The sequence below is a fragment of the Buteo buteo genome, chromosome 22 (genome assembly GCF_964188355.1).
Source record: "Buteo buteo chromosome 22, bButBut1.hap1.1, whole genome shotgun sequence".
Lineage (NCBI taxonomy): Eukaryota > Metazoa > Chordata > Aves > Accipitriformes > Accipitridae > Buteo > Buteo buteo.
The window spans coordinates 1,119,216-1,375,000 of NC_134192.1; the positions used below are offsets into that span (position 1 = coordinate 1,119,216).

Genomic DNA, 255,785 nt, shown 5'->3' on the forward strand with positions numbered 1-255,785 from the left:
TCTCACCTGCCCAAGGACGGGCTGTTCAGATGGCAGAGATAGACAACCAGAGCTCTTTAATCCCCTAGATTCCCTAGATTCAGCTTTCAAGATTTTACTCCAGAGCCACAAAGATTAGGGAGGTTTTGGGGGTTATCTTTCTGAGCATGAAAAACAAGATCCTTAAGAAATCTCTTCAACTCAAGAAATAATCAGCTCTAATGAGCCTTTTTATAAAACCGCAAAACTGAACAGATCTACTTCTTTTACAGAATATTGTGGAACTTTTTATTGGAATAAAACACAGCGAATTGTGCTTCAAACCATGTTTTTCTTTCTTTTTCCTCTCCAAGCCTGTGTTATGCGAAGCTTTCACTTGACTTGGGTTTCATGAACATGCTCACCTGAACAGAACTCAAATCCATTCATGAAACCCAAGTCAAGTTCAAAGAGAAAAAAAAAGTGGGAAAATTATTAGAAAATGTTAAACAGCATTGATTTAGGGGGGAGCTGGTGGGTCTTTTTTGCTTCAAAAGTGTGATCTGATTCTTGAATAGCCCTAAACTGGGAAATGACAAGCTGCAAACAGGTTAAAGCTGAAATCCAAATAACTGCGAAATGAAACACAATTTTTTTGCTCAGAAATGGGGTAAGGCATCTTTTTCATAGGAACGTCTTCTTTTTCCCAGGTCGGGGAAAAAAACCCAGCCTTGTTACGTATCCAGACTGAATTTTTCCCCGCTGTGACTCAGCGGGTTTCGCTATACCTGTTCGCGCAGGCTGGGGCAGGAGCTGCGTTTCCAGCGTGCGCACAAGCTGGGTGATGCCCTCCCCGCTGCGGCACCCCACCGAAAAAAACCCGAGCTCCGGCTACGCTTCCACCTCCTCGCGTTCCCCCAGCCCCATTTCATCCCCGCCGTCTGCGTCTGCCCTCCGGCCACGAGCAGCCCGGGTGGGTAATTGTGGCGGGTGGCTCTGCCTGACAGCTGACGCCGGCTCCGGTGACCCCACGGGCCCCCGCGCCTCGGCGGCGGCCCCCAAACCGCATCCCGCCCCGCGTCTGGCGCTGGACCGCGTCGCCTGCAGCCGAGGCCGGGACGGGTGTTGCGCCCGTCACCGCCTGCAGCAAACCTGACCCGCCAAGGCTTTTCAAGCCCAGGCTGAGACGCGCAAGCTGCCGGCTGTCAGGCTCGGGGACGGGAGAATAGCTCTACACGGTGATTACCCCGAGCTGGAAATTGCCAACAATATGGTGAGCATGACAGGTAGCGGTACAGCCCCCCGAGCGAGGCAGCAGATGGAAATACATGCGGTTGAAGCGGGCAGGAGCGCAGCAGCTTCCAGCACGCGTCGGGTCTGGCCCTAGTTTTCCCTGCAACGGGCTCCTGGGTTAAAGTGCTGGCAGGGAGGATTCGGGGCTGGGCTGGGATTTAGCGAAAGAAACCACAGGCAGGAGCAGTGACCGCTGTCGCCCAACCCCCTTCCCAGCTCTCCCCCCCGCATCCCGGGGGAGATGACCCCTCTCTTCCCCTCCCAGCCACCCACACTGATTTTTATTCCAATCTCACTGAACCACCCTCCCTCCAGGTTTGAAAGCGAGCATCTCCTGCTCCGGGAGCTGCTCTTGCAGCGGCTGCCAGCTGTGAGCAGCATGCAGCACGAGGCACGGACGTGCACGGCCACCCGCCGCCCCGTCACGCCGCTGCCCGCAGGCAGGGTCACCGCTGCAGCCTGGACAGGACAGCATCCCACGCCTTGGCAGGTTGCTCCATCTGTCCTTGCTGTGCTGGTATAACTCCCATCGCTGTTACGTTTGAGGGCGTCCCAGTCTTGCATGGACCCCTTGCAAGTGCGTGATGCATTTTGCAGAGGGTGCGATGCCCGGAGCCCACCTAGAGTCACACCGTGCCCATGCAGTGGTGGTGCAGAACCACAGGGGTACAAGATATCTGCAACAAGGCGAAAGGCAAAGGGGGAGCTGAAAAGCGCTGGAGGTGTCTGCACGGAGGGTGAGATTCCCAGAGAAAGGGAAAACAAGACTTTTTTGCTCCCCTCCCTCCGGGATCTGCAGCCTGACGGAGTCCCATATGGGTTATGCAGGGCTGCTCCTGCGGGCGGTTTCTCTTCCCATTGCGCAGCTGGTGGACGTGAACAGGCTGTAGAGAGGTGAGAAAGGGATGTTCAGCCCCAGGACCTGAGGAGCTCCTGGGGTAACAGGTACCTGCAGGGCTGGGACGTGTCACCCCTTCCCCTGGATGCTCAGCTGGGCTTTTTCACCCGCTGGCAGGTGGGAGACGCAGCTCGCTGGGGATCTGCTGGTCTTTGGCTTTTCCCAGCTCTCTGCAACATTTGGCAGTGCCCAAGCACCTGCGGACAGGGACAGGGACCTTCTGCCGCTGCAGTTCTTGGAAACAAGCCTTTTCTGAACATCTCGTCCTTCCTCCCAGGGGAGCATAAGCCCTCGTGCCCTGCAGCACAGGGGAAAACTGCAGGGAGCAGGTTTGGGGTAGCATAGAGGGTGCTGTGTCCCACACATGTCTACCTCTCTCTGTGGGAGGGAGGAGGGAGAAAGCTTGCCTGGGAGTTTGAGGTCTATTAAAAGAGGAAAGCAGCACCTGTGAATTCCTCTCTGCCGAGAGCTGGCTGCAGAGGAGCTGTGTCTGGTTTTATGAGGCAGTGCAAAGCCAAAACGATATAGCTGGCTTTCTGCAAGATTTGGAAAGGAGTTTTCGTAGCAAGCCCCCCACCTGTGCTCTCCTTGCAAGAGACGGGACAGAGCAATGCCGAACAGGCAAAGGGCAGTGCAACATTTCAGCAGGAGCAAGACGAGGTGGTCAGGCTGGACGTGGAGGTTTGGGTGCCTAATTCCCCAGCAGGATGCTGAGGACAGCGGGACGTGCCACGCCGCTCCAAGGAAGCCCACCGCCTTCCAGCTGGAGAGCGTGGGGACCGCGGCTGGGGGGGAGGACCGGGAAGAGCAGGGTGCGAGCGGATCGCTGCTGCAGCATCTGCCCGTCGCCTACTGCGCTTTCAGAGCCGGCGGGGGCAGAGGGGGAGGCGAGCGTCAGCCGGTCCCTAAGAAACCGGGCTCTCATTTCCTCCCCAATAGACATCTATTGGCCGGGCACCAGATCGTGCTCGAGGGATGCATATCGGGTGGCCGCCGCTCGCATTATCGGGCGGCTTCCCCGCTCCATTTCTGTCCATGTGTCCCTGCGATGGAGATCAGGTTACGGGACCTTCACAAAGCACCAGCCATCTATTATTCAGCCGCGGCGTGCTACCGTATATGTTGGCGTGCAGAGCTGAGCCGACCCGGCCTCGCGCCTGCTGGGGCAAGGTGGGCCTCAGTAAGTGCCCGCGCGGGGGGATGATGCTGTAAATCACCCGCCGTGAATTATCAGGATGCGAGCAGAAGGCTGGCGGAAACCACCCGGAGGTACCTGGCTCCAGTAATGCTTTATATAGCGCGAGCAAAACCCGTCCCACGAATTCCCGTCAGAGGGACGGGTGGGCGAGACCAGCATCTTCCCGCGCACGCCGCTGAAGCGTGGGGAACCTCTCGCTGGGTCAGACCACGGGAGATGGGTCTGACCTCCCGGACCGCCGGGTGGATGGGAGGCAAAAAGAGGGATGAACCTCAGCGTCAAGAGCCTCTGGGTCCGGAAGAGCTGGGAGGAGGGAGCAGGGAACGGGCTCTTGGCCGTGGCTCTTTGTTCAGGGCATCATTCACGTCTCCTGGCTGTCAGCGTCAAGGACCCGGAGACGTTTAGTGAATGAGAAACGCTCAGGACAGAGCGAAAGGAAATATTTCTGCAGTGTTCCCCGGGGAAAATATTCCCCCTGGGTTGTGTCTTTTGTGGGGAAATGTTGTTTTGTTGACACTGAAACTGAATTCGGGGTTGGCGGCATAAATCTGTTCGGATGAAGTTTCAGTTTGGAAACAAACAGACAAATAAAAATGAGAAGAGTTGATGACAATGGACTTCTGTTTTATTACAGTTAGAATGTAATATTTTAATTTTGTTTCCACATCAACTTTGTTCTAAATCATTAAACTTATTTTGCTTTTAAATTTTTCTTCCTTTTTTTTAAGCCCAGTAAAACATATGCATTACAGTGCTATCAAATTGAAATACCCCATTCAATGCAAACATCAAGGCAGTCTCCCCTGCTCCCTTTCTCCAAATACCATCTTTTACAGGGAAATCCAATCTTAGCCTTTTCCATCAAACAGAAATTCAAGTTCCTACATTGCTCTATGTTTCTCACCAATGCACCTGTAGAATTGACTGTCCCAAGTAGCAAAGACGTCAGGAAGCATCAGAGCTCTGGGCAGGAGTGGTGTCTCTGGCAGCCCCACCGGTGGAATAACATCTCATGGCTTCCCAGTTTACGCCATCCGAGCTTTGGGCCTGATCAGCGCGTCTTTCACTTTCTGGTTTCCTCCATCTCCCTTTCCACTGGAGGCTGGATTGTGGAGCAGGAGAAGAAGGTGGAAAAACCAGCAGGATACCCAGCTTTGCAAGATTTTAAGTGCTGCTGGAGATCCAAAATCCCGGGGAGATCAGGAGTCTCTAGATCATCAAGTCTGTGGAGAAATGCCCACTTTTAACCAATGGTGGTACCCCAAGGATCTAACAAAAATAGAGCTCCTGCTCCTCTCTCCCGGCCTTCCTGGGAGCCTGGTGGGGCTCGTAGGCTTCCTCACCACCCAGCTATCCCCTCCGGCCCTCCGACTCCTGCTCCAAGGCTCGCTTGCCACGTGGACCCATACTGGCAGAAGGACCGAGTTGTCCACTCTGCGCTGCGCTGTTCAGCTTCCCTGCCCGAGTCTCGCTTGCCCTGCGTTTTATTTCTCAATGGACAAGCTTAACAGAGATGTCTTGGGTTTTTAAAAATAGTTAATATTTAAATATTAATTGAGCCATTAATTACATCTGAGCCCCAGAACAAAACAGCTGTGAATAATTAATGAGAGGGCCTATGGTAAATGCCTCTAATAATTCACAAAGCAACAGAACCAGGTATTTTCAGAGCACTCGATGAGAGGAGAAACGGGGGAGAGGGGAGGAAAGCAAATGGAAGAACCTGGAGGGAAGGGGCTAAAAGGAGAGGTGAAGCATTATGGGCTGTTTGGTGCTGTTCTTCCAGGGCTTTCTCAGCATTATTCATCTCTGTAATGTCCAGCTACTGGGGAGGGGATTTCCTCTGTGATTTGTAGTGGGGAAACTGAGTCACGGGGAGGCAGACTCTCCCCCAAAAGCAGACTTAGGAAGACAACCAGGACTCCTGGCACACTCTCCCACAGCTGCATCTCAGCTGTTTTGGACCGTGGCTCTCTGAAAAACGTCTCTGGCAGAGGTCTTGCACTGCACAGAGGAGGCTGCTGTCTGAACAACCTGCGCTGCAAAAGAAACCAGTCCGTAAGCGGGGGGGGGGGGGGGTTATTCGTGCCCTCCCTTTCCCTCTCCTTCAAGATGTTTCAAACACTCACTCTGGAGTCTGCAGTGAGGAAGGTGATGCTCTGTAAATACATGCATATACTTTGCAGGGCCTGGTAATGGACCGACATAGCATATGTGCACTTCTAACTGTAATTCTTAATTACAGGCAGTTTGAGCCTCAGGAAAGGCTGAGGTCTTCAGCACTGAACACACACAGCCAGGCGACGGAGATCCCCTCTCTGCCTCCTGGAGCTGGGCATCTTAATGGTCTCTTTGTGCTTCAGTTTGTTTGTGCAGGAGAGTGTGACTAATGACCCCATTCACGGACCAGCTTCTCGCTGTAGCTGGCGAGGTCTTCGAGGCAGAGATATTTCACCTCCTGTAACCGTCTGCGAGCCCCGCGTCGCAGAGGCGATCGCTGGGTCTCCCTCCACGGCCGCTGGCGAGAGGATTTGTCACAGCCGCCTCGGCGAGGCACGAATCGTGCTCTGGCAGCGCCGATCCCGCTCTGTAGCTAGAGAAAGCCCAGGCAGAGAGTTTGGACTTACCTTTAGGCACTGACGTTACTAAAGGGGAATCCCACCTCCGATGCTGCAACAGGCAGCGTGGGACAGCTTCTCGTTGCTCTCAGTTGCAGTGAGTAATAATTGCGTCACTGGCAGAGAGCAGACCCTTATGTATGTTTTATGATCCCATTTTCCAGTACCCCAGTCTCTGCTGTTGAGTAATAACCCCGTCCTTGATCTGTGGTTGATTGACAACCATTAAATGAGTGCGCGTTGCCATCCTCCTTGATAGCCCTGTAGATACATGACACACACCCCACTGTTACCAAAGCAGCTTCTCTTTGCAAGGGATGAAAATGATACAACTCAACATGTGCTTGAAAACTGTGACCCTCTCAACCATATTAACAACCGTGTAATCAGCAAGCATCAGGGCCTTTCTAATGAAGTGGTGCCATTCTCCCCAAGCCACACAAAGTGTTCACTAAATGTGTCTTTGTTCCTTTTAAGAGATGAAAAATTCAGTTGTCTTCCTCAGCTTATTGACCTCCTACAAATACAGGAGAGAAGGAAATGGATCCCTTTCTGTCTCTAATAGCATGATATTCACAACTTCGAGTAATATAGAGAATAACAAAACGGATTGGAATAATTATTATCAATGTCTACTTCTCTATCTATGTGGATGTAGCATTTATAAATTAACCAAAAACACTTGCAAATCTGCATAACCAGTTACCCATGTTCCTAATGCTTTCAATTTATCCTAATAGACATTTAATGAATACTTTATAAAGCCTTAGATGGGGAATTTTAAAATCAATGGTGCTATTTTATTGCTGTTTGTATTATCTTTATTTGGATGGTGTCTTAGCACTCTGATGCCCATCGATTTCAGACCTTGATCAATGAAACAAGGTTTCAGCTTAAATACATTGAGCTGCACAAGAGAAGCTGGATCTGGGGGTAAGGGGTTCTTTCCTAGGTGAGGCATGCCTGAATTCGCGCTCACGGCTCAGACTAAGGATAGTGCAAGGTAATCCTAGATACTGTCCTTGCACGGCTCTCCTCTTACCTTGTGGCTTCTGCAGCTTCTGGGGTAACAACAATTAATTATCCTCAAAGCAGCTCTGCTACGGAGGGTGCGATCAGCAATCAGCCCCTTCTTTTGCTCAAGCTGATTCAGTCCTGGGCTGCGACGCTCGGGTGTTTTATCTGCATTCGAATAATGGGTATTCTCCTAAATACCTCTGAAAGCCCTGTGCTAGTGCTAGCTCAGCAGCACTTACGTGTTGTGGCGACTATGCTCAGAACTGATGGATAGATATGAAGCTTGACAGCTTCTCCCATCAGTATCAGCTCATTCAGTTCCACGTCTATCGATTTCCCTTTTCTGTCTCTGGTTCCCTCCAACCTGGCTGAGTGTAGGTGAACCCTGTAATGAAATGGATGAGGTCCACAGTAACACCAGTGGGGTTTTGCACGGGTTTTGGGGAAGAGCTGTCTGAGCTAGGAGACATCGTGGAGGTTTTTTTCTTGGATTTGAAATCAAAACCAAATTGCAAGGCAACCTGGAATTTTTTTCCCCTGTCTGGAGGTGACTGCAAATTTTACTCAGTTTGTCAAACTGTGAAGATGTTGCATGAAATATGAGCGAAGGGAACCAGATAGTGTTAGCTGGGGAAAAAGGAAAGAAACATCTTTTGGGAGCTAATGCCACCAAACCAGCAGGAGCTGCTGCCTGCTGGGACCTGAATCCACATCCCCCTTACATTCCAGGAGGTCATGGTGACGTCCTTTCCTGAGAGATCTGCTTTATTTTGTATCAATCACTTGAAAATTCACAAGAATAAGGACTGAAGCGGGGATGTCTTAACCACTGGACTCAAGTCATGGTCATACGCAGCCCTGCGTGGATATTGAATTGTTCCCAGCCAAGTGGAAGAGGTTTCACAGGAGTGGAGAGCTCTGAGTCCCAGAATAGCCTGAGGTCAGGATTTAGCTCTAGCATGAGTGACCTGAGTTTAAGTCCCTTCAGGAAGTGATGGGAATCATGCTCAAGGCTTCCCTTGGGATACTGAAGCTTTCCATCATGAAAAGATAATCTTTTCTCATTGTTGCCCTTGTGAACAACATGTACCCAAGTCCTGCCATCCATCCACCCTCCTTTGCTTTTGTGAAACTCATCTGCTTTGCTTGGCCGTGCTGTTTTTACTTGACGTGGGAGGTTTTCAGGTTTAGGCAAGAAAATCCCCAATCAGAGCATTTCTGAAATCTCCTTTCTGCTCTCCCTCTGCAATTTCTTAGTTCAGCGAAGCAGCCACTATCTGCAGAGCCCTACTCTCGTGTGAGGGCTGTGGCTCAGCTGCACCCCTGGTGCTAATGCATTGCTGAGGGCGCTAATTAGGGCTCCCAGGAACTAGTGCACAGAAGGTTCAGCCCATCGCATGTCTGCTGGGCAAGGCCAGAGCTCGCACAAGACTTTGCGTGAGCCCTCCCTGACCTGTGGGCAGCAGCTTTTCCACCTACCTCAGCCTGCTGCTGAGCTCCTTGCTGGCCGTCTGGCTTGTGCAGCTCCAGGTTTGTCCATAAAGTCTCATCCCCGAGATTCCCACACCTCCTCGTGGGGACCTTTCTGCTGACGCCCTTTGGGAACTCACAAGCTCCAAGGGCTGGACCTTTCTCCCTCAGAGCAGAAAACTGATGTACCTGGTCAATATTCTCCACTGTCCCTGCGCATCCTTTTCCCCTTCCAGCCCTCCGGACCTATTCTCCCTCCAGCCCTTTTCTGCCTCCTACACAGACACCCAAGCATTTTGGAATTCAAAGATCATCCTCTCTCTCCTCTGCCCTTCATCTCCAAAGTGCCTGCCGGGCATAGACCAGGTTAATCTGCTGGCTGCTAATCTCCCCAGTGACAGGGGATAAGAAAAGGGACAATATAGGAAGGTCTGTGGGTCAGCCCATGGCCTGGAGGGCTCTTAACCCTTTCTTCTCCTGAGTCCTCCAGGTCCTGCCTGGAAGAATTCTGCCTGTCAGAAAGGACAATGAAGATTTATGCATGAAGGTCAAATAAACCATCCCACTCAGATATTCCCCCCATCATGTCCCTCCTCCTCCTCTCTGAAAAACACTCTTGCCTGGAAGGCTTGTTAGACATCTTCCTCTCCTATGGCTACAGAAGATCTCATGGGATCCAAAGGCATTTTGACACCTTATTGTTCTGTTGCTGTTTTGGTGGTAAGTTAGAAGTCGGTGTCTGTTGTGTGTCCAAGTCTAAGTGCCTACCACTGCCGTGGAGATGGCTGCGGACACTTGGCTGAAGCTAGCCTCACCTGGCGTGAGCCTTCGGGTTGCCATCATGTGGTTGCTGAACGGGGCAGCTCAGAAGCAACTTGCATGTTAGGTGCAAGGACTGAGCCCCTTTCAGATGGTTTTCTTCCAAACCGTGCATTGCTTTTCAGCGAAGCATGAGCTCCTCCAGGCAAACTCAGGGGAGGGATGCTCCAATGCCAGGTCGTAGGGCCACCCGACGGGTGGGCAGTCACCTCCGGGCGGCTCACCCGACTGCTACGAGGGTGACCACAGCACTGAACGCCAGGCTTTGTGCAACCAAAGCACCAGGGAGTGCACTGGGAGTGCTGGTGCCATCTAGGACCAGAAACACGGGGTTAAAAATTGGGGGGGGGTGGGGGGTGGAAGTGCAGTGCGAATACAGCACCTGAGATATGGGGCTGCTTTGATCCCATTCCCCAGGAGATACGGGTACACTGGCGCTGTGAAAGCACAGACAGCTTTGTCTCCCCTGAAAGGAAAGAAACCTGCCGAAGGGATAAACTTTCCCCTCTTTAGATGCCTCCCCTCGGCTTCGCTGACGCCCTGTGCTCGCTTTCCCCGAAGGAGCGGGGACAAAAGCGGGCTCCTGTCACCAGATAGCCTTGCGAGGACTCCGCGGGCAACCTGCCTGGCCTCGTCCCACGGGCTGGAGGCACCGGGGAGGGTTCGTTTGCAGACGGGCACTTACCGCCTGGAAAGCCCGGCTGATCTGCTGCCCAAGTGCAATTTTGGCTCAGCCCTCCTTTGTCCCCAGAACAAAACCAGCCTGCACTGTACAGCTGCCGCCGCGCGCTCACGGGGCCGTTGTCACCCGCAGAGGGGCTCTGGGCTAAAATCGCCGCTCGTTTCCCACCCACGGATGTTGGCGCTGACCCCGCACCTCCTGAGTGGTCTGCTCGGACCACTCCAGCCCCCGACCTGGCTCGCAGAGCATCAGGCTGGGTGTGTGAGAGGAGGGGGAGCAGGGCTCGAGGGGAGCTGGGCAGGGGGGCGAGGGTGGGGACAAGTCTGTGGGACAGCAGTGACAGTACACGGGTGAGTCGTGGAAGTTTCTGCGACTGGCGGACGAGAGACTCATTTATTCAGACGAGCTTTTCTGCCTGCGGGTCTCCCAGAAGCAAAGCAATTTCCTCAAGTGGCTTTGACACTTGGAATTAGTCCTTGATTTGTTTTTGCTAATTTCCCTTCCCCGCTCCAGGAGGGTCAGGATTCAAGACGCTCGTGTGCTTCAGCGGGGCTGTCTCAGCTCGGCGCCAGCCTCCGCTCCCAGCCCAGCCCGATGCAGCTCCTCTAGAATTTGCTGTGCTGAGTCCTGCTGGCATCAGAGGATTTCAGCTTCAGCCCATGCTGGCGATGCTCGCTGGAGGCATCGTGTGAGTCACAGCCCGTGCTGCCCAGGTGAATGGAAAAATTGCCCAGCCCAGGCAGGAAAGGCATTCCGATTTCAGGTGGTGTCTGTGATGCTGGTGTGGGTTTGGTGTCGGTCAGCGGCTGCTGGCTACGGCCGAGGGGCCAAGGGCAGAGCATGGGGAAGAGATGCAGTGAGACAGGATTTGCAGTCAGAGCTGTGGGGAAATGGCAATCCACCTGCAGAGACTCAGGACACAGCCTGGCTGCCTTCGCTTGACACCACTTTAATGAGACGACCTCTTTCTGCACTGAGTTTCCACCTTGTGAGCATCAAGGCACAGTCGTCTCTCTAGAAATTGGGGGACTGTGCCCAAATCTTGCTTGAATCCAGGAGCGTCCACCAGGGCTGTGGCCCTGGAAGTCTCCGCAGTCACAGCAGCGGCAGCGCTCTCGCAGCCGGGCAGAAATGGTGCAGCAGGATCAAAACAAGTACAAGCAAAACCCTCTGGATGAACCTTTGCCAAATCAAAATGCTGCCTTGAATGCTGACATGTCCTGGTTTGATGCTTTTCTCGGTAGCACGTGTTGACATGTTTTTCATTTCACAATGACTGCTTGAATTGAAGCCTGCCATTTCTGATCGTAAAAATATTTCCAGTAGCTGAAAAAAGTTGAAATTAAGGTGGCGAGTTTCAAAATTATCTGATAAGCTTCGTGTCAATCCCTGATGACTTATGTTTCAGCTTTTCTTTTTTATTCTGTTTAGAAACTGAAAAAAACCCCAAACCCAAACCTTACAAGTTTTCCTAAGGAATAGAGAATCTGATTCCAGTTCGGAGGAACACACATTTTATGTGTGTGCAAGGCTGAGATATTTTTGGCATGAAAAGGACCAGGGTGATCTGTCTAATGAGCACCAGAGCAGTGAGCACTGCACATGCAAAGATTTGTCCTCTGGTGTGGTTGCAAGGTGTAGTGAATAACCTGATATTAGAACTACTCAGGAAATCCAAATAGTTTTTAATTTCATCAGATAATCCCAAACTGACATTTCTTGAGTAATTAAAAACCCAAACCCAAACATTTTCAGAAGAAAGCTAAAAGGAGGTGATAAAATAAAAAATGTGGGTTAGAGGTAAAAAAAAATTAGTTTTTATGTTCTTGGTTCTCCAGTAAAGAAAGGAATTTTTTAAGGAATTAGAGTGTTTCCCATGAACACTTCTGTTTAATCACAAGGGTATTTTTATGAAAATGAAAACGGTAGTGGAAAATTTTTGGTTTCCCACATACACAATATCTTCAGGGGCTCAGGCTGGAAATAATCAGCTTTCTAGAAGGAGGACTGGGGACATTTTGGAGGTCCTTAGAGCTGGGGATGGATCCCTAATGCCAGGAGCTAGGTCTTGAGTCCTGGCTGGGAGGTTTCTGAGCCAGATCGACTCCCAAAGGGTGCAGAGGGGCTCCCCACCCTGCTGTGCAGAAGGCTGACAGGGATGCTCTCATATGCCAGGGATGCTCTTGTCCACAAAGATGCCCTGGGGGTGTCCCACATGGACCAGAGCAGAGGTGCTCTGATTTAAACCCATCGGCCCTGCTCCTATTTTTGGCATTCTACCCCTCCGAGACGATCTCCCTCCTCCCTGCCGGCTTCACCTCCCTTCCCCCATGGCCCCCTCCTCCCCCTCCCAGGAGCCGTGCAAGCCCTGGCTCCTCCGAGGGGTAATTGAAGCAGCACGTAGAGCATATGGCCAAGCAGGGATCCCTGCTGGTGCACCAGCTGTGAACTGGGTGCTGGGAGAGAGCAGGCGGCGAGAGGCTCCCGTCTCCCTGTCTGGCTGCCTCCCTCTGCCCAAGCAGTTATTCAAACGGCACCTCTTAAGGAGGTCTGTCTTTTGGGGTCTCACCGGCCGTCTGGGTGCCGGGGATGTGTGTGGGGGGGTGGCGGTCAAGGTTTCATCTTGGGCATCCATCCCTGCGTTGCTTTCCTCCCCTCGCCCTCAGGTCCCCCCTGATGGTGTTGCCCCTGGCTGGTCCCCAGCCCGGCTGCTCTGCCCCCGCTCCTGTGATGTGCCAGCTCTGCTATGGGATTTAGGGTCCCGGGTGGTGCTGTGGGGCAGCTTGTGGGTTTGATGGGCACCCGCCAGCAGCCACCCCTGCTGGGTCCCCCTGCACTGGGCTATTTCCCATCAGAAGGCCCTGATTTTGCAAGTGAACTCACTCCAGCTGCTTCAGACCCCCTCTGCTGCCCTCACAGCTGGGCCTTGGTCTCCCCAAAGTTGTGTCCTTTGCCCTCCCAGGGGTCCCTGAGGCTCTATGGGTTGCAGGGTCTCAGGGCAGGAGCTGGGGTGGCACTGCTCTGCGGTGGGAGATGTGTCCCTCTGAGGATGCTCATGCTGCTGCAGCTCAGGTCACTCCCCTCCTGCCACATGGGCTGAGGTGGTGAGCCTCCATAAAATGTTTTCACACGACATGGAAGAAGAAGCCATGTGAGATGCCCCAAGTCCCCTAGTTCCCTTGCATTTCTTCTCAAGTCAGCTGGGGGACTGTTCTGGCTGGGTGAGTTTTCAGCCCCTTTGCTGCTGTGGTATAACTTGACAGCTCCGTGCCTGAGACCAGCTTAAGTGGTGATACAGTGACCCACCCTCGCCCCACATCACCTGTTGGACTAGGAGTGGGACAATCTTTCACCACACACATTGCACCAACCCGCAAGGTAGCTCAGGCTGGCACTGGGGCTCAGATCAAGTCCAACAGCTGCTGCGATGCTTCCCTTCTGCAGCTCGGTTTTTGGGATGACAACACTGGGGTGATGTCTTGTCCTTCGGCACTGACTCCAACAGGTACTGCCCAGGCAGAGGGGACATGAGCACCGGCCCATGCTCACCTTGCTCTTCCCCACACCGATTTTTTTGCCATTTTCTAGCCTGCTGCAGGGCTGGAGCCTTCATTTCCTATTTCCCACGTGATGTGTCCCACGAGGCAGCTACCTACCATGAGTCACATGCTATGGTGTATCCTCTTGTGTGTCTCCTCAAAGGTCCCCTATAGAAAAGACTGAATGAGAAATCACTCCACTCCCAGCCTTCCTCCCCGCTCTGTGCAACCCTGCAGCCATCTCTTTATGATGTGGGCTGACAGGGAGAGGGAGACCTGAGTACAAGGGACACGTGGATATTACAAGCTCTGCAGGACACACCGGGGACCATCATTCAGAAATATCCCCATGAGGCCACCTCAGACATGGCAAAAATCTATTATCTCAGAATCAGTTTTGGCAGGACAAGAGATTTGCAGAGATGGTGGGAGCTCTGGCGTCAGATTTACCCTTTCTGGGACATCTGATTAAGATGGGGGCAGCCCCTGCATGGAGGGGCTTGGGAGGTGGCCACCCCCCAGCATCCTGCCCCATCCTCTGGCCCACTCCCCGCTCCCCAAATAGCCTTTTGTCTTCGGTTCAACCCTGGACCCGTGGAAGGAGAGCAGCCAACAGCAAGTCCTTAGGACAAGGGGGACAGCAGTCCTCCACCCATGGAGAGGGTGCACTGAGGGCTCTGTGTCCGTGGAGGTTGGAAGCGAGCAGCCCTCGCTTACTGCAATGGGGATCAAATTATGACAGTGGGTGGAGAGGACACCTGCCCTCCTGCCTGGCAGAGAGGGGGATCCTGCTGTCCCTGCAGGGGCCAGCTAGCTCTCTGGTGTCCCTTTTCAGGTGTGGCTGTGACACTGGGGAGGGAACAGCCGCTCAGTGCCACTGCTCTGTCTAGAGCCAGCCGCCATTCAGCCTTGCAAAACCACAAAGGTTACCAGTGGGTTGCATTTTACCGCCAGTATGTGAGACAATTTGCAAAATCATGGGGAAGAGGAGGAATGGGTGAAGCCAGGCCCCCCCAGACCTCAGGTTGGTCCCATCCCGAGATGGGACATGTTTATATGTGGAGTTGGGGATGGTGGTGGTTCCCCCTGCGGTGGACCTGGCTTTGGAATCTAGGATGCTTACAGGTGGCTGGGCAGTGTTAGGGGTCCCCTGGCTCCCCATGGTGTTCGTGGCGCCTGCCCACCCATCTCCACCTGGATCCTGCTGCTCCCTGCTCGCCTCATCCCTTGGGGAGTCCATGAGGGTTCTGCTGGGCACGGACACCACCCCTACCTCCTATCTCTGTCTCTGTACAAGCAAATACTGTAAAGCACTGAGTCCTTGTCTGTCCCGCTCCTGTGACACGGAGTAAAAAATTCATAGGGTTTCCCCGGGTGACTCAGTGAGGTCCCCGCGCACAGTTGCCGTGCCTGTTTTGTGTTGTTATAGCCAACACCATTCAGCCACCAGGCGCTTATGAGCCACCCCTAGGAGATACACCTGATCCGAGGAGGTGTTTGGGATGGATGTCGTCACTCTAGGTCCCCCCTCCATCACTGCCTTCGAGAGCTGCATGAAGAGTAAGGTCGGGGTGAGTGCTGGGGTAGGAAGGTATGAGCTTTTCCCTGAATCCTCCAAGGAACTTGTAATTGTATCCTCCAGGATAGAGACTGTCCGGGCAGCAATGAGCCACTACACCTGAGTACATGTGATAGACACTTAAACTCACTAGCTGGTGGTGCCATGGCCATGGGGACTATGAGATGGAGGGGAGTGGTCCAAGACATCCAGGACCCAACCCTGGATGACCTGGCTTGCAGCTTAACTGGGATTCCCTCCAAGGTGGAAACATTTGGGATGGGACAGCTCTAGTCTTCAGGATCACATCTTCATGTCCTGTCAAAAGCTGAGGAGGTGAAAAAGGCTCCAGTTCCTCCAGCACCTGCCAGGCTCATCTTCTAGGATGATCACAGGGCTTCTCCCTCTGGGCGTAAGGACAATGTCCCAGGAACCCATGCTGGGCTCCCAGCTGGTTCCCCGTGCAGGGGAGGGGGCAGGGGGAGCCTCTTTATTAAAAGGAAAGGGGCTTCATTTGGACCAATTATTCTCAAACTGAGGTGGAGGAAGCCGTCATTTCAGCGTTTCCTTTTTTTCCCTCCTTTTGCATTTGTTGTGTGTGTTTTTTTAGCACTCTGGCAATGGCTGAATATCACACAAGTGCCCTGTCAAGAGATATATTCAATAAACACTTGACACCCAAGCTCAGGAATACATGGCCTGTGGCAAACATGAATTATTCAAATGGAAATCAAGATAATTTTGCTTCTAACTCAGAAAACCAAGACTCTCTCTTTCCTTCCTTATTTTTCCTCTCTTCCTCTCCTCATTTTCCTCCTGTTCTTTCTTTCTTTCTTTCTTTCTATCTTTCTTTCTTTCCTTCTTTTTTTTTTCTTATGAATTCTTTCTTTTTTCTTATAATTTCTTTCTTGTTCTTTCTTTTTCCCTCTCTCTCTTGCTGGAAATCCTAACTGCATTAATTTCTAGGGAACTCCCTTTGCTGAATAAACCAAGGTGAGGCCCAGAAGGAATCTCCTTTGGCTGAGGAGATAGTCTGCATGTTTGTCCGCTGTGGCTGCTGTACGCCTTCAGCTAGGGCTCGTGAGCAGTGGGAGCCCTGTGGCCGAGTGCCATGGAAGTGCCATTGCAGCTAGGCTTTGGATCATCCAGCCAAAAACCCACCTCTTGGTCAAATGTGACTTGTTTGGGAGAAGCAGGATGTCACAGCTGGCCTTTGGGATGCCTTTCCCGCATGACTGGACCTTTCCTCTGCTCAAGTCTCCTGCCAGCTGTGGGAGTTGGTCAGGATGGGGTGGGCTTATGGCACGAGGGGTTTGGGATGCTGGGGTTGCGTGGGCAGAGCTGCCTGGGGATCCCTGCTCTAGAAGGACCTGGGTTGGACTCATGAGACTGGGGATTAGCAGTAGGCTGAAAAGCTGAAAGAATGTAGAAGAATGGGGCCACAAAGTAGAAATGGTAGGGATGTCCAAGGCTAGGGGAAAGGAAGGGACCTCTATCCCTACCGCTACTCATTATCTCCCTTCCCCTTCCTCTCCCTCTCTCATTTCTTAGAAATGTGGTCTTGAGCTGATCAGCACCAGGTGATACCAAAGGCGTTGGCTCATGGCAGGTCTTCCCAGCCTGGGACTAAATGGGACACTGCAGCCCTGTAGTTTACTGAGAAGAGCCAGAGGTGACTCTTAGGAAGGCTCTAGAAATGGGATGCCTTGACCGGAGTCACGGGCAGCAGAGGGGACATTGTCCTGTTTCTTCCCACCATCTGGAAGGTCTCTTTCTAGCTGTTCATGGACTTCTCTTCCATAGACTGATTGAGCTTTGGCGTCTCTGCTGACTAATGACTTGGTGCCGGGGAGCGCTGCCTGCTCAGATGTGGGCTGACATTCTCCACTGAATCAAGGCACAAAAAAGAACTTAAAGAGTTTGTCTCTGCACAGAAACATGCTGGCTTTTGATATGGTGCTTTGGCTTACAAAGAAATACAACATGCTTGAGCCCTCCAGGCACACGAGGGACTGTTCAAAATGACACTTCTGGGCTATTGCAGGCTTTGAGGTGTGCAGACACAGGTAGCAATGCTGTTCCCACCTGTATCTGCAGTGCTTTAGGAGCCATGGGGTTGCAAGATGGGTCAGAGCAGTCCATGGGGTCTCAGCCACCAGGTCCTGGCAGACCCTGATAGCCGGTAGGACAGCGAAGATGCTTTCCATGGCTGCTTTCATCTGGTCAAAGCTGTTAACTATTTTATGGCTCCCCTTCCTCCCTTCCCTGGCAACATCTCCCCTGGGTGGCAGTAGGCTCCAGCCAGCTCCATCCTTCCTTCCTCTGCCTTTCTCCAACCCTGCTGGCAATGCTGGAGTTTCCCCGCTCCTGGTGAATGGCCGTGGTTACTTGTGAGGTTGGGACTGGCTGTCAGCCAATCACAGCCCAGCAGCAGGGATTTAATAGCCCCGGCGCCAGCCATTTAAGAGGAAGGAGAATATAGGTCATCAGTGACATCATCTCTCGGAAAGGTTGGGGGGGGGGGGTTGGGAGGAGAGGGGGAAGCAATCGTTTAAATTTGGAGAGGAGCTAACTGGAAATTTGGGCCATCAGGAGAATAATGGGCCGAGAGGAAGAGATGGGGATATTAATAGAGCTGGTTTCTGTAAGAGCTGGAGCGAGCAGCAAGGGATGGAGAACCACAGAGAGCCTCCGTGTCGGCAGGCGTGTATGTGCTGGAGCAGGCTGGGAGCCCCCAGGGGCCCGGGAGCATCAGCCTGGATTCCTGCGTGGCCGTGCTGTGCAAAAGCTCCCTCTGCATCCCGGGAACCCAGCGGGTCTCTCCTCCTGCTCCTTACCTGGTGGTCTTCCATCCCCCCTCTACCCCATCCTGACCATCTGCCCCTGTCTCACAGCCACAGCAACCACCACCATGAGAAACCTTCTGAGAAACCCCAGTGGCTTCTGGGGACCAGTGTGACTTCGGTGTGGGTCCTACTTGCTCCTCTCTGCCCGGCTGCTGGTGCCATCTGAGCGCAGTTCCCGGCACCCGCAGCGTTTGCATGCTAAATCAGGCAGATGCAACACCCCCAGGCAAGTCTTGGTTGCATTTGTAGATTAAGCTCCTCGACAGCCTCTCCCTGCTCACTCAACAGAGGCCCAGAGACACTGTGGTATCTCCATCCGCGGAGACGTTCAGACTTCACTATACAAAGTTCTGACCAACCTGCTTTAACTGGCCCTGCTTCAAACAGGGTGTTGGACTGGAAATCTCCATGTATCTCCTCCAAATCTGGACTCTATACCTCTTCAAAGGGCAGAGGACCTGCAGACACCATCCCTCCCGGGACATGACTTTGACATCCTTTTCCACAAGGGCAACACGGCTCCACCTCACCCCATCTCCCTCACTGGACAGACATCGGAGAGGTGGACTTCAGAGCATGGCTGTGTGTCTGGCTGTGTCAGTAAGGGGATGAGTGCTGGGGACAGCCCTCCCGGGTGCCAAAACTCTCTCGGCAGCATCTTACACTATCAATGCGCTCCCTGGTGTGGTTTGACCTGAATCAACTGGTACCCTGCTACAGCAAACTGGGGGTGCACTTGGGGCGTAGCACAAGTCCCAGAAAGCAGCCTGCACAAGTCAAGGGTGTCTAGGCTATTCCCCATTTTACTACCTCTGGACCAAACACCCTTCACAGCTACATTTAATGCTCTTCACTCCTGTGCCTGATCTGTGGCCACCTCAACTATTTCCCCGTGAGTCTCCATGTCGCTGCAGGGCTTTGCTGCGCTGCCGTGGCACTGCGATGGAGGAGAGCAGGAGAGGGAGAGGGGCAGTGCTGCCAGCTGAAAGGGATGCAGGAGTTGAATATGCATGAAGAGGGGAGGGAGAAAGGAAGGGGGTGTTCCCCTTGTTAAATATTTACCATTCCAGGCGGGTGATGTGATATTTCCTACCCTCTAGGAATTCCTAGGGACTGGCCAGGTTGACCAGAGAGGAACAGGGGCTTTTTCCCAGCCTGATGTGAGCAGCAAAACCTTGTCCCCATGGCAGAGGTGTTTGAGGTCTTGGGGGCTGCACCGTCCCTGGGAAGCTCTGACCTTTCAGATGGGACACGGAGGCAGTTAAGGCTTTGCTTGTCAAGGCAGCTGGTGGTGCTGGGGTGGGCCTGGACAGGCTCTAGCAGAGCTGGGCAAAGCAGGGACCTGGGATCTGGGAGAGGAAGGAGAGAAGTGCTTCATTCCTTGTGGAAGAAAGGCTAACGGGGCAGACTATATGGATTCACCCTTCCCCTTTCCCTCCTCCTTTTTTCACCCAAATAGCTACAGCAGCCATTGTGGACTGTCTTGTGGGAGCTCTTTCTTCTTTGGCTGAAGGAGGAGGTCAACCACCTCTTCCCCTTCCTTCATCAGCATCCTCCAGTGACCACCAAGCTCTGTGTGCCAGTATCTGCCTTTTATTCCTGTACCTGGGTAGAGCCGGTGTTACTACTGGAGCTGCCCAGACATGTGGTGTGTGAATCACTTTTGGTGTGCATGCAAGTAAAGTACTACTAGCATGTTTGGGTTTTTCTTTCGGGAAAACAATGCTGCCTACTGTATTCTTTGTTTGTCTCAGGACCTGGGTCAGTTATGGTGGGTCTTGGTGGCTCTTTATTGACCTTGATGTAGTTAGCTGTGCTCACAGTAGGTTCCCAACGAGCAGTGCTGAATTCCCCAAAACGACAGTCACAAGGACACTCCAGTTTGCAGACTCAGGACATGACCAGAAATGCTTCAGTCAGTGGCTTGTCTTGGTAAAGGGGCATCAGGACGTCACTTCATCTGTGATACCCAGGTCAGACTGGCCAGGAAAAAATGGAGAAGCTTCCCAAGCTGAATAGAAATGCGTGTTTCCTCTGCTGCTAGAGGAGTCTTCCTGGTCACTACATGGGGCTTGTCTTACCTTTGGTAGTCTGTTCCTGGCCGCTGCGTCTCTTTTTTCCAGCTCTTGATTTCATGATATTTCATGGAAGTAATTGTTTTGAGGTCTTTGCTGCTATTCCTCAGCAGTAATTTCAGGAAGGGGGCCAGTACTGGAAGGCTGGGCTGTTGAACTGCTTTCTGACTGTAAGCCGGGGAGGGCACTTGCTTAGAAAACAGAAGGGAGATGGTGGGAGCCAGGCTTCCCAGCTGGCTAATGCTCCAGCCTTTTGCAATGCAGGTGTCACCGAACCAGCTCCCTGCTCCAGGAGGGAGGAGGGCAGGCAAATCTCCTTCATCTCCTGGATTTTCCTGGCGGTGCAAGTGTACCTGAGACAGTGGCATACTGCAGAGGAAGAGATGCTCTACACCCCTTCCCAGAGGCTCTGCCAAATTAATTGTGCTACAAATACAGACAAAAAGAGGAAAAAAGTGTGAATATCCCCAGAATGAAAATGGTCCTCAAAGGGGATCATGTGAGATGACTTCACCTGCTCCTTCAGCATTTCAGCAGGCAGCAGGATTCACCAGTGGAGTCCCTTAAAAGAGAGGTCCCCTTACAACCAGGGGACCCTTGTGCATGTTTCCCCTTAGTTTTCCGACCAAACTGAGCTGCTGAACTGTGCAAAGGGAACAGCGTGAGCTGGGGCAGATCCCCAAGTCAGGAAACAGGTTTTGTGAGCAGCTGAACATCTCCCAGGGGCAGTTTACTCAACCGTTTTGTTGTTCCCCTCTTTGCTTGGGCTAAGGGAAAGCTGTCGTCTTGGGACCAGAGCTGCCAGTGGCCAAAGCTGGAGTGGAAGTAGCCAGGAGCCATGCAGTGTCAACCACTGCTCTTTGATCCGTTTTCAGGCTGGGCTGCACCGCTGCTGGTAGAGACCAGGGCTGGACGTAGCTGTGGTGGGACGGAGGGACCCAGTACGTCTGTCCCATGGAGGACAGTCAAGGAGAAGGGTATGGGGCAGGGGTACGACCTCTTGTGCCTCTCCTGGCACACCTCAGTCATAACCCAGGTCACTCTGAGTTTGTGCACCTTGCACACTAATAATATAAAAGCTGCAAGAGGCCGGTTCGGGGCTGGGCTGCCCAAGCTGGGGCTCTTGAATTTTTTGCGGTCCACCCCTGCTGCTGGTGCCCACAGGCCCCCCTGCTGTCCTGCCCACATCCCATGTATCCCCATCCCGCTCACTATCCTGCGGCCAGGGTCTGAGCCAAGGCCAGACTGTCGTGCGACTGAGGGCACCTTTGCAGAGCCACCGAGACCTAGGGCAGGGAGCTGCCCGGGGGTCAACACCTCCGAGCCGTGGGCACAGCCTTGACAATAGCAAAAACTCCCTTTCCTGCTGGACGGCTGAGGAAAATGCTCCCTCTGAGGCACGGAAAGAGAAACTCGGGCTTCTTATGTAAAATAAAGCTGTTGGTACAGGGGAAGAGCCCCTGTTTTCCAGTGGAAAGCACACATTCCCACAGAACCCAAGCGCACCCTAAAAGTGGGCTAAAACATGCCCTTTGCAGTCTGCGGGGGCTTAAAATGAGCGTGCTTAGCACCAGTTACACAATAGAAAGGGCTCAGGTACTCTCTGGCTGCAAATACATTTGATACGCTGAAAGGGTTGCGAGAGCCTATCAGACGAAGTTCCTTACTTTGCTCAGGCAGCCTATCAAATATTTAACGGGCTGCCATAGGCAATTACATTAGAGGAGATAGTTAAACACCCCCTACCCTAGGGCACCCCCCTGCAATGTAAATCAAACAAATTGGACTCTTTTCACAATTGACACACACGATTTTACTTACTGTAAATAATTTAGTATTAAAAAGTCGAGCTACACTTTGCCCCATCTGGATTTTCTTTTCTCTTGCTCTCTCTCCTGCTCCGCGGAGTTGAGCAGCATGGACTCCGGGCTCCTAATGCAATAGATGGAGTGGAGGAATTTTGCTGCCTGGGTGAGCTGTTAAAAGATTCCCATTTCCTAATGGAAGAAACCACACTCAGGAAACTTGTGAAGTTGCCCATTTAAAACAGTCAGAGATGTTCCCTGCCAGCTAACAAGGGATGGGAAAATTCCCTCCCTCCGGAAGGAGTTTAGTCTATTGCTGGTTGGCATCTCCTGGGGTCGTAGCAATCTCCTATAAAAGTTGGCTGAATGGTTGCACTTTTTAATTAAAAGCTATCTTTCACGATTAGGCTCAGCGGAGTTTTAATAAGGATTTTTACAAGCTGGCTTGCAGCATTGGCCTGCACAGATAGCCTTTCTCTTACACCTAAAGTGCTAGACCTGTGCATTAAAATACGCTGTGCTATTCAGGCTAAGGAAGAGATCTCGTCGTCTTCGGGAGCTATTTCTATATTCCTCTCCCAGCCTCTAGAAAAACAGGTGTTTTGAAAGCATGATATTTTCAACCAGGACATGATGTCTTTTTGTAATTTCAGCACAGAATCTGGGGTCCATTGAGGCTTCTGTAATGCCGCTATTTGCCACAGAGTCACACGGGCTATCACTTCAGCTTGTCGTGATCGTGTTTTTGATCTCGCACCAAGTTTAAATCAGCACATCCTGTGCAGGAGAAATGTTCTCCTCGATGCCGTGGGCCTCTCTCGGAAGTGAGACAACTTACAGAGTTTAGTTTAGGTTAAAAAGCGCTTGGGGCTTGATTTTCCGTCCCTGCACTCAAGCCCACAATTTAAACCATCACCTGATCGCAGTGTACAGACCTCTGGCAAGTAGAGCCGCTTACGCATTTTCTGACAAAACCAATTTTCATCAGAAAATGTCAATTCCGATGAGATCGAAGCATTTAATCCCCAAACATCTTAATTTTGACGGATAGATCCTCCCCAGGGTTCCCACAGATGGTGGCGCGTTGTGTCGGAGCTGCCAAGCGGCCGAGCAGGGCCGAGATGTGCTAACGGGAGCCGTGGCCCTGGGACAGCGAGGATGCGGCCAGAGGGCAGGCAGAGCCACAGGCAGGGACTGGGACAGCTGCCGGTAATGAGAGCTGTTGGCTATTTGGGGCTGAAATTAAGTGAAAGCCTAAAATGTCCAGTGCACTAGAAATTCACCATTTTTTGCTATTTCCAGCTGCCCAGGCCCTGGGAAGGACCACAAGGAAAGGGGGGGGGGGAGAAGGGTCCTCTTACCTGTCCCGCTGACCAGGTGGGGGGCCACCCTCCATGCACTGATTTCCTGATCTCCACATCACCCCACGCACCATTTTCCAGGAGCAGTCCTGACGGTCAGTCCGTACAGGTGGGTAGCCGTCCCCTAATGTCTCTACCCACACTTTGGGGTGACACCCACCCTCGGCTGCCCACCAGCATCATCACCTTTACCAGCCTGCTGCTGGAAAATGTCTCTGAGCTGGCACAGAGTGAGCGTGGGACAGCTGAGCCGGACCTGCGCCGATGAGAAGAAAGTGGCAGCGGTCACCTGGGGACAGAGCCATTTCCAGCCAACCCAGCTGTCTGCCAGGGAAGGGCCCCTGCGCTCCACCGTTCTGCAGAAAGCCGTGTCCCTTTTCCGCCGGATCCTCTCCTGGAGACCTGGAAAGCCATGTGCCCTCTGCTCCGTGTTACGCTGGAAGCTGTTAATCGCTGCCAGTGGGTTTAATTGGTAGCTAGAACACACAGACCCCATTAAAGCCCACGAGGGTGCCAAGGGCTCTCATTCAGGCACAAATGAAGGAGCAATCAAACCCACTTAGGTAATAAAAACAGCTGGAGTCTGGAGGCAACTGCCTGAGGCATCAAACCACATGGCAGGCAGGACAACCCTCTAAAAAGTCTGCATTGACTTATCCTTTGATTGAAAACATGGGGATTAGGCAGAGTGTTGCAAGATTTTATTGGTTAGAGGCAGGAAGCCAGACCAAGAAATTATGGGTCATCTTCAAAAAAACAACAGAGATACGGAGCTTCTTGAGCACAGACCTTGCTGGAGAGCATCTCCAAGAATATTTTTCCAGTGGGAATGACAAACGAGAGCATCTAATGCACTGGCTGTAGATGTCATAATACCCACAATATCCCTGGCCCATTTTGCTAGTTTTTCGTGCCATGGCAGATAACCACAACATCTGATCATCACAAGGAGCAACAATAACATGAAGAGCCTTCTAGCTCTTCATTTCTGCATAGGGATTTATCTCAGAAAGGGTTCCCAAAGCCACCAGCCAGGCTGGGGTGTCAGCTCTTGGCCTGGAAGCTGGGCTCCCCCCAGAAGGAATTTGTTTTCAAAAGATTCAGATCATGAGGCTTTGTATTCAGTGTTTTTATTTGGTTCTAATAGGAGAGATCCTGACTCACCTTTCTTTTATCCTGATTCTAGTGAAATACCTCCTGCTTCACAAGAGTTGCTGATATGAATGGGTAAGAGGGGTGTATGGACTTTGCATTTACGGAGCAATTAGGGAGGAAAGCTAGTATATACATGAAGAGTCTACAGTGAGCGTTGCAGAGCTGCCCCACGTTGCTCAAGAAAGCCATAGCTGAGCATTGGCAGTCACCTGAAACTTTGGCCCATTCCTTGCAAAGTACACTCTCAAGATTCAGAAGTGCAAAGGGCTAAAGAAACAACCAGCACACCATTGCTGTGCAAGTAGTTTAGATGTTAGTTATTATCGCTGTTGTAGAAACTTTCCTCCTTGTTTGGTGTTTTGCACACCCTGGTTGTAAGGCACCCGGTTTTCCCTACGCAGGAGGAACCTGGTAACTCCTGAATAAATCCAGAGGCTTTGAGGCAGGTGATATGGAGGGCACCTGCTCTCTTCCTTGCTGGGGCCAGCCCACAAATCCATGAAGGAGCTGCTAGGAGGACAGGTTCATCCATGGAATAGAGCTGGGAGGGGGTTCCTGCTGTCACCATGGAGCCCCACTGTGTCCCTGCTTGTGCATGCCTGTGTCCCTGGTTCAGAGTGTGCAGAGGTGTGTTCGGGGATCCCACCCTGAGTGTCTCTTGCTCAAAAAGGTCATTGCCAAGATAAAGCAAATCCAGGGCAGGATGCTCAGGGATGTGATGAGAAGAGACTCAAAGGGTGAAGACTTGGCTGTTTGGAAAAGAGGTCTGCTAAACTCTGATACACAGGGGAATGAAAGGGCGGGAATGCCATTTACTTCATCTGCTTCTTATCTAATTTTCCTAGATGAACACCCAAGTCCCAAGGCTAGTTGGGTCTTTGGGTTGGCCTGAGACAGCTGTTCCGCTGCTTCAGCAGTTGTTTCAGTGGTCGCAAGCGTGGAAAATGAGATCGGAAATGGCTTCGTGCACTGGAAAAGGTATTTCTGTGCTTCCTGCTGAGCTCGCTAGCCTTGTGCGGTCCTCGGGGTCTGAGTTCCTTCAGGTCCTGAGCTTCCTGGAGGTGTGGAAAACCAGCTGCTGAGCCCCTTGAAGAGGAGACTCTCGTCTGATTTCCCCCTGCTCCAGCTGACTCTTTGAGTGATGTGCAGAAGAGGAGGGTGCCCAGGCCTAATCCCAGAGTCCCCAACCTCCCAGGCACATTCCGGGGCAAAGTCTGGAGTCAGTTCCTTGCAGCAAAATGCAGCTTGGCACAAGGTTTGCTTCCTTGGGGAGAGTCAAATCCAGGGCTAGGAACTGAACCGCTCTCTGCAACCTTCCTTCTCTGAGCTGCTGAAGTGCAGAGAGTGAGGAGAAAGGAGGTAGAGGAGTCACCAAGAAGAGCCCAGGAAAAGAAATTATGAAATACCCTGTCAAAAGCTTCTGGCTGTCATGAGAGAGTTAACAAATCCAGGCGCTGTCAGCTGAAGGGGAGAGAAAGTGCCTGGGCCCACTGCAGAGCTCCCAGGAGGGACAATTCCCCTTTGCAATAATTCTGCCTGAGTCTCCGTTGCACAGAAAGCTTCCAGTGAACCTCGCTGGCAGCCGCTCTCCTCTGCCCATCACCTGATGCTGCAGTCTCTCCGCAAGCAGCAGAGGGGAGACCGTGACTCAGAGAGCTGTGCTGGTAGAAAGCAGAAGGGGAAGAAGCTTCAGAGCTCCTGCCTGCTCTTGCCTGTGGATAGTCGGAGCATCAGCATGTTGGCTGGTCACACTGCTGGTCCTGGTGGCCTCTGGCACGTGTAGGATGCTTTAGTGAATGGGAAGGTCTGCCTGGACCGTGGCGTGCAGGCACTGGCCATTGACCCTCTCCTCTCTCTCAGGCCACCAGGGAGAGGGCTCTCCTGGCAGCACCATAGTGCTGATGCAGTTCTTGCCCCAAGGAGACTACTCCGGAGTCAGGATTCAGGCCCCCACGGCCTCTCCTCCATCCCGCTGCGCACGCAATGTGCTATGCGGGTCTAGTTTAGGGACCTTCTCGCTGCAGAAGCATTGCAGTTTGGTGGCCATGCCTGAATCTGGGCAGCAACACACATGGTGATGGTTGCTTTCAAAGCCTCCTGTGACTGGATGTGACCTTTCCCCCTGCACGTCCAGAGCCAAAGAACCATCTTTCAGGGGACGCTTCAGCCTCTCAGGTAAGGCTGCGGTTAGGTCAGGATTTTGGGACTCTTGCTGACACTGTCTGACCCAAGGTGCCCAGCAGGATCCCCATGAGAAGGGACGTCTCCGAGGATGCCGTGCGCAGGCTCTGTAGAGAAGAGGGCGAGTGGGAAAGGGGCCAGGAAAACTGATACTAACCCTGACTCCTAAAACACCTGCACTGTGTATAATCGTCCTTACACGCGTTGCTGGGGCTGGATTTTCCAGGCTGCATAAACACCCACCGTTCCCTTGAGAAGGCATTTGCTCCGAGCATGACCAAGCACCCTCCTATCCTCCATCAACCCCATGGCCGCCGTCCCTTCTCTCCAGCAGGCCCTGGGGTTCCCCCTCCAGCAGTCCCCTGCTCTGGGCTGAGAGTGCTGCTGCCTGTCACGTTTCTCCTGCTCCTTTCGGCAGGGCTGGGAGCAGCCGGGGGGGCTGCAAAGCCCCCCCCAATCCAGCATGCAACCACCAAAGTTCACCTCCACACTTTTTTTGCAGCGACAGGATCTGGCTTGGTGGCAGGGAGGGAGGAGAGGGAGGGAAGTGCCATGGGCAGCAGGCTGCGTGGGAATTCGTATGGATGGGTTAGTCCGGAGACAGAGACCGTTGGGCAGAGACAGGCAGCGATGGGCTGGAGAGGATGGAGGGGTTGCAGAGAGACAGACAGACAGACAGACAGACGTGGAGCCCGTGGGACGCTGCACTGACAGGAGGGTTTGGGTAATCGAGCCGGGTAGCTTCATAGAAACAGGGGAAAGAAAAAAAGAAGTTGTTGAAACTTTTTCCTTATTTCATCGTTCTTACGGTTTTTAACCCGAGGTACTTTTTTCCCTGCAGAGAGAGAGGAGGGGGGGCGGGAAGGCTCCGGCTCACACCCGGGCTCGGGTCTGCTTTGCTCCCCACACACCCCCGGGGGAAACCCAGCCCGGAGCTGCGGGCAGGGGCCGGGCAGGGGTCGGGCAGAGCCGGCCGGGAGGACGCCGCCGGGGCCGTACCGTACCGTACCGTACCGTACCGGGCCGGGCCGGGCCCCGGGGCTGCTCGACGGCGGCCGTCCGGGGGCAGGAGCGGGTCCCGGCTCCGGCCCCGCTCGCCCCCCCCCGCGCCCGTGCGGGGCCGGAGGGAGCCCGGAGCGACCCCCCCCCATCCCCATCCCCATCTCCCGTCCCCGCCGGGGGGGGGGGCGCAGCCGTGAGGACCCCCGGGGCTGCGCGGGGGGGCGGGGGGGTGAGTCCCGATTTTTGGGGGGGGGTGTCCAACCCGGGGGGGGGGGTGAGCTCACTGCCCGGGGGGCGGGCGGTGGGAGGTGCCTGCCGAGAGCCGTCCAATAAGCGGGCGGGGGGGCGGGGGGGCCGGGCTATAATGCCATTGATGCCGGGCGGCGGAGCCAGACAATACCGCGCCCCCGGAGCCGGGCTGCCCGGAGCGCCCCTGCCCCTGCCCCGCTCCTCGCCCACCATGATGTCCATGAACAGCAAGCAGGCGTTCAGCATGCACCCCATCCTGCACGAACCCAAGTACCCCCACCTGCACACCAGCTCCGAAGCCATCCGCAGAGCCTGCCTGCCCGCCCCCCAGGTAAGCCGCACCTCGGCGGGGCTCCGCTTTTCCCACCCCTTCCCCCCGGGTGGGTTTTGGGGGGTCCGCACCCTCCCGGACCGCGCTGCCTTCTGCCCTCCCCGACTTACTTCGGCAGCCGACGGGTTCCGTCTGGGTTTGGGTTTCGTTTAGGGTGGTTTTTTTTTTTGGGGGGGGGGGGGTCCCCTCTCTCCTCCAGGGCGGGTGGTCCGGTGGGTTGGGGGCTGTCCCTGCCGCCGAGGGTGCTCGGAGCGGGGAAAGGGGCTGGGGGAGCCGGGGGAAGAGCTGGCGGGTCCGTCCCGGGCTGGGAGAGAGCAGCCGTCTTGCCCAACTCGGCCGTGCCAGCCGGTAGAGCAGAGGCTCTGCGGGACCCCCACCGGCTTCTCCCCCCTCTGCGGCTGCTCTCTTTTTTGGGGAGGTCGCCCCAGAGGGAAGGGTGGGTGCCCGGGATCCGGCACCCTGCTCCTGGCCCTTTTATTTGGGGGGGGGGGGGGGGAGTTGAACTCAGTTCATCTTACCTGTCCCAGGGGCAGAGTGGGATCTCCGTAACGCTGCTTTCCTTTTAATCCTGTCCCGCTCTTTCGGTTTGTTTTTGCTCCCACTGTTATCCTGCCCCCCCCCCCCCCCCCCCCGCCCCAAATCCAGATCCAGGGTAACATTTTTGCGGGCTTTGACGAGACCTTGCTGCGGGGTGCTGAGGCTCTGGCCGCTGTGGATATAGTATCGCAGAAAACCCACCCCTTCAAGCCGGATGCCACCTACCACACCATGAGCAGCGTGTCCTGTACTCCTACCTCGTCCTCCGTCCACCTGCACCACCCGTCCGTGCTGACCACACACCATCCCCACCACCACCACCACCAGCCCTCCCAGGGCCTGGACGGCGAGCTCCTGGACCACCTCAACTCTGCCCTCCCCCTCGGAGGGGTGCCGGGCCCGGACGTGGGCTCCACACCTTCGCACCCTCACTCCCACATGTCGGCTATCAACCACATGGCCCACCACTCCCAACCTATGAACATGTCCCACCCCCACGGCCTCGCTTCCCACGCCGTCATCTCCGGCCCCGAGACGGAGACGGACCCCCGGGAGCTGGAGTCCTTCGCCGAGCGGTTCAAGCAGCGGAGGATCAAGCTGGGGGTGACCCAGGCGGACGTGGGCTCCGCGTTGGCCAACCTGAAGATCCCGGGGGTGGGCTGCCTTAGCCAAAGCACAATCTGCAGGTTTGAGTCCCTCACCTTGTCCCACAACAACATGGTGGCCCTCAAGCCCATCCTAGAAGCGTGGCTGGAGGAGGCCGAGCGGGCCCAGAGGGAGAAAATGACCAAACCTGAGATCTACACGGGGGGTGACAAGAAACGCAAGCGTACCTCCATCGCTGCCCCCGAAAAGCGGTCGCTGGAGGCCTATTTCGCCGTGCAGCCGCGGCCGTCCTCGGAGAAAATCGCCGCCATCGCCGAGAAGTTAGACTTGAAGAAGAACGTGGTGCGGGTCTGGTTTTGCAATCAGAGACAGAAGCAGAAAAGGATGAAATTTTCTGCCACCTACTGAAGAAGGGGTTGGGAGGGCAGTGGTGGGGAGTGCCTGCCTCCCCCCCCGCAACCGGCCCGCTGTGGTCCTGGCCCCCAGCCCCTCCAAAACGGGCAGGGTTTGGGGTTGTTGGCTTTTTTTTTTTGTTTGTTTAAAAAAAAAATTGGGGGGAAAAAAAGGAAAAATAAACCTAAAAAAGGGAAACCTGCCCAAAGCGAAGTGAACAGTTTGGTGCCTGCTCCTCACCCCCGGGCGAAGTGGCTGTGCTGTTATGACTGATACAGACTGCTTTTGTAGATAAAACTGGAAAAAAAGATGGAGAAAAAAGAAAAGACAAAACGAAAGGCCTAGGGGGGAGTTTTGGGGTGCTCGGAGTCAGGGCAGCAGCAGCGAGAGCCCGGCAGGTCTTTGTTGCAGCCCCCTTGCCCCTTCCCGGCTCAGCCGGGCAGGTGGGGGCCGTGGTGCCCAGTCCTCCTCTTCTAAAAAATTTTAAAAAGGAAAAAAAAAAAAAAAAAAGAAACAAATAAGAAAGAAAACGAGCTCGAAGCCGCCCCGGACGGCTGTAAATACGGAGGTGCCGGCCCGTGCTCCCCGCGCTCGCTGCCAGGGTCCCCATGCACACACACGCACACACACGCACTTGCATGGTTTTGTTCGCTCTCCCCTGTCCCCCAGCAAACCCATCGCATTTTTGCAATAACGTTTCTGTTTCTACCTCATCGGCTAAATTACAAAAACAGGAAAAAAAAAAAAAAAAGGATTAAAAAAAAAGAGAAAAGAATAAAAGAAAGAAAGAAAAAAAATAATTTGGCACGTCCCTGGAGTCACCGTTTGTTCGGGGAAAAATGGAGATTTATTTTGCTTTGGTTTCACTCAAACTGTTCGATATCCGTATGATTTCACTGTTAAAAAAAAAAAAAAGACAAAAACCCCTACGCTTCGACAATCAAGTCATTCGGGCTCACAGGAGCGGCGCGGCCGCGGCGGGACCGGCCCGGGGCAGCGGGGATGCCCGGGCAGCCCCGGCCCCGGCCCTCCGCGGGGGCGGCTGCCTTTGCAAATAGGGAACTCTGCACTTTCTAAGGCAAGAATACTCTTTTTTTTTTTTTTTTTTGCTTTGCATATTTAATAGAGAAATTTGCCTCCGTTTCCTTTTTTTTTTTTTTCTCTCCTTTTAAATTAAACGAGATTTCGTTTCGCTGTGTGTGTGCTGAATGAAATTTGGTGTCTGTGTACGCTGCAGCATTTCAAAATAAATCATGCACGTTTTACCTCACCCTCCTGCCTCCTGGAGTTACTGCGGCCGCCGGGCACGGCTCCGGGGAGACCCCCCCCCTCCGCCCCCCGAAGCCCCTTTTTTCCCTCCAGCCCATCCCCGCCGCCTCCGGCCGCCGGCTCCCGTCGGAGCGTGGGGAAAGAAACGAAACGGGGGGAAAGGCGAGGACGGGAGGGGCAGAGCTGCCCTTCCTCGCCCCGGGAAGGAGCGGGGGGTGTGGGGGGACTCCCCCCGAGCGAACTCCGCCGGGTTTCAGCCCCGCCGGCGGCTCAAGGGGGGGCTGAAGCCGAGGGGGTGTTTTCGCCCTTTTCCCGGCGGAGACCAGCCCAAACTCGGGGTGTTTTGAAGCCCCCACGTGTGGGTCCCGGGGTGGGTTTTACTTTCAAGCCCGGACGATGCTCCCACGGACTAAATTCGTTGGCGGGGATCGGGGGGAGCGCAGCCCGCCCCGGCCGGGTTCTCCCGCAAACGATCGCGGGGACGGGCTGTGCCCCTCGCCCCCCGCTCCGCCTTCCCCGGGGGGGCGGCGGGGGGGTCCCTCCAGGCAGCCTCTGTCACCTCCCCGGCCCTCCCCGGGCTGCGACTTGAGACGGCTGAAAAAGGGATATTTTCCCTCCCGGCTCGGCTCATCCTCGAGTTTCTTCTCCCGCAGCCGCTCGCAACGAAACCTCGCCCGGCACGAACTCCAGCCCCTCGGCAGCGGGGGGGGGGGGGGGGGGCAGCCCCCCGGGCTGTCCCCTCTGTCCCGGGAGGGGGGGCCGTGGATAAAAAGAGGTGATTTTGTTGGTTGGTTGGGTTGGGTTTTTGTTTGTTTGTTTGTTTTGTAACTTATTCGAGGGAGGGGGAAAATAAATAACTATCCAAATGCAAGGAGGTGTGATGCTGCACCCCGATCGCGGGCCGGAGCGGCTCCCCAAGCCGCAGATTTTACGGGGCGGGGGGGATTAAAAACAAACCCAAAACACCTGAAAAGAGGGAAAATCGTGCAGCGCCCGAAATAACCGTCGGAGGAGCCGCTTCACCTGAGCCGGGGCAGGCTGGGCAGCCCCCCCCCGCGCCGTGGGAACGGGGCAGCACCCGGGCCCGGGCGGCGGCTCCGGGGAGGGGGGGGCGACCCGGCCGGGCCCCCCCCCCAGCCCGCACCTCGGCGGCCGCCCGGCTCTATTCCTGGGCGCTTCGCAAACCCCATCCCCGCCTTTGTTCTTTCGCTCCGTTCCTGTTTTTTCCATGAAGCGAAAAGCGCATTTTCATAAATAGACCTTGGCCAAGTGCTGGCGATGAAATTTTAATGAAGGCTGGATGCTGAGTGCTGCCCGGGGGGGCCTTGGAGAATCAGCTCCGCGCAGCATTAGCAGGGCCCTCTTCGCTCTCCCCAGCCCCCCCTCTCCCCGGCTCTCCCTCGCAGACATAACACGCTCCAGTCTGCCGCTGCTCCTGCCTCGCAGAGCCCCCCCCGGCCGCCCCCTCCTCAAAGCCGAGAGCCCCAGCCCTGCCTGGGCATGCAGCGAGGGGCGAGGGGCTCGCTGGTCCTGGCCGGGGTCGCTGCCCAGTAGCCGGTGCCAGCGGCTTCGCAGGTACCGCTCTGTCCCCTCTCTTAAAAGTTTGCAAAGGGGAGCGATGCAATATTTATCACCCGCGATCATAAAAAGGCGAGTCGGTTATTTTCCAGGCACAAATGCAAAGCGCTTGGGCAAATGCACGCTCGGCTCGGGAACTGGAGCGGAGCTGGGCCGCCCGGGGCTCCTCCGCGGGTGGGGAGCAAAGCCCCGGTCCCCGGACGGTGCTGCCGGCCGCCAGGTAAGGCGAGGGGGGTCCGGCCGGGGACTAGAGCAAATGATGGGGCAGCTCTGGACAATGAGCATTGGGAGCCACGGCCAGCGGCTTTGGTGGCTGGGAAGGGCAGGCAGCGGCTCCGGGAGTGGTGATGAGGCCTGGCAAATTCATCACATACAGGGGACTGGGCAGGAGGGGGCCCCGAGACTGATCCTGCTCCTGCTCCAGCAGCACCCGCTGGGCCCAGGTTGGGTGCGAGGCTCTGGGATGCGTCGTGGGGTGGTCCGGGAGGAGGTCGAGAAGGGCCCCTTTTATGTCCCATCCCCTGCTCCTGAATAGCCACCTCCTGGGCACAGGTTGGGGAAAAGCTGCTGGTCCTTCTCGGCAGAAGGTCTGGGAGCCAGGACAGCCCGGGCACAGGTCCCAGCCCTGGTCCTGAGTTTCAGCTTCTGTGTCCGGCTCCTGCTGCTGCTCACCAAGGTGCCAGGGTTGGGGAAAGGCTAGTGGGCAGGGGTGGTGAGGGAGCCTGTCCCAGGGGCTGCGGAGCTTTCTGGCTGTCCGTCTTCTGGGGCAGCACCTGACGGTCTCACCTCAAATGCTCAGGTCCAGGCTGGGCATCTAAAGGGAACCCAAGCCCCTCCAAATTCATGCTCTGCAGCACACTTTGCCCAGGGTGAGGCTGGGGGAAAGTCCAGGGCAAGGACAGCAGGCAGAGATTCGGAAGAAGTCGTACACAGAGGTGTCATGGGCACATGCACACTCGCTATTCCTGGACTGCAAAGGACACCCCTGAACCATGACCCCAGAGCTAAAATAGCATTAAATGGAAGGAATGTTGATTGGACTGGACACTCAGGTCTCACCATTTTTTTTTTCATTTGAGGTTTGATATGAGCTAGCCTTCAGATCAAACCTGTCGCTTTGGCAGCAGGTCCACCTCTAAGGGTATCTGCTCACCCACCACTGATGCTGGCCCAGAGCTCAAGGAGAAGGTGGCGGCCACGTTAAATGACTCAGTTCCTAGTCTCCAAGCTGGTGGAATGGATGGGGTGGGCCAGGCCTTCTCCCTTCCCCAACACTCCAGTCAGGAGATGGTGCACTTTGGGAACTCAAAAATGTCACACACAACTAATTCACTGGGGATTTGAGCCTTGATAGAGATGCATTTGGGGTCTTCAAGGCAGGGGTGCACAGGTGAGTGTAGACCTCTAGGCACCAGTTATGGTCAATGGAGAGGAGCCAAGGAGTCAACAGTGCAGTTCATCTCTTTCTAACATCGGCTTCTGAAGTGGGGTGGGTGGATGGTACTCCAGAGGCATCCTACTCTCCTTAAAGCCTATAAAGATGCTGAATGATGAGCTCAGATGGAGACAACTATAAATGGGGATGTGACAGCTTAGCACAGACGAGTCCTACCCCTGGTGCTGCAAAGGCTTCCTGAGGAAAGTGGCCCACCAGTTCTGGGCTGCTGAAGCTCTTGGACATTAGTTCTTGGAGCTCTGCCCAGTGAGCCCTGGGAGCTGGTGTGTGACCCTGCAGCAAGGATCTCTCTTGCGATACAGTGCTTACTTCCAAGGTGTTTAGCTCCATGCCACGCTCTTTTATTATTTTTTTTCCTGCTATAAAAGCCAAGACTCTCCAAGAATTTGGGCATCTAAGCCCCTAGAGCACAAAGATAAATGGTCCAGGCTGGTGTGCCCATGACACCACCCGCCCAAGTGTGCAGGAATGTGTTTAAAGTTATCCATGCTCTGCTGAACTTGAGTCTGGTAACTCCAGGCAAAGGCAGACGTCTTTGAGGAAATCTTGGGGGAAGCACTGTCCCTCCTTTATGTTTTAAATAGACTAATTTAGGATGGAGTATGGCTGTAACGCTCCACCAGCTCCCTTTCACCCCACTTCATTTCACAGGTACAGGGACTGATTGTGGTTCCTGAGCTGCAGGACAACAGCAAATGGTGCCAGCACATCTCTTGTGTCAGTACCAGATCACAGGGCCAAGGGGCTGTTTTCCCCACTGGGGAGGGAAACAAGGCAAGGAAGGTTGTTGATAGCTGGACTGTCTGGGGACCATCAGTGTGTCCCATCTCTCCACCCATGGAGCTTGTAGCTCTAGTCCTCGTGCAGAGCTTTAAAAGATGTGGGGAATCAGTAAGTTGGCCACCACCACCAGCCATCCCCAATGACAGCAGCAGGCATTGCCTGATCCCGGAGGGATAACCCCAGACTAGCACGTGTGTCGCTGCAACCAGCCTGTACGCCAAAGGAGGGATATGTGAACTCCCTCATTCAAATATTACTAGCATGTCACAGCTTTGCACTCAGCTTTGGGTCTGGAGGAGAGAAAATGCTCCATGTTCTTTAAAAGATTCCTGCCTTTGAAAGCCATACAGGTAAAGGGTGCCCCTGCTGACGGACTCTCTTCTATTATTCTATGTGTTTTAGTGCAGTGCAGAGCAGATGTATTTTTAAAGAGGCCGATGCTTGAAGTAGGCTCTGTTCCACTACAGGGAAAAAAGGAGTAAAGCAGTAATTAGAAGCTTCATAGGTGCCCGAGCAGGGAGGAGGACAGCCGGGCTTGAGGGGGAATGGAGGAAGAAGGCTAGCAATTAGCTGTCTTTGGAAAGAGTTTGGGAAATGGGGCAGGGTATTGCATGGGGCAAACCCCACAGCTGACTGCAGGGTAGGGCAGCAGGCAGGACAATTACCCCCTTCCCCAACTGACCAGTCGCTCTTCACAAGTAACGAGTCCTCGGTCAGTTCATAGGTTTCCCATCTGTGCTCTTTTCTCTCTGCTACCAAACCCTTCCCCCAGCCCCGGGAAGTTGCTGGGGATTTTGACCGAGCAGGGAGCGCAGGATCAGGCCCCGTATTGTATGTTCCCACGGGAGCTCAGCTACACCAGGTGAGGAAAGTTCTTTCTGTGTTGTCGGATCAGGCAGGGGTAGGCTGGTGACTTGCTCTGAGTAGAAGAGAAAAGGAAACATCCCGGTGGGCAGAGGAGATGCGCAGGGAAAGCCTGGGGAGAGTTCACAGGATGGGGGAAAGCGAAGATGGATGGACTGGTCTGTGTCACTGCAGCCTGACGCTCAACTGTGGGTGAATACTCACGGACCCCGGGTTTTGGTCGCCTGGGTATCGCATTCTGCACTGCAGAAATTGGGTCACATTCCACCCAGTCTGGTCAGAAGAGGGTGGGAGCTCCAGAAAGAAACAGAAAAAGCTGGTTGACACTCACACTTGAGGTATCTCCCAGTTTATGTTTCTGAGGACCAAATTCTGAGTTTCCTCCTGTTGCTACCAAAATCAGGGGTTGGGGTGCTCAAGCTGCCTGCAGTATGAGCAGCTTTAACACCTGACTCCAGCATGCAAAAATAGAGCTCCATGCTCCGCACACTCGTCCCGGTGACAAGAAGGGAGCCTAATAAAGCTACAAGTATTTATTTTTTGAAAAAAATCTGTGTTAAACAAATACTTCCAGAAATTTAATCTTGTGCTTTTCCCATGCAAAAAGACAAAGAACTTGATCTCACCAACCCGAACCTACAGGGATAGCCCTCTGCTTACCAGCAGTCCTACAGAAGCCCTGCGGGAACAGTGCCTCATTTTTAGCCATACGCTCTAAGGAAGTGCTGTGGAATTCGGCTTTGGATCATGGGGTGAATCAGAGAGTAGGGAAGCTCACAGGGGATTTCAGAAAATTTGGGATCCTGGAGATAGAGAGATCAGAGATAAAATTTATATTTCAGCTGCAGCATCTCACCAACATTTCCAGCAGCTATAGGAAAATAAGAGCTCTCTGAGAAATATGAAAATGTCAACTAGGAACGATGTTTTATTTATACCAGGCAAGGAAGGTTTTCGTTTCACACAAGAAAAAAAGCATGTGTGTTTGTGTAAGATCTTGCTCAACTATTCTGTGACTACCCAACTGCTACCTGTGAATCGGAGGGAGTTTGTTTCGCAGAGCGTGTTTTCAGTGATGCACACTGCAACCCTTGTCGCAAGCTAGTCAGCAGAAACTCTGCCTCATTCATCACCAGCTCCAGGAAAGCACTTCCCAGCCTCGCTGCACATTACTGTTGGCTAAATAGTGGAGCAAAGCCACGTTTACCTCTTCCATAAAACAGAGCACCCAACTCAAGGAGGAAATGCCTGTTGGCCTCGCAATACGGTGGGGGAGTATCCGCCGCACATGTTCGTCCACTCTGGATCTTGTGATCTATCCAGACTTTGAACTGGTTCCTAACACCAAGATTAACATTCAGTGCAGAATTTTTCCTGTTTATCAATATTTGCACCACTTGCCTTGGGGTCCCAAGCGAGATCAGCATTCAGGATCCTCAGATAAGGAATGACAAATTCATTGTCCCATTTTTAGCCATGTGCTGCTGACACTAAAACATGAGTGTAGGGCTGGGTTAGGGTCCCACTGGTGGTAGTGGAACTTCAGGGTAGCAGTGTTGCTTTCGTGCGGTCACCAAAACCAGTTAATATAATTTCAGAGGCCCCTTTCCTCACTCCGAGTCACACCACGAGTGAATCTGTTCCCTGTCCTACCTGCCTTCTGACTTTCTTTCTCCCCCCTTCCTCTTCTCCTTCCACCCCCTCCATCACCTCTTCTGCTCTTCTCTCCTCCCTTTCTCCCGTGCAGGACTCTCAGTCCTCGCAGTCTGCCCTCTCACACGGGCTCCAGCCCACCAGCTCGAACACCGGGACTCTTGACTAGCCCATCCCGTGGGAAATGCCGGCAGCGTGTCCCAGGCGGAGCACGGCTCCCCTCGTGTCACGATGGCTCCTGTCGTGCCACGGTCCGTGCCGGCTGAGCCAAGAGGGGAGGGCCGTTTCCCTCCCAAACCCACTCGTCCTTCCTGGGGGGGGGACACGCTCACATCTGGGGGGTTTCCCTTCTCCTCCTGGGAGGACCGTTTGCTCCTTCGGAAGGACCCTTCAGCGCAGACCCGCTCACATCTCCCCGCGCGGAGGGAGGGGATGCTGGACGTGCCAGGTCTCTGCTCTGCTCTCCCAGCCCCTGCAGCAGGAGCTAAGCTGGTCTGCTCGGGCAGACAAACTGGGACCGAACCAACAGCAGAGAGGCACCGAGGGAGTCCCAGGCTCCAGCCTCTCCCATTAGAGACCCAAACCTCCCCGCAGGGAGCCGGCGAGGCAGCACAGCCTCCCGTGCATGGGCTAATGGCTTCTGATGACTTTTCCCGGAGATGTTTCAATTGCCTTTGCCCGGGTTTCTCCCTCGCAGCCTGCTCTGCTCAGCACCCTCTTATGTACCGTTTCAGCACCGTGCCTCTCTCCTGCAGCCAGCGTATGGGAGCACTCACTACCTCCGGGTTCTCGCATGGATTTTTTTCTTATCCTGGCTGCGCTGTTTGCTTCAGATCTAAGTGAGCTTTTCAAGCGTGCTGCCTGTATGTCTTTATTAAAAGACACAGCTTAAGGAGGGGGTTGAGGCGGGGGGGGGGAATGGATCGGCTCTAGATGCAGTCTGTAGCCAAAACCATGGGAATCTTCTGCTCTACAACTGTTCACAGCCCCCAACAGCTGCGCAGTACAGCCGGCCGGATCAGCAGGACACGGGGTCAGTTCTCCGGCCATGACTAATTCGTCACGAAGTGCAGCCCCTCTGCTTGTTACCTTTGTGCTGCTGTCTCCCCTGGTGTAAAGGCAGGTGGACAGACAGGGACATGTCCCCGAGGGGTGCGAACCAGTGGGGTGCGGGGGGCAAGGGGAGGTGGTGGGCAAGCTGATTGGGATGCCGAGTTGTATTCCCCACGGCTCGTGGAGGAGCCCTGCTCTGTTGTGAGACAGGGGATGAAAAGTGGTCAGTCTATTTATGTTACCAGCTGATGAGGTACGGGTTTCCCTTGGGAAACTTTGAGCTCTGGGTCAAATTTTGTTCTCGGATACCTTGAAATCAAGGCAATCATTCCAGGCGGTACTGACGTTGCCGAAAGCCACATCTCTGGGAGTCCCTCTGCCTGTCGCTGAGACGTGCAACCACCTCCGGAGCGTGGGCAGCAGCACCCAATGCTGCCTGGCCCCCAGGAGCAGGGAGTGAGCAGGGTCCCAATGTCTGGGCATGGACCTCCAGCCTTGACTTGCAGAAGTCGCCAGGGCTGTTAGTGACTGCAAGCAATGAGAAAAGCAGGCTTGCCTTTCACCCGAGAGCTGGTGTCCCATCAAAACAACATGCTGACCAGTATGGTGCTGTACCAGCCTGGAGGAGGGCAGAGACTCAGATACAATTATGGACTTAACCCTGTGATGTACCGACCCTCAAGTCCTGGCCAAAGGCTCTTGACCTTCTGCCACCCCAAATCGACCCTGCAATCCGGTTTAGACATAACGTTTTCCTTTGCTCCTTGTCTGGAAGAGTGCTGTTAAGCAGCTGCCGTGCTCTGCACCAGAAGCAGCTGCATTAAGCGCTTCTCTTGCCGGGGGAAGTGGCTGATTTTTGCCATGATGGCTGTGCATCCCCCCTGTGAATGACTGGCTGTTGTAAGATACTAACTGAGCCAGCCACATGCTTCATAATGTCAATTGTAGTTCAGTGTTAATTATTTATGATAAAACTTCATAATGTGCTGTTAAATGGGCTGCAGGATATTTTGGTTAAATTAAGGGAACCTTAAAGCTCCCTCTGTAGGGCCTTGCTCTTTGGGTCTTGCTGAGAGCAAAGGTTCAATTAAAGCTTAGGCATTGTGGTCTCTGCCTATGGCCTCCAGTTATTGAAATCATGGCAGCATGGAGATCAATTCAACAGCTCAGCTTCATTGTTTCCAACGGTAAATTTCTAGGTGAAGTGTTTACCAAGAAGACTTCAAAGCTGGGTCTGCAGAGTCTCCCTGAGTCTGCAGAGAGCCTGAAGCATCAACCGTGCTGCCTCCTGAGCTTGGGCTTGCCGCATACGCCCACCACACGCCCACACAGCCGTGCTTCAGCATGCCTGAGGATGCTGCCGGGGGCACAGCGCTCTCGTGGACCTTGCAGTGCCTTTGCATCGTCAGCCCTGGGCAAGCAAGTTGGCCTCGGTCTCCTACATGGACTGGTCTGGCAGCCTGAGCTCCGGCTGCTCTTATACCCCATGGATGCAGAGAGCCGAGCCACCCCGGTGGGGACACTCCTGCTGCCCTTGGTTGCTGAAGGCAATTGACCTCCAGGCCACTTGTCCTGCCCTTCTTGGGACCCAGGTCCTCCATCCACCTCCCCAGGGCCACCTCTGCCAAGCGAGGGAGCAAGCACTTGGTCTGCCTGGCCCCGCAGGGCTCAGATGCACGCAGCGGCCCTTCCACAGAGGTAGGGATAGATGATGCTTCCACCAGCTCTGAGAAGCTGCTTAACTGGTACATTTGTTCACTAAAATCCTCAAGTGATTTGGAGTCATTCGGAGGCAAAAGAGGCCAAGATGTGACCTCCTCTCACCACCCCACAGGCAAGGGGATGTGCTGGTATCGAGCAGCTCACAGGGGACTTACTGAGTCCCCAGAGGGGACTTTATTCTGACTGTAAGAAAATGGCAGAGAACAGGGAACCCAGACCTGTGATGAAAAACAGCACTCAGGGAGCAGACCCTGCACTCAGAGGTGGCTGCTCTTCCCTAGGCTTACTTCAGTGCCTGCTTGCTTTAAATATGGCTTGACCCTATTTCTGAGCAGGGTGGACGAGAGCCCCAAAGAGGGAGAAGAGGTTCTGGGTGTCTGTCTGTCCTTCCTCCACAGCCTTCCTTTCCCAAAAGGATGAGCTTCGCACCCTGCACCCGCAGACAACCCCGGACTTTCCTGCACGGTGACTTGCGTGGAGCAGGAGATGGCAGGCTGGGGAGGTCTGAGCATCACCCAGCTCTGCCAGGGCAATTCTTCTTCTTGAGCAGCACTCTATGCACAGCTCTGAGCCAAAGCATCCCACTCAGTCTGAAGCGAGGTCCCCACAAGCCTCTCCCCACTCCCTGTCCCAGCTTTCATCCCCTTGCAAACCACCCAGACTCCTTCCTCAGCAGCACTCATGCCCTGGCCCTGCTGCCCCTTGTCCCTCAGGCTCTGCACAGCCCTCACACCCTCTGTTTTGGGGACCAGAGCTGCCCCTTGGGTGGCCCTGAGACAAGTGGATGTTGGAGCTTGGCTTTCTAGCACCCTGCCATGCTCTTACTGTTGTGCTAGTGCATAACAGGGGATGGCTGCTCTGCTTTCTAAAAGCAAAGGGGTGCTGCTCAGCCCTGCCAGGTAATATTAGTACGTAACCAGTAAGGATTCCTAGCTGGGCAGGCTTAGCAGAATCCCTGACTGATGCTCTGCTGGAGGTGGGGATCATATACCACCCTGGAATGGGGTTTCTTCTCCACTGTGTCTCATCCTGCCACCTTGCCAGGACACCCTTCTCAAGGGCCTGAATCACTGCACAGGATCAGGAGTCTGACGTGCACTTGGGATCCATCTGAGAACCAGACGCCTCAGAGTGAGGTGCTGTAGCATTGAAGTGTTTAATGGGACCTTCCACACCAAAGTTGCATGGGAACTTGAACCTAAGCAGGGACTTGAGGCCAGTTCCCCTGCTTCATTGCCTTCACTTCATTTTTTTGAATTTTTACTGGGGCTACAGCTTGGCAGGACAATATGTTGCATCACGCCTTCGGTGATTCCTGACTTCAGCGGCCTTTTGCAGGCTGCGTAGATGGGACAGTTCACTCTCAGACTCTTCTTTTCCTCATTCATGGGCAGATGCAACTGGGTTTTACTCTCACCTGATAGAGTGCTTCCCAGTGAATGGTTAAGGAGCTGCCTGCAGGGCCTGTAGCTCCGTTCATTTGTTAATGGTGCTTTGCTCTGCGTGCTCGCCGATGGGTTAGACCATGATGTTCCAGCTCCCTGCCTGGAAAGGGGCCAAAGCCACAAAGTCCTCTCAAGGTGGCTGGGTGAATGCACCTTGCATCGATCCCCCTGCAAACTGGGCCATGCACAAGTGCTCCCTCTGCTCAGTGGAAAGCCTATGGGGATGCAAATGAAAACAGCAGTGAACCCCATGGTGGGCTTTATGTCTGCAAATACCTACACATTTTCACAGTGGCCTATTTGCTCTAACAGAGAGCACCACATCTAGACTTGTTTTTAAGCGGCCCTGCAAAAACTTGTCCCCCCCGGCCCCCTCCATGTTGAGTACCTTCATGATATTTTGCTTTTCCCCCTCTTTGTCCCCTGGTCCTGCTGTATGTTCAGTACTTGTGTCAGGCTCAAACAGAGAAGATCGTCTGGTAGCTGTCTCAAATTCCCTGCATCCCTCATCTTCTCTCCACAGCCCACAGCTGAGCAAAACTCATCTGATGAAAAGAGTAAACCCTTAGAGGGTCTTTGACATCATGTGGTGCCAAGGAATGTATCTGGGCAAGGTGTAAGTACTTTGTGGGTGGCTTTGCACAGCCAGGGGCTATGACAGAGATGAGGGTGGTTCTTGTAGCTCAGTTTGGAAGGAAGTTGACTCTGAAATCAAATGAGGCTTCTCCAGTACCATAGCTCTGATGCTGAGAGTGTGAGGGAGGAGTGAAACTTCTAGTACCTGGGGATTAAAGGCTTTTCTTGCTTTGGGTATTGTTGAACAATCGTTTAACCTAAATAAGTCCCTTCCACTCACAAGCCCCCTGCCATTCAAATCTCACATCCTGAAAACAACATGTCCCTGCCCAGCTTGACCACCTAACTACAGATGCCGGGTGTATGCCAAGCCTTGAATTTCCTTCATTGCATCAGACAAAAACATGTCATTTAGCATCAAATTTTAATGTCCTCTGCTCTGTGCGTGCATGAGGATGGGAGAAATAGGCTGCTGTGGTGGCTCCTCAGCAAAACCAGGCCTTAGGAGAGCCCCAGTCTGGAAAGACATGGACTGGCTGATTTGCTCTCTGCTTTCAGGACTTCCACAGCAGATAGGAATCATCCCTCCATTTCCCACCCCTGAGATACAACTGAAGACACCACCTCTCTTTCTTCTCTCCTGTTTTGTGATTTCAGAGGTGATGCCCAAGTCCACTCTGTCTGGCTCTGTGGAGTCCAGCTCTGGAAGCATCCTTCATCCTGCTGACACTGTGATGAAGAAATGTTAATTTTCAGGGTCTGCTTACAACCTCTCTCCTGTGCAGAAGGAGATGAGCTGGCACACAGGGAAGTTGGAAAGGACTGTGAAAGGAAGACATGAACTTCTGTCTTCCTATGAGAGACTTGGACCTATCAATCAGAGCCATGCTGGGCTGGCACAGATTTAGGAGGGGATGGAGTCCAGGCATTGAAAATGAGAAAGCATAGTTTCTTGGATTCATGCGGGAGCACCACAGAAGACCATTTCTTCCTGTAGCTGTTCCCAGCATGGTAGCCTTCCTTGTGCATGGCTTTTGCTCTGCTGAAAACCTCGGCCTTCTGCTGCAGGTTACACCCCATGGCGTTCCCAAGGTCTTGAATCCTTTGCTATGGGTTTTCCATGGGAGCAGAAACCAATCCAGTAAAGGATGCCATGTTGCCAGCTGGAGAGCAGGGAAGGAGATAAAGTGTGGTTAGAAGAACCCTAAAGGAGCCTCTTTCATTGGGTTAGTCTCACACTCCTTCTCCAATTGTTTCATGCCTTGGAGCACCTCAAGCCTACTATGAAGTCATGGAGGAGCGGCTCCCACAGGCATCTGTCAGCAGTGTCATCCCTTGACCCTGGAAGTGAGACCTTTTAAGGCTGACGCTGCTGCTCTAGCACACCCAGGTCTGCAGTCGTAGACTTGTCAGTGTTTGTGCTTGTGGGTCTTCAGCAAGAGGTGGTGTTAAAAAAGATTGAATCTGGCTGGTGACGCAGAAATAACCCCCCACCTGTACTGCACTTGCTGTGATGGCTACAGCAATCCGCAGTGATTTTTAGATGCTCTAAACAGACTTTTTTTGAAGCCTCATTAAAGAAGCCGATTGACACAACTCTGACAGAAGAGGCATTTTGAACTCTTACCTGAGCATCCCCATCAGCCGTGCTGTTTCTTCCCATTCTCCCACCATTTATTACTAATGTATCATATCGACATGGCTTGCTATACTACTCATGAATGAAGGAACAACTCTCTCCCTTGACTGATGGATCAATGTCCTTCCAGACCAACTTTCACGCCTACAATTTTTGCCAACCTTGCTGTTTCCCTGCTCTTTCTACTGCCGGGAAAAACCCTTGATTAGTAAAGGTCTGGGACTACACCATGAGATGAGGCCTCCCCTGTGCACGGGAGAACATCTGCAAGAGACACAGGTCACAGATTGGGCAGTGTGATGAACTTGCCACTACGGTGTCTGGTGGTGTCCCTATCCCACAGCAGTGCCCACCTTCCCCACTTCTTGTTGTGCCGGTTGATACTGGCACCATCAGCAATTGGGCAGCTGACCTCAGACATCTCTGGTTTATGAAGTATATGAAATTGCAGATGTAGTAGGAGAAAACCTAAACAAGTTATCAACTCTTCTGCTGTTGCTAGAGTACTCACACCCAAAGGACCAACTCTCAGCACAGCTACTGACTGCAAAAAGTCCCTGTAGGAGTCATGCATAGTTATCATCAGCAGACTGCCTTGCAATGCCCAGGGCCAGCTAGTTAAAGTGTCCAATACAGTTGAGCAACTCAACTGAGCACCAACATTTCTGGGAATAACAACTCCCAGAAGCATAGGCAGGGTCCCAGTGGTGAGGTCTCAGTGTTGAACCAGTCATGAGTCTAGTTATTCTCAGACAAGAGCCTCTCTGGATCATCTATGCTCCTTTGTCACATCAGCCTTTATACACATCCTGCAAGACAAAGTCCCTTGTGCATGGCACTGTATTTTCGTCTCGAGTAGCCTCACGGTGCAAAGACAGTCCCTTCTGACAGGCCATAAATATAAATAAGCCAGTTGCAGAATGATGACCCCTTGGTGTTACCATGTTTATCTATCTGACCCTAGCAGATGACTTCAGGCAATCCCTGTGAAAACCTCCATTTAGCTCTGCTCCAGCTATTTTTTTTTCCTGCTTTCCCTCCCCCCCTCCCATCTCCAGTTCAGCTCTTGCCCAGTTCGGCAGGTCCACTGCCGTACTCCCCGAGATAATGCGACAGCATCTCCTCCGCCGCTACTGTTTACCCACCTGCCTTGTTTGCAGCCAGCAGCGGGGCGAGGGGCTGCCGGTATCTGCCGAGCTCCGGTTCCTTTGCCTGCGGGGCTGGAACTGCCCCTCGCAAAGGAGAACGGGTGATGTGGTGGCATCGCTCTGGGATTGTGCCAGGGTCTGACTGACCGCCCGTGACTGGGGGGCTGTGGTCTGGGGAGGGCAGGGAGAGAGGGGACGTCACCCTGCGAGGAGCGCGGGTGGAAGGGGAGCTGCTTGTCTGCCTTTTTCTAAGCACTAACGACACACAAATATTTGGTGGCTGGGGACGGATCGCAGAGTATGGTACTTTTTTTGCTGGCCGAGGTTGGAGTCAGGCAGTCACTTGCATGTTATAAGCCATGACCACCAGCACAGAGGATTTGATAAAAACCTGCTCCTGGGCATCTTTCCAAAGGTGGGTGTGTGGAGGAGAGAGGACTCGGGCTCATTGGCAAGGAGTTGCTTTCTGGTCCCAACACAGCCTTCCACTCCAGCAAGGCAGCTCGCTCCTTAAAAACAACGAGCACCTGAAAAGCGAGCGCAGATACAGAGGATACAAGCATCCACTTAAAACAAACCGGGAGGGAGTCGTGAACGAGTGACTGTGCACTTTGCAGGGAATGGAAATGCAGCTTGCCTCTGCGCCAAGCCTTGATGGCTTCATTCTGCTTCGTAAGGCTCTTAGCTCGTGTGGGCTGGAGCCAGCCTCCCTCTGAGGGCTGGAGAGGGACGAAGGTGGCCTCCTGCAAGCCACTCCAAATATTTAACTCAGTAAAAAAACCTCTCCTGTTCAGGGGTCTAAATTCTGCTGTAGGTTATCGTGGCAATAGATGCTAATTGCCCTCAGAGGGATCCAGGTGAAGCTAAACACTGCCAAAAGCAAATACCTCCCCAGTGCTCCAAGTCCCACTGCAAAAGCATGATCGCTGCCTCCATATTAACTTTTTATGGAAATAATAAAGCATCCAGCAAACGTTTCCATACAAAGATCTTCTGCCTTCATGGCTCCCTTTGCTAAAATCCTCATTAGATAGTAATTTTCCCTGATGGCCTTAATTCATCAGCTCTGAAACCTTCCCGTGAATAAAAGGAGATCTTCAGGAGTATGATGCCAGGGGCAGAGAGCTGGGCATGGGGAGTGCTGGGGGATATGAGCTGCTGAGTTTATTTAGCGCACAGTGTCCCAAATCAGGGTACTTGCTGGTCCCAGGCAGTTTTGGGGTGAAAACAGCCCCCTGAAATCACCCTTCTATCCCCATTCTGTCCTCATTGCAGCACTGGGGGACGGACGGACACATACCCCCAGAGATGTGTCTTCAGTGTGTCTACACCACTGTGACCACAGTTTCCACCACCAAGCCTGAGCCCAGATGGGGACTGAGGTTGCAGTGTCAGGAAGAAAAGCGCGGTGATGGAGGCTGCCCCAGAGGTGGCCAGTGCAGGAAGAGATCTGTGGATGTGCCAGCTGTGTCCAAGCCTGGTGAATAAGCTCTGTCACTTCCCCTTATCACAGAGATGCTCCCGGTCCAGCATCTGAAGTCCTGGTTTATCCCTCTTAACCATGAACCTCGGAAGATATGGATAATTGGGAAGGCAAGGCAAGGCAAAAAGCATCCTTAGACCATTGCCAAAGAAGGGTTCCTGTCTTCACCCTTGCCTGGAAGAGGGTGGGGGCCTGGGCAGTTGCCCATCTGTGCTTCCATGATGGACAAACCTTTCCCTCAACCTCAGTGCAAGAGGACCCAATCCTGGTAGTATAGCACCTCTGGGGTCAGCACAGCCCTGTCCAACAGGTACACCTTCTTCTCTCACCATGCCCAACTTCAGAACTCTCCCGGCTCCGTCCTACCGAGAACATTTGTGTGTCCTCTGGAAGATGAGCTCAGAGGATAGGCAAAGGCAGCACAGAAGCTGCTCGACTTTGACTCTGGTTGGAGAGTAGCAAATGGCAACTGCTCCAGCACAGCCCCTGATCAATTCTCTGTGTGCCTCACCGCAGCAGTGGAAGAAAAAATGCTCCCACTGACGCTGTCAGCCTCTCCTGATTTTGGAGGCCTCTTTCCTTTCTTTTTCTCTTGCCCCCCCCGCCCCCCTCAAGCTTTTCTCTTCCTCTTTTTTTCTTTTTCTCTTTTTTTCTTACCCCCCCCCCCCTTTTGCAGCCTCTGTTCTTCATCCATTATTTAGGCTTTTCTGACTGTAACAGCAACATTCACCTTGTATACCTTGTGTGGGGTTTAAAATATAGATAAAAGCAGAAGGTCGGACTTGAAACACAGATTCTGACGGTTGCTGCTGACTTTGTCTGGAAGCTACAAAATCTGGAGCTGTCTGTGCCCAGTGATGGTATTGGTGCAGCTGGTTGGGGTTTTTTTTGTGGTTTTTGTTTTTTTCTTTTCCTCGGGTTGCTATTCCTGCAAACTGTCTTGGTATTTGATGTTTTCATTTAGCCTTTCAGTTTCTAAAAGTTCTGGGGCCTGGTTGGCTTCAGGACAGGGAAGCTGGACTCATGCAACTTTTGCTGTGAGGCTACAGGTCTAAACCAGACTCGACATGGCAGTGCCTGCAAATGCCTGCTGCTCTCCTGTCCAAAATGAGCTGGGGAGGAATAGGCAGGTGTCTCCATCCAAGATCCAGCAGGCTCTAATTGGCACCTCCGGTAGGAGATTCAACAAAGCTCAGGACTTTCCTTTTCAATTATAAATGCCCATGTTTCTTTTATGTCTGCTTTCTTCAGCCGTCAAAGCAATTGGATTTTGAGGACAAATGTTTGTGGGAAACAAATTTCAAAGTCAATGTGTGAACAGTCCCAGAAAACATACTTTCTATTTGAAGGGGCAACAGGGCAGCCAGGGCATCCTTCCAATCAGGAGCCAGAGATGTGCCATGTGATATAACTGACTAATTGCACATAAGCTCCAATTTTGAATATTCATGATGGATCCAAAGAGCTGCTAATGAGTGTGAGTACAACTGATGAACAAGGAAATTGCTCACCAGCTAGGGACATTCGTCAAGCACAGGAAAAGAGGTGAAAGTCAGTGAACGAGACGTGATTACATGTTATTCACCAATGTTTGCAGTACAAAAATATACAACACATAACATTGGGAACCAGGAGGTCCATCCTCCCAGAGCCTAATATCTTAAAGTTACTTGTACATGATTCCTTTATTCTCTTGACTGATGCCTGAATGTGAAAGCTTCATGGAAGACATCTGCCTGCAGAAGGATCTCAGTGAAGAGGCTCCATCTTTCCACTTTCTGATGGGTAGGAGGGGTCCTAGGGAAAAAATCACCTGATAAACACTATCAGATGTCACAGCACTGAGCAAGTTGTAAGGGCAAGAATAGTCCATCAGCAGCAGTGACCTCCCCCAAATGAAGAGCTGCAGTTAAAACACAGAATATGGTGGGTTTGCTGTATAAACTTAGTGAGAGAGGGGTGAGCAAGTTTAAGCTTGCTGTGTGTCAGCAATCTGTAATAGAACTAGATAGTTTAATGGCAGGTATTGTTAAGATATCTCCATTGCCCATCTGGCACTCTCAAAATAACTTTTTTTCACTCTAGCCCAAGGGAAAGTGTATCTGTCAGGATAAGGCTGGCTGTGGTTTCCTTCCAGGCACTGTCCTTATCCAAACAGGATTTGGAAGGGAACAGAGAAAGACTCATCAACTTTGATGGTGCCTGGATGATATGGGGCACCACTGACCCCAGCGAGACTACACCAGTTGGGGTGAGTGAGAAAGGCTGGACAGTCTCGTTCCTTGAAGCTAGCGACTACAACCTTTGTGTCCGAAATACACGCTCATGTGTCATTCAGCACTCTCTAAAAGTCAAATTGTGCAGTAGATGGGTGTTATCTGGGGTGTGGATCAGTCTGTGCTATGTGGTTACAGCAGCTCTGGGAATTACAAAAGCAATAGAAAAAAAATTGCGTTATGAAAGGGTATCCCTAAGACCAGCAGTTGCTGGTGAGTCAGCATCCCTGGATTGGGGGGCTGCAACAACACTACATGGATTGAAATTGGCCTCTTATGGGTTTATGGGCCTTCAGAAAGAGCCTTGAGGAACATCTCTAAAATCCTTGAGGTGGTATATTTAATTCATCAACAGGTTGACCAAGCCAGGTCCACAATTTGCTCTTCCCAGGATCTTAAACATCAAAAGGAAATGACGAAATAAGACTTCCAATAAATCCAGGAATCACAGCACTGCTCATCAGAACTGATTAAACTGACATATTAAACTGAGAAAGTTTTGCCCTAGGAGTATGGGACTGGTTTTAGCTATACAAATGTCTGCTTTCAAATCTTACTAAATTCCTGGCCTCAGTGGCAGGCTGGCAGTGAATAACTATCCATTTTTAAAGTGCCTTCTTTCCACCGATGTTCAGTACATTTGAGAATCCATTTCCATTCTGATGCTTTGACCGTTAGCTTTCTGACACCTAAAGCTAGGTGACTATCTCCATGCTTAAACACTGAAATATAAAAATCACTGAATATCCTACTGCTCCTGATGAAGTTGATGAGAGTTTGGGTGACAAATGCCCAATGCCCCAAGTTCAGCCTCATGCTTTTCTACTGCTCCTGGTCCTGACAGATACCAAGTGCTTGATGTTCCCACTGATGGCTGCAGGGACTGAAGATACCCAGTTTTCCAAGATCGGGTCCTCTGCGTGCAATAATCTCTCAGAAGCCTGATAGTTACTTCTGTTTTCTTCCACCGGTACTGTCCATTTTGCCTTTGGCAAGCATTGATTTTCCGCAATTCCCCGAAGCCCTTATAAAGCAGCTGCCAACACGGCTCCCTCGTGGGCCACTTCTTTTATTTGTTGAACAAAAGAATCATCAACATTGTCTTCAGTGATGTTTGGCGAGTGGAGTCTGGGACTAGGATGCCGAGCTCCCTCTCCTGGCTGCCGGATCAAAAAGAATAGCTGAAAAGTCCTGCATACCTCGCAAATCTGAATTGCTGGGCTCTGGCCGAAGAAGGAAGAGCCCTTCCAGCTGCTTTGCAGACTTTTAGATTTTGACATTTTTCCTCCCCATGAAATGTGTTGGAAAAACGTTCAGGTGGAACGTTTTGGAGAGAAGTATTAATTATCCGTGCACTGAGCCTGCTTCCCCTTTTCTCTCATCTATCACTATTAGCAAACAGATCCCAATGGGAAAATAGCACTGAGGGTCTCTGCAGAAAATTCATGGTTGTCTCTCACCATCAATTATTAGTGAAATGTTACTCCACAGGGAGAGTGTGGAAAAGGACACCCACATGTTGCCTGCCCTGGTTTGTCAGGACAAAGAAAATCCCCACTTCTCTTCAAAGAAAGAGAGTTAACTTCCCTCTCTGTTGCTGCCTGAAATCACGCCAGCTCTCACATGAACAACAAAGAGTGAGCAGAGCACACGTCGGGATGAAGGGTCCGGATCAGCCTATCACGAAATGTGGCCAGTGAAGGTCAGGTCCACGTGGCCCCGGTGGGTGTTGAAGGGCTCAGGGCTCGGGGGTGGCTATGCCGGAGAGACGGCGTCTGCAGGACCAGCACGACCCGACGGGAGGCAAGGAGCAGCACTCGGGGCTCACAGCAGGAGAGCAGGGAGCTCAGCTGGCTCAAACACTCCAAATCTTCAAATCAATGTCACAGCACAGGTGGTAGACACAGCTTAATTCCACGAGACCATTAAATATCTCCGACTGACCTTTGCTGTTTCCAAATCAGGACCACCTTCCTCTCTCTTTAGCAATATGTAGCGGCCCGGCACATGCTGCAGGCTCAGGAAGTCTGGTTTTAGTCTTGAGCTGGGATCCTATAGGAATTTGGACTGAAAAGCTCATGGCTCCACATTTACGCTGAGGGTTAAAAGGACTGATGTCTTTTGAAACAGCATTGTGAGACTTGTGTGTGCACCCTGTTGTACCCTCTGTGAGCAAGTGTGTACCACAAAACTGACTTTTAGAATTCAAGAAGCCCTGGAAAACTTTTGGTCTCCCCACAATGCAATTATGTGACCCTCCAGGTTGGTTCAGGTCTAGGGAGAATAACGGTACTTGCTGTCCTTAGAGATGGTGGAAGTCTCTTTTAGTGACACAGGTCTAGCAACTCCCTGGGGCACCGTGTGGGTTTGCCCAACCATCTTCATCCCAGCAGTCCCCAGGAATTACGTTACAGCTGCCTCCCCTGTCCAGCCTGCACACCCAGACAAAATAAAGGAGCAAGCCACCATGCTCCAAGAGCAAATGGTGTTATCCTGGGAGCTGCTTAGAAAGGGTTCAGGCCAGGAGACTGTCCAGATTGTCCATGGCATAAAAATGAACTACTCTCATCCACGAGCACAGGTGAGGCACTCCATCCATCCATCTGTTCAGAACATTTCTCATCATTGGCCACAAGGCATCAACCTTGGCATAGCCAGAGGATGGGCCAGTGCTCTGCTGGTCACCTCATGTGCATCAACATACCCATGAGTAGAGAATACCATGAAAGTCTACACCTTAGGTAGACCTGTGATCACCAGCTCACTTGTGCAAATCTTTTATTTCCCTGAAGCAACTTCACTGCTTTGACCCTGCTCTCGAATAGGGCCTAAAAGAGTGAGGAGGGGTACAGACAGAGGTAATAAAGATGGTCAGAGGTACACAATTGTCTCCTGTTTAGAGCAACTAAGCTGCCATCCTTCTTCCATCAATTTTGGTAACCCTGTGGCATACGCTGGCCACAAATCCTCCCACCCTTCTTCTGTGACTGTCCAATACCCTACACCTCTCAACCCTTCTCTTTCCATTGCAACCACTCACTCTTATCCACCCGTTTTATCCTCTGTAGTCCACCTCAGGGGCTTTTTGGGTGGAAAGAACCCAACGAGAAGTGGGTGAGCTGGAGGCAGATGGATGTTTGGGAGAGGGATATGGGCTGACCCCGGAGCTGGGCTCAGGCATGGCAGACCATGGCTCACTTTCTCCATCTTCAAGACAGATCCGGGGCAGGCAGACCAAGGTGGTGGATGCTGATTGCATGAGTTACAACACCCTCTCACTGGTGTCTTTCATGGCCAAATCCTGCTTGAGCGAGACTTGTTCTGACAAGACGGGAAAATGAGCTTCACAGCGCAGTGATGAGCGGCTCAAAGAAGGAAGAAGCTTCCCATGTAAAAGGGAAACGAAAGCTCAGCAACAAGGTCACCTCCACTGCCTCAGGCAATCTGAGGGATGACAAAAGTTGAGACATGTAGCACATCTGCAGAAGACAAAAGCCATCCCTGGAGGGCAGAAAGACAGGGGGAGTGCACAGCATACAAGAAATTTAATGTAGGGAAAGACACAAGGATTGCTGCCATTTAAAGGACACACTCCTGTGTGCATAAAGTAGCATAATGGTTCACAGGAGCCTTGACCAGGATTCTTCAGAACCATTTACGTGCCAGACCTGGCACTGAATCCTTGTGACTACTGATGGTGGACAGGTGGCCAAGCAGCACCCAGAAACACAAATAATTGTCAGAATTTGGATCTTGTCTCCAAGTCTACAACTTCTTCCTGCTCTGCCCACACCATCTGAGTCCACTGGGGATGAAAAGGGTTTTGTAGTGAACCAAAATACAAGGCTCAATGAGCTTTTCCCAGCATCTGAGCTGCACCAGCAAGTCTACAGGGAAATAGCTTGGCTTTGTCTAGGAATTAGATTATTTCTCTTTGCTGAGGACTTGTGATTGTACCTTTCCACAGATCCAACAGTTTCTAAAATGGGAAGGGGCAGGGCAACTGCTGTTTTGTTAGGCCTAGGAGAAGTGCAAATGGCCTTAAAGCCAACAGCACACGAGATGCAGATGGTCCTAACGTGAAAGAACAGCTGGGATGTGCACAGGTTTTCCAGGGACATGGGGGAAAACCGAATGGAGGGTGTCTAGATCCATGCTGCAAGTTTTAGCAGAGCAGAAAATTGGACATTATTCAGTGCAAAGTGCTTGGCACAGACAGAGTAACTGGGAATAAATTTCAGGGTAGCATTGCAGACTGCACCAAGATGGTGCATCTGGAGTCGGAGTCCTGGGCACACAGGATGTCCCTCATCATTTTATTGCTGGGAGACAGGCTCATCCAAGCTCTGCTCCAGAGCAATGAAGAAAAACAGTCTTGGGGGTGTTGATTCAGTGTTTCACAGCCGTGAGAGCTCTGAGGGCAAAGGAGAGAGCGAGGAGAAAGCAAGTCTGAACTCTGCAGGGTGCCAAGACATCCTGCACTTGGGTGCCCGTGCCTTTCTCCAGCCCCCTGAGGCTCAGCTGGCTCCAGGCTCACCCAGCAGCACTGAGTGAGCATCTTTCATTCATGTCTTGGGTGGGTGCAGTGTGTCAGCACGAATGTGTCTGCAAAGAAAAGTAGCTTTGTGTTTCTGCTGGAAACTCCGGAATGGAGGATCTCACCTCGCAACCACCTGAGGACAACAGCAAAGGCAAGATTTGTGCAAGGGAGTTGGATTCTGAATACCTGTAAGCATTTCAGGGGAATTCATTCAGGCACCTGGATGACTAAGGAGCACCAAAATCTTCCCATCCTCTCTTATCACCCACGTTCTTTTGAAATCCCTCTCCTGGGTGCCTGATTCGCTTGGGATCCTTGAAGACCCCACCACGGAACAAAGGTGTCTTTCAGTGCCATATAAAAGAAGAGTTAAAGCAATGTGTGGGCAGCTTGGAAGCTGGTACCACAGCAATATCTTTCAGTGAGGCAGCTGTATTTCCCCTTTCTATCACATGCATTTAAAAGCTTTTAAGAGAACAATCTATCCCCTCTGCTGGCAAACCCAGTGCTGGGCTGTTCTTTGGGTTCTTAAATCATTTTAAAATACAGAGCAATATTGTTTTAAAAGCCTTTGCTCTCTCCCGGCTGCAGGAAACCTCAGTGCAGCTCAGCAGAGCTCCCTGCACTTGTGAGACACCAGCTCAGGGGCTTTCTGGGGATCCATTACAAGCCAGGAAAGGGCTGGGCACTGCCTGACAATGACAATGCATTGGTACAAGCAAGGATTTTCTTGCTACGTCATTTCTAGACACTCAACAGGACTGCGTATGTAGCCCAGACATTCCTATTTTTTTGTCATTTAATATATTAGATCTCTGTGCTCAAGGTAGTATTTTATATCTGCTAAGCTGCTCAAGGACAAGAATGGATGGCTCAGCTGCAAAATTTGCCTACAGAGAGTGAAGGTGCCCAAATTCCTGTTTGTTCAGGCAGGGCTTTAGCTGCAATGTCCTTTATCCTGCCATTCTCACATAGGCTCTGATCTCAAGCCCAGGTAATTAAATTCTCCCACTTTATTGTTTGTGCAATACATTGCCATGTGCTCTCAGATAGAGGAACAGGGGTGGTGAACTGGGGACATTGGGAGGACCCAGAGGACAGCACCCCTCATCCAGGGATGATGATGATCTCCTATTTCATCTTCCCCTTGCCAACATCTGAAACTCTTGGCCATTTCCAGTCCCTTTGGCAGTGCTCAGCAGCACAGAAGCCAGCACGCTCGTCCCCAGGGGAGCCAGCCACCCCCTCTCAGTGCCAGAGGTAGAGTCAAAGTTCAGCCACTGGAAAAAAAAAACCCAAAACATTTTGCAGACTTCTGGATATACTTTTTGCAGGCTTGTTGTAAGCATGTTTGGGACCTGTTCCTGGCCCGTTTAAATGGCATAATGTGTGTGGGACAAAGAGGCTGGAGGCGTCACTGAGGACATTGCCCTGTGCAGCCAATCTAGATGCCATCCCTTGGTGGCTGTCCTTGCCAGAGCATCCAAGAGATGTCGTCCCCCTGATTTCCTGACTCCCTTCCCCTATTTCTGCTACACGAGATACGTGGGAAGGCTGACAGGAGACGGGCTGTACTGCAAAACAGACATCCTCTGCTCGCCTGCCCAACACATCCCTTGCAGGGGAGTCCAGCCCTTTACCTACTCACCACCCAGATGAGGAGAAAAAATGCTTGCTGTTTTCCCACCAGGCTATCAACCAGCCCTGGAGTCAGCCCGTCTTCCCTGTGCAGGAGGGAAACTGTAGCCTTTGATTTGTTTTTTTATGTTTTGCTGTTCCTGGTGGGTTTATATTCTGGGTTCCCAGGACAAGCCTGCATGGCTGCTGCCTCCCGGGGAGTCGGGATGCCTGCGCAGTGCAACAAGTGACCCTTGGAGCAGGACTGCCATGCCGCCTCAGCTGTGCAGCGATGCTCTGCCTCAGGGTTGAGGGCTTGACTGAGACTTCACAGCCTGGAGAGGCAGAGGAGCTTCTGTTTCCATTTTGTTTCCCATGTCGCAACCTCCTCGGCTCGCGGAGGGCAAAGCTTTGTCACCGGAGCAGCAGTCCAGCAAGAAAACTGCCGTGGTTATGGGGTGCTGCAAGGAAACAGCCCAGCTCAGGCTGGAAAGGAGGCAGGAGGAGCCCTGAAGGTTAACAAGGGAGAGGAGCAAGAGGACATTTCTGCCAAGTGTGGGCAGAGCTGCACTTGCAAAATCATCCCTAGCAGGGAGCGAGGAGTCTGCTGAAAATACAGCGCAGCACTGGGGATGCAGAGGGTCTCTCCTGCTCTTTCCCAGGCTTTCCCGCAGCCCAGGTTGTTTGCTGAGTGAGGGAAAGGCCCCCTTTCCTTCTTGCCCCCCTCCAAAAGGGCTTCGAGCTGGTCCGTCTCCGCCTGAGCCCATCTCCAAGTTGCTGAACTTTCCGTGGGCTCAGCCGTGCCGCTGCCAGGGATCCTCCCTCTCGTCAGCGCTCGCTGCTTCATTTATCTGCAGGATCAGTTGTAGCTGTATTGATTTTTCCTCTCTCCCTCTCCTCTCTGTGTTTGCTTTTTGAATTATGCAGCGGTGCAGCTTTTCCTCCTTGCGAGGAGCGAGTGAATTGCGGAGGATCAATTGAGCCCTGCCATAGTTTAGTCAGGAATCCCCAGTAGGGGCCAGAAGAGAGAAAGGAGAAGGGAAGATAATGAAGACAGGGTCGATCAATCCAATCGTGGTGCAAAGGAAAGAAAGGAAAAGAAGAGAGAAAGGGGTTTGAATAATCAGTCAGTTTTCCTCATGCAGTTCTCAGATCCCCCAGTCTCAATCAATAATCAACTTTGACACTCATTGCTTCAGAAACAAACACACAAAAAAATCCCCCTAAACTCAAATAATGTTGTGCTTTATAGCATGAGAATAGCCAATGATGCCCTGGTAAAGATGAGGATAGGGATAAGATTTCTTTCCCTTCTTCCCCTTCCCTTTTAAAAGTACATATTATGAAGGCTGGCTAGATCTTGGCTGAGCTGAGATGAAAGGAGTGCAAACAGGGCTTTTAGTAGTTTTGTTGTTGCAATTATTTTGCCAATAGTAATGATTTCAAGACAGGACGGAGGATCTTTGATGCTGTGCTGGTGACGTGGAGGGGTGGACAGAGAGTTGCTGGGTTTGTTCCAGCACTGCATGCCAATCTAGAAGGAGATGAAACCTTGCAGATGTAACCAGTCATTAGCTTTGCTTAGCTTAGACCGTGCAAATGAAACACAAGAAAGTGCCTGACCGAGGCACAGGGACCACAGTTACCACCTGTACTTTGGGACGGCACACAGCAAGAGATATCATTAACCATTTCCCTCAATGCTGTGCCTGGAAAGCGTAACCAGACTTTCATGCCTATCAAGGGTTTCTAAGTCTCTGCAAGCAGGAAAAGAATTTCACAAGGTGTTTGGAGATCCTGCTCCATCCATGTCATTCCTTACTCCCAGAGCACTGTGAATTGCCCAGCTCTGCCCCACAGCAGCAGTTACCTCCCATGAGCAGGCAGCCCGGGGGTCACTTCCCGGGGGCTTGGGAGACCAAACCTCTGAGCTCTCCAGGCTTTGGAAATCAAATGTCCCCAAAGTCCGAAGTCCTGCTAGGTGACCTGCAGGAGAGCTTACCTGTCTTGGGGCTGCTTTATTTCCAGAAGAATAGGCTGGTTCTGTTTTTTCATTTCAAACAGCACAGCTCGGGTCAAGTTCAGCTCCTAAAGAAAGCATTAGTTAGATCTGGAAACTCAAGACCTGAAGCTACCGGTCCATCATTTGTTGTAAAACTGTGGGAAAACTTTGGAGGACCACCAACATGCACGTCATGGGACAGACATCTCTGCAGCTCCACTCTTGAGTTTTCAGTCCCATTTAGAGCATCGCTCTGGCTTGAATCCATATGTGCAGGACAGAGCATTAACCTGAGCTCGCAGTGGCATCAGAAAATTAGGTAAGCATGGCAGGCATAGATGGGAAGTCTGGATGCTTGGTCTCTATATCAGAGACTCATGTCAGACGACAACTGAATTTCCTACACTCCGGTGCTTGAAATCAGGACAAGCCTTTCTTTCTGCAGAATAATTTTAGCCAAACAGAATCTTTTTTTTGGTGACAAAAATGCTGGGAGAAAACCTTTTGCAGTTTTTAGAAGAAATATTGATAGAGATAATTATTCCTTCCCTTGTCATCCGTACTGAACTTGACAACCAGGAGTTATATTACCCATCCCATTCAGCGTTTCCCATGATGCAGGAGCTAATTTAGTCCCTCTCTTCTATATTCACCTATATCCTGTAGGAACATTATAATCCCCGAGACTCCTCACCCCGACAACCTGACTTCAGCCAACAGGTTCAGAAGCTGCTGTTGAGAAAGGCAGAGCCTGGCAGACAGGTCAAAAGCTATTGATGGGAGACCGGGATTGGAAAGAGAGTGGACTTAGCAGAAAAATAGTTCAAATTCAATGACTTCTCTGATTAGACTCAGATTAATCTAAAAAAAAGTAATTTCTAAGATCTGTGCTTCCACCACCATTTGCCCCATAATTTTACTGAAGAATCAGCACAAGGATCAGTCAGCTGTAAAAAATTAACCCTTAGGTTAATAGGAGTGGAGGTACAGCTTAACCTGGTAGGGATGGAGGTACAGCTCAACGCTCCCCGGCCCCATCACGATGCAGGGGAGGGCTGTGCCTGGCTGCAGCCCCTGCAAGAGGACACTGACCACACAGACAGGACCATGAACCTCCACGGAGCGCTTCCCACCGCAGCATCCCCAACAACCCTGCTCCGTGTTCTGCAATCCGCGCCAAGTGGCTGCTCACACTGGTGTCTATAAGGTCTTGACATACCACATGGCTTCTCTGGTCCATCCCACCCTGCATGTGAATAGCGCCTGGTCACAGCTGACCAGTGGGTTTCACACGTAGAGAGGGGACGGACATCCTTCATGCTTCATCCAAATACAAATGGATGATGAAGGCGTTAAAAGAATCACCAACAGTTTGCGCACAAGTGTCTGGATCGGGGGGGCTGCACCCATGAAATCATGTACTGAAGTTTAATCTTTGCCCGTGCTGCCCACTCTACCCTCGCACAGACCTTGCTTTACTGTAGTGCCAGAGCCAAGGTACAGACAGGGAAGACTGAACCTTTCCCTTTCACCAGTTTAGGCACAGGGATATTTCCTTGGACATCTTCTGCCACGTTTGGCTGGTGTTTTCCCCACTGGTCATGACCCCTGGCATTTAAGATGGTTCAGTCTAAGTTGTTACATAGCTTCAACAGGCTTTTCCAAGTCAACCTTCCCTCTTAGCTTATTGCCCAATCCCTCCGCTAAGGGAAGGTCACCTCCAACCCATCCTGGAAGTGTTAATCACGGGATTACGGATGCCTGAGGAAGGCAGGAGGCCAGGCTGGTCCTCGAGCAACGTTACGGAAGTAGCTCCTTCCTCGCCTCCTCCCAGAAGTTGTTCCACATTTTCTGCTAATAAGGGCACGGGGAGAGAGAGAGACAGAGAGAGAAGAGGAGAAAAAATGCTCTAAATTATTCATCGACAATATCATTATGTGTCATAACAGTGTGTCTGTGATGGGAAAGAGTGAGTGTGGCAGGGGCTGGGGTAGCACAGTCCAGGCTGCACAATAGCGAGATCTGATTAAATATTGATGTGCACTAATTGGCTACAGGGTTTCAGGACAGCTTGGGCTTTGTTGGGATCATTTGTATTCTTGCTTTGGAAATGGACCCCCACACACACATAAACCCAACATTTTCGTGTGCAAGTCTTCTCCCTCCTCCTCCTCCTCCTCTTTTCATCTGCCCTCCCTCTCTCTCTCCCCTGCTTCCAGTCCTCCCGATCCCCCTGTGTGTGTACAAATTAACATGATCTTAACCTCTCCTGATTTTCTACAGCACTGACATGCTGCCAACACCTCTGTGCAATTAGGCTAAGCTTGCAGAACTGCTTTTTGGTGCAGAAAACAGGCCTTGCCCTCATGGACTGTCCTCTCTTTGCATCTGTGTCTGGCTTCTTCTCTTAGCCCTTTTCCTGCTTTTGCCCCCAGAGCAGGTGGAAAGTCCTTCCCAGGCATTTTTTCCTTCCGAAATGCTCCGGACCTTGATGTGGAACCTCCTATGGCTTGCTCCTATAGATCTGGGTGCAAGCCTGGGAGATGTGAGCAGTGTGAGGGGTAGTAGCTTGAAGTTTATAGGCCAGGCCATTTCATGGTTTAACTTAAACATCACAAAGTCTCCAGTGCTTGGGCTGCTCTGCCCACAACTCCAGCTCTTCTCAGTGTCTCCAATAGATCCATCAACCGGTGGTACAACAGTAGACTCCCTCTGCTTGTCCCCTTGCCTCTAACAAGCAGGTTGCCACAACCTCACTCCTCTGCCCATGGGCTGTCCCAAGCCAAGAGCTCCCCCACAAACCTCAGCTTTTCAGCCACGGAGACCCTCCCTTCAGGACTCCCCTTCCCTACTGAGTCTCACGATCAGCCTGAGGTCCTTTCACCTCTGATACCTTGATAAGAGACAGGCTGAGCTGTCTGGAGCCAGTAGCTGCTCCCAGCAAAACAGCCTCAGAGCAAGGGGTAGTTCCTGCAGTGCTTCATGCCCTGCTAAATGCCTTTATTCAGTCTTTTGGCATTTTAACGAAGCTGTTTGCAAAGAAGAGCATCCAAGTGAACATCCCCAGTATCAGATCAGATGAGCTAGAGAGCTAGCTAAGGAATTAACTGGAGCTGATGACTTTTTTTTAGTTCTCTAAGCTCCTGGTTTTTGGTAGTTATGATTAAAATTTTAAAGAAAGAATGACACGCATGATCTACACTATCTTTCAGCTGAATGGCTGAGAGGTATAGTTTGGGGAAATGTATTTGCTAAAGATATTTCCCAAGCTGCTTTTAAATAAATCAGGTAGCACAGAGTAAGGTGAGGACTGGATGAAGCACCTTGTGTGCTTTGGTGTGTGCTTTGCTGAACATGTCCAGTAGCACCCTGTGGAGATTTTACTCCAGTGAATGAAGACAGGACTTCCCAGAGGGGTCTGGTTAATCCAGCCAGCATAGCAAGAACAAGATGTATGTTAACAAGAGGATGAGATATCAACATAAATCAATTTGTAGGACCAGACCTTGGAGTCCGCACTCATTTTCACTAAGGGCTTGCTTCCATCAAGATGAACGAGCTTGCTTACTTTGATAAAGCGCATTGAAATCGGAGTAGGGCGATGTGGGCTCAATTCTTAGCTTTATCACTGACTTGCTGGGTGACCTGGACATATGCCTATATTCCTTAGTTTCCCCAGGTTTTACCTACCTTGCAAATCTGGAATATCTACAGGCCAAAGCTACCCTGTATCTGTTGGGCTGAGGAGTCATAGTTTGAACCAGCCAGACACAGTAATCTACTAGGGTGAATTTCCCCGCGTGTTATGTTTTTACGCATTTCTCATGCTTCCCAAGGATAATAACTCCATTGAAATGTCTCTATATTCCACAGAAACCTTCACACAAAAATCATATGAATATTGATAGCACTTACCCCCGGAACTGCAGTTGTCTGTGCAGGAGACGTACCAAAAGCTGAGATGCGCATCCCAAACCAGCTGTTCGCTCTGCCTGTTTCAGCCCCTGCCCGGAAAGCAGTGGGCTGCAGTTTCAAATCCTGTTTGCTGGAATATGCAAGAGACCCATACACAGCCCAGACAAACCATAGAGAGGAGCTGCTAATTCGTTAACACCCCCTCGGTGTCTTGGCGACTGCCAGAAACTAAATGAAGGACTTTAATGTTGCCTGCAAATCTGAACAAGGACACAGAAATTATCTCCTCTCCAGTAAGAGCTAATTAAGGATTCTCTGAGATGCTTTTTGCACAGACAGTCTGAGATTATCTTGAGAAAATGAGCAGTGGATATGTGGGTCTGAAAAACACCAGCTGTGCTTTGCAAGTATCATCTTTTCTGTCAAAAATCTCACATTGATAATTTTAGGGCCACCCTCTGCAAAGTGCTTGCCCCTTCCAAGGCCATGTGTGGCTCTGAAGAAGAGGGATGCAATTTTTCAGGCCAACGCAAACCGAAAAAACTTCCGAGTGATCTCTCTGGTAAATTTTTCCCCTCTGATTTTACTATAGAAAACAGAAAATTTAAGAAAAGGAAAGTCTCATTGGATTAAAGACAAAACACAAAAAGAAAGATCTGATAAAATAAAAAAGAACATTAGTCTAAAACACTGTGAAAAATAATGAAAAATTTTGGACAATTTTGCTGGGTATCTGGAGAAGAATCCAGTCAAAGTACTTGCATGCTAAGGCATTTTTCCCCTAGCTAAAGAAGAAAAGAGATAAAATGCTAAAAAGCCATGATAATCCTGGCTGATTTTTTCAATCCCTATTCCCACAGTTGTATCCTCACCCAGTACATCCCATAAAGGGACACAAGTTTGAGCTGATCCCCCTGGAAGGAGATGGAGTCCTTCCAGTGATGTTAGTGCAAGCAGGACTGGTGGAGAAGTTGGTGTTTCCACCTACTTAGAGAGACTTCTCCCTTTCCTTACCCACATACACAGCCCCACTGAAGGCAGTACAAAGCCCTAGTATTTTTGGTCAGAAGTCACTTTTTATTCTTCCCTGACTGGAGAAGTCTGACTGATTAAGAAGTGTCTTACCAGGAGATAAAGTCACTTACCACTCTCTTGAGTGTCTCATTCATCCCAGTGCCTGAAGTGACTCCAGCTCCAAAGCGACGAGTTTGAAACGTATCTAAACAGTCATGGGAAGTGGTAGATTCTCCATCTCACAAGGTCTTCAAATCTGCCACAGGCCTCTGTGGAAAGATATGTTAGAGCCCAGTCAACGGTCAGGCCTTAAGGGGCAGCTCCTTTGGTCCATCGGGTCCAGGACTGGATCCAGGACCTCGGGAGGTCCCAGGGGAGGCAGGCAGAGATACCGTCCCACGGCACTTTCCCTGTCTGCAGCAGCATTTGGCATAGGCACTTTCTCAGGAGGAAGTGATATCTTTATATTTAGTTCTCCCTGGTGGATCTCTATTGCCTGATCTGGCAGATCACCTTCTGAACCCATGCAAACCTTTACAATGAGCGTTGCAGCTTCACTCTGCCGTGTGAGTTACCATGTCCTCTTACTCGTTTTGAACCTGCCACCTGCATGTGGAAGGTCCCAGATTTCTCTTAGGAGAGATGGTGAGCAGCCATTCCCACGTGCAGCCAATGACTCTGATGGGTAACATGGAAAAGGAGAAGTTGGGTGCGGGTGCTGTGTACGTGAGGGACTCGGCCAGCCACTGGCTGACCTGGGTGATTTCTGAAGTGCCTGTGCTCTCAGGATGAAGCTCGGACTGTTTGCTCTCTTTGCTTCCACGATCCTTCCCCCTCTTCTTTGAAATCTGTTGCATTATTCCTTATAGGAATAAAACAAGAGTTTAGTTAGTTGGTTTATTTACAGTAGTGCCCACTTCAAAAGGGGCCACATGCAAGAGTCTCTGGTGGATCCCACAATGTGGGGGAGATGGAGAAAGTGCCTGATTGATTATCAGAAAGGAGTTAAGTGAGATGAAAAAAATAGAGTGATGGGATTCATTTTAAAGGGGAACAGGCCTATCTCGGAGACTAAAATGTCATCAATTTTTTATTAAACAGAATCTTTTCAATAGACAAAATGAGCTCTTCTGTCCTCACTCATTCACTTGTGTTTTCTCTTTCTTTCCCCATTTCTGCTTGCCAGTGGCACCTCCCGCATGGGGAGATTCTGCTTTTCCTCTTTCTTTCATGCTCCTGAGTTTGGTAAGAGGTGCAGGGTTAAACAGAGACCTGGACTCCAGATGTCTGAACATGTGTTTTAAGACTGTTACTGGGCCACCAAGCATTGAAACGTGTCTAAAGCTATGGTGATGGCTTCTCATCAAAAGCCCTCTACTCTTTTCCTCTGGAAAAGCTTTCTCTGATCAACACAAAAAGCCACTGGCAAGGATAGGGCTGGGGAAAGCAAAGTCTGCTCTCCACATCTTTCGAAGAGCTCCTGGGTGACCATTAGCTCATTCCTGCTGGTGGTAAATGAGATTTGCTGTTTCTCATCTCCTACTTCTCCTCCCCACTAATTTAACAAGCCCAAAGCCCCTAAAATAAATTTGGGATTTAAAAAACTTTTGAGATGTAATTTTTTTTCTTCCTCTGTGTATCCTGCTACCTAGCACAGTAGACCTCTGGGGCATTGAAGGCTCCTTTATTATAAATATCTGGATGCGGCATTATCCACTCCCCTTGCTCTGGAGCAAGCTCATCATCTGAAGGATGGAAAGAAGGATGTGCCACATGATGCTGCTCCTGAGAAGGTGGGGGATACTGGGTTGGCACTGGTACTGCTGTGGCTGATAGGGGAGTGTGACACCAGCCGGAGCTGCTGCTGCACTGGAAAGCACTCAAGAAAAGCCACAGGAATGATTAGAAAACATAAGGACTGGATGCCCAGTGTTCAGTCTGGATCACCAAAGAGATGTTGCAGGGTTGAGCTGATCAGGTACAGCAAGTGCCCACAGCAGAAAAGAAATGCCTTGGTGGAGAGGTGTAAGTTATAGCTGTGGAGTGTGCACAGAGAGGGGAAGGTTGATGCAGAGATTAGTCAAAATACCCCGTCACCAATGTGAGTGACAGCTGGCATCCTAGGACACATCATCAGGACATACTGTGAGCCCCAGTGTTGGTATAAAAGTCAGAGGGATAAGAACAAACGCAAAGTCCTGCCCCAGGAAGGAAGAAACCCCTGCAGCAGCACAGGCTGGGGAGCGACTGGCTCTGCTGGAAACGTCCTGGGGTCCTGGTTGATGGCAAGCTGGACACGAGCCATCAGTGTGCCCAGGCTGTATGAAAAGGAGTGTGGCCAGCAGATCGAGGGAGGTGCTTATCCCCCTCTACTCAGCGCTCATTAGACCCCCCAGGACAGGAAAGGCAACAAACTGAACCAAGTTCAGTGGAGGACCACCAAGATGGCTGGGAGCCGGAGCACTTGCTCTCTGGTGAGATGTTAAGGGACCTGGTCTTGTTCAGCCTGGAGAAGAGACAGCTTCAGCCATCTCAGCAGCTGCCATCCTGCTGATAGCAGCTTTTTTATATCTACAGGGAGGTCATCAAAAAGATGGAGCCAGGCTCTTCACAGGGGTGCATGGTGGGAGGACAAGAGACAGTGGGCATAAGATGAAACAAGAGAAGTTCAGACTGGATATAAGTTTAAAAAAAAAATAAAATCACCATAAGGCTCCCCAGAGAAGTTGGGCAATCACTCAATGCCTGACTGGATCAAGCCCTGAGGGTCATAGCTGCCCCTAATTCAAGCAAGAGTTTGGACAAGAAAGACCTCGCGAGGTTCCTTCCAGCCTATGGTCTGAGGAAAAGGAGAGGAAGGAACAGGCTGGTGTTTGGTCCGGGCTGTAGTTAGGTAGGGGAGACATGACTTGGCATGGGCAGGTGAAGGAGCTGTTGGGACAAGCTTTCAAGAGGGCAGAGGAGCAGGGAACAGTTCTTCCATTCAGAATAATTTGGAGGCTTGCTGCTAAATCTTGCTGAAGGCTTCCTTCTGCCTCAAGGCAGCTGTGCCTGGGAACTCGGGAAGCTGCAGGCATATGGCGAGAGCAGTACCACTGGTTGATGCTTCCCAAGCCACAGGGAGACAGCGAGCGTGGCATGTTTGTGTCAGAGGTGCAGAGAAAGAGCAGCAGCCAGACACAAGATCTAGCCGGGTGGAGCAGCAGGAGAGATGACCCTGCAAAGCAAAGCAGAAGGCTGGAAGGGAAGAGGCAGCAAACAGAAGTGGCAGAGGCATGGGAGGCAAAGAGAGGAGGGGATGGAGAAATAGGCGAGGCAGGCAGAATAGACAAATTTATTTCCAAACAACCCAAGACAAGACTGACTGAGATTCAAAGCAGCTTTGGGCTCAGCTGGCATCACAACATCACTGGAGATGCTTTAAAAGTCACTTTCCATGTACTATAAAATATACATATAGTGCAGCTCCCCCACCTTACTTGGCACCACATTACAACCTGTACAACAACTCCTGCTTCTCCTCCCAACCTCTGCCTCGCTTTCCGGTGGGATTTCTTTATTTGCAGCTTTAGAAGCAGATCCTATCACCTGGGCAGCCCAAGCATCGCTCAGCACCGGTGCTAAAAGGTTAGCAGAGCGGCGACAACCTCCAGAACTGGTACAGACTAAGAAGGGGTTTTAGAAGCCTCCCCACTGAGGCATGTCAGAAGAGCTCAACACTTCTCCGTTCATCTGCAGAGACAGCTGTCCGTCTGCAGCAGGCTGGCATCTCCACGGATGGCTGCGTCCCGGCTGGTGTCTCTCAGTCTGTCCTATGCGGGTGGGCAGAAGAAGACTGATTCAGTAAGAAGGACTGTGTGGGTGACCACGACTTATCCGAACACATGCTTTAATTTATAAACCATCCCACTGGTTTTCTGATGCCCGTGCGTGACAAGGAGCAACCCAACCTCTGAGTCAGATCCGCCTCTGCAACCACCAGCGCAGTGTTGTGCTGCAGGTTGCACAGATCAACGACGTGTGTATCTGCTTTGTTCACTGCTAATTGCTCCTTAGCAAGGAATTTAATGAGAAAGTGTCATCCACTTGTGTTAAAATCACCAAAGTGTGAGGAGAGCTGCTTAGTGGCAGATATATGTATATGCATATGGGGCTGAGCTGGAGTATTTGCACTTGTAGGTGGGGAAAGCCTCTGTGCACGTGTGTGAATACAGGTTTGTGGTCCTTTATCCATGTGTGCTGGTGCATTGAGGGGGTGTGTGTGTTTGTGTGAAGGTGGTTGTGTGCATGTGTTTGTGCCTTCGGGTGCTGCTTTCCAAGCCAAGGGGAGACAGGGACATGACCAGTCGCAGCTGTGCATTATATTTTTGCGTGTGTGCAAGTGCTGGGCTTGAGTATTGGGGAATATGAGTGTGTGTTGTGGGTATTTGTGCGTGTGCAAGAGGTGCGATGTACAAGGAGGCTGGTGTTTCTCACAGGGGCTGCCTCGCATTTGCTAAATTACAGCTTTATCCATGAGCTCCCGGCGTGGAAACCTTGCTAGGACTCCAGAATGTACCAGAGAAAAAACCCCACCGACAACAATGCGTGTTTAGGAGCCATTTACCAGGGGGATTTTTTCCCCCCTTCTCTTAATCCCTCTTGAGCTGAGCGAACGTGAGCAAAAGAATAAAAAAAACACACACAAAAAAGAAAAGGCGAGAGTGAGGGAGAAAGAGGATTTCCTTCAAATCTGCTCTTTCTGCCCATGATGGAGTCTCATTCCCATAATCATTTTGACAGGTGTGCAATGCTTGAAAAGTTGGGGGGTACAAGGGCGAGGCGGGGAGGGGGAGCGCCAGAAACCCGCTTTCTTGGCGCAGGCGGCCCAGTGCGCCCAGCGCGCTGATTAGACATGACAAGCACACCTGCCATCTCTGCGGCCCTGCAATTAAAGCCTCTTTGAGGTCCCAGGAAGTGACCGCATTAGAAAAGCCCCTCGCAGCCAGCTCCTTAGCATATTTCCAGTGTCATTAGCAAAGCGGCAAAGGCAAGGCACATCGGCGGAGGGCTCTGACATGACCCGTGCTCCCTTCCCGCTCAGGGAGGGGATGCAAAGTGACTTTTAAAGAGGAGTCTCTTTTTTTTTTTTTTCTTTCTCCCCTTTAAATTTTATTTCCAAGCCCCTCTCGCCGCTCCCTCCCTCCTGCTCTTGGAAATGTTCCATCTTCTCCGGGGTCGGCAGGGGGAAGGGAGCCAGAATTCATTAAAGACAGAAAAGGACTTTGCTAAAACTGGGCGGCTTCTGGGAGGAAAAACCAATTCTGGATTCCAGTGTGTATTCTCACTCTGCTCCCTGCTTTCCCTTCTTCCTCCTCTTTCCTGCATCCTCTTCCTCTCCTCCATCGCCTCCCTGTCCCTCTTTCCTCTCCCACATTCTGCTCTTAACGTCCCGTCCCCATCCCCGTCCCCCCCCCCAGGTGCCCCTTGTCTGGCTGGTTGTGGCCGCTGTGAGTGGTGGGGACCAGATGGTGACTGCCCAGTGCACAGCATGGACACCCTGGTGGGACCCAGCTCTTCCTTGCAGCACGGCATGAGGCCAATGTCATGGGCATCCACCCCAAGCATTCGTCCGTCTACCCATCCTCCAAGGGCAGCCCAGCCTTGCAGCCCCTCTCCAGGAAAGGAGAAGTCCCCAAGGCCAGACCTCCTTCCCCTCTGACGTGGGAGATGGGCAGGAGTTTTCCTGAACGTCCCACGGGTTCATACGGCTGTGCAAGATCTGAAGGAGGTTTGTGAGCTTGTTGTGCCCCTAAGCCCTGTTTCCACATGAGCTGGGAGGTCCCCAGAAGGAGTTTGCCATCGGTCCTCAACGTTCATATGAATTCTGGGGGACGGAGACTGCGTCCCTTGGAATTCCTGAGTCTTCATCACAAGTGAAGTTTTAAACCCATCTCCATTCTCACTCCGTTCACCCTCTCTCCTTGCACCTCCCAAGCTTGCTTTAGGGACAGGGATCCCTCGCAGGCCGTCAGACACAGCACTTTCTGCCGTGCTGTGGAAGATGCTTAGGAGAAGATGCTTTCCCTTCCTTCCACAAGCCTTCCTCACTGTCCCCCTTCAGCCTCTGGCCTCGCTGAACGCTTTCCCTCACTCTCCTCCTAAAGCAGCGCTGACTGCAGCATCCCTCGCTTGTGTAGGCACCCGGACTTTGACTTTGGCCAAGAAAGACCCCGATCCACCGTGGCCCTGCCACACTCATACTAACGCTTCTACCGCTGCAAGACGGGGCCGTGCATCAGCAGCACCAGAGCTGCGAAGGCATCATATCACCCTGCAGCGCGCAGCGGGCAGGTGAGTGTGACTATTAAGTGTAACAATCCTGACAATAATAAATAATGCACAGGGAGCTTTCCTGCAAAAGCATTCAGGGTTGTTAGACTCAGCTAAGAAGCCCAGGCCTTGACAGCAGAACAAAAGGGTCCCTCAGGGACCGTTGCCGATTCCTTCGTGAACAGTGGGGATTAGCAAAGCCATTTTAGCAAGGTACTGATAGGTCCTTCAGCTCCGGAGTATCGGAGGACTGCGGAGACTTTAATGGATTCACGTGCGCGGCACTGCAGAGGTGGGGTAGGGGCTGCCTCCGTTTTGCACAGGCAAAGAGGAAGCACGCGGCAGATTAAATAACTTCAAGAGCGGAGCCCCAGGGCCAAAGCAGCAGCTGCCACCACTCTACCGGAGGAGACTTCTTCAGCGGGTGGCACTCGCCGTGGAGCAGCATCCAAGCCAGCTCCACCTCCTCCTCCTCCTCCTCACCTCTGTTGACTGACATCAACCCAGACGTGCCTCCTGGTGATCTCGGTGGCACCGGAGCGGTAAAACAGGGCTGCACAGTGCTGTGGCATGTCCCCAGTGCCACCAATTCCTCAGCCTGAATCAAGCACAAGGGTGCCTGGGGGGAATTATTTTGGTAAATGATGTGCCTGGCTCTGCCTAACATCCCCTTTGGGGCACTGCTCTGCTTCCAGATGACACTAGATGTCCTTCTGGGCCCTTTCACCTCCAAGAGTGAAGGTAGGTTCGGAGCAAACTGGTCCACTGCTGGGGTGGGAATAAGGGGCGAGGAGACTCCCTGGCCCTTATCTGCTCTGGGGATCATAACAGGGAAAAAGAATGAGAAAAATGGCTTTGTTGAAAAGCTTCAAGTTCAAATATTCCTCCCTATCCCTATTTTTCCTCAATTCCTGCCAAGTATCTTTGCAGAAATCTTGAAAATAAAATACTTCAAGCACCTCCCTTGAGGCTTTCCCTTTGTACCACCATGGCATTGAGGACAGCAAGCACTGGCTCCAAGCCTAACAGGCCCAAACTGTGCTGAGTGAAAGAAGGAGAGGAGGGAGACCAACGGCTCTGGAAAGAAACACGGCCATGAACCTCAAATAAAGACACCAGGCAGCTGGTCTGCAGCAGGTTTGGCTGTCCCACAGTCCTCTACATCGAACCCTTTGTGTCCACTTTGGGTGCAAAGGTTTGGATTATGTCCTTTATAATGCTCATGTCAACATCCATAATATGACAACCCCACCAGTCAGCTGGTAAACCTCCTAATCCTCCACCCTTGATGGTCTCTGACTTACAGGCTGCCTGGGGAATGTTTTCTAGGAAGGGCATGGAGCAGTGTTTTACAGGTACAGGGACAGGAGAAGAGAGGAAGGTCCCCCTCAGAATAGGTATAACTCTGCAAACACCCTGTGTGGTGACACCCAGCTTCCAACAGCTTCCTCCAACCCATGATGCGTGGATTGCAGCCTTATAATGGTATCCGATTCCCAGTCCAGGCTCCTCTGGGCGCAGACCAGTGCCCAGGTGCTCCACGTGCCACCGCCTGCACGGTGTGAGTGGAAGCCAGCCCAGCAGGTCCCCCAAGGCGGCTTCAGCTTATCTACCTCTAATGGTTAATAGTGAGGGGTCTAAATCTAAGCCGGCTGGTTCCCTTCTAGTCCAGGGAGAAAGAGCTCCAGGGACCTCCCCAGGGAACCCCCTTAGGATGCCCCTGCAGCTACTGCTCTCTCCTTCGATGATGCGGAAAAAAAAAAGCAGGTTTGGTTGCTTGCACACCTTTGGAGGAGAGGAGGCGAATCCCACCCTCCAGGTCCACAGACAGCCCTGGTGTACGGCCACCTCCTGTCACCGCTGCCGCTGTGTGCCGAAAGCTTCTGCAAGAAAGCTCCCTCAGGTGCGTCCCTCGCTCCTGTGCGGGAAGGGATGCGGGGATGCTCATCGAGCAGGGCCTGGCGGCGTGCGGCCGAGCGCACGGGGCGATGCTTGGAGCCGCTGCCCTGCCTGCCGAGCACGACGTGGCTGTCCTTCGCCTGCTGCCGAGGGCAGGCGGCAGAAGCGAAGGGGACAGAAAGCTGAATGGCAGTGGGAGGTGGAGCGTGGGATGAGCAGGGAGGAAAGAAAAGGAAGAGGAAAGAAAGGGATGAACAGAAAAAGAGGAGCTAGAGGAGGGGCAAATACTGCAGGAGGAGTGAAGCAGAGCCTGAGGATGAGCTCTGAGCCCGCTTCGTCACTCCAGGTCCCCCCCGGGGACAGGTATCCAGTCTGTGGAGCAGGCAAGCGCTGTTCCAAAGTAATGGTTAAATCAATGTGTTTACGGATGATGACACTAGAGTGACACACAGTGGAGAAGCCTCATGAAAAAATAAACAGGTAATAATCACACTGCGATGTGCACACTCCACTTCTCATTATTGCAGAAAAAAAGCCCACCGGGGTTCAACGCTTCAGGAGATTAACCGTTCCCTCCCTGGATGGGACCCTGCCCAGGGGCCACTTGCTCTCGGGGGGGTCCCCAGCTCCTGCCTCCCCTATCATGGAGCAAAGGGGTCAGCAGTACTTGTGGGTGGTGACATCTCACTCAGCACAAGTTGAGGGATGCGACTTAGGGGAAAGTGCGGGGAAGAGGTGCTCACAGCCTGGGTAAGCAGGAGAAAGGCTCCAGCTCCAGGAAGGGAAGGCAGCTCCGTAAGAGCTTGCTGGCCTCACACGAGGAGCTTCCACCGCTATTTCTGCACAAACCAGCTGCTGCTGTGGGCATTGCTGACCTCCACAACTCCCCTGAAGCCCATTTCTGGACCCATGGCTTCCCGCGCACACACGGACAGACCCCGGGGACCTGCTCCCACACCGCTCAGTGCAAGTACAGACCCTCCGAGCCAACTTGTCTCCTCAGATCCTCCCCTCTGCCTTCCTGCCCCAGCTGCCACAAAGGTCACAGGGGCCCTCTGGCCAAGTAAAACAGAAGGGGATCAACTTTTTAGATGTGTTATTTAATACACTCATTTGCAGATGACTTGAGGAGAAACGTTTAATGAGCAAATGGTGAATAACACCACTTGGCTGAGTCAGCACGAGCAGTGACCTATCTGCGAGACCCCGGAGGCAGCCGGGGAGAGTTGGTGGGTCATGCAGGGCTCTGCGAGACCTCCAACACCAGTGACAGGCTCTCTCCATAAAGCAACGGTCAACCCAGACTACCTCTTCACCCAGACCTGCCAGACCACGTCTGTCTCTGTGGACAGGGAGAGAAGCAGGAGCGTTGACTTGAGGCTGTGAATTGCTCACCCATAGAAAACAGATTGACTTGTTGGACCGTGCTGCCTCTTGTTGACAGTAATGCAGACCCAGAGCCTCTGGGTGACCTGTTGCTCGTTTGAAGCCTGGGTGGAAGGAGATGGTCCAACCACAGCCCCCACTGCTTCTGTCACAACCCCAATGGAGAAATTACAGCAACAAATATGTCTTATGCTCTTCTAAAATGGATTCACAGGCAAAAGGTTCCTGCCACTGCACTGGGCTGCACATTCATTCATACTTTGATTGATATATGGAGAAAAGGTGGAAAGGGAGTACCTGTACCTGTGTGTGCCATGGTGTCCTTCACGTGCCCCTTCACTGGGGCATGATGGCAGGAGAAAAGAGTTGCTTCGATGCCCTCGCTATGCAAATTTCCACAGCAAGAGACAGGAAAGCCCCTGCAGGTAGAAAGTGAGTGTTTAATGAGTTCTGGGGAAGATTCCACCTTTCCTAAAGCTGTTTTAAGAGCAGCCAAACTCTTCTTTGCTGTGTACTTTCATTGCCTATCCTTTCTGTGTTTAAGTGACTACATGCTATATGCATGCCCCCAGTATGGGAGTATGTCCCACTAGTGTCAGTAGGAGATAGGTAAAGTTGTTCCAAGTCAAGCAAAAGCCTTAGAGGGATCTATGAAGTGAATGTGATACTGGAAAAACATTCCTGAGTAGATTGAACTAATCTCTTCCCTCTCTTGCAACAGGAAAGTTTGAAGGCAACCTCCCCTCCTTATAGGAGCAAGGGATCTCCTTCATCCCTCCCTGCTGCACATGTCCTAATCTATTTTCTAGCACTTCCATACCTCCACTGCCAGATACGTTTAGGAGTGGAAAAGTGCACAAAGATGATGGAAGCTGGTGTTGCATCAGTGGGCAGAACCACCCCTAACCTGAGCTGGAGGAGAAGCCAAGATCCCGTAGCTGGGAGAACAATTTCCTATGACTGTGCACCAGACTTGCCCACCACCATTCAGGGGTGAGGTCTCTGAAAACAGCTCAATATCCCCCTGGGGTGGGAATTGCAACCCAGAAGTTATCAGAGAGGAGGAGAGGACAGAATATGTGTCCATGTCACTGTGCATGTCAAAGAGCTGGCTGCAGGTATGATGTCTATAAATCCATTTCTGGTGCAGCCAGAAGGAGCAGGAAATCACCATCACCTACTTTAGAGTGCACAAACAAGGGACACTTGATAAAATTATTATCAGATAGTTTAAGAAAAACAGTTGTTTTCATGCAACAGTGGAACTCACTGCTGCAGGATCCTGAGGAGGCTAGAAACATAAACAAATTCACAGATGTGGCTGGTGTGTTGGAGAGAACCAGTACCGCAGGGCAGAGTTTGTCCATCCACTGCTCAGTCTTCCCAACGTGAGTGCTTCATGTTTGAGTGCACGTATCTCTGAAGGTGCTGGCTGTGACAGTTTTGCACCTGGGGCAATAGCCAGCTTACTCAGGGTTGCAGTTCACCGTTTGCACACTGACAAAGTGGGGTATGGAAACAGAACTGGGAAGGGACACCCAGCTCTGGTTCAGCCTTGCTCAGCTGCAAGCAGTCATGTAACCGGTCCTGCAACCATCGGAAAAGACCACAGAGCACATCACCCCACCCACAACAAAACCCACCCATTCTGTAAGCTCCCTGACCCCGTCCCACCCTCCAACAAGCTTAAAAGCTGCATGAAATAGTCCAAGTCCCCAAATCCATGTGTTCTAGGAGGAGAGTGAGGTAAAAAGAGCATCGCAGTTACCCTGGGGCGAGACAAAAGCTGATGTTTCTTACACTGTCTCCCACCTCTCTGCCTGCTGTGTTTTCAGGATATGAGATCTTTACTGTGCCAGGGAACCTTTAGATCTTAAATGTTCAGAGGAGAACATGGAATAACCACCCAAAAGCCAAGCTACACGGTGAGAGAGGGAAAAATCCTTCCTGCCCTTAGAAAAGATCAACAGAAACACTGAAACACGGTGTTAATTCAGTATAAATAGGATGTGAAAAGACAGAGGTCTCCCCTTCACTTCCCCATGGTGCTCTTACCTCCTTCATTACCCATTATTACAAGCTTTAGTGCAAGGGGCTGAGACTGGGACAGCAGAAGAGGGAGCTCCCATCCCTCCCTCCTCCATCTCCTGCCTTGGTAGGGCAGGACCTCGCTGGGGTGGCTGGGGGAGAGGGGCAGGAGGCAGAGGATGACACCAGCAAGGTGACAGTGCAAGCGGGGACAGGATTGAGAAGGGGAAGGGGCTTTCTTTGAGGTGCTTGGTCTGTCCAGGCATTTGCACTTTAGCCCTTCGAGAACGAGCAGTGAGGACTCCAAGGTGGCGGGTGCTACCTCCCAAGTGCTGTCTCCAGAGGCCCTTCGAGCACCAGATGTGTCCCCTGTCCACACAGCAGCTTTTCAAACAGGCATGTTGAGCTAGGGGAAGGCATCACACCAGCCTCAGGAGAGCCTGTCTCCTGTACAACCCATAAGGGAGGTCTGGACCGCATGGACAGGGGCAGCAATCCATCACCTCCATTGCCTCCAGTTCCCTTGTTGCCTCCACCCAGAGAAAGCCCTGCCGTGGACGTGAGCAAAGGGAAGAAAGGGGCTCTGCAATTCACCCAAGCATCCCCCAGTGTCATCATCTCTGGGTGGCACTTGAGGCTGAAGGGTGCCACCTCCTCCCCTGCCTGCAGCGGGGAAGCTCTGTGCCCGTCTCCTTCCACCAGTCTCATTTCTTGAATCTGTTGACTCTGGAACAGCTTCAAAGTGTCAGTGCTGGCCGTCTCCCAGGGAGAAGGAGCGTTTTGTAAAATGTTAGCTGTGTCCCTATTCATTACGAAGCCGTGAAAGGCCCGCAGCACGGAACAATCACTTCGCTGCTGCCTGATGGCAACAGCTTCTCGGCTTGGGGGGCCGAGACAGGCAGCTTGGCCCGATCCGAGGGGCACGCAGCCCCTTCCCTCCAGCATGCACGTTGCCCTGGGTGCTGCTCCCCAGCCCCTTAGCGCCCGTGGGGTTGCCCTTGGTGTGGGCAAATGGATGGAGAAAGCAGCCGAGCTGCCTCTCCTCCACCTGGCAGTGTGTGGGTGGTGAGGGGAGGGAGAGGGAACAGAGGAGGAGGTTGACCTACAGCTTCTTGTTAGTTTAACCAAGATAACCAATATTAGATGCAATATTGGTTTGCTGTGCAAACCAGCAATCCTCACATCTAAAAAGAAGTTAAAATGCCATCATGGTGTGTGAGGGCTTGGGATGCACCCATAGGTCCATGCACAGGCCACACTTAAACTTCCACTTGCCAGCAAAAACATATATGTGGATGCATGCCCTCTGCTTGCTTGGCTCTGAGCTCTGCTCACATCCCCAACAAGCACACGAGCAGGTTGGCTTCATGCAAATTCTCAAGACAGGCATGTTTTGCCCCAAATCACTGATATTTTCCACTGACCGGCAGCAGAGCTGGCTGTAGTTCTTGACTGCAATGGAGAAGTATTTTGCATGAGGAATTTGGGTCTTGCCCTAAATCTGCTCAGAAGATGACCCAGATCTGAGCATGAGGTTGTACTCCCATATGGGTGCAGTCTAGGCTGCGTGATGCCCTTGAGGATACAGGCTATTGCCCACTTCTGATCTTACTGAAGGGTTGATCTTGTTGCCTGAGGTTCCCTGTTCTCACTGCATGGGACGCCTTGACTCCAGCCCCACACTTAGGTATGGTGGGGGGACCCCAGAAGCCAATGGAAGGGCCTGTGAGCAGCTGAAAAGCAACAGAAATCCAACCACACCCTGCCCTGAAGCATCTATGTAAGCTCCTTTTGGGAAGGATTTTGTTAATGCAGGGGGGATTACATCCACAGCTCTCTTCTGCGGCACTACTTTGTTTGGGATGTTGGACAAGCAAATCAATCAGCCTCAATCCAACCCTGAGGAGTGGATAAATGTTTCTTGCCTTTATCATGAAGACTGGGAAACTGAGGCACATAGGGATTTAAGTGGCTTTGAAAGAAAGAAAGAAAGAAAAAAGAAGATAATCACAGAGCAAATCAGCTGCAGAGAGAGGGATTGAATGCAAGCCTCCTGGGTGCCAGCCATCAGCTCAAACGACTTTCCTCTACCAGACGAGGCTCCCCGTTTCTACCACAGCTGCAGAACGCTGCTCGATCATGGGCTGAGCACCGGGTCCAGCCTCTGCATCTCCTTGTGAGATGGGTTGAGCCATGGACAGGCAGGCAGTGGGCTCCTGGACAAGGACACACGGATGGGCAAGACAGACAGGAGAGCTAAACTCCAGTTCTGCCCAGGCGGGAAGGGGAAGGAGGGGGGCAGAAAGAAGACAAGGTTTTGTTAAGACAGTGGCTGGACCCTCAGGACTGAGAGCTCATCCATATTTCAAATACCAGTTAGACAAACAAAACAAGAACCAGAGAGGCAAGCAAGGAGCCCGTTTGTCATATCAAAAGGGGTTTCAGTGGTACCTTCCTTGCCCTCCTGTCCCCTTGAAGTTTGTAGCTGGGGGGGAGAAGGGACAGTTCCCTCTCCAGCCGAATGGCTCCCTGCCACAGCTGGAGACGGCCTGTGTGTAATTAACCTCCAAGCCAATCCCCCAGTGGTGGCTGCCAGGCAGATCAAAGAACTCACACATCTTTGTCTGAAACCGGCAGCCAAGGGGAGCTGGGAGGAAAGCAGAGTAGGGGTGGGAGAGAGAGCGAGAGAGCGCGCGTGTGTGCTCCTAATTGATAAAAAGGGAAGAGCGTCTTCCTCCGAGAGATCTCAAGCCCCATCAAAATGCAGGCGAAGAAGAAGGGGGAAGAAAAAAGATTTCCTTTCCCTTACAGGAGCCTGCCAAAATCCAGCTGCTTTCAACAGAAGAGGTGGTCACTGCTATGGGGGCCAAGTCAGCCCCCAGCCGGGGCTGGAAGGAGAGCCCATCGCTGGTTGTGGTATTGCTACTGCTCGGCGGGCGCGTGAGCCGGGATGCTGGCTTCCAGCTTTGCCCAGGATGGGGAGGATGGAGGGGCTATTGAGGTTTGCTCTGGGGATCCTTTGCAAGGCGAGGATCTGCAGGAGCACTCAAAAGGAGGAGGTCAGCCATCTGCCTCATCTTCTCTTGCAGCACCTGTAGAAAGAAGGGTGAAAACCAGCACAGGCTGCACCTAACCTTGTGTGTTCTGGTATGGGTCTTGGTCAATTTGTTTACCACCTAACTGCATTTTTTTGGAGAGTGGCCCAGGCAAATGACTAGGCCACTGATGAGCTCCTGGCTGGAGCTCAAACTACTGGTCTTGACAGAAGGAATCACCAGATGTGACAGATGCCAGTGTCAGAAGATGACAGAAGAAAAACACCGTTGTGGGGGAGAGCTGGATTTTACAGGTAGTTAAAGGGGATCGGCATGAGAAATGGTCAAACTTCACAGATAACTGGAGGGAAGTATTGGGGCACCTGCTGGGTCTGACTTAGGGCAATAACCCAAACTCCTTGTTCTGACCACAGCACAGGTGTCTAGACTGCTTCTGCAGGCGGGATGGCCAGGAGGGAGCAGGTTGCCTTCCTCTGCTGGCAGAACGCCTGATGGGACAGACCGAGCATCCTGGTGTCACCAAGCACCTTCCCAATCAATTCTAACACTGAGACTGCAGCCCAGAGGTCTTTCCTATAGCCTCACAGGCAAAATCCACCTCACACAGCTTCACCCATCCCAAAATGAGGCATCTGAGTCTAAGCATCCCTTTGGATGTGGAGAGGGACAGCAGTTCTGCCCAAAGCTGATTAACTCACCCAGAATTTGAAATGCGAGACAGATGGAAAAAACCACCTGTCAAAGGGACTGTTCTTTTTCCATCAATCGCAACAAAAACCTGGACTTCCCAGCAACTGGAAGATACATCAGTCTTTTCTGCACCACAGACCATGGGGTTTCATCGGGTTGCTCCTGAACGGAGTCCAACAGTTTGTGTTTGGCTGAAGCACAATTTTAATAAATAGCATATTCCTTGATCCACAGGATTCAGTGAGGTTGGTCTTTTCTTGACAAAATGCCAAAGGCTACGTCTGCACCAGTGTGTAGAGATGTAGAGATGAAAATGCAGAAATCTCTATATGGCACCTCCTCCAGGGCAGGGCAGGTCTGTAGCTATGGGCATCCTTGGGTGGTGCATATATTTACCCTAATAACTACTCACATAGTTATCTACACTTTGTTATTTTGCTGTATGTAAAGTCTCACTTGGGAATAAAACAACCTGATTTGGTTAATTTTTAAGGCGTATTTTTAAAAATGCACTAAATAAAAGGGTTGAAGCAAAAATTTCAATTATTTACTGTAATGCAAATTGGGGTGAGCACCACCCCACCATCAACCTGCTTCGGGCAAGTGAAAGTCAGTTCATGAAGAAGGAGAGGCCAGATTTATCATTTTGGTTGGCTGTGGTTGCCAGGGCAGGAGTCTCATTGCAGAAGCCTCTCGTTTTGCTTTGTTTTGCTTTTAATTCAAGAAGACACAAGTCAAAAGAGAAACTTGCTGGTGAACAGGCGATGTAGTATTTAGATTGTCAACATGGGTGTAAGTAGCTGAGAAGGGAGGAAGCGGGAGTTGTTTGTAGATATTGTGCTCTGGAAATATGCAAAGAACCTTCAAAGGGACTGCGTGACCTGATAAAAGAGCATATTAAAACTGGGCAACATGTCGGGTTACGTGCACAATGTGTTAATCAGAAGCCTTCCACTCCTGGACTGTCGCAGCCGATACTGAAGAAGGGGACGCCAACACACTTTAAAACAAAAGCAGCGGTCTGAAGATTATGCAGCCTTTACCACTTGGATCTGAAAAGAAATAGAGCCTGAAACCAAAAGATGTTGCTTACAGAAATACACAAACGAGTCCTCGGTACGTCCCCGTGCATGCACAGGGGTATGGGACAGAGCTCAGGGACAGTGTCCCTCCCTCCGGGGCTTGGCTTTTCAGCTGGAGAAACCCACAGGACCATTCTGCATCTTGCGGAGAGCAAAAATGCCATCGATGAAAGCCCAACGTGCATGGTAGATACGTGGTCTGATGGCACCCAGGAGCACACTTCAGTCTGCAGGTATTTGACAAGATCTAAACTCCTGACTTGATCTAGAAGAAAAGGCATTTCCCAGCTCAATGCTCTCCAAAGCACGGCAACTGGGCTTGGGGGTAGTGCGGCTATCTGGTGTGATAGCCATGTCCCAGCCTAGAGAAAACCAGGAAACTACATCTGTGTCTTGGCAAAAAGAAGAGTTTTATTGCTTATAGTTTTAGGACAGAAATATTTGGGGTAATAAAAGCAAAAAGGGGTTGGTTGGGGTTTTTATTATTCCCCAAGCCAAATCGCCATAGGGGTTCCTGTCAGGGACTGGCTCAGTATAGGACTAGCCATATTACAAGGAGGAAAAGGCAGACCAACTGGGTATTTCATATTCCTTTCACAACTTACAGACTCAGAAAAGCCACTCCATTTTAGCAGATCAAGTCCTGAGGTCTCAAAAAAATTATATCTTTGCCCAGGAGCAGACCCCAAACCTACCATGTCTCAGGTGGAAAGCTGAGGGCGCTCTATGCCAGCGGGGGAGAAGAGCCGCCCTTAGAGCTCTGCGCAGCACGGGGTGCACAGCTTCACTCCTCCAGAACACACGTTATTCCCGGGGGATTACAGGGTGCACCCCAGAAATGCCTCACTCGGACCATGGACCGAGATGAAACTCATGGGTGGGACAAGGCACTCGGGATCCAGAGCCTGGAGCAAATGCCATGGTTCAGTCACATTTCCAGCACCTGCAGGACCCACAAAAGGATAATAGACACAATCAGTGGGAACTGCTTTTAGCCATAAGATTTCCACAGACCGTGCTTGTGCCTTCAAAAAATCTTTTCTGACTTACTTGGGTTTGGGTTAAGCTAATACTCTTGTTCCTTCAAGTCCAGAGCAGCTAACGAGGCTGTGTTCTGCTGCTTTTTTTTTTTTTCTCCTGTGCTCATCCTGCTGGTATCTCAGCCCCTACTCAGTTATATTGCAATAATGTATACTGTAAGGCTTTCCTAACCCTCAGATTCCCTCAGGCAGATTTTGTAGAGTATCCATTTAAAATGATATTAATGAAACAACTTTTACTTAATTAAAGCCAATTATTGACTAACCCGTATGCTCAGCAATGCTCACTTGCTGACCGGTATAAAATAATTGGATTTCCCATCTTACCACCTGACTCTGTGCAAGGATTTCAGATATTAGCTAGCTTTCTGAAAATCAGCGTGCTGTTAAACAGTAAGCAGCCAGACTTGTGGTGAGCCAGTAGCTCGTGGCTGTTCGGGTGAGTTCTTACTGGGCACTTCAGTGGAGGTACTGGGGTCAGGTAGGGGCAGGTTTTTGCAGAGCCTAGAATTTAGGGCTGCAGTTTTTCTGCTTTATGGTACATTTGCAGTAACTTCATTATGAAGCTTCCTAATGAACTTCAATAGAGCTGATTTTTGGTCTGAAGACGCGTTCATGGAAGACAAGAAGACCAGGAGGCAAGCAGACTGCAGGTTATTGCAGCAGGTAAGAGGCTGGGTTTTGGGGTTTGGTTTTTTTGTATCTTTGTATTTTCCAGAAATAATTTTTATGCCCGAAACTAGCAAATTCCAGGGGTTCCTTCCCATTTGCACCATGGACTTATTTTGGCTATTCATTTAATCTCATTTCTTCCCATGAACAAGACTCAAACTACCCAAATGTCTCATTTCAGCATTTCTGTTAAAAAAAGGAGAGTTTATATTTCTTGGGCTAGATTCACAAGACGCCCCTTCCCAACCAGCCCGAGCGACACCTCCCTCGCCTAGCCTGAGGGCTCAGCACCCACCCACGCAGCCGTGCCTCAGATCCCGTCCCTGCCCGCTTCCAGAGGGGCTTGTCAGGTAAAAGAGGACCCTTGCTCCCACCATTTTGTCGCAGCACCCTAAATCCTGTCATGAATCCAGCCCTTTGTTTCCACGGCTCGCGCCTGCAAAGAGATGAAAGGTGCTCCAAGAAAACAAGTTACTCCGCAAGCAGAGGAACTAATGAAGCCCAATTCCCCGCGGGTTTGCCTCTTGTAGTTGGATTCTCTGATGTCTGGAGCGGTGTGAACTCAGGCTAGAAGATGCCCCACACCCAGGGCTTTCCGAGCGGCTTTCTTCTCCCAGGTGCATTCTCCAGTGTCTCATTAAGGTTGAACACGTGCTGCAGGCTTGCCCTCTCTCATGCTGTTAGTAGGATTTGGTGTTACATCCGACTGCTTTATTTCTTCGTATCTTTTTAGACCGCATTTATCAACCACAGCTAAATGTGGTTAAAGTTGGCCAATGAGTTCAAGCGTCACTGTTTGAAAGACAGGTGGTAGGTGCACACACAAAACTCCGTGATTGCAAACATCTTTTTTTCTTTGGAAAACAGATTAAAAGTAAGTGTTCTATTTATAGGTGCCACAAACTTGCATTCCTGTTTCGGGCTCGCCCAAAACCAAATGGACGCAAATTTTCAGCTCAGTCCATGAATCTAAGACGTCCTTAGCATGAACAAGCTCAAAGCATGCTCCTCTCCCTCCCTCCAGCCCCACCAGGGACTGCAGCTCAAGCAGGACATAAAGATGGAGGTGCCCAGAGCCCCATCTCAGCACCAGCAAGTGCAAGACCTTATGGTAAAACACAACCATAGACTCAGGAGAGTAGAACAGATGAAGATAGTGAAGCAAAGATGTGTATGTGTGAGGGTGTTTGCACAAACCAGCTTGCATGCACATGGTAGATCAAAGCTGATACTCATCCGAACCCCTTATGCTGTGGATACTGCAAAGTCAGTGTGGGTCTAGCCAGGGTCACGGTGCTCGGAGATGTTACTTGCAGCCTCATGAGAAACCAGCGCTGAATTGCAAAGCTGACTGAATCTTCTGGTGAGGAAATACAAGTGCACACAGCTTCCAGTGGCAGTCTCAGTTGTACTGGAGGGCTGTCTCTGTGCTGGAGCAGAGTAACGTGGCTGATGTGTACGGCGTGCGCAGATCAGGAGAGAGCTCACTGTCGCAGGCGGCGATGGTGGGGTGTAGCCCTTCCACTGGGGAGGAAGGAATCACTATCAAAATCAATAGCTCTTCTTCTCAGGGAGGAGAATTACCTAAGCAGGGAGAAGTGGTTCCCTTGCAGCTGGTTGATTTTGGTAATCCATTATCAATGCTTGAGTTACAGGCCTGGCACTCTCAAAGGTCATGTTGGTATAAGAGCACATCAATTGTTTCCAAACATTTCACCCAGCAGCACCTTTGCCGTGGCCAGGGGAGTTAATATGGCAATCCTTGTTAGCCTTGCCTGTGGTTTCTCTCTGTCAAGGTTTCCAAGAAGCCTTCTTCAATCTGCCATGATAAAATCTTGATACAAGGGCAAATATCAAGACACACCCCATCATTTTAGGGCTGCATTTCATCCCTATCAGAGAGAAGAACCTGCTGAGCAGAATTTTGTCTTCGTTCCCGCGCTGAGGTGTTAGTTACTGAACAGTCTCAAAGGGAATCAATAGTACTGTAGACAGGAAACCTGAGAGAGAAAACTAAGGATGCAATCAAAAGGAAGGATGCTGAATTTGGATGAGGTCATGGTTTAGTTTAGGAGTTGTGGTACTGTTTAGATCCAGACTCAGCAGTCTTGACATCTAGTATTTATGTGGCTTTGAAGCAGATGGGTGAAGCTATCTTCCATCATTTACTCCCATAAGACTTCCACCGCTTTGAATGTATATCTCCAAAGAACATCTCAAATTTTCTGAGAATAGTTGTATCACAGCATGGAATAGCTCTGAACCAAAATCCCAAACCCAGATTCAACTTCAGACATGAGCCTGCAGCTCAAACCTATCTTTACTATTGGCCAGCCCCAAAGAGCCTGAGCTCTAAGAAAGGTTATCTGAAGTTTAGTTGAGAAAGAAATGATAGGACCTCAAAGAAGCTCTTGACTAATAAATAAATAAATGAAATCAGTCAATAGTCTAAGTAACCCTTTAGAGTCAAGCCTGAAGCCACAATGGGATACTAGAGGAGTTCCTTCACTATGTTTTACGGTAGTAAAAATTTGCCCTAAGCGGTAAGACTCAGGATAGGACAGAAAACATTTGCTTTTGTACCCACCATCACAACAAAATGTTCTCCTCTTTTCAGGCACTTTCTCCTTTGCAAGCACAGGACAAGGCTCACTTTAGTACTCAAGCTACATGCAGGGCAAGGGCTTCACCCAGGAAGGACACTAAAGAGAAGGTGATGACATCTTCAAAGTGAGCAAGTGGTCCTCTGAGCCACCAGATAAATGAAGACTGCTCTCCAATGGATTTGCATTGCATGACTGGAGTCTCTAATGTCTAATTAACTGGAAGGAAAGCATTTGGGGCATTCAGAGCCTCTGTCGGGTAGATTTTTCAGGTGTCTCGAGGGCTAGGCTCAGACTGTAGTCCTTAGTGAGAAAGCGTGCTTCTTGCAAGAATGTTTGCAAAGATAAAAATTACTCAAAAGCGTATTTACAAAGTGCAAATTTTTGTGGCTAGCCTTCAACTCAGTTGGGGTGTGTGCACATTTCTCTGACAGAGGGACATTCTTCAGGGTGTGGGATTGAGTCCCTCGCCTTGTTCCAGCTGAAAAAGGCAATGTGAAGGTCATGTCCTGGAGGAGAATTAATTTCAAAGTGAGGTTCAGCCAATTTATTTGAGAAGGCCACAGGCTGGCACCTGAGACCCTACTTGCACACAGTTGAAGATGCTGAACAGTGGAGATGCAATAATGAGTTGCACCACTACAGAGCTCCCTGGACTTACTCCATCTGTAGGGAACCCTGAAACTCTCTTGGCTTAAACTGCATCTCCCTACACCTCCTCCACAAATGTTTCCATTACACTAGAAGCTATCTCACTCCCTCCTTAGCCAAGGAAGGCAAAGTCTGTGCAGTGCAGCGTCTTATGTTGGCATCATGAAGCTGGACATCAAGTAAAGGGCAAATCAGCCAGCACTGAACTAAACTGGGCACAGATGGTGGGCAAGGTCATCTGTGGGAGATGCTGAAGAACAGGCAAGACAGACTTTTAGCTGGATATGGTTTAGGCTTGATCCAGCTTCACAACGAAGGACGAACTTTCTGATGTTTCCATCAGAAACAGCATTATTTGCCAGGATTTTATTGAGTTACTAAGTTTTCCCTCTACAAAAGCTGTGGAAAATTCCGCCTCTATCAGCATTTCATGCTTTATGCTGAACCCCTTTCCTTCACAAGAGCATTTGCTGCAGGAAGCGATGAGTGGACTCTGCCTATGGAATCCATATGGGATGGGGGGACAGTCTGAAGAGGGACACCAACAAAGCCCCCTTTTTCCATGAAGAAATAGAGAACCTAGATGAGAGTAAATTCCAGCAAACTATACAAGCCAGGAGGCCTGTCTCCATTTTACCAGAGGAGGTGGTCACTTTACTGATAGCTATGCTCAGAAATATGCTTTTATCAATAGCTGAATATACTCAAACCAGCATTTAAATGACTCACATTAGTGTCTCTATTGCCCCTGTACCATGTCATGAGGTCACCTATTGCACATGTTAATGACCCCTAGGGTGAGAGAGTGGTTTCTGGTGTCTAGCCCACACTCCTCTTTATTCAGTCCCTGTGCATGCCCCAGGTTTTCGCCCTTGTCACTTATTTTATTCTGAATCCAAACATGCCACACAATGCACTTGACCTTTGCCCTGGAGGGAACACACTTGGGATGAAGGAAGAATTCACTCTTTATTCCTTTCTAATTCTAGTTGTTACTATACCATCACGGACAAATCCCCACTTACACAATAGAAATCAAGTCGTCTGTTCTCGCTAGTTCTGGGACTTTCGACAAGGGTTCCTCCTCCTGCCACAGACGGTCCAGCTTTTGCCCGCGTCCACTTTTCACATCCTACATCTGTCCCGATTAACCCTTGTCATGACATGGCAGCAGCTGCAGAAGGGATGAGCGGGATGGGTTTTCTGCCCCTGACACTCTGGTTGTATACGACAAGAATCTGGCAGAGGCAGGTAGCTGACTTGCATTGCATGCGTGGCACATTTCACAGCCCAGCACATGACTCCTTGCTTTTTTGGAACTTTTCCCTGGGACTGTGCATCTGCTGTGGATGTGTGACCAGTGTAGGATGAGCTCTGGGCAGCAAACATGGTGCGAGGGACATCCAGCTTTCAAAATAGGCACCCATCTGCGCAAGGCATCCGTCTAGCCAAACTGTGTGGAGCCCTAAGGAGAAACGGCAGGTCCAGACAAATGGCCATCACATCCTATTTCCTCAACAGTCCTGACTCCTCCTGCTTTAAATTATACACTTAACTGAGGAGCCACATTACCTGAGGTCTCCTTTCTGGGCAGAAGCTGATTCTGTCTCTCTAAGATATGAACCACCCTTGGAAGGTGCTCCCATTTTTCATAGTCTCTAGCAGGATCTTCAGGGCATCCCTCATGCTCTTCTTTGGGTCATATGCTGAGGTGCAGACTGGAAAAAGTCAGTCCTTTCACTGAAGCCTGCAGATGTCCTCCAGGATGATGATCCTCTGAGAGAGAGTGAAGGCAATGGGCTAGGTGACGATGCTTAATTAATTGGCTTAAACACCTGAAAACTAGCCCAGGAACTGAAGCCAAGCAAAATGTTTCAAGCTGGTTTTTCAATGGAGATGAGTTCCCATATATATTTGAAATATAGAGCAAGATGTGGGGGGGAAGAAAAGAGATTTTCCTCACACCCTTGTTTAGTTTTCATCAGCTTTTAAAAGTGCACTGAAACCTTCAGGTTTCCTTACTAGCGGCACCCTCTCCCCCTGATTTCATGGACAGAGCTGGATTAGACCAGCTTTCCCAAAACACACCTTGCTCTCAGATTAGTAGTAACTTGTATGGAGTCCACATACTGATCCCATGATAGACTCGTATTTACTCACTGTGTGCATCTTTGAAACCCATGTGGTTGGGACACAAACCTGCCCTCAGAAATCTCAGCTGAACATATGCAGAAGGCTGAAGTCAGGCTTGGCTCATCTTTCCAAGTCCCCAGTGTACCTTCAGACATTCGTCTGCTCTAGGTCATTTTTGTATTAGTGATTCCAATGGGTAACTGGACTTCACATCTTCTTGTTATCTATTTGTGTTGGTTTACCACCTTGCAAGACCTACCTGTACCAAGAGCATTGCAAAACCTGAGTGCTCAGATGACTCCTAGATCAAAGAGCGTCTACCTAAATGCATAACAAAAAGCAGAAGATGGAAAAAACCTGATCTGAAAAAAGCTCAACCCATGGAGACCATAGTCATCTCGGTGAGCACAGTAACAGCACAACCACTGTCACAGCTCCTGAGAAGGTATCCAAGCACAGAAGGGTTTCCGGAGGGTTTGCAAGAGGACAAGGAGGGAGCTGCTATGGGGATGTTTATAGGGAGCTTCTCCAGTCTGCTGGGACTCACTTATCTCCACACCAGAAGGAGGGGTGGGTGGGAATGTCCCAAATATCAGCCCACACCTCGGGCCATTCCACCTGCACCAAACTAGCTGATGAAAAGCCTTGTGCACTCCCTGACTTCTTAGCTGTCCATCAACTACATGGGACACCCCAAGGGAGACTCGGTTGGAGCCAAAACACTTAACCCCCTGAAAGACCAGTCCCTATTTTCCCAGAGAACCAGAGAACAGCCTTCTTCGGCTACAAGCATTTATTCATCCTTTCTTTTTCTTTTTTTTTCCCTCCTGTTGTGTTAACAGAGCATCTAATGTGACTAAATAGGACAACCTGCTCTCCCATCCCCATGAAAAATAAATGATGTGCTTTCTCTCGACTACCTTCCCCCGCCTCCTGGCGCTTTTCCCACCAGGCAACTCTTGGACCCGTCCTCCCTTGGGCAGACCTCATGGAGGGGCCTGGGAACCTCCCTCAACCACACCACAGCGGTGGGAGCCATTGGCTTGAGCCAGTGAAGCACGGTGGAGGCAGGAGTTTGGGGGAGTCAGAGGAGGGTGGGAAGAAGGACGAAGGGGGTGTGTGTGTATGTGGGGGTGGAATCTATGTGCAGAAAGCAGCCAAGTGGCAGCTTACCCTGTTAAATATTAATCATCTCTGCTTCTGCAATTTCGGCAATGCGTCTAGGCCCACCACTGCTGAATATTTCATTAACACCACTCACTTCCAACTGCACTTCTCCCACTTTTCTTTCTCCCATAGACCCCTCTCCCATCCCTGCCCCCCGCTCCTTCCCCTACCATTGCCAGTGCCAGCCATGGCCATGACGTCCATCCTCGAACCCCACGTCTGTACCTGCTCAGCAGCGAGCACCAGCCCAGCCCTGCTCTGTCCTCAGCCCACCGATCACGTTGGCTGTGCGGGGAGAGAGCGGCGAGGCCGTTCAGGGGGAGGAAGATCATCAACTCCACTGGGAGAAAAATATAAGTGCGCATCAACAAGTCCCGTGCTAAATAATACATGAGGCAGGTCAGGGCAGAAATGCTGACTCTGGGCTGGGAGCTTTTTAAACCACGTACTCTATGTTTCTTCATCACTGGCTTGCTCTGTGTGAGTACTTTGGGAGTGCAATCAAACGTGCTAGGGTGAGCTTTGTTGGGCCTGAGTAATTTTCACCTCAAGCTCCTAATTGCAGCTTCCTCCCGCCTGCTTCTAGCCACCGATGGAGAAGAGCCCGCATGGTGTGCAGCGCACTGGGTGGCTGCGGCCAGCCAGGGCAGTGGCAGGACTGGGACTAGAGAAGGACCATGCAGGACATACAAGGGTCTGCCAGGGAAACCACAGCAAGACAATGTGCTGGTGCTCTAATCCAGATTTGATGGCTCAGCGTGCGAGTTTACCCCTCTATTCTCCCCAGACGTAGGTGCTTCTTATTGACGCCAGCTGCAAATCCCTGCCTCTCCCTGCTCCAAACTCTTCTTTCCCATCCATTCTTTCCTGCTGTTGCACTTTCTCACTTCTCCGTTCCCAAGCCTTACTCTTTTTCCTGCCTATCATTACGTTACTTTTAAAACTTCAACCAAACCAGTGATTAGAAAGTTCAGGTTGACCTTTCCACATTGCACATTTGAACAATTACCTCCTCCCACTAATTCAGGTTTAAATGTTCATATGATCCCAATGTGATTATGAGGAGGTGGGGGAAACAAAACAGGCTGATCTGGGCTCAGACTACCTCTCCCCATGGCACATGCCGGCACCAAGCTCTCTGGTGATTTCTTATGCTGATAGGGAAATCTGCAGCAGGTGTGGACTCACCGCCTCTTGCTCCAGGAAGAGATGGCCATGGTGGGATACCTCTGTCATCACGCAAACATCTGAATGTGAAGCATTGAAGTCTGAGCTGGTCCCCTCTCCTTCCTTGTCACCCTTCATAATGAATAGAGAGAAAAAAATGGCTTGCAGCTCTGGTGCCAGTAAAGAGCTAGGCATCTAAGACAGGTTATGTCACTCTCATTTCTCTCTGGTGGCCTGGGATGTCTAGCTTGGACTTAGACATCTAATTTTCAGATATGTCATGAGAGGTGAGAAAACCACCCCAAGATCTAGCCTGGGTGAAAAGAGGCAAAAAAGAGCAGACAATTATTATATCTGAGGTAAGTGAAAGGCTCTCTGCCTGCCATTGCTTCTACGTGGTCTAAGATCAGCTGGAAACAAAGCTAAGTTAGCCACTGTGTTACATGTATGACATCATTGCTGATGCTATATGACAGAGTTAACTACTTACTTGGAGGAAGACACGCAGGCATCAGCCAGCATTGGTTGTTCCTCTTCCAGCTACAGAAAGTGCAAATCCCAGGCAGGGATCTGTCAAGAACAAAAAAATAAGATTTTTGATCAATAGCAGATGGAATGCCTCAAGCCAATGGTACGCTTGGTGCAAGAGAGGGATTTCTACGCAAATCTCATTGGGGGATCAAGATATTCCTTTTGTGTAATATATTAAATAAAATGTGCACTAGAGAAGTCACTTGAAAATATTGAATGAGATAACTTCATCTGATTAACGTAGCATGCTTTCTTTCCCCCTTTTTATTAAAAATTCACAAGGCTTCCCATCCCTTATCTCAATTAAGCAACTTGTTTGTCAGGATTATTCGTTACGCATTTTCATAAACATTTGATGAATTATATGCAAACATCTCACTAATGTATTAACAAGACTGAGGTTTTAATTACACAACACTCAATGAAAGCAGGCTTAAGGCTCCTCCAGTGAAGTTAATTGTGCTTTCTTGTGTGTCTGTGCATTGCAACGGGAATTTTCCTCTGGGGGAAATCACATTACAGTCTGCAGTGGCAACATACCCGCCTAGGCTCTCTGCTAGCACCAGCTGGCCGAGCATCACTGAATTCAACCACTTCAAGGGCTTCACTAGCCTTTGCTAAAGGGCTGCAACTTCAGCTCAAACTTTGGTTGCAAGAAGGGGAGATACAATCAGTTTTACATCAGTTCTTATTCATTATTTGTCACATGGAAATGACATTTTTAAGGGACTTCCAATACAACAGGAGAAGGGTCCACCCCCTTGAACTTTTCAGTTTATGAGGACAAGGGAAGTTTCAGACCATCAGCTGTCCTGATCTGCTACATAGTCAGTGTAGAGATGCAGGCACAACACCAAAGGTCACTACCTTCTGCAGATGGTCACACTTCGGCCCCCAAGTCCTCCCTCTTGACTACTGTTGTGGGATATTCTGATGTTAGGATAACTCACAACCTGCCTGAACTGAGCTACTGTCGTGAGTGTCTGAGCGTTCCACAGCAAGCCTGGCTGAAGTTCACAGCCAGGCAGGCAAAGAAAAAGTGGCTGTCCAGGTCCGACATACCAAGAAGTGAACAAGAGAAGCCAGGCCATGGGACAACAGATTGACCATGGCATCACAGTTCATGTACCTTAGAGTGTCCAGACCTGGTGCTGATGCTATATTATTCCTTACTTTGCCCCTCTGTACACTGAGATTGATTGAAGAACTGTGAATGGAAACCTGGACCTGCTCAAGTCAGTGTCAGCTGCTGCTTTAAAACTATGTTGAGCTCAACTGCTTTGAGCCCACTCTAACCCTGATTTTCTTCTTTTATTTTTTGAGACTTGATGACTAGCACCTTCCACAGCTCCCCAGCACGGGACAAATATTGTCATCTCCAGGGTTTCCTCTGTCCTACATCTGCTGCCAGAATTAGGTGAACCTGCTGTTCCTGAGATGGGTCTAAGAGCTGTTTATACTCACTGAGACTGTGAAAGGTTAGAGGCACGATAACTCCATCCTCTCCCTCAGTCCGCGTTACCACTGCCTGATACAGCATCTGCTCCGTGTTACTGGACAAGGAGAGGCTGAACTGTGCACTGTCCTCCTGTTACCACTGCAGCTTCATCCATAGACGGTCTTTCACAGCGTAGGTCAGGGCTCGTGATCTTTCTGCTGAGGCAGGATTTGTCCCCATCCCTTCCTCCTGGCATAGACAAGAAAAGTATAGGGACATCTGCATGGAGGACCTATGTTGCTGTACAACCACGGGATCCCAGATCGCTGTAAATCCCTCACTCATTGGTGTTGTTGAAAGCATCGTGGAGGTGCCCAGAGCAATAACTCGCCAACATTCAGGTCCCAGCTCTTCAGCGCAGGCAAAGAGCATTTGGTTCAAGCCAAAGTATTGTCAGAGGTTAAGGAACCCACAGTTACTGCTCCAAACCTCGGTCAGTCTGGGACAGAGTGGGGAGCCAGGCTCTTGGTCACAGGTAGGCTTTGGAAGGTTTGACAGACCTTGTGTCGAGGAGTGATCACCATGTCACCTGCTATAGTAGACATCAAGCTCTTACTTTACATTTTCCCTTACAGATGGTAACTTGAGCAAGGAGGAAGAAGGGGAGGATGCTTGGAAGGAAAAGAGGCCACGGAGCAACCCAGGTCTGAGCAATGACTGGAGGGTGCCTGACACATGCTCAGAAGAGAGGACTTCCCCCTTAGCTCCAGACTTAGTCACACTCTCCGTTCCTTAGCCCAGCCTTAGACAAACTCCTGCACAAACCTTTCCTTGCTTTGTGTCAACTCCTCTCTGTGTTTGGGCAGCACTTCTTGCTTCGATGGGTGTCTCTAAATAGCTCATCATTGCCTACACTGCAGCTATTCATTAGAGGTTCTGATATCTATTCAGCTCTCTGCTGCAATCTGGGCTCCTAGAAAACCTCAGCACTGAGGTTTTCTTTCTAAAAAAGCCCAAGCCAAAACTGAAACATTTTTGCAAAATCATTTGATTTTGATTTCCACTCGGTTTAGAATATTTAACTTCCTAAAAATAATTTAGAAATCTCTGAAAGTCCACTTGGAAATTAAATACTAACTTTGGTCTAATACTTGTGACAGCATTATTTATTCAATATAATTTCTTTATGTTTGTGTTGGACCACTGCATACCTCATTACTCATTAGTACTAATGACATATCATGACAACTTATGATATGATAGGATGGTCAACTATATGATTTCTTCTATTTTTTAACATTACTGTAAAGATTCTGATTTTATTTTCTGTTCTTTTCATTTTGCAAATTGGAACATTTGCAGTGTTTGATATCCTTATTTTAGCCAGGCAACAATTTCAGACGTTTTTTTCTAAAATCAGTTGCTACCCTAATTAGTACTGAGCCCTTATCTCCTTCTCTCTTTCAGAAGTATTAAAACATCAAACTGTTTCATTAGTCCAGTGAATGTTACTGCCTTTGATTAATAAAGTGAGCATGTAATGCTAATTAGAGTATTAGCCATTCATTATTGTGTCGTTTATTTTGTGACACATAAGCAATCACGGGTCTTACAGGACTTGTTCTAGACACCACTCATTTCTCCTGCAGATTTGTCACGACAGCACATGCATTCAATTCAATTAGAACACTAAACTGAAGGAGCAAAATTTTAATGGTGCTTTAGACAAAATTAAAAACTAATTGTTTCAAGACTTGTATTCCATGACAAGGAATTCCCCTTTCCAAGTACAGCAAAACCAAGTTTCGAAATGCCTGAATTGCCCCGCAAAAGGGTATTGAGTTTTAACCGGTTTCCCATCGTAAAGACTCCTTCGAAAGTCCCCATCCCTCCGACAGCTGGGAGCACGAGACAGAGAGGGCCAAAACCGGTCCCTCTGTCTCCCGCACCCTCCTGCTCCCTCCACCACCCGGCACCGGGGCTCGTCGCTCCCTACCGAGGGCGACAGCTTCTGTCTAGGCACGAGCTGATTTTTTTCTTTCCCACTCCCAAAGTATATCCGTGGTAGCCAGTGAATACAAATCAAAGCGGTAACGTTAATATTCGCATTACATTTAAATCTAATGGGCTTTTTTAATATTCAGAATCAAAGGCACTTCACCACCAGTAGATTTTTTTATACTTTTTTTTTTTTTTAAAAAAAAAAGGAGCCCTGCATTTCATTCCACTCTTCTTCCTCCTCTATTTTTTTTTTTTAATTTTATTTTTTTTATTTTAAGCCAGGCTAAACCACCAGGGAAGGGCCATGCCTATAAACAGATGCCACTCACAGAGGGTCTGGGAGGCCTTCACATCATTAGATGATGGTGAACTTTGAACTTGTGATTTGGAGGCTGTGTTTGCCGGAGAGGAGGAGGAGGAGGCGGCAGCAGGGATGAGGCCGGGGTGGAGGGAGCTTGACGGGGCCTCTCTGGTGAATTGCTGGCCTACCCAGCACAGGAACGCTCAGGACTTCAAATCGGCTCCAGTCACTTTGAAGCTCCTCTCTCTTAATCTCTCTCTCTTTCTCTCCCTCCCTCTCTCTCTCTCTCCGTCTTTTTCCCCCCTTGCATCTATGAATCATTCATGTCTTTTTTTTTTCCCCTCAGAGGTTCCTTTAGAAAAAAAAGAAAAAGAAAAAGAAAAAGAAGAAAAAAAAGGGAGAAAAAAAAAATACACACACACTCACACAAAGCCCTGCCTGTGTTTATGTTCTTATTGCTCTGTGTAGCTTATTATCACCAATGTTGAACAAATTACTTACATGATGTTTGCAATGTGCTGCCATCCCTCAGAGCGATGCTCATGATGGGGCTGACTATTTTGTTTTAAATGTTAATGTACAGTGGGGCACCATGTTCAATGTAAATACACCGCAAATAGTATTTACGCGGCACACGGAAAGGAGCCTGGCCCCAGCGCTGGAGCTGCCAAATGCAAAGATGAATTTGCACACGTGTTTGCCAAAGCCAAGGAGCCAGAGACTAGTGCGTACGCAGCGACCGCGGTCGGGTGGGAGAAGTGCTTTTTGCTTTATGTAGGTACGTACGTACCTGCGGGAACGGTTTGATAACCTTCGGGAAAGTACATGAGTTTCAGTGCAAGCACTCAAACGATACAATACCTAGTCCTGAAAAATCAGACACTTAGACTTTCAGAACATATCTCTGCTCCCGAACACATCCAGGAAGGGCTTGGTCCCATGGCTGTGGTTGCATCCACGTTCACGCTTGGTCTTCGCCGAAGAGAACGGTTGGACCTGCCCTGCCCGTGGGAGCAGTCCCTGGCCTGGGCCACCCCAGGTGCTGGACCTCATCTTGGACAGCACCAGCACACGAGTCCAAACCAGGCCAGTAAGCGTGCTAACACGTGTGCAGTCTGACGTTGTGTACAAACTGGAAACAAGCGAGAACCCACCATGACTTCACCAGGACAACGGTCCTCAAGCCCATCCTACGGGGGTTGCCCCCCCCGGTAGCCAAGAGGAGCCCAGGACGGGCTCTCACACTGAGTTTGGGGTCAAGCAGAAGGGGAAAGGAGAAAAAGCAAAGGCCATTTGCAGTGGGACATTCACAGGGGGGGATGGAGACCCCACGGTTCCCACAGGAGGAAGAGGGGTCAGTAGATGGGCTCGGGGGACCGATCACCTTCGAGTAGGTGAGCAGTGGTGTTACTATAGCAGCAGGGAGCCTAAATGGACCAGCATCAGTTCTCAGAAGGATCCCTTGGGTCTTGGCCACTCCAGCATCTGTTGCTTTCATTTGCCACCTCTTGTGGTTGCAACCAACCTGTTTGTAGCAAATGGCACTAACGCTCCCAACCACAGCAAGCCTGAGCTTGGGAGCTCACAGAGCTGCAGCAGAGGCAGACCTGCTCAGCAGCTGCTGCTCACCGCCCTGAAGAATACAAAAATATCTGATCTACTGGAAATAGCTTGCTTTCAGAAAGCCCACTGCCTGGCTGAATTCATCAAATTAAATGCGATTGCTCATCACCACCCTACAAGACTTGTTCAAACCCCCATATGTTGTTCACATCTCTCGCACTCCCCCTCTCTGCGTTCTTGCACATCTAATCCTTGACTTGCAAGAGACTGCTAATGCAACATTATGTTTGATTCCTGGAGCACATCTCAAGTCCTCAAAGCAAAAGGACACCCCAGGGGGACTCCCTCTCGTTTGGAAGCAGGGGAACTGAGGCATGAGGGGTGGATGTGGGTTGCTCTACACCACCCAGCTGGCTAGTGGGGATGGGAAGAGAGGCAGCTCTGGAGCCTGGTATTGTGCTTCACCTTGTTGTGAGGTTAGGAATAGGGGCTTCACTGCATTTGGAAGGAAATTCAATGAGGATACTCAGCTTTTCTTAGCTCCTGGAAGGCCTAAGTAGATTAATGTGGAGTTAATGCCATTGGATGGGGGTTTTAAAATGCAGGGGGCTTTGTACAACACTTGTTTCCCCCTGACACCTGGACTTGGCAGCAATTAGGTCCTGATGCACTTAAGCATCCAGCTAACTTCAAGATTTCAGCCTCTGAAGCTCAGGAAGCTTTGTAGATATTTGCTTAATGATGTCTCTGAAGGGGGAAAGAGCATTTGCTGTCACCATGTGCCTCCCAGTCACTTCTGGGATCCCCAGGGGCTGGTTGGTGCAATCCCATTTCTAGACTGAAGCCCAGTCTAGGTTAAGTGGTTTATCCATCTTGACACAGGGAATCCCTGGGTGGGCAGAAACTTGAACCTGCATCCCCTTCTCTGAGCACACCTCTTGGTCGTATTTCTAGACCACATCCTGGGAGATGCCAGAAGAGGCCACACAATTATACACGAAGGAGACTCTTTCAGCCCTCCTGCAAACCTCGCCAAAGGCTAGGATTTTTGAGTAACACAGTTTGCCCAGCCCAAGCAGGGACTCCTGTGTTCCCACCCTGTGTTCAGACCTCAAAAGCAAAATCTTTCTCCAGCCCAGCAGAGCCAGCACCATACACAGAGGTTTTATTAGATGAGATATACGACCTATTTAATATGTAAAAAATAAACAGCTTTGGTATTAATAATAAATATTTAGGGCTCATTCCAGCTGTTCTTGTGTAGCTCTGCAATATACTCTTTACCATTGATTTTGTTTCCCAAGAAAATATTTCTACTGATGCAATGCTTTGTACATCCTCTATGTCTTTATTCTGTCTCTTTTTTTTTTTTTTTTACATATAACCTAATAAATTTTCTAAGAAGTTTAGGGCAATAAGTGTTATCAGGAAAAAATATGAAAGGCCATCCACCTCACGTTCCAGGTGTGCGTGTGTATTTTTTCTCCAACTCTGGGGCTGATTTAAATCCTGAATCCCAAGTACAAGATCCAGCCTCACCAGCCAACACAGCCCAGAGAAGCCGATGTGGGGATGTAAGGGGGTGATTCGTCTGGCAGCAGATTTAATTAAACCGAAGGCAGTGCTTTCCCACACCACAAGCATGCTGGCTGGGAAATCTGTCATGGGATGTGAAGAAGTCACGAGTAGAGAGGGGGGACACACATTTCGGGCAGAGACCTGTAATGTCCCAAGCAAACCTGCTGGCACAGGACACCCTAAACTCTCTGTTGCTGGAAGGTAGGAGAACACCAGGAGAAGGATTACCTCTAAATACACGCTTTTCTTTTACTCTTCTCTACGTAGCTCCGACCTGTAGCAGGCACGGGGAGATGTACCGGGGATGCCCACAGCAGGGACGTAGCAGGAGAGGGGACAGGCTGCTTACTCTGCCTGGGGACCAGCAAGGAGAGCTTCGCGGAGCAGATGGTGGTTGGCCTGTGCTTCTGGACCAGGGAACAGCTCCTGTCCTGTGCAGGTGAGGCTTTGAGATGAGGAGGCTCCTGGAGACATGGGACAGAGTCGTTTTAAGTAAACTCTGAGCCTGCACTAGCGATGGGCATGTCCCCAGTCTCCCCAGCCTGTCTCCAGCCTGTAAGGCAGCATCCAGAGCTTTCCTCTGGTGCTTTTCCTCTTCTCCAGCACCTTCTCAGTGGGGCAGCTGCAGGGCTACCGATGGTCAGCCTTGACCTGCACGACCCCCTCACGCTGCCACGGTAGAGCCTGGGGCCAGGACCCCGTTCCCCACCTCTCTCCAAAGCCGAGGTACCACCTCCCAACCCGCCAGTCCTTGGGAGAAGGCTGGAGCATCCTATAGACCTGGCCAGGGCGCAATCCTCGCTGGGAGCCCCAGGGCAGGGCTCCCGGTGGTAGAAGATGCTACACCTACCTCTCACCATCCAACTCCCCAACGGAGCTCCACAGATCGCTGGGAGCAAGAGCCCTCCTGCAGCCTGCGGAGCATCACTTGAGTGCTTTTAATCACAGCTTCTGAAAAGAAAGCCCTGCTCCCCTCACGCTCGCAGGGCTGGGGAGCTACCCCCAGTCCCAGCCATCTGCTCTGACTGCTAGGCATGGTGAAGGAAGGACGGACGGACGGACACCTCCCGCCGAGCCGCTTTGGGCAGGGACGGCTGCGAGTCCCCGGCAGAGCAGAGGGCACCAGCTGCAGACACGCTTCGGAGGGGAGTGGGGGTAGGGAGAACAAAAGTGCTGTTTGTCCTCGCCCCAAAAATCAATAGAAAAGGGTTCCCCCCCCCCTCCGAAGAGCCTTGAAGGAAAGGTATTCAGGTGCTGGGCCTGAATACCAGTGCCTTCAACATTAGGGAACTATCACCTTCCCCAGCCCTTTGCCCTCCCAGTCACTTTAACCTAGAAGGAAATTTGGGGACAACAGGAGCTTGGTTCCTGTTTGAGCTGGCACTAGATTGAGAAAAGCTAATTTTCTTAGACTTACCTATTTAAAAGAGAGCCAGGCGCATGCCTCCACAGCATGCCTTCTTGGGAGAAAATCTGATGCTCTGGGAGGACGAACGCTGCATGAATCACACCTGCACCTTGGGAGAGAAAACCCGACTGGGGAGAGAATACACAAGGGCTAAACACCAGACTTTAGGGGATGCTCCTAAAACTTCCCCGCTCTCTCCACAGAGTCGGTAAATATAGGAACAGCACGTGGAAAAACATCAGATCTTCCCAGGCTATTGATTTTTGACTTTCATTCCCCCAGCCGTCTCCCAACTCGTTAGCTTCGGATCAGGCAGCCTAATCTGACCTGATTCTCAGATCTTAGGCTGACCAGTCTGAATAAAAGTCGCCTGCCCAGCCCTAATGCACTGTCTAATGGGCCATCTGCACGCCTCCAGGGACCGGAGGATTGCTGGGAGCTCGTTAGGGCATTGGGAAGGATATTGGTATCTGAGGGTTTCCCAGGCTGGGAAGTAGGTTCCCCCCATGTATTTGCAGCAAGGCACAAGTTTGGGTCAAGGTTAAAAAACAGGCTTTGGAAATGAAGCTTCAAGTTCAAGTGCAGAAGGGACTCTGCGCACATAAACTGGTTTCCAGAAGCCAAAGGCTGGTGCCAAACCCTGCTAAAAACACCCAGCATTGCTGGGGGGACCTGGGGTCTGGCATCCAGCTAGCGAAAGAGGAGCGTGAGCAGTCAGCAGGAGGCTTGTTTCCTGCCACAAACCTGCAGTGTTCAGTTGCACTTATTTCTAGGCAGAACCAGAGCAGACTGGTAGATTTTTGGGGGCAATTTGATCAAAAAAAAAAAAACAACCAACAAAAAAAAACACAAGAGAAAGAAATAGGCCGAAAGGAGCTTTGGTGTCTGAAAACAGAACAGCATTGGTTTAGACCAAACCTAAGCTCCACATCCCAGTTTGCTGAGCTTTCAGACAAGTAACATTCAGACCACCTGCCCGTTTTCCAGGCAATTAATTTCTACCCTTTGTGCCTCAGTTTCCCCACACACCGAACAGAGATTGCCCCCATGAGGTCTCCTTTTGCTTTGAGATCTTGAGAAACACTCTGTGAGGCTCTTACTACAAGTTTTCATCAGCAAGCCATGCTCTTTGCGTGGTCCTAGGCCACCAAGTCTGTCCTGCACAGGCTCATGACACCACTGTGGTCTCCAGCCTTGCTCACCCCTTTACCTTGTTGATAGCTGCGGCAGGGGAAGTTTACCAGCCGGCAGGTGCTGCCAGCAAGATTGCCTGAAAATTTGGACCAGCGCTGGAAAATTGGCTTTATTGCTTAAAGCATACCAGAAGGAGAGAGCTGGGGAAGGCAGCAAGAAGAAAAGGCAGAGAAAGGAGGGGAGGGAAGGGCAGTCTGGTGTGGCCAAGGCAATTACATCCCACAAAGATATCAGGGCCAGAGGATCCCTGTCCTACTTGGGCCAGGGCTTTTGCCCTCGTTGGACAGCTGTGCTGAGCACCAGCCGTCCCTGGAAAAGCTTCTTGGTACATCCATCTCAGCCCACCCCAGGCCCCATCCCTGGGGCATGCTCTGATCCTGCATGGACACAAGAAATATTTTTCTTGGGGTTTAAGTCTGCATCTGTGCAACCGATGCAGGTGAGCCAAAACACTTCTGGATCATGAGAAACTCTTGTCCTCTCCCTCTATCCAGGGCACTCCCCTTCCCCACTAGCTTTCAATTATTTAATTTCCCCTCCCTCCCCCCCCCAGCATCTGAAAGCCAAGCGTCTTAAATACAAATCACCTCCAAATCATTACGTGCAGGACCTTTCGGCCCTCTTCAGAGCAATGGGCCGTGAGTAATGAGCTCTGCTGAGAGTTTGCTGGATTTCACATACAACAGATGTAAAAGATGGGGCTGGAGAAGGGGGAGGGAAGGGGGAAGGAAGCCGGATCCAGCTGGGGAGACGAAATATTTGCCACTCACCTTTTCCTTCATCTGCAGCAGAGCGAGGAGGTTCAGGTCCTCCTGCACTTCTGCACCCTGGCTCCTGAGCTGATACCAGGCAGACAAATAGGCAGGGTGCAGCTCGAAATTTAACCCCTGAGCTCTCCAGGTGCTCAAGCACCCTTCTGGGGGTGCGGGGTCCCACCCTGGACCTTGTCCCCAGCAGACCACGAGCAAGCCCTCGTCTCCCAGAAGTTGTCTTCCCCCTCTTGCTGCTGCAGCAGGAGATGCTGAGGCACGGGGTGTGGGGTTGTCCGAGATGCCAGGACCTGCGCTTGGACCCAGCTCCTCTTCCTCCTTCCAGGTGATGTCCAGGGTGACAGAACCTGCACAAGGACCTTTTGAGACACTGTGGACAGGGAGGAGAAATGGCCGCAGCCAGGCTGACTCCAGACAAAGCTCAATGCAGAGCTGGACAATCCCTGAGTTCACCCAAATCGGTCAAGGCCATCCCTTGAAGGGAGTGTCACGGACACCCCTGATGGCTGGGTGCCTCTCACATGCCTCCATCCCCAGTTCCTTTGGTGCAGAGCCAGGTATTTTGGTTGAGGAGTACCTGGTGGAAGAGACTCACAACTGTCCTGCCTTCCCAGGCTGCATCTACACCTCCCTCGCCATGCACTTTGCAGGCGGGCATCACGCCAGACACCGTGTGAGCTACCACCCACAGCACCCCAAACCCGGGGGCCAGGATGCCACGTGGCTCAGGGTCACCAAGACCAAAAGAGGCCTTGCACCCACATCTCGGATGCTACAGGCTCAGGTCCTGAAGACACCGAATGATGCGTGGGGTGGTTTCGCCTCCATGCACCAGCCTCCAGCTGCCAGGAGAGAGCAGCGTCCAGGACAGCCAACGTGGAGCTCCCTGCCACGAAACCAAGCTGCCTCTGCATGTGCCCCTCAGCTCCTGGGGGCTCTCAGGACACCAGCAGGACCAGGCAGGGACCTCCATGGAGGAGGAGGAGGAGAAGGAGTGCAGCTCTGCTGCCATGCCAGCCCCTCCACTGTCCCTTTTCCTCTTAGCATCCCCACCCAGAGCACACAGTTTGCTCCCTCCAAGGGCTCTCCTGGTCCCTGCTGCCAGCAGCCACAGCTTTCCTCCTGCTCCAGCAGCACTGAGCACCAGCAAGCTCCCACACACAGAGCAAAACACCCTCCACCACGTCAAGCAAGAGCCCAGTCCCTGGCACTGGGAGAGCCAGACCCGGCCAGGGCTCGCCCTCCCCTTCCTGCCTGGGGAAAGGTGGGGATGGAAGGGATGGCAGGGGAGGAGAAAACGAGAGCAAACCCCTTCGCCGCAGACTTCAAAGTCATCGTCAGCAGGAGCCTTCGGAACAGTTTAAGTACAAAATGAATTGTTTTAATATTTAATCAGTCTATAATAGGCCCAGGGATCCCAGTGGAGACGGTTTGCAGTTGAAAGGATGTCCAAACTGCGTATCCCCCCTCCAGAAGGGACAATGGTCTTGCAGGAGCCCTTGCCCCTGAGACACATATAAGGACACTCTCCTCTCTACCAGCTCCCCTTGATGAGGCACAGCACCTGGGACTGGCTCCCACCCACTCACCTGACACACGCTGTGGGTTTTGAGAGCCATAGCCATAAATCCTCATCCTGGAGGGTAAGGATTTAATTCTCTGCTGAGCTCAGAATAAATTCCAGCCCGCTCCCCTCCCACCTTGTAACACCCTTCCAGAACAGTCAGACCCCCTTATCCCACTGCACTCCCTCTCCCCTGTGGGTTTGTGGGTGCACCCAGCCATTCAAAAGGCAGAGTCCCAAACGCTGGCATTACTCAGGCTGGGAAGAAGCCCTTTGCCCTTCTATGAATTGGGGCTCTTGGATGTGCAGGGAATACAAACCAGATTTGGCTCAGCTCAGCCTTTCTCCTCCAGGACCACGCTGCGGTCACTGCTGGGCTGTTACTGCAGCCAGTCCGGATCACACAAGTGGGGCTCAGCTCTGCTCCTGCTGTATGACCCCCTGTAGCCTCCCCTGAAGGGAGTGATGCCAAGGGACAGGCAACACTGGAAAGGTCCTTCCACTGCCAGCATGAGCACCTAGACTGTGTACGGGTCCCCCTCTCCCTTACTGGAGTTAGAGCAGCACCTTCTGGCCCTAGAGATCAGGGCTCTGCGTAGGATTACCTTATCGCATGCAAGCCTTTTGGGTGGTCCAAGAACAGAGCGTCGCTGCTCTGTTCTGCAGGTTGGGAGCTAGAGGCACAGAGCCTCAAAGCAGCCTCTCCAAGGCCCTTAGGCAGATCTTGGGTCCCAAGCACACCCCTTCCTCAGGGATTGCATGGGGTCCCCAGGGTGTGCTTCCACCACTTCAGCTGCCTCCTGTTTCCTTGGGGAAAGAGAAAACTTCCATACCCACCAGGAGGCAGAAATCATTTGCTCAGTGCCAAGTCCCTGATCCACCACCACACTCACAGATAGAGGCTCCTTCATTCCTGGTTAGCACGTGAGCGTGATCCTAAAGCAGCTTCCTCCCGGTAGTAAGATTCAGCCACACGCTCTAGCAAACAGATTTTCACTCCTAACTTTCTGGAAATCTCTCATTTAAATTATCCCAGCTTGGAAGACTGGAATAATAGGCCAAGCATAGAAATCAGATCCTGTGCAGCAGCTTTCAACATGCAGCTCTAAATGCAGCAAGCTCTGCTTTTGATAGGGGCTGCTGGATATTCACGTAAACGCCACTAGCGGGCTGAGGATGATAGAGCAACACGGTACTTGGACTAAAGCAGAGTTCTGCTCATCGCTAGAAATACAACTGTTTGGCACTGCCAGGGAGCATGGGCAGGAGAATCAGAGAGCAGCCACAGCGTGAGCAGCAGCAGCTGGAGGGACCAGAGATGCTGGTGCAGCTCCACAGCCTGTTGCAGAGACAATTCACCCCCAGGTCAGTGCAGCACAGGCATGCCCAAAGCTGTAGCAGAAATAATTCCTGCATTTTCACAGCCTTCACAAGAGGGACACCTTCAGCCCCCCAAAAAGACCTTCCGCAGGATGGGGTCCCCACATACCTTTTGCTACTTTTTGGGGGGAATCCCCAGAGTTACCCCGTTGTGGGGCAGCCTGGCCTGGCCAAACCATTCAGGAGGATGTTATGAGAAGGATCCTGGGGAAAAATAAATAAGCCTAAAACCATTATCAATCAGGGTTATGCTTCCATTAGTTGCCCAGAGAATCCTCTGCCCAGAAGCAGCCTTTGCCTCACAGGTTTCGAGTTACTGCAGTTTAGCTCTCAGTAACCTGCTGGACGCAATAAATAACTCTGTGGGCCCTGCATGGTAGATCGGGGACCATTAAACATGCTGAGTTATTTTTACAGTGTTTCTTATAGGAAGGAGAAGGGGAGGGGAATCTAAACTCTACTGGCAGAAGTGGAGTGGAACAAGGTCTTTAATCACTTTCCTACCAGCACCATCTTCTGGCCAACACCAGCCCCTTGCCCTGAGGCTGGAGTGCAGGCAGCAGCCCAGGGCCCTGCCAGATGCAGGCAGCTGAAGGCTCAGGCTGGAAGAGTATTATCTCCCGGTGCTTTGGTAGCACGCAGGATTGCAGACCTTCTCCCTCTGGGGCAGGGTCCCAGCAATCAGCACTGGTGCAAAGCAGGGTCTCCCACCATAGTTACTCCAAGCTCCCCTGTGGGTTTGTAATTCAGTGGGCCAGTTGTTCCCCCTTGGCGATGCTGAAGGGAGTCCTGGTGAAGTCAGCCGGGGTGCCCAGAGGAGATGCCCGGCTGTGGTCACCTCCACACGCTTGGCCAAGCAAGGTTTCCTCACCAGCAGGAGCCGAACACCCGTGGGGAGAGATTTGCCAGCCCCCAAACCTGCTCTGCCCCTGACCCACAATACCACTCCTGTTATTTGGAAACATGGCTTTCACAGCAGACAGCCCAGACACCCAGCCCTGCAAGGCGGCCGTGCAATATCCCTAACCCTCCCCTAGACAGCCCTTCAGCCCAGAGATGGATGCTTTTATCCCACTATCACTCCTGCTGAGGAGACCCATTTCAGTCCAACAGGGAAGAGCTCCTTCCCTCCTGCTGGGCGACAACTTCTCTTCTCTCCTGGATGATTTCAGGGGGCAGCAGCCCCAGGAAAGGGCCCACTGGGCCAGTCCCCAGGAGATGGCAGCAGCCAGCGAGGAGCAGCACACACAGCCCAGACCTCCTGGGCACCAGGGCTTGCCCCTGCCCTTTGCTTGGAGCCACCCTCAGCTGGAGTTCACCCCTGCTAGGGTCCAGGAGACCAACCAAGAGCTCTGGGAAGACCCTGCATCCCTCCTGGAGCCGCACAGCCTCCGGGAACCCTTGAGGCGAGTGTTTCATGCTGCAGCAATTCACAGGCTGCTTGCAGCAGCTGGAAAACTCCAAAACCGAGAGCTCAGCAGTACCATCATGCAACGAACACACAAGGCTGGAGCAAGGACTTTCTCAACATCCAAAAGAAACCTTCTCTCCTGCCCAGGGCAGTCAGCTGTCTCTAGTCAGTATTTCCTTTCACATGGACAGACGAGCCATTTACCAACTCCTTGTACTTTATCTTGATACCACATCTGAGGTCCACTACACCTTGCTTAGGGTGGAAAAATAAGCATTTCATTCTGAACTGAAATTCTCACTGGATTTTCAAACCCTGGCGTTTGGACTGGAGTCTTCAGCTTTTTCCATGGTTGGAAACAACATTGAAGAAATAAAATTCAAAGCCTACAAGTGCTGTCTTCCTAGAAATGGTATGTTAACATTCATACACATTTCCACCTCTTGGCAGCTCCGTACAGTAAGAGGAATAATACCTTCACATTTTATAACTTGTGGACATTTCCCAGGAGGTATAATGGGTTTCTTAGAGCATCTCCTCATCATTTGGGGCCAGAAGGAAAGCCCAGGAGATCTGTTTATCTGCCACAGCTCTTCCTGCTGAGGAAGGAGCAGACCCCTGTGGAGCTGGTGCTGCAACCTGCACACCAACAGCCAGAGTCCAGGTGATGAGTGCCTCTGGAAAAGGTTGTTTCTTCCCAGTCTTTCTTGGACTCATTTGGATGGTTAAAGGGAACAGGGGATGAACTTCACCAGCTGTGAGGTGGTCAAACACTGACACATACCAAAAGTTTTTTTTAAAGCCTGCACATTTAATTAAGTCGAACCAAACCAGTTTTGACTTAATTTTTGCCTTCTAGCCCCCTCACTTGGGAAAAATCACTATGTTCTGTCTCAACCCAAACAGATTCCCCCCCCCCCCCAAAGTCCACCCATTTCCTCTTTGCTTTCAGTAAGTTCTTACATCTCCCACTGTCCTGGAGAGCTGCAGGGTCAGCACATTACAGCAGCTCTGAAGCAGCAATGTCCCCTTCCACCTGCACACAGGGCTGCAAGCACCACAGATTTGCTGTATCAGAGCATCGCTGCCCTCCAGCCACAAAGGTGTCCATGGTCTGATCAAGAAGGCAAATATTCATTAGCATCTGTGATTAACTGTGCAATTAGCAGCTGGTTTTTTTCCCTCCTTCAGCTCTGCTCCTCAAGGAAGCTAAAAAGGCAACTGCATTGGGGAAGTGCTCACTGCTCAGATACTTTTGTGTTCCTGGGACATCGCTCAACAGCTCACAGTAAGATCTTGCCTCAGCAGACAAGAGGGCAGATCCCTGGAAGGGTGAATTCACCCACTGTTGGAGGTGGCTCTTTTCTCTGAGGAGCAGGAGAGGCTGGAGATGGGCTGCCACCACTTAGACTCCATGCAAGGGCAGCATTCTCCACCACAGAGGGACCCTGGTCTGAAGGGCCAGTTATAAGACCGGGACAGAAAGGACACTGGCACCACCGGTGGCAAGATATGGATCTTAGTGACCTCCACCCACTCAAACATGGCTCTGCATGCTTGGAGTCTTACATGTGGCAGGGCAAGAGGGCGAGAGCCAGGGAAGAGGCTGGTGGCAAAAGTGAAGCTGCCTGACCTAATTTCCCCCCCTGAGAAATCCCCCACTGATTCGACAGCCGTTTCCTCATCCTTCCACGCCAGCAGGCTCTGGGGTTTCACTCTTCATCACACCCCAGACCCCTTTGCTTTAAGCCCCAATGCCATCACAGGTAGGAAGCAGACAAGCATCCCCTGAGGGCATCAGGAAGGCAACCAGCCCCTTGGTGAGCAAGCCCTAGGGCTGGGGCTTCAAGGGAGCCCCAGTGGGCCAAGTCCAGCCCATTTGCCCCAACCAAGGGACTGCAGTGGTCACCAGCAAGTGGGACTGAGCTCCTGCTGCCCCAGTGCCTCATGGGGCAAGGACACCCTCTCTCCACCTCCTCCTGCCCATGCTCCTGGTCACCACTGCCCATGGGAAAAGCCAAGAAGCACCCACTGATCTTTTTTTGGGCTCAGGAACACAAAGTCAAGTCGTCTTTCCCTCCTACACCATTTTTCCCTTCAGGAAGTCAATTCCTGGCAAGACCAAAAATAACTACCTGAGCAAGGTGACGACCAAAGCAATCAAGTCAGGGCCAAAACAAGCAGCAGTTGTCTCAAATTAGCTCCGGCAGCATCCTGCTTCCTGAGGGGGATGGAAGGGCTCCTTGCACAGCCGTCACTCCAGTGCCCACCACAGCAATCACAGAGCAGCTCTTCCAGCTTCATGGGAAAGGGAGAAGAGGAGTCTTCCCACGTGCTCCACTTTGGCTTAGGGCTTGGTACTCCTTGGTACAGAGCAGCTGGTCCCTCAGGGACCCCAGCAGTCACTGCGCACCCTCCAGACCTACTGTCCTTCAGCTCCAGACTGGGTCTAGAAGGCACCACCTTCAGCCCTGCGTCCTGGCCTCGCTGTCCTGCCAAGGACGTACGTACAAGGGGTCTTTGCCAGCCCCTTGGTGGCCCCTCAGCAGAGGTGCCCGAGGTGGTGCAGCTGCCCAGGTGACACCAGGCAACAGCAGCAGCCGGTCTCAGCTTCCCACCATGCCTGAACCAAGCGGCTCTGACACTTTGGAGCAGCAGCCACTGGCAGGTATAGAAGACTCTAGACTGCCTCATCCACAGAGAGGACCTAAAGATGCCCTCATTCCTAGTCCTGGCTGCCACAAGTGCTAGCAAAGTTTATAGACACATACAATAACAGGCTGGTGCTAGGGACTTTTTTCCCGACCCTGAGAAGTAGCATGGTCTGAATGATAGAGCTAGACCATCTCCACAGTAAGGTCCATATCTAAGCTGCATATTGAGACACTCCCCACCGACTCACAAAGCACACCTGGCAATTCTTTGGATGCTGCTACTTGACCCAGGCTGAAACCAGGCCAAGGACCATTTCATGAACCTAACAGGCCAAACAGTTGCCTTCTAGCACCTAGAAATATTCATTAGCACCACAATTTGGTAGTATAGACGCAGCCAAAGTCTGCAATTCTGGAGCATAGAAAAGACCATGGATTCATCCCAGCATCTGAAGCATCTCTAAATTTTGAGAGCTCCAATAGCAAAGGGAATTTGCAGTCAAAAGTTTCAGTTTAGCTTTGTTTTGCCTGGAAACACAAATGCTGCAGCCCATCAGTTTGTTTGTGGCAGGGGACAGGGCTGGGACTGGCTCTTCTCTTTGGAGACCCTGGCCAGCACCTGCTCTGGTTTTGGTACTTAACCTGCAAACATTTCTTTCCCCTCAGCCCTCTTTGGTCACGGCTGGTCCTGGTTTGGAGTCTAAGGAACTCTCTCTGCACTCCAACAGACATGAATGAAGGGATGTGATTCATCTCACCTGAGGCAGACTCCAGGGCACAGGGAATGAATTGCAGTCAGGACTTTGATGTCTCCCCTTGACAAGAGCACAAGGAAAAAAAAAAAAAAAAAATCACACTGCCTAACAGAAGGGAAGAAAATGGGCCCAAGTTGCATACAAAACCCTGTGGATATGCAATTGTTCAGCATCTCTGGGATGGACACTACACCCACCTCCCTGAAAGACAAAGTCAGATGGCTGTTAGAAACTCCTGCAGCCTCCTTGCTTGGCTAACACACAATGTGGTTTTGTAGGACAGACGAGCAGCTCTTGAGTCTTGAGTACAGAGGCTGTGGTTAACCTTTACAGACCAGCTTCGAGAGGAGCCAGAGCCAAAGGGTTTCAGCCCAGCATGGTGTCCACAAGTAAGTCCTTAGCAGCAGCCTCCAGCCATCAGGTGGACACGGTCCTCCATCCCCTCAAAGGCAGGCATGGCAGGCAGCCCTCCAGGGAACCATCAGTTCCAGAGCTGAGGACAGGAGGACTCCACTGTTTCCAGAGGATGTCCAGGCATAAAGGGCCACACTGAGCACAGAGGAGTTTCTTATCCCACAGCAGGGCTGTCACACCCCGTCACAGCACTGCACCTGACACAGACCTGCACTCCCAGTGTAGCACCTCCTGATGCTATGGTATCACATCCGTAAGTTAGAGATACAAGCATGAGGGGAAAACCCAAGCACTCAGAGCTAACTGGACATGAAAGACAGCTAAGCCATGTCAGGACACCAAAAAAGCATCACCAGAAACCATGCTGTCTTGCATAGTCCTGCCAGTGTCCTCTCCTGCCGCCACAGTGCATGGGAAAGAAGCAGGGGGTATGCGGGGCTGGGACCCCCCAGCTCAACTTCAGCACAGCATACCAGGACCCCTTTAGTTTGTTGCCATTGCCACCACCCCTCCACCCCAAGCAGTTGGCCCCGGGAGTCATTTTCTCATTGTTCAGTAGCGACAACAATAGTTTCCAGGAAAGGAGAGAAAAGAAAGGCACAAGGAGCTGTTGCACCACCCTTCTCATGCACCCCGTGTGTGGGCTCTGTCCAGTCCAACAAACACACACACGAACATACCATACAGACACTGGGACATACAGCAGTCCGGGTCAGCCTATGCCCATGACCCCATATCTCTCCATACAGACAGGCAGGATATGAGCAAACCAGTGGCTTGGAAAGAAGTTAAACTCTGGGCAAATGTTCCAGAGAATGAATTCCAAAAAGTCCTTTCTTCTCTGCAGTTCATTGACACATGAAAAGAAGAGACTCATGTCCTGCCAATAAAGCTGAGATAAGACTTGCAGACCATTGCACTTTCAAGGAGGGCTTGGGGTGACATTATCTCACTGGAGTTTTGGCTTCTGCCTTTTTCCCCCCATCACGTGGCTATGGCCCACTGAGATGCTTCTGCTCCTGCTCATTCTCTCTCCACTGCCCATGTTCTGCCCCAAAGTTTCCACGGTTGCCCAGCTGCTCCTAGAAGGAGAGCTAATGTGAACCAAGGTGTTCAACAGTCCTGCTGGAAACTATGGTCCCAGTGTCGTATGCTCTCCACCCATACTTAGCAGTCATTGACTTGTCCCAGGCTGGGATACCAAGAATAACCCTGTAATTCCGGTAACAAAAGCCAAAAAGACACCGACTGGTCTCATGTTTGGTGACATAACCTCCACCCCTCAGAAGCAGGGCCAGACCTGGCCAGCAATGGTAGCTCCCAACAGCTCTGTTGGAAGTGTGGGTCTCTGCACCTTGCCCACAATTTGCAATGCCCATGTGGTCTGCGCTTGGTTGTCGTCACCTTGACTGTCATGGGAAAACAGATACCAGCAACCTTTCTGACTGCAACCCAACTCCCCTGGAAATCGCCCTGCGGAACAACCACCTCATGCTGAAGCTGGATCTCCTCCCTGGTCCCATGCAGTGGGAGGCTGTATTAATGCCCCAGCAATTTCTGATTACAGGTGGATGCTATTTGTGGGCACAGCTAATATCATGCTAACATCTGAAGAACTGACTGACAGCGATTAATTTCATGGGGCATGCAAATTAGCTTAACTATACCCCAAACAGTTGTGGCTATAGGTTTGATCCCCAAAGGCATGAGCTGGATGAGAACCTGACAAACTGATGCTTGCAAACCCAATGCCCAGCAGCAGGCGTCAAGGAGGTGAGATCAAGGAGGCAGTCCTTCATTTCACCTGCAAGCAGCTTTTGAGGTAAGACAGGAAACAAAAGGTGATCCAACAAAAGCAACAGGTAACATTTTTTGCTCCATTAACCAGGACAACTGGCAGCTGCCTGTTACCTTACAAGACAACCCCAGGCATCTGGAGTGATAGCTGCTACCGCTGCCAGCAGAGAGGGTCATTGCCAGGAAGAGCAGACACAGCCTCTGCTCCTTCCCCCCATGACTGTGGGTGCAGACGGGCAGCTCTCCAGGTCTCTGGCCTCCCTGGCCCATCTCTCTGACCCTCATCCAACCCTTACCTCTGGCAGGAGCATCCCTACCATGACAAATTGCAGTTTTGCCTGTTCCAGTGGCAACCTGGTGCCAGCTCTCTCCCTGGGAGCCACACTGCTCCCACCTCAGCATCAGGGGCGATGGGCAAACAGATTGCCCTGCAGACGACACCGCTAGCTGCCACAAAGCCATCCCAGTACAGAGAGACACCAAACCACTGTCCTTTTTCTCTGTTTAATGGGAATCATTTGGAAGCCATGCAGGGATTTGAGCTTGGCAATGCTGGAGAGGTCTCCTTTAACACTGGGGGCTGCCAGCAGAACAGGTTCCTGGGCAGGGAGGCTCTTTTTTAGACTATCTGTGTTTCAGGGCGGAAGGTTAATTAGGTAGCAGGGTAATGAGAAGTCATTAAATCTGCCTGCACCATGCTGTTAGCATAACAAGGGCAGACCAAGAAGGTTAAAGCTGGGATTCTTGTTTTCCCATTGCCTTCAATTAACCTTTCCATGTTTTTGCAACACTCTGGGCCCCAGAGATAGGTCCTGGGTGCCTCTCAGAGGCTGTTAATTAGCAGAACAGAGAAACAAACTTTTCTTTTAAGTAATAGCATGATCATTTTGGCTTTCAGCTTAAAATAAACAGGCAGGACCCAGCTTACCCTTTGAGCAATGCCACTGTCCCATCAAAGTTTAGGAGTGTGAATTAGACTCCTGGGGTTTATTTCAAATTTTTATTCTACTCTTGCTTTCACCTCCTCAAGTGGAAAGTGCTGGTGGCTCATCTCAGCCCTCCACCAGTAAGATCCTTTTACTCTGCATCCTGCAGCACCACAGGCACCAGGCACAGCTAAGGCAGTGTCCCCTCAAACTGGAGGGTAGGTGGGTTGTTGGTAGGAAGCTGTTCCCACCACCTTTTTCTACACACCTGAAGTTGTTGGTCAGTCTTCAAGAGTCTGAGGGGTGTCCACAGGGCAGTTCAGTGCCAGTGGATTCAGAACCCGCGTTAATCAGCAAGCAGGGCTAGGATCTTAGTTACCTAAAAATAGTTGATGTCAATGACAAATATATCTGTGGGATATACGTGAATAGCAGGCACATCCCAGGGAGTCACGATGTGAAAGCTCTGACTAATCCACCACCTGGTGGGAATTACTCAGTCACCACTGACACCTCCTCCATGACTGGGACAACACATTAGGAGTCCCAAACTGCACAGAATGGGGAACAAGCACCTGGCTGCAGGATTCAGTTCCTCTAATGTTGACTTTTGCCTAATGTTATGCAGAGAGTATCTCCCTCTGGGATCTTCAGAGACTCCATCCCACCTCCATCGACTGGAGGCAGGCTCTTACTCTGCAGGAAACCGCTCCAGGACAGATCAACTACTTGCCCAAGTTTGGCAGGCTGCACCCTACCACAGGAAAAACTTTGAATGAAAAGGCATGTGAAGCATTTGGATGCACCCTCTGGATGCCAGAACATCTTCAGCCCAGTGGGTTGTAAGAACAAGATGGACAAACCCCTACCAGTGGCTTAGGCAGAGCTGATCGTGGGTGGGAGCAAGGCGATGGACTAGATGCTTTCTGGGATTCCCTGTTGCATAAGATTTCTTACATGCAAAGAAGAACAGGTGAGGAAGATCAGAGAAGACTGATGGTGATTTACAGTGAAGGAGACAGAAAAGTGTTTGGAAAGGTCCAGGTACTTTTCTTACTGCAATGACGTCCCTGGCTCAGCACAGGAAGTGTTTTTTTCTCCTATAGCTTTTTATCATAGCACCAAGACTCCTTTCTTCCACTTCACCTGCTCTCTGTGGTGCTTTTTCCTTCCCCCACCTTTGATCTACTGCCAGATGGGTGGCGAGACTCTCATGGCATCCCAGCTCTCTGAATCAGGTCCTCCCTTCCAGAACAGAGTCCTTCCTTCTGTCAGCAGAGCACGCAGGGCTGTCTCACCTGCTAGCAAAGTGAGTATTTTCAGGGTCCACGGTGCATTCACTGGTGGAGAGACATATCGGCATAAAGGAACCTCCCATCATCATATGTTTAGCAGCTAAACAGAGGGCATCAGCTACTGCCCATATGCTGCTTTCCTATTTTAAATCCCAGAGGAGATCTGTGGGTGACAAATGAGAAGTATCCACAAGAAAAGCCTTCTCCTCATCAGTCCATAGCAGCAAGAACCATGTTGCACAGCTCCTGTGTGCAAGAGCCCATAAAGCTCCTCAGAAAACAACCTTTTAGGAGCCCAAGCTGGGACCTTGGGAGCATTTTTAACATGAAGCCCTTCAAAAAAAAAAAAGAACACCCCAAAACCCAATTCCTTTCCTTCTCTAACTCTCCTGCTTGTGGGAGTTAATGGAGCAGGGAGAGACTTCCTGAGACAGGATGTCCCCACATACACTGTCCTTAACTCCACCATCAAGATGGATTGGCCATGGTGGGGCCGAGCACTGGGCTGATGCTCTCCAGTCACATGTGCTGCTTGTGACCCAGCAGCTCTCCTGGGACGTGCAGCCCTCCACAGAGGGCCAGTGTCTCCTCCACACAGAGACACTATTGAGAAGCCTCACATGAAACCAGTCAGTCCTAACATGCATGACTGGGTTTTGTCTCCAGGCCATCCTCGATTTACAAGGCAAATCCTTTTTTTTTTTTTTTTTTTTTTCCCCTTCCCCCATTAGTATTATTCCAGGTCCACCCCAGCAGGATAAAAACCTTCTCTGAGCCCCTCCATACACCCATGTCACTTGACTCACCCTAGACTCCAGGGGAGAGTTTGACGTTGCCTCTCTCGGCACATCCCCTCCAGCATGAAGCTAGCAAGGGCAAGTTGGCCACTCTGGTTGGAATAGGCACTCAAACTTAATGAGCGGGACATTTAGGATAGCTACCAGGGTTACCAAAGGGACTTGGAAATTAGCAGCATTAAGTTCAGGAACGGAACTGAGGGCTGCTGTCTACTGTTGGCATGAAGACAACCTTGGGGCATTTAACTAGGATGTTTACATCTGTGAATGAATGGATTTTTAACTGACAGTTCATTTATAAAGCAGCTCTGTGCACATGCACTAAAAGCTTTTTCCACCTCTTCTTTCAGGATTACCTTGCAGCAGCAAGGTAATTACTAATGGGGATGAGAAGGTTCATGCCAACTCTCTTCTTTCTCAAACTGTTTTGGGGACACTAATTTCAAGTACCCAGTGCCCGGCCCAAAGACTGTCACGCACTGTGGTGTGGGGCTGCCTACCTTCAGTGCTCTCACCGCCAGCTAGAGACATCCCAGTGGCACGGTCCCCTCACAGGGCTCCTAATGCACTTTCCATCCCTGAACTAATTGCCACTGAGGTGGCTTTATAACTGGCAGAGCAATACAACTCAGCTGGTATTATACAAAACCTCCTCCATATCACTGCCAGAGGTGCCATACGCTGCAGACCTCTTAATAAGAGGGTCAGATCCTCTTTTGGCAGTGGGCAGAGATGTCTCAATTTTCTTTGATGGCATTCATGAACCTGCTGTTCTTCTAGCAGGGTCCAGTTTCAAAGGGTGAGTTTGAAGGCAGCACGTGCTGGAGCAGGCCAGTTGTAAGTCAGCCACCACCTACGTTAAATTCTAGTTGTTCATGGCTCATCCCTGAGCTGGCTACCAAGTTGTTGAAAGTTATCAGTTATCAGCAAAGCCCAAAGTGAAGGTGGCCTCGAGTTCCTCGCTGCATCTTTGGCTTTTACTCACTTTCCCCTGGGATAACCAAAGCTTAGACTATAGGAACAAAGTGCCTCCTATCAGATGTTAGGGGAGGTGATACACAGTTGTGTTTTCCTCTGCCTTCCCTTACTCCCGATACATTTTTCCGCTGGCTATGAGGCATTTTGCACTTCACCCTTTCTGACTTTATTGCTGGTAAACAGCCAACTAACACTGCTTGCCTGCAAGCTGCAGTGAGGGGGGTGGTACGGGTTGAATGTGGGGAATCATATCAGTCTTGCTCTCCCCATAATTTTAAAGAGTTTAAATTACATCTTGTTTACCCAATCCATCTCCCACTGTGTTTCCTCATTCCCATTTCCTGGAAAGGTCAACAGTACTTGAAGATGATGGAGCCTGCATTGGTGGTTCTTAAAAGAAGAGGTCATTAATCTCTATATAATTATCTGCAATTATTTCAGGAGCAATAAACCATTTGTCCAAAGTTTTCTCAGAAGCTTGTTAAGCAGAGTGAGGGAATGGAAGGAAGGAGAGACTGGGAAATAGTCCAGAAAAGTTGCCACTGAGCTTCTGGTTACTGTGGCTGTTATTGCTCCTCTGCTGATGCTGTCCTGCCAAAGTCAATGAGGATTCGCACCAGCTCATCAGCCAGTCTCCCATTCCCATGGTGGCAAGATCACAGGAGGACCTGGTGATCCCCCCAGATTCTTTATGGGCTTTACATGAAGTGGCTGAATCTATGCCTGTACTGACAGTACTAGGATTTAATTTAATTTAACTGACTTTTAATACCCCAGGAAGATTGTTCCTGAAGTCAAAATATCCACATCTTCCAGTTCTCAATCTGAACTACTTAAATGAAACAGATCCCCCAAAATATATGAAGATAATAAACATTCAGACATTAAACAAAACCCCAAATCCACTTGCATTTGCCATCATATTAATAAAGCTACCACATAAATACACAAAGAATTATTTAAAGGCTATAGCAATTACACAGGGCAGGAGAGTTTGCTTAGCTCTATGAAGCCCTATGATATTATCAGTTTTAAAGCCAACAATGTTTAGAATTCAGTCAAAGAGCTGGTAAAGGGAAACGAATATATTTACATCCCTGCTGCCAGACACAGTAGCCTCCTTTTAATCAGCCTTGTTAGCTAATAGCATCAGTGCTTCCAATGGAGGTTCATACAAAATCTTCCCAAAACAGCTCAGGGACACACACCTTGTGACATATAAAATCCAGATGAAAGAATGCTGGCAAAAATAACACTGCTGTGTTATAACACTGCTGCTGTGATCTGGAAAGTGTAATTTGGCAGAACCCTCTTTGCTCAGAGGCAAAACATCATTCTGTTATTTCCTTGAATAAGACTTACAGAGCTACAGGATTCCCCAGTAGGAAATGCCTCTGAATCCATAAACCCGATTAATGCACAGTCATTAAGGCAGCACAATTATTTAGGCTGAGTCTTCAGAGGTTATATGGGCACACACGAAAAAAATTAATCCTTTAGTATATGGTTACCATATAATACCAGTTCACACACACACAGTCAGCACCATCTCCTGGTTGTCCCACACTGTGAAGCCACATGCACACCCCAGCAGCACACCTGGCTAACCTGGAAGAGCTAAGAAGCTGAAGCTCAAATGCTGCCTGTGCCACACTCACGTTTCCAAACTGTCCACCAGATCAGCTATGGACCAATCTATGAACCTCTAAAGGAACCACAGTTCCACATCTGTCCAGGGCAGCAGGGACCTCCTTGATCTGGGAGCTGCGGTAGAGCCCTGGGTGAAGAGGGGGGTTCCTCAGCACAGCACCAGCATTTTGGGGGGATGCTCCGTCAGCTCACATCACCTCCCATTTTGACAGCACCAATCCTGCCCTTGTCCTCCGAAAGGTGGGACTGCACTTGCAAATTGGTACTGCTTCACTAGGAGGACCCAAAATGCTCCTTTCCATCCACCTACAGACACTTTTTAAAAAAATAAAGAAACAAACCAAAAGAAACCAAAAAACAAACAGCAAAACAAACCTTGGTAAAGTGCACTGTGTCATCTGGCAGAGTATTTCACTGGTCTCTTCAGCTCTACTTGTCCCAAAGTCAAACCCAACAGAGGAGTAAACTTTTGGGGGGGACCCAGAGAAGATGCTGCCATGGGCTACTTTCTGAATGCGTTAAGACAGACCAGCCTTATGGATGTTTTTTGTTCTAAAAGAATCACACCCAAAATGAGCTGGAACTTTCCCTCCACTTTCCCAGGGAGGAGAAGGAAGACCAAAATACCCCTGCTATTTACTTTTATTGATAGGATACAACTATCACTGTTATAGGTTGTTTTTTTTTTTTTCATCTTGTGCTTTTGCTTGGTTGGCTGCCATCCATTACCCAGCTAAACCTGACATAGACCAAAGCTGGTTTAGAGAACAGATTCGCACAGCAGCCTCCATTCAGTTCCATGGCTCCACTAGCAGGACAAACCTTGACAAGACCTGAGGATTTCTTGTCATGGGATGCCAGGGGATGTTTTCTCCTGTTTGATGCTGTGAGTTGTGTCTATTTTCCACAGACTTTTCTGAACTCAACACCCCTTACCTGTCCCCCTGCACCGGGCTTAGCCAGCCAGTTTAGTTTTGTGTTCTTCATTTTGTAAGAACATCAAACCCACAACAACAACTCACCCAGCTAAAGAACAAGCGTCCTAAGCCCTGCGTGGTCACTGCCTGCTACGCACACCAGGCAAACAAGCCACTTTCCCACGTCAGACCAAAGGTCTGGACCTCATCCCCCAGCTCTGGGAGTGCCTGATCACCAGGCTGTTTCAAATAGGACTTTCTCATCCTCTTACCAGCGTGTTTCCTCTTCATATAGATAACTAAATGCTGAAGTTGAGCAGGGAGCCTGGCACACCGCAGGAAGATGCGAGTTCAAAGCCCTGGCCCAAGCGTGGCAGAGGACTCGAAGCTGGGTGCTCTGCATCCAGGGGAGAGCTGCACACACGGCTGCTGGATTTGCTCTTGCTGCAGACCAGAAATCCCAATGGGGACAAGAGGAGCATTGTCACCAGACCACACTTCCACAAAGGGTTCCAATTTTTATAAAATTCAAGGGGGTGGGGATCAGAAAACCCAAGTTAACCCAAATCTTCAAAAGGCTCCAACAGAAAATCCCTAGTAGATGTAATAGAGAGGATACAGTTCTCACATAATCTCCTATCCAGTGCTTTACTACATCCCTCCCTACAGAGCTGCAAGGCAACACCAAAGGCTGGATACTTCTCAGCCCTTTGCATCTCACTGACGATGCCAAGCTGGCTTGAACACCCGTCTAATGCCTGGTAGATGCTTCCCCTCTGTCTCTGGAGAATCCTTATGGTTTGTGGGGTTTCTGAAGAAACAAGTCCTCTTCCCATCAAGGTCAGGATCAACATCATCCCGTCACACCAGTTTCAGCATCATCTTTGGAGTACAGAGGTGTCCACAGTTTCTGGGACTTCCTTAAAGGCTGCCCCCACCCATGAGCAGTACAGTTATCCTGAACTCTGATGGTTTGCAATCAGGGCCGCCTTCTAAGGCATCTGAAGATGACAAAAGGCTTCTGCTCATTGCAGGCCCCAATTTATCAAAAGTCAAGCAGGAAGTCACATACACACACGCACCCTCAGCCTTGACACTAGGGCATAGTAGACAACCTTCAAAGAGAAGAAGCTGGCAAGCATCCCTTTCTGCTTGTGACTACTGTCATGAAACTCCCCATGCCTCAGAAGTCAGGGCTGCAAATGCCCTGTCATCCCCAGACAACTTGACTTCAGTTGGCCCCAAGCTGATAAAATTATCAAGCAAAAAAAAAAAACCAACAAAAAAACCCGAACATCAAGTGCAGGGTCAGTGTGGGCTCGTGGGAACAGCAGTGATCTGGCTTTGCAGCACAGAGACGCTTTCTGAGACATCCCCTCCTCCAACATGAAGGAAAATTCCCAGCACCCCATGTGTTTTAAACAAGCCTATTGCTCCACTCACCCATCCTGACTGGTGGGAAGGGATAGTCTGCAGACGAACACATACACACAGGCAGTTGCAAGTACTCAAACAATTACTATTTGCTGGCCCTTTGCAAAGGAACACATCAGCAGTGTTTGGTGGGATCCAGCCAGGAACTGCTGGAGGTTTTGTAGTGTGGGGTCCATGCAAGATTACCTGTAGTTCCTCTTGGGCTGGGGATCATTGCCAGCAGTATGGGGGAAGTGGGGCTTTTCATCCCACTGCTTCAAAGCTTTCCCAAGCCAATGGAGCATCTCTTCAGACTACCCATAAGAAAGGAAACAAATAGAGGACAGGATAGGTGTGGGCACCATCATTTGCTCTCTTTACCGTGCATTGCTACACAGGTTGCACCAGGGGTTAAAACTGGGGGGATATCAGCCTGGAGAGGGTAAAGGATACTACGAAGTTCAGAGATCAGCAGCACCAGAGAGCTTAACAAGAATTAACATAATTGCTGCAGAAAAGCACCTCTGGAAAGATGCCAGAGCTGTGCTCCAGGACTCCAGACCTCTCTGGCAAAAGAGGCAGGGTAAAGCGAACACTGGCAGTGAGACTTGTGCCTGCATTTCTAGTTGCATGCTTAACTTTTTTTTTTTTAATAATGCCAATGAAGATGTCAGTTTGGGAGTCAATTTCTGAGCTTTTGACATCAGCATTCCTAGTGCCCCAGAACTAAACTCAAGTCTTCCTGGAGGATCGCTAAACAAAATATACTGAACATTTGCCCACTCGCATCCCTGGAGAAGCATATTCCCAAAGGATTTGTTCATGCAGGTCCCCAGCAGTCTCCTCTCCAGAATGTTTTACCTGTTTGAATTCCTGAAGGACTGTCTCTGAGTTTTCCTATTCAGGTCCCAAACAGCCACTGAACCTGACACCTGCATGAATATTCTCTTCCCCCAGGCATCCCTGCTCTACTGCATGTTGCTTCCTACAGCACCCTCCCTGCATTTGGGGTAATGCAGGCTTACACCCTGGGATGTACAGGGAGGGGGGGGAAAAAACTAGATACAACCCCCTGGCTAATTAGAAGGATTAATTACAGTCAGGGTCAAAGCGATGTTGACTGAATTATACTGCTTCCCATGAGCACCATAACTTTCCATTGTGTTGTGTTTCAGAGCGGAGCAGATGAGTCAAGACTGGAGGTAGAGAGGGAGGGCAGGATCTGTGGGAGGGCACATGGAGGCACCCAGGGCTCTGCAGCAGGGCAGGAGGACAAAGGAAACAGGAGAGAAGAGATGGGACAGAGGAGCTGGAACGGGCAGTGAGGTTGTCACAGTGGCAGATCCCCATTGCCCAGGAGGCCACCTTGGATGTAGCTTCTCCCTCTAGAGACAAGTTCCCCCCTCCCTCAGCCACAAAGTCCTCCTCCCCATCCCTGTTCCTAGAGGTGCACCTCTACCACAAGGCACCATCCCACCGTCAGGGCACCACAAAGACCAGCAGCTCCCTCAAGGACAGGGAGCCAAGGGGATACCCCAGCCAGCAAGGCAGAGCCTCACCAGCCAGTGCCTGTCCCACAGTACCTGCACAAGGTAAGTAGAGCTGGGCTGGAGAAGGTGGACAGGTTCAACCAAGAGTTGCAATCATCAGGTAGGCTCACAGCAGCAAGGCACATTTCGAGATCAAGCCAGCCCATGGGTCAGGGTATGGCTCAACAGAGCTAAGCAGGGACATAGCTAGGACCAAGGTGGAGACTAGGGCTCCTACAGCTGAACTGAAATAGGGTCCAGGGCCCATGGGTGGGGGTGGAGGTCTCAGGTGAGGCTGCTCAGGGCCATTAAGACCAATTAGTGCCCTAAGGGTCCTGACGGCCACCTCCAGCCTGGGCCTGAATACATTTCATGGTAAACAGCTGCACTCATTTTGCAGGAGAGTGAATGAGTGTGTACATGTCTGTATGTTAGGGAGGGTAAGCTGAACCTCTTAAATGATCCTTCCAGATATTTCTCTGCTGTATGACCATACCTATATGATCTGATACCTTACCTACGATCACACACAAAAAACAGAGCACAACTGACTCTTCGTGGGGCAGTTCCAAATTTATTTATCTGCAGGTTAAATCCAGCGATTCAGGCTTGAAGCAGAAGCGATTATTTTTCTTTATCAGTGCTTTAAGGTCTGCTGTTCCAGTGGCTTTGACTAGAAAGCCGTCAACATGTTCCCACAGTTGGCAAAGCTATGAGGGATGGATGCCCTAATCTGTGCCTCTCTCCAGACCACAAAGATATGCTGATCACATCAGTAAGCTGATTTCTTGCTGTGACACAATATCATGGGACTTGGCTTTACTTTGGTGTTGCAGCTTTAAAAAGTTGAAAGTTAGCTCCCAGGCAAAGCCATGCACTGGGATGACTTACTCCAAGATGAGCAGGAGGGCTGCAGATCAAAGGCCAGCAAGAAACTCCATTTTAGCTCAGAGCTCTGGAGAACTGCTTCCTGAGAGTATCTCAAACTGGGAATGCTGGACCTAGAGTTACTGGTCAAAGACATTCCCAGAGTGCACAAACAGCCCAAAACCTGGTTGCCATTCATTTCATCTTGGGCTGACCTCTTCCAGCATAGTAGCACTCTTTTGGTTACACTCATTCACAAGATCTTTGATCTAAGAAATTCATGCTGCTTTGATTTTAGCTATTAGCCTTTTCTCTTGTGATATTCGAGTATCGTCTGGACAGGAATAGGTTAGGCAGGAATAGGCAAGAGCAGAAGGCTGTTGAGGTAGATGGCCACTAGCTGATCCAAAGGCTACGCTAAGAGGAACAAAGGGATATAAGAGGATAAGCCTTGGACAAATCAAAGAGATGAATCAGGCACTGGACACAGCTACACTCAATGCAAAAACATAATTTTTCCACACCTTAGATTCTTGCACAGAAAATAAATTGTAGAAGCCATTAAAGTTTAGCTGCAGAGGTTAGTTTTCAGAGCGCATCCTTCCAGCAGCTCACTAAGTTAAAAGCAAAAGCAATGTGCTCTTTCTTGATAAGTCTGTGGTATTTCAACACAGATCTGTCTTTCTTCTCAACAAATATGATTGAAGCATTAGCAGGAGACACTGACAGATGGATGATGGTCTTTAGCAGGATCTCATCCAGATGCTCTCTCAAGGACTTGAGATCATGTCTGATTTCCAGATGAAATCTTAGCTCGAGGCTGCAAATCGATTGACCAAGCTTAAAGGTAGCGTGAAGACAAAGTATCAGTCTCCTTCTCATCTAATATATCAATGAGGAGCTGGCATTTTTCTGAGCTATGGCTCCTCTGAGCTTGCTGCACACAGGACTAGCCAATCTTGCCAAGCCCCCTTCTGTGCTGCTTGCATGGGAATCAGTTAAGCACAAATGGCAGCAGAAAGCCAAATTAATTATACTTGACATGTCGTCTTTAAAACGGAAGGGCAGTCTGTGCAAAACAGATCCCGTGAAGCTGTTGCTTGTCTGCATGGTGCTGCATTGCTGGTTGCTGCTGGATTGTACCGTGACTTAATTCAGAAGTAGTTCCTTCATTCTGATAATTTAAGTGACTCTTAACATCAGCCTTGAAACTGAATTGTGTTTCGAGGACACTAGTTGACTGTACAAGAAGATTGCTGTTTTCCTGGGGGTCTCCAAAGGGGACTGGAGCCGCCCTTTGTCTCCAGCAGAACAGAAAGACCCATTCATCCCTCTGTCACATGCAGAAACATGACCGTCCCAGAATAGGACTGCAGGATGCCTCCCCAGTGGGGTCAGGAGGAGAGGTGGCATGTGGACTCGTGTGTTCCGGGAAGAGAGCTAAGGAAAAGCTGCAGCCCTCCAAAGAGGCCAGAGGGTTAAAGGAGGCATCGACCAATATGCCATGACTTCTGCCCTAGGCGGAGACGAGCTATTCGAGGTGTGTATTTCCTGATGGTCCTGGGGAGTGTAAGTGTGCAGGGGGGCAGACTCGCTTCGGGAACGGTGGGAGGTCACCTCCTGATCCCCTTCAAAGACACCAGCCAGTAATGGACTTGTTCGCTCCCACCCTGCCCAGACCGAAGGCTCAGCCTCAGTGTCACAGGCATCCACCAAGGTGCTTCACTGAGGTCCAGAGTTAACTTTGGGACACATGCTTGCAAGTTGGAGACATCTATGAGCATTAGTGACCAAAACAGGGGGGTGGTAGCTGGCTGCCCCCAAAACAAGGCCAGAGAAGGGCTATACCCACCCGGCCCAGCCCACTAGCGGGCTTGGCCGTACATTTCCATCCTCAGAGGCTCATGTGGTCTGCCACACGCTAAGACGAGATGGGCAAGGAAGACTGAAACTGGAGAAGAGAAAGCAAAATGGCCAAGTCTAATCACTGCATGGCAATGTCAGCAAAGATGGTGAGAAACAGGATCCTCAAGCAGACTCCATAAGCAGCCTTCTCCCCCCAAAAAAGCATAAAGCGACAGTTACAAATAAAACATTCAACTTAAAAATACAAATAAAACAAGAAAACCAGATCCCTCAACACCTGTCCATCACCTGTGTTGCTTCTGGCACCTGAGCTGGTTAGACCAAAGTGCTGTTGGGGACATGTCTGTCCATGTGCTATCACATCTCTATCTACAGACATGTGCCAAGACTTGAGAAGCCACAGAGAGATGGGAGGGTGACAGATCCCTAAAACAGGCTCTCTAATTTGGGATGCTTAGTAGGATGAAGAGAGAGGAGTCTGAATGGAGGTTTTGTTCTCCACCCTTCTGAGTGAGGAGTCGTCTCTGATAAACAGGGGTACGCAGTAAATAAAGACATCTTTTCTGTGGATTATCCACAGCTCTGATTCATCAGATCTTCAAGAATCATGGAAATGATCTAGTGGAGAAACACAGATAATTTGCTTTCACTCAAAGAAGGAAGAAATTTCCCAAACAACCAATATAAATTGTTTCCACCCTATTTATAAATCTTCACCACTGAGAAAAGCTAGGCTGGTCAAATTCTCATTGGCATCTTTGGTCAAATCTCAAGATGAGAGGGAGTCCAATCCATTCTTGTGTCTGGATCCACTCAGAAAAAAGGCTGTCACAGCATATACATGTAACAGTATTTTATTGTGAACTTCTGCAGTTTTCCATAAGTAGCTGAGATCCTGCACAAATTCACTCATGATTCCCATGAAAAGGGCTGAAAATGGATAGCCACAAATTTGAATGTGTTGGAGTCAATTCTAAACCAAGGCAAATGTAGCACCTCTTCTATCACATTACCAGGCAAACGCCAGCAATAACACTAGAAAGTTTTCCCTGCTGAGAGCTGTCTCAATTGTCATGGTCTGATCTTCATTACCTCTTGAAATTAGAAGTCCTTTATTAATTTCAAGATCTGTTCCTCCCTGATTCAGTTCTACTTATGCTTCAGCACTAAGTTATTTTTGTTCTTTTCTCTGTTCCTAAAGGACACTTGATCAATCTCTTCTGTCTTCCCACTTTACCTAGTTTAAAGACTAAGGAGATCCATATCAAGACGAGGACAAAGTTTCTCAGATCTCAGAGAAGAGATTCACTTGCACATTCCACATTAACGAGGATTTTTTTTGTCTGTGCCTCCAAGGTATCTTTGAAAAATTTCATCTTACAGGTTGGATAGGATCCCCACCTTTTGCTGTGAGGTGGTTTGTTGAGGTTGCAGTCAAATCAGGAGTCCTCGGGGTTGGGCACAGCACAGATGGGCTGAGCTGATTTGAGGAGTCTCTGCAGGGAGAGTTCAGGAATTAGCATTGATTTTATGAACTCTCTGAATCTTGACATCTAACTCCCTAATCCTCTGCTGATAAGGCAGGAAGCGGCCACCGCACGCAGACGTTATTGCAGCCTGGCTGGATCTTCTCCCTGGAGAACAACAAACTTGTCCCACGAATAATGTGACAAACCAAACCTGAGTTTTTACTGGTTTTTGCTCCTACCCTTACATGCTCCCATCACAGGAGTGTTTGCTGGGGTTATTTCTGGGTGCAGACAGGCACGTACCCCTGCAGCGACCGAGCAGCCAGCTGCCCTCAGCCAGGGCAGGCAGTGGCTGAGCTCCGCTTGCTTTCCCGTTACTGGTGATACTGGTTTGGGTTTGTCCTCTCTGCTGTGCTGCTGGAAAATGCAATGGAAAATGTGTTATCTCAGAGATGTTTGTCCTTTTGAAACATTTGATCAATACCAAGATTAAACCCCCTGGAAAGAAGGAAGGTTGAGTGAAGATGGCACAATCACATAAATCTCGTTTCTTTAAAGAACAGACCAGAAATAAGTATTGTAACCTCAGTCTGACCACTTGTAGTCTGGGAACTGCCAAGATTTGAAAGCTTGGAATTGCCCCAGATGTTGGTCAAAGAAACCAGATGTTTCTCCAGGGTCTTTGGAAGTCACAAACCCCCCCAGGACAAAGGATGCTTGGGCAGCACTGGGAGAAGAAGGGCACGCCTTCTTAACAGAGGGGCTCTTTTTTAGCTGAGGGAGCAGCTGAGAGAAATTTATAGCCATGACACACAGAAAAAGAGAAAGCCCATGATTTTGGAGGCAAGAGTATAAAGCCTGAAGAGATCTCAAAACCAAAGGAAAATCAGCAGGAGAAGTGTGTCCAGATGTTATACCACTGTGTGTTAATCTATCCATTTCTTAAGAAAAGAGTAGTCATAATTTCTTGCAAAACTCTCACTAAGAATGTCAACTATTCTGTGTCATCAGAGTACTAAATGATCAAAGATCTATGAAAACATATTTTAAGATACAGTAACTGAAGACCAACAATGACCAACAGGGCTGAACACAGCTGGAGTCCAACCTACCATTTCCAATAGCAAACAGCAGAAATACCTGTGCTCCAAACACAGCAAATAGGTCCCATAACAATACTGTGTGGTCACCTTCTCAACTGAGAAGCTTACAAGGATCGGAGTAAGACACATTGGGGTCTAAACTCAGCAGCCTCATGATTGTTCAGGAGGAAAAATATTAATTGGGGCTGCAAGGGGGTCTGCAAACCCAGGATGGATCCGGATCTCTCCTGAGTTACACTGCCCGACGCGCTGCTTCCCGGCACGAACGCAGAGTTGGCAGTGAAGCACAGGATTGTTGTTTTCCATGGAAACTGGTTCACTCATAAAGATGTGAGTATTTCTCCCCATGTGCAGGTACGCAGCCAGCCCCAATCTCCCCAGCCTGAGGGTGATGACAGTCATTCACTTGCCTCTGAGTTTTGATGAATCGAAATTATTTGTCAGTTTTGTATTTGTTGTTGTCAAGTCACAGAAGTTTAAGTGGTCTGTAGTCGGTCAGGTAAAATGAGCATGTAGCACAGAAGTCTGTCTCCAGAAGTGGATTGCAGCAGATTTGCTGCAAAAATCCTTCTAAGGGATAATCAAGGACATACCTTTGCGTGACTTTGTTGGGTTTTGAACTTACCAGGTTATTATAAAAAAAAATTTTTTTTTTTAATAACTTACTGCATATGCTCCAAAGTTTAAAACTTTCAACCAAGTGGTAAGAAAAAAGAATAGAGTAGAAAGAAACAAACGTTTTATCTCACATTTTCAATGCCAGGCATACTTAATTGGCAAGTACATTTTGAAGACCAGTAATCAAAAACATAGTAAGAAAAGAGATTAGGTAAGATCATGGCTCGAAGACAAAACAATATACAAATGACATGATACAAGTGAGAAAAGTTCAGAGGTGGACAATAAGGGTGAGCAAGGCTGTGAGATGGCTTCCTACAAGAGATCTACGTTGTTCCTTCCCAGGGGCAGGACTTGGCACTTCCCTCTGTTGAACTTCGCGAGGTTCCTGTCAGCCCATTTCTCCAGCCTGTTGAGGTCCTTGTGGGTGGCAGCACGACCCTCTCGTGTATCAGAGAAAGATGATCTTGTTCCACGTGAGATGCCTTCAGTCTGGGAAGGAGTCTGAACCTGTTCTTTCTGTCCTTGTTTGGGGGCTAAAAGGGCAAAGGGACTCCTGCATCAGAGAGAAGTTGCCTTGACTTAGTACAGTTGCACCATGCCAACATGTTTCTGAGCCATCAAGGACCCCAGAGCAAGATGATTTGGCATTTCTTTTAAATAAACAGCCCGCCACATACCAAATAAATGTCCTGTTCCTGAGAAGAGCCGGGTTCACAGCATGGAGAGGAAAGAAACTTTCCTCTCCAAGCAGATGAGCCAAGGAGGTTGGGAGAGGCTTTGTCCACAGGGAGAGAGACAGGCTGGGCAGCAGCACAAATCACCTACAGGTTCATATGGGTCGGAGAAAGACAGGAGGACTCTCATGAAAGCACTGCTCATGATCTTCTGTTCAAAGGCAGGTGGAGAGCGAGTTTTTGAGCCAGGACCACGTCCGGAGGCCGGACTGGATGCGTGCCTGCGGGGGGAGGCTGGCATGGCCCTACAGCAGCACCGCAGTGTTCTGCCCTGCATCTTGAGCAATCGGACGCTGCTCTTCAGGCAGTTCAGGATGCTCAGAGACCACAGCAAAACAAAAACAGAGCTGGCGTGCGAGAAGGCACCAGTGCGACTTCTTGTAGATGGGAGCATGGTCTGAAACCTGCTCCCAGCCTGCTTCACCTAGACCAGGGCTCGGGGCGGCCGTGTTAAGGGGAAAAGTGAGGCTTGTCCTTCCCCAGCACCTCCGTAAGGACTTCTTATACTCTGTCCTCTCTGCTGGAAGGGAAGCCGCAGGTCCCCTCTGCCTTGCTTGCAGTACTCATCTTGCTCCTGACCGTTTCCTCAACAGCTCCAGGTGGAGCAGGTGGTTTTATACACGCTGTGCAGAGGAGGCTTTGATGTCTCTTCTCCCCAAAGGCGGTCAGGGCTGCAGCTTCCTTCACCAAAGCACAGCCACGGGGCTCCTCCGAGCCCGTCACTACAGCATGCCGAGCAGGCACGTTGCTCTGCGGTCGGCAGCCTTCCCCCAGCTCCCTCCCTCCCCCTCGAGGTTTATTTGTTTATTATTTTCATCTCCTTCGCAGAGCCGTCCTGCGTTTCTCCTGCTTCACCCTCCTCCTACATCCCTGTCCCGCACTTCGCCTATTGGTTGCAGGGGCTGTGCTCAGGGGGAGCCCTGCGATTTTCTATATAACCAACTGCTCCATTCAGAGATCTCAGCAAGTCACGAGAGGGAAGAACCGTTCCCCTGAGCACAAGCCCACAAACAAAAGCAAACTCCAGGATCTACAACGCTGCAGTTCTCCCGGGACCTGCAGGACATGCCCAGCTGCCCGTGCAGCGGGAAGGAGCCGTGAGAGGGAAAGAAAGTGATCCCGGGAGCATCCGAAGTTTGTGATCATGAGGAAGGTAACTTAACTCCAATGGAAAGCTTTGCTGTTCCCTGTGCTAATTTGCAAACAAAATTATTTCTTGCTTTGGGGTGAGTTTTTGCATGTTTTTCAGATCCCCCCACTGGTCCCTGCTCCGGGGGAGGCGTTGAAGGGACCACGGTGGCTGAGCAAGGTCTAACAGGTTGGCAGGGAGAGGGTGCACCAGAAGAAATCCAGCACACCTCTGGGGGGAAGGTCCTTCTGCTTGTGGACCTGGTTGGGTTCAGGTCAGCGAAACAGCTGGGGATGCGGTGTTATCACCTGCCGTTCTCCCTCCTTTCCCCCCAGCCATGGCATTTTTGCTGCAAGAGATGTTAATCCGCAGAGAAGGTCTGTTGTGTGTTTGGCGAGGTTAGTCTGGCAGGCGAGCACAAGCAGAGCTGCTCCTGAAGGCAGCCTGCCCTGCTGCGGGCAGGACAGCAGGCAGGGCGCTGGGGGGAGAGGCTGCCTTGAGATGAGGATGCTGCCTGGGATGTGGTGGGCTCTCAGGCAAGAGGGGTCCCAAGCCCCCCGGCCCCGCACGTGACACCTTTGAGACAGGAGCAGGCTGTGCAGGGTTACGGCAATGGTTTTCAGTCTCGCCTCCTCTCTGGGAATCATTCTCTGACATCCCTGTCATGACTTCAATGGTTTCAGCTGCGACTCGGACTCAGCACAGCGTGAAGGGCATTTCCACTTCCACGTGTCTAAGCTATTTGCTAACAGAAGAGCCCCAGCCAGGCAGGTGGGATGGGGATGGCCCCTTTGGGCACCGAGTCACTTCCCCAGATGATCAGCAACATGAGCAAAGCTCAGAGGATTCTGGGCCAAGTGATGCTGGCTTTGGCTTCACATCTGCTGGGCACTGAACAAGCTTGATGCTCCCGTGCCTCAGTTTCCCCCACAGTTGAGAAAGGGTTATGCTTTCAAGCACTCTGAGATGTGAGAGGCAGCATGGAGGGCAAGAAGTAAATGGGCTGTTGAAGAGGAGAAAACAATGCTTCTCTTTTACTAAATTGCTGGATTTTAAGGCAAGATGGAAGAAAAGTGCCTTTTTTCTTCAGCACTTTGCAGCTGCACTGTGGAGGGGACAGGCAGGATCCAGTGAGCTGTGTCCTGTGATACTTACTCACATGAGCTCTTCTGCCAAATACCCAGGGGCTGAACGGCCACACCAGGCTCTGCAGTCCTGCACTGGGGAGAGCAGATAAGAGCAGCCTGCTGCTGCAGACGGCACAGAACACAACTTTCCAGGGATGCTCTGGTACCTCTCTGCCAGCTGCTAACTTGAAGAGCCACCGTCTTTTTCCAAGCCCTCAGACAGCCCTTAGTGGCAGACACTTGTCTGTGCCATCCAAAACTGCTCCGCATGAGCTGCCCAGACCCTCAAGGATCCCAGGCAGGAATTTGCAGCTGGGTCTGCCCTCTCCTGTGAGCTGCAATCCTGTGGGCATAGCTGGGAGGAGAGGAGGGCACTGGTTGGGGCACCCACCCAGGAGACAGCTGCCCCTGGTGTAGGCTGCGGCAGGACGGAGAGCTGAGCACCTTAGCAAGGGTGCAGGCTAAAGTCCCTGCGCCAAGTTGGAGCAGGGATTTGCACCCAGGTCTCTAATGAGTCAGGTTTGGGCTCCTTCAGGTTGTTTATCTATTCTTTCCCTTCCTTTGTTCCCCCCCTTCCCAACATAGCTGGGTGCCCAGTACTTGGGTAGGAGTCACAGCTGAGAATAACATCCAAACAGGTCAGAGCAAAGTCCACCCTGGTCATCTGTCTCCAGGACAGCAGTTGGAGCAGATGCTTAGGTAAATATCAGGAAGAAGATGGTGTTGGAGAAGTTTCTCTGGTCGCAGGGTCCCAGATTTGGCAATCAGCTGATGAGGGATGTGCTGAGACCAGGGTGGGTACCAGGACTTTCATACCCACCAAGGACCAAGATTGTTCCAGCAAGCAGGTGGGAACATTCCTCTCCTCACAGTGACTGGTGACAACTTTGTGCATCCTCAGCTTTGACCAATGCATCTCCAAAGGGTCTTTTGCAGAAGAAGGCTTCTCCTTGTCTAGGCTCCTCAATAACCAGCTATTCTGGTGCATAGCTTAGTCCCTTCCCATAATATTTTATACTAGATATCCAAGGTGACAAGCTGGCATCCCACCATCCCCTCCTTAGAAAACTAGCTCTGCCTGTGCGGGAAGGACAGTATGGGCTGAGGGTTTCCCCAGTTTTCAGATCACATACACCTGCAGGTATCCCTCAGTGATGGGATACCCACGGACCTCTGAGAGCAGGGTGCTGACAGGCCAGACGTGGGTTGTTTCCCAGCCATCATATGGAGACTCTTCTCTAAATGCTCTTTAAGTCATTGAAAACTGCTCTTTTTTTTTTACAGCCAGAGGCAGGCAGATAACTTCATAGTGCCTGTTCTGGCTCACACCAATGCAGCTTATCTGCAAGATAAGTGTGCAAAGCTGTTTGAGTCTGCACAGATAAAAGGCATAGAGAACGCACAAGATTGCTAAGCACCAGGCATGAATAATTTAGCAGATAGAAGCATGCTTATAACGAGCTGAAAAGAAAAGCAATAGGATCTTTAACTTTCCTGTGGTGAAACCATATCTAAGGTGCTGTTATAAGGATTCAAACTAGAAAAGAAACATCTTTAAAACATGGTTGTTTTAACAGAACTGGAAACTTAACTCTCTAGTTCATGAGGTCTAAACTGTGATTGACGGGATTTGGTTATTTTATTGCCTATATTTGACATGTAACTGGGAATAAATTTTAGGCTTCCTCCTAACACTGCTTGTTTACAGTTTAAAGTACTAAGGACCTGCCCAAAGGACAGAAGAAGGTCAGGAAGGACTAAGCCTGATTTAGATTTTCTGGCAAGAGCAGTAGGGTGAAACTGAGAAAAGGGTAGGTCTGGCTAGGCTGGTTTGTTGGGAAAGAGTCCAACTTCATGCTGATTATGCTTGGAGTCTTCCAAACAAGCAGAAAGGCACAGGCATTTCTACAAAGCCTGGCCTGAGCCCACGACACATGAGGAATGCACAGCTGTATCTAGAGAAGCTCTGGCTGTACCTGGCAGGACTCGTGGTTGGCTTGGCCATGCCTTCCCAGAGTGGGAACAGCATGTTCCCACCACATATGCATTGCCAGTCCTGGGGTCCCCCCTGTCCTGGGCAGGGGGAACTGTGTTACAACCCGGGATTGCGCTGTCTGAATGGTCTTGGGGAGCGGATCCCCGGGGTATAGCTGGTTTGGGCTCAGATCCCAACTCTGCCTGGTGGAGTCAGAGTGGAGACTGAAGTCCCATCTCTAATCCCAGGCAGGCATCCCGATCCCTGCCTAACTGGCTCCTCTGGAGCAGAGCACAGCCCAGGGAAGCCCAAAAAGACTCCTGTTTCTAGTCTAGGCACAGCAATTTTTCCTCCCTTCAAAGCTGTGAACTTCCATAGTTTGAGAAACATTTCTTCACCCACTCTAACCAGGAGACGCAAGATCTGTCCCTGTCTGGGGCACAGACTGGCAGGGCGCTGACATCTTCCACTCCCTCTCTGGGCTCACATCCCACTTGTGGCCAAACCTGATCATCCAGAAGCCCCTTTCACAAATTCACATCATGCCAAGATGGTGCTACAGCCATCCTCAGCTTTCGCATGTGGTTGTGGAACAGCAGCTTAGCTAGTCCTGCCTGAAAGCATTGTCTGAGATTTGCAAAGCAGAACCCACTCTGGTGTTATTTATTAGTAGTGCTTCAGCCTTGGTGAGCTTGAGAGACCTTTTACCGTGCCTAGCAGTCAAAACTGCAAACAGTACAGGGAGATTTATATCCCTGAGTATTGAGTTGAATGGGCACGGTGGATTTGGAAAGGAAGTGGTTCAATTAATGACGATAAGGATGGGGAAGGAGGGGCTGTACTGCTTGCACATAAATTGGAATAAGATGTCAGGTATCAATACGGCATTTCTGGAAAAACCCTTGTAGTATTTTCCCATCATGGTTCCCAGCAAGACTGCGCTGAGTCTTTTCACTCTGCGCTGAAAGATGGCGTGTGGCAGCCCATGTAATCTGCTGAAGAGTGGGATGTTAGTGCAGCTCCAGTTTTCCCATGGCACAAACCAGAAGAAAAGGTCTGCTTGTCCTGTGGACCCCGAGACGGGGTTTGCAGAATCGCTCAGATGTGCAGGCGTCAACAGGGCAGGTGCCCCAAAACTGCTACTTCAAACAGTCAGGAACTAAATGAGAAGTGTGGGGTGGGTATAAAAGAAAAGTCAGATTTGCCATGTGAGCAGCAATACCAAGTTCAGAAGGTGCAATAGCTGATTCAACACACCTGTTTGAGAAAAGGCAGGTGCCCTCATTTGCTGAAATACCACATAAGAGGCATAAGAGACTGTTTGATTTCCTTTTAGTTTGTTTTCTCGAACAGGCATGTTGAATTTTAGCAGCAAAGACTCCCACCCACAGGGGTCAGCTGCTTTGGCCAGATGGGATCTAATCTGGCATTATTTCTGATCACTGTGATGATGGACTTTCTCCAGCAATTCCTTTCATTCAGGCTCTTCTTGTTCCTCCTTTGCTAACCAAGTTGTCTCCCTTGTCCCCTTCTCCACCTGCAGATCCAACCAAGACCCAAGCAAGGACATCCCACGACCATTACGAGGACTTCTGCAGCCAGCTTTGCCATTCAGTCTTCAATGGCGAGAATCCCAGCTCCCACCACCCTAGCCATTTTCCTGACTTGCCTCTTCTCCGGGGCACACAGCCAGACCCCAAGGGCTTTCCAGGAGAGCACCGTCCCCTTGGAAGTGCTTAGCCAGGAGCAGGTTTACGGTCTGGACCAGCCAAGCCTGTTCCAGGATGCCAAGCTGTCAAACCACTCGGAGAGCCTCCCCAGGAGCACCAGCTCCGAGCCACCCTTGCTGCCCGTGTGCGTGAAGCCTGCAGATATCAGACACATCTTCAAGTACATCAACACCATCGTGTCCTGCACCATCTTCATAGTAGGGATCATCGGGAACTCCACGCTCCTGAGGATCATTTACAAGAACAAGTGCATGCGGAATGGGCCAAATGTCCTCATTGCTAGCTTGGCGCTCGGAGACCTTCTCTACATCCTCATTGCTCTGCCCATCAACGTATATAAGGTAGGCTCCATGCGGCACGAGTGCTGCGGCAGCCTGGCGATTGCAGGGATGGAGTCTGCTCCCACCTGCCTCGGTGCCCTGGGGAATATCTATCCTCTGCTCTTTATTGCAGGCTCCTTTTTTGCAAGGGAGAGGGGAAGGGTGTTTCTGCTCTCGAAAGGATGAGGAAAACATAAACAGACAAAAAGCTCAGAGTACATTCCTGGGAAAGCAGAGGTGTTCTCAGTTACAGCTGTGTTATGCACACACACACACACAAGCACACAACCTTCCAGATCTTTTAAATCTCAGCTAAAATCACAAGAAAAGAATCGCTTGCAGTCTCCTGACATTACAACCCGACGTTTATTTCAGCTGAGCAAAAAATTATTGTTCTTGTGCACTGGGGATGCTTCTCCCAGCACAGTTCAGTTAATCAGCCTCAAGCAAGTAACTTTTTTATTCTAGCTAAACGTGAAGACTCGTGCAGCAACAAGGAAGAGGGCTGTATTATAAAACAGGGGCTTCTTTCAGAGACACTTACCCCCTAAACTAGACAGAAGAGGCACAACAAATAATCAGGGGAACCTGAACTCTGCATGGTGCGCTGCAGCAGAGAGGGCAGGGCAGATGCGGGCAGTAGACCCGAGACCCCAGTTAGGAGCAGAAGGTGTGTTAGGACATCTGTGAGATGTGTCTGGGCTATTGCAGCTCTTTCTCGCCCGCTGCTTGAGACACGTGTTGGTGGGCTGGAGCCAGAGCCTTCTCTGAAGGGTTGGAAGGGATGCTGTGGGGTGAAGGACTTGGAGCTCAGCCAGATTTGTTTGTCAAAGGGAAGCTTTAGCCTGAAAAGTGGAAATTGAATGCCAGAGGGGTCCTGGATCAAGCAGGCTGGGCGGCAGGGGGACAAGGCAAAGAAATTCAAAGTAGGAAGAAGGTGCATATAATTTGATAGTGAGAATGACCAGATGTGGCTGGCAGATGGTCTCAAATCACTGTGAATAGACACCCTTCAAGTGAAAATAGATTGAAAACGATAAAGGGGTTTTAGCTCAAAACAAACAGGTTCTCCATGAGCCGGACGATCCCCACTGTTACAAGAATATGGATCCATGCAGAAGGTTTCACTCATGCAAAAAAACAGAGTAGCTTGGGGCCAGCAGCACTGACCCAGGGGAAGGTTACCCCCCTCCATCCACAGAGTACGGCCCATCTCCGCTTTCACCCAACGGGCCCTTTGCTTTGAATAAGGCACAATTTGTTCTGCCTGAGAGGGAAGACACAGTCTGGAGAACGCGGCTGCAACGCCAGCAGCTCTCCCCAGGATCACCTCTACCCTGCACCCCTTGCACAGGCAGAGGCTGTGGAGGCAGCCCAACATGCACCGTCGTTGCCAAGCCCCTCAAAAAGTGGAACAGCGAAGCCCCTCCAATATTTGTCCCCAGTCAAAACCAAGGCAGGGAAGATTTACATTTTAATCCTGCCTTTGCCACATTGATGGGAAATGCACCATCTGGCCAGGGAAAGAGTTTGGGTTGTGCAATGTACATTTAACAAGAACAGTAACAGCAACAGCAAAATGTCTGGCAGACCTGCCTCTGTAGGATCCAAATGCTTCTCCACTTTGCAGGATCTGGGCTGCAGAGTCCATCTGTCATGTTTATATCACCCACAATATTGGGCTGCGGGTTGGTTCCAGCCTGGGTTCCCAAAGGAACAAGACTTATACAACGGGGCTGTGAGGACATGGGTCTGAGACCCCTTCCCTTCAGGATCTGTTTGCCCAATTCTGCCGTCCTGCACAAGTCTGTGTTGTAGGAAGGTCCTGTGTATCATAAAGAAAGGGCCATGTGGGAGCAGATGGAGGCTGTGGGAATGACCTCTCGGAGGAAAGCTGGCAGAGAAACCAGTCACAGGCTCAATACGTAGCTCTGCGTCCTGGTCAGGCACCAACTGGGGTTGCACCGAGCTTTGTGCAGAGTTCATGGCTTAGACCAAAGACCTCATCTACAGGACACGTCCTGTTAACACAGGCTGCTGGCTTGGAGACACACTTGGCTGTCTCTTGGAGCTGCAGCTAGCACAGCTTGCAGCCAGCACAAAGAAAAGTCGAGATACTTTGTCCAGGCTAAGGACAACAGCTTGCGATGGCATTGCCTGCCTTGTAACAGGAAAACTGGGTCAAATCTCCAGGGTTGGGACTCCCTGCTCTGGCCATATCTACACCGACTTTTCCTGACTGATGTTCAGAATTTCCCTTGGCCACCTGAGCAACCCCTCTCTCTTCTGCCCCTGTCTCTTCCAGCCACCTCCTGGAGGAGAAATTTTTGCTTGTTTGAGAAGCCCACGCTGACTACGAGCAACCTGGTCCTGAGAGTAGCCCAGTTCCCTCGTGGTGTGTCTCCCTTAGGACACAGTAACAGATGAGATGGGTGGACAACCCACGTTTGCAGAGCAAAGGAAAGGGTAGGGTTGGTCAGTTGCCTTCACCTGAGACCCTGATTTCCAGGAGAGCTTCTGGATCAATTTGTCTTGCTGCTGAGGCCAAACTAAAGAGCTTGCATTGGGGGGGTTGGTTCTGAGTAGGAGTAACCTCAGGATGGGCTCCAGGTGTCATGGGGATAGAAGGGTTGTGGACCCAGGCTCACCCTCATCCTCACGAGTGAGCGGCCTGGATTTCTCCTGCCTTTGGGACATCTTGTCCCCATTGATACCCTCTGCTGGCCCCAGCTGAGCTTAGGACCACAGTGTATGTGTTCTATAAGGAATCTAAGCGTGGGAGAGGGCCGAGTATGGTAAGGGCTTAAGACTACACGGCTTTGAAAGCCACCTGAAAGCAGCTGTCCTTGCTGCATTTTGGCTGTTTCAGAGAACGACACCCATTTTCCCTCTGAAAGCAACCCAAAGCCCATTGTGGCATTTAGGATTCAGATCCATCCGAAACCACCCACAGTGCAGATTCGGAACCAGGTGTCTGGATCCCTCCATCTAGGTGACAACTCATCTCACAACGAGCCCTTTGGGAAACGAATGGTTCCCAGTCCAACACAAAATACCGGAGGGCACACGCTGCGTAATCCCAGCAGAGGTAACCTCAGAGTGCTTTCAGCTGTTCTTTGTGGGCTTCTCACACCTTGTGGGTAACCAGCTGCTATTACGGGAAGCCGGACATGCTTTCCCGAAGCAGCCTGTTAACGCTGCGGTTCTTCCCCAGCTCTTGGCAAAGGACTGGCCCTTTGGTGTGCAGGTGTGCAAGCTGGTCCCCTTCATCCAGAAGGCCTCAGTGGGCATCACGGTCCTCAGCCTTTGTGCTCTCAGCATCGACAGGTAAGAAACAACTTCTACAGCTGCACTGCCCAGCCTGACCCGTATTTGACTACAGCATGTCCCTTCACTGTAACCAAAAGGCACACTGCAGGGCGGCTTGGTCCCAGGCCAAATTCAGAGACGGGGAGAGGGTGCTGTCACGTAGAACTGAAATCCAACAGGATCTGACTCCAGCGACGGGGTTTAAATCCTGCTGGAAAAGGTTGAGGGGAGGATCGTGATGTGCTGGAACAACTGCTGGGGTGGTGGGGAAGGGTGACACCTCCCCAGTGGCAAGTAGACATCAGCCAAGGATAGCTACCATCACATTCATCCGTTGAGCCCCTGTTTCTGATCTTTCCCATTCCACTGAAGGGGAAGTTTCGGGGTGGAGGAGGAAGGCGTGAGGGAAAGAGCCTTTGGGGACAACTCTAATCTGCATCTTCTTGGCCCATTCCCGATGGTTGCTTTTTTCACTCGAATCTGCTCTTGTTGCATTCCCACACGTTGGGCAGGTACCGAGCAGTGGCGTCCTGGAGTCGGATCCAAGGGATAGGAATCCCCATGTGGAAGGCAGTGGAGGTGATGCTGATCTGGGCAGTGGCCATTGTGCTTGCAGTCCCTGAAGCTATAGCCTTTGACATGGTGGAGCTCAGCTACTGGGAACAACACCTGTGGGTGTGCATGCTCGCCTCCGAACAGAAATCCAGCTTCATGATGGTATGTGCTCTGTCCCACCCCAGCTGCAGTGCGAGGGAGAGGGAGACATGGGCAACGAGGGCATCCTCCCTCCTTGATTAGATGCTTCTGTAGATGGCTGCTTCTAGCCATCAGGGTGAACGCAGGGAGAGCAGTATCAGGCAAAACACAGAATAGCTGGCATTGTAGTGACATGGGGCAGACTTGCTTTGAACGTGGTGCCAGAAAACAGGGAGCTGGTCCTCAAGCTGTGTCATGTCTTCACCATCCACATCAGAAGGTCATGAAACATCTTGAGAAGCTTCAGAACCTGCTACACTGTCCCAGCAGGCCGAAGAGCATCCCCACAACCGGTCTGCATGGGTAACCTTTATCACAGGGTCAGCTAAGGGTGAGCAAGGGAATGAAGACCCTTACAAAGCATCAGAACTTATCCCACCGTGTCTACCAAATAAGCTCCTTGCAACCGTTTCTTGCACAAGAGTGCTGAACTGGACTGGCAGCCAGATGTAAACCAGCCTTTACTTCTTTAGGTTAAACATGTGCACCAGCCTTGGGGGAAGATAACCCCATGTGCGCTTAGCACAGGGGCTGTCACACTTTCACACATCAGACGTGTCTGACTCAGGCCAGCGTCGGAGTCAGGGACTGGGTCAGTTCATGCCCCAGCTACCTGCCCCCCCTTCCCCAGTTCCCAGTTGCTCTTTCTTTTGCATGCAGTTCTATCGCGATGTGAAGGACTGGTGGCTTTTTGGCTTCTACTTCTGCCTCCCCTTGGTATGCACTGGCATCTTCTACACCCTCATGTCATGCGAGATGTTGAGCAAGAGAAATGGCATGAGAATTGCTCTGAATGACCACATGAAACGGGTAAGAAAACCAGGAAGGCAGAAAGTCTGGTATTTCCCAAACAGGAGGGAGTGCTGTTGAAGGGGAGAATAGGTGCCTGTCCCTGTAAAGGACACGTATGACTGACATAGCCTCACAGTGGTCAACGGATATTGGCACACTGATGCAGATGCATGGATTGAACCAGGGAGATGGGTCTCCAGCTCTACAATCTCCAGTCTCAGGGACAACCCAAACCACTAGCCTTATGGCCATGGACCAGCCTGATTTTCAGTTACTTGCGGTCATTTATCCCTGGCTGTGCTGTGCCGTGCCAGCCCAGATCACAGCAAACCGGACCAAACGCTGAATGTGGCATATCACAGACAAGGGGTGCAGGGAAAAGAATGGTTTACTTTCCCCTCCCACACTTTGCAGAATGATCCCTTGAGGCAGACCAGCTGGTTGTCACAATAAAATAGTGTGGAGAGTGGACGGATGAGGCCCCCATGTCCCAGGGAGTATCACCCCAGCAAAGTTACCAGGAGCACTGGTGGGAAGGGGCGTGAAGGAGTCTCATCCATATTGTGCTGCTGGTACAATACCCCTTTCTGCGGCCTCAGAGTCCTCCTCATGATGCAGTATTTGGGACCTGCAGGTTGTGCTTTGGACTCAAAAAGGGTGCCCAGCCATCATCAGATTACAGAAATTCCTTGAAGGGCCCTTGCTCAGCACGAGGAGATGGTGCTTTGCTCCACCAGCTCGCCAATGCTCAGCCAGACCATCCCTTCTCTCCTGCCCACCTTCTCTTCGCAGCGCCGGGAGGTGGCCAAGACCGTGTTCTGCCTGGTGGTGATTTTCGCACTCTGCTGGCTGCCGCTCCACCTCAGCCGCATCCTCAAAAAGACCATCTATGACCAGACGGACCCCAACAGATGCGAACTGCTCAGGTAGGGGCATCGGCAGGAGGGGACCGTGCTGGGAGAGGCTCTGCTGGGCTCATTGCAGGCTGGTGGAGTTGCCTTCCAAACACCTGGTTTCAACAGCTCCTTTCTAGATGGCATTGCTCTCCCAATAGGCACAGAGGAAGGGTGTGGGGGACCATAAGAAGAGAAGAAATTAAATTTTGAGGTATATCTATAAATCTATGGGTTAAAGAGGTCTCCTGGGCAGAGAAACATTCCCTGCAGGGCTAAAGGGACTGCAGCACCTCTCAGGGCTGTGCGCGCTTTCTCCCACTTGGCAGGTGCCTGTCTTCCCCTCTCCTCTTTACCTATCATGCCAAAATCCAGTTCAGGCCAGACACTGCTACTGTGCTTGAGTTTGAGAACATCAGGGTCACCAGGGGAAGTCAGATCTCATGCTTTTGGTTTCCTCAGGAAATGATCCCCGCAAGAAAAATTGTTGTGCAATTGCCCAACTGCAGGAGGGACTGCTTTGTGCTCACCTCTATGGTCTCAGTCGCTGGCCCTCCATGGAAGCAGGTTCCCAGGCCAGGCAGTTGGCAGGCATTTTGGAAAACCTCCCTCAGTTCTCCATGAGCTTCCAACACGTCCACCCTCTTCTCTCCCCTCCTGCCTCAGTTTCCTCCTAGTGATGGATTACTTCGGGATCAACATGGCCTCCCTCAACTCCTGCATCAACCCTGTGGCTCTCTACTTCGTCAGCAGGAAATTCAAGAACTGCTTCCAGGTAGGGTTGACCCCTCCAGAGCTCCCGGCTACGGTGACTGTTCCCAGACGCCGGTCCCAGGGGCACAAGCCCCCACGGACCAGGCACGGTGCAGCCAGAGGCACCTCCACGGCAGCGGACCTCTGTGCTTATGAGACAAAGGGAAAGCTGCAGAGTGGTTTGGCAAACGCACCCAGTAAGCAGCAGCAGAGACAGGGCTGGACCTTGCAGCTCCTGGCTCCAAGACAAATGCCCCATCAGGGACAGGCTGGGGCTGCCGGCAGCCCACAGGATTCCCCTCTTTGCTTATATAATGATCATATGTCTCCTCCCAAATTTTCCCCCTGCTTAGGTGCCTCTCTTCCCAGCTTCAAGTACGCTAGAGCTCTCTGCCCTGCTATGGGGAGACTTTTGCCAGTGCAGGACCTACCACAAGCCAAAAAAAAGTCCTTGTCGTTCTGGATCAGAAGCATCTCCACAAACATTAGACCAGGGACTGGGGCTGCTTTAAACTTCAAGCCCAAGTTATTTGGAGATAATTTGGGGAAGCAGTGGAGCCCTGAGAAAGGAAGGGAATGGGATGGGATGGGATGGGATGGGATGGGATGGGATGGGATGGGATGGGATGGGATGGGATGGGAGTTACCTCCCAGGTGCTGTGGCAAAAAGAAGAGTTGAGCCCACCTAAGCATTACCCATATTTTCTGTCCCCCAAGGACAAGAAAACACAACTGCAAAAGGTACCCTAGATTTTAGTATCTTCATTTCCAATCCACACCAGCCCTATCTTGGAAAACCTGCTCCCAGCAGATCTGCAGGACAGCAAGGCTCAGCAGTGCAGGCTGCGATTCCCAGCCTGGCACTGTGCAGGTTGACTTGCCAAGGGAATAATTCCTCCTCTTTTACCCTGTAGCCCACGCTTGTAACCTCTCCCTCCACCCTCTTGTCTCCTCGCAGTCCTGCCTGTGCTGCTGGTGCCAGAGACCAGCTCTGAGCATCACGCCGACAGACGACAAGGGCTCTGTTGGGAAGTGGAAAGCCAACGGGCAGGAGCTCGGGCTAGACCGGAGCAGCTCCCGCTTGAGTAACAAGTACAGCTCTTCCTAAAGCCATGCCACCCGCGGGGCCGAGAGGAGAAGGCACTGTGCCAAGGCGGCAGGACCTCTCCATTTCTCTCGCACAGCCGTCTCCTGGCTGGGCCTGAATCGTTTTTGCCTTCATGTCGTAACCCGCCTGGAAGGAGCTGCAGCATTTCACGGACCCCTGGGACTAGCTCTGAACACAGCCTCTGAACCGCGCCGATCCCTCCTCTGATGCGAGATGCCTCTGGAGGAGGGGAAAGGCATTCAGATCCTTATAGGATTTTTCATTTCCTCACAGGAAAACCAAGTGACTTACGGCCGTTTGTCTCGGGTGGAAACGTGGGCTGGGGAAATGTGTGTGAAAATGGAAGGAAGGTTGAGACGTGGTCACTTTGAGATGGATGTGGGTTGAGGAGGAGAGGGAGAGGACCACGAGTGACAATTTCCAGCTGAAAAAGCCAAAGAAAAGCTTTGGTAACATCCCTTATCATCTCCCTCTGTTGCTGGGACAGTTTGTCCCTGGGCAGAGAGCCAGGATAAGGTCCAGGCACCATGTATGTCTGGTAGACCATCAATGGCACGAAATCTCCTCCTGCTCATGGTAGGGAGAGATGGGCAGCAACTCGGCTTCATTGTGTGACCAACCTGACCTGGGGACCCCTAAAGCCCCCTTCCTCTTCACCTTTTCCTGGAAAATCTGTCCCAGGCTCCCCACCCAGGGATGATGTTCACCCCACCTGTGTATGGCACAACGAAGTGATCGTATGTGACTGCATGGCTTAGGGGACCAGATATCTTGGCAGAAGCTAGTGGCAGCATCCAGCCAAACCATCAGCTCCAGCTTCCCCCTCCCCAGGGACAGGGGAGCTCCTGGCTAGCTGGGCACCGTTGCTAGCCCAAGGGGCCATCCTTCCAGGGAAGAGTTTGTAAGCCCAGGAAAGGCAGAGATGGCTCAAATCCACATGGGCCTGGGACCAAGGAACCATCCCTCCCCTTCCCAACCCCCTGCGTAACCTGGAAGCAGCTAATTCTCTGCCTGACATAGGATGCAAGGGAGAGGATCCAGGAGACTTGCCCTTCCAGAAAATCATCCAGCCTTGATCCATGGTCTTCAGCAGCTGGAAAGTCCACAGCCTCCTGCAGCCACTGGCTCCAGGGAGGGGGATCACCTGCAAGACCACAGCTCTGAAGGGAAAAAAGGGATGCCCTGCATTTGATGCCTGTAGTTCGTCTTCCCCCTGCCAACAAAGGCTGAGCTCCAACGGGGCAGCGGGGCTGGGCCCCAATGTGTCTTGGCCGCAGCACCATGACACCAAGGTTCACGCCATTTGTAAGGGGGACAGAGATGCTCATCCTCATAGTCAAACTGAGGTGGAAAAGGCAACAGGGAAGGTCTGATCTCAGCTGAAAGAGCGGCTGGAGCTAACCGAAATACGGCAAAGAGCTTTCACAAATTTGCTATTTAAAATCATTAATCCCCGAGTGCTTTTCCAGCATGTTTTTCTAAAAAATCATGCTTGCATCTCTTGCCAAAACTTTAAGAAAACCTATACGAGAAAGTTTTAGTTACCAAGTTTTTGATGACTTTTCTGTTGTGTTTTTCTTCTCTCTTTTACCTCTCTCTCTTTCTTTCTTCTTTCCCCTTTTTGTCTTGTCATGGAAAAAAATGGAGAGAAGAAAAAGGGAGAAGAGAAAAGACCTGCAAATAAAGCAAAACATTTTCCAGGTGTTGGGTTTTTTTAGCTTAGCTTTTACTGAAATGCAAATGTTTTACAAACAAATCACATTTCTGAAAGACAAAGGGGTTTCAACGAAAACAGAAAGACTGAGGAATATCTAGACTAGCATGTTTTTTATAAACTTACCTACCCACTAGAGTAGATTTGTCTGTATCAATTTTGCAGTGCTGCTGCTGTGCTCTGCCATAGAGCTGGCTGCACTTTGTTGGTGGACAAATGAAGTCAATGGAGAAAACTGATAAAGACTGAAATGTTCCAGCACAGACATCTTAATAGAAGGATATTTTTTAATGACAGTGCTTATAAAAAGAATCTGAATTCTATGTATTTCTGTATTTGTCCACACTTACAGGCAAATGGATTCTGTGACTTCAAATCAACACCTCATACCACTCCAAGGACGTAGCAGTGGGTAAGCCAGTGGCACATCAAGCGTAATGCAATGTCTCACTCACATTCTGCCCTACTCCAAATTGCGGCAAATTCAGTTCGAGACAGCCCAGCTCCCTGGCAGTCTCCTGCCAGGATGAGGCCAGTCCTCTGCGACACACCAAGGCCTGCCCTGCCAGGTTGCAAGCAGCCGCTGTGGAGTGATTTCCTTCACGTTAACATCTCCACCACTGCATCTCTGTTGGTGCTCCCTAAAATTCAGGCACTCACCCGAGCTCTGGGTCTAACGTGCTCAGGAGGTGCCAGGGCAGCTGCGCAGTGGTGGTGGCTGGAAGGGAGGGTGGGAAGAGACAGGTGGGATGTGCTGACCTTTCCATCTGCTGCCACGTGCATCGCTGGGGTTTTCCACTAATTACAAACCTCTCTTCACTTCAAGCAAGGGTCTGCTTGTTGGGCCACACCATGGGGAGGCCCATGGAGGTGTCAGATCACTTGTCAGGGAAAGAAGTCCCATAACAGGCAGTATTTAGGATGCTAGCAGCTAACTGGGATGCTCTGACCCTATGGCTACAGTTTCCCTCCCACTCACCTGAAACGGCTCGTGCTTTGGTCATGGGTTGAGCCAACACCTTTCTCTCTTGGGGTCCTCATTGCATTGCACAGGCCTGGAGCGTAGCCCTGGCTCGTAGGGACCCCACCGTCAGAGTCACATAGATGAGAAACACCGTGTAAGCAGGGAGTGACTTGCTTGCTGGGGGCTGATTTGGGTCAGTGCCCTTATAGCCTGGACAACCTGGAGAAGGCTGACAACTCTAGCAAGCACAGGATGCCGTGGGTCAGATCTGGAGATCTTTCAGATAAAGCTGGTAAGTCTGGGTCTCAGGAGGTAATTTGAGGCCAACAGGTGCACGGAGCAGGACCAGCTTCAGCCCCAAATCAGCACCGGAGACAAGCTGAGGATGAGCACGCACACATGCAAGGAACGCGGCTTCCTCTGTCCTGTCCACCTCTGCCCTCCTGGCACATATGTTGCCCCTTGCTAACCCAGGTGCCACTTTTCAGGTGGTTTGTTCCAACCTGACCCTGAAACACCAGTCACAGGGCTGCCCTTAATTAAAAAGAAATAATGCCAAATGAATGGAGTTGTCAGAAGACAGGATCCCTTAGGCAGAGAGTCAGGAGAAGCAGCTTTCTTTAGAAACAAGATTGTTCCAGACCCAGGAGGGACGTGGACACCAGCTCAGTGTATCAGGACATGGGGGAGGGAGGTACTGTTCTCTAGAGGACTGAAATACTTTGGGGACACAGAAGCCAGCTAAAGTGTACTCAGTGCCTCAGAGAAGCAGGAAAGAACATCAAGGTCTTGGTGTCTTCCTGGTAGAGGAGCCACAAGCACCAGAAAGGTGAAATAGCAAAGAAAGAAAGAAAGAAGCTTAGAAGTTTAAAGCTATAGACCTGTCCCTGGCTATTGCCGCCCTCCTTGCTGCAAAATAAAGTTGGTCCCAACTGGTAAAAGTCAGCCTTATCATGTTAAAACAAGAGCAAAGCATGCAGTCGTCCAGTTTAGTCCCTGCCAGCAGCTGAGCAAGGGTTGTTCTGTCTTTTACTCGCACAATGCATGGGAACTAGCATATTTAAATGCACAGCTCCCATTCATTTCAGTGAAGATTGAAGCATCTTGACAATTTCCCAGTAGTGACCTTTGGTAATGCCATGAGGAGCAGCATCCCAAACACTGAAGAGCCATCATGCTCTCCTAAGGACAGGCAGAACAGCCAGGACCTGCTAATATTCACAAGACAGATACCAATTACAGGCACGCAAGGGAATCCATTAACCTTACTCTCCTGGGCCCCAAGTGGCTAACATCTCTTTTTATGCTCCAAGAGCAGATTTAATCACTCTTGCATTAGCAGCTACACTCAGATCAACATTTTAGCTTTAAATGGCTCAAATTCAGTCTCAGATCTGCACATTATTAATATTGCAACAAACAGACTGACATAAATTCATCCCAGCTCTGGACATTGCTATCACTCGCTGCATGTCTGTTTAACAGTGACTTTATCCTCCTTTGGTATAGCTTTCCCCTTGTGTTTTCCTCCCAGACACCTTCTATTAAAACCAACATCATAAAGTTTGACCAAGTGTGAGAGAGGAGGGAGAGAAGCGAGCTGAGCTATCAGCAGGAAACAGTGCCCTTTTAAAGCTCTTCTATTGCACCGGCAGCCAAACGGCACTTTCCCATCCCTGGAAGGTCTCCCTTAGGCTACAACCAAGACCTGGACCAGCAAGTTTCAGCTCAAAGGGAAAGTAATGACTATCAGAAAAGGAGTGCACACGCAGCCTGCTTTTAGCTGCTCATGCAAATGAAACACGAAGACAGCTCCCTGCTGCCAGCTCCTATTGCCCTTCACAGGGGAGAGCTACACAGTTACAGGCAAGCACATCCTTCTCTTGCTTCCCCAGGCTGAGGAGCTCCAGAAACAGAGTGGTCCTTGCAGCCCAGGCCAGTAAACACACAACTGGCCCATAGCATCCCCTGGGAGTTAGAGGAAGTGACCAGCAGGTCAGTGAGTGACCAGCTGGGTTTCATGACCTTTTAAAAAAGCTGTTCTTCATGACACCTGGGCTGAGATTGAGCCCAGGTGCACTAGTCGGCTCCTGGTTTATTCACCCCTTCGCCTTCTTCCCCTTGCCCTGGGGAAACTGCTTTCCTGCTTTTTTATTTGCTTGGGCAGGTGAATTCTCCAACCAGAAAGTCCCCAGGCCTGTGCTTGCTCCTACACAGCGGGGTGAAACACTCACCAGCACCCACCAGGCACAGCTCCTCTTCCCCACACGCCCCTGCTGCATCCCAAGCCCTGTGTGAAAGCATGTTTTAACCACCCACAGGTTTCAGCACGAAGAAACCAGGCCAGACAGGATTAGCCAAAAGCAAAGCCAAAGCAGCTACCCACTATAGATGTGGGACCATGTTGGCACGGGCAGGATGAATACATTGCAGCAAACTGAGAGGCAAAGGAGCCTTATTATGAAATGTAGGGTTCGGCTGGCTTCTTGACCTAACACCTGCAAACACAAACCCACTGCTGGCTTGTCAGAGAGACCAAGTCTGTCAATTTGTATTTGAAAGAGTGATTTTATAGAGAAAACCTGACATTTTACATCCTCCCTCTTATTCCTCTGTATGTTAATAAAACATGTTGGTGTTTGAAAGAAAAATCTCCGGGTGTTTCTTATTAAGCAGCAGGGGGTCTGCAAAGTCTGCTAAATACTTAATTGAGTGTCAGCAGGTTCCTTTGGTAACTGCAGACCTCCACTGAAGAGACAAGCGGTGTCGCCCCTGTGCAGAGCAATCCAGAAAGGTTCAGAATCCTATACCCAGCACGGAGCAGAAAAACCCTTGCAATTTCATGCCACATTACACTCAACAAAAGGCCTTCACTTGACTAGCTGCCAGCAGATTTGAACAAGGGCAGGGTTTCAGTGTTGTGCCCTTTAAACCTGCTCACGAGGAGTGGTCTGGGCTTGCCTTTGTCTGCATTCTTCAGGGGGTTAAAGAAGGCAAGTGGTTTTTTACTCATCTCACCCTCCAAATAAGCAGAGTATCATTTTATAATGATCTGTTTAAAAAGGAAGTCTGGCTGTATCTGTTGAAGCCTACTACAGTGGTGCCAGTAACAGAAAGATTTAAATTGGGAGAGGGTGCTGTCTCTCTAAAAGCTTGATTTTACACAGCACTGAACCCCTTTGCTCCCTGCGGACTCTGGGGCAGGCTAATTCTGTGCACCAGACAACCTGCAAACTCTGTGATCTGAAAATTCCAGGCAGGAAAAGGCAATGACACTTGGAGAAGGAAAGAAGTAAGATGGAAGAGTGAAAGAGCTGCTTTCTAGCTGTCATTTTCCATACTCGTGTTGAGCTGAACACAGTGTCACCTCTGTGGCAAACTTCATAAACTTTATTATTAGACAAAATACAGGTTTGCATCAAAGCGGTCATTAAAAAAATCAAACAAAAATGCTTGACACGGGGAATTCAACACACAGACGTTACACACATCCATGGGGACTGCCATCCCCAAATGCTACTGCATCTCTTCCTCCCTCTGGGCCCTGTATTCCTTCATGCTCCTCTGCAAACAACAGCAAAGGACAAATGTTAACAGCAGATACCTGAGTGACTCATATACCACAGTGCCACCACCCTGGTCTGTGCTAAGACTTCTCTGTCCAGTGCCTGGAAATGCTAAGGGACCTGAGAAGCTCTGAGAGAGCTCCAGGTACTTTCAGAAGCGACTGAGCTTTACAGTCACTCCAAGGGAAAGGAAGCCAGGCCATGCCACAGGTCAGGCAAAGAACATCTGAAAAAACGATCAAGTTTTTCATGTCAAAAGTGCATACAACACAGGTCTCAGACCATTCCTCTCCCCTCTGAGACCAAGAGACAGAAAAGGCCCCTGAGCTCTTCAGGCAATAGTCTCACCTCAAAGGTGTTGAGCACATGTTGGCAAACACCCATCAGGTCGTTCAGCCCTTTCCGGAACGGCTCAACAGCAGGAAGGCCCCCTTCAGGAAAGAAGATGTGTTAGTGACTTCCAAAGGGGTTGGTGGCCCTCTCCCTTGCCACTCTGAGGCAGCGTGGCTGTTACCACCATGCCCAAGGGCAGTCCCCACGATGGGAAGAGGCTCTTACACCAGGCATGTGCCCACACACTTCCCTCCTACTAGCCCACCATCAGCAGCCTGAGAACCGAGCTCAGTGTGGTGTCCAGGCTATGGCACAGGAACAGCAGACGCTTACCCTGCAGTTAGTCCCATGGGCAAGGGGCTCCCTTGGTGAGGCGAACAGCCTGAGCACTAATTATTTTTAGGAAATTAAAGAGTCAGCAAGTACATACTAGATACTTGCTTCCAGGAAGTGGCTTGTACGTATCTGATGCTCAAGGGAACAGCCCCATGAGGAAGGAATGAAATAACACCATCTGTTTAGGCAGCAGACAAAGCTGTGGAGCTTGCAGGGCCTGGATGGAGGGCAGTGGACTGAGCTGAAGGGGTTGGTGTGCTGGGAGGAGTGAGTGACTGCAAGAGGCTCAGAGTTGTCAGTACTATCTATCAGGGAGCAAAGTCCTCTTTGGGAGGCAAGTCAAAAGACAGCACAGACTGATGAGGCTTTTCAAAAGAGCTTCGGGTCATAGCCTGATGATCAAAGCTGCAAGACAGCTGAGGAGAAGCACAAACAAATTATCTCATTGCGGCTATATACCTCAGCACAGTTTAGCTTTGCTTTCTGATCCCCATGCTGATTTAGGGGCAGATGGAGCACCCATCACCTGTGACAGTGAGTAGATCTACTCTACCCCAGTACTACAGTTCGGTGCCTGCTGCCAGCCAATCCAGATAACTGGGACCAGGCAAGGCTGTGGGCTCCTCAGGCCTCAGCCCTACAGTTGGGAAACAGAAGAGCTGTAGTATAATGGCTCAGAGCAGCCTCTCTGGCTAAGCAACAGGGCAGAGCAGTTGCAGGTGGCTAGCAGAGAAGAGGGAGAAAAGTGCTTTTCTTTATTTAAATGACTCATGGTGGAAACCTGACATGAGCAGGGGGAATTCCACAACAGAAAGGCCCTGGACAGAAGGGAAATGCGCACACCCATACCTCTGGTCTGGATCCGGAAGTTGATCTTGCTTTCAGAGGGATGCGTGATGCAGTAGCCACAGAACTCCACATCAGGGCTGCAGGAGGGGAGAAAGGAGAAGAGAGCAGTGAAAGCCAGGCCAATCCAGAGCAAATCTCAGGAAGGTCAGAGGCTCAGGCCACCCCAGACCTGCTGGGGCTCAGGATGTTTCTAAAATCACTGAGGATCTTATGGGAGGGATATACTGAAGGGAAACTACCTGTGCAACCTTATTCACATGCCCCCATTTGAGCTGGAGCTTTGCAGCAGAAGGAGATGGCTGGCATGATCATAGGCACCATCCTGGCACCACCAGCAGTCCACTGACAGGCCTGCAGAGTTCTAACAGGGGATCCTGGATGCTTGGAAACCTCACTGTACATAAACCTGTTGCAGTTCTGCTGAGCAAAAGAGGCTGACAGGTCTAGGGCACTGCAAGGATTTACTGAGATGGTTTGCAGGCTGCACGGCATCTGCCTTCATAAGCTGAGGTGGCTGGCAGAACATTTGTGCACCCAGTAGAAAGAACAGACCCTTGCAGGAAGCGTGCTGTTTTTCTTGTCATGGTGATTTATCAGAGGGATTCACATGACATTTGCAATGCAACTGTCATTTGAAATGATGCACTGAACTTCCTGCTGTAATTCTTCTGAGGCTTACCAGTAGATTTTCACAAACCCTCAGTGCTGCCCAGTTCTATAAAATCAGGCAACCAGGGTGAACCTATTTGTATATTTTGATGGAGACAGCAGGATTATTAATTCCCAGCATCAATTCCTGCATCTCCTTGCAAGTATTAAAGATGATCAGTTTGCTTAATATTGGCTGTTCCTACCCCCTTTTCTGACAGCACTTGTCCCAGAAGGAGACATAGATACTGTCTGACCACATGTACTTACATGGAGTTGTGCATCATTTTAACCAGGGCCAAGTAAGACATTCAGAAATCCTTCACATGTCAGACATTAAATTTCCTCCATAACCATCAAGAAGCAGTGAGGGCTGGCTGTTCCCTAAGTGATGGGTAGCTGGGAGCCATGAATAGCAAGACAGCAGACAGGACAGAGGCCTCATGAGCTAGCCCTGTCCCACAGCACCCAAATGAGGGAGTAGGATGGGTGCAAAGGTGGTAACCAGGGTCAGCCAAGGGTCCAGATCATCAGGCAGGTTTGTGGGATGAAGCATGTCCAAGGTCAGGCCAGGAAGTCAATCTGCAGGTCAGGTGAGGGCAATGAGGGTCAGACACTACCTAGTGATCACCAAGCAGATGTATGATGATGAGGAAGGGCTGAAGTCAGGTCAGGAAGTCAGTCCATGGGTCAGTATCCAGGTGAATGGAGTCCACAGTCCAGTAGAGGCTGAGCTGGAGACTCATACTCCTACAACATAGCTCAGGAAGGACTATAAGCCCTGAGCTGAGTTTAAATGGGGCTCCGGGGCCCATGGGCAGGGTGTGGGTGGAGGCCCCAGGTGTGGCTGATCAGGCCCATTAAGGCCTATTAGTGCTCTCAGGGTCCTGACACTACCAGCACATGGAAAAATTTAATCCTGTGAAGAGAGTTGGTAGGCAAGGAGCCTTTGACACCATGTCTGATATACTCTGTGTACATAGAGGTAGTTTCTGATCATTTGCTTTCTTCTAGCAACAGCTGAGGTGCAGGTCAGTAAGGAGAAGGACAGAGCAGGAGACAGAGGTACTGTCAGCAAAGCCAGGCACCATGGAGGCTCCACTTACTTCTTCATGACCATATATCGGAGAGAGTTGCCGAGTGTGTGGTCCTCATCATGCAACACAAACGTGACGCAGTTTCCATCTGTCCCATCTGCCTGGACCTGCCACAAATGGGGAAAGAGGAGATGCTGTAAGACTCTCTGAGGTAATGAACACCAGCCGTAGGGTAAAGAACAAGCTATTGTGCTTGGCCTCACCAGAGTAACTGGGAGGGCTTGTAGATCTGGCTGGGCCATGTCTGTGGCTCATGCCTTGGGGGCTGCAGTCTGACCAAGAGCACCTTCACAGCAGAGGGAAAGTTGCAAAACTACAGACCTCAGAGAAACCTCTCCCTGGTTATCAAAGTGCCTGTGCATCCTTCCTCTTCACAGGAGAGAAGAGGAGCCCAAAGAAAGCTGTGGCTTCAGGAGCCATGGTGGAAAGAAGCTGGGAGTAACTGTTCAGGTTGGTGTGATCCCAGGTCCCACCACCAGCCTGTGGCTAGACAGGAATGAGAGGGACAGTCAAAAAATCCCCAGGGAGGAATGCTGCCTGTCAGCAGGGAAATCTTATCTCAGCTTGAAAACAAAAGTAGTTGTAAACCCAAATTAACATGCTTAGGATGAGGCTGGGGAGCCCACCAGCAAGCCTCAGGCTGCTGAGCCCCACACGTAATGAACCCCCCAATGCCAGCAGCCAGCCCCTAATCTTCCTGCTGCTTTTAGCTCAGGTGCCTGAAAACAGATTTACCAGCTAAGGCTTCCTGAGAAGACTGGTTTGGGATCCCCTCCAAAACCAACAAGACCCCTAATTAATTGCTTTGCTGTCAGAGAGCTGCTGAGCCTCTGACCTTTCCCCAGGCTCAGCGTAGCCACTGTGGAGCCTGACATGCTCAGACAGCCCCCAACCGCTTCCTCTCTCAGCAGCAGAGAGAGGTTTCAAGGTTAAGTGCTAAGTGCAGAGCCAGCCTAAGACGAGCACTGATCTCTTCACATCCTGCCCGTGGCCAAATCCTCAACTGCTCCAGGGATTTTATGACCCCTCACATTTCTCCTCAGGTACTAATACCCCCTAGCAGTCCCGTTCCTCCTTCTGCAGGTACAGCCACCATGGGGAATTGACTCAGCAGTTGAGAAGGGAAACACGGACTGATTTCCATGGAGGAAGAGATCACCCAGACCTGCAGTGCAATTCAAGGGCAGGCTCCCTGCACACCAGCTATTGCAGAAGGGTAGGTGCAATGCAGCAACATCACATCAGCAAAGGGGATGTTGGACTGATAGCGTCTCCCTCACCTCCCAGCATCTCGCAATCCATAACCAAAGCAGTAAGTCTTGCTAGTGATTAAAATAAGGCAGTGAGTGTCAAAAAAAACTTCCCTTGGTGCGGAATGAAAACGTGTAAGTGATTTGACACAGGTCACTTGGGCAGCTAGTGGCACAGGTGAGACACCCTGCCTGCTCTCCTGCTTGCTAGACCCAGCGCCCTCATCCATCTTCCCAGAAGCAGCTACTGGTCTCAGTCTCTCCTATGTGAGGCCTTGCAAAGAAGTATTTATTAAAATTACTAGCACCAGTTTTACTCAAGAGCTTGTTTTTTCCAAAGACTACAGGTTCAAACAAGAGCAAACTAACTCAGGAGGCACCTGTGGGACAGGACAGGTCGCCTGACCCCCAGTTTGCTCCCTACATCCAGTCACAAGGTTAGAAGTGTGCCCAGGTGCCAATCTTCAGGCTCCTGCCCAGAGCTGAAGGAACATGTGGGTATAGGAAGGAAGGGACAGGATGCATCTCTGGCATGGTGGCTCGGCCTGCTTGTGGGGTTGCAGCAAGTGCCTCAGAGATGCAACCCAATGAATTTAAGCTGTCCCTGCCTCCTTAGCACAGCATAAATACCTAGTGCATTGATCTGGCAGGTGAAAGCCAGAGCATAGCTCTTTCACACAGCCATAAGGAACACATTGTGCTGAACCTGTCTGTTTCACAGAGACTCAATCTCTCTCTCCTCTTCCCTGTAGAGAGTCCTCAGATACAATTCTGGATCTCAGCAGGACCACAAGTTTCATTGCTTCTCATCGAGCTGTTGGCCCACCTAGTCAGGTATCTCGCCTCTGGCACAGACGCTGTCTGATGCTTCTGAGGAAACCTGACACATTCCCCTGAAGGACAGATTCCTCCCTGGTACCTCCAGCAATTGAGTCTGTGCCCTGAGGCAGAAGGCTGAGATTTCTCAGGGTGTTTCTGAGTCTTACCTAAGAGGTGTCCAGGTATCAAACTATTCATTGCAAAAAAACTTGTTCTCCTGTAAGCCAACTTGTAAAAACAACCCGGATGTCCTGGAGTAGGGAATTCTGCTCATCTGGAGTTTTTCTTCTTTTGTTACACACAGATTTGCTAGTCTCTTTACCAAATTGTCCTTGCTCTTGCATTATGGTAGAGGCAGAAGGAAAAGCTGATGAGATCTCGAGGCAGCTTTAGGATTGATCAAATTCACTTGAGCCCCTCAGAGACAACAGAGACGGAAAAGCCTGCACCTCCCCCAAGACGATCCAGGGTACACCCTCCCAGCAAGGTCAGGATACAGCCCCTGCGACCCAGCCACCCACGCATTGGACACCCTCCTCCTCTACTGGCTATGCAAGCCTAAGAGCTGCAATCTCACGTCATGCAGAAGCTCTCCTGCTTGGAGGGGCTGTGATTTATGATGATGAATTATTTAATGTTGTATTTGGTGCCTAGGTAGTGCTGTGGCGGATACATTAGCACAGCGCTGAGATAGATGGGATCAACTAGACATGAAGTGGGTGGGGAACAGTCCTACAACTCACCTGTTCCTACACTCACTGCAGTTTATACATAATTTGTCTTTTATGTCAGAATATATAGTCGTTCGTTGGTCTTTGTGAGCCAGTATCGCTTTCTACGTGTCCTCCAGTTTTCTGTATGGTACTGCATTCCTCATGGGGGAATCTGCTGGTTTGCTGCCAAGGGCCTCTCTAGTAACTGCAGCCCTTCAAGGATCAATTTCATTCATCACATCAGACTTGCAGGATTAGGATTGGGCTTCCTGGTGCAATTGTGACTTTCAACCTGTGGCCTGTGCAATTAGGGAGAAGAATATGGCTCTACAGAGCCTGAAAAATGTAACTAGAAGAAGCCAGACTATTGCTAAGAGGCTCCAGGGTCTGCTGCACCATTAGGAAAAGTTTAGGGGCTGTAGATTGAGAGACTATGGCAAACCGTTGCATTAAGCCTCCCCCAAGGGCAGGTTTTAAAAGCAGGCAACTTACAGGGCCCTCTTGTTTCTCCCGTATGGCTGTCCTGGTGCTCAGCTCTCCCCATTTCCTGCTGACAGACAGACAGACAGGCACACAGGGCATCCGATGATCCTGTGTCAGCTCCCCCTGTGACTTGATGTAACTGCCAGCTGGGAGCCTGCAACCCTGTTAAGAGTGAAGTGCAGTGCCACCTAGTGCCTTCTGCTGCCTGCAATGGGTACTGGAGATGGAAAGAGGGTCCATAACTCATGCCGCAGGGCTCAGCAACCTGAAATGGGTGCAAGAGAGGAGACGAGGCACGCTGCAGGGCCTACAGCTAATAGGCAAAGCCACCCAAGGCCTGACCTTATGCAGTGCTGAGCAATTCATCTTTAAAGAGCAAGGCTTGTTTTAGAAAAGGTTAGCCCTAAGTAGTTTTAGAGTAGGTTAGTCCCGACCTCTAGCTGCTTCTGTTCCCTACAGGACAGCCTCAAACACCTGAACTTCAAGAAATTAAACTGAAAGGCATATTCCTCTCTGTCCCTCCTATTTCAGGTAACGCTCCTCACTTTTCTCAGCTCCTTTCTCCTTCTGCTGTTCACAGATGCTGTAACAGAGGCAGCCGCTCCATGCCAGGTAAAACCACACGGGTTTAGGGGTTGAAAAAAGCCGGGTAAGGCAGGTCGGGTCTCTGAGGGGTGACACCTTTGGAGGGTTTGGAGCGGGATGCGAGAGGAAAGGCCATAAGGCAGGCAGGCCGCAGCATGGGACCCGTTTGCAAAGGGATCTTTGCCGTTTCCCGCTGCCGGGACGAAACACAGCCCGGGGATGAGGGCAGACCCGCGGAAGCGGTTTTCCCTTGGATCTATCCTCCCTGTCACGATTTATCCCGACGCCAACCCCGCAACACCCCCTCCTCAGCGGGACCCCTTACTGAGGGGCTCCCGCCGCTGAGCCAGGCCCTGGAAAATACCGGGGAGGCCCCGGTTACCGCTGCCAGAGGAAAGCAGGGCCGACCCTTGCCCCGTCCATCCCCTCCCCGCCTCAGCCGGGCGGCCGCACTCACTCACCGTCTCCAGCGCGGCCTTCCTCTCGCCCTCCTCCGCCATGGCCGCCCGGACTACAACTCCCAGCATCCACCGCGCGGCGCCGGGAGAGAGGTGGGGCGGGCGAGCGGGAAAACTACAACTCCCGGCAGGCACCGCGCGATGCCGCCACTTCCGCCGGAAGCGCGTCACGGCGGCCCGGTACCGGGGAAGGCGGCGGCGGGGGGGGCGGCGGCGCCCAGCGAGCGCTCCCTCCCTCCTGCCGCGGCGGCGGGGCCGGGCTCTGCGGGGAGGCCAGGCCCCTCGGGAGAGCCGCCTGGTTGTACTTAAAGCAGAGCGGCTCGCTTTCTCTCTCTCTCTCCGGTATTCCCCCCGTTTCCCCGGGGGCGGCAGGCCGCAGCGGGGCCGGGACTGACTGACTGGGCCTACAAGGCCGGGAGCCGTTGCGGTGAGGCGGGGGGGGGGGAAGCTGGGTATTGGCAGCGTCTCCCTGCCGGTGGAGGAGGCTGGCCGGGCGTCCCCTGGGCCGCTTCTGGGGACGGGACGGTGCTGCCGGCGGGCAGAGGCCTCGTTCGGTATCGGGGCCGGGGCGGGGTGGATGGAAGGGGGGGTGTTGGGCTTTGGGAACTTGGGGAGCCGGTTGCTGGAGGACGTGGAGGTGGGGGGGAAGGCCAGAGCTGCTGGTGGAACTGGGAGCGATGGCTTGGGTGGGTTTGAAAGGCAGGACAGTGATCAGTAATTACAGTTACCCTTGCAGTGGGGGTACCGGGGGGGAGCTGTAAGTAAGCGTGCTTCAGGGTGTATGAGTTACTTCTCTAGAGAGCTGTTTATTCAATGGCTGTCGTGTTCTGTTTATTCACCCTTCTTCTAAAACATGGCACACTGCCTTCCGGAAAAGGTGAGGGGCCTGGAAGAGAAACCGGGTTATTCCTATCTAGCAATTTGTTTCCATGAGGATGAAGCGGAGGTGCCTGAAGTAAGCTGTGCAGGCAGAGAGGAAGCTAAACTTCTATTAAGTTGGTGCAAGAATGTTGCACTTCTTCGGCTTAAAATGAACAAATAAACTACAGGGCTTAACATTGGAATATCCTTTAAAGAAATAACAACTTGCAGATGCCAAGGAAAGGTTAAAGGGAAGTGTAGGCTGCTTTCTGCTGAAGTCACCATACTTAAACGATCTTCTTATTGCAGTCAGGCAGTTTGCAACTTGCAGGGTTGCAACACCTACGCTTGTTTCATGTTTAAAGCCAGTAGCAATGTGATGGCCCTTGCTTTCTGTAAAGAGGATTTCTGGTAATATAAGCAGTAACCTTTTCTATCACTTGTTGGCACTAAGGCAGTGAATCTTCTGGTCGAGAAGAACAGACGAGTCCCCCTTGGCTGGCAAGGGCAGTACTGCTGATGGAGGATGGGTGCAGTTTTCTGGGTTCACTTCTTGCCCCAGTTGTCTTAACTGCCATCCAACAGTTTATTCTAGATCTTCAGTGAAGTCAGAGCAACAAAAAAGTTGTTTTGTTGTCTCGCTTGAAAGTAATAAATCCTCTCTACTGGAGATTTAAACATGGTGATGAAGACTGAACTTGTGTTTGTGACATTCTTTAAGATGCTGCATGTTTTTCTGTGCCCTTCTGTCAAATACCGTGAGGAGACCTTGTAGGCAGCAGCACACTGCATCTTGCAGCGTGACTTGCAATGAGTAAATAGTCGTTGTGATACAAGTGCAATACTTGCCTTTGTGCTTCGTTTCCGTTAGCTGCCAAATGCTTCTGGCGCTGCTTAAGGAGCTCTTTGGATCTGTGGTGTTTTCTGGGTGGCTGAGGAATGCAGGCTGTTCCCCCCTCCCTCCTGATTTGGAGCCTTTCCATGCAAGGCCTACCTGATATCGCTAAGTGAGTTTTTCTTTTAGGACGGTTTGGTCTTGGCTACTTCCAGCCATTCAGTATTGTAAGTTTAGATAGAAAACAGTTGTGATCTCTAGGTTATACAAAGGGGTTGATTGTAATGGATTTAATTCCTGACTTGTAACTTCTGAGGAGAGATGTTCTCTAGCAGTTTAACAAATTTGTATTACTAACAAAAGTAATACATGAGTTTTACAGGGCTGCGTGAGACACTGCTTATCGTTAATCTGGTTTACTTCATTTAATCCATTCTGCTCAAAGCTGGGGGCAAGTGTCATTGTAAAGTACATGGCTATTGTCTCCTAAGTAAGTCTGAGGACCATGAATTCAGGGAGTTGATTTCCTTGCTGCTGCAGGACTGTGGGATCCTGCAGTGTCAGTGAGTGTCACCTTACTGTTGAACTCTCACCTCACTAGTGTGAGTTCTGCAAATATCCAGTATTAAAAGAATGGAGACTTCTAGAAGTTGTCTAATCCACTTTATAATCCTCAGTTTGAACGTGGAGTTCTGCTCTGGGAATTAAGGTGTCTCTTTGCTTGTGTGGGCTTTGTAGTTCTGAGGTTAGTCGCTCACTGCCTTGCAGGCTGCTGATCTTTGGTGGTGTGTGTGGCAGGGGGAGGGTTTGTGAATGTTTTTTCTTTTACAACTGCTCCTTTATATTGGTCCTGTTCGTTGAGTGACTGCAATGTGAAGAGATTGGTTGTGATACTTGACAGTCACCTGATTGCTCAAGAGGCTTAGTCGTGTTTGTTTATTCCTGGCTGTGACCTGGTGGTGTACTATGCACTGACACAGTTCTGGTTCAGTTGCTGGACTGGCCAAAACACTGCAGATGACTGTATCTTGGTGGATCTGAAGGGATGTGATTGTATAATAAATTCTGCTTTGTTTAGTTAGTATTGTTGCAGATCAGTGTGCTGCTGTAACTGTTCACAAATTGTTTGACTCGTGGTGCTCAGCAGTTCCTCATTTTTAGGAAAACTAGGGTTGGTAGCACCTGAAGAGATCAGGTGTTGAGTGAGCAGAAAACAGAATAAAGTGCAGTTTGTGTAGTTTGTGTCTTCTGGCTATATTAGTAAAAGCTAAGGTGTAGGACAGGGCATGAGTCTAAGTTTGTAGAGAATCACTTGTGAAGCACTGGACAGTTGAATTTTTATTTTTTTTGGCCACAGGTATTACTTTTTTGCTGGGAAAATGTGTGCTCTCTCTAGCCTTGTCAGATAGGAGTGAGCTGCTGTCTCTTTAATCAGGAAAAACTAGGAACACTTGCATTGCAGTTAATCATTTCTTTTTACAAGATCAGAATCAGCTGTGTGGCTGCTCTTGTCTCTGGTGTGATAAGCATTTAACTTGAGTTATCCAAGGTTTAGTTTTGTTTCATGTTTATGTATAAACATGTGGGGGCTGTGTTTTTCCTTGGCTTCTCTTCTGCTTCAGCTTCTTCAGGTGGAGGTAGTGGCTCCTGCAGGAAGGTTCCAAAGAGTTACTCATTCCTTTATGTTTTACTGCTCCATGCCATGTCCAAATGTTCCAATCTTAAATGCTGTTGTGAGCGTCAGGCTAAAGCTTTTGGTGTTTTCAAGTCTGTGGAGGGGGGACTTGTGATTAGTAACTTTGCTTGTCTTTAACTAGAGGTAGGTGAGCCTTGACTTAGAGCACTAGAGTTGCACTTTGTGACCCTCAGACTTGCATGTCTGTAGCACTGTGCTTTGAAGAGCCAAGAGCAGTTTTTTAAGGCCAGAGGCAGCAAACTATTACTGGCATCTGTGACTACTTTTTCTGCTCTAATGCAATCAACATGTGGTTGATGCAGCAATTTAAGGCTGGCTTAAAAAAAAAAAAAGGCAAGCAAGGTCTGCTAGGTTGGCCATGTAAGTCTTCTGTGGCAGGATGTCAGAGAGCTCAGTGCTTGGAGCGTGCCCAAACAGTTTGTGTGTATGCAGGCTGACCAGTCTGTGGGCTCTTCTAGATACAGCTTTCTGGAAGGAAGTTTGGATTTTCTGTAGCGGGGCTGCTCTAAAACACTCTCAGCAAGATGTGATCTGGCAGGCTGGTTTGGTGAAGCTGGAAGGAAAAGGTTGTGGTCAGGCTTCTAAGAGGCTTTGCAAATGACTTGGTGCTCTGCTTGTCATGTGATGTTCTTGGTAGTTCAAGTGTTGCAAGAGATGATATGATGCCTTGGAAGCGTGTTTTTAAATTCCTTTAAGGCATTTGCTCTTAAACTGGGGCTGCTGAGACTTCATAGGCCCTTGTATAACTCTTAATTATTCCTGTATGAGAAGAGCAGTGTGGTGAACAAGAGCAGCCCTAAAGCTCGAGTACTGTGAGAGTCATAACCTCAACTGGGGCTGGACTGTGGATCTGACTTGGCGGGCCACCTGCTTTGCTGCTTGAAGATACGACTTGTTCTTCATAGTATTTCTCCCTGGAAAAAAAATCCTTAACATCTGTGGAGTAAGTGATTCTCAGTGTTGCAGATGGCTGTACTGAGTCAGACTGAAGGTGGGTCTGACTGTGGTGACTGGTGGGATGCCTGGGAAAGAGTGGAAGAATAGAAGAAACTCATGATAAACTCTTAGGCTCCAGGGAGTGGCTGCTTGGGTGATATTTGTTTAATAGTGATTCTTTTCCTCCATAAACATGTCAGTTACTTTCTGAACTTGTGAACTCTTTTCCTCCATGATAACATGTGGGAATGAGCTGCACTGTGTGAGGAGCTACTTCCTTCTGCTGGAACCTGTTCTTGAACATTCTTTCATTTTTGTGTTACAGATAGTGAGTAATTATGACTTTCTTCTCAGCTTTGTATTCTTTCTTCTTGGGTATCTCTGTGCTGAGGAGTTTCCTTAGAAAGTAAGGGGAAAAACTTTTACCCTTGCTTTCCTGTATTCTGGAACTTCCATAATCTTATTCAGGTGGACATAGACACTACTCAATTGAGTGGTAATAAGCACCATCTGTCCTTATGTTTAAAGATAATCTCCTCCTAGATGTAAAAGAACTTGTTTTTTTTCTGTGATGCTGACAGATTATGTTAGAGGGCAGTTGTGAACCTGCAAGCCAGCATACCTTTGACTGTGGGAGGAAACAAACCTAGCTGTTTGTCACCTCTTTATACCGACATTTTTAAATGAGCTGGAGCTTGCTTGCTTCTGTCTGGAAGGGAGGGGGACAAGGCAGGGGAACAGCTGTTTGCAGACCCCAATTCCTTCACCAGTACTGAAAGGGGGACTCCTGATCTGGGCACTCTTCACCTCCCTTCTTCCTAACAGGCTTTGTGCAAGCATGTCAGCTGGATATAAAACTTGTTTAAATCCCTGAGCCATGTCCAGATGAGGTTGGCACCTTGGTGGGAGTGGTGGATGGGGAACAAGTGGTGCATGAGTACTTGGATGCAGTAAGTGAGAACAAGGGAAGCTGTCATACCAAAAAAAGCAGCAGGTAAATGCAACAAGTTGCCTTTGTTCTAAAAACAGGTCTTGCTCTCAGACAGGGTAAACAAGAAGCAAGCCATGCAAAGCAGCACAAAGGTCTTCACTCCTGTCCTTGGTAGAAATGGGTCGGAGGAGTGCCAGCTTTAGGCCAGGAGGAAGTGAAAGCAGCAAATCTGTTTGGGAGAGCTGCTGTTGAGTGCTCTGGTGCTTCCTCCCCCCTTCAGTTATTGATGCTCTTTTGTGTTACTGGTCAGGAAGAGTGAAGGAGAACAGCTTATCTGGGAACTTGCATCTGCATGGTGTGAGGCTTTGTCTGGCGTGTTCTCCCTTCCCCTTTACTGGCACTATGAACTCTCTCAGGTTTTTTAGAGTGCGCTTGGCTATGCGCTCTGCTCCAAAGCAGCGTTTTTTGAGACCTCTCACTGTTCTGCTTCCCGCTTTGCTTGCCGTGGCCCCTTGTCAAACTCATCCTTTGCCTTCTGTTTCCTTCGGCAGTGCTGGCTCTGAATACCTCAGTGCTCCCAGGTGGTTGTAGCTTAGCTGTGGCTTCTATTCTCTGAATAAATCCACAAGTTTGTTCTTTTTCCTGTCCAATGTTGAGCTCTTAAACCTGTGGGAGGTTTGAGAGATTACCTGGTCGTTACTGGCCAAGCCTGAATCTGTCAAGCTCCGACTGACAAAGTGAGCCCTGATGCAGTGGGTAGTGATTGCATCTCAACTTCACAGCCTTGTTAACAGCTCTGCATTCTTCTGCCACCTCTTCCACTGTTGCCATGATAATTTGTGCATCAGTTCACATGAAAGCATAAGCTCTTCAGGGCAGAACTGTCTGCACAGTGCTCGGTAGGACTGACCCCTGATACAGAAGAGATCGATAGGTCACTTCAGTCAGTGCCAGAGGGGTGGAAAGTCTGGCTGGGTGTAGCCTATGTTCAGTGTTTCTGCCTGTGGTCTTTGGATGCTGAAGCTAAACCACTGCTTCTCTGCTGTTGTACCTATTTCTAGAGAGGTCTCCAAGCTACTTGGCTGCATTGAAATAGGTGTGTGATCTTTCCAGCCAGAATGCAGACATTTCTAGACACAAAACAAGGCGGGCAATATGAAGGCAGTCAGGTGCAAAGTGAAAAATAAGATTTTCGGGTTTTGCAGGGTCAAAAGTCTTCCTAAGTCTTTCCTAAGCAGAAAAGAGGCTTATGGATGTACTGGATCAGCTGAGCAGATGTCACAGCTGTGATCTGACATGTGGTTTCACATGTTAAATCTTGGGTCTGTCAGTAGATTAATGTGATGATACTTGAGCTGATTAAATGTGTCCCTTTATATGACAGCAGGCATGTTTTTCCAACTCTGGAGACTTCATAGAAGTCTGGCCCTCACACTTGCTGTAACCTGTCCAGTTTGATATGTATACAAGAATGTTGGCTTGTATGTGTTGCTTGGTGTGTTGCTGAGGTTAAGCAGTTTGCAAGTGTGCTGTCTTGCTTTGAGAGGTGCAGATTATGTGCTTTTACAGAAGTCTTGGGACAATATACACTTAGTGAGTGTCTCTAAACCATTAAAAGAGGATGTATATGGTGTGTCTGTAAGCAAGTGGCAGTTTTTCTACTTCAATTTGATAGCAATCAAAGCCAAGGCCTCACCCCTGAACAGTCATGTGTTAGGGATGGTGGGCTTGGTCTGTATAATGAGCTGCTGTTAATATAGCTGCAAGACAGTTACTTCCTTTCTGAACTGCAGCTTGCAGGCCACAGGCAGTTTTTTTCAATAACAAGCAAGAAAAAACTTAAGGGTCAGTTGAAGAGCAAAAAAATGTACTAATAGTTAGAAATCTAGGTGGAAACAAGGTAGGCAAAATTCATTATGGGATCACTGACTGTAGGACACCATGCAGTTGCAATAAGAAAAACCTTCCTCTAGAGGTTATTGTAGTCCTGTGTCATTCCGAACAGAACCTAAAAGGGGAAATGAGAGAAGCTTTCTGGTAACGGTATCTTGTCAAAGTACTGAACAAGCTTATGCCTCCCTCCCTTTATGTTGAGGGCTGAGAGAATGTTGTTAAGATTATGATGCTTTCTCTCCCAAAGAACGCAAGCCTAATTCTTGCGGTGTTTTTCTTTCCAGGTAGTGTGAAGTCATGGCTATCCTGTTTGCTGTTGTGGCGAGGGGCACAACCATCCTTGCCAAACATGCCTGGTGTGGAGGAAACTTTCTGGAGGTGACAGAGCAGATCCTGGCGAAAATACCATCTGAAAACAACAAACTGACCTATTCACATGGAAAGTGAGTAATGCTTCTCTTCTAGGTATGGGAGGAGAGACTAGTGAACATGCACAAGGGTGGGAGTAAATGGAGTGTAACCAAATTCATATTTGGATGTGTTAGTATGCTGGTTGAATGTGCAGTCAGCTCAATAGATACTTTTTCCCCCCAGAACTTTGCAGCTTAACCAGGATTTTAATTTAGCTTAAGCAATAAGTACCAAGGCAGTTGATACAAATTCAAGTTTTCCATTTTTATACAACTCCAAAGTGAATTGGAGGGTGCTCAGCTGTGGATATCAAACTATTGGAATCTTTGCTGTTTGTATTGTGGAGTCTTTTGCTGGCTTTTCTGAGGCTTGACCGTGGCTTTAGGTAAAAATGTCACCCTTCTCATCACTTATGGATCCTGGTTGCTTTAAGTCATGCTGGCAGATGTTGTAGAGTCATCCTGAGCTACCACAAATCCAGTCTGGGACAGAAGGATTTTTTCCCAAGCTTGTACAGATCTCTGAATAGCCCTCAGTCATTGTTGAGAGAATGGAGGGATTAGATGTTACATCGCCTGAGGCTATGCTGATTTATGGCATGTGTAAAGCAGGTAAATCAATGTGCTGGTGTGCAAACTAAAGAATAAACAGAAGAAAGCAAATTTAGAAGCATTGGATGCTGTTTCAGCTCTTTTTTTGGAATTGGCAGTGTGGCTGGATTCTCAATATTGCTCAAGCTGTTGTGTTAAAGCTGTTTTGGCTGCCTGAGGATTCAAGAGGTGAGAATTGGGGTAGTCTTCCGCATCCTTCCCTGCCTTGGGAACACTAAAAGTCCCTGGGGGAGAGCTTTCTGAGGAAGCTGCTTGCCTTGTGGTCTAAAGTACTTTGGATGGGGAATCATTTTTTTCTACTGTAATTTTAAGGGTACAGTTATTTTCTTTTGTTTTAACTTTGCCTTGAGTGCTGTTCAACCAGCTACAAAGTTGAGTTTTAGGAGTGCCATAGTGCATTTTTAGAGGTGAAAACTTGAATTGTGGTAGAGATCGGTTTGCTCTTTGCTGGGGAGCATTGAGAGATAGGCGACTAATGCATCTACACTTGCAAAGCATGCTGCGAAGTGTACAGTCTTTTGCTCATTACTGACTGTTTCCTTAATGAGGATTTAACAAACGTGGCAGAAGATCACTGCAGCTTGTGGTTGTTCTGCTTTGCATTGTGCTATTAAAACATGCAGGTGCCATTCTGCAGCTCTGGGAACTGAGCTTAGTGTCAGAGTGTCTCCTCTGCTAAAGTTAGTCTCTTCTGACAAGTCCTATATTGGCTTTTTTTCTATGATTTGGACAACCACCTCTTCAGTCAGAATCTGCCAACCCTGCCTTCCCTCTAGGAGAGGGGAAGGAAGAGTTCCTAGCCATCTGTTTGGGGAGATTGAGTGTTTTCACACACACGTGCTTGGAGCTGGCAACTTCCTCCTGCTGTCAAAAAGCAGGGGTTTTGGTTTGTAGATATATAAATAGCCTCTTTTTTTCCTTGATCATGATAACTGGGCAGAACATGAAAGCTGTGAAGCTGAGTGAGCACATGGAGTTGTTGTTCTTTTCTGTAGGGTTTCGGGGATCCTTCTGCCTTGCCAGGGTCCCAGCCTGTAGGCTAGAAAATTGCCCTGTTATCTGTCTGTCTAGGATCATTTCTCCTCTTCTGAAACAGGAAACAACTTGAGTTTCTTTAAACTTTGAGCTTCTTAAACTCATTTAATGAGTTCTTTCTGTTTTTAAGAAGAATTTCTGTGTCTTTTTATATAATCTCCAAGGAAAACCAGCCCTCAGGCATCAGGAGTTCTTGGGCTTATTCTGTCTCTGCTGTTACAATCCTTCTACAAGTCACTGGGGAGCCTACAAGGTAGTACCAGACAAGCTTTACCTCACTGCTTCCAGGAAGGAGGGGCAATAGCTGTGGATATGCACCCACCCCGCCCCCCCGCCATGAGAACAGGCCTTCAGGGCAGTAAACTATACTTCTAGCCCACCCCTAAAGCTTATTTCAGTGTCTTATATAATACAAAACCTGAGTTTGAAAGCTACTGAGCTGTGCCCTAAGAGAGATGTACAAGGCAACTGCTGTGCAGCATGTGCATTATCTTGCTTTTATTTTGGAGTTTGTATGAGGGTCCACATGCTTACTGGGGAAACTTTTGGAAATACACAAATGTCAGAATAAAAGGATACATAAAGTTTTTAATTAGGGAAAAAAAAAAGTATTCACATCACCCTTTTGCAGCTCTATTCTTATTTTGTCCTGCTGTACTTATCAGAAGAACATCACCTACTGGAGCATCAAATGGCAAGTGGGCAATGTAATAAAAAAGCAATAGCTAAAGCCAGTGAGTTGAACTGGAATGCTCTGGTCAATTCTAGTTTGGGTTTAGTTGTGTACGAACTAAGGGTTGTTTGGTTTTTTTTCTGGTGGGCCTAAAATGACAGCTTGGTTTAATTTTGATAGAAAAATACTGTTTTGAACTGGTTTGCACTGCTTTTCAGGATACTGAGGGCTGCATTTCACTAACATCTGTGTTTGCTCAGCACTACCAAGGCATCTTTACATGAATAGTTAACCTAGCCACATGATTCAAGCTTTTTTAGCCTGATTATTGTTCTATGTAATTAATTTTCTGCTGTGGTTGCTTTTGTCTATTGGCCTTTGCGATGAAAACCAAAGGCAGCGTAACCCAGTGGTCATACAAACGAGGCTAAAGAAGCAAGTCACTGTACCAGCGAGGTTCGCTCAAGTATTATCTTTCTGGTCACTCCAATTAACTGCAGCTCTCGTCACATGTGAACTGGTGCGTGACTGCTTGTATCCACATTGATTAGGATTAGACATAAATCTTACCCCTGGGTAACCTGTCAAGGTTTTGTTTTTACAAGTAAGTAGCTGGAAGAATGTGGAACTGAAGTTGTTTGGCAACTCAATGTCCCATAAAGTTATTGCAAAGCATGGAGTGCTGTGAAGTATGTGAGGCCAGTGATTCTTTAACATGTAGGTGGTCTCTAGTTCGGTGTAACTTACAGGAATGGAAACACTTAAGTGAACAAAGATGGCTGGGATATGTTGGCATCTCTGTGATTTCCTGTAGATTAACTGGAATTTGCTCTTCTACTTCTCCAGCCCTTGAAGGACCTGCAGGCAATAGTGTCTTCTAGAAGATTAGTCCTGTGGCAGTTCCAAATGACCTTTTTTTTTCTTCTCTACAGTTATCTGTTCCATTACATCTGCCAAGACAGGATTATATACCTCTGCATCACAGATGATGTAAGTATTTTGTTAACTGCTGTTGCACAGACAGGCTCTTTGCAGGTTTTGGCTTTTTTTTTTGTATCTGTATGTCAAAGAAAATCAATAGTGGATGCTAATCTGAGGTGCCTGTTTTCTCCCATTGGAGCTACTGCTTGTGTTCTCATTCATATCAGTTACAGCTTTGAAGTCTAAGCCTGGAACTCAAATGTATGTGAATAGTTAGTTTTGAGGTTAAGTTCTTGGTTTTGCCTAGTTTCTCTCTTAGCAGCGCCAGTGCAGTAGAATCTAGGCGCAGAGGCTAGCCTTTAATTGTCAGTGAAATATGCATAATATTCCTCAATTGGAACGGAAGTGTTGAAGCAAAAACTTCTCCCTCACTGGATAAAGGTACCAGGCACAGTTAGAACTATGAATACCCCAGTAGAGTCTGCTGCCAACCAATGTCTGGGAAGCTGAGACTGAAATCTGGCTGCTATTCAAACTCCAGGATAACCAGTCAAATCCCATAGTGTTATGCGCAGCATGCCTGTTAAGAACTGATAATTGCAGTTTCTCTACAGCCAGCTATGTGCCCCATACGCTTTGTTACTCCTGACTTGACACAGTGCAAGCCACAGTGGTCTGTTCTCTTCCTTCCAGGACTTTGAAAGATCCAGAGCCTTCAACTTCCTGAATGAAATCAAGAAGAGGTTTCAGACCACATATGGCTCAAGAGCACAGACAGCCCTTCCCTATGCAATGAACAGCGAGTTCTCAAGTGTCTTAGCTGCACAGCTGGTGAGATCTGATGCTAAATGGGATTTCCCTAAAAAGCCAAACTTCACCCCAGAAATTCTCCTTACATTTTCTCACTTGGGAACTGAAGTGTCCTGCTGAGTCTGGGTATAAAGCCAGGGAAGTTGGCTGTTCTCCCCACACTTACCCTGCAGCTGGGTTGCTTCACTGCTTTAGTGGTAAAAATGGGTTGGGGTCAATAGTGATGCATTAACTGTTTGTACTAAGTAGCTGCACTGGAGATTAGATCGTAATGGTTAACATTTGAAATGTCAAACCTAGTTCCAGTTGACCATCCAGTGCAAGCTAACATCACCGTCACTAAGAGGAAGACAAACACATGTTACTCTATTTCTGTTAAACTAAACTTCAGAACTTGAGTATCTAGTAATCCCTAACTGCCCCTCACTTCCCTCCCCTTTACTTCCTGGTAATTGCAGTGGCACGCTCCTGGAGTGTGACAGGGTATTTGGCTTATGGTACTGTGTCCTTTTCAGGAGGAAAGAAAACTGGGCTTGGATTACAGTCAAGTGCTCTATACAGAACCATGGTAGACTGTCCAGCTAGCTTGCACAGAGGCTCCAAGGATTTCCATTCCCAAGATAGGTAGGAGGTTAAAGAGCAGGATAAATGACATGTGAAAGGTCCCACATTCTCCAAGTTGAGATTTGTCTTGCATCCTTCCAACCCCAAAATTGAAAGTGTGAGGGTATTACAAAAGTGAGGGGAATATCTATTTCACGCTCAACTTGCACTTTTCAGCTGAGGCTGTAGTGGTGTTCAGGACGATGCTAGATTCCAAGTCCAGGGACTGTAAGCACTGTAGTCTTTGCAAGATGAGTTGCTCCACTAGTATGATTCCAGTCTGGAAGGAAGATGAAGCCCGTGTCAGTGGGGTCTATGCAGGCACTGAACAACAGCATGTGAAGGGCTGTGAGACACAGCGCCTTGGTATGGTGCAGTACGCAAGCTCAGCTGCAGTGAGGAAAGCTGCTGTCAGGGAGCTGCCTGCAGCGTAAGGTATCTTCTCGCCCACTGCTCCTGTGGTGCCAGGACCAGGTAACAGCTTGGTGTCCTGGTGGGATCGTAGTGGCACCCCTCTCCTGCGGTGTGAGAAGGGAGCAGTGTGTCCTAGCTTTCCCGCTGGCAACACAGCGTGTTGCTTTCAGTTGCTGGAACTGGATGGCACCACTGTCCTGATGTGTCCCAGCTTGTGCTGTCTGATTTTATTGGCCCTGTTGACAGCTCAACTAAAGCTGAGTTCTGAATGTTGTCGTTAGGGCACATACAGAACACTGTCAATCTCCTTTTTAAGAAATTTCCAGGTTTCAGAAGGCTCTGTTCTAGCTACTCTGGGTCTGTTCTTGGACTCCTGAAGGGAAAGGTTTGGCTGGAATCTGCTTCCCTCTTGAGGTGCGGAGGAGTTATGTGCTTATTTTGCTTACCATAGGAATCTGATACAGCCTTGATGCTACCATCCCATTTTCACAGAAGTGCTTTGCTTGTTGCGTATTGTATTTGAGGTGTGGCAAAGCCCTCAGCTGCCAGACGGGAGAGATTGGGAATACTCGTATTGCTTTATGTATTTTATTCACAGCAGTATATGGGTATAACTTCTGAAGCATTAAAGTGCACAGCATAGTGTTTGCATTTCCCTTCAGCCCTCTATAGAATGACATCTCTTTCACAGAGCACTTTTTCTTAATGCAGTGTTGACTTGATGTGTAACCTGGGTCTGCAAACAACACCCTGCCCTGCTTCAGTGGGGGTTTTTCTGTGGGGGAGAGGAGGAGACAAAGCAGAGAGCAGTTGCTCTAGGTGTGGGATAGGGCTTCTCTTAAAATATGAGCTGTTAATGTAGTGGGAATGTTGCTGTTTGCGCTTCTCCCTGATGTTTGGTCTGCAGTGGTATATTCCCAGCACCTGCAGAGAAAACAGGCCTGGAGAAAGCACAGGCCTTTTTCTAGATGTAATGTCAAATTAAATGAAGTCAGATGGAAAATAGAGAAAGAATAAGTAACTGCCCTGTGACTCATACGATCAATAGCCTTATTAGTGCACAGAACCTCAGGCTACAAGGAAAGTGTTTTGAATCTTCTGTTGGAGACTCTTAAGAGTCCTTAATTGACTACGAACAACTTCATAACCTGAGCAATGTTGTATTGGCTTAGTTTATTTTTTTTGAGACCTCCCTCGAATTAAAGATAAGATGTCCTTGGAATATTGGCTTTCAGAGCTTGTACACAATCTGTATCTGGGGCAGCTACAGCTTGTGCTGTACATGTGGTGTAGGAGGTTCTCAGTTTGCTCTGCTGTGGCTGATGAGCATGTTAGTGCTGCTGTTGTTCTCTGTGAAGGGCTTGGCATTTTTCCTGCTGATCTGCTGAAAGTGCCAGGTTTGGTGATATTACAGATGCAGGAGGAGAGGTCCTTTGCTGGTGAGCCATGAGCACAGTTCTTGCCTGTAAGTGTAGCAACTGGGCAAGCTTTATAACACTCTGCAGCAGTAAGAGTTGCATGTTGAGGTGCAGGGTGAAGCCAGGACTCTGAGGTGGGTGAAGGTGAAGTGAGGATTTGCGCTTGCACTGTTGCTGCCTGAAGTTTGTATTGGAGTTTGTGAAAGGAGCTGTTTGTGTTGGTGCCCTCGGTGACTAGCAGAGCTGATTTGGAGCATGTCGAGTTGCACATAGTTTGTTGCAGAAACTGTTCTTTGGCTTATGCAGCAGATAAAAAGTAATGAATAATAATGCCAGTGTGGTTCTGGAAAGGCCCAATGCATTATGCATAATAAATTAGATTAACTTCCTATGTGTGATAGTACTGAGTTTTTCTTCTCCACCAGGCTTTGATATGTGGAGATGGAAATTATATGAAGTGATGACTCATCAAACTGTAAGCTGTTCATGGCTGGAATAAGCTTAATGAATTGCCTTATCGGAAGAGCCAGGCAGTCTTCAGAGCTGTGGTGTTGATATTCCTCTAAAAATCCCAGCCTTTCCATTTCTCTAAAGCATGAGAGGAGCTGCCTACCTTAGCTTTTGCATATTGATAGAAATCCAGGCATCAACTAATAGAAGTTAAGTGATGACAGAAAGCTCTTGCCTCAAATAGCTCTAAAACTTGCTGAGAGCCCTGCTGATCAAACATTACATGGAGTGCAAGAGCAGGACTGTTATCTAGGTGATTTCCGTAACTTAAGGAGTTTAACTAGTGTGAGGCTGAGGGTGGAGGAAGAGATCGTATGGCAGTTCAGAGATCACCCTACAACTCAAGTGTAGCACACAGATAATACTGAAAAGTGAGGCTGTGCTTCCAGTAAAACCAGTGACCAGCTTTGATAGCATGCTAGTTCTGAACCTTCTCCTAAAAAACTAACCTCTGAGGAGAAGGTTCAAAGGAGCTGTTGCATTCAGTGCTATAACCATTAATTATGACCCAAGTATGCGACTGCTGTTAGTGTTAGAGACTCTTGCTTCCTGTGTTGTCAGAAATGGATGCAAATTGAACACTTTTTCAGAAGAAAATTGGGGTTTAAGTAGCCACGTGGGTGATCATGAAGTACAGCAATCGTGATCTAGTCCGGGCCTCTGCTGTCAGTCTCCTTAGATGGTCTCTTATTGAAGCAGAGATGCTTTGTGAAGGTCTTCAGGTGTAAGTACAACGGCTACAAGTTTAGAGGAAAACAACGGTTTATGAGTTTTGCTATAGAGACCTGTTTCCCTGGGTGAAGGTGACTTAAAGGGAGTGGGATAATAGGAGCTGTGGCTAGCAATGTTTGACTGCAAAGGACCTGTGATGAGAGCAGTGACCTAAAATCAATCCAGGAATAGCAGAACTTAGTTATCCAACGCTGACTTCACCTCAATTTCCCTCCTTTGATTCTGCAAACACTATGAGACTCCTTTTAACCTGGGGGTGTTGGCTAGCGCTTCTCTCACCTACCAGCCTGAACCATGCCGTCACCAAAGGTTCACTTGTGATCCCCAAACCAGGAAGAACAGTCTTTGAGTGAAGTCCCCGTCACTTCTGAAGGGAATTAAAGGGGAGGGATGACGGGAATGGTGCACAGGTTAGCAACATGTCATGTTTTTTGGCTTTCTCCTGTGAAGCCACAGAGCGGAGTGTGCTTCTATAGGTATCTGACAAGCTAGCAGGTGAGCTTGCTCCATACAGACACTGGGCATCCCACTGGGGTATCTAGTGCATGCTTTTTCCACTTGCTGTAATACACCGGAGGGATTCAATATCAGCAAAGCTGTTGGCAAGTGCCAGACCGTAGCTAGGAGGTGGCATGTGAAATCCTCCTTGGTGGGTCTAGTACACCGCAGACTGGTTCCTGGCTGCTTGTATCCTCTCTACAGGAAGACCAGTTAGGAAACTCAAACTGGCCATCTTCAACACCTACCGGTGTGGTGTTTCCAGTTCACAGGCCCTTCTTGTCTTTGCTGGAACTCCCTCTGATGCTCAGCTGCAGAGATGGCTGCGTGCTGTCTTGCTTGTGAAATTGCAGGGCTCTCTTGACATGTTCTAGAGATAAGTAGAGAAGGTCATGAAAGTGTATTGCCTTCATAAATAGTTTAGAAATGATGTGTGGGACTGGAACCACTGATAGTAGCCCAGGCATTTAGTGAACCATGTCTCACAGATTCTTGTCTTAACTTTCCTTCCTTGCTGCCAATTGCTTAGACTTTCAAAGGGGGCTGTTACTTGTGTGTGCTCTGGAAGTCACAGACACCTGCCTGCCTTGCAGCTCCTGCAGTGCAGGAGCAGATGGGCACGTGTGATCTCTAAGGGGCTGATAGAGTCAGGTTTTGGTCTACTACCCACTTAAAAATGTCTCGGGTAACTTGAAAACTCACGTTTATGTCTGTGCTGTTCTGTAGTGACCAGGAGTTTCCTTTTTTGTCTGAAGGAACTGAAGTGCAACGTTGAGAGTCCCTGCTTTCACTGACTATTCGTTTGTTACAGAAGTACCACTCGGAGAGCAAGGGCACTGACCAGGTGGCAGAGACGCAAGCTCAAATTGATGAACTTAAAGGAATCATGGTTCGAAACATAGGTATCTGGCTTCCCTCAGTGCCACGCATGCAGGGTTCATCGGGGCCAGAATGGCAGTCCCGCAGGGAAAGTTATCGAGAGTGAAGCTGACGGTGGGGTGGCCTCTCTTGACAGAATGGGGGGAAGCTCTGAGTTTGCAAGCTGTTACTTGTGTTGAGCTTGGTTGAGGGTGGCAGATGGGTGTGAGGAGTGCTGTTTGAGATGAACTTGGACAGCTTGTGGATGGGGTGAAGCACACTCTGGTTTTGGTCTGTTTGTCACTGTGACTTTCCTGCAGCTGCTGTGAGGAAAATGCTCCTCAGTAGCTTGCTTTTGTGTGTGTGTGTGTGTGTGTGTCAGACTCTGGTTTGGGTTTTGACAAGTCTGACCACTTAAAATAGAGGGTTAGATTGGGAATTGACCAAAACTGAGCCAGGTCAGTCCCAAGAAGTCCCAAAACTGTGTGATGTGAGGCTGTTCCTTAAGTACTGTTGCCTGGCAATCTCTGAAAAGCTGAGAACTACTTGATATCTAATAAGCCACTGCCAAGAGCTCCTGGCTTGCATTTGGGCTTGGGTATTGGAAGCAGCTTTTTGCACTGGGATTCTACCTACAGATTTGGGTTTTTGTCTCTTTCTCCAGACCTTGTGGCACAAAGAGGAGAGAAGCTGGAGTTGCTGATTGATAAAACAGAGAATCTTGTGGATTCGGTAAGTCTGGGGAAGAACTTGGAAATGGGGAAGTAGTGTTACTGCATCAATTGTGCTCATTGGGGAGCAGGGGAGGTGAAGACCTGCATCTAGAGCCACTTTTAAACAGATACCGAAGCAGCTAAATCTACAGGTAATCCTTCCTTGTGTCAGACACAAGTCCTGTCTTATTCCCTCCCCATCCTTAACAGCTGTTTCACAGGCCACATCCCAGCCTTGCAGCTCCTTTATGAGAATGAAGGTATCCCATGCATCTCTCTTCTGTATCCCGCCAGTACTGGTGGTATTTGTGGGTGACCGCTTAATACTAGGCGGCACTGCTGGGCAAATGCTCTGCTCCCAGGGACCAGCTGCCTGCTGCCCCATCCTGTTAAAGAACCATCTTCAACTTGCTCCTGTTTGCTACAACCAAAGCACAGGCTAACATGCTGCCAACAATAAGCGGTGGTGTTTCTTGTCTTCATCTCTTGTGCCCAAGGAGGGGAAAACTCGCTCTTTATCTGGAGCAATAGGAAATCCAAATAACTCTAAGCTGGCAAAAAGTATTCATGCCTTAGGGAGGCCATAGAGGTGCCTGGAGCTTACCCAGTAGGGAATACTGTCCTCCAGCTATTGGGTCTTTAAACCTTACCACTTCCTCAGGTGGTGGCAAGAGGTAGTTAAATCTCAGGTAATGCTTTAGACAAATGGACTGGAATTCCTTCAGCAATTAGGCTGAATTTGTGTACGAGCTCTCTCAGGGAGTGTTGGTTCTTGGAAAACACACAGAAAATGGACTGGGACATGCCTCTAGTGTGAATGTCTTACAGCCCAATGGTGAGTGTCCTAGGAGATCCAGGGCTGAAGTTCTCAAACTTCACAGTAATGGACTACGTTTTACCACTCCTGTATGAGCTTTGACCACCAGAATATTGTGCATAAACCAAACATGTTAGAACCCTCCTAGCAACAGTGGCAAGGGCCCCATTTTGAGAGGGAGGTCTGAAGAAGGTGGTGGTCAGGGTGGCCCTGTCCCCTGGAAAACTAGTCTGGGCTGAGACGAGGTGTGTTGGTATCCATCAGTCTGCTTCCACGTGTAGAAAGCGCACAGCTGAACAAGAGAAGTGCTCCCAAAGTTCAGATGGTGTCTGAGCGTGGGAATCAAGTAAAAATTACAGTTCATAGGGATGTGGTTCTGCCTGGTGTAGCCTTACCTGAAAAAGTTGGGGGGTGGTTTGTGGGTAAAACTTGAAAATAACCAGCAGAGTGTGCTGCTGAGTTGGCTTGTGCTGGGTGGTGCAGCCTTTCTCTGGGCAGGCATATACTTGCCTGAGCTGTTGAAGGAAAGCCTGTGAAAATAGTTGCACTAATGCAGCCTGGTGGGTATTTGAGGTTATTTGGTGACCAAAACCTATTTTGAATGGGTGGAATTGCAGGATACAGAGAGGAGACTTGGAACAGGGCGACCACAAGCTTTCCATAAAATGCAGCAAGCCCAAATACTGGAGGAAACTTCTAGCATTAAAGGGACTTGTCCAGCCCCTCAGGAACTGCTGTCAAGAGCATCGATATGTGTTGTCTCATTTTAGCAGGTGTATTTACAGTAATAAAGTTGCATGCAATATGTTGGTGATTAGATCGCTAGTTCCATAAATATTCTGAGCACTTCAATTCCCAAAAGGTTGGAGGTCAAATGAGAACCCCACCAGAAGTACTCTAAGGTAAACTAATCCTTGTGGGCAGCCTACAGACCTAGTGATGTTCTGCATTTAATCCTCCCAAGCTGAGTGTGGGAAGGCACAACCCTGAGCTGGTTCTGGACTTACTCTTACACTTGATCTTGCCCCTGAAGTAGTGCGGGAGAGTTTTCTCTTGATGCCTGTTCAGTTTTGTATTAGTGTAACTGAAGGAGTTAAAAGGCTCTGGAGGAGATAACTGCAGTGGTTTGGGTGGTTATTAGGGAGGTAGTAGCTGGGAAAAGCCTCCAGCATCCAGCTTCTTGGGGTGCAGCTTCTTTTGCAGAAGGTTCAGGAATTAACTAGTTGTTTTACTTTCTCTTGTAGTCAGTCACTTTCAAAACTACCAGCAGGAACCTTGCTAGAGCCATGTGTATGAAGAACCTCAAGCTTACTATCGTCATCATCATTGTATCAATTGTAAGTATGGAGCACAATCACCTTTAGCTCTTAAGTCAGGCTTAACTACTGGAAAATACCAATAGCATAGTACTGTCTTTAGACCTGCATGTACTAAGCTCTGTGCCTGGAAGGGCCTTAGCTCTAAAACCAGTGTTTTGATGGTCTTGTGTGAGGTGAGAGGAGCATTGCGCCAGGCAGCTTTTCTTGTCAAAGCAATAGGAAAAGCTTTCCTGGCAATTCTGTCTAGCATCTAAGCGCCCATCATGGACAGCTGCCTTTCTAGCTCTGTTAGAAGCTAAGATATTGAGTTTATGGCTACTCTATCTGTAGTGGCTTTTTAGGCCTTGGTCCTGTTGGTATCTTGTTACTTCACTTGGAAGTAGCTTTTTTTGATGTGACAATGTACCTCCAGCCTGTAATAAATGCTAATGTGAGGATGCTGAAGTGTAATTGCGGGTTAGACGTGTGAGGTACTTTGCCACCACTGAACCCTCGTTCGTGTTTTGCCGGAGGGCAGTTCTCATCCCCGTGTTGCTGCAAGGATGTGGAGGAAGAGGCACTGGCACAAAGTCCTGTGGGGCATTTGACAGGTTATTTAGGGTTTTGATAACCTGGGGTTTCCAAGCTTGTGATTTGATTGCCAGGCCAAGTCAGCAGTTGACTGAATGATGGAAGTGTAATTCTCTACTGAAGTGGCTGTTTTCTTTCTCCAGGTTATCATCTATATCATTCTATCGGCTGCCTGTGGTGGGCTTGCATGGCCAAGCTGTGTGCAGAAGTAACTGGAGGCAGCTGGTGCTGGTCACCTGGAGATGAGAATCACAGGAGTGTGAAGAAGCAACCTACAGAATAACTCTTACTCTTTCACTACTGACACCTTCTCATTCTTCCATCCCTCCAGGACCTCAGACTTTTTTGCCTTATCACCCCAAACAGGCCCAGCTGGTCACTGCTTCTATGCAGCTGTAACCTCAAGAATGGGCTGTTTTAAATTACTTGAAGGGATTTTTTTTTTTGTTGTTTCTTTTTCTGTCCCAACTACAACCTTCTCAGCTGGGTGGGCGGTACGTCCAGCTCTGGAGGATTATGTGCATGCTCGCCCATGTGTCCATGTAGCTTTGCACTTTCATGTGAGCGTGCAAGGGGAGAACAATACTGCTAGCAACTGTCCTACCCATGGGGGGGATGGTGTTGGAGGGTAGTTCGGAGTGGGCTGAGCCTAACTAATGGGGGAGGGACAAGATGGGTGCACATGTGCATTTCCACTTTCTACAAATATTGGAGATCCACGTGCCTCTCCCTGCGTATATGGCCTTGCGTGGTTCTGTAGCGTTTCAACGTGTAGAGGTTGCTAGTGGAATATTGGTGGTAACAGAAAGGGCTTTTGGGCCAGGGCTTTATGCACTGCAAGATGTAGGTGCTGCCTCTGTATGAAACCTCCCTTTTCCTGGAGGTCTTTCTACAGGTGGTAGGAGAGGGTGTTGGGTCACCTCAGCATTTTGAAATGGCTGCCTCTTCATCCTCACTTCTTCCTCATCTCCCCCCCTTAATTTGTGGCTAAATCGATACAGTAAAGGAGATGGTTGCATATAGTTACGGTTGCAGTAATGTATCTGCTTTCTCATGTTATTTCTCCTGTTCTTCTTTTGAGGGTGGACTAAAAATGAATACTAATGCTATCACTTGCTAAGGCGAAATTGGGGGCCAATCTATTGATCTGGCTTGACAAGGTGTCAGGTATCTGCTGCTTGTGCTTCTACTCTGAAGGTGTGCGCTAAAAACTGAGGACAGAGAAGGGACAGAAGGCTGGAGTTGATGGATGGTTACTTTCTCTATGGTCTGAAAAAGGCTCTTTCAGAGGATGTAGTAACATGTGCTCCTCTGAAAAGAAAAGAAGAAAACCAAAACCAAACCCAAGGCTAATAACCAAATGTAGGATCAGGTATGCTGATGATGTGCTGCTCTCAGAGGAGATAGGGACAGCTTTGCCTGCTCTTGGAAGCTGTGAGCACTGACTGTGTTTCTGTCCCAGCTGGATGTCTGAATTGTCGGGCCAGTCCTGGCTGTTGTTGCCTGGGGTGAGGGGCGTAGGGACTTGTGTCTTGTATCTTACAGGCTCATTTCCAAGAGAAGAAATGGAAACAACTGAAATCTTATAAAACCATCAGATGGTCAAAGGAAGCTGCATCTTTTTGGTCCAGGGACGTGGCTTCTAATGGTGGGTGGAAGCTGTCGCAGTATGGGAAGGGGAGGCTTAACGTGGTGACTAAACTTGAGGACTTGGTTGGTGCCATGGGTTCCCTGTGCCCCGCAGCAGGCAGGGCAAGGACATGAAATGGCTGCTCCTTCAGGTGCTTTTTGTTACACTGACCTCGGAGCTTTCCCATGGGTGCCAGGTAAAGAGTTCTCCTGTAAACTTGTATGCTTATTTGGATTTGTCTTCTACTAGGCTGAAACTTAACTAAGGGTAATCAGATCTTGATATCCAGAAAGTGTCAGTGGGTCTGATCAGTGCTGTGGTCACTGGCATCTGTTTCTATTTGTGTTAATCAAATGTAAAGCTTAGAGAAAGACTTCCTCCCTCTTACCTCCTGCTCTTACAGCCACCCACAGTTCAGTGTACAATTGTGCATGTTTTAGGGATTGTTGATGTTACTGTGTTCATTTCTATGATTTGTTGTCTTATGTACAAATACTTTTTAAAGAAAATACTTCCTTTCCTTTTAAAGGATGCACAGAGGCATTAGTGTAAAAACAAAGTTAACTTGATTTAAATAAAATTACTGTACAGAAAGCAGATTTTCTTAGTTTTGTGGAAGGTGGGTCTAGCAGTAGATACAGAGTGTTGGCAAGAACTCCTCTGTGAAACCAGTGTGTACTGGAGGGCGTGGGTCACCCTGTGTGTAACACTGCAGCTCCAGGCTTGGCGTCACCCCGCACAGCTGCTCAGAGGAATCGCGTGTGGAAGTCTTGCTGTGAAATAGTTCCCATGATGGCTGTGTAAAACCTCTCGGCTTTGGAAGGGTTGTGCCTTGGTTCTGATGCAGGTGCTAGAGCCTGTTGTGACTCGAACAGGGGCTTGTTTCTGGTGGGGGAAAGAATCTGCTTCTCCCTGTTGTGAACTCAGAGCGTCTGAGTGCCTGGGACAAGGTGCCCACTTGCTCAGAGCACTTGTGGGTGGAGAGGATACAAAAGGAAGAGTGGTGACAGACAGTGGAGTGCTGTTATTACTTGGAAGCTAAATGAAAGGTGTGTGAGAACTTTAAGGCATTTTTCAGTGATCCAAAACCCCACTATCTTGAGGGAAATCCCCAGGAATGGGTGCCTTTCCTCTTCTCTAGTCCCAGCTGGGAAGAACCCACTTTTTCCAGAAGAGTTTGATACAGACTGACCTACTGCTTGCTGTTGTGCAGTAAAGCCGCTCTGTAAAAACTCTGTAGCCTTTAATCTACCTCAGGAATGTTAAATGCTGATGTAGTATTAGGTTTTGGAAGCAGGCTTATGCATCAGTATGAGGGAGTTGGATTTCCTCTTAAGCTTGCAGAAACTGTTAAGAGTTCTGTTGATTGTTATCTTGGTTTGAGGCAAGGTAGCATTCTAATGATACCTGCTGGGCCTCAGGATGATCTAGAATATAAAAATCTGAAGGAAGATCACTTGGTATGAGAACAGCTTAGAAAAATGAAAGGATAAAACTTAAATTAACATCTCGTTAGTGTGATAGTTCTTACAGAGCTGGGTTTTGTGCGTTTTCCTGATCTATGGCCCAAAAGCAAACAGATGGCCCTCTCCTGAAGTGGGACAGCCATCTTCAAGTGCTTGTCAGCATTGGATTTATACTTAAAATGACCATGAATTTGAGCAGAACCCAACCTCAGAGTAAGGCCCTGGTTAACTTTTTTGCTTACTTCTCTTTTTAGCCTCTGGTCTGTCTAGGAATGTGTATCCAAATCCCTGTCTCTGTAGACATCCATGCTGCAGTTCTTTGTAGAAACAGTATCACATGCCTGATAACCTTTAACTAGAATATAACCTTAAACTACTGAAATATTTTACTTTTCCAGAAAGTTTTTGTTCTTCACCTAGCACTTAAGTATCTGTTATGTATCCATTAAATACTGCAGCCTCCTAAGTTGAGACAGCTGCTAAAGAAACACACTGCCTGGAAAAAGCAGGCCTGTTCTTACCTTTGGAATATAGACCACAGTAAAAGACAGAAGGAGAACTCTCAGACAGTAGAGAAATCAAACTGAGATGTGGCTGGTCTTTTTCTGTGCTTACCCATTCTAGTCAGAGAATGAGCAATAGCTCCAGCTCAGCCTCATCTCCCACCTGTAACAGTGCTTATAACAAGAACCTTCCTTTTTGCCCTTTCAACAAGGTGGAACTGGCTCTGAGACTTACAATGCTGCTCTGAAGTAGAAGAGGGTTATTTCACCTTCAGGAAAATAATGGTATGCAGCTGTATCTTAAGTTTATATTAAAACATGGATTTTCATTAGAATGAGCAAATAGAATGTGAGAAAGAAACCCCTTGCTACTTTTCAGTTACTGGCTTACAGCTGCACCTCTCAAGAGGTGACAAACCCAGCCTCGGTCTCAGAGCTCCTAGTGTGCGATGATGACTTCTGCGCAAGGGGCTGAGAAGAGTCAGCTACCCACGTAGTCAGTCCTGTGCTAGTGTTACCCTGCGAGGGTGATACAGGGACATACACATGAGCTGGACTGAAACAGCAATTTGCTATCAACTGCCTCTTCATTTTTTTTTGTCTTTCTAAAGCAAACTTGATGTAAAAAGTGATCTCCACTGTACAGCACCCTGCAGAACTTCCTATTTGCAAGTGGTGCTTCCTATGTTTTGTTCTGCTTCAGCCACTTGTGGATGTTCTCCTAGAAAAGACATGAACCGAGTGCTGTGCATTAAGTTTTCCTGGGCTAACACCTGCCTCATTCTTATGAAATCCAAGGAGATTAAAGGTAAATATCAATACTTGCATTGTAAGAGCCTTCCTCTGGAAACCTGCTTACCTGTGCAGAGCTTGAAGAGCTGAAGTGCAGAAGCAGACTGCTGTATGGCTGGGCCTGTCATGAAAAGCCTCATTCCTAGCACAAAAAACACTCCAAAGTCAGGGTCACTGTTTGAATAAAGCAGATCTATTTCAGCACCATAACATTTTATTAAACTACACTATCAAAATCACATTGATGGCAGGGAGAACATTGCTATCAGTGCATATTTTCTGTACTAAGACTGTACTCGTAGCATCCAGCACTTGCTGAGGAAAAGGACACTGAAACGGAATCCTTCATAGCCAAAGAGACAGTAGAAAACTCTTCTACAAAAATCAAGGCAGTTAGGGGCTAGCTGAAAGAATCAAAGGGAAACACTTCAAGTCAAATCAGTTGGGGGGGGGTATTTTTAAAAAGTGTACTTTTAACCAGTGTTTGTTCCTCAGCTGAGATATGAAGATGCTGATAAACAGCAGTTTTTAAATAGCATCCCCTGTCTCTGCAACTGCCTGTTCACAAACCCACACAAATATTGTGTACTGCTCCTTCACTTGTGAACTGTGATGCACACACTTGAATACAACAGCTTGAAGTGTACTACAGTTATAAAAACCAGCTTCATCTTCTAGAACAAACAATAAAAAGTAGCAGAAATACATTCTATACAGAAGTAAAAAAAAAAACAAACCCAAACAGTTGAGTTTCAGACAAATGTTAGAGTACACCAGGGTGAATTTTAAAAGTCTTACTTCTAACACCTATATAGCTATTTCTAGTCTCCCCCTGCTATGCAACACACCATAGCAACAGCTCAAAGCTGCTTTCTGGCACAACAGGACAACCAGCAGCCTTTTTAAGCAAGCATCCTCAGGAGCAGGTCACATCAGAAGTTCTGTGTGACAAACCTTCCACAGGGCTGCAAGTAGAGGTTTATATGAAATAAGGCTATTTTCAGTCTTCATGTGAAGACTGGTATTTCAGTAATGTTTTAAACAGTGGAAACACAGTAAAACAGTTGTCTGTTCCACCACGAAGAGGTCAGGCTCTTGGCAGAATAGCAGAAGGTGAGGATAAGTCTGCGTTCAAGAGGAGAGGAACTATATACATCAGTCTGCAGTGCGATGGGTTTCTTGAGTTTTGTTTTCAAATAACGTTCTTACGCCCAGCCAGCTGGGGGTCTGCTTCACAGCAGTGTTTGGCAGTGCATCAGCATTTTAGGTTGTCAGTAACACCCATCCTTCCAGGAATCATCCTCGGTGGTCTGCGCTGACTGAAGAAATCTGGTTTGAGACACACACACACAGGGAAAAAAAAAAAAAAAAGAAAGAAAGAAAAAGTAGTCACTAACAGCTCCAAGAAGCAAAGTCCCCAGCAATCTGTTGATGTACACAGGAATGCTTGTTTGAGGCTTTGGTTTACACTGGGTTTCTGCAACATCTGTCTTTTGACAATGTCAAAAAAAAATCTGCCTGCCTTAGGTAAACTGCTGCAGTCACACATGTGCACAGCTTGCACATCCCCTACACCAGCCAGCAGAACAGACACGGCAGCAGCAATTTCAGACAGTTCAGAGAAATTAAGGGACTATTACTGGGTATTTAGTGACATATATATCCTGCTCTGCTAAGTAGTTAATAGTGTTGTGGGTGTTTCCCATGACTGAGTCCAAGAGAAGTATTCTTCTCTGCACATATGACTAAACACAGGAAAAATAATCAGATTGTATGTAGAGTACTACTACAAATTAAGAGTTTAAAAATTCCCTTTTGAGCATTTTTTTTTAAAGTAAGATACAGTTCAATTTATTGAAGGCTACAATGGGACATTAAAAAAAAAAAATCAACATTTCTTGCTTACTAGTCTGATACTGAATCGACTTTTAACTTCCCCTCAATCATAGAAGTTTACACTACAATTGTACTGCAAATAACTGTAAAAAAGAGCTTGTGGCAATTCAGTAGTGGATTTACCACACAAAAAAGCACAGCAGATGCCTTAAGACAATGGGATAAGAACACACTTTGCTAAAATGGCATAAAGCAGTCCGTGCATGTAGTCACGAGCATCTTGGGGGCCTTGCTCTTTAAAGAGATTGAACATGTCCTAACTAAACAGCCATTGCTTTAGACTATCTACAAAGTTCAAATATCCACTGACTAAATATTTAGGAAGCTAATCATAAAAGCTAGAAATAAATGTCAAAAAAAAAGTGCAAAAAACTCATTCCATCTTTCTGGATTAAGATGTGGCCTCTAAATCAGTTCAGACTTCTGCAGCAAGAACAAAAATTCTGGTTTTGGAAACCATTATATATGCTCTGCTTTCACCTTGTTGTATGAAGTTACTATACTATAATGTATATAGAATCATGCTTAAGACAAGCCTTGTTAATTTGTCCTACTTTTCAAACCCTTCTAAAAACTCCTTAGGCCTTGGACAATGCCCACCTCAAGTCCTAATGAAAGACTAAGGAAGAAAAACCCACCGAACTTATTTTACCAGTAGCAAAGTTACAGAGGCACCAAAGTAGGTCATCTGGGAATATTATTATATTAACAGTAAAGAGAGTTTATTAGTCATTTGGAAGAGTTTTTCCCCTTCCCAAAACCAGATGTATGCACCAAATAAATCTGTGCCCTAATGTTCATTTCTTAACAGAAAGAAGTTTGAGCCTATGCCTCTTCATTTTCCTGGATAATTAGCCTTGTTTAAAAAAAAAGCACTTATTTTTTTAAACAGATGGAATACTGGAATATTGAATGGTTTGGTCACAGATTACATGGTAAAGAGGGGAATCTCACCCAGAAGCTGATGAGTCCCAGCCTGTCGGCTCACACTTAAGTTCACAGAATTTAATTTGAGTGGTACTGAAAGAAACTGCAACCCATTTCTTCTTGACTGGGGGCAAAGTACTCAACATTCATGAATCCTCCAGCTAAGTACTACCCTTTCTTTAAGGGCTCCCCCACCACAACCCTACATTTAAAGCTCATCAGTAGCTCTGACCCAACACTATACCCATGTCACACTTTAAAACCAGGAGATGAACATAACTTTATAAAAAAGTGTTTCTAATTTGTGAAAGAGAGGCAGAATTGAAGTCTCACACTTACCTCTTGGATGGTGGTGTTGGCTTGCTCTTGGGTACCGAGATTCCGCCAACAGACGTGCGTGCTTTAATGGGTGAATTTTTTGCCACAGTGACCATATTGCTGCTTCTGGTAGTGCAACTGCTACTGGAAGAGCCTGTGCTAAGTGAAGATGGCTGTGGTTTTCGAACTCCGCTAACAGCACTTGTGTAACTGCAGGCTTTCACTGGCTGCCTGGGTGTTAACAGAGAGTTTGTGCATGACCCTGCTTTCATGGGTTGTCGCACTGTTAAGGGAGACTGCCCAGCACTGGAGGAATACCTGAGCTTACTGGGAGCCAGACCTAGAATTGAAATAACGAAAGAATAACTCAGTTGGCAACAGTATTTTAAGAACACTTCCAAGACACCAAGCCTTTTAAGAGCCTTGGGTTTAGTTGGGTCAGTTAAACAGAAAAAAGGAAATCAACTACAGCAGTGCATTTAGAAGACATTGCACAGACCTGCTGACCGTTGCTGAGTTCTTGGAATTCGACTGCTTGGCACCTGCAGATCTGACTCCAAGCTCCGACTGCTGCGTACAGACTCCAGAGCTCGAAGGCTCGTCCTGGCCAGGTTAGGCATGCTGTGGCGCATCTCCTCTGAAATCAAGAGCAAATTCTTTATTCACTGCTTCTGGTAGTAATGGAGATGTATAATGGTTTAGACTATCTCTTGAAAAACATACGCACTTAGAAGCAGACAAGCATGTAATTAATTCTTAGCTTCCATTAAATAACAGCAGTTTTGAACTGCGTATGTCAAAATTATTTTCACTGACTCTTATCAAAAGCTCACAACTAGCTTACCTTCGCTGTTTGCATACTTGAGCCGGTCTTGCATGGGACTTTGCACAGATCTCCTTGGGGGACGGATACGGGAAGTAGATGACCTGCCATAATCTGCACTGGAAGAAGGGGACTGGCATCGGGGTGAACTGAGCGGAGATGGTGAGTATCTGTGAGTGCTACGGTATGACAGGGAACAATCATAATCATCCTCATCCTCAAGGCTGTACGTGTCAAACTCCTGGTCACTGTAGGTACCCCTTCGCAGAGAGTGAAGGGAGGCACTGGAACTGCGACGTGATACAGAAGCAGAGCTAGAGGCACAATCCTGACGGAGGCCTGGAGATAGAGGGCAACACGGCTCAAAGTCATCATGCTTTAAAATAGAAATTCCTTACCCAGTTGCAACACAACCTCAGAAGTGGTGCTTTTATCAGTGATTCATTTCACCTTGGAAGGAGAGTCAAGTTAATAACTCTCTTTACTGAAGACACAGCATATGGAATCTCTAAACTGGAACAGTGTCACCCACATCAGTACTGTTTAATTAGAGCAAAGAGTTAATATTCAAATTGACCTGAATTACTCCTTAGGTCACATACACAAGCAGCTGTGATTGTGGACTATATATTGCCATGCAAGCTCTGTTAGGTCAACTAGGTATAGAAGTCTAATTTACAGTATGAATTTTTTAGTTCAATTAGTTACGCACCCACCAGCAGTTCAACAGGTTGAAATAAAGATTTGAACTTCTGCCTCCGAGTGAAAAAATACCTGCTTCTTATTGACATCTATAGTGCATCCGTCTGGTTTATTTACAGGTCCTCCCCCAACTTACGCCTTTATTTAAGTCTTCTTGCCTAACAAAATAAAAGCATCTTCTGACCAAGAACTAATTTAGCGAACTGGTTGAAGGGGCTTTTGAGAAAGGCATCAGTTAAAGTTCTGAAGAACCCTCTTCTTGGTGCAGTCCCTTCACTGGAGGGATAAAAAAAACCCAAGCATTCCCCACTCTTCTCCCTTCACAATGGAAATATGAAAAGCTTCCACCATTCTGAGGATGAAGCACTTTTCATATTTCACTGGAAACTTTGTAATGTGATGGGATTTCCTCGATTTTTTTTTTAAGTGATCACAAAGCATAAAAAAAATTCAAGTTTAGAAAGAAAAAAGGCCGTTATTTGATTTAATAGAACTTTTCCTTAGCTACAATAAAGTGATAACAAGATCTTATGTCTTTTGCTCTTTTTGATCTGATATTCCAATTCCTAGATCATAGTATTTTTCAAATTTATTAAAGGCACAGTACTAAAAGTAAGTAAATGTTCTCCAAAAGAAAAACAGAGAACTTCATTCTCTATTTCCTGTAAATCAAAGTTATGATTAGTTTGCACAGACCAACAGATCCAACCACTTTGTTCCACCTTGATCTTCAATAAGGACATCACCCAAATCACACTGAAGTCAACAGAAAGTTTACCAATGTTTTAATGGGAACTGGATCAGGGCCCTGAAATCCCCCCCACACTGGGACACAGACAAGTTTTATGCTTAAGTTAAATTTGCAGAGCTGTCTCTGAGCACTCTACCAGAGCAAAACTTCAATTGTAATTTCAGCTCTTTCACTTTTAGTACTCTTGAACTCTTAGTTTTACTCAACACAGCAGTGAAATACTACTTGCAGCTTCTGTGAAATAAACAATTTGTAAAATTCAGTCTTCTAGACAGCTTCTAATATGATTTCAGGCTGCAGTTAGGCAGCCAGCTCAGAACAACAAAAATTTACAAGCAAAAAATTTTGCTGGGTTATTTTTTTCAGCTGATCAGTTCCCCAAACCACTACACAGTGCAGTCACAGCTGCTTGTGTTTGCTTAAGTGAGGGGACAGTGACCAGATGGGCAACTGTGAGCTGCTGCTGTTTAAACAGTCACTCTTATGAAACAGTTACTCATGAAATTTCACCTGTATTTCAGAGACAATCTGGGATGGAATATTTTTTGAGTATTAAAGGGCACTTACATATTTAAAGTGGGGGTTTGGATAATACTTTCAAGACTATCCTCTGCTTTACAATGTGTAATCTTGAGAAGGTTATAGAACTGCTAACTTTAAGTGGTAGTTTGGGTCTGTAGATTTTTAAAGGAAGCTCCTTTAAAGCAAGCTTTTTAGATTTTTAAAGGAAGCAAAATCACAAACATTTCAAAAGATCTCTCAAATTCTTTTTTTGTTGGGGAAAGCAGGAAGAGAAGAACAGGCGGAATCCATCTACATTTCTCTACAATTCTAAAACTGTAACACCAAACGGAGATTGCCGTCACGTACTTTCTTCCTGAAGGCGTGCCATAACCTGGACATCAGTCAAGTCCTGCAGTTTATATCCCATGGAGATGGAGTCATCAGACGTACTCAGCTCACTGTCCACAGATGACTGAGAGCTCAGTGCAGAATGCATGCTCAAATAACCTTCAGGAGGAAAGAGGAGGGAGGAACAGAAAAAGCATTCAGACATCCACATACAAAACAAAAATGAGCAGCAGAGAACTTATTCTGGTAATAAAATCAGTGCAGTTGTGAAGTTGAGGTATGGTTGCTAGAAATAATTAAGAAGTTAGAAATTACTTGAGAACACAATGCTCAGTATTTTAACCTGCAATTTTCAGGAGGCAGAGTCTTTGCACAGGGGAAGAGAAAATTGTGGACTTCTGTCCAGAAGGTGGCAAAGGGATGCTTGGTAATTTTGAGCTTAGAAACATACTTTAAAAGATCAGTATTATTTCTGCCTATTTTGAGAAAGGGGCAACTATTGATCTAGATATTAAACTGCAAAGCTATACAAAGTGCTTGCTAGGGCGCTGGTGAGCAGTCACAGGAGTAAAAGGATCTAAATGGCTTTCAGAGTACAGTACCTCAATAATCACTCATGCAATCTGCTTATGCAAAGTAGAATTTACACTAGATTGCCTCCTCCCCACTCCTGAGGTTTATCCATTTTTTTTCTTCCTCTCAACGTAAACCAAACTCTCTCTTAGAAGGAAGACCATAGCTTGTTCATACAGCAGGTCATAAAAAACAAACTGGAAGGATCTTTTCCACAGGGAAGTTTTTCTATCAGTCAAGCATTAGGAAGAGCAACAAATAATTTCCCTTTTGAAGAATAATAATATAAATATCATCATATTAATCATCATTAAGTGGAAACATTTACCTGTTAGTACTTTTTCTTAAGTCAGCAAGTAAACATTTTCCATGGCATAAGAGTACTACCACTTGCTACTAAAATAGGGAGGTGAGAACAAGCCATGTAACTTTAGGGTTGTACTGGTACTTGTCCTTCAACCGTGGGAGGCTTCTAAGTAGCCCTATGTGCAGAAATGTGGTATCACAACTGCCTTTGGGCTTCCTCAAATACTACTTTTCCTGGCATCTGGGATGACTGTTACTGCAGGAAGGCTAAGCATCACCTAGCAGTTAGCTTATCTCCATCTGCAGATGGCAGGCAGATGCAGGCAATGGCAGGAGAATCTTGCTACCATTCCATCAACGTTAATTTGGGGTCGGGGTAGTATCTTTGAGAGAGAGCACACAACGCTGAGCGTACCTTCATCTTCTTTTCCTGTTTTATAACTACCTTACCGCTTTGTATTTAAAAAAAAAACAAAACAAAACAAAAACCCCAAAACACCTGCTAGAAAAATTTTTGGAAATGCAGAAGGATTAGTAAATGTAAAACCTCTACACAGCAAATGTGCTTATCTATGCTACATGTTACAAAATACCGTAATATGCTCCTAGCATAACTAACCCTCAAAGACAGACACATAAAACCATGTAACTTACAGAGCTATTTTAGGAGAGAGTACATCATAACCTTAAAGTGATTCAAGAGAAGGTTGCAATTCATACTATATAGATTTAGACCCATCAAAAAAAATTAAAAAAAACCACAATCAGACAGAAGATCAGATAAAGCTAGTAGATATGCAAGAGCCTACGAGCACTTAACATCACTTTCAGCTAGAGTAGGCTTAAGAAATACAAATCCTGCTCAAGCAGGGATTCGAGATCATCACTTAAATAAAAAGCAACAAGTTAGCTGTAACACACCAGCTGACAAAGCAAGAATGTCAGCATCCCAAAGCATCTATAGGATGTCATTCACCACTGACTTTTACTTTAGCTCACGCAGTTTTGCCTGCTGTGTTCTAAGAAGTCTTGAAGGCAGCACACCTACTGAATAATTCTTAACAACGATGCTAGAAATAAAACATTTTGTCTGTTCTCGGCAAAACATCTAAAAACCATTTCTGAGCAACCCTTTCAAACAATGGTTAATTCCAGTCAGGCAGACAAAAGCAGCAGGTTCCCAATGTTATTTCTTGAACCAGTTTTGAAGAGTAGTAACTGATGACATGGAAAACACACGTTTGAAGTCCAGGCATAAAACAAAATTCTTACATGGACATTGAGCAAGCTGCTTTGTACCAGTAAGCCTCAAATTCCTCATGTGAAAAGGCATAAAGTTTTTGCAGTTTCAAGATGCTTACATAATACAGTGGTAGAAGTGTGACCGTAGTCAAGGGGTGCGTCTGTGCATGTGTGTGTTACACAAATACACACTCCAAGTCAAGACACTCCAGTATTAAGACTGCACTGCCATATAACATATTCCTGTTTCTCTCCTCCTGGTGTCAGGAAAATACATTGTAAGCAGTTGAAGTAAAGCCAACATGAGAGCAGGGATTGCACCTGTAGGATGTAGTATAATGAATAAGCACAGGTTTCCTGCTGTAACTAACACCTTCTCTAATACTAAAAGCTGTATTTTTAATACAGTTGCATCTTGAACACAGCGTTTTAAAAAGCAAAGTTCCCAATTCAATTGTGTGTGTTTCGTTTTGTTGTAGCGGTTCAAATTACAGGTCTATTTAAAAAACAGTCAAGGAGGGAAAGAAAAACATTCACATTCTTTCATCAGTAAAAACTGTTGTGGCTTAACATTGCAAGATGAACTGATTATGGTTTTCATTACAGAAGCTTCAAAATATACCACATCTGGATTTTGTAAAAGGTTATTTTCGTTTAGTTTTTAAGGGAAGTTACTGTTAAACATTTTTCGTTTGAATGGTAGGGAAGCTCTGTTTTTCTTAGAAATAAAATCAGATTTGAATAAATCAAGTCGACAGTGAACTTTAAACTCGTGTTGGCACTTACATAAGTCCCAAGGGAAGTTTGGAAGTCACCAAACAGATGAAGTGAACTCTCATGTATAATCATACATGGAGAAAGCCTGTTCTATACTTGGCTTTTTATTTGGTACCCTTAACAACTTCAGCAGATTTGCAGAGTGAATGAAGAAGTCTAGAAGTTACAGACACTTTGGTTTTATACATCAGTAACTGCTTGTGTGTGAAAACATGGTTAGACAACTAGATTGCCAACCAACCTGATATTAAAAACAAGAAATTGATTTAGATATTTTTCCCTGCAGAATTCAGCTTGCAAAAATAAGTCCTACATGTGTCCTTTTGTTTGCAAAATAGAGATAAATGTTAATTTCTGTTTACAGCAGAAAACCAGCAGATCTCAAAAGCATACCTGCAGCTGTGAAAACATTCATATGCAACCCTTTTTTCTTAAAAAAAAAAAAAGTTCATTTAACATCAGGTTTGAAGCCAGAAACTGTTAAACATGCTTTATGTTTTTAAACATGCAAATTAGGACATAGCAGGTTCCACAAAAAAACCAAACGAATCAAGGAAGACTCCTTTGATAATAAAGCCAAGAGGCAAAGCATTTGTACTAGGAAACTGAGCATGAACTGCATCAAGGATAAACGAAGCTCCTGGAAGAGCCTACATGGACTCCTTAGGCAGCAAGCAGCTTAAATGTAAAGGCAGACTTAAGGCCAAGCCACTTAGGAGAAGCTTTATTATCATACCTACAAATACAGGCTTCCAACAAGAATTTTGTATAAGTTGCCTCTAAGGTAGGAAATCAGTCTCCAGACACAATTAAGCCTGATAGAAAGCTTTTGTTATTTTGTGTTTAGCTGCCCGCTCGGCCAATTTAAAGACTTAGCCTGGAGACAACACCTTTTATCTTAAAGCTCAAGGCTTCTTTCTGTTGCCTACATTAATCAATATTTTCAAAAGAAACTTCACAAACTCTCAAGCCAGAAAACTGAATCCAAGTAACTTTGTAAAGTTAACACCTACATATGATAACATTATTCAAGAGCAATATTTTCTTTGCCCCAACAGCTGTTTTCTATTTTAAGTCACTTAAAATTAGTACAATTTATAAATATATAGGAAGTTATAGAAACAAACCCATGAAATAACTACATGACATTTAGAATGCAAGGAGGTTTTCTCCCACATAATAGATGAAACCTGGGTCAGTAAGCAGGCAAATTAAAAGGAGAAAACCCCATGGGTGGACTCACATTTCTTGACAACTTTTCCCTGTGTCCATTAGTAATACTCCTTGCATTTTAAACACTACAGGTTTGCACTGCTCTACTGACATGCCATACCTGAGCTGCCACAGGTTAGTAGTGCTTTGTTAGTCGATTTGAGATGCCCGGGAGAGTTTAGTGCATTGCTACAGGAGCCTGTCTCTGTATTCAAATTATGTGCGCTTGGTGATGCCAATGGACTGCAATACAGGTTTTTCCATCTACTGGCTAGAAGGAAAAATACAAAAAAGCCATAAAGGTTATAAAATTATTTTTAAAAACAAAGAGCATATGATAAAGAAAGGCATCAGATCAAACAAGATTAAATATTGTAACAGATGTACTTCGAATAAGACGTCTTGATGGTGTCAGTTACAAGATGTAGGAAGCAAAGCAGCGCCTGTTCCCTTGCTCACTCTCCCCTTTACCTTGTTTTGTCACTCCTGAAGAATTCCAAGAATAACTACTGACAAACTGAGCTTTAAAGAAGCCATACATTTCTGAAAGTTTCAGTGCTGGTCTTCAAAGATGACTGTTTTCGTAAATATCTGCCACTACTATACCTCATCTTCATTTTAAGAAACACCATTGAACTTTATGTTTACACATGTGTTACTTTCGAATTTTTAAGGATGGAATCAAAACAACATTAAACCACAAAAGCTATGCCTTTAGATTAAAAGGAGAGCAAATTAATATAAAAACAACCATTCTGAAATATTTATTCAACATAGACTCACACACGAGTTAGCAAAATAATCAAAAAGAAGACAGGTAGCAAAACTTAGTGCATCCATGCTTACTGAAGCTGGAAGGAAACAAGCAGCTACAATGCTACGGAAATGACTCTGTCTACGTTCTCTATATATTCAAGGGGCTGCTGAATTGCCCAGTAAACCCTTACTGTTAAGAGAACAGTAGCTAAGAAAATAATGAAGATTCACTATGTAGTTTTCTTTTTTATTTCCCCCACAAATATAAGGTCAGACTACTTTAGTTAGAAAACAGTGATAGAGTACAAGTAAAGCCTTATACATTTAAGACAGAAAGCAAAGAGTTAATCAAATGAATCTTCATTTGAATTTTTAAGCACAGATGGTTTATAAAAGTAAATTAAGTTTGTTCTCAAACTACATTAAATTATCTCAGATCAGGAATTTCAAGGCTAAACTCAAAATAAGCCTGACTACAAGCAGTGCCAAAACACTGTTAGTATATAAACTTAAACAAAAAAAACCAAAACAAACCAGTGGCCTCTCAGACTTCAAATCACTGAGGTCAAATTACTGGTTAAACTGAAATCAAAATTATTGCATTCACATAGAAGACAAAACCAGCCAATGCAAAACCCAGGCAGACAATTTTTGCACCAAACTGGGGGCTGTATTTTCAGCAGTGAAGAACATCATTGAACTTCAAAACATTAATTCTCTCAGAAACTTCACTTTTTCAAACACTGCTCACCACAGCTTTTGTGTTTAGATGTTCACAAGTCAAACTGGACAGATGAGGCTGCAACACATCCTGCTCTGCAATGCTTTCCAATGATGAGTTGTTAGAAGAAAATAACAGAACTAGTCATCCCTCCAGCTGCAGGATAAATCACAGCTGCCTATATAGGAAACCTATGATACAGAAAGCTATACACTACAGAAAAGGATTACTTCTTCATTTCAAAACCCTCAGCATCCTGGCTAGCAGCAACTCAGCCCAGGACTCGCACATTTTACATACAAACCTGGAGTACATCTGAAAAGACAAAGGTAGGCTACCTACTAGATGGATTCCAGGTGATGTACTACAGGTATGCAGAAATAGAATAACCTCCTTGGTTTTGTGATGAAGTAAACTACGCATCTATTCTAACAGCTCTTACATCAGTGAAAGGCTACTATGGGATTGATCCTTCTGTGCTCTGAAAAAGGAAAAGAAAAAACACAAACCTACAACCCCACAATACTGACTATGATGGTGGTATGCAACTACTGAACAGAACGTAGTGCTTTCATTCCAGGCAGATGAAGTAAGGGATTTTCCCTCAGCGGTTAAGTAACACAGCTGAAAGCCACCATGAAGTGCTTTTAGGGGATGATAAAACTGGAAGAGAAACTAGGTTTCCAAGTGACATCTTTTCTTCAAGTTACAGATTTTAATGTTCCATTATTGTAAGCTTTGAGCATCAACTGTTTTACCCAGGTAATAATACTAGTGGTAAGAAACAGTAAGAATAATCACCATTAGAAACACGCAACAACATTAGAACTTTTTATATAGAAAAAAGCTGCAATAATAATTTCATATGATTCTATCCCCCACTCCCCAGCAGCACTTTTCTCCCTCTACATATTTTTACATTAAAGATGTTTGAATATTATCAACAACAACAACAAAAAAACCCCCAAACCCAAACAACCAAGAGCCTGAAAACACTAAAATATATTTCAGTGTTTAGGCATACACTAAAATATATTTTAGTGTTTAGGCTCTGAACATACTAAAAAAAAAAAACCAGAAAGCAAGGTGGTCAATTTGGCAATTAATTTCAAATGCTTGTATTTGCATCTTAAAAAATACAGAGGCAAAACATCACAGTTCAGTTTGTTTCATCTATTAGTTGTAATCAGCATAGTTTTCTTAATGCTTACAGAATGATCTCTTACCTTCATCACTTGATGCACTGTCAATGTAAACCAAAAGCAGGGAGGTTTTTATACAATAACAAACATGACTGTACAAATATGCACCAAGAGCACAACGTCTGAAGTGCTATCTCTGCAGATATTCTCCACTACAGCAACCGCAAGCTTCATGTCTCCTTTGCTTTACTGTTTCTGAACAATGTAAAGTACACAAGTGGAAATAAGATACACTTGAAGAAACAATGCTTACAGTTTACGTACCTTGATCAAGTCTGTTAATAAGAGTTCGGCAGGCTGCTTCTGTCTCGGGACTGGGATTATCCAACACCTGTCGGCACCATTTTAAAGGTGAGTCCGTTTTCTGATCTGTAGTAGATTTTCTTGGGGACACGTAGAGCCTTTGCAACAATTGAAAGGAGACAGTAAAAAATGCTCATTAACTCAAAGCATACAGCCACCAAAGTAGCTTTTACTAAAGCATGCCTGATAGTAAGCAATAGAAAAGTTATCCAAACTAAAAACAGAGGGAAAAGTTAAAGTTTAAATTGTATACTATGACTCAGAAACAAAATTTACTATCACAATAGTAAAAATTCACTTAAAGATCGCTTCACAGAGAAAGTACACAGCCTGCACAAGGAAAGGTTCAAGCTTGGGCTGTTGGAATACTACTAAAAGTTAAGTTGTTGGTATACTCAACATCACCTGTCACCCCCACCTCTTCGTCACCAGCAAACCAGCTACAGCCACACTTGATTTATGCTACTCCCAACAGCTGTCCTCACACTGATGTATACATAATATTTCATCTTCATCAGTATTTGAGCATAAAATGATCATGAGGATGGTTTTAAGATTTCAAGGAATGTCTGCATGCACTTCAATTGCTCCTACTCTCTCTTCCAGCAGTAACTTTTGACACTCCTGCAGCAAGATACATCAAGTCTTTCTGCTCCAGTTACTGATTCTCACACAGACATCTCATATTCAATTCATAAAATATTCCTTTGCACAACAAATCTAATATAAAACATCAGTTATTTTAGTAATTATCCCATTAATTTCTGAAAACCCCTTATGTTTAAGAGTTACAGGAACATACTATGGGACTCTCAGTTGTGGGGCATCCTATCCATGAAAGCAATGTTTGGCCAAGATAGAATATACAAACAACTGGGATATTTAAATCATTGTGCTGGCATCAAAATGTCTGTCTAACCTATCTCCTTGTCTCCTATCCTGTATCCAGGTAAGGATAAGTACAGAAACAATCAATCCAAAAGCTGTACTGATGCAGAAAGCTGTCCCGGACTCCCGCAACTTTGCAGTTTGGGACTATCAGATCAAGCACCTCTGTATGCAACAGCTCTCAAAAGAGTATTTTTCAGCAAATCCATCTAAGCCCTTTTTTGAATTCATACCTGCTTTTAGCACCCACAGCACCCTACTGCAACGAGTCCCACAATGCACAGACACACAGGGTAAAGAACCACCTGCGTTCACTTGCTGTGAAGCAGTTACCTGCTATTTACTCTTGATATTGTCTGGTTCTTGGGGGATGGGATACAGGTGGAAGGTAATTATTCTCTATTGCCTCTTGACATGCCACTGTCAATAATATTCCTGCCCCTGACCAGACCCATTTTATTCAGGGAGCAGAGATTCAGTCTCTTTAGTCATGTGTCATACAGAAGCTTTTTCATACCAAGCTTTACACAAAACCACATGCAAATAAAAAAATCCCAAACCTAATTTGCTATTGACAAAATAAATGCTGAGAAACATGAACACAAATATTCCTGAATGTGCAATGTTATCTTTTATGAAAGACCTCACAAGCGTATCTTGCTGCGTTTCTGCACAGGTAAATGAGCATTACAATGACTTGGATCCAATAAAACAGAGAAAGCAAAGTGCTCTTTCTCTGGATTTATTTTACAGTTCAGACCAAAAAAAGCAGCAATAAAACCATCAAACAAAAAAGAGGCCAATAGCCTCCTTAGGGCAGGTCACGCTGTTCTTCACGTATTTTAGGTTAAGAGAGAAAATCCTGCTCTACTTCAGGAAGTAGTTGTTCTACCCAGCTCCTTCCACATTGCTAATCATGTTTCTACCCAGAACTGTATCAGCTGAAAATGATAACACTTGTTTGATTGCTAGAACCATTTCCACCTGGAGCAGAGCTACCTGCTTCGCAGAGTGCCAGAGTCCTCTGTAGTCTGCCAGCAGACTCTCATTTTTCAGCTGACAAGTCTATTGGCAAGAGATGGTCTCACTTAAAATTTCACTAACCTCAATTAAGTAAGCTAACTCAATTTTTCAGTGGACTGACGGGCAACTTATAAAAAAAGAGGAATTCTGGTTTGATTTCATCAGCGTCAGGTTTACTATTTTCCTTTTTAAGCAGCTTTGGGGAAGGTTCAACATACTTAGCAAGCTCACTTCTCAAAACATGCTTGCATAGCTTATTCTTCTGGAGCACTACACACCATCAGCTGATAAACTAAAAACACCAGTCCCACAAACAGAAGTTAATATTTTTCTGGACATGACAAAGAACCAAAAGTCACTTTTTACTAAAGGCTTCCCCCACCCACTGTCATCCTCCTTAGCCACCGTGGCACAACTGCCGCAGCAACAGAGGCCAGGTTAACACAGTACCACATTTCTAGCTGAACTAAAACAGGCTTTCTTCTGAAAGAGGTTTTTGTGATAAACTAAACTCACTCTGCTCTGCTTAAAAATATGCAGAATTTTATTTCTGGTAGTTCTATCGTCTAAGGCTGTTTGATTTGTCAGGTTAACTTAATCCAATAAGCATTGGAAAAAATGTACTCAGGCATGCCATTAAGTATGCATACGACTGCCAGTTTACGAGTCAGCCAAAGTCTTTTGAGTTTAACAAATACCTGATTACTGAACAAGCTTTACCTTGCATTTTGTTCCTACAACTCAGCAGTTTGGGTGTGAAGCATGTTCTGTTTAAACAGCAAAAGGTTACGCTTTGAATATTTTCTTTTGTCAAACTGCAAATGACAATTAAGAAGTTATTTAGAGAGTTACAAGGCCTAATACAAAATTCAGAAAGTAAACATTTGGCCATATATTCTCAATTTGATGTATTGGGATTTTGCTGCATAACATTAAATATGAATGAAATTTTCTTCAGCTTCTGTGAGGAAACCCTTAGATAAAGCATCTTTAGTTTCTGCTTACTAGTGTATGTGTTTCACTTTCCCATATGAAGTATTTTATGACGTGCACCTCCAGTAAGAGCCAAGTAGTTTTAGTTGTGCAGCAAGCACAACATGAGATTTTTCTTCCTTTAAGAATGTAGGCACTCAAAAAATAAATTTGTGGGATTCTTTGCACTTTATTCCGACATCTTCTAGAGATACTATTTTTCTTTTGGGGTCAATGCCACAGGAGGATTTGTGGGAGCTAATGGCCATTATTGTTTGATTTTGAAAATACTGCTTTAAATACCACCCGCCCCCCCCAAGAATCTAGAAAATACTATGACAACTTTCTCAACTTGCACACTGCACTAAAAAAAAAAATCTTCACAATGTACTAACACATCAGATCAATTAGAAGAGTGCAAGCCACTATTGCCTCAGAATTTAAGATCCTAATCATGCACAATATTTGCACTAGTAAATCTACAGATCATAAGAAGAGAATTCAGGCTGCAGAAAGCTCTATAACTAGTACATTAGTAAATTAAACAAAGTAGAATGAACCTCAGTTTTTAAGACACATGCTTGGTTTATTATTCATCTTCTACAGCACTTAGCACCAGTAGCTACAGCAGTACCAAAAATGGCAGACATTATACTGATTTTGAAACCTTTGAGTTATATACATCAATGCAAGGAGGAGACCCGAGGTAGCTAAGTATGTTTAGAACAATTCAGGTTTATAAGATACACCTCCATAAAGTGCTAAGGCAGCAGCTAAATTCTTCTGTAAAGCGTGTATTTCAAACAGATTACATTCATTTTCCTTTCCTTTATGTATCACACTTCAGAGAGTTGATGTTCAGATTTATTACTGTGCTTATGCTGTTCTAGTCTCAAATCTAAACACTATTGTTGAACAGAAATACCAATACTGACAGTATAGTGCTGTGGAAAGCAACAGTGAACCAATACTGCACAGGTCTTGAAATGACAGAAACATAGAAAGAAAACATGAGAAAAATACTGTGGCAAACTCTCCATACAAAAACATTATAGTATTAGCCCAAGTGGAGGTGTGAACCTTTATCCCAAGAAACAGAAATGGGAAAGAGAGGAAAAAAAAATTATACTGCATGTTTTGCAGAAGAGGCACCATTTTTTCATGTCTATCTAGCGACTAATCCTGCTGAACAAAATACCAAAGATCTAGTCGCTAAGTCACAGAAGCTCTAAACATCGCATTAGCTTAATCTCATGACACAGCCAATAGTCTGTAAGACGATCAAAAGGCACCTTGTGGGACAACTTAAGAGCCGTATTATACGTACACTGCACAAGGATGCTGAGCAGCATCTCTAGCAATCTCGCTGCAGCAACATAAAAAGGCTTTCCCCCTCCACTCTGGCAGCACAAATGAGCACACCTCATTTTACAGAAAGCCATGAGTCAATTCCTCAAGCATTTCAGTAAGAACTGTCATTTTAAGCCTCCGCCATCAAAAGCAATTTAACCCGAAAGGTCGTATTTTGCACACAAGTGTCAGACAAGCAGGTAGATTTTTCCTTTCAGGTTACTCTACTCCGGCACTGGCAATTACTGGCAACGAAGACTGCCGATGGTAATGCTATCATAATGCTGCGCAGAAGGGTTCTGAAGGAGCTCAATCTACCCAGAGATTGTGCACAGCGAGACAGACATTACACAGATCGTCGTAATGGCTAACTGCAGCTAGCACAAACGGGTAACACACTATTCAAACCACCTAGACATTCAGAAAATATTTTTGGTAAGTCATCTGTACATTATTTAATGCAACAGAGCTAACCAATCCATTGTTAAAAATACCTCTAGAAGGTTTTCATCTGATGACCAGTCTGAGAAACTAAGACCTTGCAAGTTACTGCTTCTAAGTCATAAAGAGTCTTGTCAGCAAGGAAAGATCGCAGGCAAACTACTACACGGCCTGAGGAAATGTACAAATTGATTATATAGAGAATAGGGAGTTAAAGTTCTCCCCCAAATTAGAGGCACAAGAGGACACATTTTTCATAATCCTGTATTGGTACAATACCCGAGTTTTGTGCAGAACCACATCCTTGTTTGGTGGAACTTCTCCAGAAAATTTGTTTCTATTTCTGATGGTACAACAAGCTAACAACGATGATATCCTGCAGTACATTGAATTAAATGCTTTTAGACATTAATACAGAAGGCCACTGGACATGGGACTAAGTCTGAAAATATACACTCCCAGGAAACTCCTAAATAGTAATTTGAGTAAACCATGCTCCTTCTTCCTACAAAGACTATTTCAAGGGCACCCTACTTGCTGTGTTGAACTCTTGCATTCAAGCAGGAGACAACACAACACTAAGGTGAAGGCAGCACAACCTATTTTATGTCAAAAGACAGGCTTTTCAGAATGAAAACTGTGCAAGGCGTGGATGTAGCAGCAATGTAGGGATTCACCTGAGTGACATGGATTCCTTCTCCTCCTCACCCCACAAAAAACAGGACAACATTAGGCTGAGTAGACCTGTACATTCATGAACACACTCATCACATTCTACATATTCTTCTAAAAGGAACTCAGCAATTTAAAAGAAACTTAAAGAAAAGGTTCTGTTACATGGATTTGCTTGATTGTTATGGCGTGTTTTGTTTTGGGTTGGTTTGTTTGTTTGTTTTAAAAAAAAAGCAGAACATACATAAAGGCTTATCCTGAAGCCCTGTGTAAAACCACTGGCAGTTTTGCCACTGGGATCAAGACCTTAAGCAATAGCAGTAGCAATACTGGGGAGACACATCCAAGGGCCTATTTCCTTCCATCAAGGAGAAAACCTAAAGTTGTTCAAGGTGAGACATGGACAGAGAGTTTGGTACTCATTCCATCAAAGGAGATGGAGGCGGAAAGTCTAATCCAGCAAAAAGGAGAAAGAGTACTGAAAATCTTCAAGGCTTTTCATTTCTGTCATTTCTCTCTCTCTCTCTTTCATCCAATGACACATTAATAAGAATAGTTTATAGTTCAGAGGGGCTTGGAATTTGAATTGTTTCATCATAATTCCAAGACAAAATTCTCTCTCCCAAGTCTTACCAGGAAAAATAATTGGCAATTGGCAAAACACCAAACAAGCAGCATGGGAATGCGTAACAAAATGCTGAACACAAATCACTGCACAAAGAACAATAAACTAAACACATAGAAAACCACAACCTAATTCTTACATACAGGGGGTACCCAAGAATGACAAACACTAAGACGACAAGCAAACTAACGCTATTGCAAGCGTATCTTGTTTGTTCCCTTCTGTACGGACAACAGCCTTTCTACAAACAGCTCAGGAGTTGACCTGCACTGAAGCATAACATAAGGGAGCGAATTGGTAACCAGTAATGAGAAAACAGCACTGAAGTCTAAGTTAAGCATCATGCTGAACTCAATAGCACAGAAAGCCGACTTTCACTTGATTGGGTCTCAAGGATATTTACAATTTTGAACAGCTATTTGAGAAAGTGACCTAAGAAAGCAAGTCAAGGGACTGACACCAAAGGAGTACCGAGTTACAGCTACTGCAGGTGATGCAGTACCTCATGTTTCACAGGAGTTCAGTCATTGCAATGTTGTTTTTAAAAAAAAAAACCTGAGACCATGCAAATCTTGCTGAAACCAAGGGAAGCTGCACAGAAACATTTGCAAGCTTGATCCAAATAAAACCAATAATTTCAAAACAGCGCAGAAACTGAGACTATCTGCACCTGCAGAGAACAGTAACAAATCCTCTGACCCACTCCTTTATGCTTCCATTTTGGCCCTCCTAGGGCAATGGTTTTTGCTGTTACCACTTCAGCTCAAGCGGCAAAAATCCACGCAGTAGACTCAACTAGAGGTTTCGAACCTACGAAGTAGTCATGGGGCGTAACTATAATACCACAAGAGAAATTACCCTGAAGTTTGGACCCGTTATTAAAACTAGCATAACATGAAGATGTAAGAACTAAAGCCTCTCTTTTTGAAAGCTTCCTGCTCCCCACCCCCTATTTTAAACACTTTCACATTTTAAAAGTGTACAAAATGAGTTCTTGATATTCTTTAAGGTATAAAGCACCATCCCCTCTACTAGCTGATAATAAAGAAAAGGTCAGCAAACCAAAAGGACTGGGTGGTTAAAATTTATCAATTCAGCAGTGACAGGAAAAAACAAAGCCACTGTGAATTTCTCAGAAATTGCCAAAAATCCTAAGTATCAAAGTACACATGATATGTTCCAATATTAGCTAAAGTTTTTTTTCCTAATGTATAATATTAAAAAAGGACTGCAAATATAACAACATAGCAAGCTATTTGCTTTAACTAATATACTGCTTAACACATTTAGGTATTACTTGCATCTAGGCAGTACAAAATTCCCCCAATCAGCAAAGCCACCTTATTATAGTTGATCCTAAATCCATATAGCATTAAGGGTGTTTTTGTTTTGGTTTTTTGTTTGTTTTAAAGAAGCCCCCCCCTCTCCTCCCCAACCACTGTTTTCTGGTTATTGCTGACAGGAATGCATGAATATCTGCATGGACAGTATGTGAGACATGCTTATGAAGAGAATTTAGGATATTTGGCAATAAGCACGGCCATGCACTATTGACTGTACATACATTACTCATTCCCCACTTTCAGTTTAGCTGAAGAGCTCTGCAACAAGAAGCCATCATAAAAACGGCCTCTTGTTTTACTAGGTTTGTTTGACAAGAAGAAAACAAAACAGACAGAAGCAATGCAACATGATTAAAGGTAATTTATGATAATAGAACTTGCACAAGAGCTCCACAATACCAATGTTATTTAAACTCCTTGGGGCACCTCTTTTTAATATGTTAGCCTAGATGACCCCAATTTGATGAGAAAACAGAGGTATCAAAAAAATGAAGATCCTACAAGGTCTACTGAGAAGCGTACCTGGTAAAGAATGACCTTATTAGCCACCAACTCAAGGAAAGGTCAATAAACTGAGCCTCTGGGTGCAGAATCAATCCTGACTGCATTGGACAGTATTCACCAGCCATGTAAATCTCAGACTCTGTCTGGTTTCTTTAACAAGTCAATACAGTTTGAAGAATCTCTCATGTCACAGGCTATATAAGCATGAATATAAAACTAGTTGTTTTCATTAACATGGAAGTAATGAAGCCTGCCTCCCAAACTCAACTTGTTAAATATATTCCTTTACCTCTCTCTCTTTTTTTTCTTTTTCTTTTTTTTTTTTTCCCAAGAAATTTGCTCAAAATTGTGTTTAGGTATGCTAAAGAGTTTCAGCGATCAAGTTAGAACCAGTATTTGGGTTTTAAAAGAAATCTTGCAAAGAAAAAAAAAATCATGACTGGCAGTAGAAATTAAACGCACATGAGAAGTCACTTGTACCATCTGCAGCTGGGAGAGGTGTGTGAATGAACTTTCTGAATGCCCACAAAAAGAACGCATAAGAAGAAACTCAATTTTGAAGAACACTTCTAACTTTATACATTCCTTTCCAAAACTAACAAACCCTGAAAAATCAGTCTTCCTTCACTTGTCATCTCAAAAATGGCTTCCCCTGTTTTTAATAAGCTTGAATTTAGATTTGGGCTGACATAATTACATTTTTGAGCTCCATTCCATTAACAAAGTTTACCTTCATTTATAACGGCTAATGAATTTTTAGAGTTTAAGATTTGTTTTGTATTCAGCAACCATTCTGCAACGCTGTCTTCGCTGCTAGATTAATCTCTAGCTACACAATTTTGAAGCACAATTTGCAGATCCCTGAGGCTATCCTACAAAGTCTTAACATTATAAACTCTAGGTAAAATCTCAAGTCACAGCTATCGCATGAGCTGGAATTCGCCTTGAACTTTAACTAGCTTTGGAAGGGCAAGGGAAATTAATCTACCAGTTTATAAAACAAGTTCTAAACAAGGCTGCTGGTGAAGTGGAGAGTCCTACAAAGTAAGGTCAGTTAAGGATTACATCATTGATCTGTTTCAGTTCATGCCTCTGAACAAAAGAAAACAGGTTAACTGCAAAGAAACAGTATTCAGGAAATGGAAATGATTTGTCTTCTTAGATACTAGCAAAAGCCACAAATTCCAGACAGTCTAAGGTCTCAGTTTGTATTTTACAAAATTCTTACTTAAATACAGTGTTTGAGAGTTACGTACAAAGTTTAAAAACTCCATTATTCATTCATCTGCGTGCATTATACATGAATAACAGGGAAAGGAAGGTTTTCTGTGCTTGCTACAGCAGCATCAGGAAGAAAGGGGGAAAAAGAAGCTTTACAGTTAAACTGATTTTAAAAAAAAAAAAATTCTTTGGCACAATGGTCTTAAACATAAGAAGAGCTGATAAAGAGAACTGCATTCTTGCTACCAAAAATCAAAGCACTGTATCGAAATCACTTTATACCCTTAAAAATTATTGCACACCTAAATACAGAAACTCCCAACCACAGCAGTGTTAAGTTCCATGCATTACTAAAGTTTTGAGATACATACCAGCTATCTTCTTCTTCATTGCAATTTTCAAGTTCTAACACTTTGACTTCATCCAGATCTGTGTTATCTGAAAGACTTTCTAGATCTCCACATTTTTCATTGGGATTTTGTTCATTTATTTTAACTGAGGAATCAATACCTGTAATGACCATGTTTCCCATAAGCTCTGTGCTATTACTTGTATCCATATGTAAAGAACATCTAATGTTATCAGCGGTCTTCATTTCCACCTTACACATGCTGGAAGACAATTCCTCAGTGGCACTGTTGCAGCTATATTGCGTTTGGGCATCTATGTCTTTTTTTAAGCAGTTGTTCTCTCCTTCCTCTTTTCTTATTTTGCTTAATTGATTGTTCAGATCTGCCATGATTTGCAATTCTTGCTTCTCCGTTATCACGTTGATGCTGTTATTAATTTCCATCCCATTAAGACCAGAGTCATGGTTATCCACACCAGCATGGATGTCACTCTGCACGTTTGTCCCAAGCATGCTCCTGCTGCTCTTCGTTCGTGGGTGCTGATTCTCGATCTCCAGTCTCCTCACTAGCTCCCGCAGCTTTCGCACCTCCTCTAGCTCTGGGCCAACCTCCTCGGATGCCGGCTCCGTGTTGGGGCCCATGGCAGAGTTCTCCGTTGAGTCTCGTCCTAAGTCAGGCTCCAGAGCATGATCCTGCTGTATGACCGGGGCGCTTCCAGGCACTACCATCATCCAAAACACACAGTTTCACTGCAAGACATGAAAAACGTATAAAAGCTCCACAAAGATGCATGATATTTTAAGCAAACCGGAATTAAACACCACAAATTCTGACTTTTATAAGCATAAACTAATTTCACTGGGGTACCATGTGACTGAACTTAATCAAAACCTATTGAAAAAGAACAACTGAAATTAGTATGAAACATTTCAACAAACACAAACAACTCATTTTAAACAGCTAGGATGTGCAACTATTATGCTACAAATTAGACTGTATAAAAGGAAGCTGATTTAATCATGCACAATAGTTTAGTTTCCATCTGTTTACAAACAAAATACATGAGAAAAGCACTAGTTGAGCAAAGTCAGGAAACATAATTAGCAAGCTGCTGACGTCAGACAATGACAGCATTAAGAAAATGGTAAAAACATCCTTTGTTCATTACCAGGTTTATCCTGGAAAAGCAGAAAAAACTTGAAAACATTTCTGTATCAACTTATACCAAAGACTAACAACAATGACTAATGACAGGAACTGCAGTTACTGTGGTACATGAAAATAAGCATGTCTTTACTGGCATATTTTCCTGTTACAACTGAAAAGAGAGAGGCAAGCTCTGTGATGCAAACACAGTGAAAAATAGGGAAAAAAAAGATAAATATATCACACCATAGATGGCACATTCTAATAAGTTTCATAAAATGAACCCATCTCCCTGCTTTTCCTGTCTTAAGTGCTACTATTCATCCTGTGGTTGCGTTGACCCAGGAAGAGTGTGCAGAGCACCGTCACTCAAGCAGCTTTAAACTGCACAGTTATTCAGGCTTCCCAAAAGCTCTAAAATAATGCTGGTGCACTTTACGTACAGTTTTACAACACTTACAGAATAAGCAGCACACACTGATTTTTTCCCTACGCTAGCGATTTACATGAGTTTTCAGTTTCAATGCGTGCATTCATTTCTGAATTGACGCTTCATTGAAGCCCCTGATACGAGATAAATGTTCCACAGAGCAAGTAAAATGGATTCCCCTAAAAAAATTACAAATCCTTTCTATTTTGCAGAAGGAGGGCAAATAGCTTGACAGACGAGGGAGTTAGATGACACAGCCAATTCAAAGTTTAAAAGATTTGATGCAGGCACTATAACTGCATTTGAACCCTAATATTTTGTGGCTGTAGATGTTCTTCTCCCCCCCCCCCCCCCCCTTTGCTGTCTGCAAATTTCTCCTGTTTTTAAGGCCTAACTGCCAGCTGGTAGAGGAAACCACAAAAATTAAATATCACACAAAGTACACAAAGCAAGCAAGGTTAAAAATACAGACACCCGCTCCATATACACTGTAGCATCTCCCTATTACTTTGTTACTTGTAACAGAAGTAGCTGAGTATGTTTCCTAAAAAATATAGTTTGGGGCTTTTTTACTTGACAAGGTTTTTCTTTCATTTTGGTCCTCTACATGCAAGATGAACATTGTAGGCTTACGATTGAATTAATAATGAACACAAACAGCACTTACGAAGAGCTGTAAGTGAACAGAGCTGGCTGCTAGGCACTTTAAACATAGCTTTCAAAACCATACCTGTAAGAAGCATTGCTGAAATCATTTTGACATGGGGAAAAGAAATTTAATTTGTAGTTACCAAGCAATCCGATTCCTACTCATATGCCCACTTTGACAATCTCCTTGTGTGGATTCTCGCTCCTACGAAATCATCCAACCGCTCAGTGAGTAACGAAACTAGCATGATTTCCAAAGACGTTTCAAAGCTATTGCTCAGTAACTCACCGAGGATGCACCAGCGGGGAGTTTAAGAGTTCTACTGTCAAAGCAAAACACAATGACCCAAGGGGGGGGAGGGGGCAATGAGATCTGTCACCCAAAAAATCAGTTCCTCTTCAAGGCTGAGGAGCAGCAAAAACTGCATTTTCATTCATGGAGGGGAGAACAAACAGATTAAAACCGTTTAAGCCTTTTCCCACGACCAGTAAGTCTAGAAACCACCCAAATAAAGCTGCAAGGATAGGGGAGGAAAAAAAGATTAATATAAATCTACAAAACTTAATTTCATTGTATAATGGGCTGAAAAAAGAAAAGAGAAAAAAAAGAAGGAAGCCACATTTCAAGCCATTACTGTGCCGGAGACAATAATTTGGACTTTTTCAAAAAGACATCCGGGTTTTTAACGGCAGGTTAACGGGCTCTCCTCCCCACAGCGGACGAGATGCAGTGGGAGGCGGGGGGGGGGTATGGGGGGGGAGCCGAACGAAGGCCGCCTGTGTGCCCCCCCACCTCCCGCCGGGGCTCCCGGGGCCCTCCCCCCCCCAGCCGCGGGCAGGCTGCAAACCGGAGCCGTCTCCGGCCCCCACCGCACCCCGGAGGACCCCCCCTCCCCATCGCCCGGCCGGGAGTCCCGGAGCGTGGACAGCTCCCGGTGCGCGGGCACGGACGGGGCCGCCCGCGCTGAGGGAGGAACCGGCGCTGGCGGGGGGGGGGGGGGGGAGGTGAGGGCGGGGAGAGGGTCGCAACCGGTACCGGGTGCTGTGAGGGAGACCGGGGCCCGGGTGGGAGCGAACCGTGGCCGGGGAGGGGGGTGGATGTCCTGCGTGAGGAGCGGGCCCGGGGCGGGGAGCGCCCGGGTGTGTGTGAGGGAACGGAGGGGCGAGACCCTGACGGGGCGCTGTGGGGAAGGGGGGGCGGGGGGCTCGGGCGCGGCCAGTCCAACGGCGAGCCGAGGGCTCCGGCCACCCTCGACCCCTCCCTTCCCCTCACACGGTACCTGCCGTGGGTGGCGGGTGGCTCGCTCGGTCGGTGAGTGGGCGCCCGCCCCGCCGCCGCCGCCGCCGCCGCCTCCTTCTTTCTCCGGCGCCGACTGGATCCTCGATCGCTAAACGGCGGGAGGGAGTCGCCGCCGCCGCCGCCGCGCGCGCATTGAGGCCCCGCCCCCTCCTCCCCTCGCAACGCCCCTCCCTCCCCCGCGCGCGCCCGTGTGGTGTGGTTGAAGGAAGGCGGGGGGGGGGTGGGTGACGCGCGCCTCTGCGCATGCGCGGCGGAGAGCCGAGGTGGGGGGGGGGCGGGGGAGCGATGGCGGGCTCGGGTCTGTCACGGTCGGAGCCGCGGTTCTGGCGAGGTCTCCGCCGTTTCAAGCCAACCGGGCTGCGGGTTTGCCTTCCCCGCGGCAAAGGGCTGGGTGCTGTCCGTCAGCGGGAGCTTACCCGCCGCTCCCTCCTCCGGCGGGGCTTGGCTACCGGCTGACCGGCCCTCTGCCACGGTGTGTGGGCACCGGGAGGAGAGGCTGCCCCTCGGTCAGGAGTCCTTCCCCCTTGGGGAAGAGCCCTGCCAGTCAGGGGTGGCGGAGTGAGGCGGGGAAAGGGGGTCTCTGCTTGCCCACACGGTCCAGAAAAGAAATAGCGGAGCGAAGATCGGCCGGGATTTCCCAAAGCTGCGGGAAGCGGAACGTCTCCTCAGGCCGTGGTTTCAGCAGGCGGCAATAAAGACGTCGTCATTCGTCTCACGTCCTCCTCCAAATTGTGTGTGTTGGACCCAAATACACCCTCTGGCATCTTAGGATAAGCGTTGGGTGTTTTTTTGTAGTCGTGAAGGACGAGTGCTACGAGCAGAATCTTGGTTTTTTCTCCCGAGTTGGCCTGAACACCCGAGTCTAGCACAGACACTCGTGAAAGTTGTTCTGGGAAGGTTTAGTCCAAGCAGAAGACGGCACGGCTGAGGGCAGAGTGCTCTGTCACTCCGTCACTAGCATCGCATCTTCTAGCCTTTATATACGTTTATGTGATTTCACATGAAATAATCGGGTTGAGGTTTGTCCCCACGAGCGGCCGGATCCCCCGTGAACTAAGATCTCTTTCGTGTCTGTGGAAAATACGTTACCTCATCCGTCACATAGGAGAAATCGGTGTGCAGGTGACCTTTTCTCCACAAATACATGGGGATACTGGGAAATGGGAAGACTTACATCATTAAATAATTCGTTTCTTTTTCGTTCAGGAGGGTGGAGGACGGAGGGGTAGGTCAGCAATTCTTCAAAGTTCAGGCCAAAACAAATTAAAGCATATTATTTTTAGAATAGCTGCAGGTTCCTTTTGGGCAATACAGGTCTTTTTGGGGGGGAAAATGCCATGGAACCCTTTGTGACAATGCTACACACAGGTGTGAGCAGGATGGCAGTTCTCCTATGCCTGAGCCTAGGAAACGTGTGAAGAAGGGACAGGCATGACCTCCCAGAACAGAACTCCAGCCCCCTGTCTGGACACAGGGGTGGTTTTTCAGATTAGGGCCCACTAGCACATTTAGGATGGTGCGCTGTGGATCAAGGTTCCCTTTTCCCCAGATAACAGCAGTTTTTTAGAGCAACCAGATTTAAATCACATGGAGAATATCAGAGCGCATATTTGCCGAGCCAGTTTGCTGAACCCACCCCATCCTTTGAGAATACCCTTTCTCGTTGGTACCGTTTCTTCTCTCTCTCATCGCCACATCCTCCAACAAAGCATTCAGTGACTCTACTGACAGGTCATGACCGTAGGCCACTGAGAAGCAAAAAAATGACAGAGACCATCAGATCAAAGGGCAGACAACAGGAGCGTGTTATACGCTGACGCAGGTGAGGAAGCTGCACGTGAGCTAAGACTGTTTATTAGAGGTGTATACTGAGGTGAAACAATTGCTACAGGGAAAGGCAATGCTGAGGAGAGATGGTGCAGAACATACGATGGACAAATCCTGTTCCCCGTAAGGCCACGTACCCGTCAGGAACTCTGGAATTGGTGAATACGTTATTTCTGCAGATCACCTTCTCAAAGTGCATCTGTAGTTACAGGCCCATCTGTTTCAGTATTTTAAACAATCCCTCTTTGACCATGGCATAATGAGATGTGTAACAGCTGCTGTACCAGTCATTTCCCACCACTGGTACAGGTACCGGTAAGGAACCGCTGGCCATGGCTTTCAGAAATGAGCAACGAGATGCTTTGTGACCCTCTTCTGTGCAGAAAGTAACGTCTCTAACATCTTGATAACTTTGAAATGTAGGCAGCCAAAATCAGTGGTCATTTTTGAAAATTACACCTTTGTGACTACTGGGTTTTCAAGGGCTCATTGGTCCCTTGGTTGTACCACGCACACTCAAAATGGAGCTGCCCACTCCCCTGTTGCAGATGCGGCTTTAAGGTCTCAACCTGAAGCTTGCCAGTAGCAGAGCTGTTACTGCTTTCAGCCGGAGTTCCCCTCATGGAGCTGCTTCTGAGGTCATGCCTATAGTTCAGTTAAATAACTGGTACAGTGGCCTAAAAAAAGCTAAGTAGCACTTGTGCTGTAAAACACTAACTTGCTAAGCTTTTGCATTCATGCCAGCTTCCATCACTAAGCGTATAAAGAATTATCTAGCTAACAATAGTCTGCATTAGAGCTTTTGCCATCACCTATTTCCAAGTAGGAGCTACTACAGAACTGACTTGGGTGCTTTGCAGACATTCCTATGCTTTCAAAGAGAAAACAGTAACTCTTTGGACACACTCAGACCTGTACTTTTAAGGCGTAGAGGCTGACTTTCAGGTTTTGGTATTCAGCTTTCTCAACCTCTCAGCATCTGAATTAAGGGCTAATATTATGTGATTCTGACTTGTAGTAAGTACAGCATCTGCTAGAAGTTCAATTTTGTGAGTGAGCATTTGTGATGTAAATAATTTACAGCAATAAAAGAGGCATTAAGGCAAGCCTTGGCGAGGTGGGGGGAAATTCAGATTTCAGTCAAGCAGTGCTCCTTGTCAGGAGAGGCAATTGAGATACCTATTCTCTGGCACAATTTGTATGGCCACGAGACACCTACCATCAGAGGCCAAGTTAAACTACCAGGTAAAAGAGAGTGTTATCTTCCCAAACAGACAGCAGACACAGATGCTGCTGCAGCAATCCACTAGGGAGTAGGCAGGAAAGGGAAATTAAAGCTGACACACAATTAGAGTAAAGTGAGTCTGCAAGTGCTCCTGAAAGCCCATGAAAAGCAAATGGAAATCAGGCAGAAGCTATTTCTAGGCAGAATTTGGGGGTGAGAGAAGCAGAAATAGGCTTTTGCTAAGAACTAAATTCAAACCCTCCCAAGAATCCAAATTTAGTGTTTAACACTTCTTGTATCTGCTTGCTTTGTGCCAGCTTACACGCACTAAGCTGCAGCCTGATTGCAGAAATGAAATTAAAAAAAAAATCAGAAAAGGTTTCTCGCAATTAGCTTAGATAGGCCTAAGGAGCTCTGCCTGACTTCCAACACAGGGAGTACTCTGGAATCTTAATGAAGTTAAAGACAGGTGGAGGGGCTCAGCACCTTTGGAAAATCAGCCCACTTATCTTTGTAGATGACACTGCCTTATCTTGTTAACATTGGCACTTGTCTTGTATGCAGCTGACAGCATGAACTAGCGGATGTTAAACTCATTCATTGTGATGAAGCAGTGAGAGGGAAAATAACTTGAGGAAAGCGGAGAGCAGGAATTCTGCTATCTTAGCCAGTCAGGAACTGCTAGATATATTCTGATACGTGCTGCTGAGGAGTTTCCACTGCCTGCCTTCTCCAGCTTTAGCAAAATCCTGCAAGCAAATAAAGAGAAGGTGAACACAGGAGCTGGGTACCACACAAAACACTGCATTACAGAGGTCAGTGGAGCAGACGAACATGCAGGAATGGAACGGAAAAGGCTAGCCAGTCACATTGCATTAAGAGGCAAACAAAGCAGCCGTGTACGCAGTGAGGCAGGTGCCCCTTTCCCTCCTTCTCTCTATCATGAGGCAGAGGGAGGAAAGGAGGCCTCTTTATAATCTCGGTGCGGTGGCAGGGTTTCTGGTTGCCACTGTGGTGACTCCTGCCCCATCCAGATAATCAGACAAAACAAAACCATATCCAACCTACTTCCTTGCTGATTTGTTGACAGAGCATACAACTCTTTAGTGTTCCCAGTGGTTTTCATCTCAAAGGAGCTTTACATAAAGCAGTAACTGCACGTGCCACTGACATGCTGCCTCCTTGCTGGAGGAATGTTACGGCTGCAAACAGCACCCAACCCCCTGCGGCAGGTTAGCCCAGGACGCAAGGAGGAACTCTTTAATTACCTTCAGAGAGGACTCTCAACCTCTAAGGGACATTTCTCTCATCACTCAAGCCAGCCCTCTGCTTGTCTCCCCCACGTGAAGCTAACACAGCCTGTTTATCACATTATGGCCAGATATTCTGGCTCTAACCGAGACCCCTGGGACCAGCTCTGGCATGTTTCTAGCTAATTCTGCAACAAGGGTCACTGCTTCCCACTAAAAAGCCACAGGAAAATCCCTGTATGGGTCACTCAGTAAATGTGAGGGTTAAATGCTCTTCATTCAGTAAACTCCATGAGCTCTCTCATCCAGCCATTTAAGCTGACACTGTAAAGGGGCACTCACCTAGAAGAGTTTCTCATAGCACTTGTCACAGTGGACAATGTCCCGGTGGATGAATATTTTATCCAGAAGATCTCCCATTGCTTTGTGGCAAATTCCACACTGCCAAAGGGAAAACAAGGTGGTTGGACAGTAACCAAAGCATCATACAGTAATGACAGTATGGAGGGGGCAGAGAAACAGTCTCTGTATCATTTTATAAAGGTGCAAGGATGTCAAAGCAGTGACCTTTGAAGCTAAACTTTTCTACAACAGAAAAATGACACTGCAGGCTTCCTCCTCCCACACTCATCATTTCCACAGACTTGATTTGTAACCTCTGCAAAGTTTGAGAGATTCAGCAATACCTGCACTGGGGCACAAGGGCCACAAAGCAGCAAGCCTGCCACAAGGACAGGGACATGAGGAAAGAGGGTGCTGCTATTCTATCAGATGACAATAAAGAATTCTCCTGGTTCTAATATGCATTTATCTGAGAAGCTGAAAAACTTTCAGGGACACAACCAACACCTGTGACTGCATGACTTTTTTTTTTTTTTGTGCCAATGCGGATGCAAGCATTTGGCACATACTATATATACATTACTCTGAAAGTCTGAGGACAGAATTTGCACCAAGATTCCTCCTCCCACCACTCCATTTCACAGCAGCACACAGACAGCAGTCAGTAGCTAAGCTGATTTTTTTTACCCTGAAACAGTATTCGTGGCAGCAGATGTTAAGATGCTCTATTATGATCTTAGGGCAGTCTTGTATCTCACGGCTGCAGTAGCTGCAAACGGGTTCACTGGACCTGTGAAGGAATAGAAGAGTGAATTCCTCTGTAACACAAGTTGATTCCAGTCCCAGCGCTGGTACCAGAGGTTTCTGACCTACCACCAGCACTGCTCTCCATGACCTACCTGCTTCTACACATGTCTGACTGTGTCAAGTGACAGTACAGAGGGACATGTGTTATCCCAGGGATGCAGAGACCACAACAGCAGGGCAGTACAGATCTTAAAGTCAATGTCACTGTATTTTCCAAAGATCATTTACACTTCATGTTGTTATTTCACCAAACACATACCATTATTCTAAAAAAGCAAAACCTTAAAGTAATTTCTGTTTAACAGTTTGCTGAAACACCCAAGGCAGCCCCAAACTGTCTTACCTCTGCAGGGGAGCACTGGATAGGTAGCTGTGGTGGCTGTAGGTTGCTCTCTCCAAATCAGTCAAATCCACAAGGTTGCCACTGGAGACAGAAGGCAGTATCAGCAGTTGACAGTGATACATGGGAAAAGCATCTCAGATGGAATCATCACTAACCTAAAGTCCTAACTGCAATGTCCCAGCTGCCTGATCCTTGGAGAACGTTGGTCCTTCCTAACCAGCTCTGAAAAGGCACTTCCCTAATAAACAGGGCCACGCTGACAGACAAAGTGGGGCTGTCAGCAGCCGTATCTCCATCTTTGCTGTATTCATGCTGCAGGTTCTCCATAGGGGTGGCAGTATCCTGCTCCCTGCCCCATACCACAATCATTGTGCCTCAGGTCAGAGAGACCCAGAGCCAACTCTGGGCTCAGCCTCACAGATAAGGTTTGCAAGGAGTAGGCACCTCCAAGGGCAAGCAGAGACAGCAAAGAGCTGGCAGCCCCAGCACCTAACTTCAGAGCACCGAAAAATGTGTCTGGCTGCTGCTGTCCCCATGGGGAGAGGTAGGATGTGGGCAGCGTGGCTGGGAAATAGGGGCACGCACCTTGAAATGGGGCCCTCTCAAGCCTGAGGCCAAGGGAGGTGGCACAGGCGCACAGCAGCTCTGCCCTGCAGGCTCTCCCACCCTGTCAGCTTCTGTGCCAGGAAGAACAGGGGGTGTCACAAAGCTGATGCTGTTAGTCCCATGTGAGGGTCCGGCAAATGCAGCTCAGGAGGGGGCTAAGAAGACCTAACAACCTTGCCAAAACAAAGGGAAAGATAATGCTCCCTCTTGCTCTCTCCCTCCTCCAGCATGTTTCCAACCATGTGCTCCCACCTCCTTACTCCTTGCTAGCCATCAAACCCCTCTGTGAGCCAGGTTGTCTCATTAAAACAACAGAAAAGGCAAGACCCGGTGGGCTGTGAGCAGGGATAAAAAGAGGGGGAGCAGGAGAGGAGGAGGGGGAGCAAGGGCTCCCCTGTCAGTGAGAGCCATGGCTGCCTTGGCTGTGCTCTCCATGGATGCACAGCATGCTGTCCAGCACGTCTGGAGTTGGGACATGCACAGGTTGTGACCCAGACTACAGGGACCAACATATCTTCCACTGGCTGCTAGATGAGATTGGCAAAATCCTGTGCTGGCTGCTGGACAGGCAACCTGTGAAATCCTGCCTCCAATACACTCATCAGTAAAACTTCTCTGGCCTCACTGGGGTCCTGATGTTTACATATGGACGCTATAAATAGCAGCTATTTTCACTGCTTACTAAACTCGCAAATCCTGAACTATTATGCAGGAAAAGTCAGGGAACACGTCCTTAGTCTCGCCTAGCTGAGTGTTCCCTCTCTGGCTTCTGTTTGCCTGTGTTTTTTGGACACTGCAGCAATACGCTTATCTTTGGTTGCTGACATCTGCTTTGCCGACCTATACGAAAGGCTAGAGATTTATGGAGTCTGTAATCAGCTACCACAGTAATGCCAACACAGCACTGAGGGAGAGTAAATGCCAGCAGGGAGGCATCAAACTGAGTGTTAACAGGCTACCACATCAATGTAAGCACAATGTACATAGGGCCAAATTCTGCTCTCAGTCACATTGGTGTCAATCTGGAGTAGTTTTGCTCAGTTACCTTTGGGCAGAATACAAAAGACTGAAGATTTAAGCTTGAAAATGACATCTTTTAACTTCTTCTAACTTATAAATAACTTTTTCTGAGTGAGAACCCGCAACCTCCACATTTTTCTCACCAGTTCCAATCATTTGTTTATGTGTGCAAATGCACAGTGAAGCCTGACAGTGCCAAATACGCAGCCTAAAAAACTGCAGTGTAGTGTTTTCATCCTGTCACCTATCTTAGAGGCCAAATCACTTAGAGGGGGAGTTTACCCCTCCACTAGAAGCTGTGGGACAGAGGTCCTCCTGTCACCGCAAATGGACTAGACAGCCCAGTGGATTGCAGAGATATCCGTCTGGGTCCCCAAAGCAGCACTGCTGTCTTAGCGAAACTCTCTGCCCACCCAATGTAATAATCCCTCCAGGGCTAATTAGCTACGGCACAATGGCATGCTGACACAGTGCTAACTGTTCCAGCTCGGGAACTTGCTTGGTGTGTGTTAGCTGGTAAAGCCATATGCTGTTGCTTTGCACATGTATGTAGACACATGAGTGTCTCTGGACACTCCTCATACCTGCCATAGCGTGGGGAGGCTGATAACTCGCTGCTGTTCACGTACTCCTTCACAAAGAGGACCCCTTTTCTAGGAACAACAGAATCAGAAGCATTTGCATTAGAAAGGAGTGGAGCTAATGAGAGACAGTGCAAGGGACCACATGTGTGCACTTGGACACGTAACACGTGCATGAAAAGGCGGAGAGTGAGATGCTGTTGTTCTTGTATAAATACTGAATATCAAGCATTCTTGCTAAATAACACCTAATACACCCCTCTAATTAACCCACCAAAACAAATCAAGTTAATTAAAAAGAATGGGATGGATAATATAACTCTTTCATCCAGTTATCCCCTGTTTTGCAAGGATAAGTCTTTTTCACATCATGTCAGGATTATGCACACAATAAGTATTTAGAGAGCTTGTGGTTCTGCCCATTAACATTAAAACCCTACTGGCACAGCACTACTTACAGTGACTGTTTTGTCACTGGAATATCTCCAGCATTTTCATCCATTATAAATTGCTACTGGTTTGCTTTGGGATGTTTTTGCTTGCAGAGCTGACCTTTCTTGTACAGTCCTCCCTCTTTAAAATTCTGATTTCAAAATTACATGCCCCCATCTGTCTGTCTGTCTGTCTACAGCTCTGTCACAGATCGAGGGGAGACACTGTGCCCACCGGCTGTCTTCCCAGAGCCATGAAATGAACTAATCAGGCTCTTTCTCCATGGTGCATTTTCGTTGCTGCCTATAAGCTATGATTAATCCTCTCTTCTTATATGAGCAAACTAAGCCATGTCACAGCTAAGGAAAGAAAATAAAAGCTTTTTTTTTAACCTAGCATAGACACTTCCCATGTCAAGTGTTTCAGATGAGAGTCTCCTACTTAGACAGGTGTTGTGATAAGCAGGCTGTAGCAAGGCCAGGAGGACCCAAATATTGCCCATCGAAGCCTATGCTGCCCCTTGCCACTTTGAAACCCCTCTCTAAATTGTGTAAAACTGTGCAGCAGTTTTCACCTCTGAGGTGGAGCATGTGGAAACCACAAATCCCAGAATACAGCTCTGAGTTAGCTGCACCGTGACAGAACACTATCTTCTGTAATACATGACAGATCAGGGTCCTGTGACAGCCCCACTGAAATCTGATACACTTGCTGTAGACTGCTCACTTGCTCATGATTCACAACAAGGCAAAGAGTCTTCCAAGAGCCCCACGCCTGTGATGAGTGTGTATGGCACAAGGAGCTCCATCGTGTCCTTCCAGCTATAATGTGTTATGGAGGATTCATGATTTTGCCATGCTAAAGAGAAAAGACACAACTCATACAGTGAGCTACATCCTGGTCTCAAAAAAAGGGCAGCTGGAGAAAAGGACCCAGCCCATCTCTCCCTTTTGGGTGGCTCTGGCCATGATGGCAATGTCTGTTCTCTTAGCCAGAAGTGGCTGAGAAACATCCTGTGGCCCAGATGCCAAGCAGCAAAGCCTGGCTTGTCACCAAACAGGATGGCTGCATGCAAAACCTGTATTGCCGTGGAAGGATCATGACCACCCATTGCTCTTTACCCGGCAGTGCTGGAATCGGGCTGGTACGCAGAGGCTGCTAGGCTATTGTGCGATAAGGTGGCAATCGGACTGCAGATCCTCTCACTCGAACTTGACAGAAGCCTGGCGAGAGAGAGAAAAGTCTATGGGCACTGGAAACATGGGCCATGACATGATCCAAGCCGGCAGCCAAGAAAAGACCTACCACTGCTGTTAGGAGGGTGCAATATTAAGGCCTTTAACCATACAGATTAATTCACCTTTATCACAGACCAAAAAGGCTCCTTTCTCTTTTTACATCTGCCATGTAACAGTACTACTTCTCTGGAGAAGTGATTTGGAAAAAGTATCATTTATAGGGCCATGGGAGAAAAGACCAAACAAGATCTTCAAATAAGTACAGACGTTAAGTGAATCATGTAGCCTGAATGGGAGCAGCTATGGAGAGAAATGGCACAGAACATATTGCAGAAGAGGAAGACTTGGGGACATATTGGCCAAAGTCCAACATAACTATCTCCAGCATAACTATCCCCAACTTAATAATTTCAAAAGCTGCAGAAGGGAGAAGGCAGCAAAACTATGGCTACTAAAATGTCTTCGGAAAACAGCCCTGCCTATCCACTCAGCAATGAGACCTGTTCAGTTTGCCTTGCACGGATAAAGCTGATCTTGCTTGGAGCCAGTCCTAGGCTATCCAAGGATCTTGTGCCTCCTGTTCGCACCCACAACATACTCCCCTTTACAGAACCAACACTCAGACCTATGCTGGTGCCTCCATACAGTGTCAGACTGCATGTGGATGGACTGACACTGCCATGAAGGACTGCAGAAAGCCCAGGGTAATGGTATTCCATATTGGATACCTCCTATCCCTTCCAACAGCCTTCTTCTGGGACCAGTTCAGTCATTTAATTATTGATATTCTGGAGAGTGTGATCCTCTCTCTCGACATCTCTTTTTTTCGGTAGCCTCTGCAAAGGCTGATTTCTGGTTAAGGGAGGATAGCCAGGAACCAGCCCTTCATTCTCCTCTCGCTCTGTTCTGGCACCCCAAACGGTGAAAAACCTCCAGAGACCAGAGATGAATGTATCGCAGACCCTGTGCTGGGTAGCTGAGTTGTTCTGTGCCTCTAGATCACACATCCACTCCCCAGAAAGCATTCATCTCTCTTTCAGCTCTTGGCTTTGCTTCCTAGCTTCTCTTCCACAATAGTTTCATGGAGGTTTCCGTCACAACCATGAAGACTACTCGTTTACCTGGTGCTGTTACAGTTTAAGCTGTCCATGTAGAACGGCACCCTGTGGCTTCTCTGGGAAATGGACATGATGGTATCTCTGGGAAGGGAGTCGTGGCTATGAAAGGAAGTGATACAATCTCAAGCACTGAACTTGAGCACATGAGGGATTCTCACAAGTGGTGAGAATCTTGGCTAAATGTCTCCCTGCTTAGCATCAAAATCACCCACGCACCACAGCCATCCATGCAAACAGCACCTCACTGCACATGATTAGATCCAGGGAACTAGTAAGAAGTGGGTCAGCACACCAAATATTGAATAAATGCAGCAGTGGGGTGTTCTTTGGGTTAACAAGTCTGGATTCCCTTTGACTTCTTACCGTCCAGCTGTGGGATTAAATTCACAGTGCCCCCTGGCACTAGCGCTGTCATATCTGCTGTTCCTAGGGCTGCTTCTCCCATCATAAACTCTCCCTTCGTAATCTGGGGTAGGTCTGGGAAGGAAGCACAAAGCCCCGATTACATTGTACCAGGAGTCACTGGAGTCCCCACATTGGCTAATATTTTGTCTCAGCAGTCACCATCATGATGCATTCTCCGTTTGCTCTGCCTATTTCACCTATGCTGGTTCTGCAGCTGCAGCATGCATACGAAGCTCTGAGGCTAGGAAAGCAGACTCAAAATCTAACACTTGACAGTAAAGCTGAAGCAGTTCATAAATGGATATATCTTCAATATTGTTTCCTTCCCTAGCACTCACCAAAACCACCACTGCACCATCTGCATGTATGAACTGCTGACCAGCTGGCCCATCTGGGTGTCAGACCTGCACATTTTCACTTTTCCAAGACAGAACTCATTATCGGAATGGCTTTAACCTGTGGGCAGAGCTCAGGCTCTTTCAATAGAGAAAATAAGCTTATAGCTTATGGTCATTCTTCTCTTGCAAGTGCCCTGGGGCACAGTTTATGTTTATATTGTACATCAGCACTTTGATCCTGACTAAAGCTTCAGGCAACTGTATAACTTAATGTTAAACAATGCTGAAAAACACTGCAAATCAATGCTGCATTAAAGAGAGAAAGAGGGACAGGCTAAGCTCACCATAAGATGAGAAAAACCCTGCTCTGGGCAAGACATGCATTTGGTCGATGATATAAACCCAAGGGCAGGAATGAAGCGCAAGTTTCTTGCGCTGCAGGGAGACATGTCAGCATCACACGGTGCCGGGGGGTTGATAACATGCTATGAAGTACAATAGAGGTCTGTTCCATTTTTTCTAGTCCTAGTCTGCAAATGCCTCCAAAAGCAAATGAGGGCTTTGTGACGCCAACTTTCTGAAAAATGCTAGAAGACGTGAAGGCTACATCTGGATCACATTAATGTAGATATATATAAAAATAGTAGTTACAAGTGTACAGCTTGTCTCTTATGTCATTGAGAGTCATGAGAAATAAAAAATAGACTGCTCCTGAATCATCATCTCTGCAGTCACAGAGGAGAAGCAGATGTGGTCTCTACACATCTGTCAGGTTTCCAGGCACCGTATAGGTGGTCTGAATACAACCTGCCAAGAGTTCTCTGGTGTTACAGAGCAATTATCAACTTAGATCTCCTGAATCCCTTCCTCAGCCCTTCAAGTCCAAAAATGATCTTGTTCCATGTGTTGCGAGACCTGGCAATACTGTTGCTCCCTCTGGGAACAAAATCCTGTTCTTGCTTCTTGACGCAGTGATTGTACAACCTGGACCAGAGTTTCTGTCAAATATTTCTGTGCCAGGAGCTTTCCCTATCCCTGCATCTCCTCCCCAAACCCTTACCTTCTGGTGCTGAATACTTGGCTGTCTACATAGGATGGGATCCTGTGACTGGGTGCTGACACGCTGGTGCTATAAGGCTGGTGGTCCTGTACCTGGCAGTACAGTGGCTTGGGATGCTGGGTCTCATATGCACAGACAGCACTCTCTTTTGAGCTGAAGTTAGACCTGCTAAAGAATTAGAGCCAATTTGACCATAAAGCCAGTGACTGTATTTGCTATGACCAGCTCACACAAGGTTCAGAATTTGCTGAGGCTGGATCATGCCTCTTTCTACTGGCAATAAGGAAAACCTGGGACACCATGCTGTTAATAGGTTCTTAATGTCAGGGGAAATGGCAGAGGTCTGCACTACTTCCCCTCACCTAGACGAGCTGAATTCCCAGCACAATGCAATACTGCAAGATTCAGCAGTCATCTAAGTTAATCTGATAACTGAAATGAAATACAAACAACCATATGTGGGTGGAATCCTAAACCTAATATTCCTTTTGTCAGTATCACTTTATTAGTGTACACTGGGCAAATTTACATAGGTTCAGGACTTCAGCCAGGTTTGTATCAAGAAGGAATGGCAAAGGATAAGGATTTGAGAGCCATTGATGGGAGAAACAAAGGAATAGTCCCACTGTACCTGGCTGCCACTGGGTTAGGCTCATCGTGTCTCCAGTCTCCTGGGCTCTCATGGTAACTATCTGTGGTGGGGTGGGTTTGTTCTTCATAAGCTGAAGTGATCCTGGTCAGGGAGGAAAAAGCCTGTTAGCAGCTTTAGCACTTGTGTCTAAATCTGTCCACTGTGGTGAGTAAATGCAGTAATATCATGATTATGTCAGTTTCAGAATTCACTAGCCAAGAAATAAGCATTTGTAATGCCTTTGAACAGGGCAGCAGGGAGAACACATGATGTGCAAGACAGCAGTAAAGACATGCCTGGTCCCCTGGCTCCATACCTTTCCTGGCATGGGTCAGATTCATTTGCACATTGGGTCTCTGGAGCAGTGATGCTGCTTTCTCTTGGTAGAGAGCTGGACCTGCCAAGACAGAAGACCATTATAGTCTGCAGAAGTGCTACTGCACATAGAATTACTGTAGGATGTGGATGCTAGCCCTGGTGAATCTCCTGCCTCAAGAAAAGTACAATATCCCTGCATGGGAATATGCCAGATAATCCAAAGATAAGTGGGAAAAAAAAAACCTGGAGGGAAAATACAGATCTCTTCAAAATTAAGGCTGAAAGGAAAGAAAAATAAATCTCCTGGTGAGCATCAGTTGCCTGTTTATTCTTTCCAAACTTGACATTTTAACTCTGGTTAGTTATGACCATTACGGGTTATCCAGTACCTCTATGTTACATTTCAGATTGCTAAGAGCATGAGCTGGCCTCATTTGGGTACCATCTCAGAAGTGTATCCACTAGTTAAACACACTGCAGAGCCATCCTGAGTTCACACCTGTCTACATTAATCTAGGAAAAACTTTGTTCACTTTTTCTATCTGGTTTTGTATGTTTGTGCACACCAACCCTTCTGGGAATACTGATACCCTGTAGAAAATCTGAAATGGGCTTAGATTACTGCATCAAAACTGAATTTAATTAGATTCTAAGAAATTAATTCTCAAAATGCTTTCAAAGCTCCTACCCAGAAACATTAAGGTTGATGAAATAGGAGGCTCCCTTACACTTTACTTGCTACTAGTTGAGGGCTTCCCTTCACCAGCATTAACTCGATCCCTGCAAGTTCGCTAAGGTGGTAAGCCAGAAAACGATCAGTACAGTCACCCAAGTGAAAGCACAATCAATTTATTTTCATTCCTTTGCAACAAAAGGTAGATACCTTAAATTCTTCTGGCAAAACACTAATGTTCACTGAGTTATAGACTCCCCGTCAGGTTGGGATGTTCTAAGTGCCTAAAGAAGATGTGTTTGTCCAGGAGCTCAGACTCAAAATCAATTTACTGAAAAGAGTGAGAGAGAACTCCCAAGTTCTGCAGTGGAGTGATGCTGCAGAAGCACTCCTGACTGCTCCCTTGGTAAGTCTGACCCAAAGTCGCTGCACCTGGAAGCACTGAGACTCTCAGATCAGGACTCTGCATTTCTCTCAGTAACTTGGTAAGCTTGAGGGCTTATCCAAAGGAAGTCCGTGGACTGGGGGAGGCATGGAGTGGGCAACACATGGAGTTTTATCCATCTTGGTCACTTTGCTGGGGGGTATTGGAGAGAAAGGGAAAGTTTTCTCTCCAACTTTTTTCTTCAGCAGTCTAACTTCCACTCACATCCCCAAGGACTGGGAACAGCTCCTTCTGCCTCCCTGCATAATGAAGAACTACAATTTGGAGTATTTGTGGTACATCCAGGATAGCTCCATTTGTCAGAAGAACCCAGGAGGACAGGACACTGACATCATTGCTCTCTCCCTGCTGCTTTTCCCAGCACCCCTTCCTGAGCTCCCTCCTCCACAGTCCTCACTAACCACACACTCTGCTGTCCCAACATGCACTATGTATCTCCATGCACTCATGAAAAAAGCCCAGCTTGGTGACTCCTAACCCCAAACACAGCATCCTCAGTGCCTTCTCCAGAACCACCTGCAGTAAATTCCCCACGTTCTCTCATCAGAAAAAGCAAGCCCATTATTTGTCTTACCATCTTGAATTGACTTCTTCACTCTGCACACAGGGCGATATCTCCTTGTTAATGTCCATGCTCCCACTAGTGTTGTCCTTGGAGCATGGCATGGACCTGGGGGAGAAGAGCAGTCTGGTTTACAAGTTGATTTTAAAATGGGTTGCTCACTGAAACAGATGTGTGAGAGAAGACCAATTTAACCAAGAGCCTCAACTCTTCAGATTTAGGAGGAAAAGTATAGACAAAAGCAAAGAAATCAGTCCACAAAGTCCTTCCATTTGGACATTTAGCTCTGCACTGTTTTGCACAAGGCAGACTGAAGGCACCAAGACAGCCACTGCAAACCCAGTGGAGTCACAGGTCAGTGGGAAGGAAAATGGTCCTGTGCCAGGGTGACCAGGGTACAGCCTGAGACCTGACACTGACTGGGTAAGTTCGGAAATGAGACCCAGTGTTACCATGGAGGTATTACTCCATGCCAGATTAGGTTGCTTATTGGCATATGTCTCTAGAGGCAGTCTCTGCTTCCAAATTTAAGGTCTAGGCAGCAACTCCTGGCAGTCCAGCTGGACAGTGTTTGATGCCTCCAGCTAATGAGGATGTTTTCTCCCAGGCTTTCATATAAAACCATGGTAAAAGGTTCACTCAGTAGAAGCAGCACTAGAATCAGGCACAAAAGGGGAGCCTGGGAGATTATTTTATCAGCATATGTATGTGGGGGAAGACATACAAGGAATTAACCCTCATCCTACAGGAAAAGGCGGGGGGGGGGTAATTATCTGATTCCTTACCTAGACATGCTGGGTTCAAGTTCAGTATGTTCCTTCAACCTGGGAGGCTCTGGGTGGACATCATGGTCAGGATGTTCTTGTCCCCTCTCAGTATGGTTGTTTGAGTCTGAAAACCTAAAATAAAGATCTGTGCTTAAGGCAGTGGACAAAATCATGCTGGGGTGTGTAGACATCCATTCCCTAGACAGGAGCCATCAAGCAGGGAGCAGGAGTCACTGTTTGGCCACAGCTATTCCAAACTGCCCCAGTACCAGATCTGATGGGAATCATGCGTACAAATCCCACTCTAGCTTGCAGGATTGCAGCTAAAGCCTTTCATCTGAGATTGTCACAGAAGGAAAACATTAGGCACAGGAGAAAGCACTCGTGTCAGAATTCCTTGGACTGACAGATGCTTCTAACACCTCAGGACACACTCACACATGATTTTGCAGCATTTGTAAATATTTGGATAGTACTTGCTGAGGTCTCTGGGCAGCAGAAGCTACTGCCTGCCACTGAAGTACCAAGGGAACCATTCTGATGCCAAACGACCTATGTCAAATGCTGTCAGTACAGAAACTGTCTCTTGGACTTCACACACTGTGTGAATCTATCTCATCCAACTGGCTTTTCCCATCAGTACGGGTGGCATTGCCTGCTGTAATGTGCCGTTTTAAAGTCCTCACTCCTGGGTGCAAACCAGAGGAGCTGTTCTGTGGTCTCAGTTACATTGGGAAGAGAGCAAGACATGAAGAATTATGAAGCGAATAGATACTGTGTGTGAGTCCTACCAACCACTTACCCTTCTTGGATCAGATCTGGTTTATAGTCATCTGAGGCCTGCATGCTCTCATGCCCCCTTTCTCTAGGGGTCTTCCCCTCTTTGAAATCTTGGGAAGACCTGGCAAAGGAAAAGAAACCATACTTGTGGCTGCTAGGCACAAACACCTGAAAGCTCAGTTCAATGCACACTGAGAAGAAAGAAAGTCACAAGGCTTTGATGGAGGATATTCCAAGGGCTAAGCTGTAACCAGCACAATGAAGCACTGACTTCAGCATGGCACAAAGCACTGCTTAACTGCTTGAAATTCAGAATGGGTCAAGCAGCAACATTTTCACACACTGAAATTAGCAATTTAAAATACCAGTCCAAACTATGTTTTCTCTAGCTATGTTGCTTTCTAGCATGAAAGTAGACCTGCAGTGTATCAGATTATTTATTGTGGCTATATCATACATCAGGTTGTATACGCCAGGACAGGCATCACATCTGATACAGAGTCTGATAATACCTGAGGCTGAAGTTGAAATGTTCCTTCCTGTCCAATATTCTGAATTTTTTTTTTTTTGTAGCCAGACTCCCTCATTCAGTGTATCTAATTATACCACTCAAAACAGCTTCATCTCCCCTGGCCTTTCTAGCTCAAACTCCCTTTTCTCAGGATGCATGTTGACTTTGCACTGGACCGTCAGAGTAACAACACTGCTGTCTCTCAGAGAAGAGTTGGATCTACAGGAGAAGGAGTCATTCCAGCGTGTGAAGTTCAGAGGTGGACTCTGAGGGAACCACTTGGCAAATGGCTGTGTTGGAGCTGTTTTCTGTTCCAGAAAAAGTGTATTATACAAGGAGACCTGACCTAAGTCATGCCATCAAGGACGGATAGTAAAGACATGGAAGTCCAAACAATGTTGGACTGAGGAGAAATGTGACCTATTCCTAGTCCTGCTGCCATGTACAGTTGGCATCTGAAATAGGCATTCAGTGAAGATGTCTAAAAGGGATGGGATAAAGTATTCAGCATTTCTAGAAGGATCTTTTTTTCTCACCTGTGGCAATAGAGGGAGTCTGAACAACTACTGCAGAGCAAAACCTCGCTTTCCTCAGCGGTCTCCTGATGGGGGAGACTCCTCCCTCACTACAAGTCTTTTGGCAAAACACCTTTTAGCTCATTGGGTTTCTGTTTGCTTATCTCATGGGGTAGGAACCCCTCTGGGGGAGCACTGTGACTGTCTCCACTAAGGTTTTAGGGTATACAGTGCTGTAGAAATTATGATGATGATAGCTGTTTAGCTGTTTTTCCTGTGAGTTTTTAGAGACTTTTGCCATCTCTGCACTAGGGTGAAAAATCCAAAGTACTCAAAAGCTGTAGCAGTCCATGCAAGTGGACTCCCAGGAGTGCACCCCAATTGTCCTACTGCCCCAGCTCATATCTGGCTCTGTGCCTTGGGCTTCTCCCTGCAGAAGGCAAGGGAGAAGAAGTGGGTGAGGTGCACTCATATCCCACCCCAGGACTGGTACAGGATGCAGCAGACATCTCTGTCCAGAATCATAAGCACAGGACAGGTGGAACCGAAGGGAGGTCAGAGCTGAACTGTGCCACATGCAGTAAGGCTAGGGGCTGCTGGGAAGAAATTGGGAAATTTTAAAAGCATTTGCTATATGGTTAGTCTTCAGTGAACATGGCAGGAAACGTACTATTTCAATGGATGCTGAAGAGAGGAGCAGTTTAGAGCTGCTTAGAAAAATGGCCCTTATTATGCTGCTGTTCTTGTGCTCAGTATTTCCTGAGCAATCAGTATTTCCAAGGCTTTCAGCAGTGAGAAAGAACATATTAGCAAACATGGGGTTAGCACCCCAGGACCTTACATCGCTTCATTCCAGTAAGGCTTGCTGTATGCTGGGACCTCAAGACTTGTGTATCTGCTCTCTTGGGTGCTGCTTCTCTCCTCATAGCCCAGGACAGATCTGATAATCAAAGAAAGGCCCATTACATCTTTAACAACTGGCATGTGAATCATTGCACTAGTGAATACTAACTACTCACCAGGCAAGGCTTGTGTCAAACTCTACCATTCACTGTCCCACACCAGGATTTTTCTCTAGGGACCATATTTAGACTACAGTTGCACTTCAGTGCATTTCAGCTGCCTTTCAGCTCCCTTGCTGCCACTCCAGCATCACTGTAGCATTTCACTGGATTATCAGCAAATGAGAAGGTAGTAACTGAATCCCACCAAGCACACAAGCACCAAGAGGAAAAAAAAAGCTGGGGTGCTTGGCTCATATCAAAGAAGATGGAGGAGGGATACAATGCAAACCTCTTGGTTTATTTCGCAAGCTATGTTTTAAACCTCAGCACGGTCGCCTTCATCCTTGGGACAAAAGCTGTGAAAAGAAGACTCTTTCTGTGCCTGCCCATTCAAATTTCCCTTAATTGTCAGTATTACTCATATGCCTGTTAAATTTACCCCATTCTTACCCTTTAAAGGAATATTCTGTGTCCTCCAGGTGCATAGGGGCTCTCTCAGTAGGAGGAGAAGGGACATCAGACTGCAGGCTAGACCTGTCATAAAAAGGAAGGCATCTACAGCTTGATAGCTTGCCAAAGGCTTCAAGGGGTACTGTGTTAGAAATATAACACTGCACTTTATATGAGACCAGAAAACAGAAAGTAATTTTCTCAGAGAACTGATTTTCCTTCAGAAAAAACATTTTCATTATCTCTAATCAAGAAGAATAGAGGCTGTTAGTGGAACTAATGCAGTTACTTGGCCTCAATTCACACATGTCTTGGCTGGATACATGACTTTTCTGGCCTGTCACAGGATCATGCACCTGGGACAAAGCACAATATGAGTAACTTTGGGGAAGACATTCCTACATTACTAGCAGCAGCTCTAGGTCTTGGGTTTTATACCATCCTACTGGGAACCTTGTGATCCTCGTCACCTCAGCTGGGAGGTTTTAAGACATCATTTTTTCACCTCAAGTGCTTTGGTAAGCCAATACGTGGAGTCAAGTCGCAAAATAACAGACTAGAGTAAGTGAAGAAAGCACCTTCGGGGAGATTAGTGTGTTTGGTGTCAACAGCAGTAATTCCTTCCTGACTCTGTGCCTCTGACATTGTCAGGGGAGCAAGCACGCTCTAAAAAGCATGTGGAATGGAGACACTTTTGCGATCAATGCTAAAAGCAATGACAAAGCTGCTGTTTCTGCTCCCAGGCTGCTTCTGTAGAAAGAAGTTGATGTGTAACAGTGAGCAGAAAGAATGCTGTTCCCACTGTTCAGCCACCTAGGATTTTCTGGATCCCCTTGTTTTGTTGCCCAATTTAGATTCTGCTTCCAACTCTACTCTGGAAGAGTTACTTATTTCCTCCCCCCAGACCCGCCAGCTGCAAGCAGCATTGTGAGTACCACCACCAGGCCCTGACCTTGCAGGTTCGGACTTTGCATCATCCAGGTAGCGAGAGGTCTCATACTGACAGTGCAGCTTGTCTGTAGCATCTGTAGGTCTGTCCCTGCAAATGGAGTTAGACTTGGTAAGAGAGGGAGTTTTGTGGATCACAGAAGGGAACTTAGCAAGTTGGAGAAGGGAGCAAGAAGCAAAAATATCAAACATGAGATTTTTCTGTTTCAAACATAACATCTCTTCCTCCTTCCTGCTTAGCTCAGTAAATTTCCTGCAGCAGACCTGAAGGGCAGAGGCATAAATCCAACCAAGTCACACTAGTGCAAGGAAAGAAGCTGAAAGATCTCAGTCCATTTTGAGCTGGCGGATCAGGTCCATGCCCACTTTGCAAATGCATGCAAGTGCTGCTCCCAGAACACACTTGTTAGGGCAGTAGTAGGTCAGGAAAAGACCCCTCTCACTCTAAAATCAAGGAGAAAAAGTGTATTTTACACTGTTAATAGGTTTACACTTACTTTGGTGGGTAAATTCCATTGGTGGCTTCTGTGTGTTCAGGATAACTGAAAAGGAGAGACGTCAACTTTAGAAAGCATCTTTGGTTTGGGTAACATTCTACAATTATTTTCTTATGCATTTAATAAAAGAGAGAGGAGGAAATCCCTAAAACTTCCCAGAGATGTTCCTCTGTATATTTCTACAGGCAAAATGGCAAGAAACTTGCATGAAATTCAGTGTGTATGAACTACAAAGGAGCATTTAGTAACTCTGAACATCATCAACATATGACAGATGCCAGTGGTATGGAGTCACCTAGAAATTCAAGCCAGGACTCTTCCAAAAACAGTGGGATATCCTACAGCCCACAGCTGCCACACAGGCACCTCCATCTGCATGCACAGAAGGGAAGGAACGGCCCTGACATTCTCTGGCTTGTCTCAGGGGAGCTGACAAAATGAGGAACTTCAGGTGTCTTGATCCAAAATCGTATGTTTCTGTTTTCTTGTTTCCGGGCTGTGGGTACTGAACAGCCCATGAGTGAACAGCTATCACTGAACTTCTCCTCTCCTGCATACCACAGGGGCAATGCATTTCCTCCCTCACTTTTACTTTGTCAGGCAGGACAGAAGCACAGCCACTGCTCTCCGCATTTTGCAACCTTTCTTGATTTGTAAATCTCTAAATTTTTTTCCAGTGAGGGTGCAGACTCCCTAGAAAAGCTGTGAAATGGACTGCCATGGAGACTGCCACATGCAGCCATAGAACAGGCAGGAACTGAGTTGTTTTAGTCACTTTCAGTGGATCACTGAGAAGTACCCTCAGATGCAGAGGTTTCTAGATCAAATTAAACCAGTGTTTTCTAGAGAGGGAGGTGTGCCTCCAGCAAGGTCCACTGACAGTGGTGAAGAGCAGCGCAGTGTGGAGCCCAGGCTAAGGAGATCCACTGGCTATCAGCTTGGTTGCATGCCAGAAACACTGGTGCCCATGGGACAGGCAGGATCCTGCCAAGGACAGGTCCTGGAGGGCTGGGCACAGGTGATTCTCATACACACAAAGGGCAAGCTGAGCGGTGATGGCAGATTTCTTTTGGGCATTTGGAGACAACCACCAGCTCAGTTATACTGTATTGCCTGTGATTATGGGATCTTTAGCAACTTTCCACAAGACCTTAGAGTCAAGACACAACTGTTCCTCGTCACTGAACCTTTTGGGTTTCCAGCCAGTTTACAGGATGTGCAATTTCCTTTTGTGTCTGGGTTTGTGGTTGGGTTTTGGTTTTTTTTAGGGGGTCTCTTGTTGCAAAAGCAAATAGGTAGGTGGAGGTTGGAGACCTGGAGATACATTGAGTGTGAACCTCTCTACACTGTAAAAAAAAAAAAAATTACATTCCAGAATTGGTTTACATTTAGGAATAAACCCAGAAAACGCAGAAATGACCCACAAAAGTGATTACTTTTTTGTATCATAGAAACTAAAGAAAAAAACTGGAACAAAATATCAAACAATTTTATTGAAAAAGGTAGTGTTTTCTTTTTTTCCCTCTTCTTAAATAAAATTTTAGAGAAACTGCTGCAGTTCTGCAAAGCACAGACTGAATTGTGTTTTTCCATCAGTAAATATCCATTCAGAGTTTCCAGACAGCTCAAGAGCAGCAGTTTATGATTTGCACAATGCTCAAGTCAGTAAATTTCACACTAACTCTACCTTCCATTCGTGGAAACCACAGTTGCTCTGGGGGCCAGTTCATCCCATGGGAATGGCTCAGACTTTTCCTTCAGAGATTTGTCACTAGAAAAAGGAAAATGCCAGTGAGGTAAGACCTGACAGAATTTATATTGTATCATCCTAGAACAGTCTACTAACATTGAGTTAGGAGGAACACAAAATGGGGCTAACTCAATATATCAGGGTAGGAAGGGCCAACCTTCTGGGTACAGTGGGCCTGACTGTAGTTCACGGGTTACTTAGAGAGATGTGTTGCTCCCTGCAGTGAGGTAGCGCTAACCCCTTTGCTTGGGTGAGCGTAAGTACCCTACAACAGTTGTTCCTTCTCTGCTCATGGGCCAGAAAGGCCTTCCTACAGGTCCACCAGCTGGACTTTCCACCCATCTTTCACTCCCACAGACCTGTCAAGCTGTGTGTCTGTCTCTTTCCTTCCCTGCCAATTACTCTCTCTCCAGTTTTAGGTGGCTTAAATAATGAGGCATCCACTAATTTCTCTGAGAAACTGACTCACAATTAGGAGCAGCTATGTGACCCAAATGACCTCAAGCACAATGAGTGCATTGTAGTCAGGCTGTCCCTGCAATGACATACAAGGATATATTTATGGGCCTCAGTTGAATGACCATGACAATAGTCCAGCCTCTACCTTTTCTCAAGCACTCCAGACATTGCTTCAGCCTGAGATAGTGGTTTGCAAACATTTCTAGCTTTATCTTCACTGATGGAGGTGGAGAATGACTTGGAATTAACTGTATATGCTACAGAAACTCATTTGGTAAATCCAAGCCTTCTACAGCTGCTTAAGCACAACAGAGCGAAAGATGAGGCCACATATACAACTCTGACTACTTCAGTCTAGGCACAGCCAAAAATTCAGAGTGGTAACACTGAGAACAAAAAGATCCCTGCTAATATGGGGTATATTTTAAAAATCTGAAATGCTCCTGTGTACAGTCCAGAGGATAAAGACTACTGGACATAAGCATACAAGGAGGGAGTGATCCCTCTCTCAGGACAGCCAGAAGCTTCCCTGCCCTCAGCTTCAAGTTCCCTGTTTCACCTGTGCAGCTACACAGTGTCAGAGCTCTGCCCCTTAATGTGTCCAGCACCTGTACCCGTACTGTTAGGTTCCCAGTCAGTTCCTTCTTTCTTAGGTTTTCTTCCATAACAACAGAGCTTTTTACACTTTCCCATTGTTCAGCCACCCCTTCAGACTTTCTACAGGGTGTAGAGAACCAGAACCAATGTTAGCAGGAGCCACCAGCACTGAGGTTCAACACATCTCTTGTAGGCGGAAGAAGCTCCCCAGGGAACAGTAGTGGGAGGGCAATTGGAGTGGGGAGGGGGGAAAAAAAAAAAAAAAAAAAAGCATGAAGTAGACTCTTTAGGGACTGAGCCAGAGAGGAGAATCCTTGAGGGAGGTGAAGGAAGAGTAGAGAAAACTGACAAGTTGCAGCTTAGCCAGCAGATGATGCTCTTGGAGTGTAGCCCAGCACCATGACTGGAGAGATCCCATCTGTTTGAGACCACCAGCAGGTATATACTATTTCTGAGCAAAAAGCAGGGTTATGCCTTATGTTCAGCAGCACAGATCAGCCTTTCTCAACCACTTACCCATCCCCATGCTGTGACACAGTTTCAGATGAGGATTTCCCATTAGAGGCCTGTCTGTTTTCACCATTTCTGAAAGCAAAACAGCTAAAACAATTAGGTAGGGAGATGAGGGGACACAATGTGAGGCATAGGAACTGCACAGCAAGGTGCTTGTTGGAAGTGTGCTATGTGCAGTGCAGGGATTGGATTAAAATGAAAGCCTGATCAGTTTAGGAGATAGAAAGGTCTTCAGCTTTTGGGCTCATATTCTCATCATAAAGAACTGGGTAATGTTCAACCTGTGGGAGGCCCACAGCTTCCATCTGGGTATATTTCCTCCCAGATTACTAATGCTTTTGTAAAATGCTCCTTTCTTAGATTCCCTGTGCTATAGTATTTACTATTCCATGACTGCACTGTGTCCAGAACAATCGTGTATCTGGGAAAATACCACCAAGCAGAGCCAAACTCTCCAGTGAAGCATGCCCCTTGCTATCCTTAGCGGAGCTTTAAGATGATGCAAGGTCAACAGACCTACCTGATTTCAGTAGAAGTGGAGATTCTCTCTGAAATTTCACTGAAGGATGTGGTTGGCTGGCTCTTACTGCCTATTTCAGGGCTGCAAGAGAAGGCAAAGAAAAAAGCTGTCATTCCTGAACAAACCAGCTCCCCACTGCAGCTAGCCAAAATCTTCCTGCATTGAAGTGTTGCTTTCTGTGAATAAATAAAATGGAAAACAAACATCAATGTTTTCAGTACACTCATTTACAAAGTTGTCTTATCAGAATCATTTTTTAAATTAAAAAACCTGATATTTCCAGGAATATCTGCCTTCTGCCAATGATACACAAAGAATAAAAACAACAGAACAAGGTCAGTAACCAAAGCGCTGTTTGCAGTGCTGTGGAAAACTATTTCAACATTGTTTATACTATAGTCATGAATTCAATCAGACAAAGTTGAAAGCTACTGAAAATTATTCCCCTACACATATTTGGCAAGAAGGAGTTCAGCATGTCTGGGTTTTTTCCTTTCAGGTTTGGAGCACTTCTATCAGGATGTTGTCAGATCCTTGCAGGACATAACATGCATTTCAGACATAAAATCTTTTTTAAAACAGCTGCTTGTATCTAAAACAGTCTCCCATGTACAAGACTGACAAATTTGCTTCATTTCATCTCCCAGAGGGGTGCCCACTGAAGTCTCTGACCTACAGCGACATGTGGGCTGATACAGCCACAAAAGACATCCAAGACATCCTGGCTGTGCTGTAACACTTACCTGGAGGGAGACTTTGCTGTTGTCTTTGGCTCATTCCAGGAAGACCCAGCGGTGGTTTTTCTCAGCCCATTAGTACTGACAAAAAAAACCCAAGTAACAAAGCATTAAAGACAGAAGATCTTTCAGGTACCTTCTCCTGTGGGTGGACACATCCTGCTTTCTGGCCCACAGTTCTTGTGTCTGCTTCCTGGGCAGTGAGGCCAAAACCTGCCATGCAAGGACTCACACACATAGTTGTCCCTATATGCACTGTTGCACTGATGTGACTAGTATCTGCCTTTCTGCTGAAATACTTGGTCTTTAGAAACTGGCTTTTCCTATTTAACACAGCTGGAGCTGTTTCTATCCCCAGTGTCTGAGTTTGCACTAAAAATCCATTTCCCCAAATGTATAGATTAAAGCTCAGTGCAGTCACAAAATTGATTTCACTATGTGCACTTGTGTAATATGTGAGGAAAGGAGAGTAACTGCTTCCCAGCGCTGCCTTAAACCTGCACCACAATGGCACAAAATTGCTACCAAAATTCATGAGGCAGCTCCCTCAGCCTGAAAATAAAGCATTTCGGGCTGAAAGGGCCCATTTATTGGACTCCCTGCTGGGCCCACCAAGGACCAGAGTAGCAGAGAAGCTAATAATGCTGCTGCCTGGCATCAAGCCACCCCTCAGAGCAGGAAGAGAGAGCTGAATCCCAAATTAAATGAATCTGCTTGAAAACAGAGAAGGATTCTCCCTCCTAGGGCAAACATTTCCATTTCAGCCAAACATTTCTGCATACTGGTCTCACTCAGCCCCACACCATGTGCCAGCTATTCCTGACCAGTGCAGACTAAGGGAGGGTGTCACTGCTACCCCTTGACACCAGAGACAGCCTGTCCCCAGGTCTCGCATACCACAGCAAGAACGCTCCGGCTTGTCTGTCAGAGCTCTGTAGGGCTCTGCGTATACTTGGCCTTCACAGTAGCCTCTGAAAAGGGCTGGGGGCTTGAAACGAGGCTAACATTTCCCATCAAAGCAAAGATCAATTTAAAGATAATGAACTTCTCAAACCTCTCCGGTCACACCTATCTGTTGCCATCACAGTAGAATAATTAAATCTAAAGTCTAACGAAAGCAGAGAGCTGGCTCAGGGGACTGGAAATAATGAGATATTGAGTATTTCATGTCTAGGTGATGGGGTCAGTTCACGCAGTCAAGTTTGCTAGTAAAAGAAAATCATTACTATCTGATGGCTGCTTGATGGCTGCTCTGACTCCTCCTGTGAGTTGTCTTTGCAGAAGTGCCGCCAGACTCATTCCTGTGGCATATGAGCACCTTGTGAAGACAGGACTGATTGGGCTGCAGAGTGTGATCAGGAGAGAGGCTCAGTAGCAGGTTTACACCGTACAACTCACATTAGAGTTGGCCTATAGTTAAATGCAGTTTGTCACCCCCCAGGGCTGTCAGCTGGGTACTCTATGACACACTGGCCCTGTCCCCATGCCTGCCCATTTGTGTCACCAAGTTAGCTGCGGTCAAATTTCACATTGACTCTTTCCCTTTTTGCAAGAAAGAGGCAATCAGGATTTTCCGAGAAGTCTCTTTTGAAAAACCTCCATCTCTAGTTGTGTTCACATAGCTGCTACCTTGCAGACAAATGCAGTTATCTGCAAAGATGGCAAGACAGTGTGCCCTAAAATCCAAGACAGTCAACACACTACTCCAGGATTAGGTAAATACCTGTTGTCATCTGGTGTAAACCTGCATGAACCAGACACAGTTGGACTCCTCCTCTGCTGGCCTTCCTCTTCTTCTATCTCAATTCTTTCAAAAGGCAAAAAGAGAGACAAATATCACATTGTTTCCTATTCTCCACTGCTAGCTAATCCAAGCAGTTTATTCTTGTTTTCCCTTAAGCTATGTTTCCTCTCTGTTTCCCCTAGAGGCAGATTCTTCCTGCTCCTCATGCTCCTTGTGCTCTGCTACTGGTGAGCATCTCAACTGGCTGAATGAAGTGAGATCTTCAGCCCAAATCAGTGGCATTTTGCTGTCACAGTCACTTTACGAATAGCATTAGCTGAATGCTTAAATTCCAGAGAGCGCCCTAGGTATCATTTCCCTATCACACCGACTGCTTTAGAAGTTAAATGCCTGAAGCCTGAAAACTATTCACCCTGCTGGTTGGAGCCAGCCTTCCCTGGAAGACAAAAGGCAGGGAATGAGTCTCTCCTTGTTTCAGGTTGCCCATAACCCAAAGCATCATCAGTGCTGTATTCTCAGTGCTTATAACACCGTGGTCTCTCAAAAGCCAGCGTGATTCAACCCAGAGCATCTGTTTTAAGGGAAGTGTCCCTCCTCTGCTTTGAAACACCTGGGGATCTCCTACCCCAGCATTTAACAGTAGTCCTAGTACAGTACACAGACGCACAACTTCAGCAGTACTTCCAGAGGATCAGTGACCTACCTCTTGGCAAACAAGGGTGGAAATTCTTGTGTTGGACTGCTGTAAAGGAAGCATAAAGGCAACAGTTAGAAGTCTGGAGGTAAAGACGCACCTTGGGCAGGGGCAGCACCCACAGAGTCTCTGACCCACAATTGACCCATATGGTGCAAGGCATCAAGGGGGCATGTAACACCATTTGGGCAGAGCTGACAGTGACCAGGTGTTTTAAACCTGTGCAAATTACAGAGCAGAGGAAATAAAAATAGGAAGAGCAGCTAGTTATAACACGTGAAGTAATGAAGCTTCCCCAAAGGGCCTTTTTAATTTTACACTTTCCTGATGGCTGTTTTTCTTCCTGCATACAAACCTGCCTCCCTCCATACCACACGATACTCTGTGCACCAGGGGAACCAGCAGCCAGTGCAAACACCCTTAACATTCTTACAAATCTTATCCAAGCACTTCTCTGATTTTGGGGACAGCTGAGTGCTGCTGGTGCATCCCCTCCCTGCTTCCTCCCACACTAGCAACATACACATGCCTCATTGTGTCACCCTGAGTTATGTCAAGAGGAAAAGGATTTACAGTGAAAGCGAGCTGCAAAAAAGTCACTAACATGGCTCCTGGAAGATCAGAGACCTTGGAAATATGCTTTTTTTCCCCTCCCAGGAAAGAGATGGACAACAAAGCCTTGAACACCAGTAGCTCCCACACATCATTCACATTCCTGTTACACATCCACACATTACTGTTAGGTTCTTTTTCCCCACAGAACTATTTTGAAGCTGAAACTAAGACCAGGATCTTGTAAATCTAGCTATTGTTCAAACACGATGTAAAGGCAAACTCTGTGGCAAAAAGCTGATCCATATTGGATGCAGTTTATATTTGTTCTGGTTTCCCCTTGCATGCAACAAAACTGGAGAAAGCAGTATTAAGAACTGAGTCTGAAAATTGAAGTCTTGATTGTGGGCCTCAGGGAACTGGGGACTATCATGGTTTTTCTCTTCCTGAAATTTCATCCCTCTCAGTAAGGAAGACTTCCCAAGACTCTTGGAGGATTTCCTCAGTTCTGCAGAAACCTGCAGATATCCTTGGCACTTCTAGAGAGATGGCAGCTATGCCTTCTCCACTCATTGGAAAGGTACCATCACCTTCAGAGAGTCTTGGGTCAGGCCACCATCCCTGTGAGACCACCTTCAACAGCCTCTTCCCTGTCTCCTGCCCCACACTTGCAGGCTGAAGACTCACCCGTTGCTTTTCTTGGCCGCCGAGAGGACGTAAGCACGTTCCCTGCTGGCAGTGCGTCTGAGGACACTGTTGGCTGCCTCTGTCCTGAAAGGGAGGGAAGGGGTCACATTCTGCTCATGCTGTTAGTGGCTGCTGGCTGTAGCCTTGAGGAGGCAAAAGGTGAACAAGCTGGTGGAGGCTTGTGCTAACCCTGACAGCTCCCGTGCTCTGGGGAGCAGAAATCCAGACAGAACTAAGAGGAGTAACAATGGCTTATCTTTTTCTTTAGTATCATTCATGCTGGGACACAGCACTTTCACATGGATGTGAAGTGTCAGGGAAAAAAAAAACCAAACCAACAACAAAAATACCAAGCAAACTTCCTCTTCCAGGAGGGCAGAGGGAGTTCCCCTTTTCAAGACCTGGACTGTTGCAATATTGCATACCGCAGGACAAAAAAAATGGGATGCAGGCTTTGTGGCTGACATGCTACATGGACTGCACATGTCTATACAGACATCAGTACCACCAGATGTACCAAGGGAGAAGTGCAAATCTCTGGAAGGATTTTTACTGGTTCGTCCCCAGTGGGCAAATTACCAAGTTTTCATTTGTAAAAGTCTTGTATCTGAGGAAAAGTACCTTCAGAAACTCAACTGAAAGCAACAAGGACGCTGGCTGCATCAGATGCAGACCTACCACACAGACAAAACACATTCTAGTCCTGGTATGGACAATGAGAGACCAGTCTGGATCTGGACTTAGATGCAAGCCCCCAAGTGGTCCAGACTCAAAGGCGCACATGTAGGCTGTGGGAGGTGGGCTTCTCCCTTTACTGCCAGCCTATTTGTACGTCTCTATCTTTTCACACAGACGCTACACAGCTGATGGATTCCACAACCCATTTCCAGCTGCCAAATTAATTGGGGTATGCTGTCAGGTTGAATCATGTCAGGCTTTTAATTATATTTTGTTGGGAGTGCAGTCGCCTGTGGGCATAGATACGCTCTGTGTAGAAATATCTGCTTATTATTATTTTATTGCAATCAGCCCTAATGGCTCAGCTGTAATCATCATCGAACTGACCCTCTTGGTAATGAACAGTTAAACTGAAGTAAGTCCACTTGTCACTGCCCCTGCAAGAAAAAGGTGGTTACCTGGAGGGCATACCTCTTTTTATGTTCATCTGGAGTAAAAGGCGCATCCTCCTCATCCAAGTCCACTGATTTTTGTCTGACATTATACGGAGCTCTGAAATAGAAAGGGAAGGGGGGAGCCAGGGTAAGGGAACTGCCTCTGTATACTGTTGCAGAGGTGGCAGAAGCAAAACCTAAGGTAAATCCAAGGGCAGGGCATGTGGAAATGGGTTCAGACCCCAGAAGTGTTGCACACAAGTGTGGAAGACATTTGTATTTTTCATGTGCATTGGGGTGCGCATGTCCCCATAGGATTTTGTTTTCTTAGTATAGGGGTTTAAGCCTAGAGGCTGGTTCATAATAAATGCTCAGCTGCATTTCAGATTAGAGCCACAGTCTTTGACATGAATAGCTGTGTCAGAAATGTCAGCAGTGCTGTTCTGCCACAAGGCCCCTCCTTTCTCCTGGTTTCAGAAAGGCTAGCAACACTGCAAAACAAGTCCCCAGGCTGCATCCTCCAGTTTCTGCCTTAATTACTACCAGGTGATAAAATACACTCCATACAAAGGCCATTACCAGTTCAAGGCAGGCCTTATGGCCCACACAGACCTGGAGGTAGCACCAGGAACTGCTTCAGTTTCTAGTGAAAGCTCTGCAGTGCTCAGCTGATGAAGCCATGCCTGGCCAGGCATCCACATGCAGGTGGCTTCATCACTGAGGCTCAGGTGCTGCTGAGCCTGTGCACAGACAGAAAGTGCTGCTCCCCTTTGCACACTCACAGTTTCTTGTAATCCTCAGTGGTCATCCTGTAGCCAGAGGAAGAACGGCACAGGCTGCGTCCCTTTGCGGCAGTGCTGCAGACGACACAAATCACATCTGTTAACATGACCCTCCTGAGCTCTCAACCTTTGCCACCCTCTTCCCTAGGTGAGCTCATGCTCCCCATGATGGGGGAAAACAGGCTGATCCCAAAGATCCACTCTCTGAATTCAGGGAATGCTATTTAATTGAAGGGCAGCATTTGCCCTCTTTTCACAGCCTTGGACTAGGATTTGAGGTCTACTTTGCTTCCCCAGGGCCACTGAGAGTTGTCAGAGCTGGTATGGGCATACCCTTCTGTGGCATGGTGCCACCCCGTCCCAGGATCAGCCAGTGAGAAGGAATAATACACCTCGTGGCATCATCCTTCTCTCCAGATGAATCAAAACGGGCAAAAATTGGGTTTCAAAAGGTTTCACTTGAGGTGCAACAAAGCATCTGCTTAGATCAGAGCCATGCTTAGATCTTACTTACTAGAATTAAATGCAAGCGCCTCTCACAAGACAGGTTTAAAAAAAAACAAACCTAAAACAAACCACAGCTTTGCAAGGATTCCTTGTGATTTGTCCCCCCACTCAAAACTCTTTGACAAATTAAACGCAAACCCATGAGTACTTTCACAGCCAACAGCCATCCTATGCTCTGGTGAGGAAAATATGGAGTTTGATGCCTTGTCTTTTTCCCATGTCTGCTGAGTGGAGCTGTTAAATAAACAGCCACATCTTCCAGCATTTAGTAGGGATTTAGTAGAGCTCAGTGGAAGCCCACAAGCACTGGCCAAAGTAAGAGGATGACTAGAAATATGTACAATATTTGAAAGCTCATTTTCATGAAGAAGATGACACACACGTACCTTTTTTGTGCTTCATTAGAAGATGAAGAATCTGGCACAGAAGACGTCTTATCGATGGTTCTTGTGAACACCCCTCTGGGGAGAAAAGAGACATGTTAAATCTTTTGCAGGACAGAGTTTGGAACTAAAATTAAGAGACTTGCAGCCACTCTTTGGCCTAACAGTGTCTGTGTGTCCTGTTGGGAGGAAGGTGCTGGTTCAGGACACCAAGAATTAGAAGGTGCTTCCTTGGCAGAGTCACCCTGAGAAAAGTCCTATCTTCCTACTCCCTGGCCTTAGACAACACAGTAAAATCAGCTCGCACACAGGATTGGGTATGGTACCACAGGGCTTGCCAACCTGTTCAGGATTATGGTGGCATCAGAGTCTCAGCCCATGTGTCAGAGCACACAAGCCCCATCACTGGTGCTGTGCTGATCACAAGGATGGTGGAACATTTTCATAGCACAATAACCCGTCCATGTTTGATCATTGTATCATACAGAGGAGATCTGATTTTCTGTTACCACCACCATTAAGCTACCTGTTAAACAAAATACTCAGGACTATGTTTTCACCAAGCTACTCCCTGAGCATTGTAATGTTCCTAACTAATAGGAGGACCCAAGAGATAGTAATATTTTTCATGCTTGTTGCTCCTGATCTAGTTCTCCTTCCCCTACAGCCCAAATATATGCTGCTCTATACCAACCTGATGAGGTAACCGGACTGAGGCTTGGAGGGAGAAGACCTGTGCAAAGAACAGATATTAGTGAATTAAGAAACATGGGGAAAAACAACAGCAGCGGCATGTGGCTGTCAAGCCAAAAATCTAGCTAAATGGGCCTTGAGTGATACCTGAGCTGCTGCACGAAAATTAACCTTGGAAGGATTCTTTAAAAATGAATAATCATCAGAACAAGCTCTATAAAAGATTTTTATAAGAAAAGTGAATTTTAGAGCTAGCCAATTAAAATTAGCGATACTGACAGTGTTTTCTGGCTCAGAATTAAGTCCCCAAATTGATGGCACAGGGAGGGGGGAAATTAGATGTAGTATAGATCCTGGCTGTTTTATCACAGGAAAATATCATCTTCACACTTAACTTCTTTGAGAGTCCATTCTCAGGAAGGGAATGTGGCATAGCTCCCCCGAAGGGAAAGGAAAGGGATACCATCAGGTGGGGATCTGGCCCTTGCACCAGGGCAGGAGGAAGTATCCCTGGAACCTGCTTCAAGCTGTCTTGGAGACATCTTCCTGAGAGCAAGGTGGGGACCAGGATGGGCCTCAAGGACCTAGTTCCCATCAAATGAGCTTAGACAGGCTCCCTTCACCCCTGCCCAGATACCACCTTCTCTTTTCCTGTCGGTCCAGGTGCCCTTAGGATCACAAGTTAATTCAGTAAGAAAGCTCAGCAGGTCTCTGGTCTAACCTCCTCCTCCAAGCAGGGTCAGCAATCAGGACAGAGCTTAGCAGGAAGGCAGGTTTACACTGCCCATCACCATGTGCTTGAGGTGGCTGCCAAGCTCAAATTTATCCAGTTGCCTTCACAGATACAGAAATGCAAACACTGCAGGCTTAGCCTAGCTCTGGAGTTCTCCAGATGGGATGAGCTGGAGGACAATGAGTGCTGAGGACAGCCCCAAGTTCTTGTTTCTGCAGTGTCCTCAGAGCAGGCACTGGCAGGGTGTAGCCCATCTCAGCCCCACTGCCTAGCTGTTCTCTGAGCACTGAGCTTTGAATGAGAGCTGCAAGGAAGCTGAGAAGTTGTCCAGCTCAGCGTATGAATGCCTGTCCTCACCTTGAAGTATAAACAGATCCTGAGTGTCCTGGACTCCCTGTCACTCACCTTCTGTCAACTTCAGGCCCTCCCACATTTGTGTGAAGATGCCCCTTCAGATGCCACATTTCCAATGTCACAAACATCCCTGGTTTTACTTATCCTGTGCCTCATAAAGCACTATGCTGCAGAGGGAGGCAGAAAGAGGTAGGGCGCAGCAGGAAAACCATTCTGTCTAATTGCAACAAGAAGTGACAAGAGCTGGCACAGAAAAACGGAGAAGCAGGAGGAAACTGCTCACAGGAGAGGGCAATGCTCTCCCAGCAATGGCACTGCAGCTAGCAAAGAGCTCTCGCATACGACTAAGCCCTTTCCAACAGTTTTATATTTTAGGACAGTAGTCCTACAAGATCCTGGGTCCCTGAAGAGCCCTCATGCTTTGGTCCTGAAGCAAATTCAGCTCCCACACAGGGCTTCGCTGTCTCTGAGGAGCCTCCAGGCTTAGAGCGTACAGTTGTTGCACCAGCACAGGAGCTGATGTGCACCAGTAATCTTGTGGAATCATAGGCTTGAAGGTATCCATTCATCTGCATTAAAGACATCAATCATCCATTTGTCCATCTGGACTTTACAGGAGATAAGCCATGCTCTCTACAAGGTGACAGTTTATAAGACATTATACTGAATGATGCAGGCTCTCCTCAAGGACTGTATTTTTCAACACAATCGCAGCAATGAGCAGGCACGAGGGTGTGAAGAAAGAGCGCACATTTGCCAGTGAAAGCATGCACCGACCCCATGAGATAACACAGAAAGGAAGCAACAGGATCAGTCCCCAAAATTACCTGTCGCTCTGGGGAGCAATAGGTGTTGAGGCTGGGGATCCCCCACTGGCCCGTCCAGACCTGAGTAAAGAGAAAACACAATGACATAATTAACTTCTGATCTTGCTGAGCTGCCTGGCTGAACATGGCAATGATGTTTTTGGAGAGAGTTGTTAAGAGAAGGGCTTGGGTTTGTTTCTAATTAAAAAGAAGCTGGTGCAGATTGCGGTGTTCCCTGGTACAAGGGTGGCTGTGTGACAGTCCTAGAGCTGCAGGGGGAGATGCAGACCTGGCTGTTTTATCACTTAAACTCCCTCCCATTAAGTTCTGCCCCTTTGTTTTTCACTCTGGAGATGGTGAAACACAATCTGGCTTCAAAAAACTTCGGAGTTCTCCTAAGATTTCAAATCCACCTGGGCTGCTGGATTCCTAGCTCCCAGGAAAGGCCATTCGTCAGCGCTTCTTCCCAGCCTGTATTTATCAAAAATAAAGAGGAGTACTGCTTCCCTTTGGCAGTGTCGTTTCCTGGCATCATGGGGACCCTAAAACATGCTAGCAACACAGGCTAAAGAACAGAGTACTCATGGGAGGTTGAAAGAAAGGGAAGGGAGAAGAGAAGCGTTCCTCAGTGGCCACACTTACAGCGGGCTGCTCTTCTTTTCATCCTCAGAGTCCGAGTTATGGTGGTGGATCCAGCTCTTATCTCCTTTCAGGGTGGTACGAACCTTCATCTGCTTAATGATCCTCCTGCGGTCTTCATCCGTGGGTGGAATGACACGTCCTAGAAGAGGCAGAGGGAAAGGAAGGAGAAAGAAGAAGGGTTGCTGAGAAAGGGCAAGAATTCACAGTGTCAGCAGGTGAGCCAGGGTAAATCCCAGAGAGCAGGGAGCACAGGTTTCCTTTCAGTCAGAGATTCAAACACTGAATGAGTCTTTTGCCACTTCTGATGAAAGATGGAAACAAGCTGTCATCCAAACTTCAGGATCAATTTACCCTGATGCATCACCTCCTCTATAGAGATTCATACGGTTTTTTCTCTCCTTTAAGAGGACTGTTTAACATTAATGAGTCATTTTCTCTCAGGAAGACCAAAGACATTCAGTAGGTGGTCTAATCATATATTTACAAAGCAGTGAGTTTCCTCTGGCATTTCCCATCACATCAGCTCTACCATAAGGCTTTTTTGGTTTGTGGGAGAGGATGATACATCTGGAGCATGAAGCTGAGCCAAGAGTTTGGTGTTAGAGGTAAGCCATAAAATGCAAACACCCAGCTGTCAGCTTTCTCTGGTGGCCTGTCAGAGTTGAAGGAGACACGTCCTTTGGTTCTCATTTCCACATTTCCATTACAAAGTTCAGTTTAAAAAAACATACTCTCAAACCATATCTCCCTAATGGTGTGGTTCTGGCCCAGATCTGGAAATGTTCTGTCCTGTGTGGTCTCTCTTTTGCTGTCCAGCAGCAACTCTGCCACCATCCTCATTCTGCTCCTTGTCTCTGTTCAGGCATTGAACCACAACTACATTCTCTAGTTGAGAAAGTCAGCAATGGCAATTCAAACATAAAATTAAAATGTAGGAAATTGCAGAATGTCATGGATTAGGAGTTAAGTCCTCCCAGTAGGAAAAAGATTGGGTGAAAAAAGCACAGGTTAATGGGGAGGAGTATTAAAGCCAAAAATATTGGGAGTAGGAAGGGAAGGAGATGGGAGGCTGGGGAAGGGGGAACAGTATCTCACAAGGGAAGAAAATGTGCAGGTGACTGATGTGAAGGGCTTCAGTCATCCTTGAGTGCCAAAGTCCTGCTGGATCAAATTGATTGCAGCTGGATATTATTAAAAAAAAAAAAAAAAAAGGCATTTTAACTGGGAAATTCCCCATCCAGCATTTTCGTCTGATGGAAATAGCTGTTTTCCCATGGGGAAATTGTAAGATGAAGACCAGATAGGGAAATCTCCTCTTCTATGTATTTCTGACTATCTTCCATCTTTTGCCATTTTGGAAATGACTGGTAAAGGCTGAAAACCTCAAGCCAGCTCTCCTTGTCACACTTGGGCCAATACAGCTCAGGGGTTCAGAGACACCAACAAGTTATTGCAGCTTTACAACTTCTTATCATCCAAGCCAAGAAAACTGCCTGCCTGCACACTCTCAGCCTGTGGCAAACATGAAATAATTCAATTTAGCTACCAGGAAAGGAGGGTCAGCTAAGTCTCTATATCCTGTGCTCATGATGGGCTAGAAGGCTGCCCAGGAACAGTTATCACTGAGCAACTGACATGCAGTAAATTGATTAATCTCTGACACACAGTCATGTGCTTCAAGTATATGTTATGTAGTAGGGGTAGGATTTTTACATTTTTTTTAAACAACTGGTCACATTGGATCATCTCTAAGGAAAACACAGCTATAGCAATGAAGAGGATGTCCTTCCTCACATGGAATTAGCAGTAGCAGTTAAAAGGCATAGTTATGCAGGGCCACATATATGTTGGGGTGCAGTTTAGGGACCAGCAGTAACACTCTTCATGGGGAGCACCTGGAAAGGGAAGGGCTGCTTTTCTTAGCACTGAAACTGAAAATTAAATCTATTGCCTAATGGAAATGCATAAGGCATTTCCACTCTTCTCCATATTACTGTTTCTTTCAGGTTACCTATGGATTTGGAAGCATCATCCCATCTATTCACATGTAAAGGTCTTGTGAACATCTGTTGCTTAAAAATTACATCTCAGAGTCTGCCACAGAATTCTACAGCTTGGGCATGTTCCTGGGACAACTCCAAGCAACTTCTAGCCCCAGTACAATTTTTTCACACTCCTTGGACAATATGACATTATTAGGAGTTTATTAATAATAAAGGCAGTCTTCTCATTACTGTATGGATATTGCACATTGCACAAGGGTGGTCTCCAGCCCACAGATTTTTGGTTTGTATCTCTAGAAGAGGCAAGGGCATGTGGGTAGACAGAGATACAGGGAAGCCATCCTGGTCAGCTGCTGCACTGGCTGCTAATTGCTGCTGTATTTTCAGTAGACATTTCAAAGACAGAATTTTAAGGAGGGTCTTGAAAAGACATTAATATGATAGTTTATTAGTCTTTTGCTCATCTCAAAACCTCAGCCAGGCTATAAGCTCTCCAGCTCCCTATATCTTCACGGATACTGAAATTATAGCCAAATGCACGTAATTTTGGAGCTGCAGGTTGAAGCAGGTCCCAGATGAGGAAGAGGTGTCCTCTACCCTTGGACCCACTGCACTGGGGGAGTTGAGCAGAGACGTTAGAGCAGATACAACTGAGCTAAGAAGGCAAAGGAAAGCCATAAGAGTGGACACACCCCCAACAGCTTGAGATGGGGAAAGGAATTACCTTTACTGACACCCAGGGACATCATGATTCTCAGAAGCTTCCTTCCCCTTCAGTTACTGTTTGAAGACAACAAACTCCTGGAAGAAATTAAAAAGGGGGAAAGCAGAATAGTAGTTCTGATATAAAAAACTTTGAAGTTATGTGGAATGGAGAGTACCACAATAGTGTCACAGCCACAGAGCCTGGAGGATGAGGAGACTGTGGCATATATACCAGCGTTGTGATTTCTCCCCATGCCATGTACCTTCAGCATCAAGGATAGTAAAAATCAAATGGGTGTGCTCTCCACACCAGTAACTCTTCAGATTGGCCATGTCATATGCATCCTTCCAGGTCTGGGAGGAAAGTGCTGGAGGAGACCTTGGCAAAAGTGCCCAGAGCCACTGAGGTGAGACAGACCTTCTGCAGTCTATAGAACTCAGAGCAGCTCGGGCTGCTTGGGTGAACCTTGGTATTTTTGTCAAGTGGGAGTATAACATAAGGGCTCTTGACAGACTTCAGTTGGCAGAGGTATCTGTTATTCCCCCAACATGCAGCAGAGAACGTCTTACTGCCTGTCTCAGAAGCAAGAGTTAGTTCTTGCTTCTGATGGCAGCTGGGCCCCTCCTTCAAATGACCGCAGTAAAGCGGCAAGAAGAAAATGCTGGATGTACAACCTTGGAGATGCTCTGAGATTAGGAATTTGCAGACCACTGATTGTTTAGTGCTGTAGTTGAATCAAAAACAACCACAAACTAAAAGTCAGGGAAAAAAAATGGTTGTTTCAGATTCTGTCAAGACAATTACTTTTTTTAATTTGTGAACAAATGAAAGCAAGCAAAACGCCTCAAAACGGACCCACTGTTTTGAGATTAGTATAACCCAAGTTAATTCAGCACCTGATTACATGTTTATAACAAATGTTTCTTTTCTTTTTTCACTCCCTAAAGTTTTTCATGTAAGCTGTGGGATGAGCGCTTGTTTCAGAGGAGAAAATCAAGGGCAACTTCCAGCTTTTACAGCCCTCCATTCTTTCCTTGCCAAAACTATCTGCTGAACCTGGATTCTTAAGTGACTATGCCATGCATTAATAAAAATGCCCAACCCTATTCAGGAGTCTGTGAATCTAAAATTAGGTTGTTATTATCTGCTGGTGGGCTTGTCCCTGCAATATTGCTGCAAAGCCACACGCCCATAAGGAATGCTGAGCGCTGATCTCATAGCATTGCTTCTTGGCAAAGTCTACTGTTTGGCTTGTCTCAGCTGAAGATCTACCTACTGCACATCCAGTCCTCATCCTGTTTGCACTAAGATCATGAACAAGCTCTCTGCTATTACCCTAAGGCTCCCTCTCCCTTTTGCAAACACTCCCAAACATTAATTCAGCTTTCACCATGAGCAGACAGCCCACCTCTTTTCTTATCCTTCCTAGATCCCCCTTCCCACGCAAATTCAATTGACCCTGCTATTTAGAAAGAAATGAAAACTGTAGCATTGTCCTAGATGTCCACAAAGAGACTCTAAATACTTCGGTATCTTTGTACTAAAGGTGGGAGACATGGCTGCAGTCTGCAGGAACACAGCTGACAGACCTGCAATCCTACAACTTTGGGTTAAAAAGAAATCACAGCATCTTGGACCTGCACATAGAGAAGCCATGTGGCGTCATTACCTACACACAGTATCTGAGCAAGGCAGATTCAGACCACAGCTACCTTGCTGACTACAATTCAGAGGTGCATTTAGTACTCTCTTCTACTTATTAAACTCTTTCCTATTCCAGGACAAAATAAAGGTGAAGCAAATGGAGGATGAGAAATGGTGGAAACTAACTATGCCAAGAGTTTGATATGGCCCTGATCCAGGGCATATCAGGGGCAGAAGTAGGTATAGGCTACATGTTGTCTTATAATGGAGGTATTTGGAAGCTGGAGAGCTGTTACCTATCTAGCAGTGTAACTGAGAGGTGATTAGCCCCCCAGCACAGGCCTGTTCGAGAAATAAGGAGAGTTTTAGGAGCACGTAGAAAAGATTGTCAGGAAGGTCTGGAGCGAGGGCTGGAGCTCACAGAGGTGCAGGACTGAACTCCGCTCCCAGTCACGCAGCGCAACTCTGCCTGGCACGTACCACAGGCATCACGTGCCAGCTCTGCGAGAAATGACATCTCCTATTGCTTAAACAGAAACTTTGCTTCTTACTCACACAATTCCCCTAACAAATACACCCAAAAAGAAGGGAAGCCGCAAAGGGTGGCACTCGGCATGCATATAAAAATGTGCCAGAAACTATACATTGGCCAAGCCTTTTCCTCTGGCCTTGCCCTCCCTCTTCCCAGCTCACATCATCCTGGGAGGGACCGCAGAAAACACTGTTGTATTCTACTGATATTTCTAGCTTGATAAAAAGGCGTTGGAACGTGCCAGTGCTGCTCGCTGGGCTTGGCTTTGGGGGACTGGCAGATGTTTTCTGCCAGCCTGCTTTTTCCAGCTATAAATCATGCAATGGCAGCAGCAGTCCGTCTGGTCCAGGTCAGGCCCGCTGCAGCGCTGGATGGTATATACCTGCACAGTGGGACCAACTGGGATGTCTACTACTCAACTGGCAGAAACCACTGGGGGTTAGAGCTGGCGGTCCTCCTGCCCCACACCATAACAAAGGAGTCCAGAATGAAGCTTTCAGCACATCTGTGACAAGTGTAGAGGGGTGCAAAGATCATTTTGTGAGAGCTGGAGAGGAGTCAGTTCTTTGCTTCCTTGTAACGTCATTTTCTCTTTTTCATTAATGGAGGCTATCAAGTGGCTATTTTTACCTTTCAGCTGAGGATCAAGGCAATACAGCCAAAACAAGATCATCAGAAGCTGAGTGGGTTCAGCAAGAAAAGAGCAATTCAAGTACCCTATTTCTTGCCCATATTTTTTAAACACCTGCTGTAGGCTCCTGTTGGACATAGGATACTGGGCTTGGTAAAGTTTTGGGCTGATCTTATGTGTGCTTAGTGCCTGCTCAGTGACTAGAACACTAAAAGACAAATCAACCCAGGTTATACCATGAATTTTGCAGTTAGACTAACTCAGCAATTCTCAGATGAGAAAAAAAAGCAGCTCATTTTCTTGTTTTAATGCTAGCTGGCAGTGGTACCTGGCAGATAAACTGACATCTACAGATACCAAGATAGTAGCTGTGATGAAGAAACAAGACCAAGAGAGATACATGGGACCCACTAACCCAAACCAAAGAAAGACAGATTGGCAAATTACTATCAGGAAAAATGCTCACAACTACCTCATAACTGTATTTGTCCATGTTTCGATATTTCAGCAGTTGGTGGTTAGAATAAGAAACAGTAGACATAGCTTCCTGGGCTGCAACAGGCTGCAGTGGGACCACATCCCAGTCCATCTGCTCAAACTATACTGCTGTGCAGAAAGAAGCACAGGATTTATGGGGCCAGAGAGGATTAGCAAGGAGGTGTCTGGCTCTAGAGCACTGATAAAACACTCCTGGGAAAGAAAGTGCTTCTCACTGCTCCAAGGATGGCTTAGAAATTGAAACAGCTTCCCCTCTTCAGCAAAATTTGAGTTTAGGCTTCAACACCTGCTATAGGACCTCAAAACACCTTTCAAAGCATTTTTGCCTTTATATTCAAATTTTTGTGCTTCTGCAGTGCAGTAAATCTCAAAGACCTCAGTTCTAGATCTGGAGGGGTGTCTTCTGCTGTTAACACTTGCCTACCATTATTCCCATGAAAGGCTGTGACGAGCCAACATGGAGCACTTCTGAAATCTTCCTTACCAAAATGTTGCTAGGGAATGTGTTTCTTCAAAAATACGCCTTTATGCTAATGGAACCTCCATGTGTAATGTTAAGTTACAAGGTCAAAAAGTGTTTTGGTTGGTATAGCTTTTTTGAGAATTATTAGCTACAGCCATAGGATACAACAATTTCCTTTATTGGTACAGAAACAGATGCACTTGCCTAGTCCTGGAACAGACTGCAGCAGATCCCAATAGCTCTACTTCCCACCTGGAGAACAAGAACATTATCTGCCACTTGAATGAAGCTTGGAGATCTGAACTCAGCAGTTGAGAGGAAAACAGTGATATTCAAAAAACTTGCCGTGGTCTGCAATTCCTCAGCTCTGAGCACCTCCAGACTTTGGATAAGACAAATGCTTTTTCTCCCAGTGGGTTAAGTCCCAGGCTTCACTGGAGTGGGCAATATTTATGATCCAAAAGTAGTGCTCCGCCTTGTGAGAGTCATTTAGAAGCTGGGAGCCTGGCCTGTGAGTTTGGGAGCAAAGAAAAAAACTCTCTTCTGACAGCACTGAGGGATATCTGTGAGTCTCTGGAGCTGGCTGTGAGCATGGTCTCCAGCTATACAACACTGCAGCTATCTTTTCAGGACAGATTCTCAAAAAAGCCCCAGAAGAAACCCCTTCCTAAACACAAGATGCCAGAGACATGCCGTTCCCTGGCTTCCCCTTGCCAACACAACTCAAACATTAGCCCAGCACCTGGCACTTGTGGCAAAATGGGAGATAAAAGGGAAGAACGCAGTTCAGATGACTCGCCATGGCCCAAAAATGATGCTTCAGAACAGGAAACATGGCAATGGATCCCTCTGTATTTTCGGCACTCCAAGTCCCCACGTCTACAGCATCCTATTGCTGACAGAGAGCACTCTGCATGCACAGGAACTTCCAGACCTGTAGCACCACAGAAATGCATGTAGCACTGGAAAGGAGCATGACAGCAAACAACTCACTTTCTCTTTTACTTGTATGCAAAGGTGGCTGTCCCCTGAAAACCTCTGGGATCCTATCTCCCTTTACCAACAAGCAGGTCTCCGATTTTGAGACACTAGATGAAAGACAAGCAGGTACAACTGAAGAGTTTTTAACCCTTCCCACACACAGCCCCCAACCATTTCTGTCCTTTGTTGTCCCACAGTCCTCTCTCCATCTCTCCACCACTGCAGAATCCCATTTTCTCTTTTTCTTTTTTCTTTTAAACCCTATCCACACTGGCTTCCCCATCTCTGTAATCACCTGTTTCCATACACACAGCAGCAAACTCTCATCACCATGCTTACAAAATGTGGACATCTCCACCTCTCATGTAGACTAAAACCTCTTCTGCCTCAAACTAGATCCATCCCTTCCCTCTTGCCTTATAATTAGAAAATAAACTCTGCCAGGCTGGACACACCTTTTTGTCCTCTGTTTATTCATTGCCTAATAGAAAATGCTTCTGCTGTGTGACTAGGAACATCTTTATTATAAAAGGACATACAGTAAGTCACCAAGTCACTCTGTTTTAGATACCAGAGCTGTTCAGGTATATATATTTTCTCCCAAACACTCACTACAAATATAAAATCTGAGGCAAAAAAAATTCGATTTAAATAAAAATACCTATTCCCTCCCTATTTTTACACAAGGTTTTGCTTCAGAAGTCCAGTGGGAGCCCTTTGGAGTCAACTGCCTCCTATTAAGTGTCTGCACACCACCAGTGCAATAGGCCCTTGATTCTAATTGGCATCCTTGGGTGTCATCGTTATGTAAATGAGCAATAATCCTTCTTCACTTCCTGATCCAAACCGTTATTGCAGGCTCTGTTGCACCATTAAGCATTGCCCAGTTTACTCCGAAATGGCTGCACTTTGAAGGATGATTCCCTTAACACACTTTCCCTGGACATCCTTACAGAGCTGCCTCGGCCTTAATGTTTGCAAAGTGCCCTGGGATCCTGAAATAAATATGAGATTGGCTTGCAAAACTCCAGCTCTGAGAGGTGTTCCCCCTCTGAAAACAGTAACAGAGAGTAAGGATTTGCATCCGGTTGCAGACAGATGGCCATTTATTTCCTTTGCTGCTGAGTAGCTTTGGGATGCACCTGTACCACAGGACTTCCCAGGTACCTGTTCAGGTTTGTGCTCCTGCCATGCCCTGACTCCTTACTGAAACAAAGCCAGTGCAGGCACTATATTTCTTCCCAGCTATATATCGATTTCCATGTAGACAGAGCCCTGGCACTTGGGCTTCTAGGAATCTGTGGTGTATGACAGTAGGTCTTTTACCTGGACAGTGAGGGAGATGGGACCAACATGAACTTATGGGCATGACCAGCTAGAGAGACATAAAAAAAAAACAATTAAAAAAAAACAACAATAAAACAAAACAAAAAAACCAAAACCCAGACTGACCATGGTGCCTAAACCTGCCTGTTGAAGTGACTCCTTCCTCAGCAGGGACAGCTGGGCATTGCTACAGGCAATACTTAAGACACAGGTATGTCCATCCATGATCTACCTGTCAAATACAAAGTCTAGGAAAAATTTCTAGGTAGCATGAGGGACAGAATTGTTTCTCCTGCACCTTCTTACAGACTTCTCCTGAGCTAAAATCATTCAGATTTCATCTATTTTGAAAGGTCTGTGACTCACAGAGCCACGTGTGCTGTCCATGCAGAGTACAACTGGGTGCAAATTCAAATACCACCTACCTTCATACCAGTTCACAGTAATGTCTGTGGGTTACAAACACTGGAGCACATGCAGTGCACAGACACTTAGACAAAGAAAATGTATGCTGAATCCTTCCTGTGGCTTAATCTGTAGTTAGGCATAAATAAATTATACTTCTCCTATTCTACATACTTCCTTTTCCTTTGGACTCAGTGGAGTCACTGCATGTTGGTATTTCTGCACACACAGCTCTGAACAGATGTTTCAAATGGTACACCACACTGGGACTTGTGTTCTTCCAGCAAGCATTAAGAATATTTGGAGAGTGTTTTGGTTTTGTTGTTTTTTCTCTCCAAAAATAAGTATTTTTGGAGAAAAAAAACCAGACTGGTAAAAATGTGCCAATTTCACCACACTTTTTACCTTAAAACAAAATGAAGATGTAAGTGCTTCACTTGCAGAAGCACAGGGCTCAGTAAGAAACACCTTAGCTGGGAACAGTAAAGGAAACCTGGGTAACCTCTAAGAGCTGTCACAGTAAGCTCCAATCCCAGTGATGCTGAACTCAGGGGTTATTAACACCTGTGACCATGAGAAACAAACCCCAGACCTGGTGAGCAAATGCACCTAACTGCAAAAGACCCCTCATGGGCTGAATCAAACCAGCTACTAAATTTCTGAAGAAATAGCTTCACAAAAGCCCGTCTGCGTAACAAGGTTTAATGGGAGGTAACAGAATCAAAGTGATTCTGTTTCCCAGGATAAATGCCTACAGGATTTTTCATCTTCTGATCCTTAAAACCCCCAGGGTCCTGTGGACAGCTTAGAAGAACAAGCCCTTACTGAAAATAACTCTGGAAAGGCTACAGCCAGGATGTTTAGTCCTCAAGCAGTGAAGGTGTATCCATAGGAAATGCAGTCTGCAGACTGGAAAAAGCTGGATGGGGGAAACCCCACAGGTTCACTCTCTAAGGAAAAGCCCTGAGCCATTCAATGAGTGACTGGGAGCCTGTTACAGAGAGGCAGCACCACTGTTATAAGAGGGGTTAACTCCTGATGGCCTTAGCTTGAGGAAAGGAAAACCAAGTCCCCAGGTGCCATCTGAGTCTATTTATTAAAGAGGATAAAAGAAGAGGCCCAACACGCTACTCAGTGCTGCACGCAGCCCAAAGAAAACACCTGCCTCTTTGTTGAGAGGCGCTGACGTGGCCAGCGTCAGCAAGCGGAGCTGGTGGCATCGCCCATCTTGGCTCCCAGAGCAGGTTTGTGTCCTGCACAAAGGAGTACTTTAAGGGTCTTGAATCATGCCCCACTGCTAGCAGGTAGGGAGGGGGCGTTCGTCTCCCCTCTCCATAATCTGCTTTTTCAGTATTGCAGTGCAACGTTAAGAGGAGTGAGAAATCAGTGAGTTATGGGCCTACTCATTCCTCAAGCATCATTAGGAATGGGTAAAAGATGGAGGATTTTTTATTCACTGAGTGTTTCCAGCATAGAAGAAGGTTGTCTGGTTTGACAAGAGAACACAGCTTTCAGCAAACAGAAAAATTCAGACTAGATCATGACAAATTGGCCAAAGGATTTAGTTACATGTTATGCTGCTATATATTTTTTAAACAAAAATAAATGAAATCTGAGGATAAAAACCCACATAGTTTCAAAACATAAAATGAAAATGTTTCATTACAAAAGGCTTAAGTCAGCCTTTTGTTTCGGGTTTTAATTTCATTTTTCCTGGGAACAAAAACTTAGTGAAATTTGTATGTATTTTTGAAAGGGTTCAGTGTTGCTAATTCTGAGGGAAAAAGGAAAAAAAAAAAGAAATGTGCAAGTCTAATCACAGAGCTGTATCAGGTTCATCACTACCAGTCCAAGTTCACAAGGCAAAGCAGCTGCCAGCTACGGCCTCCCCAAAGTGCTCTGAATGTCTCCTTTACCATGATTCTAGCCAAAAACCAACCTGAAAGCCCCTGAGAAGACCCTTCCCTTATTAAAATTCATCAAATGCTCTACCAACAACCCAAGCTTTGAATTCAGAGTATATCTTCATGTGATCCTAAGGACATACCTGCTCCAATGCAGCTGGCCTCCACTCTACTCCTCTGATGCATGCGTCTCCCTGCCGCCCTCTGCTCTTAAGCAAGAGGTGAAGCTTTATCCTTGCTACAGAAGTGTTGTTCTCCTCCCAGCTGCTGGCTGGGAGAAGCACATCATGGGAGTGTTTTGCAGGAATACCCAGTGGTGGCCTGCTTGTGCCCTCATTAGTGCCTGTGGTGAAATCCTACCCTGGGACAGTCTGTTGAAACTTGGATCTTCTGTACCTGTTTCACACCCAACACTGGCTGCCAGGTGAGCAGAGGGGCAAGCATGGACCATTCAACCCTTTATCTCAGCGTACCACTCCAAAATGGGATCCTGCTACAAAAGGATAAACAGACAACTCTGCTCTTCCAAACCTTCCACCTTACCCTCTTGGATGTTTCCAGCGTGGATCATAACAGCAGAGAAACAGGGTCAACTGAAACTGCCACCAATGCCTTGGTCCTACATGGGGGAGAAGCAACGGACAGAGCAATTTTTAAATTCATCTCCTCTCCCCAGGTTCTCATGAGTCCTTTATGAGTCAGGATCTGACTAGCTTCCAGGCAATTAACCCAAATTGCCTCTCCCTTCCCTGCGATAGCAGGTCTCAGGTATGTAGCACAGGTGGAGCTACGTGCTGGGTATGCTGGAGAAGGTGAGGTTGATCACCTGAGTGATATTACTGGGAGAACCTCTGTTGATAAGCCAGGTTTCCTTCTCCATCAGCTATGCAGGGCTGATTTCAGGGAGTAGCAGGGATGATCTTGGCCTGGTTATGACAGTTTACAATCTCCTTAATTCTGCAGAGCACTTCACAAGCCAGAGGGATCTCTAGGCCTGTCCTCCTCACCCCTTCTTGCTTCTCTCTCCAGCCCTTCCCTATAAGCAGCACCAAGATAGAGGAAACGGGGTGCCCATCCCTGAGCAATACAAATACATGACAGCTAGATACTCCTTCTGATATTTGAAATAATCTGTGATTTACAGTCCAGCTCAGCCTCATGTTTCTAGTACAATATGGCCAAAACACTCTCCCTGCAAGTCCCTCAACCTATATGCTGGCTGATTGCAACTAGTGCTCAGCTTTCAAATGCTAACCTCTGGAATATAATACTGGGATGTCCCAGGCAAAGACGACCCATAAAAATGGGTGTTAGGATGGCTAAATTCCTGTTGACAAAGCATCCAACATGAGCAACCCAGCACAAGAAATAAATGTTCTGCCTGTGCACGACCAAAATACTATTAGACCGTGTCCTGAGACTGCATGCTTCAAATGGAGCTGCTAGCTAAATCCATGCTAACTACTTACACAAAAGCCCCGATTTTCAAGGCACTGAGCACCACCAAGTCCCTTTGACAAGCATGGCCCTCAAAATCACGTGCAGGTTATGCCCACCTCTGGGAACCCCTGGGGTGCACAAGCAGCTTTGCTACAAAGCTAGACAGGCAGACAGCCCTCACTTTGGAGTCAATCTGCTGACTGCAGGCAGGAAGGGTACGGTGCCTGCCAATGCTGCTTCCCACTGAAGACACTAACTATGAAGATCCTCATCACGTGAATGAAAGCAATTACAAGCTCTTTAACAAGGAAAGGGGAGCTGAAACCTTGTTTAGGTCTTAATCTTCAGGGCGCGTCCGTCTGCGGGCAGCCAGCCAGCTCAGCTCTCCTTCTGCGTGCTCCTGGGTGCTGCAGTGGTCCCTGCCCTGTCTCAGGTATTTCAATGCACTTTGAGTTTTTAAAGCAGCTTCAAGGTATGCCGCTGCTGCTAATGGGATAGAGAGTCTCTGTCTCTCAGCAGCGCTTCAGAAAGCGGCTCCTGGTGAAAACCCTCATCCTGCCAGGCAAGCAGGCAGCTGTGCTACTTGAAACTAGGTAAAGAGCTCAGTTTGGTTGCTCAGGGCCAGGTGATATACACACACGACCACAACAGTGGGCACCGTCATCAGTGGTACCAGCAGAGGAGCTGAGAGATGGCTCAGGCACCACAAACTCTGCTCTTAGCCGGGAATGATTCCTACAGATCACAGCCCATGGGCTGAACATGGGAGTAACTACAGCTGTGCTCTTGTCTGTCCCTATGGCCACCTTTCTCCCCAAGGCCACGGAGGCTGCAGCTGGCCCTGGGCAGCTGACCGAGGGAGAGGGTGATTGCACACTCATACAGTCCTCTGGGAAGGAACCGATACCAAATACAGCCAGACCAGCACTCTTTGCTAATAAATTCTTTAAGTGCCTGAAATCAGCAGCCCATCACTTAATTGGGAATGATTCTGCTTTCCATGTAAGCCACTTAAAAAGATGTAATTATACCCCAGGAGATGAAACACTTACTATTCTTTAAAAGCTGACTGCAGCTCCTATTACTTGCAAACACACAGAAGAAAAACCTGCCAGCAATCCTCCTTTTTGATGGCTCAACTGCAACTTTAAAATGTTAATAACAATTTTTTAGCCTGCTGTTGTCAGGAGTTTGTAGGGCACTTGCGGTAATAGCCCCCTTACACCTAATAGCCACCTTGCCCTCCGTTCATCTTGGTGATGAGCTGGATCCGGCGTTGGACCTAGTTCTGAGGACTAAATGAATGCCCTGGGAAAGGAAGCAGAGCTGCTTTGATCCTGTAAATACGGCTTTCCTGGAGAGCGCCACAGGGTGCCTTTAGACTCCTGAACTGTCCTCACAGCCCAGGCCAGCCACTGAGTTCATGTTACAGCGCTCCTGTTCCCAGTGCCTCACTCCCCGGTCTCAGGACGGGATCTCCCTTTGATGTCTGGGGCACCAGGCTCACTTTACTGTGCTGGTTCCTGCAAGAGCTGCACAGTGAGATGCTTTGTGCCAGGAAATGCTGTATCAGTCAGATCCTTTCTGGACAGGTACCCCACAGCTGACCCATGCACTGCTGCCTCCCCTAGTCCACGCAACAGGGAGTTAAACTCTTGGTGCCTCAATAGAAAGGTCATTAACAGATTACAAACTGTGTCCTAAACCAGTGTTACTTTCCTTCAGTCCAAAGCCCACATGGCATTGCTTATGCGACCGACTGCAAAGCAATCCTGTTCCACCGACAGTGATCCAGGACCTGCAGCCAGCAGCTCGGGGCTCTGCTGCCTGCTAGCAGAGACTACCCATGCTGTCACACTGCTTTCCAAGGAGCTCTCACGTGCTCCTCCTGTTCCTGGGTAGAAACACAAAATTCATTTCACCAGCTAGGAACTTGCGTACTAATGGAGGACTTGGCCAGCGACCTGAATGCTGGCCCTCTGCCACAAACAGGACTGAGGTCGGTCATGCGGAAGAATACCCTGGTTTAATGATAATTGATGCTTATTCTGACCTTCATGGTCCTCAAATTAAAATGTATTTAAAGCTTGCAAAAGGTTTGAACCTTCTTCATCTGAACCTCCCAAGCTCTGCTGCGAATTTTGTCATCTAGACTTAAATCAGGGTCCGAGTCCCTACTCTCCAGCCCATAAAGTGAAAGGTGGGACCTTGGTTTAACACTCAGCAGATCAAGCCCAACTTTTACAAACCCATGGGAAGGAAAGCCAGGGAGAGAAAGCTTCCCCACGTAGGTTACATGCAGCCATGAGACACCCTGCCCCAGAAAGGCAGTATTCAGGTTGCAGGATTGCTAATCCAGATCTGTGCACTGTCAGACTGCCCTCCAGTGATCTGGATTAGGCGTGGGCACATACTTGCATGTCTCTGGCATTAGCCAGAGCACACAATGCAAACTTTGTGCCAATGTTATGCTTTTATGTCAGCTGTTACCTGATCTGCTGTGAAGTAAGAGCAGTGCAGATAGACTGTACCTGATCTAGCATAAACCCTGCCAGAGCAAAGTTAACCCTTTAAATTCATTTCAGCAAGTTTGAACCGGTAAAGGAAGTATATGCCGGATTAGCACTTTGTGCCCAGTGGCTCTGACATTTTTGAGCCAGCATTCTTAAAACTAGATTTATTTCACCTTTGACCTCTGATTTGAATAACATCCCGTCCCTGGGAAGGATGGACACTTCCATCCCACTGTCTGCGCTTGGGGAAATGAGCAGCAACAGCTATTAAACTTCAGGCTTCACACTGTGAACTCACAACCTGCAATTTAGGATCTCATCCCACCTCATGCATGCAGGTGGGTGAATGTGTGCAGGTGGCTGAATGTGTTTGAAGTGGGAGGTTGCCAGGCAGTCTCTGAAAGTCCAGACCCACAGCCTGAGGCACACTCCAGGACTTGGACTGAGTCTCAATGCAAATCACACATAGTGTCTGGCTCAGTGTTAGGAGCAACTGGATGGGTGTGGGCTTTCAAATGGAGATAAACTCATGCATAACCACGGAAAGGTTTATAATGCTAAATCCCAGCTGAATGGTCATCCATACAAACCATACAGGCAGGGTGATGAGTCCTCAGATTTTAGACAATGCTTAGCTTCTCTGAAGGACCAGCTTTTTAGTCTTGCTTTCCCCCTTTTCCATGCAGTGACTATTTAACACTGATACTGTTACATACACACTTGGTGATATTTAAGAAGCACCAGGATTTTTCTAAAGTCAAGCTTGCAAATGATCAGGAATGCAATAGTTGAAGCAGTCCAGGCAACCTTAAATCAACCCTTCTACGCTCATGCAATACAATAGTTCATTGCTACCTTGTCGAGCACATGCAGAGACACTCTAAGGAGAAGCCAAGCTACAAGAGGAGGCTTTTTTCTGCAGGAACCACTGCTCGAGGTGTTTGAGGAATCAGGTGTCAGCTGGAGAGGAGGATGGGTGGTTACTCCACTGCAGGCGACTTTTATGCCTCTGCCACAGTTCCTCCATGATGCTAGTCAAATAATTTAAACTGCATCATGGTCATTGAACTGCATGCCCACCTTTTTCAGGGTGTCCGACATGACCCTGAATACGAATCACAGAAGCACCCAGCCCTTGCAACTGCAACAGGGCCTGGCTGGCTGTGCAGGATCTCTGTGAAGAGCCTCAGCCTGGCACCAAGGTTCCTCAGGATCTTGGTCACTGCTTCCTGGGGACAGTGAACACCTCTTCTTCCCGAGCATGGAGAAAGAGAGATGAAAACCTGCAACTGCCTGCCACAGAACTCGTTAATACGAGCAATGCAGACACATTTCAGCCATGTCTGAGACAACAGCTGTAAAGCTACAAATGCACCGTTATAATTTCTTTTAATTCACTTGCAACCACATACCCCACAAAAAAAAAAAAAAAAAAGAAATTCAATCCAACCAGAAGAAGTTGGCAAAGACATGAACTATTGCAGTCAGGGAAGTGTGGCATAAACTTAATTAGAGCAGCGTTCAAACCTGCCTATCCCAAGAGATCATATTGGGGCCCTGTTGCGCTAGGAGCTGTACAAACCTAAACAGCATGACCACCCTCAAACACAAAAATTCACTGCTGTTACTGCCAAAAATTACTAGATCATTTTTCACTATTCTGGGTATACAGTTTCATTACTCTAATTACAAGGCATTAATTCCTAATTGCTCAACTAATTTCTGTATTTGAAAAGGAAGAAGGATGTAAAGGATGTTTACCGCACCCACATGCCATTGACCTTAAGCCTTGATGTCTAAAGATGAAAGCAAGTAGGAAGGAAAAAGTTTGGTTTGCTTTCAAAGGCAGAGCTTTGTATTTGTATCACGAACCCACAAACAGAGCAGGAGAGAAAATCTCATTGAAGCTTTATGACATCGCAGAGATGGTACATAGTTTTGCCAAGAAAAAACAATGTTTTTGTAAAAGAAAACTAAAATCTGTCATTTATAGAAATTGAGTTTTCCAATTAAAACATGATAAATTTGGGGGAACAAATTTAATGCTTTTTCTTTGGCTGGATTAATAAAATCAACTAGCCTAAGTACAACGTCCTGATCAATCTGATGGGGGAGGACATCTCTGCTCTCCAGCTCATGGTGGAGCAACCTGTCCTGCTGAATCCAGCTTGTCCTCCTCTTAGAGGTTGTCCTGAGCAGCCAAGGACAGAGCAGAGGGGTGGGGATGGGGAAACGGAGAAGGCATTCACCAAGCTTGGAGGCAGATGAAGCAAGGACTGAGGGAGGTGCTCGTCCTCTGTACTAGCTTTACCACTCCCATGCCTTCCTTTCCAGGGTGCTGATTTCACACTGATTCAGAGAGAAACAAAACAAGGCAGAGAAGGAGTGAGAGAAACTCTCTATCTGCACCCCTCTCCGTTCCACACGGGTCCTGGAGAGGTGAGGGTTGGAGAGGCAGAAAGTGGTGCAGCTTACTCCAAGCCTCTTAAGAGGCTGTCAAGGGTCACAGGCTCAAATTTTACCTGTGTTGTTTGGACTCTGCTCACTCCTGCCTACACACAGTCTTTTCCCCAGTTAGCTCACTGCCATGCCCTCCACTCTACCTAGTAAATTAAGAAGGGGACAGATTTTAGAAAGACGTGGGTCAATGGGCAGGGAGGGAACTCAGTGATCAGACAGGAGCAAACAACAAAGATCCACACCCAAACCTCCCTTCTTCTGCCTCATCTGTGTACTTGTACTAACACCATCCCTGTAGTACTCAAGTACCATTATAATCAACACTTTGGTCCAACACACTACAGAAAAGAGCTTCATTTCCCCATGCAGGAGAAGGATTTAAGGTATCAGTTCAAGTCTCCCTCATCCCCGCATCAGCAGGTTAGGAAAGGACAGCCCTCCTTTTCCTCC

The 255,785-nt window shown here is 48.1% G+C and overlaps 6 protein-coding genes across 14 annotated transcripts; 3 read left to right on the forward strand and 3 right to left on the reverse strand.

The window, feature by feature from the left end:
• Positions 1-27,839: 27,839 nt before the first annotated feature.
• LOC142043124 (brain-specific homeobox/POU domain protein 3) lies at positions 27,840-29,834 on the forward strand. Its single transcript, XM_075053907.1, has 2 exons — positions 27,840-28,055; positions 28,701-29,834. The coding sequence occupies exons 1-2, from the start codon at positions 27,840-27,842 to the stop codon at positions 29,604-29,606; spliced, it is 1,122 nt and encodes a 373-aa protein (XP_074910008.1). The 3' UTR covers positions 29,607-29,834.
• A 95,460-nt stretch (positions 29,835-125,294) lies between these two features.
• Positions 125,295-142,133, forward strand: LOC142043211 (endothelin receptor type B-like). Of its 2 annotated transcripts, XM_075054105.1 has the most exons (8): positions 125,295-125,587; positions 130,209-130,736; positions 133,930-134,042; positions 134,537-134,741; positions 135,441-135,590; positions 136,365-136,498; positions 137,132-137,240; positions 138,177-142,133. In XM_075054105.1, the coding sequence occupies exons 1-8, from the start codon at positions 125,579-125,581 to the stop codon at positions 138,324-138,326; spliced, it is 1,398 nt and encodes a 465-aa protein (XP_074910206.1). In that variant the 5' UTR covers positions 125,295-125,578; the 3' UTR covers positions 138,327-142,133. The 2 variants fall into 2 exon arrangements, with proteins under 2 accessions (XP_074910206.1, XP_074910207.1); XM_075054106.1 differs by lacking the exon at positions 138,177-142,133 and having other exon boundaries at positions 136,928-137,222.
• A 2,239-nt stretch (positions 142,134-144,372) lies between these two features.
• LOC142043213 (DNA-directed RNA polymerases I and III subunit RPAC2-like) lies at positions 144,373-152,234 on the reverse strand. Its single transcript, XM_075054108.1, has 5 exons — positions 152,145-152,234; positions 147,843-147,940; positions 146,089-146,165; positions 144,919-145,001; positions 144,373-144,568 (listed from the first exon to the last, which is right to left on the reverse strand). The coding sequence occupies exons 1-5, from the start codon at positions 152,208-152,210 to the stop codon at positions 144,521-144,523; spliced, it is 372 nt and encodes a 123-aa protein (XP_074910209.1). The 5' UTR covers positions 152,211-152,234; the 3' UTR covers positions 144,373-144,520.
• Positions 152,235-152,306: 72 nt separating this feature from the next.
• VAMP7 (vesicle associated membrane protein 7) lies at positions 152,307-174,430 on the forward strand. The gene is made up of 8 exons (XM_075054107.1): positions 152,307-152,568; positions 159,578-159,736; positions 162,956-163,013; positions 163,638-163,775; positions 168,741-168,831; positions 169,452-169,519; positions 171,562-171,654; positions 172,350-174,430. The coding sequence occupies exons 2-8, from the start codon at positions 159,591-159,593 to the stop codon at positions 172,416-172,418; spliced, it is 663 nt and encodes a 220-aa protein (XP_074910208.1). The 5' UTR covers positions 152,307-152,568; positions 159,578-159,590; the 3' UTR covers positions 172,419-174,430.
• Positions 174,431-176,846: 2,416 nt separating this feature from the next.
• Positions 176,847-202,957, reverse strand: LOC142043210 (SLAIN motif-containing protein-like). Of its 2 annotated transcripts, XM_075054103.1 has the most exons (9): positions 202,852-202,957; positions 199,369-200,096; positions 189,920-190,056; positions 187,098-187,247; positions 182,885-183,025; positions 180,583-180,900; positions 180,238-180,375; positions 179,760-180,078; positions 176,847-177,926 (listed from the first exon to the last, which is right to left on the reverse strand). In XM_075054103.1, the coding sequence occupies exons 2-9, from the start codon at positions 200,076-200,078 to the stop codon at positions 177,869-177,871; spliced, it is 1,971 nt and encodes a 656-aa protein (XP_074910204.1). In that variant the 5' UTR covers positions 200,079-200,096; positions 202,852-202,957; the 3' UTR covers positions 176,847-177,868. The 2 variants fall into 2 exon arrangements, with proteins under 2 accessions (XP_074910204.1, XP_074910205.1); XM_075054104.1 differs by lacking the exon at positions 187,098-187,247.
• A 1,752-nt stretch (positions 202,958-204,709) lies between these two features.
• ZNF185 (zinc finger protein 185 with LIM domain) lies at positions 204,710-240,636 on the reverse strand. 7 transcript variants are annotated; one of them, XM_075054195.1, is made up of 32 exons: positions 240,557-240,636; positions 237,830-237,968; positions 237,209-237,268; positions 235,296-235,334; positions 234,605-234,679; positions 233,712-233,786; positions 232,967-233,047; positions 231,818-231,901; positions 230,588-230,626; positions 229,864-229,947; positions 228,147-228,221; positions 227,404-227,484; positions 226,887-226,955; positions 225,252-225,335; positions 223,565-223,609; positions 223,072-223,158; positions 222,120-222,203; positions 221,507-221,605; positions 219,662-219,760; positions 218,878-218,991; positions 218,105-218,200; positions 216,411-216,491; positions 216,095-216,196; positions 215,464-215,628; positions 214,024-214,137; positions 213,664-213,759; positions 212,426-212,527; positions 210,876-210,944; positions 208,666-208,746; positions 208,203-208,305; positions 207,516-207,614; positions 204,710-206,672 (listed from the first exon to the last, which is right to left on the reverse strand). In XM_075054195.1, the coding sequence occupies exons 1-31, from the start codon at positions 240,579-240,581 to the stop codon at positions 207,516-207,518; spliced, it is 2,646 nt and encodes an 881-aa protein (XP_074910296.1). In that variant the 5' UTR covers positions 240,582-240,636; the 3' UTR covers positions 204,710-206,672. The 7 variants fall into 7 exon arrangements, with proteins under 7 accessions (XP_074910296.1, XP_074910294.1, XP_074910299.1 ...); XM_075054193.1 differs by having other exon boundaries at positions 215,464-215,631; XM_075054198.1 differs by lacking the exon at positions 215,464-215,628.
• Between the last annotated feature and the right edge of the window lie 15,149 nt (positions 240,637-255,785).

Excerpts from the sequence above, each read along its gene's own strand:
- LOC142043124 (XM_075053907.1), top strand. The coding sequence starts at position 27,840 with ATGCCATTGATGCCGGGCGGCGGAGCCAGACAATACCGCGCCCCCGGA. Across the intron at positions 28,056-28,700 it reads CCTGCCTGCCCGCCCCCCAG|ATCCAGGGTAACATTTTTGC; the intron begins GTAAGCCGCACC and ends CCCCAAATCCAG.
- LOC142043211 (XM_075054105.1), top strand. Across the intron at positions 134,742-135,440 it reads AGAAATCCAGCTTCATGATG|TTCTATCGCGATGTGAAGGA; the intron begins GTATGTGCTCTG and ends TTTTGCATGCAG. Across the intron at positions 135,591-136,364 it reads TGAATGACCACATGAAACGG|CGCCGGGAGGTGGCCAAGAC; the intron begins GTAAGAAAACCA and ends TTCTCTTCGCAG.
- LOC142043213 (XM_075054108.1), bottom strand. The coding sequence starts at position 152,210 with ATGCTGGGAGTTGTAGTCCGGGCGGCCATGGCGGAGGAGGGCGAGAGG. Across the intron at positions 145,002-146,088 it reads CTTCCGGATCCAGACCAGAG|GGGGCCTTCCTGCTGTTGAG; the intron begins GTATGGGTGTGC and ends TCTTTCCTGAAG. Across the intron at positions 144,569-144,918 it reads ATGTGCTCAACACCTTTGAG|AGGAGCATGAAGGAATACAG; the intron begins GTGAGACTATTG and ends TGTTGTTTGCAG.
- VAMP7 (XM_075054107.1), top strand. The coding sequence starts at position 159,591 with ATGGCTATCCTGTTTGCTGTTGTGGCGAGGGGCACAACCATCCTTGCC. Across the intron at positions 159,737-162,955 it reads CTGACCTATTCACATGGAAA|TTATCTGTTCCATTACATCT; the intron begins GTGAGTAATGCT and ends TCTTCTCTACAG. Across the intron at positions 163,776-168,740 it reads GTGTCTTAGCTGCACAGCTG|AAGTACCACTCGGAGAGCAA; the intron begins GTGAGATCTGAT and ends CGTTTGTTACAG.
- LOC142043210 (XM_075054103.1), bottom strand. The coding sequence starts at position 200,078 with ATGATGGTAGTGCCTGGAAGCGCCCCGGTCATACAGCAGGATCATGCT. Across the intron at positions 190,057-199,368 it reads AATGAAGAAGAAGATAGCTG|GCTCTACGTGTCCCCAAGAA; the intron begins GTATGTATCTCA and ends ATTGTTGCAAAG. Across the intron at positions 187,248-189,919 it reads TATTAACAGACTTGATCAAG|CCAGTAGATGGAAAAACCTG; the intron begins GTACGTAAACTG and ends TTTTCCTTCTAG.
- ZNF185 (XM_075054193.1), bottom strand. The coding sequence starts at position 240,581 with ATGATGTCCCTGGGTGTCAGTAAAG. Across the intron at positions 222,204-223,071 it reads GCAAAGTCCGAACCTGCAAG|GTCTAGCCTGCAGTCTGATG; the intron begins GTCAGGGCCTGG and ends TTTTTATGACAG. Across the intron at positions 212,528-213,663 it reads TTAAACTGTAACAGCACCAG|GCTTCTGTCAAGTTCGAGTG; the intron begins GTAAACGAGTAG and ends CTCTCTCGCCAG.